Raw genomic sequence first — 282,020 nt, 5'->3', positions numbered from 1 at the left:
GGCTGTGACCTGCCTGAAGTTGCATATACATGTGGGTTGCTTGGAGGAAGGGGTGCACACATCTGATACATCCATGCACAGCACACGTATGCAGAGTGTTAGTGCTGGGCAAAGAACATCAGTATGGCTCCAGGTTTTGCAGCAGGACTTTGGAGAGCTATTACAGAGCTCAAGAGATTAAAATGTATGTATGGAAAATATTAAGGTATGTATGGCATCTATTAAGCACAGCAAAGTAGTCTGGCAAGGAATTATATACACACACAATGGGCAAAAAAGTTTAGGAACCCTAGAACAAGCACAGGATGTTATATTTCCTCCTGATGCAATGCATATACACCAGAGGTACCTTTATTTTTCCCTCAGCTACTAAACTCCTGAGGATGAAGATGTGAAGGTCTGATGTGAATGCCCACTGGGTTTAAGTCTGGATATGCCCAGCAGTTTCAGTGCCACCCTTCCTGGTTTTTCCTGGTGCCCGAGGAGAGCCCAGCCCTGCAGTTGGTGTGTACCACAGGTGGGTGCCCTGCGCTGCAGCAGGGCTTTACAATGGCACATTGGCTGATAACAAGCATACAAACATGTGCATGTTTGGGGAGTAAGCCCTGATTCAGCATTAATGTTCCCTTCTTTACTGTACACACTGAACTAGAGGCACTAGGAGCACACAAAATATGTAGTGAGTTTTACTGAGGTTCATTCAAAATGAAATTATCAACTGAAATCCTTCCCTATTAGACCCTGAGGCTCCTAAAAGTTGTACCTGGCTCTGTGGTTGAGGGGATAAGCAGTTAGAATTCAAATACTGCTTCATTGTCTGAAGAGGTTTTTCCTCCTTACAGGTCACAGTTATTCCCCCAGAGTGTGACCACACAACCATAATTGGGCAGCTTTGCATGCGTTTGAGATAGCTAGGATCCCAGTAGGAAAAACACAAGCTGGTTTTCAAGTGTGCAGTGTATCACATATAGACTGGGTTGGGTTTGGTAGGATACGACAGGGATATTCAGCTTCCAGGGCTGTGAGATTCCACTGCACCTTTTAGGGATGAGATGAACATGGAATCACAAGAAATGCTGTCCAAGTTTCCACTCTGCAATGAGTGATCTCTGTGTTTTGAAAAGCTGGAAGAGGGCACTGAAGAAGACATGATTAACAGTTTTAAAGCCCATACTGAGCTGTGGGCATTTAACTCAAAATAAAGCCTTTTGGCTCTCTCCAAGGATCTATTTTTGCCTATGGTACAATAATTGATTTTAAGGATTTACCATAATGTTTCTCTGATGGACACATGTTTACCCTTGTCTGTTCCTATGTCTGTGAAAGGAAAAAAGCTGAGCTGTGAATAAGTGCAGCACAGTTTAATAATCTGGCAGATCTAGGTTGATTCTTCATAATTTTGACTAGCTAAAGGAATAGAGCTGTGGAAATATTCCTAAATGATGTTGCCAGACAACAGTGCTCTATCTGTGCTATTTTCTGTATGTAGCTCTGTTTATTGCCACACAACAAACTGCAAAGGTCAGCAGAGCCTGACCCTGAAAAGCAGCTGTATTATAGCAGGCACTGGAAAACACCAGTCCTTGCACACAAAATTGTGTCAAGCAAGAACATCTTTCCCAGACAGGCTGAGATCTGTACACTGGATTGTGCTTTTCCTCTGTGCTAGAGGTCAGAAAAGCCCTTATGGAAAGAACAGCATATACGTCCACCTAGGGAGATTTTCAGCCCTATCACAAGTTTCTATACATACATACCTGCGTGCCCAGGCATAGTAAGAGCGCATTTTAACAGTGCCAAGAGCAGCTTCTCCATCCCCGACTAGTTCCAGCCCGAGCTGTGTCTCCCTGCTGCCCCCTGCCTCTGCTCTGGAGACATCCACTCCCGGAGCTGGGAACTGCTCTCGGAGCTGCATTCCCGGTGCTGGATTCAAGCAGCAAATTCAGCAACGCAGCATAGTTCTCCTTGCTGTGCTCCCACCTCCCCCAGCTGGTATGCCCAGGACAAGGCTCCCTCTTGTGCTGCCCTTCCACCTCCTCCAAGTAGATCCAGGTTGCTCCTGGATCTGCAGAGTTATCTATCCCTGAGAGGGCACATGGATTTTTAAGCCATCGCTGCAGACTACAGAGTTTCAGATCATTGACATTTCCCACTCTACTACCATAGTTGCTACACCTGGAGTTTTCACCTTTGTGTAAGTAAATCGAAGCATTTAAGCCCATGTTTAGGTGCCTGAGTAAGCACACAGATCTCACCACTTCATGGTGGTCCCTCACCTCACCATGAAGTTCGCCACTCTTCACAACTCCCTGGGCTCCAAGGAAGGAGCTTTCCATTCTTCTTTTCCTTTGGAAAAGGTGAAAGATATCTCATGGCCTGGCTGGTACTAACAGCTACTTGAAATTATATATCTAAAAAGCCATTAGGTCTGCGGAAGGTGGAGATCTGGCCCAGAGAGAAGACATTACTGTCCATTATGCTGAATGAGAGTTGATGAGCTAGACTGCAGCTCTAATGGGTTCCTAAATGTTCTGTATTCGCTCCCCACTTCCTGCTGGATGGGGACAGACACCACAGAGTTCCAACTGGCTGCTCTCTTCTTCCAAGGGGAATTCACTTAATTGCATATAGTAACTTAATGGCATGCAAAAGCAAGGACAGAAAAGGCGTGCAGCCTGCAAGTGCTCAGCAGAACCCCTGTGTTTACTTCCCACTCATCCCTCAATCCTTTGCTCTCCTCCTTTCTGGACAAGCTTATAAAGAGCCCTGTAGCCCTTGTTGTCTGAACCAGATTCTGCCATGAGCCCTGACAGCAGCACTAATGTAGGACTTCAGCTGGCCTGAAGCAGGCAGAGCGGGCAGAAGAGGCACAAAGAGGCTCATCTGTTCCTCATGGGCCCGATGGGCCTTGTGCAGGACTTGTCTGGCAAGAAGGATAAAGAGAAACCTGCCTGGGCAAAAAGAACACGGAGAAGGGAGAACTGGGAATGTTGGGGAGGCTCTGCTGGCACCGATGCCACACAGGCTGCTGTGCCCTCAGAGACTGTGGCTTCTTGAGGCTGATGGAGGTGTTGCCTCTCCCCTCCTTGTGACCACAGCCTGCACCCCCAGCTGCAGGCACTGGGAAAGCTTGCAGCCCTTGTAGTCTGCTCCCCACTGAGAACAGATGGAAACTGCTGTTCTTCAGGGCTGTTTTAGGAGGAGCAGGAAGAGGGCACCTGGACAGAGTGCTCAGGATCCACGTTACCAGTGTGTCTCCCTTTGACTAAATGTTAGCGGGTCACCAGTTCCCTTATGTTCTCTCCTGCTGGCTGAGGTCACCATTGCCCTGCATAGGAGAATAGAACAGTGCAAGAGCTTAGCTCTGACATCTTCCTCTCTTCTGGCTCGGAGAGAGGGAGATTAATGAAAGCTGCCAGGGAAATGTCTTGAAATGACCCTTTCTGATAGGAGAGACAGTATCCTGGAAACACCCACCGTTTGTTGGCAGAGATACTCACTTCATTCCTCAGCTACACAACCAAATTTCATTAACTCTCCTCAGGGTCATTTCTGGACTGGACTGCAAGTGTGTTTTACATAAACACACCCCTAAACCAACAAACCCAACCACTTTGTTTCCTTCTGGTTTATATTTCTGACATTTTCTAAATGGAACAAAATGTTAAAACAATGACATATTTTTCTTTTTTACAGCCCTATCTATCATTAAGAGGCAAGTTTGCTTAATTCCTCTTCTTCCCTGTGAAGGCAATGGATGGGGCTGAACAAGACTTAGAGAATCCAGTAAGAAAGGTCCCATTTGTGTCACTAGCAACAGCAGTCATCAGGGAGTCCTGTGCCATTTTTACTGTGTCAAAAAGAGATGTGGAGGAAGAATGGAGCAGGCTGAGATTTATTACACTTGATGGAACAGACTTTAGACAAGTGGAAATTTGGATTCTTTGCAGGAACAGACCCTATGTGAGGCTGCCGAGTTAGGCAGGGAGGGAACTTCACATGTTTTTGAGGGAACATCACATGGGCATACTCAGACTTGAAACCTCCAAGAAAGATTGTTGATGAACCAAAGAATGGAGTTCATCAGAGCTGTCCTGCTCAGCAAGCTGGGCCCCATTCTCCTCTGGATGTCATCCCATTATAGTTGCTGGAGAGACACTGGAAGGGACTTCAGAATAACAAGTGAAACTCTAGTCTTCTAAAAATCAGCTTCTACTTTGCTGCAGCTGGGTTTCCTTTGCACACTTGGGACCACTAGAGAGCAGGAGGTGAACTCTAACAAAATGCCGGCCATCAGATTTACTGTCTAAACAGTGATTTCACCTGCAGAGTTTTAAGTGGCATAGAATCTTAGACTCATAGAATGGTTTGGGTTGGAAAGGACCTTAAGATCATCTAGTTCCAACCCCCTGCTGTGGGCAGGGACACCTCACACTAGACCATGTTGCCCAAGGCTCTGTCCAACCTGGCCTTACACTTCCCGACCTCTGATTCAAAAGCCCTGAAGTACCTGCACTGTCACAATCCCATCCTCTGTCCTTTCCCAGGGAAATCGATCTGGATGGGAAGTGATGAGTATACACAGGTTTGGTGAACTCTCAGGAATATTTCTGGAAGTTGAGATAAGGAGAATGAGAGCACCAAAACACCCATGTTACTGGAAGTGGTAAGTGCCCTTGGAAGCCTCCCCAAAGTCCTTGAGACCCATGCCAGGGACTTTGACTCCTAAATTGTCAGCAGTTTTGGTTTCCCTCCATGCCATTTTCTCCCCTCCCCTCAACCATGCTGATGGCCAGTTCTGCTCATGGGGAAACCGAAAGACTGAATCATACAGGAGCGCAATCAGGCTGTGAGGATTTAGTAATGAATCTGACGGGGACAGAGGGAATTGGGAGTTGGAGCTGTTGTAAAGTAATTTAATTTGACCAAACACTTGATAAATCCTTCCCTCCAACTTCCTTTCTGAATGCAGTTACTTGTCCTGGTAGTTAGATTCACATTCTTCCATGTCCAAAGTCATTTCTTTCACATGATGCGTCAGCAGCTGAAAGCAGGTGATGTCATGGACTCTGACATTAGCTTGTCATCAAATATTACATTTCTCTTTTATTCTTTTAAACAAAACACCTGCAGTGATGGCTTTGCTGGCTGCTGGCACAGCAGTGTAAGGCTACTTGCCTCTGTTTTCCCGTATTCTCCAGCTTGTTTGCTCTCTAGTGGAAAAGATAACTTCCACGGCAACGCCTTGAGTAGCATCTACAGTTGCAGTGTATTCAAGGAAAACATACCACAAGGACCAAGGGAGTCCTTACAGCCCTGGTGAAGCAGGGATTCATCCCTTTTCCCTCAAAGGGAAAGTGGTGCTGGGCAGCTTCAGTGTCCCAAGGTGATCAGAGAAAGATCTTTGGTTCAGATGAAACATGGATGGAGGAAGGTTAGAGTCTTCCAAATGCAAGCTGTCAATGTGAACATGCATTACAATTGCCTTGACATGGAAATGAAATGTGTCTCAGCTTTTGGCCACTTTGGAAGAAGAAGGCTGAGGATCTTTGCAGGAAGGGTGCAGGACACTTCCCTGTTGATGACATTTGCCTGGCAGTTGGTAACAGATGTCATGTCCCAGGTTTACAGAAGCCGGTAGAGCCTGAAGTCAATACTACAATCATTTTCTGTTAAAAACTGATCAACAGCTCTCATCTTTTTCTCTGTCAAAGCTATGCCCTCTCATTATTAATGCTGAAATGATTCTCAGAGGGGTTTTCTCCAGTTTGGGGTGAATCAGAGGTGTTTGCCTGGTACAGTAACTTGTAAAAGGGGAAGGTGCAGCCTTGCATTGTTTAAAAACTGAGGTTTTGTCAAGTTCTGTCTCCAACAATGGATCAGTTTAAAAAGCACACATCTGGTCTAACCCATTCTCAATGATAAATGATAAATGCCCTTTGAGAGGGCAGTCTTGATGGGTTGGTCTGGGAATAACTCTGATGGTTGATTTCCCACTTTAATTTTCATACCTTTCAAAGTGTATATAACATGCCATGAGCATAAATGTTGATGATGGGTTGATTTTAACTGAGACATTAACTGTATTGTAGGCAAACAGATTTAGAACAGCTATGACAGCACTCAATTTTCCAAATCATTACAGAAGGATGTGATTATAGTCGAATATTTTCTATTACTATGTTTAAGCATTTACAATTATGAAAGCTTTTTCATAAGTAAATTCAAAATTATTGCAGCAATTCTGAGTATCAGTGGGGTTTGAAAGCCTTTAATTAATTTTGGTTACATTGGAAATAATCATCATAATTTGAGACTAATAAAGCAGAGCAGTCTCTGGGAAGAGTCCCATAAACTGGGTTACAGCACATCTGAACTAAGTTTTGGCTCTTTCTGTGGCATTTAGATAACCCATGAAAAATCCCCCAAAGGCTAACAACTGTAGCAGGAAACACAGATCATAGTCTGCATATGTTACCCAGTTACATGGATAGAAAAATACCTACTGATTCAAATGGGCTATGGACTAGGTCTTACACTGTACACCTAGGTTAGAAATTCAGCTGCCTCTAGGATAGAAACTGATCAAGTTCTCTCTTTCAGAATTCAATTCAAAATCCCTTCAAGCACCGTCTCCAAGGAACATATTTCCTATTTTCACTCGTACTATTCAAAAACTGAAGGCAAGGATTTACATACAAGGTACAAAAGAATCTACTGAATTCAAATCAGTTTCCACTGGGTAGGTATCAGAGAGTCATAGAACGGTTTGGGCTGGAAAGGACCTTAAAGATCATGTAGTTCCACCCCCTGCCTCTTTCAGCTTAAAGCCATTCCCTGTTGTCCTGTCACTACATGCCCTGTAAAAAGGGCCTATCTTTTCCCCACCCACATTTAAGGTAAGCACACTGGACAGCCTTTCTTTTTAACAAGCCAATGTGATGTAAACAGGGTGACTGAGCAGGTAACTCTCTGCAGCTACAAATGGAAGAGCTCCAAGCACTTGGGGTGGTGAGGCCAGTCCTCCCCACAGCACAAGGCAGAAACCAGGGCAACAGCAGTGCCAGTGTGATGCGAAGGCAATGCGGGGAAGCAGCAGCAGAGAGAGCAATAAGGGCAGCTGCAGGCAATGGGGTTGGACCCCGGCACTGGAGACTCCTCCAGTTGAGTTGTCCTGTCTCTGCAGTCTCACAGCTACTTTCTCTACACCCTGGGGGTTTCCTTCAGGGAGAGGAAGTGGTTTGCTCCAGCCCAGGAGAGCCAAAAGCCTCAGGCACCAGTGCTGTGCTCAGCAAAACCCAGCAAAGAGGCAGCACATGGCAAACCCAAGAGATGCACCAGCACCAAGGGCCACTCACACAAACCCAATCATTGGTGAGTCAATGCAGGGGCTGCAGGGAAGAGATTTGGGGTTCTTCTGCCCATCCTACATTACATCTGGGATAAACAGTAGCATTGCAGCTGGAAAAGTTGCACAGCTGTCCTGCAGGAGCCACACGCTCTTCTTTCTGTCTCCATCATGAGCAGATGTGCTTTTACAGCACACTGGAAATGCCACGGTAGGGCCCAGCGTTCAGTAACCACTGGATGCTCAGCACTGGATCAGTGACCCTGGGATTCACAGGAGCAAGTACCATCAGGAAGCAATTACCTTTCCTTCCCTCCCTTTGTCCTTCCCTCCTTCCTTCTTCCCTCCTCTTTCTCTCTCTCCTCCTGAAGAACAGCTCATATCCTTGTTTATCTCCACATAACATTGCTGACCACCAGGAAATATTTGCAAACCCAGAAAAACAGAGACCCTGTGACAAAAGTCAAGGGGACAACCTGATGCAAGATGCATCAGGGCTCCAACAGCTTCAAAGGCACTCAGCATTCATCAGCATGAGCACCACTGTGAGCTCAGTATCTGGCAGGACAGACCCTGAGTTAGGATGACAAGGGAGGCAGAAGCACAGAAAAACATTAGGAAAAGGTGAAGAAAGATGCATTACTTTCTGGGACGAGATGGACAGTGCAATCATGCAGGTGTCTGTGTAGAGCTTCATCTTGATCCCTCTTCAGAAGTCTGATGTGTTTTCTCAGAGCTTCTGGCACAAACTGGACTGCAGACCTCCCAAAAAGTCATGGTTTTGAAGGAGGCAGAGTTAAAGGATTTTGGATTATCCATTCTTTGTCCCATCTGCCACTCTTTTTAGCTTTTCCTTCTCCTTTGGTCAGCTCACGTGGCATTTAGAGCCAGTTTTACAATTTGCAGGTGTTTGGGTTCATTGGTGTGTATGTTCAAGTAGCTATTCTTTATGATTCAATCTTTCTTCCATGAGTCAACTTATGCTTGTTTCAGACTTCACACTAAATATTTTGCAGCAAAAAGCCTCCCGAGACTGTAAGCTAAAATTTAGATCAAAGTATTTGGTACATCCCTTGAGCATAAGTTTTATTTCATACTAAAGAAAGGTGAAGTCCTTCCAGAAAAGTCCCCAGGAGGCTGGTATCATTTCTATGCTTTTTCCACTCTCTTTCAGATTTCAATAGAAGATTATTTCTTATTTATAGGAATCCATTGGATAATTCAAGTAAACCAACAAAGAACAGGAAGAGATGCTGACAACTGGCCTCTTTCAGCACATTCTTAGGATGATTAACCATCCATCAGCTTTGCAGTATCGTTTGGCTGACCCAAAAATTACATTAATGTTGTTAACACTGAAAGGAACTATTTCAGCCTGTCAGAAATGTATTGGCTTTACAAGATCAAAGCACAAGACAAAACAAACTCTAACATTAGGCGAGGTTCCTCCCTTTGACTGAATCTGGTGGATGTAGAACAGCTTTGAGAAGAGAAATGGGAGATGTGGAGAAGATATTCAGCTGTGGGTTTCACACTGCCTACACGAGTCCTTGTGTTTGCCAGAGAGGTGGCCACTACCATCAGCAATTTTAGAGTGTTGGTCTGCTATTTAACTTGTTTTCACTCGAAGTATTTTAAGAAGGACAGATTTAATTTGGGGACTATTCAAGTATGTTCCACACTTCAGAGCGACATTTTACAGCTCTTCTCGTGAATGCAAATAAACCCCAGATATCTCTGCTGTGGATCAGTTCAAACTGATTTCAGCTCAACTCTGATTTATTTGGCTCAGCCACCAAACTGCAAATGTATTCAAATAACCTTAAGAGCCAGAACTTCACTGACGTAAGTGAAAAACACATGTATATCACAAGCAGGAGTCTCTCTGTCCAAGAGTTTACTCTCTAAGGAACAAGTTGGGGCTCAGAAAGGTTCCTATCTCTGTCCTGTAGGAACATTTAGGAAGTTTGTGCAGGAACTAGGAGGGAGCCTAGATTACTAGCATCCTAAATCAGTGCCCAAGCCACAAGCTCCTCTCTCCTTGCTGCTCAAAACTCCCACTTCCTTTCTGCAGCAAAACTGCTCTGGTTCTAGTGGTTAAAGGCTCTCCTCACTCTCAGAAGAGCACAAGAGAGACATTAGAGACATTAGCTCAGTACTGGGATTAGAATCAAACAGAGGTTTTGTGTTCAGATATAACCTCTACAGTGGGAACAAGTTCACCTTTTCAAGGTCTAGGAAAACTCATCTGCCATCACCTGCTGAGTGCATCTGCTGTGTCATTGAGTGCTTCAACTGCAGATTGGGATCTGAAGGCTAGACTTGATTCAGCATTCACAAGGAATCTTCCCTGAATGAGCAGTGTAGGCTTTGAGCTTATAAAAAGTGTCACACTGGCCTTCTGAGACAGGAAATTACTTTAAGAGGTGAAAGGATTTAACTGGCTTTTAAGATCGCTGCACCAAGTGGAAGAATGAAATGAATCCAATGATGTTATGGAACCTCCTGTGTAAATGTTGGAATAAACAGGAGTGTGAAAAGCTCTGAGAAAGGCACAGGAGACAGAAATGCTGTTCAGGGAGGAAAGCAGAGGTGGGTGAGAAATGATCTAAGTGTTGGCATTGTGTGCAGCACAGTGGGCATCTCCATTCACGACACAGCACTTTTCTCCCTGCTCCCTGGAGCAGGTGCCTCACGGCACTTCTCACTCAGGGTATCATCATTCCCAATGGAAAACGAAGGCAGGGAGAGGTAAAGACCAACATGTTTAAAACTGGCTGGTGATTTTTGGTGTCTCTGTATCTGCATGTCTAAAAGGAAACCAGTCTGGTTTCCTTCATGAAAGGCATTACTTTGATGAACCCCATGACTATCACAAAGTGTGGAATAGTCTGCTCAGCATGTAGAAAAACAAGGCCCAAAATGTCTCAAATGAGTACATGGGAAAGGTTGGTCTCATATGCTACTCTTGCTCATATAGAAAGTCACCAACATTGCTGTTTCCTTTTCTAAATTACACTGAAGGCATCTTTCTTCTTTTTAAATAATCTATCTGATTCTGACATTATTTATCACAGCTTTTGTAGTCACATTTGAATACAATCTGTAAGTCATCCACAACTAACATGGAGGTATCTGCGGTGTTGCATTTGCTTCTTCCTGACATTTGGAGGAGTAAACTCATCTGCTTTGATAGGGAAGATGAAGAAACTGCATCTTCCCTTCATGTCATGCAGAAATGTGTCTTTTGGAGATGGGTATTGCAGCTCTTCTGACAGCAGTACACCCACCCTCTGTCTTCTTGAGTTTTGTGCTGCCTTCAGCGACAGCACAGATGCTGGAATTGAACTGCTTGGTGACTGTCAGGCAATGTGGCCACAGAGCACTGGGATTTCAAGCATGGAAAAGCTCCTGACTGAACCATGCAGAACACAAGCAGGCTGCCTGCCCCAGCTCTGGATTTCCACAGGGCTGCTTTGCAGATGGCCCATGTCAGGGAATTCAGAGTGCATCCCTGAGCACTGATCCAAATTCTGGTGCAACACCTCCCTTTGCTCAGGTGCTCACAGTGGCTCCATTACAGCACGTTGGTGTTTCTGCTATTCTTCCCTCCTTCTTATATTGGGACCACAATTTGGTTTCTATTTGGGCAAACATCTAGTCCTTCGTGTGGAAATATAGCTCCAGACATTGTGGAAAACCTGTAGCTTGTATTCAAATGAATGTTTGTGATTTTTGTTTCTTTGCATGCCCTCTGTTCTGTAATTCTCTACTGAGTAATGGCTTTCTGCCAGGCTAACTTCACCTTGACGATATCAGATCTATGTGCTTTTCTCTTTCATTTTTCCCTGCTTGACTACTGGACATCATTATGTGAGCTGTTAAATAGCAGCAGCACTTCAGCCCAGCCCTGGCTGAAATGATCTCCAGGCTCTACATGGGCTTTGGGAGACAAACACAGACAAGCTCAAATGGATACAGCTTATCCATCACCAACAGTCAACTCTGGCTGCCTGTGAGACTGTGTTTCATGAAGACAATTTCTGACCATGAATGAGTGCCTGCAAAGTTCTGCTGCTCTGGAAACACATATTACTGTTATGTGAAAGCATCCATGATATGTATGGGAACACCAAGATGATTTGGGTATAATATGGCAATGGAATGGAAAAAGGAGTATGATGTGAGGGTGGTGAGGCACTGGAACAGGTTGTCCAAAGAAGTGGTAAATGTGGCTTAAACCTGCCTTGTTTGATCAGTAGCAAATCCCTGTATGAACTCTCTTATTTCATTTATCTTAAAGTGTAACAAACTCCTCAGTTACTGCAGAACTGAAAATCAAAGTGGCTAGAACCAGCTTAACTAAATAGGTTCAAAACCTAATTTAAGGCTTGATTAAATGGTGTTAATGCAAAGTTAAATAAACTAAATGCCAGCAAAGGCTATTTTAGGGATGGCCACTCCTGCTGAAGGGGAAGGAATTTAAAACAAACTAATGTACTTTGAAAGTTAGTAAAATAAACTACTCTAAGTGCTTCTGTGCAGAGAAGCTTGCAGAAGTGTGACAATGGATTCTTTGGAAGACTGCTGCTTAACATGAGCACATGAGTGACATTTAGAAACAGAAAGTGAGAAAGCCTTGCTATTTTTAAGAACAAAAATCCAAATAAGACACTTTTCCCCTCACCCCGTAGTGAAAAATACATCTTTGCCTACATTCTCTCACATTTCTTGCCATTTCTGTAGCTCCAGCAGTGGGAACACTGGTCATGATACGACTTTGCCAGCAGAGACAAGCTGGGCTGAATGTGAGTGCCTGAACAGTGTGGTGAAATCCAGCAAACAACGTGACTGCCAAACAACTGCTCTGCTAGTGTCAGGAGTTTTGCAACACGAGACATTTCACAGCTGAATTCTCCACAGAGGGCTGCATGAGCACCGCATGTATTTCATAGCAATCAGATTACAATAAGGATCCCCTCAAAGGATTATCATAGAGTGGAACTGGGTTGAGGCTGCAGATGTGCCTGTGTCAGACAGCAAATCCAGCTGCCAAGGAGACGTCCCTGCACAGGAGGCCTCTGCCCCCTAGTGTATACAGCAGGATTCTCTTTACAGGCTGCGGAGGGGGGACCTCTTCGGAGCACAACCGGGGAGGGATTTCTTTGAATATTAGTGTATAACGGACATTCCTTACCCACGTCCTCCCCACGATGACTACCTGCAGAGTGCCAAAGAAAATTATACAGGTTCATCTGTAGAGCTGTTGGAGCGAGTTCTGAGGAGGGCACGAAGATGCTCAGAGGGCTGGAGCACCTCTGCAATGGAGACAGGCTGAGAGAGCTGGGCTGGTTCAGCCTGGAGAAGAGAAGGCTCCTTAAGGGGAGACCTTAGAGCAGCTCCAGTGCCTAAAGGGGCTGCAGGAAACCTGGAGAGGGGCTTTTTACAAAGGCATGTAGGGACAGGACAAGGAGGAATGGCTTTAAAGTGACAGAGGGGAGATTGAGATTAGACATTAGGAAGAAATTCTTCCCTGTGAGGGTGCTGAGGCGCTGGCACAGGGTGCCCAGAGAAGCTGTGGCTGCCCCATCCCTGGCAGTGTTCAAGGCCAGGTTGGACACAGGGGCTTGGAGCAACCTGCTCTAGAGGAAGGTGTCCCTGCCTGTGGCAGGGGTTGGAACTGGATGAGCTTTAAGGTCCCTTCCAGCCCAAAGGAGTCTGTGATTCCGTGATCTGCACAGTTATGGGGAATGTCTTATTTTGTCTGTCATATGCGTTTTTAAAGGATGCTAGACATGTCTCTGCCCTTTTTCTCAGGACTGACCTCATTTCAGTTAAAGTCACTATTGATTTATTATTGACTCGAGGCAGAGCAGAGCAGTGTTAACTCACAGTTTTCCAAGTCACATGAACAGGTCTGCTGACTTCTTGGAGCCTGGGATTTTCTGAAGGATTTGTTCCAAGATCTGGAAAGCCAAAGAGATACCAAGAACCTTAAAGGCACAATACCGCTTTTCAGGCTGGTGCGTTTGTCTCCTAAAGAGATACTTGATTCTTTAACAAAACTTTATAAAACATGGGTTCAAACTGAAACAGGGGAAGTTCAGGTTAGATCTAAGGAAGAAGTTCTTTACTGTGAGGGTGGTGAGGCACTGGCACAGGTTGCCCAGAGAAGTGGTGAATGCTCCATCCCTGGCAGTGTTCAAGGCCAGGTTGGACAGAGCCTTGGGTGACATAGTCTAGTGTGAGGCATTCCTGCCCATGGCAGAGGGTTGGAACTAGATGATCTTAAGCTCCTTTCCAACCCAAACCATTCCATGATTCTATGATTCTGTACATATATTAGGAGGCAGGAGAACTGTCTGACTGAAACAGTGGTCCAGAAGGCACCAGGGCAGCTCTGCTCCTGCTCCCAGACAAGCACAGGCACTTCCACTGAGCAGTCCTGCTCCTGCTTCGTGGGCCTGCAAAGGGCCTGTGCTCAAAAGCAAGACTTTGGTGGCATTGCATTGATTTGGATGTGTCACTGATTGCTTTGTGACTGCACACTTAACCAGATTTAATTCCCATTCCCTCGCCACTACTTTGGCTTTGTCTGTTTGAGTCTGGTCTCGTGTTCAGCTCATTTCTACATACATTAGAGAGCAGTCATCTGCACACTTAACACATCAACACACATCTTCTATGATGCTGTGGTCCCTAGAATGAATGGGCCAGGAGATGATCTCAGGTCTATGCACTGAGTGAACATTCATAACACAGCTGGTTAGCAACCCCTTGTGATGGAGGTGTGCTTCTGAGACTCAGATCCATAGTCTGCAGTCTAGGGGACTTTAGATCTGTATTTTCTTCCTGTTTTAGACAGAAGGCTATACCATGCTTTTCAGTACTGAAGCATGACTCTGAACTGTGCAGTTGGATCTGGGGCTTCATAGATACACCAGTGTGAGATGACTCTATTGGTGTGACACCAATACGTGATACCCATCCACCAATACGTGGCACACCACCACGAGCCCTGGCTGCTTGCTACGTGATCTTATGAGTGACCAGACCTCCTTCAGTTATGAGAAGGATGTTTACTTTGATGTTCAGTAATGGCCTTTCCTTGAGGGACTGCAGACTTACAGAGTGGAATCAACCGAGCAAGCCTCTTGGAAAGTACTGTCCATTCTAGCATAAAACCTCAGATGTGCTGGCCCTGACCCTGTCCATATCTTCTGTGTAAGCATGAGAGGTTTTAATGTTATTTTGACAGATGGTGTTGTGCCTGTTTCCCTTTGAAAGCCAAGGGAGCATCTCAGTGTTTGAATTTGTGTCAGCAGCCCTATTTCCGGGTATTATTTATACCTCCTGAAATAAACCAGCCACAATTCCTTAGATATATTTGTAACAGTTTATCACCAAAACCTCCCTGAGATCTCCTGCTGTAAATGTCCAAGTACTAAAATGGACCCCATGAGGGCAACCCCACAGAATGTCCCTGTGTACTTCAGAAGAACCATCAGCCTGGTGACAACTGCTTCTGGTGAGACACTGGTCTCCCAAGTCAAAAAGCTGGGATGCAGCTTGTCACATGCTCTTCCTAGGAACGGGCATACTTGACATTTTCTGTGAGAGATCCTTCAAGGAAATTACTTCACTGATCTGTCTAAAGAAGAGAAAAAGCAGCAGAAATATTTTTGATGGCCATATGAATGAGGGCTTAGCTCAAAGAGTCTTTTAACTTAGTCTCGGATCAGATGCTTCTCATGATGCAGCTAGGAAAAAACACGTGAAGGGACATCCTGACTGAATGAGTACAGTAGTAACTCTCAAGGAAGGAGAGACTGAAACAACTATTGGTCTTCTTATAACCCACTTTAGGATACAGAGGAGGATTATTGAGTTAAGCTAGCTTTTTGCCTCTGAAAACTACAAAGGAGGCAGGCAGAATGTGCGTCCTCTCGGTTTCACAGACCCATGGCCTCAGAGCCATCAGTTCTTGTGCTTTCAGGAAGGTTGCAATACATGCAATTTTCCTGAAAACCCTTTGTTGACTTGCACAGGACCTACAGCTCTTTGCAGTTGTCCAACAGGGTGAGAGCAAAAGGGAGGATCCAGTGAGAGCATGGAAAGAAGCGAGGAATTTATTTGTCTCAACTTCAGGCCTGTGTAGTTCATGTTAATGTAATCTTCACCCAGAGCCCTTCATGCTCAAGAGCAGCATTATTAAGAGAAGAGAAAGAGCTGCAAGTTTAGCTTCCAAAGCTGCTGAGAAAGGCCAACTGGGCTTGTAAAACCAGTTCCCGTCCCTTCAGCTGCTAGAAGAAAGCAATTTACCTATTGCCTGCACAGATTTATGGCAGGGCAGAGGTTTCACTGCAACGAGCATGTTGCTGGCTCAGTGGTAACTCTGGGCAGGCTCAGATGGACTGGCTGGCCACCAGTGAGGCAAAGAGCAGCACAGTTCACATTGTCAATGCCCTGGCTTTGAAGATGTAAAGTGTTTTAAAACACATATTTTTATTATTATTTCAATTCAGCAGAGAAATTCCCATTTAAAAAGAACTCCAGCTGGATCAAGCGTCCAGTGGAAAGGAGCTCAGCACAAAGACACAGCCTTTGAGAGAAACCTATTCCAAAGAGCTCTGATACTGTGCTAGTGAAAAGTGCAGGCAAGCACAGAGTTTATCAGTTTCCCTTGACTGACTTTACCTTGGCAAAGAACAGCTGCCATGCTTCGATAGGCAGCTCTTGGGGGTGCTGAGGAATTCTACATGTAACTTGCTTCTGTGTACAAAGTGGCTCAAAACAAGGGTTACAGGTGTAAGGAAAGTGTATCATCACCAATATTGCGCAGGAAATTCAGGGAAAGGAACGTGACAGCCAACTTAGATTTGGAACCTGCAGAAAACTCCATTTTCCCCAATGATATACTGAGGGCAGTTCACTTATTGTACCTCACGTCTCCTTCACTGCCACCTTACCCTTCATTCCTTTCATACGCAGGATCATCACGGATGGCAGGAAGCAAAGACGGATGTGAAGCTCTGCTGCCAATCCCCCCCGTGTCTGTGCCTGAGGTTCTCCCTAAGCGCGAACAGCAGCAGAGGGAATTTTACGATGACTCCAGTTCGTGTCTCTGCCTCCACAGATGAACAAGTGCTGCAGAGCTGCCAGCATCTAAATTTCACTTAACTGTTGCTTGATAAAGTGATGGGAGCAGCAGAGGCGCAGGAGTGGTCGGTGTGCTGACTAAAGAACAGCTTCATCTGTCTTGTAGATAGATTATTGCGCTTACGATCATGCTAGATTTCTTTGAAACCTCAAACAAAAAGACTTGCACTCTGAAAACACCAACTTCTCACACCCGTAGCAAATGATGTGAAAATGTCTGTAGTTTTCCTTTATTCATCCCTGAGCTATAAACCGAGCCGAGGTCAGACGTAACTCCAAAAGAACCATTCTGTGGCCATTTCCTCTTGTTTCTCTGTTTACTCTTCTATGCTCCCCCGTTCTCTTTCATTCCAATCGGGATGTGCACTAGCGCATGGCTTTCCCATTTACTGAAGCCTGTGGACAAGCATTTAAATGCCTTCAAATCGCCCGTGGCTCAGTTACATGACGTGTAAAAACGTCAATTATGGGTGTAAAGCCAGGCATTTTCACGCGAATAGTTTAGATCTGCCGTTCACCGGCACTATAAACCTCCAGGATGGTCACTACCCGTGAGGGGAAGCTGAGGGCGCTGTACCAGAGAGCTCACTGTTACCGGTACACTCATCGTTTCCACAGAACCACTGGCAGCGCCTGGCCACCCAAGGGCTGCTGCTGAGGGAACAAGCCCTGACAGCGGCGCTCAGAGCCACAGCTCCTTCCCGGGCGCTGCTCCGCGCAGCCCCGCCGGCCCACAGCGGCCCAGGCCCAACCCGCCCCGCTATGGCGGCTTCACCACGCCCGCTGCCTCACCCTCAGAGAGAGAGAGTGGCGAGGACCGCCTTCCTATTGGCAGTCCCTCGTCCCACCCTTCTCTCCCATTGGGTAGGAGGCGGGGACGCTCGCCGAGCGGCAGCCGCTGTGGCCAATCGGCGTGCGCGCTCGTCCCGCTGGCCAGCGCTGGAGCCAGAGCGCGCCGGAGCCAATGGGAGCGGAGAGGAGTAGAGCGGAGCTCATGCCGCGTTGGGAGCAGGTAAACAGCGGCGGCCGGTGGGGGAAGCTCCGGTGGGGACCGGCTTTGAGCCGGGCCTTGGCACTGCCCCGCCGGGCTGCGGGTTCGGGCTGCCCTCCCGCCGGGAGGGGCCGGGGCGGGCCCTGGTGAGAGGGTTTCGGGGTCGCCGCGCTGCTGGAGCCTTGTGAGGCCGCTCCGCTCCGCTCCGCTTCGCTTCACGCTGGGGGCCGGCATAGTGGCTGTGATGGGGAAGGAGCTCCGGCAGCCTCGCTGGCTGCTTCTGCGGAAAGTTGCATCTCTGTGTGTGTATACATATGTGTATTTCTATATATGCGCCTATTATATATGTGTATATATAAGTACATATTGTTATGTGTGCTTGTGTGCATACATGGGCATAAACATACATGTATATGTCGATATATTTCTCCTGGGCGGTGGCATTCCTGCCTTCAACCCAGGATTTGGTTCGGAAGTGCTGCCCTGGGCTCCGTGTCCCCATGGCAGGCCACCCCTGGCACCCAGGTAGAGCGCAGGAACCCAGCCCCGGCACTGGTGTCCTCGGGTGTCCCCGGTGTCACTTCTGGCAGCGGTAGGACGGGTGCAAGTAGCTGCTCCCGCGTGTGAATTCTGACCCAGGCTTTGAGGCTTTGCGGGTGTCGGTGGGTCTGCGGGGCTGTGCCTCTGGGCGGAGGGGGGGAGTTGACTGCTAGTGTGTTAGGGCTTAGTGCTGGCAAAATAATCCTTCTGATCCTCCTTGGGAGGGTCTGATCTCAGCTCTGCCAGCGAAGTAGCCCTCTGGGGCCATGTGCTGTACCTTACTTGTGGGAGTAAAGAAAGCAGTGCTAGCGTGGTGTGCCCTAAAATACAGGAAGAGGGCTATAAATCTCTACACCTTCTCGTAATATCTTGTGTTTCTTTTGTGTCCTGGGGCTGAAAGTGAATGGCATTTACAAGTTCTGTTTTGAGCGCGGAGATGGTGTGTTCCAAGTCCCCCATTATTTTAGCAGCATGCACACCCTGGCTTTATTTATTGGCAAGAACCTGGAAATCTTTCCTCCTAATTTTGGCCCCAGCACTTAGGATACCTTCAAAGTTTTTTCCTCTTCTTCGTATTTCCCAACAGCAGTGCTTGCTACAGCTGAAACTTCAGAGAACATCAGGCTGTCACTGTCAGCCCACAGCTTTCTCTTGATCTAAATACAGCAAAGAAAAACTAATTCTCTTAATCTAATTGCCATCAATTATAGCATATATATACATACATATAAAAAAAGCAGGAATTTTAACTGTCAAGTAGATTATTCAGTATTCTGCCAGGCTCTAGCAGCTGTTCTATACTGTACATTGTACTGGTATTATCTGTGATGGATGAAATGCAAAGGATTTAGGTTTGCTTGCAGCACAGTGATGCTGCAGGCTGAAATTAAAAGGCAAACTGAGGCCAGATCCTACTGTTAGTGTGAATTGGCCCAGATTCATCAGAACCCATAAAGCTGATTTATTGCAGCTGAGAAAGGAGGTCCCTTGCATGGAGGACATCTGGAAAGAGAGAAATGGTGACTCCTGCTTTCCTGCAGGCTTCACAAGGCTGCTGTAAAGCAGGAGTTGCTGTATTCCCACCTCAGCTGCTCTGTTACAAGAAGCACTTACTACTGACCTAGTTTTTGTCCCCTTTCTTTTTTGCCATCTGGTTTTGAGAGTTTGGTCTTTTGGCTCTTAAACATTATGATTTTTTGGAATGGGACCTAATGGTTTGAATCCCTCCACAGAAGGGTAAAAAAGGAAAACCTTGTCTGATACCCTGCAGCCAATTGGGTCAGTTTTGATGACGGTTTGGCACATGCTGTTCAACTACTTTATTTACTGTATTTGGTAGACCATGCTCTGTAGCTCTCTGTGAATAATGATACAGCTTACATTGCCCTCCAACCTGAAAGCTCCTCCTGTTGCTATAGCCAGAAAGGAGCATGCTTGTCTCAGCTCAGTGCTTTCCTTTCCTGACCTGTCCTTCCCCCTCTTCAGCTCAGTCTAGGAAAATACAGTCAGTGTGCATGAGTACATTTGGTGTCATGTGCACGAGTAGGAAAGAAGGTTCCTGTGCCTTCCATTATGGGGTATCCAGCATCCTTGGGAGGCAGAAATCATCTCCACAAGGCCTCTTCCCTTAGACTAACTGGTGAAATGATACCAGGAAACAGTGTGGCTTTGTAACACCCTTTTCTTGGTTGCCTGGTGCTCTGTGGCTCCTTTTCTGTACGGAATGAAAGCCCCCAGGTTAAGGCTCAGCCCAGAGGGTGCTGTCGCGCTGGGTACATGGGTGAGAGTGACCAGCCTGTCCCTCCTCCCCTGAAAGCCACACTGCTTAAACCAAAGCTCTCTCTGGCAGCCAGCACAGCCTTGGTGCCAGTTGAAGATGCAGCTCTCATGAACAAATAGAACATCAGGCAAACTCGCTACTGGGTCTGTGGGGGGCAGAGGGAGAGGGCAAGTGTTCCTACCTCTGTGAACCGTATGTCAAGGGCTCCTGCTTAGCTAAGAGCCACGCTGCCATAGGTGCTGCGGGCCTGAGGTGAGGGTGGGCTGCTGGTCCCTCTGGGAGTGAGCAGAGCAGAGGGCTTGCTGCTGTAAGGCTTGACCCTACTGGGAGGGGAGCAGCCCAGCCAATGCTCCCTGTGCTTCTTGAGGGCACTGGGGCTGCTCACATAGCCAGCCTGGGAGCTGGTCCTGCTGGAACCTGGCTCTGTGAAAGCAAAGGAAAACAGTGCCTATCGTCTTCTCAAAACAGCTACACAGAGCACCTGGTGTTGGCACCAGAGACACAGAGGGTGGTGGGACAACCCTTTTGGGAGGACCACGTATTTAGGTCATTTAAAGCAGCCGTGAGTACAGTGTCTGAGGATTTGTTGAGGGCTTGTTGCCACAGGAGCTCCTGTAAAATCCCAGATACGCTGGGGTCTGTTTGTGTCAGCCCTCACTGAAACCAAAGCCTTGTAAACAAGAGACAGTAAAGCTGTGTTCAGGATTGAGTCTGCTTGCTGACCAGAAGTGTTCTTGCATCTTTGCATTTGTCCATATCCTCGTTGAGGGAGAATAGCAGAAAATGTCCAGCTTAAAACTGGCTGTATTACAGCATGAAATTCTTTTTCCAGGTAATTGTGGAGGTTAGTAATTAGCTCTGGTTTTGCTATTGGTTTAACTCCTCCAGTGGGCATAACTAGGGTGTTGAAAGTAGACTAATTAATTGGCTGTCCCTTCTAAATCCTCTGCAGAATTGCTGTGTTTTTGTACAGTAAAAATTGTGTGGCAGTTTCTTAAATACTGGGAGAAAAAGTTCTTTAATATTTTCATTGAGTTGTTAAAACCTAAATATTAGTCCCAAACTATCAAAGAGTAAATCTTTAGTTATTTCTTCCCTGGTCTCTGACACAGGCAGAAGGTTTTAAGAGTTACTTAAATTCCATGGGTAACAGATCCCGTGGCATGCATAACTTAGCCTGTTCACAGACCCAAAAGTATGTCACGACTGGATGACTTTATGTACCTAGCTTCTTTAAAGGCCCGAATCCTGTAACTGAACCAAAATCTAGGCTCTCAGCTGTAAATTGTAAGCCCTCATGTGCTCAGTTAAAGGGTGTGTTAAACGCGTGGACTGGAGATTTTAGGCTCTGTAAGAAAAAGCAGACAAATGCAGGTGTTACGCAGCTCACTCAGTAACACTGCAGACAGGTTTGGCTTGAGGGCTACCCCTGCATTTGTTTCTGTAACTGCACCACTTTTATCACTAAAAGAGGAACAAAATGATGTGAAAAAGCTTGAGGAGAAGGCAGGGGAGGAGCAGATGTCTGAAAAATGTTTCACTTGGGCAGATGGAGCTGACGTTCTAAGATTTCTCGAAGGTGCCAGATGTGTTGCGGAGGTTGTGAAGGAAAGGGGAACGTCCCACTCCTCCCTCTTTCCTTCCTCCAAAGTGAATTTCAGTTTCCTCAGTGAGAAGCAAGAATATCTCCGAGATCTCCAAAGCATCCACTCTGACCTTTCAAGCTGCCTGGCAGACAGCAGGCTGTACTGGTCGGACTGCGAATGCATGATTCAGATTTAAATGACTGCATCCAAGTCATGTGGCTTCTTCAGCTTCCTCTTCCGAGTTGGATGTATTTCCCGAGACACATGGGCTTGGGTAAAATGCTGCAGAGGAGAAGTGTTCTTGTAGATATTACAGCTTTAAAAGCTTTAGAATCATAGAATCAGCTAGGTTGGAAAAGACTTTTAAGATCATCGAGCCCAACTGTTACCCCAGGACTGCCAAGCCCACCACTAAACCGTGTCACTGAGGGCAAACTGATCCCCCCTCATGGCTGCCCCTCATGATCTCCAGTCACAGCCACACCTCATCTGCCCCATCATAGTGGCCCCACACTATACAGCTTCCACCCCTACCCCTCATGGCCACCCCTCATCTCCCCTCAAGTTCTCCCTCATGGCCACCCCACACGGCCCATGGCTGCCCCTGCTCTCACCTCACAATCTCCCCTCATGGCCACCTCTCCTGTCACCTCACTATTTCCCCTGATGGCCGCTCCTCCTGTCCCCTTATGATCTCTCCTCACAACTGCCCCACCTCTCCCCTCATGGTGTCCCCTCATGATCTCTCTTCAACTCTCATGGCTGTCCCTCCTCTCCCCTCACGATCTCCCCTCACCTCTCATGGCTGTCCCTCCTGTCCCCTCACGATCTCCCCTCACCTCTCATGGCTGTCCCTCCTGTCTCCTCACGATCTCTCCTCACCTCTCATGGCTGTCCCTCCTGTCCCCTCACGATCTCCCCTCACCTCTCATGGCTGTCCCTCCTGTCTCCTCACGATCTCCCCTCACCTCTCATGGCTGTCCCTCCTGTCCCCTCACGATCTCCCCTCACCTCTCATGGCTGTCCCTCCTCTCCCCTCACGATCTCCCCTCACCTCTCATGGCTGTCCCTCCTGTCTCCTCACGATCTCTCCTCACCTCTCATGGCTGTCCCTCCTGTCCCCTCACGATCTCCCCTCACCTCTCATGGCTGTCCCTCCTGTCTCCTCACGATCTCCCCTCACCTCTCATGGCTGTCCCTCCTGTCCCCTCACGATCTCCCCTCACCTCTCATGGCTGTCCCTCCTGTCCCCTCACGATCTCTCCTCATGACCGCCCCATCACTCCTCTTATGATCTTCCCTCACGGCTGCCCCTGCTCTCCCCTCACGATCTCCCCTCATGTCTCATGGCCATCCCTCCTGCCCCCTCACGTCTCATGACCACCCCACCTCTCCCCTCATGATGTCCCCTCATGGCCGCCTTTCCTATCCCCTCACGATCTCCCCTCACCTAAGGAAGACAGGTCTTCCCATTTCTACAAACCTCTCCTTGTCCATGGGCAAAAAGAAGAGCTGCTTATAAAATTAATCTGGTTAATAACCAGTCAAAACAGCGCGTAACTCCTGGTTAGTGGCTTATGTAAATGTGAGGCTCTGGGTTACTAAGAAACTTGTGCTATCCGCGATGCTTGCAGGAGTGCTGTGTAAGAGCTGAGCTCTATTAGCTTTATAGCAGGCAGCCAGCATCTGACGTGAAGCTTTGTTTGGCCGATGCAAACCAAACACTAAGCACTGGGAAACTTCCTTTGTGGAAATCAAGGTGTATTAATGGGAGAGGGAAAACAGAGGCAGCAACTGTGAAAGCTGAGGCAAAGAAAAAGAAGTATTAAATTGCTGTTCTCACTGACTGTAAAAGTCACAGTGACTTTAATGGAATGGATTGTCATGCCTGGGGTGACAGCAGGCTAAATCAGCTGTTAGAAGGAGATGGAGTTACTTCGCGTGCTGTAGCCTCCCTGTGCCCCCTCTTCAGACTTCCAGTCGTTTGCACTGCAGCATTCACTGTTCCTCTTTCCTTCTGCTTTGCTTGTCTCCTCAGCCTTGAGCAGTGCTTGGCTGCGCCCCTCCTGAGTGCTCCCTGGGAAAGCAACGATGATCACATTCATGAACAACTCGGACAGCGAGGAGGAGCCCTGCAATGAGAGAACATCCCTGATGTCTGCAGAGAGCCCTCCGGTGCCCTCCTACCAGGATGGCCTGCAAGCCTCAGGAGCCGGGGAGGCGCAGGCACACAGGGTAGGTGTGAGTCCTTCCCGGTGAGTGAAGAAATGGGATGTGGTGATAGATGTAGTCCTGCTACCCCCCAGTCCCTCCCAGCAGGCTGGCTTCTAGGATTGCTTTGGCCAGTGTTGTTTCTCACTCTCAGCCAGCAGCAGCAGTGCCTGTTCCCACTTCCTCTACTGTGACTTCTTCCCCCTTTTAATCTCCATATATACTCCTCCCTTTTCCTCCCTTTTGGTAATGATACAATTTTACAGATAGAAGCTTTTAATCAGGACCTGATGCACATATGACTCTTGCAGGATATCCTTTTCAGCCTCCTTGTTTTGCCAGAAACCTTTTGTCTGCTCTGGTCAAATGCAGCAAATATTAGGACAGAGTCTAGTTCTGCTGCCAGTGAAGCAGCAGGGTAAAGCAAGCACAGCATTGCTGTGGGGGGAGGAACTGGTCAAGCTTATGCCACCTCAGATGACATTTCTTCTCAGTTCTGGGCATCTTGCCCTTCATGTGCATGTGCCTATCTGTATGGCACTTGAAGAGGCCCCAAGATACTCATAGTTTTGGTTTAAAAACTCCAATGCAGCTTGTTTGCAATGGAATTTCTAATGGTATTGTTCAGTTGGTACCTCTCTGTTATGAGCCAAGTTGGTATGCTGTGGTGGCCTACAGCAGTCTCATGAAATACAGCGGAATAAAGCTCTGAACACAAAGAAAAGAAGTGTCTTACATACTTGTTAATCTTTCTTTTCAGAAGAGGCGAACAGGTAGCAGCCGTAGCCCTAACAATACTGCTGAACGGGAAATGTCTGACTCAGGTGTTCCAGTGAGAGGAAGCGCCTTGGAAAATGAAGAGGAGGAACTGACTCTGAAATATGGAGCAAAGCATGTAATCATGCTCTTTGTGCCTGTCACCCTTTGTATGATTGTTGTCGTCGCCACCATAAAGTCAGTGCGCTTCTATACGGAGAAAAACGGGCAGCTGTAAGTGGGGTCTTCAAAACAGCCTCTGAGTACATGGGATCTCTAGCTTTACACATAGGTTCCACGTACACTCTGTGTATGCAGAGTGCTTCCTTGGCAGGTTGGGAGAACCTTTACACAGCTAAAGGTGGCTGTGCAGGTGTACAAAGATCTTACTAAAGTATGCTACGTTCATCTGTGTAAGTCCTTCCGTACCTGCGTTTATACTGATGCTTTTGCACTGTCATTAGGGCGCCCTAAGTGAAGCCTATGAGCAGCATAATAATCATAGAATTGTAGAATGGTTTGAGTTGAAAGGACCTTAAGATCATGTAGTTCCAACCCCCCTGCCATGAGCAGGGACACCTCACCCTAGACCATGTCACCCAAGACTCCGTCCAACCTGGCCTTGAACACTGCCAGGGATGGAGCATTTACCACTTCTTTGGGCAACCCATTCCAGTGCCTCAGCACCCTCACTGTAAAGAATTTCTTCCGTATATTTAACCTGAACTTTCCCTGTTTAAGTTTAAACCCATTATCCCTTGTCCTATCGCTACAGTCCCTGATGAAGAATCCCTCTCCAGCATCCCTGCAGGCCCGCTTCAGATATTGGAAGGCTGTTAGGAAGTTTGTACTGCACATAAAAGGCTGAGGCTGAACTCCTCATCTGTTCACTCACCAGCTGGCAGCGATCAGGGAATAGCATGTTCATTTGGATGAGTGTCTCATTTCCTGATGACATTTCTGGTTCTCACAGACTCATGGTGTGGATACATAATTCATACAATTACGATTGATACAGCTCTTGCTGACTGTGCCTGAGAGCACTCCTGGGGCTCTAACTGTGCTTCACATGTCGGGTGGAGAAACAGGGACTGTGGTCCCTTGAACTGAACCAAAGGAAACAAAATGGGGGGTGAAGGGTAGGGTGCAGGGTGATGAGAAGGGATAAAAGAGTCCCAAGACTCTCCTACCAAGTGTGGAAAGAAAGGGTCACCCCCTTTCAGGACAGCACCTGGGAGGTAGCCTTATAATTATCATGGAGAGGATCCAAAGCATGCAATAAAAATTTGTGGCCCGGAGAGAAGTTACTAAAATGAAGTCATTTAAACTCTATGTCTCTTTGTTTAGAGCTTTGCCAGCCCCAGCTTCTTGTAGGAATGTGCTTTTGATAGACACCACTAATCTTTAGTTGATAATTAACTGGAGCCCAGCCACTTCAGAGGCTACTCTGTTTGCTGTCCTTGGCAGTCCTGCCTCCCTTTCTTTCCCACACATGGAGAGGGCTGGCTTTATCCTGTGGCAGTTGGTTAGAAGAGAATATATATACTTTATATGGCTTTTGCTTTATACTGCAGGATCTACACCCCTTTCAGTGAGGATACCCCGTCTGTGGGCCAGCGTCTCTTGAACTCGGTGTTGAACACCATCATCATGATCAGTGTCATCGTCGTAATGACCGTGTTCTTAGTTCTGCTCTATAAATATCGCTGCTACAAGGTAAAGTGTTCATGCCAGAGCCTTTTCCACCTAGCTGCTGCGAACTTGAGTTCAAGTAGGGCTTGCGTGTCAGTGAGAAATACAGGCACCGCACTGGCTAGTCCACATCTTAGTCACAGCAAGAAGCATCTTGTACAACAGCCTTTGTCAGAGGTGATAGAGCTGTGCCCCTGAATACGCATTGCTGTTATTTTGTCATTAATGGTAGGCTCTTAAAAACCAGGCCTGCTACTTTGTGTTAGTCACGTCTGAGTCTTCTCCATCTGACCAAGGTGGTTTGCGGTTTGTGCATGTGGACTGAGTAAGGCATTCTGTGAATGCCTTCTCCTGGGAAGTTTCAGACAAGCTTTGTGGGAACTGATATTCTTCCTGCCCGTGGAGGCTCTGGTGGAAGGGACAAGGCTTTGGGGAGAAAGGCCTATTCAGGTTTTGTGGTACCCAGGGAGTTGTTCTATGTTGTGCCAGCCCAGCATTTGAGCACTGGCCATTGCTGTGTTTTAAACTTGGCCCTGAGACAGAGATATTCTATAGCCTTGGGCAAACCCCTCCTCCTCCTCTTCTCCACCAAGCAGAGAGAATGTGCTCACCTGTCTGAGCTAGGAGCCAGGATATGGATACCCATGGAAATGGATAGGAAAGAGGCTAAAAAAACCCCCAAAACCAAACCAACAAAAACAAACACCGAGGGATAAAATATAAATGAAAGAGTTTGGGAGAACTGGGGGCAACTGGCTGTCCCTCCTCCCTCACTGGCATTGGGGAAGGCAGAGTCTTTGGTAGCTGGAGGAGGAGTGCAGAAGGAGACTGCTGGACAATAAAAGCTCTCTCAATAGTGGATGCAACCCTACAACCTGTGTGAGGGGTAACAGTCCCTTCAATCACTGTCTCTTCTTGTCCTTGATAGTTCATCCATGGCTGGTTGATCCTGTCCTCTTTGATGCTGCTCTTCCTCTTTACTTACATATATCTCGGGTAAGTGGGAATGGTGCAGGTAACCTGGCAGTTCAGAGTGCAGAAAATGCCTAACTTGAACAAGGAGAGCAATGTCTCCCCTTCTCCAAACAGAGGTTTAAGAACTGTTAGAATCAATGGAAAAAAATAACAACATGGCAAATGAAGTCTTTAATAGGCAGTGCCTGATTTTACAGTGCCTGCTCTAGAAAAATCACTGGGAAGTGGTACTGTGAGCATGAAATGAACAGGCTGAACCTTGTAGTACAGAGGCACTGAATTGTACGTTGAGAAACAAAGGGAAAGGAACTTGATGTGTTGAGTTGGTTCTCTGCTTTGTTTTGCCTTTTTCTCTGCATTGTTTCAAGCTCATTCCCTTAGCTCCCAGCTGAGGCACAACCAAGCTTTTAACTTGCAGGTGACACTTGTTAAAACTCTTCAGTTTTAACTGTGAGCATCATTCATCTGGTGGGATGACTCTCACATGGCTTCTTTGCTGCAGATGGTCATGTGGCTGCAGGCCTGTGTTTGGTTAAGACTTGAAATGTCTGTTCAAACCACTGTAATCACTGCTGACCTCAGGACTAAGGCAGTGTGGTGACTGCCTGCACACATGGCATGTCCATCTCCTGCAGGAGGAACAGAGAGCTATGAGCAGCCAGTGCCCGCAAGGCAGGTTCCCCTTTCATCATGAGAGCTGCTTCTATCCTGCTCCTCTTGGTGTAATAGGAGGCTTGTTTAACTATAGCTAGTAGGATGCTTTGTGTGTCAGCTGCTTGTATTGCTTAGCTAAATTTTCTTGTATTCCAGTGAAGTACTGAAGACATACAATGTGGCCATGGATTACCCCACTCTGTTCTTAGTCATCTGGAATTTTGGAGCTGTTGGGATGATTTGCATCCACTGGAAAGGTCCCTTGCAGCTCCAACAAGCATATCTCATTATGATCAGTGCTCTAATGGCACTGGTTTTCATTAAATATCTACCTGAGTGGTCAGCATGGGTGATTCTAGGTGCAATCTCCATCTATGGTAAGTCTGGGTTGGGACTCTCAAGGTGTGGCTCATGGAGAGGTTACCCTGAGGCAATCTCAGGACCGTGGATGTCATTCAGAAAACAACCTTATGGTGCTAACAGGTTTAGAAAGGGGCAGATGGGCAATTAAGTTGGCTCCCTGGCTTGTCTCATGCTAACTTGTTCCTACATATACTGTATTCCTACCATGTCTTTCAGAGTGAAATGCCAAGTTGGGGAAGTACTGAACCACATCTAACTGCATAGTGGGGGTGGTTGGATTTTTATCAGTAGCAACCTAATAGTCTTGCAGGTTCCATTTGTGGTTATCAAGAGATCATGGATTTTGGTATGAGTAACAAGTTTCAAGAGAACCTGCAGAACAAGGGGTAGTTGGGAGGTTACACTCAGATTGGTGAGGAGCTCTGGTGGAGGAGAGAGGGTAGGCAAAGAGGAACTGCATTCATGTGAAACACAGAGTCAGTGTGTGTAGCAGTGGGTTGTGGAATGTGAACAAAGTACTCCCAGTCCTCATCTAATTAAATTTAACACCTTGATATAATGCTGTCATCTACTTTCAAAGAAATAATGTGTTATTCTCAAGAGGCTTTTTATAGGATTAGCACAATGAAAACTCTTAACTACTACATTAAGGCTTGGGAATGGTATTTTAAGTGAACAGCATCTTCAGGGACTTGAACAGCAGAAACTGCCATTTAGGAAATCATCCAGTTAATATTGATAGATGTAACTTTGAGGGGAGAATAGCTTTTTAAAGATAAAGAATGTAAAATATGCATGATAGTTTGAGATGAGATTGTCTGGCCTTTTTCTTTTTGCAGATCTGATGGCTGTTCTCTGTCCCAAGGGGCCACTGAGAATGCTGGTAGAAACTGCACAGGAGAGAAATGAGCCCATTTTTCCTGCATTAATATATTCCTGTGAGTAAGATCAGAATGTTAATGTTTTTAGCCAGATTAAACAGCCTATTTCTGTGTCAAACCGAAGAGCACTATTTTAGTTACTTCCTTGCCCCAACATTGATGTGCATTTATGTTCTGGAACAGACCATTTATAGAAGGCCTTGTTTATCAATTAGAATGGTGCCAACTCTAATTAGCCACAGGAAGCCTCCATTTGCCTCATGAAGCTGAATGTTCAAAAGTATATTTATCCTTTCATGAAGGCAGTGCAGAACGTGCCCCCTTGTTCTGCATACAAAAGCCTGTGTTAGATGGACAGTAGTCTTTGCAAAGTTCTGTGATGATGCCACTCAATACACTTCTACCTTGTGCATACACTTTATAGACACACTTCCAACGTGTGATGAGGTTCCATTCTTCCCGTAGCCCCTTCTTGCTCTGTGCACTTTATGGACAGCAGTGCTTTATTGTTCATTGTGTGGCTGCTCGCTTTGTAAAAGGCTCTGTTGCTCTATAAACAGAATCAGTTGTCTCTTCCCTGGCTTTCTTGGGCTGTTTAACTGTGATGGTGTCTGGTATCCTTATCCAAAGGTATATATGTACTTAAGATAGGTGGAAGGCAGGCAACTCAACACTCTTGGGGCCTGAACTCAAGTGATTTGTGGACATCAGTGACTTTTGCATTACATCAGTTGTAAGGAGAATGGCTATTGGCAGGTGTTCAGTGCAACGCTGAGGATGGCTACAACCTTATTGATCTTCCCCCCGCCCCCAGCATTTAATGTTATATAAATGCTTTTATATGCTCCAAGCAGAGCTTCTGTTGGCTTCAGCTCACCTCCCTTTTACTGGAGATTATTTTATACTGACCTGAGGCCATCTAGATGAATCACAGAGTGGTTTGGGTTGGAAGGGACCTTAAAGCTCATCCAGTTCCAACCCTTGCCACGGGCAGGGACACCTTCCACTAGAGCAGGTTGCTCCAAGCCCCTGTGTCCAACCTGGCCTTGAACACTGCCAGGGATGGGGCAGTCACAGCTTCTCTGGGCACCCTGTGCCAGCGCCTCAGCACCCTCACAGGGAAGAATTTCTTCCTAATACCTAATCTCAATCTCCCCTCTGTCAGTTTAAAGCCATTCCCCCTTGTCCTGTCCCTACAGGCCCTTGGAAAAAGTCCCTCTGCACATGTTTTAGTTAACAAGAGTTTCTCTAAAGGAGAATGTGATTCAACAAATAATAACTACTGAACAAAAAGATCTTGTGCAAAACATCAGTGTCTCCATTGCAAGACCACATTCTGTGGCTCCCTCTAGATGTAAAAACATCACCTTGGCTGACTCTGTGGAAAACCAGGCAATGTGTTTGCTTTGGCTTATTTTGTTTAGTTTAGCTTCTATAAAAACAGGAAGACTGATGCACACTTAAATAAACAACTGATCTGAGTCCCTTCCACTGATTTCCAAATGGTTTGTCTTCCTTTTTAGTTTAGGGGTCCATGTCAAGAATAAACTCCCAAACATCCTTCAGTTGTTCTTGGAACCAAAACAGAAATAGCTGATATTCTGACAGGAAAGAACCAAACCAAATAGGCAGAGAGAAAACTAGTGCTCCTAAAACTAGACAGTTCCTGCATATCCCTCCCTTGTGTGCTTTACCTTTAGCAGAACACGAGGAGTGAGTTGTGTAAGTTAACCTCTGGTTACCTTTTGTACTACCGTTGTTTCCTGGGCAGTTGTTGTCTTTGAAGAAAACAAAGGAGATGAGGATCCTAGTTCTGGAGTTTTGTGTTCTTTAGCCTGCAGAGATGACTATACTGACTCTTACCTATTTGTACTTTGGGACTTTCTTAAAAACTGAATGCACTGCCTTAATTTTCTCCCACCTTACCTTCCAAGTGCCTAGGGAAACCACCTAAAAGTGAGCATTTTAAAAGCATTTACAGGGGCAAAAGTGTGTATTTTTAGGGACAGCTAAATACCTATTTCCTCTGAGCTATAGCGACCGATGTTTTATGCAGCTGGTTACTTTCTCTCTTGCTTCTAGCTGCTATGATGTGGACAGTTGGAATGGCAAAGCCAGACACAGCAGCAAGAGGACCAACTCAGCAGACGTGGGATGCAGGTTTGCTTGCGTGTTACCCTTCTGTACAGAGCACTGTCCTGTGGAAATAATGTGTATGTTTGAGCCTGCAAGTAAATGTAAGCCCCTGAATCCTGAGGGATGCATTTTTTCAGTGGTTGCAGAAGTTGGTGATGTTCTGAAACCTGCTGTTAGGCCTGGCAGCAAAGACGACCAGATGATGTAGAAAGCTCCAGTTTTCAAGCTGCTTTTATTTAAACCAACCACAAACAGGAAACCAAACAAGTGTTGTTCAACACCTCTTCAGATGTACTGAAGTCAGAGCTGAAAGCGGGCTAGAGGGGGGTTGTATTTTAACTAGCTGGGGATAGTAAATTACAACATAGGCTCATAAATACAATGCCAATGAGCTGCTGAACTTAAGTGCATTGCAGCATGTTGTGTTCAGGCCACTGGCATGGAGCAGACACGCTCTTACCCAGCTGTAGGTGCAGCGTGGCTTACCCTGCTGAAGAAAATGAACGTCCTTACGTTTACCCTTGGGTAAAGGCTTATGTTTGGGCAGTTACCCAACAGTAGCTGAGGTGTAGCAAGTTCACATTCTGGCTGGTCCCGTGGCAATTTGTGTGCCTTTGCTTTTGTCTTCCTGACATGCACATTAAAGTGCAGTTTTAAGGTGATTGAATAAAATGTGATTTGTGGTGTTGGGAGGATTTCCCATCTGGCCTTGTTGCACCTCAGAAATGACAGTACCTTTTTATGTTAAAGCAGTAAATGTATGCTAAGGTTTGATAACTGAACATGCTGCTTATCTCAGGATAAAGCAGCTGACACATTAACAAACAGCAGGGACACAACCCTGCTTTGAAAGAGCATGCTGAGCTGTACAGAATGCCTCTGTGGAAGCTCTCTGTGTCCCACACTGCAGTCTACTTGCATCTGCAGCAGCAGCATCCTGTCAGACTGACATGGACTGGAAAGTTTCTATGACTGCCTCTGAAAAATGAGAACTGTCAGATAGAGGACTGTGTCTCAGACTGGCTGCTTCCAAAAGCACTACCAAGGGCTCTGTTTTAGATGTGTTTAACAGGGGAAAAAAATCAGTGAACAATGAAATGTGTCCACTTTCTATGTGTGAACCCCCAGCTCCAATGTCAGTGTGATTCTGGGCAGAACTTTTCTCATAAATGGCAGTCCTCTTAGTCATCCGTTTTTGTCATATGATCAGTTAGGGAATACCTGAGCACCTCCACCCCAAAGATACAACGATGTGGGAATGCGTTTTGACTTCACTTGTCATTCTAGCCTGTGCAGAGCTTAGTTCTGCATATGTACTCACCTGTTAAAGCCATTGAGCTCCTGGGTAGCTGCCAAAGAAGCTGTGAACACGCACGCTTCCGACTGGTGCAAATAATAACACATGTTTTCCTCAAGGCCGCTAAATGTCTCTGCTTGGACTGGTCCTGATGATCACACCTCCAAGAAGCAAAGAGCTTACCCGTTCCAGGGAAGTTTCACAGCAGTGTGGATTTCATGTGTTAAGTTATAAATGTAGCTACCTCTTGTGTTTCTTTTTGTCTGCTTGTCTTGGCCTATTTTTGTGGAACCAAGCTGAGGATGGGAGAGACAACCACGGGAGCTCTACACATGCAGACTCTCAGATGTCGGAGACAAGGAGTCCTGTTCCAACCCGCCCCATCACTTCTCTAGAGGAGCTGGAGGAGGAGGAAAGTAAGAGAAACTTTGTACCTTGATTTCAGTGTAGTCACAGTCAGAAACTGACTTTTTTCTCATTGTGGGTAACACTGTAACCCAGTTTAGTCTAATTGCAATTGATTTGAAGAGTTGTGTCTTGCTGAGTAACAAAGGTCTTGAATCTGACTGCATATTACTTGCTGCTGCAGAATCTGTTCTGGGATTGCAGTTCCAGTGACATCTCTTGGCTATACAGACTATTTACACAGTTCCTTCTTCCCCTTGCCTCCCATCCCTCTCCATCCTCACACTTCCTTAACTGGCACATCTGTAAAGCAGCTCAGGGAAGCACCTCAGAGAATGAGGCTGAGCAAAAGCAACTGTGCGAGAGGAGGCTGGAAGACTCAGCCTCCTCAGTAGCATGGGGGGTGCTCAGGGTCCAGGCTGGAACCAGGACTAGGAACCCCCACCTGCTCCCCCGGGGACAAGAATTTGTTCAGGAGGAAGCAGACGAGGAGGAGTGGAATTAACACTTGTTTTCTTTTCCCACTTCTCTCAGGGGGTGTGAAGCTGGGCCTTGGAGACTTCATATTTTACAGTGTGCTTGTTGGGAAAGCAGCAGCCACAGCGAGTGGAGACTGGAATACCACGCTGGCCTGCTTTGTAGCCATTCTCATAGTAAGTGAGCAAGCTTTTAATAACTGTTATACCCTCTTTAGTACAGCAGTGTTGCCAGAAGTACCGGCAGCTGAGCACTGCTTAATCACTGCAGGTAACATGATGGATATTTAGGAGAAACCACCCAATCTATAGAGACAGGCTTTAAACAGCCACTGAAGGTGAATGGTATGGACTTACCAGAAAAGAGCCAAGTGTGGAGATGGTGGAGGTGAAACAGCCTCAGGGAGACCAGTTACAACTGAACTGTTGGTGTGTTTGCTTCAGTGTTAAAAGATTGGGGACTTCTGACAGCCACAAGAGTCAGTATCATGAAGTGCACATTATCAGCAAGTGTTGTTGAAAAGGTTAATTCCCTTATGCTAAGGAGAACTGCTACATGAGAGGATGAAGACCTGTCTTGTCCTGGTGTTTGAGCTTGGAAGGAAGGAGACTTAAAAATCCATGGAAATTATGAGTAAAAGCAGATGATGATCATACTGTAACTGCTGAAGGACTCAGTCCTGCCAGGTCTAATGACCACACACTGTTGAGCTTCCACCTAGATAGAAAATAACTGCTAGGAATTTGCTGTTTACATCAGCATTCTCATGGAAACTAACCAGCAGGGCAAGGGCAGGATTTTTAGAAGGTAAAAGAAAACGAATTATTGTGTCCTTCATTTGTCATCACGGAGGAATTAAAAAGGGCTCAGATGAGAGAAGGAATCCGTACCTAAATGCTGTTAGCCATACTGTCTACCCAAAATGTGCCAAAGCTTTCACACATGCTCCAAAAACCAGACCTTGGCCTGCTATCCAGATAAAACCAGAATTCACCTGTCATAGAATGCAATGCAGTCAGAAGAACAGATATTTTTATATCCGCTGCTGTGGATATATGTATTTATTTTACCTCAAGAGACCTTGAAAACTGGGAAGGCGTTAGAAGTACACGCTGCTGTGTATCAAGAGTCCTCCAGTGGAAGTCCTTATCTATGCAGTTCACCAGGATTTAAGTGCTCTTATGTGCTGGATCAGTACTTCATATGTAATGGCACAGAAGAAAATGTAATCTGTAACTAAATGAGCCTCTTGGGGTCAGCTGTATGTCAGCATTAGCTGTTTATAGCACTTTCTCAGTAAAGAGCTGTGCTCAAGATTGCAGAAGAAAATGCCTGGCCAACTTGTGTGAAAGGTGAAGCTGTGGGCAAATGTATCTCATGCTGCTGGTAGCTCAGGCAGGCTTCAGTTGCTGCACAGTGTAGCTTATTATGTGTATATTAGGTTAATTAAATAGCTTATTTGTATATTAGGTTGTTGATACATTTCTGGGCTTCTTACTATATCTCTGTGTTTTTTATCTCTCCTCTCTGGCAGGGTTTATGCTTAACTCTTCTATTGCTGGCTGTTTTTAAGAAAGCACTGCCTGCTCTTCCCATCTCCATCACCTTTGGCTTGGTCTTTTACTTCTCTACAGACAACCTTGTGCGACCATTCATGGACACCCTGGCCTCCCACCAGCTGTATATTTAGAAGAGGTGGGAGTTAGAGGATTCTTTTGAAAGCTTTGCTGTGAAGTATGGTTACACTGTTTGGAATAAGTGCTGAAGTTTTACACTTAGTGCCATATATTTGTAGGGAAAACACTAACTCTGTGACATGATGTGTACTAAAAATCTAATATATACAGGACTCGGGGACTCCAGGGAAAAGCCTGGCTCATTGCTGATGTCAGAGTGTTACTTTATGTTATTTGATGTGTACACTGGCTGTTGCGAGCACAGAAACCTGGATGTAGCATGGGACACTGAAGAGGTGTGGAGGGTCTGATCTGTGCTTCCAGAAGCTAAAGTGTTTTAAGCCCTGGAATTGCAATCAAGTTTAACTGTACTCTAGGATTTTTAACACTTTGGAAGTGTAGTGCAAACATGCTGTGCAAGTAAACTGTACTTGTAATTAGAGAAGCATAGCACTCAGCATGCACAGAACAGAGCAGGGTGTTATACGTGGTCGTGAGCAGGAGGGAAGTGAGGGTGAACTGCATAACCTGGCTTCTGTGCACACAACTTCTGTTGAAATTGTCCCAAATCCCTATTTATTCTGACCTTTGATATAGTGAGCCATGATGGATCTAGGCAGGAATGTTGGTGGTCGGGATGTTTAAACATCAGGCTTCTGATGTTCTGAACGCATCCACCACCGCAGCTAACAGCTGATGAAGACAGGGCTGCCTGGTCCAGCACATTAGATCCTCAGTGTGGGAATTCAGATACTTTTTTCCTGTCTCCTGCCAGCATTTTACCTTTTTGGAAATCTTTTTCTGGGTCCGTACTACAATCCTCAGATTACCATTAGGTGGAAATTACTACACAATTCCAGTAAATCAGACCTGTAACTTCTTACGTGTATTTCTAGTCTCATTTCTGTGCGTTGTTGTAACTACTTCAAAGGAGGATTTACCTTCCCTTTCTGAAGAGGTCCTCTTACAAGGATTGAGACTTGGTTTACCTAGTTTTTGGTACTGTTTAAAGGTTATTTTTTTTATTACAAAATTTAATCCAGTTATTTACCCTGTCATAACTTGTATCAAAAGACAGAGGTGCAAACTGCAATCTGCTCCTTACATAAGGCATCTTTAATGCTAGGAATATTTCCACACCCTCGAGTTCATTAAAAGAAAGAAATACAAGAATCACAGTGTAAAATATACAGGTCTGGCTGGACCTGACTGTTTTCTCCACCTTTTAAAATCATTTGCTTTCTCTTCAGAGAGTCATTTTTTTACAAATAGCCAAGTTCTGTGGGGTTTTTTACCTTTTCTTTTTACTCGCGTGTCGATGATGCTGTTTTCTTTGACAGCTCATCAACGTCAGTGTTTCAGAACGTAACGTGGTGCAAGGTTTTGTGAACAATGCGGTGACAGAGAGATGCAGAATTTCATCTCTCATCATACTTTTTAGATAAGGCTTTGAACTCCACATTTCTGAGGCAGCGGTTTTTGCAATAGGCTTGTTCAAGCACACCTACTTTGGTATTTAACAAGGCCATCCCGCAGGTGATGCAAACACATGGCAGGGTTTTCACGAGTTGTGCGTGTCTCAGTTTGCTCTTTGTTTAGTTTTCTGTCCTCATTTCTCACATGAGCAATGTTTGGACTTAACAGCTGCAGAGTTAATTATTACTAAAAGGTATTTCCTTTGGAAATGTAAATCAGTAGAGCCCTGTCTGCTGATTTTTCAGGTTTGTGTGAGCGTTGGGTTTTCTTCCTTTTATTTTTTGGGTGTTTTTTAAACCAGTTATGGGGCCAAATCAGAATACTGCAACGATGATTTTACTTTTTGCAATGCATGGTGTAGAGAGGATGTGAATTATTTGTATGTACTGGAGGAAAAATCCTGCTTGGTTTAACAGGGTTGTAGCATATTATTAGAAACAATTTATTTCTGTGAAAGCAGAGTGGGTATTTGAAGGAAACTGGGGGAATACCTTCAAATATTGAAGGATCACTACTGGAGCTGGTGGGTTGCTGCAGATTTGTGCTTGTCAAAGATGGGCTTTCCACTGAGCAATCCTGCATAGTTGATAAAAATTGTAATTTAAAAGGCATCTGAGCAATAGATTCTGTCAGTGCAACAAAATGTATTGTCCTGGTGAGTGGTAGGAATATATCATGTACATACTGGAATGGTTTTAACTGTGTAAAAGTTCCTATGTGTTTACTACAAATATATACATATTCACTGTGTGGTTGTGTGCATATACACACATACACACAAGTTTTAAAATGATATCGAGTGATTTCTCATCTCATTGGCCATCTTCACCTGTGCATAAAGTGAAGTTTTGTTTGTGATGTTAATACTGTGCAGCATAGCCTAAGATGTGGAACTGGAGAGGGCAGGATTTACCCTGCTCCCTAGCTGGCTACTACATGAGACACTGACTTAGTGAACTTGAATGAGCAAAGCATTTGTCTGTCTCCTGTGCTCATGCACTGACTTCAACGTGCTGCATGCTCTGCTCAACTGCAGTCTCTTTCACCCTGAAGAGATCCCAATATTCCCACTGATGCACATCCCCCTAAAAGCACTGCTGTCAGGTAGGCTGGGGTGACACCCCTCTTGATGCAGGTGTCACTCCACAGCCTCAAGTCCTGAAGAAGTTGTCATGTGTTGACATTTTCCTACATGATCCCTGTCACACCCACTCCTCCTCTAGTCTAAAATAAGTGTCTCATTGCGTCTAGTCTCAAGTGGTGCTTGGGCACACACCAATCTCTAATGTGTAAGACTGAGGCTAAGTCCATGAGCAAAAATGGGGTGGTAAGCCTGCCCAATGCAAACCCAAGCTTTTCGGTGGTGGAAGATGCGTGGCCTCCTTGCATCACTTGGTGCCTCTATGAGAAGCATGTGCAATTCAGCCAGTGTGACACTGTCACCTTCTGAGCACGCAGTGCTGCTTGTGCTTAGTGCTTTGTCCTCTTGCCATGTAACTTGCTTTTGGTTTTGTTTTGGGGTTGTTTTGTTTAGAGTGTCTATTGTGTATGAGAGACTGGAGATGCATTCTGCCTGCAGAGGGTGCACAAGAAGCAGCACAGTCATAAAGTACAAGACACGGGCCATTCCTGGCAGAACAATGCAGTGCTTCCCCAGCAGCTCTCATCAGGTACTCGAGGTCTCATTCATAAAGCCTAACATCAGGCTTTTAAGGCAAGTCCCTCAGAGAGCAGTCACACTGTGCTAGAAATGTCATCTCCTCCTGGTTCACAGAGAGGAAGGGACACGTTTGCAATATGAGGTGTCTCAGCAAGAGCTTTATGAACACTGTAGAAGCTGTGCCAACTTCTCTTAGTAGATACAGGAAGGTCATAGCACACGTCTATCAGAGTCAGGGAAAAGCAGCAGTGCTCTGCTCTCCCACATCTTCTTTGCACCAGTTGCTTGTGCAGTCTCCTCCATGGGGCATCCGGATGAAGTTAGCTGAACCATCTCTCTGAGTAAATGGCACTTGGTGACAGGACTCTGAACAGTAGCTCGAGACTCACTGTCTTTACAGAATAATTAGGAGATCTCCCAGTAAATTCCTCTGCTTTGTTCTTGCCTTCCTAGGTACTTCCAGTTAATCACACAGGGTGTTTTCCTTCCTCTTCTTTGTAACTCAAACTGTGTTTTGATTTAAGTTGAATATATAGTTTGCTTTATTGTTTCCCTCCGTCCTTGTCTCCCTGTTCCTGCATTAGAGATGCTCCTTGGCAGCCACAGGAGGGCAATACGTCTATGTGAAGAAGTCCCAGTCATTTTCAAGTATTCTCCTGTGTGCCCCATGCTTTTCAGTGAGGCTGAATGCTTTGTAGTCTTCCTCATGGCAGGGAGAAAGCAGGCACCTCACACCCCAGCACAGCTGCAGTTTTGGCACAGCACAGGACAGGCTTTGAGTGAGCTCACACTGTGCTAGAATCTATTTAAAGAGCTCAATGTGATGCCATGTTCAGCACTGCAGCGCTGGGTGAGGTCCTGCTGTTGCATTACACACTCCCTTTTGTTTGGGTCGTGTTCCCCCCCTATTTTTAGAAGTATTCAGCCCTAGTTTCAGGCCTAAAACCCTCAAGTGTAAGTCAGGGGCTCCTCCCTCCTCCAGACATCGCTAAATTAGGTTTTCTCCTGAGCATCTTCAAGAAGGAAAGGAATAGTTATACTTACTGCACTGTCATTCCTCCTCTCACTTGCACTCTCCTGTTCTGTCCCAGCAGGTCTTGCTAATCTGGGTGGGGGAAAGAGCACGCTGCTGTCATTCCAGCTCTTGGCACGGGGGAACCAGGGTCAGGCTGCATCCGGTTGTGTGTGCCCTCCTGAGCCAGGAGCTATCCACGTTTCTTGAACTCAGTTGTTTCATAAGAAAGCAGCCTGGATGAATGCTGTACCTTTGACAGAGCTTCTCTTACCACACCATTCATACACTGCCTAACACACTTGCATCCCTCATTGAATTTATCCTTGTTTCCCCTGCCCCCAGTAGGGTAAAATGGTGTGAGCTGTTCCCATCCTACAAATGGGCAGCAGAGAAAGTGAGAAAGTAAATGCTGGGTTTGAGCTTGGTGAAAGAAAGATTTGCCTACATCAGATCAGGGCATCAAAACTGATCATACAAGTCACTATCATTTCTTTTACATCTTCCCTTTGCTGCAGGTTTGCTATCACCCATCTTTGCCCACTCTAAATGGAAGGCATTTGCCCTGAGCACTCAAGTTAAGTTATATGAATATGAACTGTTATCTTCTTTGTGCAATACATATGTTTGACAGGTGCCCACGAGTACAATTTGGGAGGTGTCAGTGCTCAGCACTATTTATAGCTCACTATTACAAAGATATAAATAAATAGAGTGGAACTAGCTAAACTCCTTAATATAGAAACCTGAGACAGGTACAGGGCCAAGTAGTTGGAATGGAAGTTTTCCAAAACTGGGAACTGTTGGAGTCCTATCAAATGCACTAAGTGACAGCTCCCAAGGGCAGCTCAGGATTAGGTCTGTGCAGAAGTAAATGGTGTGAAGCCTGGCACTCCTGAACTGCCTTGCAAGGCCTGAAGAGTCAGAAGGGGGTGGAGCAGGAAAAGCATTAGGCCTATTTTCTCCTATATAACTGGTTTCTATGATTTCAGGGAGACCTTGCTTGCCCTGGTATAAAATGTGGGTAACTCCACAGCTAACTTGCATTTAAGCAGACTAGGAAGAATGTAAAAAGTGGAAAACTGATCCAACCTTTTAACTTATGCCATGCCACCTTCCCTCTTTACAAAGCTAAATATAAGCAATTACAATTCTCCCTGATTTGGTAAAGCTGTATCTATTTCTGAAAGAATCTGAGCCTGCCTTCAAACCTGGTATAAGACGAGCAAGATCTCTGGAGCTGAAGGTAGGTATTCAGGATGATTTTTAAAGCCACCTATCCACAGCTTTGATGTACCAACAGAGAGTTAATGCCAGCAGCATTAACAGAATTACTCCAACAGGAACGTCTTACTCCTTCATCATGCCAAAACGGACATGCCCTGTCTGTAAGCCCCTACCAAATACAGCCTTTCTGATATTCCAGGAAGACCAGATTTGAGCTATTTTTGTTCTCCAAATATTGTGCTAATAGTCTCTTCCTGAGTGCTGTGTGCAGGTTTCAATAGGCATGCAAACTGTTTGTCTTTCTTCTTTAATAAGGAAAAAGAAACAATCTGATTGCTGTCCCTATGTGATTTGGGTGGGGAAGCTAAGGGCTGAAATGGCAAACACATGGAATGATCCCAGACAACTCATGCTGCCAATTCAAACTCCAGGTTGTGCAGAAAACTAATAGGGAGTAGAAATCCAGCAAATGTGTTTGGCTATAGAGGCTCTGAGCTGTGGCTTGTTTGCCTAGGGAAGGACACAAGGCTAGAAGAACCAAAACACACCTGAAACATGGGTTAGGCTTACAAAAGAGTGTGGTGCTGGCTTCCCTGGCCAGGCTTGTTACAACAGTGCAGCTTTAAAGACTGAAACAGGATGGGAAAATGAGGGTTAGCATGGGACAAAGCAATACCAAAGGCATTTAGCATGTAAAGGATTAGGTCAGCTTCTTTGCTACCACTGTGTGTGTACACACTTCTTAGTGCTGTCATGAAACAGGAGTGCTGCTGCAGAGAACTCTGCTTTGAAAGCAGGCTATTGAAGTGACAGTTGTTGAAGCCCATGAGTGGATGGCACAGGATGTACTCACTGTCCAGGCTTCATTGTTAGGTACTGTATCTAGTGGGAGTGCTGAAGGAAAAGGGCATCTTTGTGTTCCTACCTTGGGCTCCTCCAGGCTAAAAATCTTCTCGGAAGCTCTGGGAGTTGATGGGGCAGTGAACCTGCACTGCTGGTTCTTGGCAGCACTGTGCCTGAAGGCAAGCTCTTTTCCCTCTGCACAGCTACAGAGCATGTCAAAATGACTCTGCTGTGCTTCCACGGAGGCTTTCCAAGCACTTCTTTAGGCATTGGGCTTCAAGGGCAAGACAGAGCAGAAGAATGCCCATCAGCTCTCTTTTACAGATAGGAGTTGGCTAATTTGCTCAGGGTCAAATGAAGGGCTTCACCTGGATGTCTGCACCATCTCTTCATCAGTCATTTCTTCCAGAGGCTTGTATGAACTGCTGGCATCTCCCTCTCAGCTGCATTCAGATACATGTCAGGCAGGGTGTTCTGCCACCAATCGATGTCTCTCTCCTCAGGTATGCAGACACAGATGTAGATACTAGAGGTCAGATTATGCAGTCCTTGACTGACCTCAGGAATTGGATCAATAGCCACAGCAAAGCAGAAAAAGGGTCAGTCAGCTTCCAAAGGTAGCAAGGATCCTCTCCCCCTAGACTGAATGCTAGAAGTAAATCACAGTATTGTTTAGGTTGGAAAAAACCTTTAAGATCATCAAGTCCAACTTTTAACCCAGCACTAAACCATGTCCCTGAGCATCTTTTAAATACCTCCAAGGATGCTGATTTCCTCAGCAGCCTGTTCCAATGCCTTACAGCGCTTTTAGTGAAGAAATTCTTCCTAACATCCAATCTAAACCTCCCCTGGCACAACTCGATGCCATTTCCTCGTCCTATCACTTCTTACTTGGGAGAAGAGACTGACACTCACCTCACTACAACTTACTTTCAGGTAAGAGAGCGATTATTATCACCATCATTAAGCTCTAGACAATCAAAACAGGGCTAACCCAGCACTTCTCCTTCCTGCCCATCCCTTCTGAAGAGTTTATAGCCATCCACTGCCACCATGTTTCCATGATGGCAACCAGTTAGTTTTCCTGCTGCACAATGGCTTCCAGCTCCTCCTGTGCATTGCCCATGCTGTGTGCATCGATGTAGATGCACTTCAGTTGGGCTGTTGATCTCGCAGCCTTTTGGGGGGAAGAAGCCCCAATTCCTACGTGACCATTTTCAGTCACTTCTGTGGTTTCTAACACATTAACTCTTGTGTCCTTGCTGCTTCGTGGATCTCCATCCCCTATCTCTACTGAGACAAAGGGCCTCACTAGCACATCATCCCTCAAACATTGATTTACCCCTTTCCCCCATCAAGTCTCGTTTAAAGCTCTTCCAAAGAGCCCTGCTAACTCCTGTGCAAAGATCCTTTCCCCTTTGAGGCTGGTGTTGGCCTGGTGTTGTGTAAACTGACCCATGACCAAAACCCCCAAAATTCTGCTGGTGACACCAGGCTCAGGGCCAGGTATTGATCTGCTGGCTCCTCCTGTTTCTTCCCTCATCATTCCCTGCAACTGGAAGGATAGAGAACACTACCTGTGCTCCTGATCCCTTAACCAGTCATCCCAAGGCTCTGAAGTTCTCTTGATTGACTTCTTGTTGCAATTTCATTACTGCCTACCTGGAAAAGCAATAATGGATAATAATCTGAGGGCTGTACGAGGGTAGGAAGCTTCCTCTTCACATCTTTAAGCCAAGCTCCAAGGAGGCAGCAGACTTCCCTAAGAAGTGGGTCCAGTCTGCATATTAGGCCTTTTGCTCCCTTCAGAAGGCAGTCTCCTATGACAATGACAATTGTTGGAACTATCCATCTGTGAATCACCTTCAGGCAAGTGGAGCCTACAAGGGGCCTACAAGGGTGCTGGAGAGGGTCTCTTCATTAGGGACTGTAGTGATAGGACAAGGGGTGATGGGTTTAAACATCAACAGGGGAAGGTCAGCTTAGATATAAGGAAGAAGTTCTTTACTGTGAGGGTGGTGAGGCCCTGGCACAGGTTGCCCAGAGAAGTGGTAAATGCTCCATCCCTGGCAGTGTTCAAGGCCAGGCTGGACAGAGCCTTGGGTGACATGGTTTAGGGTGAGGTGTCCCTGCCCATGGCAGGGGGTTGGAACTAGATGATCTTAAGGTCCTTCCCACCCTAAACCAGTCTACGATTCTAAGATGGAGCTTAATGAGTTTGTCCATTTGCCACACAGGCCCTCAGAAAACCCCCGCAGCTTTCCCTGTCTCCCTCCCACATGTTGCTGTGTTTTGGAAGAGCGAGGCAAGATCCAGGAAGCCAGAACAAGGACTGGCTCTCAGGGCAGTGAAAGAAAACATGGTTTCTTGGGGACGATTCCGGGCTGCGGCAAGGTAGTTCACTGCTCTCCAGCTATGTGAGACATGGCAATGCTGTGCCAAAAGCTGGGGTAATGGCTGAGTTTGGCAGCACACCTCACCACTAGCCAGCAGAGCAACCTATGATGAACTTGCCAGTTCCAGTAAAGTGTTCAGAAATAGCCCTGTTTCTCCCATATTCTCTAGATCCAGTCTGCCTTCCCACTTGGAACAAGTCTGCATAAACTGTTCCAGATAACGCTTCTGTCCTTTGTAAAAAGCTCTTTAGAGTAGCTAAATGCAGGCAAAGGATTTGCTTCTGTTTGCCTAACTTCAAAACTAATTGGCCATGTTTACCCAGGGGGCTTCGTTAGTTATCATCTGTAAAGTGAATCCTGGCTGAAAGCTACAAAGAACTGAGCCTTTCCACTATGCCTGTGCAAGACTGACTGAGGTACGTGTAATCAATCAGATGGCAAGAGGAGAGGGCAAAGCACTCGTCAAACTGTGCGAGCAAATGCAATTTACAATGAGCAGAAACAACTGATGTGTCTAGCCCAGAGATAAAGAAGAATTACAGACTGATTAATGTTTAACCGAGTCTCACAGATCTGCGGAGAAGCAGGAATACCGTATTCTTGAGCTGCTAATCAGACTGCTGCACTCTTCATCTCATCCAACATGGCTTTGCTCCATACCCATAAAAAGCACTGTTGTGCAACAGGATTTGAACAGGCAAGCATGATACTGTGAATGTTTTACTACATTAATTGCTACAGTGGCAGGGGCAAGGTGCCTGTCCTTGCCCTACACTGTCCCGCACACTATCCAAAGACAAGGACTGGTATCACTTTCTTCTATTCAGTGCTTCTATCTGCAGCCTCTCCAGCTGGCACTGTCCTTCTCTCAGTGTACTCCACCCCCAGGGGCTTGTCTCACTGGTACCCACTTAGCACACGAGTGGCCAAATTAGTGGTGGGTGACACGAGCCACAGCCGAGCGTAGTGTGGTGGCACACGTGTGGTGTATGCAGGGCATGCTGCACAACTTTTCCTGGCAATCCTCTTGGCATGTGTGTAGCTTGGGCTTGTTACCACCTCATCTAGAGAATAACACCAAGTTTGGGTTTCTTTCATAACCTAAAGAGGGAAAAAAATCCAGGTATCTATCTGTAAAGTTCTAGTTTGTGAGAACATAGTTGCAATGCTGCTTTTCCCCCTGTTGGAGAGAAGCTTGCGTTATCCAGCGCCCTGAGCATGTGCGTGTGGAGGGCAGGGGCAAACCCCAGTGAAAGACAGTGAGGCTGTGATCTGCCTCACATCCCTGGGAAGAGAAAACCAGGTGAGGACCATCTAAAATGCCTCAAGGGTAGATCTGCTCCCTGTTCTCCAAATAATTGTTAGAGATAACCCCAGCATTGGTGGCCTGCACACACCTCCTGTTAGAGTTCAGTCCTGCACAGTCAGTGCTCTGGAGCTGTATAGCATGAGCCGCAAATACCTGGTCCAGAGCCACCGCAGTCTGTTCTGGATAGATAATAGCAGGAACCCAGAAATGCTTGAGCCTTAACCTTTGTTACCTATGCTGGTCTCCCAGGCCTCTGCTGGTCTCTTCCCTGCAGACCCATGGAGATAATAGTGACCTCTGTGGTTCAACACCCTTCACCACTGCTTCCCCAAGGCAGCCCCTCTCTGGCTGACACAAAACAGACAAGTGGTGTGAACAGGGGCACTGTGCAGCAGCCCCATGGGCATTCCTTGCCCTTTCCAGCTGTGTGGAGCAAGCCTGCTCACTGATTGATAGCCCCAGAAGGAAAATGGGTGTGGAAATGGTGAAACCTCTATCCTGCTCCCTGCAATGTGTCGTCTTCTTGGACAGAAAACATTTGTCTCGAGAACTGCCACAGTCTCCTTCTGACAGCACTAAATCATCTTAAAAATAAAGCACTCACTGACAAACTTGTCTCCATCCCTTTGCAGTGAGGGGAGAAGGAAAGGAAGGACAAGTGCAAAGAATGCCTGAGTACTTTGGGATGAAAATACACAGTTCAGGAATCAGAGCAGGCCTAAGCATTACAGAAATAGCTCATCATTTGGATCCTATGATGATAGGGATTGTGCATCTACCACTGACTGAGTCAGGGAGATCTCATTTCTTTACAAGGCTGTTGCTCTCATTCTTGGCCATAAAGCCATATAAATAACATATGGTACCAAGAGCGTCACTGAAACCTGCTGAAGTTTTGAAATACCTACAACTTAACTACTAAAACCAAGCCACCTGCCCAGTGACTTCTACTTGAGCTGTTCCAGTTCATCATCCCTGTATTACTATGTTGTTGGAACACCATAAATCTACTGAGTCAGATAAGACATTCCTCCTGCCCTGAAGAAATACTCTCTAAAGAAGATGAGTGAACATAAAGCAGAACCCCTCATGAGGTAGTTTATCTAACCCTCAGCAGTTCCTTGTTGAAAGAGGACTGAGGAAACATGTCTGAGGAAAAAAAGAGCAGCTTTTGCTTTGTGGTTAGCTGTGAACACGGGGGAAGGATAGTGACGTACATTTTATTGTGGTCAGAGAAACAGCTTGGGCCTGTCCTATGCAAGAGGATTTCTGAGTGTTCTCTCAATAGCCTGGATGCTTGTCCACGTAATGACATGACCAACAGCTGCTTAATTGAGGCTCCATTAACTCTTTTTTTCTGCAGGTTACTTGTCTGCCTACTAATTTCCTGTTGCAACGGAGCCCTTCTTACTGCAGGGCCCAAAGATCCTTCCAGGCTCCAGTTCTCTAACTCTTTTTGTCCACAGAAGTTTAGCCACTGTTCCTCTCCATGTTCCTCTCTGGGAACTTGACCCACTTTGTACAAGGCTTTAAAGAAGCTTTCACCGGGTTCTTCAAAGCAATCAGCATCCGAATTGGCAGAGCTTTTCTTGGGTGTTCCTGGCACCCACTAAGCAGTGAGCTGGTAGGCAGTGAGCAAATAGACTGCTCTCAGAAAACAGCAAGCAGGAGGAGGAATGCAACCCCACTGAAAGGCTGACAGGACCCTGCTGATAGAGCCTGAACTCACTCTTCCCTGCACCCTTCTTGCTGCTTCTCCTCCAGTCCCACAGCAGAGCTCTTTGTGCACCTCATGAAATTGCATGTTTAAGCCCTTCCTTATACAGCTATCAACAGACGATATGAGGCAAAGAGATGATGGCACAGATAAAGTATCTGCTGTGGAGTCAGGACTTCAGCTGCTACATCAAGCTATCCCACTGACCCTGGGTAAGGAGCCCTTTCTGACTTGCAAAATCAGGATGTTTGGAGAATTAAATCATCTTCAACAAAGCATCTTAATATCAGTAGAGAGAAGGCTCTGGGGAAGTGTGACTCATTAGTCGTAATTTATCATAATTTACATTATATATATAATGAGGATAGATTTATCATGAGGATATTTATATCTGTATTGTAATTTATATTCTTATAATCAAATTTATCATACTTTTATTATAATCTAATAAAAGCTTGATTTATATAATCCTCATAGGTGTAAGATTCTTGCTAGAAATGTTCTTGTTTCTGGATGCAGCAGCAAGGATGTTGAAATTTGACTGAATGTAACACTGAACAAGATGTGAGAAGTAAATGACAGTTGTAGTGCCAAAGATGTATTGTGGCTGATTTCTTAATAATGTTCACTCTTGTTCTTATGGGTCATTAAGAGACTCCACGAAATCTGGGAACTTGCTTCTTCCCAGGACTGCTCTGGCTTGCTCTGTAAATTCAGATCTGCATTGCACACATCTGCAAAAGAATGCAGGCACAGAGCACAAAATTTAAATGAGATTTAGACACAAGTTAAAACTTTCCACCTGCAATAACCTCATTCTGCTGTCACAGCACACTGGAGGCACTAAGGCATCAAAGGATGCCAACATTTAGGTTTTTACGTAGAAGTTTCCTAGGTTTCTTCTCTCTACCCCGCTTGGAAGGGCTTTATCTGGGACACGTTTGCATAGCATATGCAGCAGATCAGCTCCTACACAAACTCTGACAGCTGATTCAAAGCATAAATGAAGTAGGTGTCAGTGCCATTTTACCTACAATCCTGTGGCGGAAGGTACAAAGCCAGAATGGGGCAGCCTGGGCTGACCCCCACAGCATTCATGTCTCCTCCCTTTGAACAAGGCACAGTTTGCACAAGGCCAGGCTGTAAATCCGTCTGGGATTTGGAAGAGATGGAGGAGTGCTCCATTCTCATTTCCTCTTGCTGGGCTTTCCTGTTGTGTAAAGCATAATAATAAAAACTAATAATAAAAAGAATGAGGATAAGGATAGAGGAGAAGGCACGAGCATTCGTAAAGATTAGGGTCCCGATGTGAGGGTGGAGTGCTGTAAGTCTTCATAAGCAGAGAGGGAACTTGAATTCTGACCTCCCAAAGCCTCCCAAGGGAACTGCTAACCATGTTACATGAACCACTGATACCCTTTCTGAAGAAGAGGAGGACTCCCTGGTCTATTTCTGAACTACAGCACTCTGCCCCTTCTGTTTTCCCCAGGGTTCAGGGCTGTAAACCTCCTAATTGGTAGCACTAAACCAAACTATTGACAGTATTTTCTTCTCTTTTACCATTTTTCTCCAGCTTACAGGGAAATCTCACATGGCTTCTGCCATAGAACAATTCTCCCAGTGCTTTGCACACACCATGTTCGAGTTTTTATTTAGGATTGTGGACACAGGTAGGCAGCCATCCCCACAACAGTTGGCCTCTGGACTGTGAGTCCTGGGTGTCCTGCCCCTACTCCCCTCAGGAATTAAAAGCAACAAAAAAGGACATCTACTCCCAGCAGCTTCAGTCCAGCTTTCAATCCTACCTCCTTGCATTCTGAATTGGGTGGGAAAACAGACATGTCTCTCTTCTTTAGCCTAAGTATAGAAAGAGTTAGCCTTAAGTCCAGTTCAAGGGGTCTTTTAAGGCTGCGGAAAGCCTGGCAACAGAAGGTGTGATGCAAATTGAAGAGCAGAGGCAGAAATACCCACTGGTTAACCATGTGGGAATAAAGGGAACCAGCCAGGCCTGTCTTTGAAAGATGGGGAGAGCTTTATCCTGTGCTTGCTCTGCCTACATCTCAGCCGATGACAGCGTGCTCATGCAGGAACCCATACAGTTCTCCCTGCTCAGCACAGTGAGTAAGACCTATTTCACAATTAACACTGAGCTGATGCAAGCAAAGTGATGTTACACAGAAACTTAGAACTGACATCCAAAATGCAGGACAGGAGTAGATAAAGAGCGTCCTTAAAAAGGATACCCGAAACCTAGATGAGAGTAAAGATGAGTTTCCCTTTGGAGAAACTAATATGAAATTAACCACAAATAGAACAGTGAACTCGTACGCATTTCTGTATCTGTCAGTATTGAAATGAAGAAAGCTTGGCATTTTTTTGACAATTCAAAGCTGGTATCTATTGCAGCCATGTTTTCGCATCATCTAACACACCCAACCTCCATTCCATTCTCAAACATCCAAGTGTCCTATTTGGCCTTTCTATTTCAGATATATTGTGTCTACGCACAGCCTGTGTGTGGAGCAATTACATCAATAACGTGTCTTCCCCAGGGAACTGTTTTTTTAACCTTTCAAGTTCAAACCCAGCCCTTCTAGTACTGCCTGAGCCTTGCTTCCAGTCGGATAATGTCTGGGTGATGAGTTGTGCTAAATTCATTTGTGTCTGTTCAGTGCCTTGCACAGACCTCCTCATGGCTTACTTGGGAAGCTGAGTGGGGCTTGGGTAGGAAGCATATAAAACATGAAGGAATATATCTAATGTTTGAACAATATTTTCTGTGTTCATAAATATCAGCCAAAAAACCTTTTGTATGAGCTGCTGGAGATCTGGGGTGTCGTTATCCCTCTCTACAGAGTGAGGGGGAAGTTTGGCACTAGCAGGCTGGCACTAGCACCAGTGGGCTGTGTAGAGTTAAACCCCCCCATGCACTTATAGCAGACCATTTACCTAGTTTCCTTCTTCACAAATCCACAGCACCCGCAACTCCTACTAACTCTGATACAGATCCTTTGGTGTGGATTTAAGTGCTCAATTCAAGCTACTAGTTAGCTGAAAAGGCTGGCCAAAGCAAGCAATTGACAGTGCTGAAATTAAAGCTCGGGGCTGTTTGCTGGTCACTCCTGTAAGTTACGCTACAGCTAGAGGAGAATTAGAAATCCTGTTTGTTTTACGAAGAAACGAACGATTTAATCTCCAAACCTCATCCAAATACAGCTCTGCCCTAACGCAGCGATGTGGCAAATGCACCATAAAGAATGTATTGTTAATTCTCAGACAGGAAAGTTGCTGACAGAGACGGGCGCTTACCAGAACATCCCGAACAGCCCAGAGCGAGCTGTTCCTGTCAGCCCCTTGCAGCATCTGCGAGACACCACAGCACTGGAACCAACCTGGAGGAAGCAACACGCTGTTTTTACTTCCCACACGTATATAGGATGCCATTCCCAACACATGCAGAGAATCATAGGGTCAACTAAGTTGTAGAACACCTTTAAGCTCATCCAGTCCAACCATTCCCCAGCACCACCAAGGCCACCACTAACCCATGGCACTGAGGGCATCGTCTACACGGTGTGTGAACACTTGCAAGGACGGTGACTCCAGCACCGCCCTGGGCAGCCTGTTCCAATGCCTGAGCACCCTCTCGGTGCAGAACCACCTCACGCTCGGTGCACGAACAGTATCACCGTGATTTTAAGCTTCGAAGAATCCCACTGGCTTCCATGTACAAGGGTTTCTCGGAGCGCCACAACATGGAGCTGCTTCCTCCGTGGGGCTCTTAGCATCACCTCTTCCCACACAGCACCGTCCCCGCGGGCCGCCTGCCCCTCTCCCACCCACGGACCCGGGCGAGACCCCGCACCTCAGGCTTGACGCCGCCTCCCGGGCCGGTCCCCATTCGCTTACGGGAGCGCCCCAGGCCCGCGGTGACGGGGCCGCCTCCCGCTGCCGCCGCACACGCACCTCACGCCTCACCTCACCCCGCCGCCCCCCGCCCAACGGCCGCCGCCGCACGGACCTCACGGGCCTCACGTCCCCCTTGCAGCCGCCGCCGCGCGTCCTCCCGGCCCCCTCCCCGCCCGCCATTGGCCGGCGCCTCACCCGAGCTCGCCGGCCATTGGTGGAGGCGCGGGGCTCACGGGCTCGGCACGCTGCCCCGGCGGCGCTACGGGGCGGGGCGTGGAGGAGCCACCAATGGGAGCGCCGCAGGGGCTGGGCGTGAGGCTGGGCTTCAGCCGGGGGCGGCCGGGGCGGTAAACAAGCGCGGGCCCGGGCGTGTGGTGGAGCGGACCCTGCTGAGGGGAAGCCGAGCGGGGACGGGTGAGGCTGTGCTGGCCGCCGGGCTGCGCCGGTCCGGGTCCTCAGGCCGGGATACGGGGAGAGACTGCGGCGGAGGGGAAGGGGCTGCGGAGGGGAAAGGGCTGTGGAGGGGAAGGGGCTGCGGGATACCCGGTAGTACGGTGCGATGCGGCGCAATGGAGCGGTGCGGGAAGGGAGGTGTGCGGTATCGGCGCTGCCGCGAGGAGGACGCCCGTGCCCGGCACGGAGCAGGGTCGCGGCCGCCGCCTGGCCCCTTGTCCCAGGGGCTCGCTCCGCCTGGGTGCCGTTGCCCATGGGAGGGAGGGAGGGACGTGTGAGGGGTCCGTGGGGCAATGGCGGCGGCGGCGTGCCAGCGGCTGCCCCAGCCCCGCGGGGCTGTGCTCGGCCCGTGCTGCGGCCTTGCCCGTGCCCTTGCCCGGCTGCAGGACGTCGCGCCCGCAGGAAGCCGGCGCTGCGGGCGGCGAGCAGCGGGGCCGCGCCGCCCAGGCTGGCTTTGCGGGGCCGGGGGCCGTTCAGCGTTGCCTTGGGCCGTGCCCGCGGTGCGGGGCAGGTGGCTGGGCCCGGCTGCTCTCAGCGCTGGGCCGCGTCCCGCCTCCGGCCTTGCGCAGCGGCTGGGTCTCACCGCCCCGCAGCGGTGGTGGGGCGCTGCTCGGCCCGCAGGTGTCCGAAGCCGTATAGGAGAAGGGGTGGAATGCGCTGCTCCGCTCTCCACCGTGTGCGTCCTGCCGCGGGCATCACGGAGGAAGGTGCAGAGTCCTGCCCCGGGCTGGCTTTGCGGGCTGCTCCGGTTCAGATCCTCGCTTCTCTGTGCTCCTGGGGCTGTTCTATGCGTCTGGTTGAAGGTGGACGTGACATTAATCTGTTGGTTGTTTTGAGCTTGCTTGTGGCTGTAATGGGGGGAGGAAGACTTGTGAGACCCTGGCTTTGGTAAGGCCCCCGAGGAAATAATCTTACTTTTCAGAAATGAGCAGGTTAGTAGAGTCTTTGGAACAAAGTGAACCGGAGTTAATGGGGAGACACTGAGTTTTAAACAGGCAGTGAACAAACTACCTGTAAGTAGCTACAGATGTAAAAATTTGGCTGGTATAATGTTGCTGTCATAGTCCGTGACCATCCTAATTTCTGCAGCTGTACTAATGCTATTTCTGATGCCCCAGCATACGTCCCACCCAGCAGGAGCGTGTGTGGGGAACTTCTTTGCATTCCCCCTGTGCAATGGAAATACTGTCTTGCAGTCAGCATTCTGAAAAATAAAGAAGTTGGAAGGCTACTGTTAATAAAAGCGAAGTAGACTTTTTATTTAGTGTTTAGGCAGAGAAAAATGTGAGAGGAAATGAATTCTTCTTTCAATAACCCAAAGTACTGTTTTCCTAAAAAGAATGAACCTTCTGCACTTTATTTCTCAAGTTGCTTGCCTTAGGTTGCTTTACTGAACCGGGGTGTGTTCTTTGAGCATATACAAAATTATTCTTAGCACTGGGTGCAGAAGGAGAAGAGCCGAGTCAATAGAAGCTCAATAAAAGACTTGTGAAGGGATTCAGAAATTAATCTGGGTTAAAAGCTCAAAGCAGGTCGATATTTAAAGAGAATGTTGCAGGTCTTACATTTCTCTGCCATGTAATATGAACTTGTCTCCCTTTCATATATCATCAGAAGAAACGTAGCTGCAGTTCATGTGCTTACCAGTCTGCTTGCTCTTAGTCCAGGAGACTTGTTTCTGCATCTTGTAAATGCTTTTTCTTTGTTGTTAGTTAGCAGTGACCTTGGTAGCTTTGAATAAGATATGCTTAGAATAAACAGTTGTGTGTTGTCCAGCCTTACTAAAGAGTGGGGTAAAAAATAGGTGTCCTGCTGTGTGCTGGCAGTGTCTCCCTTTTAAAAATAGGGTGATAAGTAGCAGAAAAGGTCACGTGTAGAATCCCCTTGCATGTTTATTGTCTGAGTGCTGATCACCTTGTTTCCTTGCTGTCAAGGAGCATTCTGTGCTGTGGAATGCAGCTCTGGCTACTTCATTTGTGATAGTTAGTGCAGGTTAATAATAGCTCATATTGCATCTGTGCAGCAAGACTGGAACTTACTTTGTCTTCTAGTAGTCCTTTTACAGGCAAGTGGTGGTCTGTTGTTTTGCACTATGGGCTGTATTATTTTTCTAGAAACCAAGATGGATGAGGGGCAGCAGCTGAATTCCTGCCTTTTAATTTCCCTCCTGTTAAACTGCTTGATTGGTTACAGAGTTTGGGCTTTTTTCTTGTAGGTAAAGGTTAGTTTGTTTTTTCTGTGTGTGGCTTTCCTTATTGTCTTAACAAGGATCCTAGGGATGGCATGCATCTCATGGTTTTTTATCTTGTGTGTCACTGTGCATGGTATAACTTGCTCGGTCCAGCTGGCTTGCTAAATGCATCTCAGGACTTGGCTTGATGCATGAATAAGCAATTTTCTTACTCCTTAAGTGTGCCTGTACTGATGGATGAATGGTCCAGCTTAGGAAGGAGGTGGTGAGTCTGAAACACTTTTAGGTATCCTATCTCCTGTGTGTGTGTCAGTCTCCTGGTTTTCTCTCTAACTGTTTAAGGAAGGAGTCTGGAAGAGGAGGCTTTTGGCTTATTGAGCTTATTGATGTTCTGGAGCAGAGCATCTCTAGAAGAGTAGCTTGTCTCTCAACTTGTTCTATAAAAGTGCTTAAAGCGCCGCCTGTGCTCTGAGTGTGTGCTTTCCTTCAGTACCTGAAGAAGAAAGTAAGTTATGCACATATGGAGCCAAAATGCAAGCTGACAGTAAAGCACAGTAGTTTGAGGGAGGAGGGTCAGTCAGTCAGTGCTTTCCCATCCAGCAGAGAAAGCTCATTTAATTGACACATGCCTATCTTTAGATTCAAAGAAGCTCTTAGTTTTTTAGGTGCTGCTTGTGGCCTTCCCTATTCCCCTCCATCCCCCAGCAGACAGAAAAATGAAACCAATCTAAGCTGGTGACGAAGACCAAGAAATTATGGGATACACAAGTTCTGGCCTTGCATTGCACAGCTGTGTTTCTGCACATCATTTTAATAGCTTTTGTGTTTTGTCAGTAAATGGAGGTGTAGAGCTAAATGAAGCATGTTAAATTCCCAGTTGGTCAGTTTCTGGTGTTCTATGGGCTTCTTGCAATGTAGGAAATACACTAGTTTCTCTGAAGAACTTAGCTGTCAATCTGTGGAGTGGGCTTCTAGAAACTGCAGAATCATATGTCTGCTTAAACGAGTCTGTACCCATATACAGAGTTAAAACATAGGGGGGTGTGTGTGTTTTTTCCTGCAAACTGCATAAGGCTATGTCTTTTTCTTTAAAGGCTATGTAGATTCTGTACAAAGAGACACCATGAAAGATGATCTGCTTGTGGTCTAGGTGGTCCCAGAGCTGTTTTGTATTGTGCAGGCAATAGCTTCCACTTGCACGGTTCTCTCAGTGTGTTTGTTTTGCCTCTGCAGTTTGTCCTGGTTTTCTGTGTAGATTAGATCTTTATGCAGCCCCTTTTATTGCTAGTCACGTCTCCTTTTAACCAGTTGCACACCTTGGCTTTCCTGGAAGTGCTGAATGAAAGCACTATAAAAGGGCTTGATGTAGTATTCTGAAACATACTTTTTTTTTCTGTCTGAATTGTGACATTTGGGAGTGTTAAATCCCCATCTTAGTTTGATGCGGTCAAAATGCTCATCAAGAGAATAATCAGGACCAGGAAAGAGATGGAAAGGGAATGACTGAGCAGTGAGCTGCAAGTGGATCCAGTATTTTTTTGAGAGCTCTTCTAAAATTGGTAAAGCCTAGAACTTTATATTGCATAGTAATAGCCATGGGGTATGGCCATTCAGAAGTTGCTGTGGTTTGGGATTTTCAAAGGCACCTATCTAAGTTGCTGAAAACTTTGGCTCTCCTAGTTTGGAAAAGTGATATGGTTATGTTATATACAATATGATTTCATAAAATCTAGAGAGAGCATAAACAATTGTAGTTTACCTGATAAAGGTATGAGAGCTTGCAGATTAGGTTTAGTAGTAAATTACCAGAAATATAGAGCTCATTACTCTTATTTACTCATAGTGTTTAAAAAATGCCAGTGCGTGGTGAGTAGGAACTGGCACAACCTCTCTGAGGACTATGGCAGAGTGGGAGGTTCTGATAGACCATGTTCTCCTTCAGCATGGAGATCAACTTATGTCTTCTTGAAGTAGTCGTTTTTGACTAAGGTCTTCCTCTTGCATCCTATTTTTCCCTTGGTTACAGAGAAGTTTTGTTACAGCTAGAGATAAGAAAGCTCCCATAGCTAGGACACTGCTGTGTAAGGGGGCTATGAATAGACAAGGATGTGTTGTAAGTTACTAAATTTGAACTTACCCCTAGCTTCCAGGGCAAGGTTGAAAATCATGGGATCTGTCCAGACTTGTATGCCTGCAGGATCAATACTGGGAGGCTGCGGTGTTAACCTGCTGCTCACAGTGGTAACAGAAAAGTTAGGCTCACTGTTTGAGCAGAGAGACATGTGTGAGGTACCTCTTACTGACTTTGTAACCTAGTGACTTGAGACACAGTGAGCATGGTTCTGTCCTGGCGTACAAGGATAATAAGTCAAATATCCTCTTACACCTGAGGAACACAGAGCTGCAGTACAGTTACAGGGTGTGTCTAGATTGCCAGGAGCTTGTAATTAGGAAGGCTCTGACTAGAGATGATTGCTGGTGTGGTGTCTAATCAGTTAGATACAACTGTTAACAATATACCGTTAAGAGAGTCAGTGAACTGGCTGTGAACCCTTGGCTCTTTTCACTCTGTACAGGTGGGTATTTAAAGGACACTTAGATATAGGCTGTATGCTGTAAGGATCAATGTACTCTGGAGAGAGCTGTGAGCTGTTCCCAACCCCATCACTGACATGCAGTGTAACTTTGGGTAGATTACTTGTTCTCTTCCCTTCGAAGTAGGGAATTTGATATTAGTCCCCTTTCTTTAGCTTTTTGAGATCTAAGAGGGATATGTGCTTAAATGCAAACAGAAGAGCTGCTGTTTTTCTCAAGAATTTTAAGTAATGGTGTATTTGAGTCTAAAGGAATCTGTGCTTGTTTGTGAGATGTAGCTTTTTATAGATTTCAAACTCCTGAATTAGACTCAGCATGCTTTCAGAAAGTGAAAACTTCCAATAAAAACAATTACAACATAGAAGTGTATGCAAAAAGAATAAGTAATTAACTGCAAGCTGATAACCTCCCTCATGTATACTTTGTATTCTACTTCAGAGTGTAAGTCTAGTGGGGAGCTCTGTTGGTTCCCTGCACAGAGCTTTATACTGTGGAGCTGTGCATCAGGCAGAGACTGGCTCCATGTGCATCAGAGGGAGCTGAACAATGAGTTGTCTCTTGTGCTGTAGCTGCTGGAGTGACTCTGAGAGCATAGAGCTGCTCTGCAAACTTGGGAGGAGATGTTTGTAATATTTAGTTTTTGTCTGAATTGCAGTGTTCGGATTTAATCATTGCAGAGCTTTAACTCTGGTTAACCAGCAGTGAATACTGCTGCTTGGAGCTGTTCCATACAGATGTGGGGGATTTGTCTTTAAAAGTGATGCTGTATGTTAACATGGATAGATGGGGTCAGTGGGAACTAGTGAACTGTGTCTTCATGTAAACTTACCATAAACCCAAATAAAGGTATCACTTCAGCTTGTAGTAGCTGTTTAAGTATGTGCTTCAAATATCTGCCTGAATCTCATATGAATCTGTGTGCTTTGTGGTCATGCACCATTTTGATTTTAATATACTGCTATCCTTGTTGTTGGTTGAAAGATCCACATGCATGGGAAGTAACTTTAGTCACAGAATGCATAGAATCATAGAATCAATTAGGTTGGGAAAGACCTTTGAGATCATTAAGTCCAACTGTTCCTCTAGGACTGCACTTATCAGAATTATTCATGTAATTCAAGTTACACTTGTGCCTGCAGCTTTTGAGCCGTGTAGAGGTTGCAGTGCAATGGCTTGTTCTGAGTGCTGTCCAGTGCATAAATAGACAAAACCCTCATTTTGTCCTTGTCCCTTTCTTCTTTGTAATACAGATAATACAAAGATAGGATGTTAGGTATAAATACAACTCCAGATGGAATTATTGGCTCAATGGCCCAAATCTTTTTTCCCCACAAATAAGGGTTCTGAAATTGGAACTTTTTTTGGTTCCCCAACTGCAAATACTTGATTCCCAGGAGCAGGCACAGAGCTCACTCTTGGGGAGGAGTGAGCGACAGCCGGAGTCCGATCTACCTCAGTGTAATGGGAAGCAACATGTGCCCAGGACAGAATTCATTAGTGTATTGTGGTGGGTATCAGCTGAGAAGGCAGCTTGTAATGAGGGGATGTGCTCTCTCACTAGGATCTTAATTGTGAGTGAATTATTGCTAGATCCATGGCCAGGGTAGAAAGAGGCTCTAATTCCAGGCACGTGGGCTGTGACTCCGCTCTTGTATGTCCCCAGACGTTGTCCAGAAAGAAGTAAATGGAGCCATCAGTCCAGAGCATTCCCTTTGCACTGGTGTATCTATGCCTAAAATAAAGCAGACTGCTTACTTTTAAAGTGTCCAAGCATTCTTTTCACTCTTGTCTTGAGTGTCAAGCCATTTATGGGGAAAATTGTTCATGCTGGGTTTTGAACTGGCTGGCATTCACCAAAAACAACTGCTAAGCCTTCTGAATTTTGGTGGAAAGATGCATTTGTCTGCCAAGCAGCAGTTTATCAGTGCCTATACTGCTGTTGCAGTGATTAGAGTAAAGAAGTTCCACCTGCCCTTCAAAGGTGTTTATTTTAAATGGTACTGGCAGACTGATTTATGCAAGGGTAGTTTTAAAGCAGCTTTTAGAGACTTGATGAACTCGGTGTAAGGAGGCTTGAGTCAAAACAATGGAGCAGGACTCCTGTATTTGAGTACTTAGTTCTGTTGTAGATCAGATCTCAAAAGACATGTCTTCTGGAGCTGTAGTATGTGGGAGATGTTGGGGGGGGGAAGAATGAAGGATGTGCAAGATAAAGGGTGATGGCAACTTTCTCTTTTTAAAATACAGTTTGTTCTGTGCCCTGCATGGTTAAAATTTGGGTCAGCTGCAACCCAAGGAATCCAGCTAATGAAAATGTGTTTAGGCACGGGCCTGGAAATCTAGGATCAAAGGATTTGGTGGGGAGGTGTGTGGTGGAGCTGGAAAAGGCCACGAGTGAAGGGATCACGTGAAAGGGTTGGTATGGCAACACATGTAAAAAGAAATGGAAAAATCCGCAGAAGACCAGTTACAGAATAGATTACTTGAATAATGCTTATTTTGAAGTTAGTCTGCTGCTGGTTTGTGGCCACAGAACAAATGTGCTGAGTACCTCGTCATTTGTAGCTTGTTTGTGGTGTTTGTTTTTATTTCATGCTGTTGCCACACTCACTCTGATGGTGTAAGTGGCTGTAACACTGATTCCAGGGTTATAGTCCTTGTCTAGATACAGAAAAGATAACGGTGATTGTGATCAAGGATAGTAGGAAGGGGAGGAAGGCATAGAGACTGTTTCCTTTGGAAGCATGATATTTGTCTGCCTTACTGCCTGTCCAGCCTAAGAGTTTCATTTTTTGGTCTCATTTATATGAAAGTATAAAACTGTTGTGGTTTTGGTGGGGTGTGTTTGTGGTGGTATTTGTTAAATTATTTAGATGAGCTGCTTGCTTGGGTGGTAGCAAACTGTCGATGGTGGCAGTAACTCCCTTACATTGAAAGACGCTGTGTTGTCATGCACAGAAAATGTTTAGAAATGTTTCTAGTATATTTCTGTATGATTAGAAGTCTCCTTGTGTTTAAACTTGATCTGTCCTATATATGTGTGTGTGTATACATGAGTAAGGTTTTTGACTGTGCAAGCTTCTGGAAAAAAGCCCGTGGAGTCAGAAGCTGGTTGGCATGTCTGTCAGAATACATGTTAGCATGTGGAAAAGGAGAATGAATGGAGGGATGGGTACAAACACTATGTTGCCTATTGTGAGGCTTTTTGCATATGGTGTCCGAGGAGGACTTGGCTCTAGCTTCCTCATGCTAGAAGGTGTGGGGTGTATTCCAGAGATTCATTCAACTGTGAGAAGTTTACTAAGCAAAAACTGTGACCCTGTCTATTCTTGGAAGAGATCTCCCTGATTGGCACTCCATGACTGTTCTCAAGGCAACTTGAGAACACGAAGTCAGTTGCCTGTAGTCTTGTGTTTCCTACACAGAGGAGTGTTTCAGCAGGGTGCTGGGATAAATGGCCTGTTGTAACGGCCTGTGCTCTGAGGAGCATGTAGTTGATGCTTCTGAGCTAAGAAACCACATGCATGGTACCTAGGTGGTTATAACTGCTGTGCAGAGGAAATGGGGGCGACAGCATGGGAGTTGGAAGGATTTTGGTAGCAATGTGCCTAGTGCTGTCTTTTATAGCCAAACCTATAAAGGACAATTGTCCTCTTTGCTTGTTGATTATGTTTAGCAGTAGAGGGCTGAGCATGAGTTGTGCAATATATGTGTTGCATTAGCTTCCCTTATTTCTTTCCTTATTGTTTTTTAATGTACATTTAGTGTATCATAACTGTCAGTCCAGATAAGACCTTCAGCAGGTTTTGGCTGAAAGGAGAGTATGGTTTTACTATCATTGGTTAGCAAGAATCTGTGTTAAAAGTGGATGCTTGTGTGTGTTGTCTGAGCGTACACCAACCTATATTGCATTACTCTGTGTTGCCTATCTTGGGAGAGAGGGAACTTTTTGCATTCAAGCTTTCTTGTTGTTCTAATATTTGTAACTACAAATGCACTTATTTCTTAGTATTGGCAACCTTAGAATGATCTCATTTCAGCTGGGACAGTACTGTGCTGTTGGCTGGTTTCTTTGCCTGGCTCCGAATTGCAGGGACTGCCTGTAAATGCTTTGAGTGAGATCCATGTGGAAATTTCCAGTGTGTAGATGTCAGGGAGGTGGTAGTGGGGAACCACCTTCTGTTGGCAGAGCACACTTCCTTACCTGACAGGGAGCTTTCAAGCTTAGAAATGCATTATACGATGTTAAAACCAACCCTAGTGATTAAACACTGGAGAAATTGGAGTAACACTTCTTCCAGGTCTGGAGCATATGGACAGGTCTTGTAAAGATAACCACAGAATAATGACCTGGGTAGGCTTGATTTTTGTTTTCATGTCTAACTCGCTAAGCCCAGATTCATTGCAAATGTTCAAGGTTGTGTACTTACCCAGACATTTAGCTACAGCAGTCCCCACTTCTCCTGCATGATATGTTCATGAGACAGGCTTTCTGCTTCCCGAGAAGGTAACTGGATCCAGTTGCTTGTGATCTGCAGCAGGATGTGATGCCACATGTGCTGTTGATTCAGGGTCACTTGTACCACCTCAGTGTATTAATATTTATAGTTGCAGTGTGTATGTGTGTGGTGATGGGTTATCTTCTAAAAATGAAATAGTACCTGTGTATCTTCCTAGGAAATAACTTAAATATGCGGCTTTAGACTAGTGCTCGTTACCTGTCACAGCCAGAACATTATTTTTTGAATCCAAATTATTACAGAGAATGCTGTATGGGTAAGGTTGAACCTTAGCATCCAGTGCCAACCACATGCTTCTATCTTCAGTGTTAGCAAAGGTGGGAGGACGTGCAACTGAACCCTAGGACTGTGACCCTGACTGTCCTTAAAAGATGTGGGAGATGAGTGAAACAAGCAGGTGAAAATCTCCATTGCAAGATGGTTTTGGCACCTCAGCCACTCCTGATTTTCTTTTACATGGACCACAGTAATGTAGGAAAGCTGGTGTCCTGAGCTTGGTTCAAAGGAACTGATGGAACTTGCTCTTCAGACATACTCTGTCCTGCATCCTGCAGTGCCTAGTTTGCATTTCAAGACAGTGAAATTGCACAGATTGTTAGGAATCATGGCTGGAGCCTTTTGAACAGGAATGGGGACTGAGTCAAACACTTAGCACTGTAATGCAGTACTCTGCAAATGCTATGGTAGGTGTTCTGAGCATACTTAAACTTCCAGTTAGAAGTAGCAGAGCGAGCTACAAGTTGGGGACTGAGCAGACTGCCCCTGGAGGACAGACAAAGCTTACTCATTGGTGGGGGGGGGAAGAAATTTGGCTATGTAAAGTGAGCAGGCATAGCTCCAGGGCAGGAATGGACTGTGACAGCTGTCAGTGCCCTTCATCCCTGCTGTCAGGCCCTGAGAATGTGTTCCAGGGCCTGATAATAATGAAAGGTCAAATGCTAATGCTTTTAATCCTTCTTAAACATCTGGAAGGAATCAAGACCATCTTTGCTACTCACATTTACCTGTCTTTGGTCAATAGTAACTTGAAGGGATGTTATCCTAACTAGTGAAGAGTGATGAGGAGAGTTCTCTCTTTGCCTGGTAAGGTCAGCTAACTAGCTGTCATTCAAGCTGGGCTGCAAACAAGTTCCCGTGGTGGCTGGTTGCCAAAGTGGAAAGAGATTGTCTGGGGTATGCCACTGGCTCTCAGGTGACTTGAAACTGGTTGCAAACTTGTTCCTTGACCTCTTGCTTTTCTTTTTTTCCCTGCTCCCTCCCTTTTTCATCTTTCAGCACAGAAAGACATCGGTCATGGCAGGCGATGCCATCTTGATCATGAGGGGCTTGACGAAGCTTAGTAAAGCAGTCTTAGAAACCCAAGCAGGACAGCTTCGGCAGGTGCTCCTTGGCGGTGATGCGGTTACCATTGCAAAGACTCTCCAGGCTGCTGCTGAAGAACAGTTCAGTTCTGCCTTGGGGAAAATGCAGGTAAGCAAAACTCTTTGTGCACAGTCTAGTCTGATATTTTGCTTTTTGGTTTTCTTGTGAGGGTGGCTAGGACCTTGCGTCATGAACAAGAACCTATTTCTGAAGGTCTGGATTGATAATACAGGTGTTGCAACACTCTGGGAATTCTCCAGGATTTCAGTGGTGTGCAGTAGGTGCTTGGACAGGAATGGGAGAGGAATGTCACTGCAGAGTGTTTGTTTCCATTACAGAGTGTTTAAGACTCTGAAAATGAAAAGCACTCTGTTCCCCTCACCTTGGCAAAGATCAAACTCTTGCTAAGATGGGCCAGCAACTTTGTATTTAATGTCTCCCTTAAAATTCATCATTGATTATCTCTCCTTTGACTAAGTGAATGAGCTCTTCTAGAGTCAGTTGGATTTATCTCAGTGCTGCTTCCTTTCTTGACAGAATTGGTGCACGTGATACTTCTGAATGGCTCAGGTCAGGTGTTCATCACTTGCAGCCCAGGCTCGATTTGCAGAGCTGATTTTCAAATACAGAACATAAAGAAAGCCAGACTTTTTTAAAGCAACAGCTTCTGTCACCAGACATGGGGATGGATTTAGAAAAGTATGGCAGTAGAGAGGACTACTTGCTTGTAATAATTAGTATTGTGGCCACAGTCCCTGTCTGTAAACAGGTTTTTCCTCTCCCCCCCACTGTAATGTTGAGGTTTGGAATAGCATGAGACCTGCTGAATAACAGGAAAGACCATGTTCTGTTTTTTTCTGTAAGGAAAAGAAATGTAACTAGTGTTTAGGAAAGAGCTTAAAATATGCTGCCTCCTTGCCTGACCACAACAGGATTTAAGATCCTGTTGATTGGCTGTAATAGTCATCAGTTCTTCCATCAGCATCTGCCATGCTGAGATAGGTAACTAGAATATATCAAGAAACAAGTAAATAGAAGATAATGCTCTGCTATGGACATTTGTTTTTATTTATTGCTACACTGAAAAGTGGTGGGAAATACCTGCACTTAGTGGGGCAGCTCCTGCAGGTCAGGTCAGAACAGAAAAGACTGTCAGGAGAAGCTTGTCTTGGTTGTTGCTGTGTGTAATGCTGAAATCCTTGCTTCAAGCACAGAATTCTATTTATTTATTTTGGGATGACAACGAACCAAACCACAGTTTGGTGGTTGCATGATGAAATGTGTTTTGCAGTTGGCAATGTCCTTGCCATGGAAAGCTGAGCTTACTTTGCCAGTAAGTAGGCATCTTGTGTTGCTTTGGGTAGGTTTGGGCTGGAAAGTGCTGACGTATGATTAGAGACAGGATGGCAGGAGGGAGCATTGGTAGAAGAACTTAATATTACAAGGTTTAGCTTTTTGTTGTCCCTCCTAAACATATGTTAAGCAATATTGCACCTCCCATCACCTGTTGTTTCTGAGCAGCGTATTGCTCCTAGTGAACTCCACAATTAGTGACCCTTCCTGGCAGTGTATGTAGAACAAGGTGTCATCAGTTACAGGTATTTGAGAAGCTATTAATGAACTTGTCCCATCAGTGGGCTTGAAAGACTACCAGTGATCCCAGGTGCCCTCAGTGTCTTCCTTTTCCCTGTCTCTTACTGTGAATGCCTGCAGTGCCAGAACCTCCACAACTTACTTACTGTGGAGACATGACAGCCTAACTGCTTGCCCGCCTCTGGGACACCACGGGTGAGAAGGTAGCAGGTTTTAAGTTCTTAAAGTATTTCTATTATTGTTTGCAGGAATTAGGCATACAGCAGGAGAACTTAACTGATCTCGATGAGAATTTTGGGAAAGACTATGACTTCTCAGCCCGAGACTCATCAGATGCTCCAATGGACTTCTCCACTGCCCCCAGCAAGCCTCACGATCACAGCAGCGAAGGACCTGCTTACTCTTACACTACGAATGGACCTTTAAGAAGTGTTGGTGAAACTGGAGATTCTGGCATGGGTCAGAAGCCTTTCCCTCCCAAAATGGATGCAAGATTATTTGGAGGCTTTAGGGACCCTGGAAATCCTTTTGCTGCTGCTTTTGGACAAAATAGGGCTTTTCACCAAGACCATTCCTCTGTTGGTGGATTAACAGCTGAAGATATTGATAAAGCCAGACAGGCCAAAGCAGGTTCAGAGCAAAAACCCTACAAACAAATGGTATGTCTTTTTAAATTAAGGATTCTCAGTACTTCAGTTTCTGTGCTGGACTGTACTTACCTCCTCCTGTGTTTCTCTCATTTCTTCCTCTTCCACTGTTCCTTTTTGTGAATGCAAAAGAGGGAAGTGTCAGTGCTCATTAACTCTGATCTCTGATATTTATTCTGTCGTTAGCTTTTCTGGCTCTCCTGTCACACCTGCCTCCTCTATATCAGGTATTCTGATGTGAGAGGACGTTTAAAAAGCAGGCGTAAAGTTAGACTGCACTTTCATATTAAGAGGAGCTCTCCTTTCATTCACTGGACAATGTAATTACAACAGTAATGAAGAGTCTGTATTTCATCCCTGTTTTTGGAGTGAAATATCGAGGACGTGGGTTCAGCTGTAGGCTACAAAGGTTTGAAGACTGGCCTAAAGAGTCTGTCTTCTCCTTGAAAGGCCCTTTTCCCTTTAGCTAGTTGTTTTGCTATGGCTGTGAAGAGTGAATTTAGCATAAGCTTCTCTGAGTGAAGGCTGTGGCTTCCTGCTGTGTCTTACAGTCCTTCTAGAGGTACGGGGGAGAGTTGTCCTGAGCATTAATAGACTGGGGAGTAGCATAGCTCACAGTTCTTGCTTTGGTGCTTCATGCCCTTGTGTGAGACAGCACAGAGAGCCCACAGCGGAGGTACTTGCCATGTGCTCTGACCTTCTCCTTCCTTCCCCAAACCCAGTATCAGATGCTACTGCAGGTTCACTTGCTCAGGATATTGCTTTGATGAGACTGTACGGTGCTTCTCCTCCAGCTGTTGTGTGTACGGAAGTTATCTACAGAACTGTGAACCTGATAGCCTTCCATGAGTGTAAATTCCATGTGCAGAGGGGAGTTTGAGTTGCCACTGTGCTGCTTCTCCAAGTTCAAAATATAAGGCCTGCTGAGGTGAAAGTAAAAACGGGGTTTCTAAACATGCTTGTTATGTCATATATTTCCTATTCTCTTGTCCACTCCTCTGCTTAGTGTATGTTTTGGTTCACAGTGTGTCTGTTCTGCAGTGTGTTTACTTGACAATCTCTCAACATAAGGCTCAGTGTTCAAGAAAAGCTTTCTGTAGCACAGAGTTGTTCAAGTGCTTTCAGAGTTGCACTCTGAATTTGCAGGTCTCTGACCACGTGCCCAGTTCATTTGTGTGTTTCTCTTTTGTTTTCCTTTGCCCCCCTTTCCGCTGCAGCTCAGCGAGCGGGCACGGGAGAGGAAGGTTCCTGTCACCAGGATCGGACGGCTTGCCAACTTCGGAGGTCAGTTTGCACACCCACACTTGCAGTCACTGTGCTTGCACGTGCTGGTTAATGTCAAGCTATGACAGTGCTCCTGCTGAAGCAGTGGCTGCTTCTGTTTTCTAGTTAAGCTTGCTAATGGGAATGTGCTTTCTCACAAACAGCTGGTTAGCTCAGAGCTTGATTTGGGCCTTTTCATTACAATTACAGAGTTCAGCCTTTAATCAGAATGAAGTTACACTTTGAGTCCTGCTCTCTGTCACTCTTGTAGCGTATCTAACTGTTACTCTGATAGTATAGCAAAGCAAAGAGCTCCTTACCTAAACAGACCTTTCAGCTTCATTCAGCAAGCTACCTGTAAGCGAGAACTACAGAGCTGGCATGGGGTTTCATTTGGCTGAAGACAGCAGGCTGATGCTTTCCTGGAACTTAGCTTCCATAGTTCTGGAGGGAGGGGGAAAGAAAAAGTCACTCTTAAGAGTGTAGAGCTGCAGATTTGGGAGTGCACAATAGAACTGCACATCTTCATGGTAACGTATACTGGGCTGTGCTGCTTCAAGTGCATCTCACTTTCTCCCTCTCACTAATTCTCCAGTCTGTACAAATATGCTGGTCCTGCATATGTGACTTCTTCACTGAGGAAACTCTTCTTCCAGTCCTTGCAGTGTGCTGTTACTGTCAAGAATAGACAGCTGGAGCAGCTGTTTTTTTAAATAATTTCTTTCCCAACCTTATCCGTGCTGCTTCTCTGAGCAGTGGTTAAATATAAAGCATATCCTTTTGGTATTGATTTTTGAGGGTGGGGAAGTGATAATAGTCAAGGTTTGATTTACTTAGCCAGTGCTTATAAACCATTTTCTCCCAGGATTTGAAGTCAGAGCTTGAAAGATGAAGCTAGCTGAAACCTATGTGAAGAATTCATTTGTGGAATGGGACTTAGTATGTTAAATATAAGTATCTTCAGTAATAACAACAGATGGTGCTTATCTAATATCTTATATCCAAAGCCATCAAAGGACTTGACATGTTCCTGAGAAAAAGGGAACTATTGCAGTATTGCAGGTGGAAAAGATGATCACAGCTAATCTTCCTTGGCACATCATTAGATGAGTAGTCTCTTGTTGTAGGTGGTTTTTTGGTTGGTTGTTTTGGGGTGGTTTTTTGTGACCATAGTGTTTTGAGATGACAGTAGCCTATCTAAGTTGTGACTGTTGTACATTCTCCTAAGTAGCATGTTAGGTCCTTGTGGCTCTTGTGATTCTCTTCCACAAATCTGATAAACACGTGCATAGTAGGCATCCTTGCGTTATGGATCCCAGAAGAAAGAAAAACTGTCAAATGTAATTCAGATCAACTATTACGTTAAAAACCTCCCTAAACCCCTCTTCCTCTGTGTGTTTCTTGTTGGAGTAATATGCATGCTAGGAGGAGTTGAGGGCAGGGACTGATTCTATGCAGTGCAGGAATAAATGAAGTTTTGTGATCACAAAACATTCTAATGCTACTCAGATCTCTCTAACCCTGTAGTTCACTGCAGGTGCTCTGTCTTCTCAACATGCTTAGTATTCCTTAAAGGGAAGCAGGATTCAAGATCTACTTTTTGGAGTAACAAGGCATCACTTTAAAACTCACTCCACTTCTTTGTTTTTAAGCTCTCGTAGCATACGGGTCTCTGTTCTAATCAAGCCTTGATTTTCATGGCAAGTATCACAACACATTTAGCTGTCATCTTCCAAATTTATCTGTGGCTGCTTGCTGACAGCTGATGGGTGTGAAGTGGCAGATGACCAAATCTTCTGTAAACCCTGAGCTCCAGTGCTGTTGCTGTACACTCCAGCTCTTGGCACGCAGGGCTGTTACATGAGGAAAGGCTGACTCATGCATCAAGGGGAAATACAACTGCCTACCTGTCTTCTGCTAACCTCGGGTTACAAAGCAAAACAAAAAAATCCCCACCAAACCAAAACCACAAAGGGAAAGTAAGAAGGAGGTTGTTTTTAAGCAGCATCTCCAGTCATATCTGTGTATCATCTTATTTTTTGGTCTTGCCCTTCTCTTCCAGTTGTCTGTTTTGTATGATTGAACTTGCTGGCAAGACAAAGCTCTTGCTTTCAGACTGCTTTTGAGGGGACATTGTGTTGCAGAAATGGTGTCCAAATTCTTCAGTCTCTGCAGTCCTGTTAGCATTTATTGCTTATCTTTCCCTCTGAATTCTTCCTTGCAGTGGCAAGGAGAGATAGTACTGTCAGTACACACTGGCTAACAAAGAAAGAATATGGCTTACAGGTACATTTTTTCCAGTTCAAGAAATCCCTTGGTAATATTTTGGTAGGCTGGGCAATGTTGAAGGTTTATGAGGGTGTGATGAGTCTGAGCAGTATGAGCAGCTCCACATGGGAAGGACTACCTGTGAGGAACACTTGTTAGCAGTCAGATCTTGATCCACATTAGTATGAGCTTTAAACAGCCTCTAGAACTGCATGGAAGGAGGGACTCCATTTATAGTGAGGAACAGCTCCTGCTTGCTGTTCGCTCCAAGTTTAGAGTGTGTTTTCCAACCTGCATGTAGCTTCAAGAGAGCCAGTGCAGTTGTGAAACCCTGTCAACTAATTCTAATGTGTGTTTTCCTGACTGGCTCTCATTTGATGAGAAATGTTCTCTGCGGATCACATCTTTAAACCAAGAAACATTATCTGATGGCAGGAGCTGTGGTGTACCATTAGCTTTTATCTGTTTTTGATTCTTCTGAAGTTGTTGGTGAGCTTTGGCTTATGGTTGACTGTTTTCCCCTCAGATTGTGAGCAGGGGAAGGTAGTACTTGTCTCTCCTAGCTACTGACTGTCCTCTCTGTCAGTCCCTAAATCTGTAAGGGAGTGTAGCTTAGAGGAAGTAAGCTTTTTGTGCACAATTTGTTTCTTGTCTGCTTTGGGGTGCCATCTTCATTTGAAGACCCCAGGAAATTACTGTAGGAAACATAATGGTTAAGGTGGATTTGTCCCCTACCACCTCCACACTATTCAAATATGCATGTGACTCTGACTTTTTGTGGTGGGATAAACTCCACTCTTTTCTAAGCTAGAAGAACATCACTTTAGACTTGGAGAAGATGGAGGTGTTGAGTAGGTCAAGATCAGAGTTCAGGTAACTATTACTGGGGTTCACATAGCTGAATTCCCATGCTATTGGTATGATCCCATTCACGCTTGAATCATTCCTCTTGTCTTTGCCTGTTCTTTTGCAGTCCCCCCCCCTAATGTCAGAGGGAGTGTTGATCTCTCAGCTGTGGTGTCGGGACACTGTGGTAGGTGGTGGACAAATCAGTAACAGGAGGTAGAAATACTTGGAGTGCAGAGTTTTCCTGGCTTCTTACCTCTTCTGGGAATGAAAGAACGTTTTGCTGGGAAGACTGGAGATTATTTTCTCCAATGCTTGCATGTAATTCTGAGCTAATGTTTCTCTGTAATCAGCACAAGATCCTTTCCTGAACTCCTTTGTCCTTCATATGTATTTTTTGTATACTTCTTGCAGCAGCTGGCATGACTGCTGGAGGTTGTATTTATAGTAGTAAATATCATCCTTGATTTTTGTTTTGTTTTTACTTTTTTTCTTCTCAGGGTTTGAATTGGTAAAACAGATTTTTCTGCAGTGTTTTTGTTCCATGCTTGTTTTGTAGCATGGGTTCCACCCAAACGGTTTTTGATCCTGTCTTTATTTCCATTCTCTCTTCCTTGCATCATCTGGCTTTGCTAAGAGTTTCTGTCTCCCTTAATCATATTCCTGGTTTGTAAGTTTATTATTTTAATGATATAATAAGATCCTTTTGCAATAAAATTCAGGAAGCTTGTAGTAGAGTCTAGATCCAACGTGAGTGTAGCAATTGTGCAAAAATAATGATAGCCTTGAGGTAAGTTATTAAAGTATATACAGGGCAACTACAGGATTCAGCTTGTCACCTGAGTGTGGCTTTCTTCTAGTGAGCATTTCATGCTCAGGAAGCTACTGGACATGATACACAACTGTCTGCAGCTTGCAGCATGTTGTGTGTGGTGCTTGCAGTGTTTGACGTGACAAACACGGGCACAGGCTGCTCCAGGGGAGAGTCTCACCCACCCCTGTGCTTGGCAGGCTGAGCACAGTGATAACAGCCCATTCAGTCTCCTGTTTGTTTTGTTGTGTCAGTTGCTGAGCGAGAAGATGCCTCCTGAGCAAAACTGATTCCAGACCATCTCTAGATGGACTTGGTTTGAAGTGTAACGGGTGCTGGAGATGCCTGGAAAATGTCTGAGGAGGCACTCTGCTGGTACAAAACCAAGTGGCATTTTCCAGGCCTGAAATAATCTGCCTGCATAGGGTGCAGGAGTGTGACTTTCTAGAGGTGCTCAGAGATGTTATTTTCCAAGGTGCTGACCTGTGGCTGGTCAGTGATGCTGAAAATTATCCCAACATGATAAATCTTGGAGGAAATAGTCATCTTGCAGACAAGGAAAATGAAAGATGTCAGAAATGACTTGGGCAAGGTCAGTAGACTAGTGGCCCAGACGAGGAGAGTGCTTCTCTACAGCCTTGCAAGTGCTTTGGAGAGATGAGTCCTGGTAACAGATGAATGGTATATGGTGGGTGGACCTTGGTTGGCAGCTAAGCACCATGCAGCTAGTAACTTGTTTTGTTAGGAAGAGCAATAGCAAGAAAACTTAGGAGTTGAGATGCTCAGAAAGCATTCACCTGTGGTTTAATAGGTGAAGCAAAGTTCCATGTGCAAGCAAAACAGCAAGAGAAATTCATTTGCTACTCCCTATGAGCAGTCAGATGCTCGGCTGCTTCCTGGGACGCAGGGCCTCAGCATCTTTAGCAGTTACTTGGGAATGCAAACACCATGACCCCAAACGTCCCTCTCCCTTCATCCTCCTTTCTCCAGGCTTTTACTGCTGAGCATCATGTTAGAATCAGAGAATCCTAGAATGGTTTGTGTTGGAAGAGACCTTAAAGCTCATCCAGTTCCAACCCCCTGCCACGTGCAGGGACACTTTCCACTAGAGCATGTTGCTCCAAGCCCCTTCCAGCATGACCTTGAACACTGCCAGGGATGGGGCAGCCACAGCTTCTCTGGGCACCCTGTGCCAGTGTCTCACCACCCTCATAGTGAAGAATTTCTTCCCTGTATCTATCTTCAAACTCGGACAATCTTTCTTCTTTGAGTTTGAAGGGCATGCATGTCCCTTTGATCAATTTGGCCCAGCTGTCCTGGCCATGTTCCCTCCCAGCCTCCTCATTGCAAAGGCAGATTGGGAAAAAGAAAAAGCCTTGACATTGTGTAAACACTGTCCAGCAACAGGTACAACATGGGTGTGTTATCGACACTTGTAGTTATAAATCCAACACTGAGCACGGTGCAGGCTGCTGTGAAGAAAATGAATCCCTATCTCAGCCAGACCCAGTACCCAGCATTATTTGTGTTCAGATAATGCCTGCCTAAACCACAGCCTTTCAGATGGGTGGGTGTGTTAAAGAGGCCTGGAAAACAAATCTGGTGGCATTTCAGGAAATGGGTGTTGTGACTCTGAACCCTCCTGTCTAGAACTTGCTTTCTGAACCCTAGAGTGTTCATCTGGTTTGTAAGATGAGGAAAGGTGAAGTTTTCCAAACTAGTTTTCGGTGTATGAGCTGTTTGTGCTCCCACTGCCACAGTGAATGAAATTCAAGTTGATAAAGGAGAAGGTAGTATGTTCCTGAGGTTCAGGGTCAGACTGATCCCTAGTACTGATGTTAGTGGGTGCAGTTATAGCCAGGAGGAATTTAGGCTGTTATTTAATTCCCTAATTTCATAGTTCTTCCGATAGTAACTTGGTAAGAACAAAGGAATAAAGCGAGCAACTGAGACTTTGATGAGAAATACTACTTTGAATTGTTACCTTTTTCTCAGGGATAGGAGGCTGCGTATGCAGCTGACTTCATATTTGCAGGCTTAACCTCTAAGCAGCACCAAACACCCAAGATGCACTTGACCATGCACAATCCCAAGACTATTAATCTACCCTCCTGCTACCACATTTAGAGGAGGGCTGTGTACACCCTGAGATGTTTCCAAGTAGTAGGAATGCTGTGTTGCATTTTCGTGTAATGCCCTGATATCCTGCTGCACATGGTGATTATTATTGAGAGAGTTGGGGCTGTTCAGCCTGGAGAAGAGAAGGCTGCATGGAGACCTCATAGCAGCCTTCCAGTATCTGAAGGGGGTCTACAAGGATGCTGGGAAGGGACTCTTCCTTAGGGACTGTAGTGGTAGGACAAGGGGTAATGGGTTCAAACTTAAACAGGGGAAGTTTAGATTAGATATAAGGAAGAAGTTCTTTACAGTGAGGGTGGTGAAGCACTGGAATGGGTTGCCCAGGGAGGTTGTGGATGCTCCATCCCTGGCGGTGTTCAAGGCCAGGTTGGACAGAGCCTTGGACCACATGGTTTAGGGTGAGGTGTCCCTGCCCATGGCAGGGGGGTTGGAACTACATGATCTTAAGGTCCTTTCCAACCCTTAGATTCTATGATTCTATGATTATAGTTTGAAGATGCTTGAAGTCTTTGTTTAAACTTCAGATGTTTAAACCTTAGTAGCTGTTTAACCGTAGACTTGTTTATGCCTCACTTTAGTTGAAACAGTTGTTGATTAACGATGGGAGTTCATTTTCTAGGAAGTTGCGCAATAAGCAAATCATTTAGCACCTATTTGAAGAGAAACACTTTCTAGTGTAGTCTATAGTATAGTTTAGTTCAGATGCTCAACTGTGTATGTCCATGAGGGGGGAGGTGTGACACATATTTGTTTGGAGTCTGATCTTGCCTGCTCTGGTGTAAACCACAAGCTGCTTTGGAGCATGCTAGAACTTCTCCAGGTTTATTCTGGAAGACAGAGTAGAATCTGGCTCCTAGTCTTCTGTTTAGCTTTCAAGTGGTTTGTGTCTGAATAATGAAGAGAGATTAGAAACCTCAGTTATTTTTATTTTAGGTGCAGGCAGTAAATCTCAGTAGTGATCTCAAAGCCTTTGGAAGGAGATGTATTTAATTTGGAACCAATTACTGCCAGCCCACTTCGGTCTAGCTGTGATAATGACCAAGCTGATTTTTGATGGGGAGCATTGCTTTGGAGGTGGTGAAAGTGGCGTCAGGGCCACCAGAAGTGCTCCATGAGTGGTATTCAGTCTAGAAAGCCACATTGTGTTGATGAGATTCCTATCTTCATTGGCTTCCTGTCTGACTCGGTGCTTTCTGCTCCACGTTACTGTCTTGCATGTGGGGTCCGGTTGGAGATGACTGCATATCAGCATTTTAATAGACTTTATGCTGCCTTTGAAAAGTCTCTTTGCTTCTTTCCTATGGAGTCTAGGGATCTTTTTCTCCCTTTGTTCAGCTAATGAAATCTCTGGATTTCTGGTGCAAAAGACTTGTTTAATGGTCATGCATGTCTTGGCACTATTGAAGAGTCTGCACAAGGTAACTAGTCATAGCAGACTTCCTTAGGCTTAAATTTGACATTTCAGCACTGCACCTCCATAGGAAAACTTGCAGAAAATATGTAAACCTAATTTTTTATTATTTTTTTTATTTCAGGGCATTTTAGTCTAAGTATTGTAATGTTCAAATCATGACAATCTTGTGAAAGTTATGTTTTTCTCTGAATGTAGATCTCTATTATGCTCTATACTCTTCAACATTCATGTGTAATGGAGAATGAAAGGTTGTCTGACAAGGGCAAACTTTTGGGTTTTGATCTGAAACATCTCTGTAAGGGCATGAGACCAGCCCTGGAAGCAGTCCTCAGGAAGGCTTTGTAATGCCACTAATATCTCCTGTGCTTCACCTCATGCTGGATTCTTTGGTCTAGTGCATGTAGCTTGCAAGGCTGCAGATGGAGCTGTTTCTGAAGCACATACACTGTGCAAGTTTGAAATCTTACTGGTAGAGATGGGGTTGTAATTACCTGGTGGGAGAGAGGGAAAATTCAATGCAAGGTAAGGTCCAACTGATCTGTGCACAGGCTTCTCACCTGGGGCTACAACTGTGTGCATGCCTATCCTCTTGCACACATGTACAAAATACCATCTGTTGGTCAGCTCTGCTTCCTTCATGGTGCTGACTGTCCCCCCGATTGTTCCATCTGGGAAGCTGTTCAGTAGTGGCTTAAGGAGGGTTTGGGGTGCTTGGAAAACGTGCACCCCCAATACTGCTGGCGAGGGGGATTAAGGCAAGGCAGGATGTGCCATTGCTGAGATGTGCAGGAGCATCAACTGTTCTGGTTGCCCATGTTATTTATTATCCAGAAAAATAAACATTTTGAAGCTGGGAAGGCAGTGAGACCTTTGGTAGTACAGATTACTGCATGATAACATCTGTGTCTCATTTAATCTGTGGCTTTGGCCAGGTTAGTGGAGGCAGATAATGCTGCTTTTGTAGTCTGTTTGTAGCTTTATCTGTGGCGGTGAGACAATGCCCTGCAGGGGTGATGGTGCACATGGGATGCTGGCATTTGGTCTCCTGGTCTTGCTGTTGCTGTGCAGGGTTACTTCTCAGCACAGCCCCTTGGAATTGCAGGTTGCAACACTGCTTGCATAAGGTGAGCCTCAGGAAAAACATGTTTCTGCTCATTATAATCAATGAGCACATGGGAGTCAAAGACGGCTAATGAGCACAAATAAACTTGGATGCTTAGTAGGGTCACAGAGCCTTAAGCTCCACTGGCAGTGGCTTCATCTGAATGCAGTTTTGCTTTCTCTGGGTGAGGGAGATTCTGCTTCCTGAGAATTAGACTTTGAGAACCATGTTGGTAAGAGCATTGTATTTTTCTTCCCATGTCCTAAACTACACAATTTGAGTCTGCAGCAGGACCTCAGCCAGCACACAAGCTCTGAGTACACTCATTGACATGCTTTATGAAAGCTGGATATCCCAGACTGGCCTAGCCTATGGTACCTGGCTGGGCTGCTGGGCTGAAAAAGTACAGGAGAAAACAGTTCAGTGGTGAAATTGAAGATGACTCCATTGCAAAAGCCAGGGTGTTCTAAGGAAGCTGTTGTGTTGCTGTGCATTTGACTGTGTGCCTTAGGGTTAATTACAAAATATGCCTCTGTATGTGGCTCAGAAGGCTTTTTCATTCTGACCTAGGTCTTTTTCTTCTTATTTTAAAGGATTAGCTGTTGGTCTTGGCATTGGGGCATTGGCAGAAGTTGCAAAGAAGAGCCTTAGACCCGAGGAACGCAATGGTAAGCCCTTTCTACAGCTTCATTCCTTTTTTTTTTTTTCCCTCCCTTTTCTTTCTTTCCTTTTTGGACCCTGGCACAGTTTAGCTGCATTTGCAAGGTTTTGTTCTTTTGAAAGCCAGGCTGGTGAGGCATTTGGAATAACAGGGGAATGTGGGTAGTTCTTTTATTTCTAACATAACCCTTCTCTACCTCCAGACTCTTCTCCCACTGAAGTACGCCATAGCCTCACTATACAGACAGAGGTCAGGGGTATATGTAAGAGAATGAGTGTATGCCAGCACAATTTGTACAGCTTGCTTTAGAACACACATCCCCTGAGTTTGAATACTGTCCCTGTGCTCGTTCTTGGATTGTGTTGGCCTAACAATTGTGTTTTAAATTGTTCAGTGAAACCATATAGTTCCGTCAGTACAAAGACTGTTGTAGGTGAGCTTGTATGTCTGAAAACTGTGTTAGTGGTAGCGGTCTGTTGGAAATTTAAGGATGTTCTGCTTAGGAGGACCTTGGAGGATAGCTGTTCTCTTCTGAGAGAGACTAAACACTTTATGAACATGTTAAATGGTAGTTACCTATTTCCACTATCTGTATTTTGCCCCCTTCTAAAGGATTCTCAGATCAGAAGACTCTGTTGTGCAAATTGACCTGATCCTGGGGTTTTTTCCTCAGCTTGTTTAAAGTTGGAGGTATCATGTTGTACCTGGCCATGTCATGGTGACTTTCTTCTAAGCTTGTGTGCTGATAAAACATAGTGGTACCAAATGGTGGTGTGTGAATGGCTTAGGGCCATTTGTTTGCTAGAAAACATGAGATTACTCTAAAGGTTATGTCTCCCTTCACTTCTTTCTTATCCAGGAGAAGCTTTAGTGGGATACTGCAAAAGGTAAAGTTCTTTGTTACAGTTATTGCAGGCTGTTTCTGTGTTCTTGCTTCCCCTCTTGCTCTTTGGTCTTCAGCTGGTGTCTCTGGTTTGGCTAGGATGTTTGTGTGTTAATTCCAGTGACTGGAGGGAACTGATGAAAGGGTTAAACATTTGCAGCTAGAAGTAAAACTGATGTCAAATCGTTCCTGGTTCAGAGCACTGCTTTGAGAGAATGACAACTGCTGAGTCCTTGTAATTTTACTCTGTGTGTATGAAGATTGAGCTAGTGTGAACCTCCATTCCAGCTGGTACTGGAATAGCTGAAACCTGAAGAAATTTGGAGGTGTGAGAACTCTAAAAAAGCCAACCAAAAAACCTCAAACCAAACCCCAGCACCCAGCACATGAAACAACGTTCACTGTGGTGTGGGGACGGGTAAGGCAGGGGTTGTGTGCCACCCAGGCCACTACTTGTTAATAACTGCATTTTTGTACTCCCTGTGCAACTAGGCAATGCAGAGCAGCCCAGCAGAGAAAAAGGATCCTTGGCAAAGAGTTGTTGTTTCTGTGACCTGAAGTGTTTGAGGCTGTGATGGGTTTCTTTTTGCTTTGATTTAAAAGCATCCATGTAGACAAACATGGCCCACCCTGTAGAAAATCCTTGAAGGCTTTTGCCTTTGGCACTTGTGATGTTTGACAGGTGGTTCATACCTGTTGGAAGCTGGTGACTTGTTGTGCTTTTAACAGAAGGAATTGCACAACTATTGGTATTTCTTTGCTTGCCAGATTATTTTCCAATTGGGCACACCCCAGAGTGAAAACATGAGCTTGCAGAGCTATGGAATTTGAGGGAATAACATGAGCTTTGTTTCTTTTCCTTCCAGCATGAGAGAGGATTATTTCCTTATTTAGAGGGCAGCAGACACTTTTTCTTTGCAATAACACAATTGCACCTATAGACTTCTTTTCCTCATGCTAGGGAATCCTGCTCTACAATCTGAGTCATGCTTTGGGAAGAGTCATTTTCTTGAACAAACCTTGATTAAAGAATAAGGCAATGAGAACTGCTGACTTGGATGCTAGGCAAGGGAGTTAGAAAAGGACCTGGGCTTTTACGTGTGGCTCTCTTGCTTTCATTCTTGCTTCCCCTCTTCTGTCAAGTGTGCATAGATAAGAGCTTAGGTGAGAGCTTGGAGCAGAGGTTACACTATAACGGAGAAGGGTAGAGGGACTGGGAATGAGCAAGAGCAGCAAGTATTGAGGTGAGGCAGAAGTAAAAGACTTTCAGCCCTCATAGTCTCTTGGAGCTTCTCAGGCTAAGGAAGGGCTCCAGGTGACTCGGCTACAGCCTCTAGCTGTGCCCTTGGATGTGTTTTCCACAGGATTTTACAGTGTTGGGTAAGTGTCCATGGATGAGAACTCTCTCCATGGGCTCTCTTCCTGCAGAAATGCATGGCAGAGGGTAAGTACATAGTTCTGAGTCCAAGATCTCATCTTCATCTTAAGTACTAGCCTTAGCTGTTCTTGGGGCAAATCTATTGACATAGGTATCTCTACAGCCCTTTCAAAATACCTCTGCACCCTTTCATGATTTCAGCTTGTGGCATTTGTGTCCAAGTTTTCTGGCTGCCAGCACCATAAGCTCAGGTTAAGACCTGACTCTGTTGAGAATGACACATCGTCCTGTTCTCTGGAAGGTGGTAGAGAATGTCTTTTTCTCTTCCCACTGCTGCAATATTAATAGTAATTTCTTGGCACTTCAAACTTAAACAAGTGGGATGTGTATATGCCCAAAGGCATGCCTGAGAATTTCACACTCTCACTGGCATCCAGGAGTAATGAGAAAGAGCCTTCTCGTGTCCAGTCAGTACAAATGAAAGTGGCTTCACACCTTTAAAATGGAGCTGTAAACACTGACCCTTCAGTCACAAAACCACAAGCCAGAAACCCCTGAGCTCCAAGTGATCTGAGTAGTGTGGCTCATGCTTCTTCTTTCCATTACTGTTATCACATGGAGGGACCACAAATGTCTACTGTCCAGGTAGATTGATGCAGGTAATTAAAAATAACCTCAGTCACTGGTGACCTTACTGGCAGTCTCAGTATTTAGAGTGTGTATCTAAAGTGCCAGGCTGACATGGGGTGGGAATGGGAGGGTAGAATAAATGTGCAGGGATAAAAGTAAGCGTGCCTAGATAAGTACTTGCCGTTGCTAGTAAAGAAACTTGGGGTTCAAGGTCAACTTTAACTTATGAATGAACTGTACCGGGCTGTTTTACTAGGCACTGTGCAAATACCAGGCCAGGCAGAGCGCCAGAGGGCTGGCAGCTGGCCTATATTTGAATGTAGAGTCCTTTTCTTATGAAAAGGAATAATGTGGTCTCCTTGAATTGTCAGTCCTTAAGCACTTAGGCTATGTTCTGGACTCTTACCTTGCCCCAGAGTATGTGTGGCAGATGGTCCTCAAATCAAATACACAGAAAATCCAGTGGCTGGTTCTCTATTTGACAGTAGCAAAGGATGTGGAAGAGCAGTGATACAGCTGTGAGATACACACAGATGTGGAAGGGTTCTTGCTGATTCTGGATTTGGAGAGGAAACGTGGGTCAAGCACTGCCGATGGTGTCTGCCTGCTGCCTCTGCTGTGGATGTGCTGCCAGGCTGCAGGAGCCTTCATTTCTGAGGTCTCCTTGTTGCAACAGCTTGTTTAGATATGACTCTGTTTGCCTTTTCTCTTTCCCTGATCAAGTAGATTAAAAAAAAAAGCCAACCCAAACCCAAAACATAGCAACAGCAACAACCAAAACAACCCATCTCTGTCATTTTAAAATTGCTTGTAGCATCAAAAGGTACCAGCCATCTCTTGGAAAAAATGTTAGCTTACTGAAAACTGGCCCATTTCTTCAGCAGCTTGGTCTGGGTTTTATCCCCACTTCCTTTCCACCTAGCCTTAGAAGCCTATGTCTGTTTTGTCTCCGCTTGCCATTTACAGAATCCTGCTTCTGACTCCTGCTTGCAGTCACCTTCTTGTTCATGCCCACTTTTAGCAATGTACATGAGCAAGCGGGAGCTGTCAGATGCTGTTGGGCTGCTTGGTGATCAGGTAGTGCCCCTGTAGGCTTGACTTCAGTGAGAAGCATGCCAGGAGAAGAGGATGGGGAGTGCCTGCATTTAGCTCTTTCTCTGATAAGACTCTTTTAAAACTGTCAGGGTTCATTGGCTTCTAGAGGTGATTTTAATCATTAACTAACTCCTTTATCCTGCTGCAGACTCACAGGAGGATGTTTTTGTGTGCAGGTGGTGTGAAGAAATGTAAGGCTTTGACCTGGTACTTCCCCTAGCTTCTGTGCGTCTGATGGAGCTCATACAAGGGATTATTTGCCTTGTCATTGTGAAGGGTACAGTTTTCCTGATGGGACAGTTGAGATGGGATCGTTTAGAGCCAGAGCTCTGTTAGACAGCTCTAAGCACTCTACTCTCCAGAGCTCCAAGTCCTGACTTGGAGATGTGAAAGCTGAGTCTGCTCTCTACAGAATTCTAGTGCACTCTCTGGATATGCAGTTGCACAGCAATACGGGCTTGTGTATGAACATACATGTTTTGGGCAGGAATTATTTGGATGAGATAAGAGGTTTGGTGCTGGCCTGAATCCCCGTTTCCACCCTGAGAAGTGCCAGCACATTCTCAGTCTATGCCAGTGTGCTCTCAAGGCTTGTGACAACTGCCCCTTGCTGTGGCTCACCCTTACTGCTCTCCTCAGGCTCTTCTGTGCTACAGCCTAGGATGTGGGACTTGGGAGACCTTTATGTAGTGTTTTAGGCTGAGCTAGCTGGTGCAGTTAGATTGTGTGCCAACTTCTGCCCAAGATCCTGGACAGCTTGCATAGCAGCACAGACATTCAGGGGGCTGTGACTTGCTGCTGTTGGCCACCAAGCCAGCAATGTCAAAGCTGTCCCAAGATACATGTACAGCTTCAGACTGTGCCCCTGGGCTGTACTGAAGGTACTGAGTGTCATCCTGGTTTGACTTCCCTGGGCAAGGGCAAACCTCCTGTCAAATGTGGTATAACACTACATACTTCCCGTATGAAGACAGGCTGAGAGAGTTGGGGCTGTTCAGCCTGGAGAAGAGAAGGCTGCGTGGTGACCTCATAGCAGCCTTCCAGTATCTGAAGGAGGTCTACAAGGATGCTGGGGAGGGACTCTTCCTTAGGGACTGTAGTGGTAGGACAAGGGGTAATGGGTTCAAACTTAAACAGCGGAAGTTTAGATTAGATATAAGGAAGAAGTTCTTTACAGTGAGGGTGGTGAAGCACTGGAATGGGTTGCCCAGGGAGGTTGTGGATGCTCCATCCCTGGCGGTGTTCAAGGCCAGGTTGGACAGAGCCTTGGACCACGTGGTTTAGGGCAAGGTGTCCCTGCCCATGGCAGGGGGGTTGGAACTAGATGATCTTAAGGTCCTTTCCAACCCTTATGATTCTATGATTTTATGATTCTGTGATCTCAGCAAGTGAGCTTTTTGAGATAAGGGTGTTCTTCATCCATGTGCCTTCTCTCCTTGCCCTCAGGGAAGAAGGCAGTGATGGATTCTAGCCCATTCCTGTCAGAGGCCAATGCAGAAAGGATCGTGAGAACCTTGTGCAAGGTCCGGGGAGCAGCACTGAAGCTGGGACAGATGTTAAGCATTCAAGGTAAGTGGCAGCATAGGTCTCCAATGGTGCTGCCAGGTGGGACAACTCATTTCTTGTGATACATGGTCAGCTGTCTGCAATCACTCAGTGCCAAGTGAATGTGGAGAGACTAAACAAGTGGCTTTTTCTTGAGGGCAGAGATGGAGAGATGGTTGATTCAGTTCAGTCTAATCCCAGTATGAAATAACTAGATGTGTGCACTCCAGACCACCACTTCCCAATGTCCCTGTTGTGTCAGGCATATAACTGAAATTAGTTGAAAATAAGGTGACACTGTCAATTTTAATGCATGTGTTGAAAGCAATTGTTGAGGAGCCAGTATCACACTCTACACAGCGTCCTGCTGGAAAGGAGGAGGATGACGACAAGAGCATCATCCTGTTCTTTGTTCACCGAAGGTGGCGAAGGTTGTATCCACAGCTATCCCTTTATGGTTGTGGTTTACATGCTTTATTGGCACTGAAGCTGTGCTGGAAAGCCCAGTACAGCTGATAATCGTATCAGGCATAAGCCACTGATTTCATCTTGAGAAGACTTCAAATTGGTACTTACTCCATGGGGCTCTGAGGTTGGTGATCACAGGTGAAGGTGCAAGTGACATCAGTGTCTGCATAATAGCAGGTGTGTTGAATTTAAACCTTATCTGGAACTATGCACTCTGCCTTTCTTCCCAACTTGATAGTGAAGGAAAGAACCAGCCAAAAATAGCTGTTACACTTGTCTGGAAACAGCATTCAAGATGTCAGTGAAACCGAGTCAGTGTCTGAGTGTTTGAAGTACTCTGCTTGCTTGGCTTGTGCTTCTACTTGAATTTTTGTAGGTGTTGACTGACGAGGCTGGATCTAGTGTTGTATTAAATAACTTGGGCAGGCCAGCAAAGCAAGACCAGCTCCCTGTTCCGGAGAGCCCTGATTGTGGCATTCCATCATCCTTCATTTGCTCATCACTTGGTTTAGGTGCGTGCCTGGCAATGTTAACACAGCTTGGTGGGAGGCAGCAGCTGCTGTGTCAAAGGCTGCCACCCATATGTCGTTTCCTCACCCTCTAGAAACTGCCAGGTGCCAAAGGCTGATGGTTCCCAGTGCAGATCCAAGAGGAGCTCTTGTGCTCCTTGCTTTCTGTGGCCAGTGCCTCTGGTATGTGGGGTGAGCGAGCCACGTCTGGAAATCAGCTCTGGCGTCCACCTCTCTACCATAGAGGGGGATTAATCTAAAATTCTTAGGACACTATTGAGTTGCACCTGATGTGAGCCCATGTATGTGGTCATAGCTGCCCTAGGCTTGGATGTGAGTGAGGAGGGAAATAGCTGTGAAAGGCCAGCTCTGGATTTTGTCACTTGCCTGCTGTCTCCTAATGTTACTGAGCTCTGGCAGTCAAACACTTGCTGATTGACTTCACTTCGGTGTCAGAACCTTTAGCAACATCAGTGGTGCTGCCTAGCCCTTCTTTGACTCTTGTGACAAGCACTTGCAGAGTGCTGCAATGCCTGGTGTGAACATAGGCCTCTGATAACCTGGCTGAGGGGCAGCAGCAGGGAAACAAACTAGACATTCCCCTCAGCGTTCAGTACCTGTCCTTGGGCTGACTGGGCAGGAGGGTTTCATGCAGTTCTGCCACTTGATGGCCTCTCTGTGGCCTGGTGAGTTTGAATGGGCTATTTCTATGAACAGGCACATGTGCTAATTGAGCACGGGGGCTCTGTGTTGCCTTGCCCTGGTGCAGCTGAGCTACACTATGCAGAAGTTAAAGCATTATCCATGAAACCCTGATGTGTGCTTCAGGGAGTCAATAGATTTGTTAGGGACCCGCATCCCTGGAGGTCATGCACAGAAAGGATGCCAGGGGCCCCAAATCATCCTGCGTTCTGATCTGTGTGCTCTGGAAGGAAAGGCAGCTGCACTTGCCAGTTGAGAGTGCCCTGCCTGGACTCTTGTTTCGTGTTTTGTTCCAGTAAGGCCTCATCAGCTTACCACAAAGACGTATACCCTTATTCATCAGCATGTTGTAAGCCTGGTTTTATCGGTTGCCTCTGCAGCATGACTGACTGACTTTTGACGTTGCTGCTGAGTTTCTGTACAGTCACCCTAGACTTGCAGGTTTCTGGGCTATTTGGTGGTGTGCTCATGAGCAAAGCAGTGCTCGCCAAGCAGCCCCAATTAAGAATGCCCTCTCAGGTCCAAATACCTGGTGAGTTTTTTGGATGCCAGCAATAAGCAAAATGACAGAAGTTGATCCTGAATGCTTGTGGCAGAGCCTCATACTTTGACACTAATGGCTTCTGGGAGCAGGAGTTGCTTTTTGTAAGGTCCGTTCTCATTCTGTGCAGTCATCCTAGGAAGTGCAGGTTATCATGGTACAGCACGATGATTAATACTTTCACATACCCCTGAGAATAGCTCTTACGATGCTCAGAGGCTTGGTGGTGATAAACCATCAACAAGAGAACAGAGATTTCTTTCAGTGTTGGGAATATGCACACAAATGCAACGTTTAGCCTTCTCGTAGGGTTGTAACATCACAATGGGAGTTTCACTGGCTGTTCCTGCTCTGACTTGCAGTGACGGAATGGGAGCTCCTCCTAAAAACGGTTGCTTCCACAGTAGGGTTTTGTTAGTACTTTTAAATGCTGCTCATGGCTTCAGTGGGGATTTCTAGTGTTGAGTGTTAATATCTCATCTCTGCATTCTGTATCTCTTTCTTGCCATATCTTTCTACCCCTCTTCCTAGGACAGTGGTCTTAAGGTAGATGTTTATGTCTTATTTCCTGAGACAGGATTAGAGTTGTACATGCATCTGTAAATGCAGAGGAATGGTAGGTTTTTTTGTTGAATGTCACAAGCACATGTGTGTGTTGAGTTCTCAAGATTAAGGCTGGTAGCCTGGACTTGCCCAGTGTTGGGGGAGCAGCAGATAAATCCAGTTCCCCCATAATCCTTTATGAAATGAAAAGTTTGCCAGAACTGGTGGCCGTTCTCTGAGCTGTTGTAGAAGCCTTAGCTCAAAGGAGAGGACTAATCTTTCAAGATGCCCCTACCCCTCCTCTTTCTTTGGAGTGTAAATATTTGCTTGCTAAATCCTTCTGACTCTTAACATAACTTGCTTTTAGCTCAGCTGTTCCCAAATTGCTTTGCATTTGGGTAGTTGTTTACAGTAGCAGATGCTGAATCCTGATTTCTCTAAGAGGTGCATAAGTGGTGTTTTGCTATTATGCAGCTTTCTAGAGCAGTTCCTGCCCCCTTAAAATGAACCAGATTAAACTACACCATGAAACTGGGAGTGCTCGGATAACTCTCCAGAGGGATCCTTCTGGGACGCATCTTTCCATGGCATGTTGGCCTCTCCTAGACCTGAATGCGTGCTGCTGTCAGCAAGGAGATGGGCTGGTGGATGCCAGAGGCTGGTGTTGCTCTTGGGTTTGTGCAGCCTGCCATCACACAGAAGCCTCTGTGCTGTGCAGAGCTGCTTTTAGCAGTGCTGGACAAAGCCAGGGAACAGTGTGACAAGTGTTCCCTGATTGATTGATTCCAAAGCATAGACAGTTTCTCTGCACGCATACTTTACCCTTTCCCTTGGTAATTGGGAGGGGTGCACAGAATGTTCTGCTGCAGCAGGAGGGTGGCTGAGGGGATACTTGAGAATTACACAGGTTTTTTGCAAGAATAAGAAGGAAGGAGGAGCTTTTACCTTTTATTTTGCTACTTGTGCACAGGACTTGTTCGGCTCATTTCTAGAGGTGTGATGCCTCAGGTGCTGCTTCTGGGTATGGAGAGTTTCTGAGCTAGAATTACTTGGGGTGTGCTCGGGGCAGACAGCCTGGCTTGTCTGGATGCAGGTGCATGTTTCTGTGTGCTGAAGAACACCTGGAGAATGCAATGCCTGCACTGACTGCTGTGTGCTTTCCCCTTGGCAGATGATGCCTTCATCAACCCCCATCTCCAGAGGATTTTCGAACGTGTACGTCAGAGTGCTGACTTCATGCCAATAAAGCAGATGATGGTGAGGAATGGTCCTTCCTACTTATTGGGGAGGAGAATAAATGTCACCTGTGACATACTCTAATAAGGGAGGTGAATGGGTGTTTCTAAGAGTATTCTTTCAATACTGTTGCATATTTTCAGTTGTGGGTAACATCTGATTCCTTCTCTCAGTTACATGTTGCATTTTCTCTTCAAAACGTTAAAGCTCAACTCCAGACAGAGGGAAAAATATGGGGGTTTTACATCCCAAGGCTGTGCTGATGGAACAGGATGTTGCCTACAAATAAGATTATAGGGTCTTGTTGAATGTCGCCTCCTCATTTCCTCTTGTTTTTCTCATGAGTGTTAAGCCAGTGTCTAGAAGTGCCTACACCCCATTTTATAAACAGACAAGCATTAGTCTAATAGAAAATTAACAGCAACTGTGTCCTTACCTTTTTGGTTAAATCTAACATACCAAGAAGAGCCAGAATGAAGCAAACTAAGTTTGCTTTTCCCAGCATACATGTTCTCTCTTTCACTCTACTTCCCTCTGTAAATTAAGATGTGAAGGGTGATGCAAAAGGAATTGCAAGCACCAACTATCTTCTGAAATACACTGAGCAGAGCCAGGACCCAAATATGCAGTCTGGCAATGTAGCAAAAAAGCTGTTAAAGCAGGCTGTGATGTTTAATTGTCAGCACTGCCTTAAAGAGAGTCACTTTTGCATGCCTGGATTGCTTCTCTTCAGCTTGGCAGCATGATGGAAGAGGAGAAATAACTAACTCCTTGCTCATTTTCTGGAAGATAGTGAATGGCACCAAAAGGGGGACTTCTGTACTGCTAAGGCAGCAGTGTTTTGTGCTAGAGATCTCAGTCCTTTAGGCCGGAGCAACAGAACCTCACACAGATACGATCAGCATCTGTTTAGTGCTGGGGGAGTGCTGCTGGCTGGACCACTCCTTGTGATGGTGTGCAATGATGAGGAATGGAGGACAATCTGGAAAGCAGGGGTATAGGTACTCAGAACTCCTGCAGGCTGTGCGAGTCACCTCTAGAGTAATGGCATTTCCAACAGCCAAATCCTAAATCGTTGCTTCCTATGCCCTGATGCTTTCTTTTTGTTTGTAGAAAACTCTGAACAATGATCTTGGTCCCAACTGGAGGGATAAACTGGAGTCCTTTGAAGAACGCCCCTTTGCTGCTGCCTCAATTGGTCAGGTTCACCTGGCACGCTTGAAAAATGGGAAGGAAGTTGCCATGAAAATCCAGGTGGGCTTTACAAGACCAGCCTTTTCTCTTGCCTGTGCCCCATAGAAGGGCAGGAATGCTGCATAAGTATGGTTACTAGACAGATAAACATCTTAATGCAAGTGAAAATTTGGGTCCAGCAATATCTTACCTAGTGCAAGCAGAGGGGAAAGACAGAAAAGGTCACTGCAGCATGAGGATAATGGTGGTGAAGGACCTCTTGTACTTTTAGGTTTTATCTTATTCTGTACAACCAGGTCATCTAGTCTCAACGCTGTGCTCTCCTATTCTGTCCTGCAGTACCCTGGAGTTGCCCAGAGCATCAGCAGTGATGTTAACAACCTGATGACTGTCCTGAGCATGAGCAATATTCTCCCTGAAGGTAAGCAGACAGAGACCCTTGGCAGGCCCTGTGTTCCTGCTGGCACGTGTTGAGTTCTGCCAACCCCTTTCAAGCAGCACACTGCATGTTTCTTTCTGTAGACTGAAGGGAGGAAATAGCCTTAAGGAAACAGTGAAAAGGACTTCAGAATTGCTGAGCCTGCCCAGGAGCAGATCTCCTGCAGGAGGGGTAGTGGCTGTGGGCAATGAGTGCAAGGCTAGTTTGGGGGGGCATGCTCTGCTGCCCTCCTGCTGCAGAGCTCTCGCTGCTGGGCATGTGCCTGCTCCAGTGTTCACTCAGTGCGGTGAGGAGAGGACCTGGGGTGGTTTTTCATGGCTAGGTACAGGCATGCACCTCGCATGGTGCCTGGGCAGGGCCGTGCAGAGGTTGCTGCAGTCCCAGCCACATCTGGCTCAGAAAGTAGATTGGTTTTCCAGCTCCAAGATGGACGAGACTGGACTTGGCAACTCAGGCCCTGGCTACGTGCTGCTGCAGCTCAGCCTTAGTCATGCTGCCTGTTTCTGCCTGGCAATGCCTACTCCCAGTTGAAGGCAGATACAGTTTGGAGCTTTTTCTGCTTTTGCCCATTGTGATGTTTGGGTCCTTCCTCTCTTGGTGTATGTGTCTGCACAGCCGTGCCAATACAGGGAGCTTGGGCTGTGGGGTGGGAGCTGGGGGAGGACAGAGCCCTGCTGCACAGGAGCAGTGTGAATGTACCTTGATTTAGGAGCAGCTGCATAGCCTTGGCCTGGGATTACCCAGAGAACCTGCATCTAGTTGGAAACATGCCTTAGCTCTCTAGGGCCTCTTGTGCTCTTCAGCTGAGCGTTGGCTGGGTAGCAGGTTGCTCCTCAGCTGCAGCTCTGGAAAGCTTAGCCTGAGGGTGTCCTCCTTTCTAAGCCTACTTTCTTCTCTGCTGTTTGACTTTCAGGTTTGTTCCCTGAGCACTTGATTGAAGTCGTGAGCAGAGAGCTGGCCCTGGAGTGTGACTACCTGCGAGAAGCTGCCTGCGCAAGGAAGTTCCAGTATGTTCACACCGTTGCCTTCAACCCCTCCCATCTGTGTGTGTGTGAAATGCAGGGGGGTTCCTTAACTTCAGGGACAGCAGGAAGATGAATGCTGTGCCCTGGGATGTAGCACAGGGGAAGGGTGTGTGTTTGTGGCTTGAGCTGTCCTCTGGAATTACCACCTTGTCTCAGCCAGGCATGTTTTCAGGCAGCTGAAACGTGATAGCATATCCTGTCTCCTTCAGTGCAGGCCGGGCTGTTTTGCCACATGTGGTGCAGTAACTCCTGAAGCCAGGTTGCAGTGCTGTTCTGTGTACTCTTATGTCAGCCTGTCACAAGCTTCTCCCATCCTTTAGCCTAGGAGGTTTTTCAGTTCAGCTCTCACAGCAGTTACCACCACCAGTACTGCCTGCTCCCTTGGCTCGCTGTAGTAGCGGGGTCCAGATTGTTTCTGTGTGAAGGCTGGATGAGGGGGAGCTGCCAGAGGCTGGATGCCCTTTCCTGCACCTTTGCAGAACTCCCCTTGGAAAAGCCCCATTTCTTCCATGTATGTAGAGTAGCCTGGCCCTGAAGTGAAGTGGGGTAAGCAAGAGATTCCAGTGCTCCTTGAAACACCAGCCTGCAGCCCTCCTAATACCACTGCTCTGGCGGGAGTTGTGCCCTCAGGAGCTGGCAGCAGCTGTAAGTCACTGGTGTGGTTTCTGGTGACTTGATCACTATTGCAACTGCTGAGGAAGACATCTCCTGCAGCCTTATGCAGGGTGTGGGGAGAGGTGTGAAGGGGCTATGGGCTGTGTGAGATGTTGTGGAGGGCCTGGCTGCTCTCAGGGCTCCTCACCTTTTTCTCCCCTTTCCCCTAGGGAGCTGCTGAAAGATGACCCCTTCTTTTACATCCCCAAAGTCGTGGATGAGCTGTGCAGCAAGCATGTCCTGACCACAGAGCTGGTGTCTGGCTTCCCCTTGGATCAAGGCGTAGGGCTGAGCCAAGAGATCCGAAATGAGGTACTGTGGGGTGGTGGTGATGCTTCTCCCCTCACTCACAGCGGTGTGCTTGGCCTGCCTGGTGACTGCTAGACCAGGGGATGCTTTGTGGCAGGGCAAACCCTGAGGAGCACAGAGCAGTGCTTGAGTTGGGAACTGTCTCGAGCTCTTGGCTAGATGCCCTGTTTCTGACAACCCTAAGTTTGGGAGGGCTTGTTAGCTAGGGGTGAGAGGTCTTGTTTTGCAGCTGCTCTCTGGGCAGGAGTGCAGCACCATCTTGGTGCAAGCAGTTGGGTGTCATCTCCTCCTGTGGGACTGGCCTGTGCTGTGCAGGGCTGCTGGAAAAGTACCTCTCTGTAAACAGGAGGGGGGATGTGGGGATGGGTAGGCGTTGGTGCTGAATATAGCAAGGGATTGGAGGCCTGTGGTGGGACAAGCAGCTGCTCTATTGCAGAAATAACTGTCCTGGTATTTGGGGTTTTTATATGCGTTTTCTTTCTGCCTTGGTGTGAGCTCTCAGCTGTTAGCGGGTCGCTGGGGAGGGAGGCAGAGTGTGTTCTCGAGGTATGTATCTCTAGAGAGAAACAGATCTCAGTGTCATATTAGACTTGAAGCTCTGCCAGAGCTGGCTGCCTGAGACCCCTGAGCTGTCTGTTCTAGGACTTGTCCCCTCCAGTGAGCTGCTGTATCATCAGGGCTGCTTTTAAAAGGCTGTGAGGTGGGGTGTCGCTGCAGGAGGAGCCCTTCTTTCCTGTGTGTATCAGGCCTGCCTGACTCACAGCCTTCTGACCCAAACGGTGGTGGCCTGTAGCAGGGTCTGGCTTGCATTTGGTGCTCTCCTCCCTCCCTCTTGGATACGATGCTACAGAAGCTTAAGAGGGGCAAAATGAGGTTGTCAGTTCTGCTGGACAGGCTCCAGTTTAACTCTCCTCACAGCAAAGCTCTGCTGTAGTGTGTCATTCAGTAGAAGACTTGGCTGAGGAGTACGTGGTGTGCGTGTGTGTATCTAGTGAGACCCCTTTCAGTGATGGCTTGGTCCTAGCTCTATACGTTGTTTGGCAGCTTTACAGGAAGAGGCTCTTCTTTAGCTGCTTTTGGCCTTTAACATAAAATGCCGTGGCACCACATCTCATTTCCCAGAGCTTCACTGGCTCCTTTTTGGCCAGTGTCCTGCAGGACTTCCCACCAGGGTGGGCTGTAATGCTCCACTGGCCTCTGCCATGTCTGCTTCTGGATCCCTCTTTGCAGTGTAAAGCACTGTTCCCTTGCTCTCAAAGCAAGAACCAAGTGTGCAGTCAGAGCTGGGGAGGCAAAAGGCAGGACCAGGACACAAGTAGCACATGCACTGGATGACCTGTGCAGCCTGTTCTCAGCTGCCGGATGCAGGGTAGCACAACCAAGGGCTGATAAGAACTGCAGGTTTGGGTGATGTAAAGCTTGCATGGCATCCGTGCTGGCTTCTAAGGATGTCCCATGGCAGGTGTGGGCTGAGAGTTGCTCCTTCACTTCTGGAGTTGTGCAGCATGGAGCAGGTAGTTCCTGCCAGTGTGGTGATGTGTCCCCTGTTTGCTAATGCATACTGTAAATTACACGTGTGAGTAGGGCTTGCTGCCCTCCTGACTTGCTGCTTTCTCTTCTTGCTTTTCAAGATCTGTCACAACATCCTGGTCCTGTGTCTGCGGGAGCTGTTTGAGTTCAGGTATATGCAGACTGACCCAAACTGGTCAAACTTCTTCTATGACCCGCAGTTGCACAAGGTAAGCCCGAGGAGCTGCTGTTCTGCCTGCACAAGAGCTGATTTTCACTAGCTTTTGATGATTCTCCACTCCCAAAGTTTAACAAGCCTTGACTGAGATTCTCTGATTCCTGTCCTTGGGCAGGTAGGACAGTGAAACCTGTCCCTTTGCCACTTGTCCTCGCTCAGTCTGGGTAGGAGAGCAGGGCTGCTGTAACCCTGGCTGGCTGCCTGTCTTTGGCCCCAGATCCAGTCACAGCTACTTCTGTAGCCTCAGGGTCTGTTTTGAGGCTGGTCAGCAGGAAGTTGGAGCTGGCAGTGCTCTACCAGGGCACACCTGAGCCAAGGACTCTTTAAGCTGGATGCTCTTGTCTTGAGCTGTGCTGAAGATAAGGGTGGCAATTGCAGATGTCCTGTTTGTGGGTTTGGCTGCTTGCTTGTGCCCTGCAGGTCAGATGGAATTGCTTGTTCATCCCGGAGGTCTGTGCTGGAATGTGCTGGAAAAAGGTTCTGTGCTGCTCTGCCTTCACACAGAGCCTGAGTGGAGGGACCAGCTGAGCAGGAGTGACAGCGTTGAGCATAGGCCATACCCTCTGCCATGTCCAATGTGCAAATGCTTGTGCTGCCGTCAGGGAATAAAGGAGTTGGGGGAAGCTCAGCTGCCCTGGAAAGGCTCTGCAGCCAGCTGAGCTGCTGAGGACAGCAGCAGTCATAAGGCTCTACTTGAGTGGTTGGCACTGTACTATAGCTGGGTTTGTCCATTTCCAGGTGGCCCTGCTGGACTTTGGAGCAACACGAGGGTTTGATGAGAAGTTCACAGATGTCTACATAGAGGTGAGGACTTGCTCTGTGTCCTGGGGTGCTGCACTGGGGCTCTTTAGAGTATTTGCAAACTTATGCTTATCTCTTGGCTGTATCACTTTGCACTTGAGTCCATTTGGGTGTGGAAGGAAGTGGGGCTGGAGGCAAGAAAGAGATCTCTGTTCCTGTTTCATCCCTTACCATAGTCTTCTGCATGTCTGCTGCAGGCCTCTGGCTATCTGAGTTTGGATGTCTAAATTGCATGGCAAACATGGAGGACTGTCACGTTGCTTACTGGGAGACTCAGGCAGAAGAACAGAGCACTCAGAGTTCAGTGATTTTTAGATGAGGGTGTGCAGGACTTGCTTGTTCTTGATTGCTCTCTTCCTGTGATTTCTGGCTTGCTTACAGACTTGATTAAATTTATGTGAAGTCACTCACGTGTGCTCCCTTGGTGATCACCATGTTCTGCACTTGATAAATTGAGCTGCAGGGGCCAGGAGACATCACCTAATGCTTCTCACAGTTGGTTCTATTAGTTTGTTGGGGGAGGAGCAGATGGATTTGTGAAGCTCTTTTGATGTCCCTTTTGTTCTCTGGGCTATGTGTAGCCCTGCTGGGAAGAGCTTTGGAGAGCCAGCAGCTCTGTCTGTTGGCCAGTAGCTCTTAAACTGCCCAACGTGCCCTGGAGACAAAGGCAAAGGCAAGGAAGCGAGGGGCAGCACATGTACCTGTAGCCTGTGTAATAGTCCTGTACTCAAAACATGACTCAAGTCATCCCTAGCTCTTCTGAAAGTGCTGTTCTTCTTCAGGTAATCAAGGCAGCTGCTGACATGGACAGAGAGAGAGTACTGAAGAAATCCATTGAGATGAAATTCCTCACTGGTTATGAAGTCAAGGTATGGAGCCAAAGGGTCTGATTCTAGTGGTGGCCGCTTATCAGTTTGTTGTGTGTCTGTGGACTTCACCAGATTTCTTGGTGTGGTAAAAGTCAATGTCAGTCTGAAAGCCCTGTTTCAGGATGAGGGAGGAGGGCAAAAAGGCTTTGGCTTTTGTTCTCTGACTTCCTTTTGGGAGCGGGAGCAGAAGTGATGATGCCGCTAGCCCCCGAACCTCGGTCCTTCCTTCTTTCCCCCTGCACGACTGCTGAAATCTCATGATTGGGCAGATGGTCTTCTGGAAGGTTTAATTGCTCAAAACTGTATTAACCAAATGTTCGTAAGTCATGCTGGGGGCTGGAGGTTACCTGTGGTGTGGCTATAGCTAGGTATTTCTCCTGAGCTGCTGCTGTTAGTGCTAGAACTCCTCCTTTTCCTCCCTGGTGGTTAACATGGCTAGTGATATTTATGCCTCTTTCCTTTGGGTAGGAAATGGAAGATGCCCACTTAAATGCTGTCCTCATCCTGGGAGAGGCTTTTGCATCTGAGGAACCTTTTGATTTCGGCAACCAAAGCACCACTGAAAAGATCCATGGTTTAATCCCAGTCATGCTGAAGCATCGGCTTGTCCCTCCGCCAGAGGAGACGTACTCTCTTCATCGGAAGATGGGGGGTTCTTTCCTTATCTGCACCAAACTGAAGGCCAAAATTCCCTGCAAAAACATGTTCCAAGAGGCATATAGCAAATATTGGAGCAGTAGGGGCAAGAAGCCAGAGGAGTAGTAAGGATGAACTAACAACTCTTGTTCTGAGGGCGCAGTTCACCTGAGCCTTGCAGAGAGCGTTCTATGCGTTGCACCCCAGCTCTCCATCCTCTTGAGATGCAGCAGCCTGTGCCCTGGAAGCCAAGTGTGGGTTTCAGGAGGACAAAGCTGTTCTTCCATGCTGTGTCTGTCCTACACTGACTGCCAGTACAGTCCACAGGAAACTGTCTTCTTGAGCGCTTCTGTACCGTGTCAAGGCACCAGCCAACTACCTTGGATGCCTTTTTAACATTGTGGTGGTGGCTGCATGTTGGTTGGGTTTTATACTGAGTAGGGGCAGGAGGACAGGAGCAGAATTTACTATTGAAACCTGTTTGTAATTCTCAAAGAAATTGTTTTTTAAAATCTTTCCCTCTTTTGTGCTAAGGTGGAGTTCAAGTAGTTTTCATACCCTGTGTTAGAGAATGAAATATTAAGGTGTACCCTATCACAGACACATTCAGCACCTTTACCCCCCATGTTTCTGTAAGTAAATGAGGTGGTGGCAGTCTAAGAACCCTCCTGGATTTTACTGACATTGGTTCGATGCAAGAGGTGGGTGTGGGTGTATGTACATAGGATAAAGTTTTATGCTTTCTGCCTCCTTGGCGTGCAAGCTAAACCTAGCGAGTATTTTAAAATCTCAGAATTGAGTGCTTATGTCTTTTAAATGCACACATACACTCACGCAACCCATCTCAGTTCTGGGAGTCAGAGATGCTCTCAACACAGCTGGATCTGAGCACGAATGGTGGAATTCTTCACTGGCTGGTAGGTCCTGGCTTTCCTGAGGGTGAGTTAGATAAGCTACACCTCTGACACCAATTGCTTGCTGGCCTCCTAACCAAGAACCTGGTCTGTTTCTCTGTTTTCCTGTATTGCAGAACTTAGGGCAAGGCAGACAAACATGTTATGTCTCTCTCGAGCATTTCAAGCTTTTGCTGAAATCTCACACATTTAAACCCAAATGCACAGTTTTAAACTGTTGGAGTCAAGCTAGGACATTTACCTTCATAGGTTTTTGTACAAAGCCTGTACCTGTACGACTTCCTGGTTTCAATAAACAAGAGCTTGTGCGGTGGGCCTTCTGCCTGCAGTTGTTTTGTCATCTTCTGGTGAGGTAATGAGTGGCCAAGTGAACCGTGTCCTGTCCTCTGGGATAAACAGGAGCAGAACAGAAGGACAAGCTTCCAAGTCTTCTCTTGTTGCAGTTGCTGTTTGCTCCAAGAATCTACTACCCTTCTAAAGCCATCTATCTAAAGCTAAACAGTGATGGTGACAAGTTTACTGGGAGCCAGAAGGACATCAGCCTGAACATCTGTCTGGCAATGAGAATCCCTGGTAATGACCCATTTTCCTTATTATTTCCTTCGTTTTAATCCTTCTGTTACCAGTCTCCTGGACGCAGGTCTCTCTCTTTGCTTTTCTTCCACTTGTGAAGAAAGCGTGGCTGTTGCAGTTGATGCTTACCTGGTGCTAGGAAGGCAGATGTCCTTACCTGGCACTTGCCAGACATTCGGCAGCAGGCTCACTCGGTGAACACAGCCCAGAGTTTGTATGATCTTACACTTCAGTACAGAAGAAATCCTGACTGCTGACACTTCCAGAGGTAAAGAACAGGTAAGTGAATAAATGGTCTCTCCTAGGATGGACCTCTTGAGAAAGAAGAAAATGGGGTATTGTGTTACCTTTATTCCAAGATTATAAATATACAAACTGCTTCATTTAAGACTTGGTTGAGAAATATCCAGTGCTGTTTAATTCAACTAGAAGTACTGGTCAGGTTATTCCTAACCCTTTGAGAAGAGTGAACTCTCTTGTTCAGTGAAGTAATTGTTTTGCATTAATCTGTTTAACTTTGTACACTGATAGGGTGCTTTTCCTGTTGTTTTGGGTTCTGATGATAGACATTGTTTAGTTTTTCTTCGTTGGATCTAGACCTTGCAGCTGTGAAAGCAGTGAAATGTTTAAGATGTTAAATTCCTTTATTAAACGTTAAAAAGCAAAATATAAAAAGCTGACAAGAGAACTGGACTAGGGGAGCTTCAGAGCTGGTATGTTCAGAGAACTTGCAAAGAAGGCAAAATAACTTGAAGAGCATTAGAGTTCACTTTTCCAGTGAGCACAACTAGGTGAGATGAGAATGTGCTTGTTCATGTGGCCACAGATCTCTTGCATACCATGCTTGGGGCATGAGTGTTTAACTCTCAGCAAACATTACCCTTCCTTTGAGAGTCATGGAATTGTTTAGGTTGGAAAAGGCCTTTAAGATCATCGAATCCAAGTGAGAGAAAGCGTGTTTAAGAATAGCATCAAGCTGAAAAATGGAGTTGTTTTGCATTTGCCTGAAGGGTAGCAACTAGCACAAGGTAAGATGTTTGTTAGGAGAGCAAATTGGAGCTCTTGGTTCTGGCTTTTTGTATATGTTCTAAAAGCATTAATAATTTCTATAGTTTTGTCCAGAGAGAGTTGTGACATGAGGAACTGCATGTCAGTGTAACAGCCACAGAGAAAAGGTGAGCCAGAAACACTGTGCTCTGGCTTCAAGTCAAAGCAGCCATGACACTTCACAGTGAGCGGCAACGCTTGGTCAGTGCTGCTTGCTCCTAACAGCTACTGCATTTGCTTGAACTACACACGTTGAGGATATGAACACTGCTCTACTGCAGCAAGCTTCTAAGTTCTAGAAAAACCCTCTTGCAGAAAACAGTTCCCTGTTCCACAGGGCAAGCTGGAGCTTAAATCTGCTTCTCTGAAGAGAGGGATTTTCCATTCTAAAGAATCAAGATTCAGGCTATGTGTGGCGACAGTGATTTTCCTACCTTCTTTAGCCAGAAAATGAATGCTGCGTTGCTGAACAGGAAGCCTAACGTGCAGCTCACTTTCTGCTTTTCTAATGTCCAAATCCCTTGACAATAGAAGGCCCATTTCCCAAGACCTTCACAGCTGGGATGGTGCAACTGGAACCCTGGGGAATCAGAAATATAGCACTGATTCTAAAAGAGCACAGGAAACAGATGGTATTTCACAGAGCAACAGCAGCTAGGAGAGACCTGCCGTGGCCTAAATGCAATGAGCCCATGGGCTTAAATTCACATCAACTCGGGAAGGGGGGGGTGTGCTGAAAAAGTAGTAATTTTGGCTGAAGGAGGGGGGCATTAGTAACAGCACAGTACCTGTTCCTGCAGCAGGGGTCTGTGTGGGAGGTGAAGCATGTCATCAAAGCTAGGACTTTTGCCAACAGGGTAATGAATGAAGAGGAACAATGAATGAAGAGGTCCCAGCAGTCAGTCTCTGGTATGGAGAAAACCCCAGGCTGAGCACTGGGAGGAAGGGGTGGATGACGTGGAAGGACCAGGGCACGTGCAAAACTTCACGGGTATTTTGAGATGCACTTAAAGATGCATGAATGTGAATTTGGTAACTCAGAAATAAGAATCCAGCATCTAACACCAGGACAACTAAACACTTGATGTGTAACTAAATGAAGGAGGAACATCACAATGACTACAAATACTGACACAGAACAAATGACCTAAGAAAAAGGTCAGGAAAAGTGTAGTAGATGAAGTTCAATATACCAAAATGTAACATTATAATGACTTCAGTTTGTTCTCAGCTATTCCTTTTCTTCCCTCTGTGTACTTGTACAGATATGTTCCAACATCCTGGTTTTCCCTTCAAGAACGCTGTTGTTCCCCTTTCCCTTTCCTCCTCCAAGCTTAACATGGAGAGGTAGGGAAAAAAAGACAGAACATGTCAGTTTCTAACAGTTCCCTGTTTTATTGCAGTACATCAAAGTAGGTTAATATTAAGTGTGTTACCAACATAAAATATTGGTGGTAAGTCTTTTTTACATTGTTGACTTTTCCACCTTAAATATTTCTGTGCAAAAGAATCTACATCATTGTTCTGTAGCAGAGAATCTCTTACAATGTCCCCTACAACATTGAGGGCATTAAACAAAAGAGTGAGAAGAGGCAAAAAGCAGAATCTTTCCCCCACACGCACACTTGTCAGCTTTTATACTCTAAAACAAAAAAGTGATTACATCTATGCCATGCAAAACTGTACAATAATATTACAATGAAAAACCTAAAAAAACCCATATTTTAAAAATAAATGATATGAAACTGTCATACATAAAAAGGCAGGTATAATTGCTCAGAAATACCAACACTGGTTTGGTTGTGGATTTCTTCCCTGTGGATGAGACTTTCTTAAATGCAGAATGAAAACAGGTTGTACTGAGCTGCGGCTGGAATGAAAGACAAAGAGTTGGAATTTAGACTGGGAAGCCTGCAGCAGGGCTGTTTCTGGGAGTGTTTATCAAATACAATGGGTTAGTGCAGAAAGTTGTCCCACTTCCTCCGTGGAAATGACTCCTATTAACAACAAAACCCCACAGCAGAAGTTACTATGTGCCACTTTGATTCTCAGCCTAAGGCTCAGGAGGTGGGGGAACTTGCACTGCAATAAATGTTATCCTTAATGTATTCATTTAAAATTAAACAGCGTGCATAACATGAAAAGCAAACCACCTTCCACCCAAGAGCATGTTTGTCCTGTCATTCAGGGTCTGGCCATGCAAGACAATATGGTGCCAGAATCTCTTGCTGTGTTAATACTCCAACTGTTGTGTTCTGAAAGGCTGTGAACCAGTTAGGTGCAGTTAAACTACGTTTCTATAAATACACTATGCTTTTGGGACTGTTTTGGTGTGACAAGACCCTTAACTTCCCTCTGCTGTATACCTGAGAATAGCACACCTGGCTTGTAATTTCATCAGAATCAAATCAAAGAGGTAACATTCCTGACTCAAGTTTGGAAACCCATTCAAATGGGCAGAATGCACATTCATACCAAGCCACAGCAACTAACTGAGAGGAAAAAGAAGCACCTATTTCACCACAGCCTCAGGAATGTTTGTTTGAAACCACCAGCTGTCTTCTACAGGTCAAAGGCAAGAGAGAAGAGAGTGCTATAAACCCTGCGTCTGGGTTTATGAAATGTGGAAGGAAGCCACGTATCTGTGTGCGCACACGTGTAGGGGAGAACTATTTACCAACCCTTTTTCATTCTATAACCTCGAATCCTTAGTAGCTGCCTGAATCTGTTCAGATCCTTTGTTGCCATCAAAAGAGAAAGAAAATAATGCAAAAACCCAACAACCCAAATGTTTAAGCAGTGTCAAAAATGCAAATGCCTTCAGTCTCAGCCAAAAGGAAAAAATCAGCTAGGTACATACTGTGTACAGAGAACATACATATGCTACAGTCAAAAACTCAACGGGAGATTTTAAGCTCCCTGAACAAAATGCAGGCCTCTAACTGTGAAGTTGAAGCAACGCTACAGTGCAACGTAGCAAACATCAAACCTTAAGAGACAACTGTCTTCGAGATACCAGTCAAGAGTCTTACAGTTCAAATGACCAAGTTACTTTTCCTAGCCCAATGAGTATTTAGAAAGCTCAGCTACAGTATGCGTATGTTTTCAGTGTTCATAGCAACAAAGAGAGAGATGAGTGTGGTTTAAAACTGAGTGTATCATCAAATGGTCCCCAAATACATCAAACTATTTAAGTCCCAGGACAATTTTTCTCTTTTCAAATAAGTGATGTGGTCATTTGCTTTTCAACTGAGAGAACAGTTGCTGTTTCTCTTTTGAAGAAATGTATATAAAACTGCACAGTACCAAACTAATGATTAAATATAGTAATCCTAAAGGAGACTGCCAAGGCTTAGAAACTGTGGTGTACAAAGGGTAGGGCTCTGGAGCTTAGTTTTGAAACACAGCTGACCTATGCGCTGCCTGAAAATGTCAGGGTTTGATATCAATAGATTGCAGGCACCGTAACGAGAGTAAACACAGGGGTTTACTCAATTATTTGCTGTGTTGTGGCTTTTCAGGTTCCATTTTCAGATAGAGCATTAGCTCAACTGTAAATAAAAAAGATCCTGTGCCTGTGTCAGGCAGGCTGCTCTATCTTCAGTGACTGCTGTTTCAATGCCTTCTCTCAACATCAAAATAAGATTAATGTATAAATACAACATACAGTAAATACAAAACTAGTCTGCAAAGGCTTTGAAAAGTGTGTGGACATGCTTCACCAAAAGGAGGGGGTGGTGGGGAAAAAGCAGTGGCTATACTTGAAGCAATACGCAGCCTTTAAAAAGAAGCTGATGTGGAGTTTTAATAATGTCAATACCACCCTGCATCTCTGTCCCTCAGAAAGAGTGAACACTTCTCTGGAAGGAATTAATTTCAAGTGCTTTAGCTGTTTATAAAGCTTTTAACATTAAATGTCAGGCTTGCAAAAGTAGTAGCCTTGAAGTGGAAACAAGCAACACAACCAGCTTGCTACTCTGAAAAACCCAAACAGGAGAGAGACAGGCTTTCGACATGATGGTTTCTAAACAAATTTCTTGAATTCCTGTCCCAAAATAACATTTAATGAGCTTAAACTTGGACAAGCCTCTTGATTCAGAGTGAAAGAGAAATCTTACCTAGGAGACCCAGCATGATTAAATGGATTAGATGATCTGCGTCTCATTCCCTATTTCACATTTAGATCATACCTGGAAATTTCTGTACATGGTTTGAACTTACCTAGAACTTCTATTAGAGAAGACAGAAACTGGAGAACTCCAAACATCTCTGTGTGGGTGAAACACTACATACTGCTGACTGCAAGAATACGGAATGGTTTAATAAGAGCCATAACAAGTTTCCGAAACCCACAAAACCCAGTATTCTAATTACAAAAAGCCCTTACGTGTTTGAGTATGGTCATAGTATAAAGCCAGCAACAATACTATGGAGAGGCTTATCTAAACACACGCATCTGCCTTGCTAACTAAAGAGACATCTTCCTCTTAACCATCCATTTGTACATCGGTCTCTCACTTTATGCTGTTGACTGCACGACCAGCTTCAGTGGGCTCTGTCTTCCACCGCAATACTTTCTGCCCTCCAACCTGACCTGCTATTGGAACCAAACTGCAGATGAGCACATAGAAACAACTGCCAATTGCACAAACCCACAGCACGGGGAGGGAGGGAGAGGAAAACCAACGTTGCCAGCATGGCAGTTGTGGGTGACTAGGCATCTTTGACTACCACAGTGTGAACAGTCTGAGGTCAGTCTTCAAGGTTCTTGGTTGCTACAGTGACAGCACAGCTAGCCAGGGCTAGCTCTGGGCTAAGGGCACTCATTTGGCTGATGTGTGTTAGACACTAGTATTTGGTAATGCCAGTAACAGTTTTCTGGTTAAGGATGGTCAAGGAGATGTGGAAGACTGCTCCCTTCCAGGTTAAACCTGGCCAAAGGCTGACCCAGGGAAACAGTTTTCCTGTTGATTCCTGCTGCACTGAACTCCCTTGCTGCCTTAAGGATCTCTACTGTAGCATGCTGTAAGGTTCCTCAGCTGCACAGCCAGCACACTAGAAACCAGGGCAGCCGCTGGCTGACCGGTGGCCCTGGTTGTTGGGACAGGGGGTGCTTCCCAATTGTCATTTCTGCAAAGAATGGGGATTAACATGAAAGTAGGAATTACAGCTTCAGTTATGCTACTGCCAGAAGGAAAGAAATGTGAAAGCACCGCAGGGACCTCTCCTGCAGTGCAGCGATGCTGCGGAAAAGGGATATCTGTCCTGTGAAAGGTTTTAGGCCAGGCCTCCAAGTCTGTATATTACCAAGCATGAAAACAGGGACAACACAAATCTTAAATTAAAGGCTCTCTTAAATAAGCATCCATCTTCTGCTGCATACACAATGCTTTTTTTTTCTTTGAATATATACATACGTATTTTAATCTAACATCTGCCTATTTATTTAAACTCTGTACTGTAGTAAAATATGCATCATTTTAATCAATAAGGATTTGCTGGCGACAATCAGATTGACATTCAAACGTGGTGGCTGAAAGCTTTTATGTGCCTCTGACATACTGATCATTCCCCATGCAGGGGAAGGGGTCTCTGTGCTACTTTTGTACAGTACAATGAGCTACTGCATGAAAACAAAATCCCTCTGAATTTTCTCTTGTTGATACTGGTCTGGTCTACTTAAGCTACTTTTTGGGAAGTGGAAAGGGGGTGGGATAAATATATCTTTAAAAATGAAGCAGCTGTAACCACAAAAAGGAAACCAATACTAATACAAATCTACAGCATCTGATATTTACCAACACCCTAGCTTTGCTTGTTTGCTGCTGTCAAATCTGGGGAAGGGAGGGTGAGGCAGTGCCGAACGGTGCTGAAGACGACCAGCTTTTACCTTCCTCTGTACCCCACTCCCAGATCACTTTCAGACAGGGAATGGGGAGGGTTAGGATGATGAAGGCGAGAGCTGGAACAAGTGAAGGGGACAGCCATGGGGACAGCAAGCTGCTGTGATGTCAAATCTGAATGCTGAAGCAGTTCATGAGTCCCAACTCACGTGGTCAGAGCTCTCCAGGGAGAGGCTCTTGGTCTTGTGAGGAGAAACAGGGCTGGGAGGGCTGCTGAGGTTGGAGCTGTTCGATGCAGTAGAGTGTCTCGGAGAGTCAGAGTCCTGCAGCCCAAAGACACAGAACACCACCAGTAAGTACCAGGATAGCAAGTTTGAGACTCAGGGTGTCTGAGCAACACGTGACTGGATTCAACATGTACTTTCTTTGTGCCCAAAAATATTGAGGAATTTTTTTTGCTCAGGATTTCCTGGTCTGGGAAGACTTAAGAGCAAGTGGACAGATCACTGCTTTCAGCAGGGAGAACAGAAGGACACAGGATCTGTGGGATTCCTGTGTCTGCATGTTGCTGAGAGTCTCTTGGTCAGCAGAGAGTGCAGCTGCAGGTTGCTGGTGAAGCTACAACGATGGCTCTTGCCTTTTCACAGATTATGATCTGAGATGCTCCTGCACTAAACTGAGAAATCTTTGTGGTACGAGCTTCATCACAGCTACCTCTTCACTGACACTCCCAGGATATTAATTCAAAGCATCCTATCAAGTTACTTCAGTTAAATCTTCCAGAGTACAGTAGAATGCAACTATGTCAGCTTGAGTTTCAGTTGACAGTTGCCTTCCAGCTTCAATTGGAAGGATATATTTAGTACCATGAAAAGCCTGTGGGATCTGCAATTTTCTCACTCCTTGGTAAGAAAATGGGCTGAGGAAGTTTTGCTGCCCAACTTGAGATTGAACCCTCCCAAAATATTCTTGGTTGAGGGACTGAGTTTAGCACTAGGCAGGACTGCAGTCCTATCAAAATGATAGTCTTGTTCTGCACAGAATATAAACTATTAAATCCAGTTTCTGATCAAAATTAAATTACTATAATTAATTCTTAAGTTACTTTGTTAACTTCAGGCACTTTGAGTACAAAACATCTCCAGTGAAATGGTTGCTGAGATAGCTTAAGAGTCTTTGCAAATAAAGGGCCAAAGGAACATCATCACTTCAAGCTGTGATAGGTCACTATCAAGCTGTTACTCTACTGGGCCAGGATTTTTGGGAGCCTCACTACCCACATGTCTCCAGGTGAGGAGTGCAAAGAACATTTTCCGCATGTTAAATACCAGGACCAGAGTTGACACAGTCTGACCAAAGCCTTTTGTCAGGATAGTTTGAAATACAAGAATTCCAAATCTTGTCAACGAGTCCCAACCTTACAGCCAAAGCCATGACAGAATTTAACTTCCTCATCTTTACCAACACACCTGAATGTTCTCCCCTTTCTCGTCACTCACCTCTCGCTCGTAGTCCCTTGTTGGTGCATCGCTGCCTTGGTCCAGCCCGCCAGAGGATAAGGAACCATCTGAGGGTGATGCCATAGGCTGACGCTTTGCTCCGTAGCTACCTCCCGAGAATTCCCTCCGCAGGGCACTGCCGTTTTGTGCAGACGATCCTAGAACATGCAGAGGAATTAAACTGGGTTACAGACACACGCTCCATGTACCAGATATTTGTTGGCTGTTTCTCTGGTTAGTTCTGCTTCCCTCCAGCACAGCCCAAGATGTTCAGCTTTTGGCTTGAAGCTTATGTGGGCTTTCATCTTGGCTGCTGTCAGCTGCAGTTTTTCCTAGGGGCTCCCTGGTCCTTCCCTTGGCATGTCTGCATTAGCACACTTTACCCAGCACAGACACAGACACTGTGTTCCTGACAAAGACACTGCTGTGGTGGCAGCCTAGTGCCAGTGGCCTCTTTCTTAAGAGTAAGTGGGTTGTACCAGCAGGTACAGACCACAGCAGACGCACACATTCTCTGCAAGCAGTTGGCAACATGCAGCAAACACGGCGTGTGGCATACGGAGGGAAAAAACCCTAGGGAAGTCAGGACACTAGTCTTGCCTCTATTTTCACACGTCCATTACATAGTCACTTGCCTGGTCTCTGCACAGGCCACTGTGCTGACTGGCACACTAAGGCAGCACGGCAGTGCTAGTAAAGCTGTTTCCAATGCAATGCAACTCTTCATAGCAGCTGCCAGTTTTCTATTGCTTTCTCTTTGCAAGACGGGCCTGGAGAGCTCCATACGGTTCAGCACCCAAGTTAATGACCATGGAGCTTGCGAACAACTTGCCACTGATTTAGAACACTTAAGTAGCAGCAACGTAGTCCCAAGGGTAAGAATGTAATTTTAATTCTAATGTGTTAAAAATTTGATGAATTACAAATGTGGGACTCTCAAGAGTGCCAGCTGCTTATTCACGTGCTCCTCTGAAAGCAAGACTGAAACACTGTGCTTGCCCTCAACAGGAACACAGCCAGCCATGGCTTCTGAAAACCCTGACTAGTGACAGTATAGGTAGAAGCAAATGCAAGTAGCCCTTTCCCTAAAATACTTGTGCATAGACCCCAAAGTGACACAGCTCTGTTTGCTTACGTGCTGCTAACCCGCTGCTCGCGCTCATCGATCGTCCTGGTTCCGTGCGGGATTTGGTGATCGATGGGATGCTGACAGAGCCACTGAACACGGTCCGGCTTTCCTGAGGCCGAAGATTCTGCAATGCAGACACACACAACGACACGTTTACTTATTGACTGCTGGCACAAGCTTGGGTGTTATGAAGTAAGGTCCCAAAATCCATGAAAGCCCCAACCTTACCAGAGCTGAATTATTTGGGCAGCAAGTCAGCAAAACTGGCAAAATAACGTTCTGCAGTTTAGTGCAGAGACTGAAGCACACGCAACGCGACAGTGAAGTGCTGAATTACATGGACATATGCACACAACTGGAAGAGTATGGCTAATAATTCAAGGGTTTCCTTGGAAGGATGGTGTTGCCAGCCTAATTAAGCTGCTAGAGATGTATTCAAGTTACCTCACGTAATGCATTCTTTCTGAACACAAGCTCCCAAGGATCTTATTAAACTGTCTCTCTTTGATGCCATCATTTGTGCCATGCATGTGTAACTTTATTCAATAACCATGTTAATCCCTAATGCCTATGAGTTACAAACACATAGTGGATCAATCTGTGTTTCAATTACTTCTGTAATTCAAAAGGTATTAACAGCATTACTCCAGACCTACGCCAGTTGAGCCAAGTAAGAATCAGCCTCCTGTTTCCAGCCTGCTCAAAGAGGGTGACCAGAGCACATGCTGCTGGTTTTCTGCATGTTTTTCATTATTGCTCCTGTTTTGCATCCCCAATGTTCCAGTGTGATTTTCTAAATTTGTAAGTTACTGAAGTGGTCTTTTACTGAGGGAAGAGATAAAACAATTTCTCTACTTGGATACGATAGTTCTTTAAACATAAGTTGTCTTTAAAAGAAGGGAAGGCAGTAGTTGAAGATCTGGGAGATTTTATTTCTGCTTCTGTTAAAACTTACTGACCTTAAGGGAAAAGGCTTCTCAGCTTATTCAGCCCATCTCTCTGTATATGAGCTGGCTCCTTAGCCCAGAGGCACTTTCTAATGCCCATGCTTATCATTTAATCTCTGGCTAAATATGAGACTTCATCCTGCTCCTAACATGATTTGTGCTATTAAGTCATTAGCAGTAACTAGAATTAGGTTTAGGGAACCTTTACAGATGCAGAATGTCAAAAGAACTGCAGGTAGCTTTGAGCATTACTTTATTTCCACTTCACACTCCCTCCCAACTGTTAATTTCTTCCTACTTCTATGTAATTATTTCCCCATGCTCACTCTGAGATAAAGTAACCACACATAAAACAACTGTTGGAATTACAATGGCTTTTTAAGCTAGGATGTTATGGAAATTTCAGACCACAACAAATAGTCTATCTCTCCACAAGGGTATTCTCAGAGTCCCACAGCTACTGCCCATTTCTCTAGCTGTATTTTAAAATGGATAATTAAATAGAGAATGAACTGATTTTATACTGTAATGAACAGATTTTATACAGTTCAGATTCATCAGATAGTTGTTACCAACCTGCTGTCAAATCCAGTCTTACACTGATCCTTAGAGTCGCTGCTGTAACAGAACCCTTTGCACTCACAGTCAACCCTTTGCTTCTCCTTCTCCCAGTGGGCTAGAAGGGCTGATTTTTAACATGCAACAAACAAGAATTAAACTCTCTTCTCCTGCTCCCAGCTCTCTCTCAAACCAACAAAAGAGAATCAGAGACCTACCAATGAACAGCCCTGTTCGATTCTCCCCTCATCCATTGCTGCCCTATTCTCAATGAGGATTTATACTAAAAGGTTCAGTCTCTTAAATCATTTGTGGCATTATACTGCTGACTCTTGCTTACTTTCTCCCCCTTGACTCATTTACTCTAACAGTGTATTCTAATGATGATTATTTTTCATGTCCTCAGTTTGCAAAGTCCATGTAATTCCTCATAGAAAGTTTCTCCACAAAGCAAATCTTTCATTGTTCTTTGGTCTAGAAATGAAATAAGCACATGCCAGCGAGCCTGGCATTTTGGACCAAACTCCCTGGAGTTGATAGATGCACATGATGCAGGAAGGGGATTCAAATCAAAATAAATGGCGGTTATTAGCGGTAGTTATGAAGCAGCAAAATGCAGCAAGTTAAAAAGAAACAGGGAAAGAAAGAGACCTGAGCTTGCTTTACTTAAAGACAGAGACAAAAACCCCTCATGTAGAGCAACAATTCAAATCCTAGCAGGGAAATTCAGCCCCACTGCTGAACCAAATGGACAAAGGTAAAAGAAGTAAAAAGACGATCAGCAGCAGTGAAGCTGCCTGCTGAGCAAAGTTAGTCACTGTGAAATAGGGTGGAAGGCCCAGCTCAAGTTCAGTGCATCCCATTCCCAGTCCGAGAACGGAGCTGTGGTGGAGCTGTGGGGTGTGCACGTGCAATCGCTGCTCACAGCTCGGCAGTGGTGCTGAGCCCCAGCTCCAGCACCCACACTCACTGCTCCCACACCGCCTCCTCAGGCAGTGGGGCCAGAACACACGAACAGGGTCTAACTGAACAGTTACACCACCTGCAGAAAATCATTGGCCTGTTTCTCTGTCCATCGTGCTGCTTGTTGTTGTTTGGGGTTTTTTGTTTTGAAGTAGTGTTCTGTTCATGACATTATAAACCTGAGCTTTTAATTCTTCCATGATATAATACAACAGAATCTAAAAGCCTACTTTAACAAGTCATTTTCCAATTCCCCTATGAATTCCATTTTGGTTCCAATATCCCACCTGAATGTGGGACCACGGTCCCCTCAGAGGGAGTGCTACCCTTCTTACCCCAACATCTCCAAACACAAAAGGGAGGATGGACAGACACGAAACCAAAATTCACAGCCTTGCTTTCCATACAGCTTACAGCATCGCTACCCTCAAGCCACAAAGGAGACGAACGCTTTTCTTCACACAAGACTAGACCTCTAATGCTCTAAGGAACTAACAGATACAAGATGTCTACACTCCAGGTTGCCCACTTTACTTCTTTTTCTCTAACTGATGCTATTAGGCTGCAACATTAGGATGAAGGATGCTCCTGAGGCAAAAATGAATCATTATTGTCTGAAACACCAGGGTCACTCCGTACTGATCCCAGGGAGACTACTCACATGAGCAAGGGAAGGCAGAGGGTGGGTCACAGTCCAGTGATACATCACTGCATATCAAGCACAGAAAATCGTACAGTTGCATTAAAAAACCCGTTAAAACCAGAACTGAACTACAGCTTCAGGGAGCCTTTATAATGACCCTCTAACACAGAAACAAATTTCAGCTCAGCTTAAAAAGAATGTTTTTTGCGTTTCAACTCATTCCTCTTGTGTATTTGCATCTCTTCTCCTACCAGAACAGCCAGGACAGATTCAGACCCCTCATCGCCAAACGCTGCAACTTCCCTTTTGAATATCAATAGTTCTAACTGGGACTTCACAACAGTGAGACACGACCATGCCCGTGACCAGTCAAAGCTGTGCAGATTTGTTTTGGAGCCATATGAAAGTAGTTGATTTTTCTCCTGCGTTTTAAAATTCTCTTCAGTGTTGTATGCAGGTATGTATCCAAAACCCTCCCTGGTGATAGGGATCTAGAACGGCAACTAAAAGGCACTCAAAGCAGCCTGGCAGTGAAGGTTTGCCATGCACGTCCAAAGGCCACAGAAACTAACAGCCGTGTTTCCATTACAGCAACAGACATGGCTCAGACCCAGACAAACCCTGAGCAACCATCATGTCCATCTACCTCACAGATTAGTCCTGATTTATCAGCCCCAAGCAGGCCACAGCACAGTACACAATGCACAGCATGTACTTGTGTGCCTGTTTTAGCATGGCTTGTACCTCTGCAGGACCTAACAACCCCCATGCACAATACATGAAAAAAAAAAAAGACCACTTCCATCCCCCCAGTTCACATTCCAACTAGAAGGATATTCACAGAACAGCATCCTACCGCAGCCCCTGCTTAAAACTACCAGGATCAAGAGGATCTACATCAGCAAGTTTCCATCATCTTTTATTTGTGACCTTGCTTGTACATGTTCTAATTTCACTTATTTACTTTAACCTAGGAACTGTCTGAGGCACAACCTGTGTCTGTCTCTCCCAATCCCAATGTGCAGAGCTGTGTAAGAATTCTTGCATTCCACATGATTTCCTCATAAACAAGCCGTTTGAAAGTTTGGTCCAACACAGACAGATCCAAAACTTTCTCCTAATGCAACCTGATCCACAGCATCCTGCTACTGACTGCTGGAGGATGAACACTGTGGAACACAGGACTTATCATTCCAAATTCCCACGTCCTTTCTGGCGATTGAAAATGCTGTTCTCATAGCAAAAGGTTCAGCCCAGTTGTTACACACTTCTTTTTTCTAAAGCCATGAAGTGTTATCTGGTTCCTGGCATGTCAGAGCTGTGGAGAGACCAGAGCTGATACCAGAAAATAAATCATCTGGGTCAGAAGAAAGTTGAGGGGTAAAGGAAACCACTTACAAGGGGTTTTCTCCCATGTTAATAGCCAGGCAAAGGAAAACCACACAGTGTTAGTAAAGTGAACACCTGACTCAGCCGTTCATACCCTCCGAGTCATAAAGTCTGGAGTACCGAGGACAGAGCGTGGAGGCGGGGAAAATGCAGGGTTTATGGAATCGTAAGAGAGGAATTTTTCGGCTGAATTAACAGTCATGTGGTAGATGTGCTCAAAGTTGCTCGGAGAGGAGATCAGACGGGAGTGATGATGAGGGAATTGATAAGGGGAACGCTGCTATCAAAGACAACAGAGAGAGAAAGCAATGAAGGATGGTTGTACAGGTTAACATCAGCAACAGCAGTCCACAAGAGCAGTCAAACACTGAAGGCCAGCCAGACAGCAGCCCTGCTCGCCCGCCAGCACACAGGTTCTTACATTGTCACCCCCAGTCCTCTGAGCACCTTCCTTACTTGGTGTCATAGGGGCCTGTCGCCCTTGCTGTGGCTAAAACATTAAAAACAAATAAAACTTTTAACTCATTGGGAATAGATTCTAGTATTTATTATTATTCGATATTTCAAAGAGCACCACAGTTGTAAAAGGTGCTTTTACAGACAGTTGAGAAGCATCAGTTCCCTGCCTTGAGGAGCTTACAATCTAAAATAGACATAACACAAACAAAGGAAGGTGAACACAGGTGAGATGGTGTGGGGAGAAGAAAAGATGAGAATACACAACAGTTAAAAGATTGTAAGAGATTTCCTTCTGTTATTCATGCATTAAAAGTAAGTATCACCCGTACAACAAACACAGAATATTTCTAAGGGGAGGGAACAGTCTTTCCACAGGATAGGGACACGGGTTGTGTGGGAATGTGCAGTCGTTAGTGTCAGACAACTGGGACAGTTTACTTGGCTGTAGATAGGCAACACAAGGCTTACGTCCTTCTGCAGGCTCACTTAATCCTCACAGCGCTTTAGTGACAAAGGGACTTTGCACTGCCACCTCTGGGCTGCAAAAGTCTAGGCCCTTAGCAGATAAGGAAGTACTGGGAAATTCAAATGGTTTTGGTAGGTCAACTGAGCAACGTGCTCCCAAAGTGTGACATAAAGAAAGAGAGGGAAGAAATAATCCTGCAAATTAAACACAAACAACTTCTAATTCATCTCTAGAGAACAGGCTGACACAAGTGCTCTTGTAATTTAAAGTCATCTAAATCCAGATTTAATGGAAGAGCGTTTCAAGGCTCGGTCTCCCTCCCTGTGCCATCTGTACGTGTTCAGCAGGTCAGCCTGCAAGGGCGTGCTTTGCTCAATGGCCACCAGCAAATCAGAACACCTTTTCTCATTTCTAACTTCTAATTTCCCCTTGTCCAACTGATTTCATCACCTTAAAACAAACAGCTCTGAGTAACACTAGAAATGTTAGGACTTAAAAAAATAAAATATGGTAAAAATACAGCTTACTCCTCTGCTAAACCTAAGGCACTATTTTTTGTATGTGGAACGTATTAAAGTCTGGAAGAACATTAAGTCACATCCCAATACATATTATCAAACATGATTATTACTGTTTTCTTCATTTCAGCTGGTAAAATCCAACTTTTTTTTAACACACACTTATTATGAGGCTTTGCATGTTAACCAAAACATCAATTACCACATTATGGCATAGAGGACATAATATACATTAAATAGTTATTAGTAAGTTTAGCAGCATCTAAATACCGGTATAAGAAGCCACCATTCCAGGAATGGTCCAGGGAAGCAGCCTTTGCTGAGTTATCTGCTCACAACAGAGAACTGGCAGCAAAGCCAGCCAAGCTCCTATAAGCCAATAAGGGAGAAACGGGAGTGTCTAAAATCACAAGCTAAAAGCAGAGGGTCGGCCAGCTGCAGACCATGGAAATAGTTAGCCAGCATTTATGAATGTGAGAAAGCCACGATACGGCAGCCTTTTAAAAGTGGTCCTCCGTGGCACCTTCTCCATGGACTCCACCATTAAATGCATGCTTGGGGTTCCCACTTTCTTTAAAGAATACCAAATATAGGTAAGTATTTACTCTAAAAGTTTCTCATTTGAAACAAGCAAAGCTTCACACATCATCCAGAATGGAAGTAAAATGGCTCATGTATAATGAGGTCAAACTGAAGCATAATGTTCAAATAGAATGGCAGTCAAGACTAGCTTTTGTATGTAAAATATTCAGGCATGCAGAATATGAAAGCAAAATCAATCCTGTACATCTGATGTACACAGAGAGGTGGTCTGTGCTGCAGTAAGTGCAGTTCCAGATTTCAGATCTTCACTACAAAGGAGCATCCACGATAAAGTGGCTTCAAGGGACAAGAGGGCAGAAGGGAGGCCAGACTGTACGGCCAGTTAATTGGTGACAGGCTGCTAGGGAAGAAAAACATGTAAATAAATAAGTCTGGCGATACACTAACAGGAACGATTCCAAATTGTACAACACAAGACAATGACCCAGATCTAGTATCCACATCAATAAAACACCAATACGTACTGATTATGGCTCTGTCAATAGCAAACAAGAACTGGTTTCTGTTGTGTTGTAACCCACAAACTTGCTTGTCAAAGCCAGACCCCTGAGTAACTGCTCGCCATGAAGAAAAGAAGGATGCAAATTTTACAATTGCCTGACAGCCTCTAACCTTTTCTTTCTTAAGTCTGATCTCACTCTGAGCCTTTGGCATGCTCCTTTCTGCCCAAATACAGGGCTATGCTGAAGTCAAGGCTGTCTGTTCATGGAAAGAATAACATGGGACTGGGTAACAGACTGCACTTTGCCATAAACATATCTCACTGTTCATGTCATGTGCCTGTTGCACACCAAGACCTTGGAAACAACACAGAGAAAGCATCTTTCCCTCTTGTGTGGCTGCATCAGCAAGGGCAATCACATGCAGACAGGTATGTTGCACATATGTAGGCATCTGATACAACATACCAAATAGCCTGAAAGAGTTTACAGCATTCCGTTTCTCCAATTTTCACTCTGTACATTTACAATGCAATTTAAACCCTCAAAATGTGTCTTTTAAAAGCCATCATTAAGAATAGCAGTGGGCAGGGAGCAAGAAAGCTCCCACTGGCCCTGCACGCACCAGGCAGCACAAGTGTACTTCCCCTCCTGCCCACTGCCACACCGCAGCCCAGCCATGCAAGGGCCATCACAACCAGTTCTAATTTGTGCTTTGTTCAATTTTTGGCATTTCCCCCGAAAAAGGCAGCAGAGGCAGGTTAGTGGGACTGCAGAGATGAGTTCTGATTGGATTCACACTGTATATATAAAGTGAATATGTATATATTAATAAATAAATATAAATACATATATATATATAAAAATTGTCATTGCTTTATAAAGTTCATCCCTGGATGCTAGATGAAGGCAATGCTGAGCTGGCTATTTAGTTTCTGACAATCTCATCCAACTCAGGGATTAAAATATCTATTCTCTACTAAAACCTATTTATTACTAAGGACCCTTCTGCCTACATAGCACTACACTGACTTCAGTGAAAGCTCATGCTGGATGAGCAGATTTGTATCAGCAGATCCAGCCAAATTTGAAATGGAACAATTTCAAATGAACAAATGCAAAACTGCACATGAAAAGGCCCACTCCATTCTTTCATATACTTTCTACATTCCAGTATCTCACAAAAGAAGAAGCTGCCTCATCTAAAACAACTGGATGAAGAGAGTCTGAGGAAACTATTAGCTTTGCTACTTGTTCCCTCTAGTGGCAGCCCTCTTTAGATGCAAAAAATAATGTATTTTCCATAAACAGAAACTGGCATTGGCAAAGCAAAACGTTGCAGTCTTTCCTATAGTTCTTTAGAAAGAAACACTTTTTCTTCTGAAACACACTCATTCATTTACAAATATAAAGAACATGATCCAGCTGCAAAATCATCACACGTGCTAAGAAGCACACACACACACAAAACTATTCACGTTTTTGGAACAAGGTATGAATCTAGTGAAATAATTCTAGTCCTTGTAAGGAGACTGCCATCCAGATAAACTGTACACAGGGTTGGATGAGTGTTCTTTACCTGATTCTCCAGGAAACATCCTGTCTTTTAATTCTAAATTTATCTTTCAAATAAAACATTAGACTCGATGTTTTAACCATACGCACACACAACTCCTTTTCTCCCGTTTTTGTGCCTGAGAAACAAAGTAGGTAGATTGGAACAGACTAAATGAAAACTTAGTCCAGCCAAATACCTTACAGGAAGCTGCTGGAAAAGAAAAAGAAGCCTCGACCAAAGTAACTCCTGACAGAAAACTTATTTCCTAATCCCAAATTACACTTTCAAATTCACAATTTCAAGACCTGTGATTGATGCAATTCTGTACCTGGTAAGTTAGGAAATACAATTACAATATGACATGGCAAGGAGCTGCTGGAAAAATACACGTCAATTTTGCTTTATCTGCAAAAGACAGTGGTATCTCCCAGCATTAAGATTGATACCTACTTGCAAAAAGGAGTTTTTGATAGTAACTTTAAAAAGAAGCTGCAGCAGTGGAACAAGTGCAGAAATCAATTCTACCTTGTACACATTTTCTAATATCTTCTCATCAGTTTTAAGTGCAGAAAGTGACTCATGAATTCCTGTCAAAACATCATATTGGTTGGTAAGAAGCAAAGTACCAGTCCTAACTTCAAATACAACCTTTGAACTAATACAAGGCTTCCATGATAAGAATGCAAAGCTAAAAGCCTTTTAGAGACGACATAGCTGACGAAATATTAATCCTTGTAAGTCTAGAAAATCCCCTTCAATAGATAAAACCATTCCTCATTCTACACTTGCCAGACTTGGGGCTAGATTAAGAGTTCTTGCAGCTTTTGATTCTCATGAATGTTCAACTCTGATGGTGTGAAATGGGATGTCTTCTGCCCTACCTTTAGCAGCAGCAGGTAATTTTCTCTGCTTTAGAAAAGCCAGAAATGTTTTAAAGAACCCAGCAGAAATGGAAAATAATAATAATAATAAAAAAAGTTCTGATCTGCATCCTGCCCTGAAGCATATTATCATTCTTCGTTTAACCTTAGACATATGTATACTCACATCCAGGTAAGTTAAAACACTACCTGCCAACTTGCCTTGGATTTGTCCCGTGTTTTCTGGAAGTGGCTCCTTCCTTATTTATTAATTTATAAATCCCCACACACGCTACTGCTTTTTGCTCAATTGTACCACGTATATTTGTTATTGAGAGGTTTCTCAGAGTGTCTGTAGTATAAGATTTAAAGTAAATCCTTTCCTTTCCTTGCATATTCTCATCTAAGGAAAACACAGTGCCAGAAGGGCTCATGCACAACATGCAGACTTTATGGTAAAGTATAATATAAAAATACTACCTGCTGCAAAAGCAAGGTAAAATGAGTATCTGAATACCAAAAGTTACGCTCCTAAGGCCTTAAACTAGTGCAACTGTGCAGCATGCTTTATTTTCCAGTCTCACTGCGGCTTCCTTTGGGCTTTTAAGTATCTGAAAATCCCACTTTCAGCATCAACTTTACTGCTTTCTGCACAGACTCCAGGTAACAGTGATTATCATTTTACATAGCCCTTCTGTTCTAATGCCTTTATCTTACTGTGGTGGTCATATCATCTGTTTGATATTGTATCATATGACCTTTCTTACAGTGCTAATCAGCATCTTCTGCATCCCATCTGTGTCACCGTGGATGAGTTTAGAAAACAATACAGAAATCACAAACAAGATGCTCAAGGTATCTTGAAGCAAGCCGTATGATACTCTCCTATGAACGAAATATTAATTGGTCTTTAGCTCAACAAAAATTTCAGTAACTTCAAGATGAGTATTTCCTAAATAAGATTTTGTGGAAATCAACGTGTGTGTGTGCAATCACGTTTTCTTTTTCCATTTTTCAACTTTAAAGGTTAGTTTTTATGTAAGAAGTTCTGTTTCACTGATGCTAGTTAATTTGGAGAAAAAGAAGAAAAGTAGCATCTTGGGCATAGAAAGAAATTTGGGCATTTGCTACAGTTCCACTGTCTGAGGAAAAGATGCTGTAAAGAGAGAAGCCAAGTTAGAGCTAAAGATGGGAAGAGCAGAACTGAATAGAGTTCACAGAGAATGGAATTTCACTTTCCATTCCCACAATGAACACAGGCCCAAACCCTCTTTAATTTTGTCCCTTCATATGGATCATAAAAATTACCATCAACACTGCAAGGCCAACCTGCCTTCAAACCCAGGAGTCATCAGCCACTCTTCTCCTCGATGCTTAAGTGTCCCCCTCACATACAGCAGGGCATGTGAGGTGACTCCTCCATGTCCCCTAGTGACTATTTCCCTAGTGACTGTTCCTGATATGAAACACATCAACACTCTGAATACGTATTTTAAATGGTACTTGTCTTTCTCTCACTAATTTGCAGCCTCTGTTGTAGTCACTCTCACATGTGCTTTTGTACTTACCATTGGAAGGTCTTTGAGAATCTGGATACCATCTCCTGGACCCATATGTGCTATGTGGTTAAAATTAGTTGGGTTAGAAATTAATTTATTTCTCATTTCTGGATCACGTAGCATCTCCCTGGAAGAGAAAATACTTTGTTTAGATATTTGGTTCGAGGTGAGGATGGACATTTATAAAACATGTACAGCTTTGACTATCAGCTGCTTTTAAATGGAAATTAACTCTTTAGCCATGTTAACAGTGATAAACCCTTGCTATCAGCACTGGCATGGACAAGCTTCCAACTTGAGGACAGGGCAAGGGGCCAGAAGAAAAGAATGCTGTTTGCAGGCTAACAGCCCATGCCCAGTAGTTACTGACATTCAGAGAATATACAACCGCTATGAGCTGATACAAAGCTCTGTAAGATGAGTAAAAGCAGAACTCGTTTGTGATGTATTACAAAGTGGAGATGAAAATGAAGTACAAAATATGAAAACAGAATTAAAGTAATACTGCAGTACCTTTCTCAGTCTGTGGTCAGAATTAAAAGCTCTTCAAAATGGCAAGGATGCATTTCAGAACTCAGAATAAATAACATTTTAAAACACCAAACCACGATCAGCTCAGAAAAGGCAAAGACAAGAACTGGAATTTCATCTCCACTGTACACAGCTGTTACTTTTCTTAGAGCCAAACAGAAAGGAAAGCTGGGAGCCAACCATCGGTGGAAGACGTTGGAAGTTAGAAAACTGAAATATTTAGTTCTTGGAGTGTAGCTTAGCACAGTAGCAGGTCATCTTTAATGAGTGACAGTAAATGGTCAGTAACATCTTCTGTGAACACTGTGAGCAGTGCAGACCTATTTTTATTGCCATTTAGGAAAGTATTTGTGACCTGTTTAAGACTTCTATTAGAAACACATCCTGAAGTCCTATGTCCTCTGAAGAGGTGAGTTTTCTGAGATTTATAGAATGTTTATGTAGTTAAATCTATAAATCGAAAAAGCAGATGCCTTGGAATACTGCTGAGAGTAGAATTGCCTTCAGAAAGAAAAGCAGAACCAGAGTCTGAAAGTAATTAGTCCATATGCATAGTTAGCAATGTCATCTCCTTTTGCACAGTGTTTATTACAGATCTTTATATATACAGTATTATGTACACACCTATGTACCTATACACAGTATGTGGAGACATGCATTCCAAATCACAGCTACTTCACATAATTAATTTGAGCTAATGAATTCTTATGTATCCAGTGCATATCCACATCCAAACTGGTATTAACACAAATTAAACATTGAGGATTAACGCGGTAGTGAAGAGACAGAAACATCTGAAGCAACAAATGAAGTACCACATTGGCATCAGTCACCGTTCTTCAGGGCCTACAGGCATGTACAGAACACAAGTACATGTTGAATACCGACCTCCTCTGCTGCATCCTCTCCTCCTCTGGTACTCTGAATGAATAGCGGCGCTTGTTGTTGATGTTTCGGACCATTTGCTTCCTGCTGTTATCTGATGTCTCAGGAACTACCAGTTCATCACCCTCTGAAATCAATATAAATATGATGATCATAGAATCATACAATGGTCTGGGTTGGAAGGGACCTTAAATATTATCTAGTTCCAATCCACTGCCACAGGCAGGGACACCTTCCACTTGAGTGGGTTGTTCAAAGCTCTGTCCAACCTGGCTTCATCCAACCATGACCCAGTGGGACAATTCAAATTCACGGAATTTGAATTCAAAGACATTTTCTCCCTCTGCTCTTGCTAGTGTTGGACACCACCCATTTCCCATTAAACCTGAACAAATGCTCCTTGGTTTTTGGGTTTTCTTGGTCATTATCTACTCTGTTTTACAGCAACAGACTTAACCCTTCTTCCCACAAGCTGCCACAACTGTGTTCTCAAACTGCCACTGATCAATTCTTTCAAACAAAACATTTAGGTGGGCAGGAAAGGATCTCAATCCTCTATCTCAAACTTTCTTTAGCAGTTCTCACTGAAAATCACTAGAACAGCCTCTTGTTCTGCCAATCGTCTGGAACTCAAGATTCTTTTTCATTCATTCTCTGCTCCAAAGGGACTAATCCTTCTGAAATGTTTGAACACTCATGTGTTTTGGTGTAACTGTGGGAAAAGGGAAGATTTCTTCCACATGTGTGCATCTGGCCAAGGCATCTTTAATAAAGACATGAAGTGTATAGCAGTGATGATCACACAATAGAAGTGCTCCTTTGAATGAATGCTGCAACTGCTCTGTCTTGTTTTATATATACGGAGACTAAAGTTACACTTAATAAGCTTGAACATACCTAACATATACTGCTCACTGCCAAAACAGATTTTGTATGGAGCTGAAAGCCTTTCTTTCATTAGGATCAACTGGAGATTACATGTAGTGTGGGTTCTACCAGGTAAGTAGCTTCAGGAACAAAACTTCAGGCTTAGAGAGATACATCTGGAGGATACTTCTACTGTTTGGCAGCCTCTTCTGAAAGCTGGTGAGAAGTGTACAGGAGCAAAGCACCAGCCTTACTTCTGATCCTATGCTTTCCATTTTTTCCCCTCTTCTGCTCTACTTTTAATGCCCAATCCTTATTAATCTTGAAAATTCTTTATACGTACTTTGCCCGTATTGCTCCTCTCTACCAGAGTCATTCCTTTTGTACAAATTTCCTAGCAATTTAAGTAAACACTGAAACACTGCCAAGAGCACTGTGTGTTTCTGGAGTTTTATTGCCACTATTTTCAGAATAGTTGTTAAAAAGAATTACAGCTTTTGACTGTTAAAACAAAGCACATCCCCTCTCCATCTAAGAGATTAAACAAAAGATTAAGGAAATTACTCAGGAGTATGCTTATAAAATGGGCTGTAAAAAGGAAAAAGGTCAAGAAGACTCATAACAAAAACAGAATTCTGAAGCTAAAACTTTGGCACATAATCATATGTGGCCCTAATAACAAGTTAAGAACACATAATACTAAATCACTTTCTGACCCTTGGGCAAGGTTTGTTTAGGTTAAGTATAGTATCAATTTTAACCTAGTACTGCCAAGATCACTATTAAAGTCTTCAATCACACAGGCATTTTTAGGTAAGTGTTCTGGTAGGTGAGCCCAGATTTGAAGGGAGCATCTAGTCATTCTATTTTCTATTTCCAGTCTTCACTGAATATTCAAAAGGTAAACAAGAGTTCAGAGTAGCTGCCTAGCAGACATCATTGCAATCACTGTGGAATCTGTAAGCTTTGGCTCTCTCCAAAATGAACATATGTTTGAGAGATCACTTTCTACAATACACAGATCCAGGCCAAAGAAAAATGCTCTTTCTAAACAAAAATTCACATGATAAAAATTGGCTTCTCTTTACTTACCTGCCATTTTGTTTTTGAAATATATTAATCTAACTGTCTCCAGGCCTAAAAGGTTTAGTGATCCTTCTGTATTCAAGGGTCGTACCTGAAACAAGGGAAAACCAGTCCTTGTAATACCAATAACTCACGTATATATAGTGCATCTTAATCTGAAAGCTCCAAGGTGCACTATAAACTCTGTAAAAGGAGCACTGTTACAAAGCCAGCCAGAGAGCAAGGCAGTGTAACTGGCCAGAGCAAAGCTTGCTCCATAGGACTGCAGGCAGTGTCTCCTATGTCCAGTGACACATGCCTGCTCTCTAGATTAGCAATTTTGAGTCATTAAAGCCATGAAGCAGAGTTAAAAACAGTTTTCGATTTTAAACTTCTATTTGGAGAATAAGTACAGAGGGAGTTGCCTAATATTCCACTTACAGACATAGGCTTAACACCATTCCTCTCTACATAATTCTGTCTACTTCATATAGAATTCTGTCTATTCATATAATTGAATAGACAATTCAATTTTGTCTATTAGATGCACAAAGCAATAATCTGTGCTTTTATTTTGCGTTAGTATCATATCACAGTTACGCTTTGCAACTTGAGTATATACAGATAGCTAAAACCTACTGGTATTCGTGATTTTCAACTTAAAAATGAAAGAAGCATTCCACTGAGTCTGCAAATCATGTTAGAAATAAACTCTTAATCATAAATTGCTAGTTTTCAGTCTCCTAGATGTAGCAATTCTTGTTTGTTGAAAGTAGTTTCGTTCATTAAATGGGCAGTCTTGAGTCAAATATTAATCAATATACTAAATCATACTATGCTCCGCAGGAAAAAAAAAGTGCTCCAACTGCTTCATAACTCAACATCTGGACATCAGAAAGAGTAGAGGAAATCTCCTGTAAAAGGCCATATTCTTCTCTCCTGAAGATGGTAAATAGCTGAGCACCTCAATCTTTGCATTATTTATCCTTACAGCATTGCTGTAATATCCTGATCTGCATCTGACACGTGGGAAATTGATATAGAGACAGAATGACTGACACAAGACCACAAGGGCAATTTCTTGTAGTTCTGTGTCACTGGAATGCCAGTAAAGGAATTAAGTTGACAATAACACAAAGTTCAAGTCAGTCTAAACTATGAGGAAAAAAACACTTTTCTTTTTGCTTTCCAAACACAGCTGAGCAAACACCTCCAAAACACCAAGGCAGTGTCAGTTTTCAAAAACTTCTGCCATTTGATAAGTGATCCAAACCTGACATCATCCGGGTTTTAATGTCTGTCCTGGTTGAACCAAACTGTTCTAACCCTGTCCACAATGTTCTCAAGCACCAGAAGGCAGATTATCTTAACATCCACCATCTTCTGGCAATAACATACATGCAATCAGGCCCAATGGAGCCATATGCAATTAATAGCAAGAAACTGCTCCCTACTACAATAACAGTAAGTCTTTACATACTCATATGCTCCAGATTAATCATTCACCTAAAAAAGCAAAACCACATGCAAAACACATTTGGCATCGCACATTTTGAACAAAAAGCACTAGTTTCTTTGCAATAGCTCTTCTAGTTCAATTGTGTTTAGATAAGCAGTTATAATGATGGCTTCAATGTGCTTAAAAACCCTGGCATGACTGTAGCAAAGCAAGATTGAGTCTAGACATATTCTTTAACTGATACTGAAACAGCAAGTTACCTTTTTGAGAGGAATAGTCTGAATCCACTCCATGGAGTTCACGTCGAAGATATCAATTGCATTTTCACTGTACACAGAGAGGTATGGTGCATTGTAACCTGAGAGGGAATGATTAGGTATAGTGTGATGTGCTTTTAGACAGGGCTCAAAATATACAATTACTTATGGTTTAACCATATCTATGAAAACCAACCTCACATCCCACAATCCAACAATGATCTTTGCAAAATACGTTTTAACTCAAAAATGACGAAGAAATTTATCCTGAAGGCAAATCAAGACCACCAAAAAACTTCAAACCTCCATGGCTTTTCTTTTAACTTTGCAGAACCAAACTACTTTTTGAACTACAAGGGATTACAGTTTACGCTGCCAAACACTGATGTGGTTTCAAAGGGCTTTTTTTCCTTCTAAAGCCCCTATTTTTAAGAGCTCTTATTTTGTAAATGATGCAGTACGAAAATATACTGTTGTTAGTTAATAACTGCCATTTGAATGAGCTGAGCCCTTAGTCTTTGGACTAGGTACTAAGTGAACAACAGTTGGACCTAAGCACTGTGACACAGTCATAAAAATCTTCATGCTTCCTTCTAGCTTTAATTCTGTTATTTTCCGGATTGTAAAAGAGAATTCTCGTGCTACTTATCTGGCATATTTCCCCAGGATGAAATTTGTTCCACTGGGACCACTTCTGAAGGAGAATTCAGTATTTCCACGTTGGCAACAAGACTGCCATGGTCTGCCAAGACTAACAAGATCATCCAATTTGTGTTTCAATGTAACAGGTTTTGCTATAGAATATACCTCCATTCTGAATTGGAACAACATCAGATCCCTTCATTTAAGGCAATCAAAAATCTTTCACAAATATCAATGACCAGTATCGAAGAACTACATGTGAAAATGCCTGATTTTCAACTGATCACAAATCTTTTAATTCATCCATTCTCTGAGTCCTGTATAATTATCACACTCTTGCTTGAAACACAGAAGTGACACAGAGCCTGTAAAAGTTGCTCCTTCCACATTCAGAAGGGGCTTCACTCAAGCAGGGTGAAACATCCCTCTCATCTAGAGAGTGACTGTACTGCTGTCACAGTAAGGTAAGAAGGCAGACCATGCTAAAAATCAACATAAGACTGGGCTCATTCACAAATACTCTGAGGACAACTCTGGCTAATCTTTATCTGCATTCAGAAAGACATTAAAAAGAAGAAGATAGGCATTGCAGAGTTTTTCTTCCCTCCAACTGTCACAAAGCCCCAGCTTTCAAGAAAGGTCTAATAAATGTTCCAGTTCTTGCTGAAAACATAAATCTTGAAAAATTAGAGTATTTTTCCCTTAATGTTATGAAATATATTATCTACGCTGCCTGCCATATGTTGTATTATAGAAGGGAAGAGGCAGACAGAAGGCAGAGAACTTAAAAATGATTTTTTTAAAGAGCAAACAGAGGAGATGAATGAGAAGAGTGTCCATGAAAACTGCTGAGGAAGAAAGAATGATGGAATAAGGAAAAAAAAACCCAAAACACATTAAATAGGAATAAACACCATTAAAGAAAAGCAAGTCAAACTACCATATCCTAACGACTCTGTGCATCAAAAATGCTGAATCACAATGCTGACCCAAAGTACAGTTGAATTTTAAGACTTTAAATAACAACAGTCCCATCTGTATCAGTGGCAGCAAATGCATAAAGTTTCCATTAGCCTCTGTAGGACCTGAGGCCTTCAGCTGTTTTAGAGAGCAGGCCATGTGTTTAGAAAGTGGACATCAGATTTCAAAAGTGGAATCTTTGTGTTCCAGCAGCACAGGTCAGTGACAGCTCTGTCAAGCCTAGCTTAAATAAGATCAGGATAAAACTCTGACTAGATTAAACATGCTGACAGATGCTGAGAGCATTCATTTACCTGTCAGGTAATTATCCTTGCACTTGACTTCCTGTGGATATTAATACAAGCAGTGATCACTTCAATGAATAACAGCAAGTGACACACATGGCAACTTACAGCAAGACGATGGAGTTGCAGGCCACATCAACTCTTGCTGTCTGGATCTTCGGCCCTGGCAGTCAACGTAAACCCCTACGCTGCTAAAACACAGCAGGTACTCTTTATTTGAGATTTCGACTGCACAGATGGCATCAGTTGGCTGCTGCGAGACAAATGAGAGTGTGTGGTCATCCGGATGGAGCAGACTGTATGGACTGCCTTCTCCATGAAGGGGGTATTTTAGGAAACCTGACTGGTAGCCCACACAAAGACGATCACTGAAGATTGACATCCACTGGACATTGCCCTGGACTTGGATCTCCTTGATCTTTTTGTGACGTGTCTTACTCTGATTTAGTTCATAACAGAGGACCTGCCTTTTCATAGCTACACACAGGCAGGTAAGAGCTCCATGGCGCACATGTCCAGAAACTATTGACTGACAGCCTTTTGTCTCTGCCAGCTTATAGAACTCAGTTTCCCTTCCATCCAGGGCAGCCATAGGGAAAAGGCGCACGTGACGATTCCGTCCTGAGATCACTGCAATGAGCTGTTCACTTGGGATAAGCTCGATCTGATGAACCTTCTTATTGTCACCAACACGGATAATCTCTAAAAAAAAAAACAATCCCAAAACAAACCCCCCCAAATCCAAGTAAATAATGTTGAAGTGTGAATTGTTTATAACATGTATTTGTAACGATAAACTATCAAGGAAAGCCAAGAAATCCCCTTTTTTGCTTCCGTGCAATATTAAAAAGTACAGAATCAAAACTTGTAGTTTAATAATATCAGATGTGGCTGGATACACCTTTGGCTTTTCCTCATCAGAAGAAGGGAGGAGAAGATTCAATGCAGGAACAACCACTGTATCATTTCAGTATTTATTTCAAAACCAGTTTAAAGCCACAAACTACTGAATAAAGGAAAACCCTCAAAGAACCAAAATGTACAATTAAACATATTGCTTGTTGAATTATCTTGGGCATCTGTCATTACATCTCTCTGAAATACTGAACATAAAGTTTTTATTTCTAATACCATGGTAGAGGTTAAAGGAAGGATCAAGTCAGGCTCCTTACTGAGGTGCACAGCAGGATAAGGGGAGACAAGAGTCACAAATTGAAATGAGGGAGGTTCTTATTGGATATATGAAGAAAATGTTTCATTGTGAGAATAATTTGCAAAAGGCAGCCCAGCGAGATTATGGAACCTCTGTCCTTGGGGATTTTCAAGATCCAATTGGACAAAGTCCTGAGCAACCTGGTCTGAATTCAGTATTGAGCCTGCTTCAAACAAGGGAAGAAAACCTTCAACTGCATTCCAGATGCTGGATCTTTCTCATTGGAAAGGATACCCAAACCAGAGAGCACACACACCACCTTTGTGATTATAAGCTCCCACATGGGGGTGCCCAGCTGATAATGTAGTAAGTTAAGAAAAATGAAACCAGAGGATATTGATAGAGCAAAAAAAAATTACAAAGTCACTTTGTGATTATTTAGTATTAGGGAAATTATTACCAGTTCCTAATCTCTTACCGTCTTTGGTGACATGTACAACGAACAACCCTTCTTCATTCCCCAGAGCTACTCTTTCATGGTCTACGATATTAAGGGGAAAAAAAAAAAAGAAAAGGTTATTTTTCTTTGGAAAAACTTGAACAATAGTGCAAATTTTATTAACAGAGACAGGTTTGTAATATCTTAAAACAAACAAATATAGAGCCAAACCTAACACGTTCATATAACAAACACTGATAACCTCCCAGTCTTTCAAATTTCTGAAGTCAGTCTTTTCCCATGTCTCTTGTTAGCAGAAGCAAGAGCAAGAAACATCATTTTTAACAAACCATTCAGAGCACTTAAGTGTACTCCTGACTTTGAAATAACTACAGTATTATATTTAAATCATGTATATAATCAGAGATTAAGATATTTTATGCTGTAGCATTTAAAATGACTAAATTCATTCTCTGACTTTATGTTTTCACATATTCTCTCTGGTCCCACAAGCATATTTTGTAAAGTCAGTGACTTATATCCATTCTATAGAATGAATTTTGCCCAGTTCTGGAATTATGTATATAGAATAACAGAAGAGTCATGTCCAATTCTCAGTCAAAATTATTCATAATTATGCATAAGTGTGAATAGGGGGAAATATTCTTAAAAGATCTGACAAAACTACTGGACAGTGAACTGCAGTTCTTCCAAACCCATGCATGCTTTCATATGGGATAAAACCACCACATATTTTCACACCACCACATCTATTCAGTATATAATGCTATTTAACACTTTTTTTGCAAAACAAAACAAAAAAAAAGCATGCTTTTAGCATACCCATTTTTCTTTTTATTCATTTCATACCTATGATTGCTGCTGACTGTGTTGTTTTGATGAGGGGTAAGGTGCTGTCATAAGCTTCTTTGGGAACATAGACTGAGCGGTCTTTGAGTTTGTTCTTCTTCAAGATCCTATGCAATTCATTCAGCACTCCTACCCACTTGCTCTTTTCATTCTCACCGTCTGCTAGAATCAGGATTGAACACTTATTACTGGATGCAGAGAGCTGGGAAGCTGTAACCTGGAAAATTTTAAAATATACATTTTAAGGCATAAGCAAAAGTAAATAAATTCATCATGATCATTTTTACGAGAGTATCAGATGCCTGTAACAGCCCCTTTAAGTAGCTGTCTGAACTAAGAATGAGAAAATGTAGCCTTAGTTAATAGAATACACTCTACCTCAATCAAGAACCCACAGCAGAAAAACCTGCAGATGTAACTCAGCAAAGAACAGAGAAAATTCTGGCTTTATTCTAAATGTGTCTGTATTTATTCTGTAATTCTGAAATGTCTGCCCTAAATAAGGTAGCCAGTTGTTTCTCACAGCTATTTATAATGAAAAGCATTTCTTACAAAGTATTCTTTATTTTTAAGACCAAGAGTTTTTGTTAATAACTTAATGCAGTAGGAATGGTCTTTATAGAAGAATGATCTACGATCCTTCTCACATATTTGGTATAGCTACTATAGATAAAAATGAAAGCCTCTTTTGCAGGTTTATCTCCACTCAGCAGGCAAAGTAATGAACAATCTGAAAGCTGGAAAAATAAGGAATGCAATACAATGGTATAGTAAAGAAATGATAGGGGATTGATAAGGACACCAAAGGTATTTCATTGAGGTCAAAGCTTCAGTAGAATATCAAGTAAAAGTAATATTAGAAGAAGCCAATGATGGCAATATCCTGATACTAGACATGAATTTTGATGAGCATTTTACATTAGATTTCTACACTGACTACTTGATGAATAGGAGTTTTCAGAGATCTAATGCATATATACAAAGAAAATACATAAAATAAAGGCTTCGGAAATAACACAACAAATGAAACTGTGAAGCAGAAGGCAACTTTAGGAAATGAACATGTAGAAGGTCACGAGGAACAGAAGAATTCCAAATGACTAACAGGAGAGTGAGAAAAGTATGTCTTACTGTGAAGGTCAAAAAAAGAAAACCCAGGTAAAGGGGAGATGAGAGCGTGTCTAAATGTGCCAGTGCTATTTTTAGCACAAAAATGATATATGTACAGATCCTTATGCATTGCTGCTGCTGCCATGGATACCACACAGCCAGAACTTGCAAAGGAAATAAAATACTAGTGAGCTGTCAGTGAATGCACACTGTAACACCCCGCTGTGAAACCCTGTACTGCTGGGTTACTAGGTTCAAGACATAATACTCACCCTAAAGATACAGGGGATATCTTTTCGATTTGCATGGATGACATCTGAGGCCAAGACAGAACTCACTGAGAATTCTTCATCCCTTATGGAGACCACAAACATAATTGGAAAAGAGTTAAAGAGTACAATCTGTGTGATTGTTTTTTACTTATATTTCCATAGTGCCAGTAGCTTTGTTTTGTGAAGGACACAACAACACAGTCCCAAGATCTGATTTTACAAACTATCTTTTCCTCTTTATCTGCAGATCAAACTCACAAATGCAATGCTGCATAATTAATTCCTGGTAAATACTGATGGAGACAAATAAATAATAAATAAATAAATAATAAAAATCTGATGGAGATAAATCTATTCAGAGAATCTGGTTTTTCTATCTTTAAATTAAAACCTTCTAAAAAATAATAAATAAAAAAGTCAAACTTAAATAAGCCTGCACCAAGAACACCTCTCCCATTTTCATAAAAACAAACTCAGTCAAAGCTGTAAGCTACAGCTGTTTGAGACTTCTTGGATAAACCAATCTAGTTCAGACATGAGCTTTGCTTAGTTGTTATGTTAGATATTCTCAGCCTTCACGGAAGCAGGTAGTATTCCAGTAATACTGAAGAGAGTGGGAACAAACTGTTTAGCCCTTCTGAACTGAAACTTGTATTAGTTTTACCTTATAATAAAGCTTTATGTGTCTTCCAAAACTCTATTCAACCCCAAAACAATGTGTTTTTCTTCTTTGTTCACTGCAGATCTTTTACACAGCTGAACAGATGCATTTTGGCACATGATGTAGTAATAGAAGTTTAAATTGCCACATATGAACATATAAGTTCAGGCTAACTGCTAATACTGCCTTTTTCTGGAAAATCAGAGGCTCTCAACATGGATTACAGTGTTTCATAAAAGCCTGGTAGCTTGCTTACTGATTTCACAAAAAGAAAAAGCAGGAAAAAACCCTCCCAGTGCCTCTGAAAAGCTCCCACTGAGCACCAAAGCACTTACCTCATGTCTATGACCTGACTCACTACCACGCTGGGCTGGGATGCTTTTCCTTCTGCTACATCATAGAGGAATAGTTTAAAATCACAGATCACTGCCAGCGCTCTCTGCCAACCTTTCTTTACTCCAGCTGGTTTTGGTACCTTTAGCAAAACAAATTCCAATCAACTCTCTGTAAATTTACATGCAATCAAAGATCAGGCAGTACAAAAATCAATTCTCTTTTCTAGGCTGACAAGCTTTTATTCAGTGATAATGTTAAGCAACATAAGCTGTAGCAGAGGTGCAGTCAGAGCATCAAACACAGCCACACAGAAACCACAAAATATGAGTTAAAAAATTCATAGCACTACAGATTCTTTCTTCTTATTCACAAACTGATTCAAAGCTGTATTAACCAATATAGAGAAAGGAGCCCATCTCTAGTTCGTCAACAGGAATATGGCCAAAACTATGTCGAATAATTTTGTTAGTGTTTATGTACAAGTATCCACACCAATGACCCTAGACAGTACTAGCAGCAACAGAGAGACCCAAAAACTCACAGGCCCTCATAGATGATCTGATCTGTAGAGATGGACTACATCAAGACCAACTCAAAGCACAATGGCTGACAGAGATGGAGAAAGAATTACTGTTGAAAATGCTAAGACTTGCTTTGTCAAAATTTAGGTCTTAGTTTCCAAACTGTTACCTTAAGTTATAACTGAATATGTCTCCCCGCGATGGCCCAAATAAGAGTTTAATTCCAGGTCTGGAAAGCAACAAATTCAATGTAAGTGCCCCAAATGTAGCTACCTGATACTTACTCGGACATGTCCTTCATAAGCTGTTCCTATGCCTTTCTGTGGATCTATTCCCAAAGGTCCCTTAGTTTGGTCGGGAGGGATTGGACATACTGCAGGAGCTTTGTCTGCACAGGTCACGTGGCAAGAGAATCCACATACTTGTGAAGAGGAGAAGAAACAAAGAGATTTAATGGTTCTTTCCTGTGCAACACAAAAGCTATGATAATGATGATATTTATTAAGGAATGGTCTCTTCTTTTGACCAACAACTGAATGGTTTCTCTGAACTTTGCTACACTGAGACAGAAATGGAAGTCTGTGCGCAGCAGCAGTTCATGCTTTTACCTGCTCTAAATTCTGATTTTCTGATTTTCAGAGGTGTATGGATACACAGTCTGGTTTCATCCAGGTAAGAAAGAGCCTAGTCAGAAGCTCATACTGAGATAATCTCTATGATTTCCTCAAGGCCCAACTTTACTAGCAAGCAAAAAGGTGGAAGCTCCTCTAAATGATGAGTATCATTCTGTTTACATACAATCCCAGAATAAATGAGTCCTGGAAAGAAGCAAAACTAGTACTGAAAGGGAAAGCTGTCTTACATTTTCCCCATCAAGTCAGAAAGCAAAGCTGCTGTCAGCATACTTGACTGTGGCCCTTTATTGTTACTTGCTGTAAACTGAACTAAGCTCTTCTACCACAACGGAATAAGTATGCCCCCAGATAACTAGGTAGTCTGTTACTTAAGATGTCCAAAGCATTTGGCTTCTACTGTCAAAAGACTGAAGCATGATAACATACTCTGTTATTCAAAATATAAACAGAAGACTCCTGCATTATCACACTACAACATTTACTGTCCAATTTGCATCTGTAAGAACTACAGTTAACACTTCCTGCTTTCACGAGTGCTTACCTTCACAAGTACAGCCCTGTCGTATTAAACCGACCATCAGAGACGTGCATTGATTGCATTTTGTTGGAGTATTAAATGATTTCACTACAAACTGGTGGGCTTTAGGCTGAAAAACAATCAGACAAGGATGTTAATGCCTGTAACACTTCTAAAGAACTATGATTTTTTTCACAGACTTAGGAGTGCATAGGTGCATTTAAAAAGGGAGCTTATTTGTGTTCACTGAAACGAGATCCACGCTCCTAACACTTTAAAAAGTTCCTTATCAGTGCTCTTTATTGATAATCTAAACCATCCTCTGTAAATGAAACCATGGAAACTGGACCTTGCCTCAGAACACGAGTTTGTTTCCATTGCAGATAGGAAAGTTGCCAAAATTATTCCATTACACTCTAGAAGTTGAAGGTGTGTTTGTACGTACTTGGTGGGCACCCAGCAGCCAGCCAAGGTCAACCCTCTCCAGCATTTTCTAAGCTGCAAATTCAATGCTCCTCTGTCAGGTGTGTTGCCTTTGTTCAAAGAAAAATATAAGACTTTTTCATAACTCTAATTTGCATGACAGAGTTCAGCTTCATGGCGTCAGGCACAGGCAATTTCAGAACACCCAATTTCAAAGCAAGAGTGTAGGTGAAGCTGATTTTGGAAGGGCTTCTTGTTAGTTCTTGGGAACGCAGACTACATGAGTAAGTGTTTTAATTCTCTCTCTCCCCTCAAGGATGGCAATGCTGATGCTATGATATCAAGACTAAAAGACTATGTAAGTGGTAGTATGATTCATAAAAGACCTTATACAAAATCCAGGAAGCTGCTTGGCTTTTCCAAAAAGAACATCCAGGAAAGTAACAACTGGTAGGTGGAGAAAGGATACAGCCCAGGGCGAACACAAAAGCTGTCCAAACAACCTGGATAATGTTATATGATTTGAAATAAGGCAACTTTGCAGACTAATGAGTAGGTATATTAAAATTTTACTCTGTTTCCTGCCTTTCACAGCATACGATGTCACAGTTAAGGGCTCAGGCTTTATCCATATTTAATGACAGTTTTACTGTTACAATGGAAGCTTTCTGCCTGCAGATGGATGTCTTCTTTTGAAACTTGCAGGGAAACAATACTTTGCTTTAAAAACTGATGTAATCATAAAGTAAGAAGGTTCTTTAGGGAACAATATATATTAGAAAGACAATCATTATTTACTGAGCAAGATATTTGCAAAAATTAAATGATGTGTGCAGTAAAACCACCAAAATTAGTTAAGTTGATCTATTAAGATGCTGCCAACGAAACAGTCTGTTGAAACTTTTTAGCTTTCCTTTACGCAAATTAAGTCTTTTGCTATTTGCCATTTATCAAAGCAGAGAAACAGACCTACTAGAAAGACTTACATATGTTACTGATTAGTTGCAGAAAAACTGTCATTTGTTTAAATATACAGAAGATTCCTAAGCCATCAAGGCACTTCTGAAACTTTTATAAGAGAATTTTTCCTTTAATAGCTTGTGTCTTATTCCTCATTTGCTTGAATATACACAATTCACTGTGAATTAGCATACACTGACTGGCTTATGTGGCCAACAGTAAAATAACTTCAACAACTGATGTAAAAAAATCAGTATTTATGCAAGTAAAAAGCCAGAAGACAGAAAAACTGGAATTCCTTCTCCCAGTCCAGGGCTGCAGTGCTGGCTGTAGTGCTCCCTCTACACTGCTTATAAAATGCAAATCAAGGGGTTAATTTTAGGCTTACTCTTTGCCTTTGCTCAAAAATAAGCATCTAATTAGCACAGAGATCTGCTAAGCACAGACTGGCCCACAGTGACATCAATTTTATCGTATGCAGAAGATAGAGGCAGGTTGGTCGGACACATGCAGGAAAACACTCATTTTCTATGAAGTCCCTTTTACTTTCTTCATGTTCTGGTTCATTTATCTCCTTCTAATGTCCAAACTACTGTTTTTCCTATAATCAAGCCCCTGTGTGCTGCTGCAGCAGAATGCCTGGTACAACTTGTCACACCACATAATGTAATGAGAGGTTTTAAATTTTAGAAAGCAACCAGCTTGCATATAAACAACCCTTCCAGGCAGTTCTGCTAAGACTACTGGGATAAACAGTTCTGAAGCTGTTGCCCAGGAGTGATGTTTTCCCCTTTACTATATAAGAAGTGTGAATGCTTGACTTAATACCTTTGGTGCAGAGAGTCCCGATCCAATATATGCTGTCCTCATGGTTGGTGTGTGAATTGAACGGGGAGGATGATCTGTAACCTGAACACAGTCCCCAAAGGATCAATAAGACATCAAGTACACACTATTAAGGATAGCTTGAATAAAGTAAACAGACGATATTCCACCCACCCCATTCCCAAACACAGGAAAGGGCTCAGAAAAATGACGTGTAAGATTCATCTCCAAGATGTCAAAAATAAGTTTGTATTATCTTAAACATTTGACTGAATGTTTTATAATGTAAAATAATCAGAGAGTTAAATTTCTTAATAGCGAAAGGGGATACATTATGATAGTTGCAGAGCTGGCTAATATTTCATATTGACAAGACTTTCAGCAGGACTCCAAAGTTTGCTCTTACAAACCACAGTATAACATTATCTTTGTGCCAACATTTCTTCAATATTCATGACTGAGGATATGTTCTGAAGAGAGACTGTATCTAATAACTGATACACCATAGTTCCCATCCCTAACCAGTTAGCCATATGTGAATGTAAAATGCCACATTCCCCAAAATACAGTTCACTACTAGTGCAGAAGTCTATTACAAGGCCCTAAACAGTCTCGCTGCAAAGGAGTGAGCTTCATTCTAAACAAAAGGGTTTGCAGTAGCACTTTTTATGAGTGAAAGTAGTATTCCTGAAAGAAAAAAAAAAACAAACAAGACAAAACTTTGTCAACAGTGAAGTACCTCAATTGGTTCAATCTCACTAGCTGTAGAAGGAGACCGTGATCTCGAATGGAGGTGAGACTTGCTATCTTCATCCCGTGATGGAGTATTAGACAATGTAAAATTCTCAACTGAATCAATCTAGGAGAACAAGTCGAGAGAAAAACAACAACCAAAAAAATAAATCAAAGACATCATTAAAAAAAGAATTCTCAACTCTTACCAAAACAAGATATGGGAGCAGTGGAATTCCTAAGAGAGAACTGAGAGGATAAAAAGTCAATTTTAAGCAACTTCCTAATTAAAGTATAAAAATGCAATGAAAATTATTGAATATGAGCACACCAAGGCTTCTGCTGAGAGGTGAGCACATGCATAACAGCTGCTAGTGCAGGGGCCTGATAAATACTTGAAAAGACTTGCAATTCAGCATTTTAAATAGGTATTTTCTAAACACTACTGGGGTTTGTCCACTGGTAGCAGAGATTTTTTAGAAGTGAATGCCCATATAGCCCATGTAAATCACTGCAAACATATTTAGAAGAAAATAAGGAGAAAAGGCAGAGGAAACACCGTATTTCCTGAGGTTGGTGTTCATTATATTCATAGACAATCAAGGGGTTTTTGTTCCTCATCTGAACTACAAAAACATCCTTACCACGAATACAGCTTCTTCAGGGGAGTATCTTCCTAGTCCTTGATATACAATGAAACTAAGCCCAACAAAGAACTACACTGAACAACAACGCAGACAGGTACAACCAGGTATCTTGGGTAACAAGTGACCTTTTGTCAGTTCAACTGAAAAACCAGAGAATGCAGGATCCTTCCTTGAAAACATCTCCCCATCAAAGTCTTGTAGATTGATATATTTAAAAAAAAAAAAAGTGTAATGAGATGAGGTTGCTTTTCTCCACTAATAATAAAACTAAAAGCATGAGGCCTACTGAAGGCTCCATTACATGCCTGGCTTTTCTGAAGCAATGCTACCATCAGCTCCCCATGGCTAAGGATTTGGCAGGCTTGCACACCAGCTGAAATATGCAGCAGCGTTTACAGAAAGCATTTGAACATTCCAGTGGTTTTTTTTTCGGGGGGGTGGGTGTTATCTCATTTGCCATTGCCATCATACTAAGGATTCCACAAACTTTGCTGCTTTTGGGGAATAAAATATATTGCCAAGCCAATCTTTCACATGCATATACAGTCCTGTTCTCCAGAAACTCAGTCATGGTAGTGAACAGGTGCAGTTGCTGGTTTTTCTTTTTCTCTCTTTTTGCCTTTTTATTATTATTATTATTATTATTAAAATAGTAGTGAGTTAAGTTTGATGGCTTCTAGTTTTATCACAGCCTTCAAAAGAATGATCTGGTGGAGAATGCTCACCAGCTTAATCAACTTAGGCATATTAAGATGCTGCAAGTATTTCTGTAATGAAACCAGGAAATTCTCACCCTGGGATACACCTGTTTTCTACACATAGATGATGTGTTTCAAGCATTGAGGCAAACACTAGCAGTAAAGCAAAGCTTCTGTGCTCAGGTTTATCAGAAGCAAGTAATAATTGCAAGCTTTAACCAGTGTTAGAAACATTGATGTCTTTAAGCAGTAAATCCCAGGCACATAACATTGTTCAAATTTTAAGCTTTTTTTTAATCAAGTCTAAACGTGATAACTTGGAGCCCACTCAAAGACTGTTCAACCTCCAACAACTCTACCTTCTTAAGAGTGTTATTAAAAAATAAGCCTGATGAGTAACTACAGGCAAATTTTTCAGCGCAAGAAACAGACATTCCTTTTCTTCTGCAAGTTAAGCTCAAGAGATCTAATCTATCATTTCATAAATGTTTCCACATACTCCAAAGGCTTTCCCTTTCAAAGTAGCATCTGCATACCAAAGAATTCTCATGGTGTCTCTTAAAAATTTAATACAAGCATGATACAAATGACGGAACTTTTCTGGAATGTGCTACAAAGCCTTTGTGGTTGAAGACAACTGCTGAACCAGTAACAAATCTCTTTTTACTTCAGTTAAGAACATAAAAGGCCCATAAAACACACCAAACCTGATCTACCATTATAGAATTTGAAGGGAATTTAATCACCATCTTTACTGCAGAAACAGGGCCTTAAGCTGTACTGCTGCAGTAATTTCCAGGTTCCTTGCTTTAATGAGAAGAACTAAGTATGAAACCCGACTCAAGTATGGCCAAAAGCTTACATGGACTGTATTAACACCATTAAAACTAGTTTTAAACTAATCCACTGGATTATCAAAAGCATATTTCAGTATTTCCTACCAAACTGTAATAGCCTTGTCAGCTTCCACAGCGTCACCTCTATAGGTCTGAGCCAAAGCTGGATGGTGTATAAACACATCTTGAGGAGAATAAGCTTCTGAACGGGAGCCACAGATGGCAAAACCAAGCAGCTACTATAAGCTTGCCTGAGACACTGAGTGGTGTGAGTTGAACCAGTCATTGTTAGAGCTGTTGGGCATTATCGCTTACTTATTGAATATTCAACAGAAACACTTGGTATGCTTCCCCACTCCTACCATCATACATATCTAAAATACAGAAGTGGCAGTATTAGTTTAAAACACAGCATACCTGGTACGAACGCAGTCTGAAAAAGCTTTGGTAACACCATGTTTAAAAACCCACCTTGATTTTTGAAACATCACAGAGCTTTCCAGCCTCATGGATTACAACACATCATCTGTTTAACTGTTATGAATTCTTCCTGTCTTCATTTTCCAATTTACTCAGTTCCCCACTTCCCATTTATACTTATCTCTGTATTGTGGTATTTTCTATCCTTTGCTATGACATGCCAAATGCCAAACTTCTACCTTCTATAGGCAATTCCCGTAACTCAACACATGCCCTCTGCTAAGGGCAAGGAAACAAACAGGTCCTCATTTGACACTGGCTCATCTGGCCAACCTGCATCTACCTGATCAGCTTTCAAAAAGAACTTTGATATTGAAATGAGAAAATATCCAATGCATCTTCTCCAGTTACTGTGATATTCTGCTTATAGGATTCTCAAATGAAATCCTCCAAAAGCTTTTAGCCCATAGCTGTAAAACAACAAAAAGCACAGCAGCAGCAGCAAACAGTAGCAGCAGCACAAGACATGCAGCGAGGGAAGTACACAATCCATACATTAAACAAAGGCATGTACACAACAGGCAAAAAATAAAGGGCCACATAGAGTAGGACAGCCTCTTACACGTCTGCCTTTGTTAGCTGGAGTACAGGAAGGAGAGCGCTTTAACAAAGAGAGGAGGAGAATATGTTACAAAACCAAACAGTGACACATACATCAGCTCAGAATCGGTCACTCTACAATCTCCAGAAGTAGCGGTAGACACATACAAACATGTTCATTTTTCAAGGGTTCTGAAAACAAGATGTTCTGGAGCAACAAGTGGGAAGACACATCCAAAAAAAGTTATTTTAAAGAGTAGTTTTACACTGGACAATAGCAGTGAAACTGCAGATACATTAGACTAATAATGTGCAGTTAGCGTCTCTCTACTGTGAACAAGGTGAATAAAGCAATCTCTTAAGAGTCACAATATGTCCAATTTAAAGTATCATCAAGAACCAGAATTATTCTAAACTTAATTATGAATGTGCCGGTAGAGTCAGGGCTCTCACCACACAACACTATGTCTTATTCTGTTTAATAGTGAGAATTCAGAACATGATTTATTCTGTGCTTATTTACAAAGTTCAGATTTGTTTAATCTAACCCAAGCCCATGGGGACTGCATGTGAGGAGAAATTGTAGGAGGATTTAAGACATGTGTTTTTAATTTGTAATGTGTTGATAACAGGGGAAAAATAGTATTTTCTAGCAAGTGGAGAAAATAATTTTGCCAAGGAAAAATGGGATCCCATTTTATTGTTATGAAGTAATCCCAAATTCATCTTTAAATAAAACAAGCTGATTGCTTCCAGTAGCTAGCAAGATACACAAAGATCCACCTGGCAAAAAACCCAAATCAAATACAACACTTCCATTATCAGACACTTGCAGTGAACACAGGAGACTGAACACCTAGACAATGTTACTGAGAGACAGCCTGCAACACATGGGAGAAACAGCAGCAAAGATTTAGAAATTAGTATATTAGAGTCCATGAGGGTGACCTCCCTCCCCACCAAAGCCAGAAAACAGGGACAGCAAAACCCATCCCTACTTCCCTTTGCACTCTACCATGTGCACGGGAGATATAAGAATTGTTCCTGAACACACAGGCTTCCACAGCTACGAGGGTTTAGGCACCAGTTCTGCCAACCTCACCAAGTATCTTCTCCAGGTAGGACAGCTGGAACTACCAGTGACTGCTACTCGTTTGGGTAGCAAGCTACCACTTCTGCTCAGCACCTGCAGGCTACGGAGGCAGCAGGACACCTATTTTTACTTCCCTCCAGTAGAAATTGCAGAACTACTGTTTTCCTCATTGAAAAAATTAGAATTCACTCCAGCCATTCACGAAGCGCTATGAACAGTTATGTTGTTTGGATGGCAGACACACAGGACATACCCACCCCAGTAATCTCCAAATGTCATCAGTGGGCCAAAGTCAGTGCTGCTTGCACATCCACAGATTAAATAGACTTCAGAGATCTTGCAAAGAGTGCTAGATAACTACAACTGCATGTAACTTTACACTCACTCTGTCATTTCTTAATGAAGCACAGAGGCTGAAGAAACAATAGAGGCCATTAGTAGAATTTACTTTGCCACTTTGATTACAGGAGAGGCTTTCCTGAAATCCATGTAATATTCAGGACTGCATAAGTCCTACCTGAGGACTTCTCAGTCTTCCTTAGTCTTAATATAAGGCACTGGCACAGGTTGCCAAGAGAAGCTGTGGCTGCCCCATCCCTGGCAGTGTTCAGGGCCAGGTTGGACGGGGCTTGAAGCAAGCTGGTCTAATGGAAGGTGTTCCCACCCGTGGCAGGGGATTGGTACTAGATGGTTTTTAAGGTCCCTTCCAGCCCAAACCATTCTAGGATTCTATGATTTTTCAGGCTTGACTGAGCACAGATTAATTCTTCTTGAGATGCTGTGAGAAACACTACCCTTCCACAGCTATGAGGGTAGCAACTTCATAGTAACTTCAACATAACTACTGTCAAAAAGAGACATTGGAAAGGGAATGGTGATCACATCCAGTTGGGAAGGATTTTTAATACCCTTATTTCCATTTAAGTCTGGCTAATACTTTGATATTGAACCAATTCAATGAGCTAAATGTAAATTAACCAGTAATTTTGATAATTCAGAGGCTTTATATTATGAATTTCGCTATGAATGAATCAAGTAATTGTCCAATACATGAAAGATGTAGAACTGACTTTAAGCACAACTGAATTTTAAAGCACCTTTCACCTACTATGCCTACATCAGCTTTATTTCTCTAACAAAGACAGGTAGCTCAACAAGTCTTGTATTTGCCTGCATAGTACCCTTTCCCACCTTTGAACAGTCATCTCTCTTCTGCAGTTTTGGCAGATGAGAAAGAATTCTGCCCTGGTGTTAAGAGATGTTAGCCCTTGGCCAGTCCAGTCCAGAACTGCACCTGTGCCCAAGGCAACTGAGAAAAACCTGCTCCTGTTGGACTCAAGAATGATTCTGCGTGTTTTAAGTCATCCACATGCAATGGTATAGTCATTAATACGTGGAGTTTTACCTAAAAGATGGGTATTCGAAAAGATGTGATCTGGGTGGACCGGTCGAGAAGAATGTCTCAATAAATACAGCATAAAGTACTGATGTCTTTCAAAACTAACTAGATAGCAACCAGGAAAACATTCTTTTCCTAATTTTCCTCTTGCAAAATAGAACATTATCAGCTCCTCTGCCACATATATACTTTACTTTTATCAGCTTTTAGGAGAGGGTATTAGTTATTTTTAAAGGTAACTTTCTATGAAATAACCTGTTGCTACAAACTAGGTGTTCCTAATACTCAGGAAACACAGAGGACACTTCTTTAATCCCCGTAAAGTTGTTAAGTATTATTCATTTATTGTAGATTTAACATGACAGGAAACTACTTGTTTTCTTTTTTGTGTAAGACAGAGTTTTCTGTATGCTATACAAAAATACAGGCAAATACTTCCTGCCACAGTACCCGAGACGCACCTTCACATTTTGGCTAAGGTATATACCTGATCTAGGGGAAAAAAACATCTACAAAAGAAGCATTCCTTCAGAGTTTGTGAAAGGTAATGCCATCAGTAGAACAGGCCCATGTACTATATACCCTTTCTGTTACACTCTTCACAGCAGCCATTTCTAGAATAAAATTCATTATATCACATTTTAATGCAAACAGGACTATACTATTTTCAAGACGTATGTATAAATATGTGTACATACATATATACAAACACACACAGACATACACACACACAATATACCTACAGAGTTGTAATGGATGGTTCTCTACTATGGATGCATAGTATATACTCTGATTTTAACAAGCTTATTATTATTTACTTCTCTGTGCCTACTACTTCAGTCTGAAAGAAACATAATGCAGTCAGTTTTCAGCTTTAAATTCAATTTCCTTATTATGCAACTAACTAGGCTAAATGTTGAACAGTGTCCTGACAGAAAACTAACATCTCAAGTGGCAATAAAACCCAGTAAGTTCACTTCAGTTATAATGAGGTGAAGTTACATTTTAGCCTATATTCTGACAATACAGGCTAAAAGAGAGACAATTTCTTTATTTGAGCAAACAAATTAACTGTATGCAAGGAAAACATTTTCACTGACATTATCAGAAAACTACTGGAAACAACTGATGATAAAGTAATAATATGAAGCAATAGAACTAAATTAAATCAACATGCCAGTGGTTTTGGAACCATTTTCCACAGGCCATATCAATAGATAAGGCCCAAAAGCAGCTGATCCCCATTAGAAAAACTGTATGTAAATAATAATTCTTCACCTTAACCTACAGAAAAACATTTACTTTAAAATCTAACATCTATCTATATAAATAGGTGTAAGTATGCTATTATAGCAAGTCTGTTCCCTTCTGCACTTGCAGATTTAAGTTGACTGCATTAATGTTTGACTATTCCAAATCAAACAACTGCTCTCTGTTATTGGGGGATTTACTGGTTTGAAAGTCAGACTTACGTCATCCATAAAATCAATCAATGAGGATGAAGAGGAGGAAAAGGAATCCTATTTTAATGAAAACAGCAGTGAAAAAAAAAGAGAGAGAAAGAAAGAGATGGATGAAGAAAACTGTTCAGTATAAATAAAACTGCAAGACTAAAGAACTGTAAATAATTACTGCCAGTAACAGATCCCTCAGTAAGTTGCCATTAATTGCCTTTCATAGACAATTAATAAATTACCTGTGTAAATCCCAACGTTTCTCCAGCATTCACTCAATAAAATAATATTCCTACACTCCAACAGGAGTTTTATATTGAAATTAACTTACAAGTAATTCAAAAGCAAATAAAAAAATGGTATTAATGTGAGGACTTCAAGAGAGAAGAATGAATTAATGAATATGCAATGAAAAGAAAGTAAATTTGGGGACATTAGTAACATCAGGGAATATGTTCTGTCATGTGATGACCTGGTACACCCACCAGGAAAAACACAGGGGGGAATTTTAGACCAGTGTGTATCTGTACATGTGCCTTGTCCCCTCTGAAGTCAGTTTGAGCAGTATTTCACCCCAGCTGTTCTTTTCAAAGAAAAATGGTGCGTTGCTTACTGTTGATTAAAAAAAAAAAGAAGATAGGAAATACACAGTGTCATTTCAAGTTTTTGCTTCCAGGTGTTCTACCTGAAGTGGCCTTTTGTCTAAAATTGGCAAAGGAATTAAACAGATTTACTTTTTAAGTATATAGGATCTGTGGAGAGGAGATGAACAGTAATTATCTGGATTTTAGAGATTTGTGTAAAATGAACAGAAAATGAAAACCACCTGATAAATACACGGTACCAAGGACTTCATAGAACACACCCAAGGATTATTTATGTGTTTTCTCTCATTTTTACCAAACCAGTATCTGCAGGACTTAGCATTTTTCTAAATACAAAGAAAAGCCATTTGAACAACTACCCTTTCCAGGTTCACTACAAAACCAGGAGAATTTCTGCAGTCAAGGTTTGAAAGAGAAATTGCTATGATCACTAGTGTTCAAGAGAAGACAGCCAGCACTGTAAATGACAAACAATTCTCACATATTATTATACACAAATATAAATGGAGCAATATGGAAAAACACAGTAGCAAACTCTCAGTAAATACGCATATAACCTGCACGTAACAGCAGTAGTTCCACTATCAGAGAGTGAGAATAGCTGTACACTTACTTCAAATTGATCCAGAGCAGAGGTAGGCGCATTCAAAAATGCCAAGAAAGAATTCTGTGAGTCTTGGTGCTTTACACCTAGAAAACAGCAGCAGGTTTTTAAGCTACAGAAAAATGACCTTTTCAGGGAGGACCTTTGCCTTGCGGAATCGGGGTTTGAGTATTCACCTGAAACCACCTACATTTTTTGAAGTGAGTTGTCACATTTGGTTTGTTTTCCAGAGTAAGAGTTTTCTAACAGACATACACCCTCTAAGCAAGCAGCCTATGTTTAATTAACATTCTCCAAGCTAGGATGTGTGTGGTGTGAATTCAACACGGAAACATACTGTAAGTCTACGTCTGTTAGGCAGAAGGCACAGGTTCCTAATGTGCTTATGTCCACTTGCAACATGCAGTGCATGACACATAGGCACAGAGGCTAACACAGTGGGTGTCACCCATCTCCAGTCACACACTGGACAGCCTACAGTGAGGAGATGGCTGTAGCCAACAGTAAGGTTCCACAGCAATGCACAGAACATGTTTGGAAAATACGCTGCATTCCCAAATAACACAGGTTCCTTGACGCATGCTCTACGCCTGCCTGCTACCTCTCACTTTTGAATGTCCAGGAGTAATATAATCCTGGGCAAGCTTTAAATGTCTCTGTCACACTACACCGTTTCCATGGTTTTCAGCCAGTAAGCAGAGCAGGAATGCTGCATCCTCCAGAGCTGCAGAGGCTGGCACATCTTGATTATTATTTTAACTTGCTCCAACTGATATTTCTTTTATCTTCTTCTTCTTTTCTTTGGGGCATAATTCAAGTTGCTATGTGGGTGTTTATAAATCACAGATGTGTACAAACTCTAGCTTCCTGAACAGTATAAATATTTATACATATATATATATATTTACACATACACACATATATTTATATACTTATTATGACCAGAGCCTCCAGGACTGTGTGCATCTCAAAAGACTGATGCTATCAAAGGACACTTACTTCTCTTAGAAAATATCAGTGTCTCACTCTAACTAGATATATCACCTTGTTTGCTTTAAATATAACCTACAGTGAACAAAGAGTTACAAAGAACCCTTTCCTCTTTAAAACATAAATACACTGAAACCCCACTAAAATACTAAAAACAATTCTCAAATTACCTGCTGCTTTACAGAATCTTTTTTAGTAATCTTTTTTTCCCCCACCCTTCCAAGTTTCTGGAATACATTTATAAAGAACAAAGGATTGAAGTGCTAATCTAAGTAAACCCTTCCTAGAAACCAATTTCCACACACAGGAAGTTACTCTACTGCAGTACATTGACTACATTTGAATCCTCTATACAGTTCATGATTCAAACATCAATATATTTATTCTTATGAGAGAAAACCATGTCCAAAGAGGATAAGGATTTTGGATTAAGGTGTATTTCTAAAAATAATATTTGAATAGTTGCAGTAGAATCTTACTAATTTACTTCTGGCAAATAGTGTAACAACTAACTTTTCTTTAAATGGTACATTTTCTTTTTTTAGGAAAGAGTAAAAGTTTATCTCCATTTTCACAAAAAAACCCAACCCGGTAAGGTCTCAAACACTGGAAAAAATACAGCATAAAATATTAATTATAAATTCTTAACAGATTGTCTTAACAGATTAACACAAAGGAAGATTTCAGAAGTCAAGTAGTCTTGCAGAATATTTCAGACAGTTCAACAATCTATAAATGAAAGCTAAAAGCACTGTTGTCTCCAGGAAGATACTACCAGGAGTTCCTCTACAAGCACTTGGAAAAAGCATAGTCTTGGTTATCAGTGCTAAGCATCAAGATGAACAAGTATCAATTCCCTAAGTCTTATTTGCTTATTGGCAGCAGTCATTTCTTAATGTTCTGCATAGGTTGTATTATTTTTACCAGCCAACCAGCACATGGAGGCTGAATATAGGAGATGAATGTACAATACATTATTGACTGACAGGCCGTTAGGTTGCAGAGGCTGAAGAGTATTTGACATCCCTATGCAGCAATTGTTGCTGGGTTTTGAAACTCTGGAGTTCAAAGAGTTCCCTACAGAAAATTAGGTAATTCCATCTGGCCTGAAAATTCACTTCTTCCTATGTGACTCAGAAGATCCAAACATCAGAACTACTGCAAAGAATCAGCCAAATCATTTATCATCTCTAAATGAATTTTCTTTTTTTTCATTTCAGAACTACCAAAAAGTCTTTTCTCTCAGCAACAATGCGAAATACTGTTAAGACAGACGCACTAGAAAACCCAGAACATACTCTTAAAACCACAGCAAAGCAAACATGACCGCAGTGCTCACTGCGTGGTTACAATGCCAATCAACAAAAGTCATCCCACAAACCAAATAAACGCTATGAATGCCTCTACAGTTGTTTATTCTCTGTGAAGACAGGCCCCAAACATTCATAAACCACCACCACTATGATCAGCATTGAAGTCTGAATACCTTTAACCATGGTAAAGGGGGGAAAAAAATGCATCTGTACTTGTACCAGTTTTCTGGCATAAGTCACCATACACATGCCAAACAAAAATAATGCAGTTCCAAGTCAAATAATAGCTTCCTGGTTCAAGTGTATCAACAAGCTCGAAGTGCAATACAAGTACGTGTTAGAAATGCAAATGCAACTGCTGTGGGTACATCTCAACATGCAATTGCTGTGCTCACATTTTGTATGCCGAAGTCTGTCAGTACCACATTTTACTTGCAAGGTGACAATTGTTAAGATGTACCCACCAAAGTGAAACATGTTATTTACTTGGAAATCAGTTGCCATACCCTTTTCTGATCTAAGCTCTTCTGTCTCCTTTTTCAGCCTTTCAATATCTGTCAACAGTTCCATGTTCTTCTTCTCAGCTTCTTGCAATTTACTTCAAAAGAACACAAACAAAAAAGCTATGTAAGTATTGAGAATTCACGATACAAGTCACTTTTTTTTATCCACAGAATCATGGACTCATAGAATGGTTTGGGTTGGAAAGGACCTTAAGATCATCCAGTTCCAACTCCCTGCCATGGGCAGGGACACCTCGCACTAGACCATGTTGCCCAAGGCTCTGTCCAACCCGGTCTTGATCACTGCCAGGGATGGAGCATTTACCACTTCTTTGGGCAATCTGTGCCAGCACCTCAGCACCCTCACAGTAAAGAACTTCTTCCTTATGTCTAACCTAAACTTCCTCTGTTTTAGTTTAAACTCATTCCCCCTTTTCCTATCACTACAGTCTACCTTTGCATGCTATTTAAAAATTAATGCCCAGCAAGCTTCTGGATGTCATCAAATGCAGAATGAATTCAGAAATCTATTGGGACCTGTTTAGTATGGTATTTAAAAAACCCAAACCAACATAAAAAGCAATTAATTGCCCCTGTTTATCCATTAAATAGGCTCATGTTTCTGATTAAAGAGTAATTGTGTGAGCCTGTATCCTGTGAATGAGAAAAAAAGACCACATGTATTTTTATGCTTAAATTTAGGGTTTTTTTGTTGGGTTTTTTTATTTGTTAATTCACAGTGCCTGTGATACTAACTAGATGATGTTGAACTGTTTTTCTTCTCAGTTACTTCGCAGTTAGTTGTCACAGTGCTTGCTGATTCACAGCTGATAGGTAACACATGCCTACCACACTTCTCATCCTTGCCTATCAAAGCAAACATTGATTCTCCTGTTCTTAGATGATCTACAGTGCTGCCCATGGCGTTACCTAGTGTGAAAAACATCCAAGTCAGGTGGACAAGGTGTTTGCACTTTACAAACAATATATCTGAATCTCAGCTCTGTCCAACTGCTTTCCTAAAGTTGCAAAACAAGTCAAGTGCTCTAAGCTAAACTGAACCTGGAGACCTAGAAATGGAATGTCTTCCCACTAATCCCTGCTTTAGGCATTCACCTAAATGAAATCTAAAGAGGGGGAGGGGGGAAATGTCTGAGGAAGGTATACAAGAATTCATAACCTTCCATAACCACATCGTATTACTGTGCAAATCTGTATGCAAGGATTGATTTTTGTCAGCTAACCCAATGCAGCTATCAACAGAATGGAAGAGAGCATGTTCTAAGACACAAAACCAAATTCTGCTTGCATTAGAACTTGTTAACACAACTAAGAGAGATTGTAGTATTAAAGATAAATTGTCCCCTCTGAAAGTCTTCAATATGCGTGAACAGTGTGCAGCTGCAGCAAAGAAAGCCAACAGGATGTGGGGTTACATCAACAAGGGCATCACCCCCAGAGATAAAGAAGTCATTATCTCACTCTACTCTGCACTTTCTAGGCCATAACTGGAATACTGAGTTCAGTTTTGGTCCCCACTATTCAAAAAAAAGATGTGGACAGGCTGGAGAGGGTTCAGAGAAGTGCTACAAAGATGATCCAAGGACTGGGAACCTTCTGTGTGACAAAGGATGAGAAGTGGATTTGTTCAGCCTGGAGAATAGAAGACTCAGGGGAGACCTTGTCACCATAGTCCAGTATTTAAAGGGTGACTACAAAGAAGATGGAGACTCCCTTTTTACAAGGAGTCACATGGAGAAGACAAGAAGTGATGGGCACAAGTTACGCCTGAGGACATTCTGATTGGATACAAGAGGAAAATTTTTCACAATGAGAACAATCAGCCATTGGAAAAACCTCCCCAGGGAAGTGGTGGATTCCCCAACACTGGACACTTTTAAGATGCACCTGGGCAGGGTGGTGGGGCATCTAGTCTAGGTCATGCCATGCCTAGAAAGGTTGGACCAGATGATCCTTGATGTCCCTCCCAATCTGGTATTCAGCTGCTTAAACCACGAAGAGACATATGGTCTTTTTTTCATGTTCACATGTAAGAAACTGGCACATCATTCATTATCAAATTCTGCCAGACAAGATAGCTAAAATCAAGGTTTGATGACACTCCCTGGGAAGTATCACAGTAAATTTCCATCAGAACAATTCAGTCTTACCACTCTGTAGATATACAGGAAGCTTTGACTTTGTTCAACTCATCCTGAATAGCCTGTTTGGCTCGGATTTCAGCATCAAGAGCAGACTGAAGTTCCAACCTTGCAGACATATCCAGTTTTGCAAAGCGGCGCATCTTCCAGGGCATGTCCTAGCAAAGAATAAAAAGAGGGAAAAGAAAGGCTAAGAGGAAAGAAAGCCGAAAGTGAGGAATGGAACTAGCTTCAACAATTACATTTCTGTCTATTACGTTCTTAACATCAGAGTTCATTAATTTTAAAGTAACCTAAAATTAAGTATGTAGAGTATTGTTACTAGTAGTATTATTTTTAAACTCAAGTACTAGATGGGCAAGATGAACATCTTATGCTGTCATGATCTTAAAACCAAAGAGATTTTGTGCATTTTAGTTTTGATGTGTCTCAATTCATATGACAGCTATGAAGGACATTCACATTTCATAAGTAAGACTTTAAGGCTTTCATCACCCAAAGTATACATTTACTTCAAAGAATTCATATATGATTATAAACCAGCTACTTGAACAATAACATAGATAAAATCACATTATAAAGATGTCGGTGTTTAATTCATTGATAAACAATAAATTGGCTATTCAGTTATTCAGAAAGGAAGCTCCAGAAAAGTTTAACTTTTGACTAACACAGACTCTGCAGACAGGTAGAAACTGCAGCTGAAACTATCACATTAGCATTTTTTCAAACAAAAAACCCTTTGACACATAGAAATAGTCTTACTGTAGCTCTTGCACCCAAACTGGAGTTCCTCAGGGCCTCTAGCTCTTCTGTCATTTTAGAGGCCAAGGCTTGAAGGTAACCTCGAGCATCTTTTTCATCACTTACCCTAAAGAATTACAGAAGAAGAAAAAGGTGTTTTAACAAAGAATTGAAAGAAAAAAAGTCACAAATCCCTTCAACAAAATAGCAACCAGAAACAGAAACCAACAGAATACAAAACAAAAATCATAAAGCATAAGGAAACAAAAAATATATAAAGAAAACCAAACAGAACTAAGCTTTTACTCCTTTGCAAACTTCCATTAAAAAATATCCATCTTTAAGAGAAAGCATAAAGATTAAAGAACTATGCATCTAAGAAAGTAATATATGTCTCAGTATAATAGAATATTGGAACTAGCGGTTGACTTTACTGAATCACCTGACTATGAGAACTAGTAGTTAGAATCAGTGATGCTATTTCAAGAAATGCTAATTAAAGAGGGAGAGTCGAATTCCAATGTTATTAAACAGCATAAGCCAGAAGAGGCTCTCTCATCCCCTGAGCTTGCTTTCTATCGAGGCACGTTTTCTGGGTGTGAAGACAGCAAGGAGGAGACGTGTCTGTTTTTCAGATTCTTTCATCATCAGTTACAAAGAGGAAAAAAAGACTTTCTGTGATTAATGACAGCAGAAGGAGCTTTCTTTACTTTGCCTCGGGTTTTAACATAGAAAAGGAAGTTGCTAAAAAATTATGTCACTGAGAAGTAAGTAGCTTATGAAAAACTTCAACAAAACAGACACCCCCCACCCCCCAGTTCTTTTCACCTCACATGCCTGGCTCTGGACATACTCATCTAGCCCACAGAAGAACAAACTCAGTTCTGCAACACGAGGGTACACCCAAGTCTCTGAGCTGGTCTTGGAGACCAGCAGTCTAATACCACAGCTTGATCATAGTTAGATCTGTCAACACTAACCACAGAAATGTTTAGGATGTGCTCTAAGTAATGAACCTCCAATAGTTTCAAATAACATAGAGGAAAGTGAAAACATAAGATTTCTATTTAATGGAAATTAACTCTTTCTTGCTTTCCTTCGTAGCCGTAATCCTGAGTATGTTGGAGTGATTCCCCCTCCATATCTATAAGGCGATATAAGTTTCTCTGGTTGATGCTATGGGGTTCATACACACAATGAATATGGAAATGGTTCTACTTGCAAATTTACCATTACTGAATAAAATTAGTATTTCAACAAAGATTTAGAGACTAGGAGGTGAGAAAGACAGAGAGCACACACTGAACTGCCACAAGGAGAAACAGAAGAACTTTTCCACAGCGGCCTTATGGCAAGATCACGATGCAAAAGCTATGGGCTAAACAGCTACAGGTTGCACTGACTTCTGGCTGTGCAGTTTAAAGTTTATATAAGAAAAATTGCTTTAATACAGAGGAGGCTAATGCAAAAATAGTGACCACAAAACTCACACCCAACATTAAAAAGTAAGCGCTTATTCATGCTTTGGGCTTTATCTGCTTTGTATCCTGCTTATAATTTTGCTCAAGAGGTGGGGAGGAGCCTAGGGAAAAACACGTCCTGACTTTAATAAAGTCAGTGAGAGTTTTGATATTAATAAGTCACTATTTTTCCCAAGGTATACTGGAACTCAATGGAAGCAGCACTTTGACTTCTTTTCCCATAACACACTGGATACACATTGTGATGACCAGATACAGATAAACTTGGCCTATACAAACTACTTAGCATGTAAGAGTGGGCAAAAGATGTGAGAAATAGCACTAAGATGCTTTTGGGGGGTGGAAGGTGCATAATTAAATACATAGCAAATAGAAAAGAGTGTAAGGAGGAGTAAAAAGAATGTGAAGCTCTCGAAGCAAAAAAGCAAGTGATGTAGAAGGAGGAAAAACTGACTTAGGAATCAGCATTTATCTTCTCTATTTTTAATGACATGTAAAAACTTTGCAGGAAAAAAGGGACAATGTCAGATTTAAAATAAAATGGATTTGGAGCCTATTTTTTTAACTTTTCTAATTAAAGCTAACAAACTTTCAGTGTCCAATTTCTTTGTCAAGTTTTATCACACCATATAGATCCTTCCGTATGGAAGGTAAGGAAACACTTCTGTTACTTGGTTTATGAGGCACAGAACCTTCAGGCTCTAAATGCTGAAAAGCTGCACATGGAAAAACCTCAGAGAGATGTTCCCAAAGAACGTAGAAAACTAGAAAATAAAAAGATAAAGTCAATTTCTGCAGAAATCTATACTGAGTTCAAGGAAACTCCTCAGACTCGTGAAGATAGTAAACAAAAGCACTACAAATTGGGGGAGATAGTTTTGTTGTCCACTAGATGGCAAAATTCCCTCGATAATGAGACATGGTGATTAAATGCATGTTTGCATACATTGGTGTGAAACGGGTTACGTGAAGCCAGGAGCTCTTGGAGAGTTTTGATTTCTTACTGTTTTGCTGGGTTGGTTTTGTTTGCTTGGCTTTAAAAACAAACAATCAGAGCAAGAATAGTAAAGTTACTCTTACTAATGTTTTCCCTCCTTGCCCCACTTCTTGGGGAGAGCCCTACAAAGCACAGCAAAAGACCTAAAGAAGAAAAGTTCTTCAGGTTCCACACAGTCAACTTTGTTTACTGACAATTTAGCTGAGGTTAACGGTTCTGTTTTCATATATAACAAGTGCCCTTGCAAGCTCATTAACTATAAATAACCTAGAACAGCAATATAGTACATGTTCCTGTCACATTAAATTCAACTTTTCGGTTGGAGCTAACACCGTGACAACCTTCAAATAAGCACTGACTAATATCTAGAATGCTATTTGTCAGGCTGCTTAGAAACTCGGACTCTCCAGGTCTCTCTATCCTTCTTTACAATTCAAAACGGAACCAGAGGACTAGAGGTTTTTGCTGAACAGGCGGGGTCTTAAAGCCCTGGGGTCTTAGTCCAAGCTGCATCTTACCTGATTTAAAAACCCTAAGGAAGTCCAAGAGCCATCACTGCCAACTCCTGGCTTCTCAATGCTTTTAAATTTCTGTCTGTGTATCACTATGCTCAAACCCTGCATCTCCTCCCCCCCCCAATTTGGTTTTAAAGCTGCTTCTCTAAGAAGCTTCAACACTTTGCTCTGCTCCCAAACCCTGAAATTTCCCGCTGCCCTTCCGAATTTCTGTTTCATAGATCCTTAACTTCTAATTATTCACACCACAAGCACAACACATCTCAGAACTGTTCATGTTTTGAGTTTCTTACAGTTGAATTTGCCCAGAATTTTTGCTAAACCTCTTCCACAATTTGTGTGTGCTTTCTCCTGAGAGCAACCCAGCTGAATCTAAGCCTAACATCCACTAGGTAAATGAGGCAGGATTTAGCTCATCCATATAAGTGTATTCAACAATACAGAATTATTCATTTGAACTAGTTGTCTAGGCTTCCTTTTCAATCAATGGAGAGAAAAAGTGACTTCTATAGTACTACTCATGCGATTTTAGTTGTCTACCTTAGGACTTCTAGACCTAGGTTACATGAATCCCTCCTACAGAGACTAACAAGATTCTTGCCAAGTACAATGGGAATCACTACCAAGACTTCCATCGACCTCCTTTCTGCAGCAGAACAGAAATACGGTAGTATGGCTATTTAAAGGATTCCTTTTTGAAGTGCTGCATGAACCTCCAAGGCAATCAATCTCCTTCCCATTTCCCAAAGGAAAATTTATAGCTGACAATAAAAGCCTCAGTATTTCTTACTCTTGTCAAGGAATGACGAGTGATTTGGCTAATATAAATTGTCAATGTAATAGCTCCATTAAGGCTGAATGATCTGTGAGGGTCTGTTGCTACCCTATTAGAATTTGCAATGACAGTTTGATTCAAGTGTTTGTATCAAAATTTGGCTATATTTATAGAATCTTGGGATAATAACAGCAAAAATAAAAAGGCTTTTGTACATTTGCCCTAAAAAGATTCAAGAGAGCACAGTAAAAAAGCTGGAGAAAGCTAAAGGGAACATGATAGGTCATCAAAATTACCCACAACTTATAAAATCTGAAAGAAATAACGATTTAGTAAGGGTGCAAGGAGTCATGAAGAAAGTGACAATCTTAACCACCCAAAATATGGATTTGAATAGCGCAGCAGATTTCCTAAGAGAGAGATCTATTAGATGGCAAGGCACTCAAAGGACATAAGGGACTCCTTGGGCTTATGTTACTTACAACTGGACTAGAACAAATCCCTCAAACTATCATGGGCAGCTGAGGAAACTGTTTACAAACCTAGTAATTAATTCCATCTACTGCCTCCCACCCTTCATGAATCATGGTACAAAAAGATGATGGTGGCCAAATCCCATGTGGAAAGTATGCACCCAAAAATCCATATTTTAAAGTAGTATTATATGAAAAATCTGTTAGTTTTGAAGAGGGAGCCTACAAGCTTTCCTCTATTTTGTTATCACCAAGTCATTCTGTTGTCATACTGAAGAGGTGGACAAGTATGGATTTAAACTGCATGTTCTTCTGAGGAAAACATAGGGCTTGTGAAGGGTTAAAATGCGACTAGTTTTCTTCATTTTCTTTTCCTTTTCAAAATGTTTATCATTACTATAGATGTTTAAAGACCTCTTACAGCATTCCATGTTCCACAGCAAAAAAAAATCCCTAGAGAAGGGCCTGGTTTCAGTATGCAGTGCTGAATTCTAAGGCCAGCAGATGGACATGAACAGATTATCTGGGTAACACATGGAAAATCTAAACGTAATAAGAAAAAATATTTGAGCCAAGCTAAGGCCTCACATAGCTGAAAAAAAATTTAACATCAGCAGAGAGAAGTATGGAGGGAAAGTGCTGAGATATGTATCGTGACTAAGAACTGGAACCAAGCCAGATCTTTTTAATCTCTTTCATGTTTGCTCACAGTACTTCTATCTTTTCTCTTCCTTTTCACAGAGTTGTTTAATTTTTAGTTCCATGCTTTTAAAAAGATATTATATTATCATAAGGGATCAGTAAAATGGTATCTTTCATTCAGGTTAGTCTTGCATGTTCCTGATCATTTTCATTAGGTATCTTTAGAGATACAAAACACTCAATCCCAAACCTCTTTTGCCCCCCCAGCCACATCTCTAATACACAGGAGATCCTTTATCACAAGCCTAAACCACATCAGTAGCACATCTTAAAATATTAAACACACTCATAAATTGGAGAAGGGACATTCTTAATGGCTGTCGGTATGTTTTTACATAGTGTTAAGTAAAACAATCCACAGACTTGGCTTTTTCCAGAACTTTTAGGAGTGCTTTCAAATGCAAACCTGAAAAATGGAGTTTGGTTACCTTGGTGCATTAAGAATGATAAGCATTACCTCAAAATAATATGGAATGTGCAATAATAGACTTGTCTGTCTTGTTACCTTGACTTTTTCCCCCCGAATAAAAATTCCTGATTATCTAGAAAGTAACTATTAATTTAAAGAACTTTAATGTATTTTTTATTTCCATGATGCCATCTACTACACTCACAGTTATGAGAGACAAGATTTAAAAGGAATACACTCAAAGTGAAGCCTGTAAATTTGTTAACCTCTGCTACAAATATAACGGCCTGAGACACTATGGACTTCATAGCACAGGTTGGCATTACATAGTTTTATGTAACAATTAGTGCTTAAAACACTTTCAGAAGCCCAGAGGACAGCCCTTCTTTCTTGTTACATATTCCAATGGCAATATTCAAAAGCCAAACTCCTTTGTATTTGGACAACAAAATTATACTGACATTACAAAAATACCAAACACTGTTTCATTAAAAGAAACATTTCCCATTTTTGCGTTGACACAACGAATTAGATTTTTTTACTAACATGAGAGGGGAATAATGGGGGGGGGGGAATAATCAAGTAGTAACCCAAAAAAAGATTAGTATATGATGATCAAATCTTCCCAGAAGTGGATAATCTGTAAAAAAAAAAAATATGTGGATGCAAACTGGTTTTGTAGACGCTAAACACTGCAATAAATCATAAAAGGGAGGGGAGAGAAGCAGGCATGGAGAGGAAAAATAAAGGCCACCTAGATAAAAACAATCTTTTTCTCTGAATAGTTTCAACTTGGGGTTTTTTGTCCTTGATTTATTAGAACTGGCCAGAAGACTTCAGAAACATAACGTCATTATTTATCAAAACTATTATTAGAAACATCACCGGACTGGATTTGTGGTTGTCTCAAATGCCCTCCTTGTAAAAAAAAAAAAAAAACCATCACATAAAAGTTGCACTGTATTTGTTTCATTCTGCCACATGACAAGCAGATGAAGGAAATTAATGCCGAGACACAAACACTCAGCCACTGCTTTTCCCAGGCTTGTTCCCTCTCCGAGGCGTGAGCTCAGCACATGATCCTTCCAGCATTCTTCCAAAGCCACAAGCCATACCCAACGGCCATGATTCTTCTGCACTTAAAGAAGTTGTGTTTGGTAAGACACTTTCACTCTTAAGGAGGATTTGGGTATTATTAAAATCTCAAAGAAAAATACAGGACAATCCAGGCTGGTTGTAAGGTTTTACCTAAGCGCTTCCAAGTGCCACGTGCAAAGGCAAAAAGTGAATAACAGCCCTACCACGTACTGAGGGGATTCTGCAGTGACATTAGAGCAGAGTACTCACCATTGGATGATCTCAGTAATTTGGGCCTCCCAGTGGGCCACAGACTCCTTTTTATCAGCCAGGTCTCTCATCTCTTCTTCCAGCTGCCGGTTATTCATACTCAGCCTCTCGAACATGGCGGTGAGCTGAATGACAATGTAAATGACTTGTTAAAGGTATAAGCTGCTGTGATTCCATCTCTGCAGACTCAAACCCGTGTGTTCCTCCCTCCCACATCGCTTTAAAAATTGGTACTACCCATCATGATAAACACCATGTAAGAATAAAAGCCAGAATCTCTTCTCACGTATGACCTTAGCTGTGCTGAAAGACCATCTTTAAGGACTAGAACTGCATTTTTACTCTAATTAATTAGTTTTCTGAGAATTAGTCTCGAAATACCTCTAGAACTTTTAGGAGGTTTCTGCTTTGCAACATATAGGTGTGGAATGTTCTATATGAAAAAACCTACATTGAAAGGGCAAAGCAAGGGCACAAAAATTGTTATAGCTCAGATAAAACTGCCAAACCTCTCCCTTGTTTAGTAACCATGGAGAATGAGAGGCTTAACAGATACAGGCATGAGTCAGTCCTGAGATTCTCCAGGTGTCTCACATTCCCCTCTTTTTTCATTTTACTTACTTGCAGTCAGGGAAATTGAAACTAAATGCACATCTCTAAGTACAATATGTTATACCTAGCAATTAACCTCTTGCATTCACACAGCTGTCATTCATACACGCATATTCTGCAAGACAAAGCCACAGCTAACCTGGGTTAGCTAAATCTTCATTGTGTTAAATGGCTATTCAGAAAGCCAAACTGGAATCAGAGATCAGATAGACTTTATAGGAAGCCCTGCTTAGGAGAATGACTCTTGTCAAGTGAAAGGCTTCTTTTAGTATTGAAATATATTAACAAATTGAAGTGGTGAAAAAAAATATCAGTTTTAAATCTGTTCCGCTTTTTACTCCAAAGTACTCCATACTTATCATTTCTTATGATTTAAATATGCCTGACACCGAGCAGAAAAACTATCAAGGTGACAAGTCTCTTACTGCTCTTGGACTAAGCCGACATACAGGCATAGTATGTGTCTTATATAGGTATGAAAATAGACTTCAATTTGAACACTGGCATGCAAACATGCTTACTTTGAAGAACACTGTACTTTCATCATATTTTTAGAAAATTTAATGCATTACAAAAAGAATAGACTAGTTTAGCAAGACTTGGCTAATGCACAATGAACCTGAATAACCTGTCAAATTGAACAATAAAGAGATAATCTAAATGCATGAAACAATTATTCCTTGCTCAGACTTCAATTAATATGCCTTATCATTTGTATTTTTTTAATATCTCAAACTAACACTTACTTTCAATGGGTGGGAGGGGCCCTGCTCTTTCACAGTAATTGACATGCAAATATACTCTAAGTAACCACATCATTAACTATGTATTTCTATATTTGGGTCATACAATGAAATAAATCACCTTTTTTTGTTGGCTTAAAGTATTGCCTAAAATGAATCTTACCAAACTGTAAGACCATCTAACTCAATTCCTTCACATAAATACACATATATGCATATATACATATATATATGTGCACACATTCTCAAGTTCTGAATGCTCCATCCCTGGCAGTGTTCAAGGCCAGGCTGGACAGAGTCTTGGGCGACATGGTCTTGTGTGAGATGTCCCTGCCCATGGCAGGGGGGTTGGAAGAGGATGATCTTAAGGTCCTTTCCAACCCAAAGCAGTCTGGGATTCTACGTAGATGCTCTATTCAAATCAAATACTGATCACCAGTTTTGGTGTAATATCAATTTCTGCTATCGATTAAGAGTTAATAATAACCAATACAGCTCCACATTGTCCAATTTATACACAGCACAATTGCAAACTCAGGACTCAACTAATCAATACTTACCTTATCAAGTTCATTTGAAAGTTTTTTGTTTTCCTCTGTCAGCAGAATCTTTTCTCGCTCATACTTCTGTTTGAACTCTGTTTCAAATTCCTCTCTCTCACTTTGGCTAAGAAATAAAATGAAGCAGAATTAGAAAGTTTCCTATTCCAAAACTCATCACACTCTTCCACTCAAAGACAAAAAAAAAAAACCAAAACCAATGCACACACTAGCTGAAAAGGAAGTACTATGCTGGTCATACCACAGCCTATTTAAACTAAGTAATGCATTATAGGGCTGTAAGAGGGCGTGTTGAATGTTATCAGTAAGACTGTGATCTTTCCTTCAGTATGGAGTTGATAGAGCTCCACTGAGTTCATGTTTATCAATCCACTTACACATACTACATTGTTCAGATGAATCATCCCAACACTGGGCAGATGTAATTCTGCAGACCAAAGTGTGTGTCAATATTCTGAGATGCTCAGGGTAAATTCTCAGCTCACAGAAACATTATTCTAACTTAGGATTTCTAGAATTCCAAGTTTCACACAGAACGACAGGCAAAAATGACCATGTATGAAACCAGAACATACAGAAGCTAAATTAGCACACTCGGGGTTGGGTCTCTGATGAGAATAGCTTATATGGGCTAGTTTTTGGACAATTTAGAACAGACACAGGACACACACTGGAACTGTTAATTCAGGCACTATATGCTTACTACCAGCCAAAAGTGGATGGATAACCTACACACTTAAGATCACCAGATTCTAGAGCAGGTCTGGACCATTCTTTCTGACAAAGAGTTTCAAAGTAGCTGTTTCCCTCAAACCTTCCCTTCTCCCCGTGGATGTCACTCAGTAGAAGAGAGCCCCTGATTAATTCTACTTAACATCTTTAACTTAACTTTGATCTTGCACAATGAATACCAGACCCTGAAAATAAATGAAGCTGCAGGTCCTCTGTTTGCCAAAACACATTGTAATTTTCTGAAAGTGGCGTACAGCAATGTTTTAGATGTGTATTTTCCACCTTGCATCCACTCTTTTCAGACTCCCTACATTTGCATCTTGTATTCACCATTTCACCAATCATTCATCAGGTAACTGGCACAAAGTTCATCAGTAGGTTGATGGAAATGCCAAAGATACAGTAAATATCCATTCAGCAAATACCACTGTCCAGCCTTAAATGGTTTGAAAAAGTGCTCAGTATAAAAGGGTAGTGCTGTAGAAATAAAATCCAGGGGAAACCTTGTCTTGAGCACTGTCATTTTTCTTATGTATACTGATTTGGATTTTACATTGTGCAACAGAGATATTCCATCCTCGCCTCTTTTTCTGAGTTGCAGAACTACCACAGCTCTAGCAAACTGAGAGAACACCCTTAAAAGATGAGACGTGTCAGTGGTTACAGTGAACCCAGTTAAGAGTAATGCTGGTTTGAATTTCCTATTCCTAATTTAAAATTCATTTAGTGCTTCAACCACTCTTTGAAATCTAGTACAGCATGTTAGACTCATGCTGAAATTCTATGTTGCTAAGCATCCTTTGAAACGTAACACTCCATCCTAGTAAAGTAACAGACTACCCTTACTGCATAAACGCCAAGTTTGAAATTCACCACCACTCCTTTTCTGTATCAACAGATTCCATGCATATGATGAGCAGTCTAGGGAAAAGGCAGGAAGAGATTAAAGCATTGGCTGTCAAGGGAATTAATAACAGGTCCTGCTTCTGTTTGCAAGGCACAGATTCAAAGCTAATTCCTCAGACAGTAGACCAAACTGATTTTTTATTTATTTCTTTTATCTAGCTTTTATGGTTGTCTTCAGGGTTTTTTATTCTCTATTTGTCTAAAATTTGTTCTTTTAAGGCTTTAGGGCTCAAAGCAGCCATAAATAGTGGTAGATTAAGGAAGCTTTGGAACAGTAAAAGAGCCCAACATATTTGTAGTTTTCTGTATTTTATACTCTTAACTCGTGATTGTCACTAACTCAGTAAGTCAGACTGCTATAGTGTAATACAGAAACAAAGATACATTTTAGACAGAGGAGAATGTAGGTGTAATATATCACACCCAAATATCAACTCCGGAAAGCACAGAACAGACTCCATAGGCATACCCTGGACAGCCAGGAAGATCAAAATAAGGCATTTGCTTTGAAGCTTGGCATCCTCCTCTCCCATCAAACTTTTTCTCTCATCTGAAATTTAGCTATGTATCTGCTCTTCAAGTTCAAGAAACCATACATGATCCAGCTTTCTTTTTATCAGTAAAATAACTCTCGCAAACCACATGCAAGCAATGTGAAATACAGCTTCATGGTTATCACTCTTGTCACTCCAGCTCTTCACTGCAGCTGTACAAAGTGGAGAGATACTTTGAAACCAAGGAAAGTAGAGTGGAACAAACACCAGCCCCCAGGCTTCTTTATATCGCACAATTTAAAACCACCAAATGCTGGTGGATAAAGCTCTCTGCTTTATAAATCTGTCATTAAATGACGGGCTTAAAAGAAACTTCTGCAAACATGATTCTAAGAAATGGAATATTGTGCTACACAGATCACTGGCCTGATACCATGTTCCTACAGTCCCAATTTTAATCGCATGGAGGTTAGGAGACTTTAGCAAAGGGCGATTACAGAAAGGGAGTTTCTCCCCCTTGAAAACTTATGCTGTTGAAATAGCAGAAGCAAGCAAGCTTAAATTTGAAGGAAATGAAGAAAACAACACCTATTTTTAAAAAACGAAACAGAAACTGCCAACAAGCAAGTTACACAAAATACAACGCACAGATTCTGACCAAGCTCTTACTGACCCTTGTTTAGACTAACCCATGTAATTCACTCTGTGCTGTAGCCCTTGTGAAGTAATGCAACCACACCCTTTTACCAAAGCCTTTTCATAAGCACTAAAGATTATTTTTAGACCTCTAAAATGTTTTTGCCAAGCTGTATACACACACTTCAACCCCCACGTCCACCCCAAGCCCATTGTTGAAATAATTCCACTTATTTCAGCATAAAGCCTCCAGGTGCTTCCTTTTCAACTCTCACATTCAACACCTCTGAATTGGAACGCTCACAAAAGGCTCTGCATGCCTGACTACAACAGCTAAAAGAAGAAGAGGAGCTTCTTCCTAAAGTCTAATATAAATCTCCCCTCTTTCAGTTTAAAGCCATTTCCCCTGTCCTATCACAACATTCCCTTGTGAAAAGTCCCTCTCCAGTTTTCTTGTAGGCATATCCAGCCTATGAATACCTGTATTCTAGGAACAGTTCATGCACTTCATTCTAGGCTGTATGATCTAGTTCCCCTGGTGGAAAAGGACTATCAGAGCAGCAGTCTCTCCACCTCTATTGGCATAAGCTTAATTTACTACTTATGCTTGAGAACTCACTACAGTGTGGATAAGCTTTCAGCAGGAACTTCTGTTGCCATCTTGCTACAGCAGCAAAAAGAAGCATCTCTGGTAGCATGTAAGCATTCTGAATTTTTTATGAATGAAACCGAACACGTTCAATTTATGACTATTTCCATCACTACATTATCCAACAGAAAAACTTGTTTTTATTGATGAATGCCTCAAAGAACATTCTCAAGGCCAGTAATAAGCTCCAACCATGTGGAAGAGAAAAAAGCAGGTCTCTGACAAATTACCATGTCAGAAGAGATAAAGCAGCTTATGCCTGCTGTAGTCTGATGACTGATGTTAACACTGGATGGAACCCAGCACGGATTAGCCTTAGTCTGCATTAAGTGGCTGTTCCTGTGCTGGCAGAAATGTAAGCAGTAGTTGATCTCTAACACCATTTTGCATCAAAAGATGAAACTACCAAACAGAAGAAAAATGTCAAAAACCTACTTTAAACTGCAACATAAGCTTCAGGGGTCAACTTACCCCGAGCTGCAAGTCTGCAACTCAAGTTACATACCTTGGAATGGTCAGCCAGGGCACAAATTCTAGTGCAAAATTAACTATTTCAGGCCAGGGATGTGGATTTTTTGGTATCGTTTTATTTTTAAAGGTGACTGTTTTCAACCCTGGCATTAGCTCAGCCAAAATGCACCTGCCTGTACCGCAGTTAAGGAAGTGACAATGTGTTTGGAAACATACTAGGGAGTCTTCAGAAGATATTTTCAGCTTAAAGGTACATTCCAAACAATACTCACTTTTCTCTTCTAGTTTTCTCCAACTTGTCTTTCAAAATCATGATCTCCTTCTTGAGGGCAAGCTGCTGGCTCTCTGCGTCCCGCAGTTCTTTCTTCAGACTTTTTATTTCATTAGCATGCATGATTTCCCGTTTAGATAGTTCCTCTTCATAGAAAACACTCTTCTTCTCCAGGTCTGCCTTTAATTTAGTGATCTCTTGCTGGTGTTCTATACTGCTTACTCCTGGTGAGCGACCAACCTGTTTTTGCTAAAATAAACAGCCCTGAGTTAGTATACAAGGATGCTGAACATGATGCTTAATAACAACTCAGTGTCCTCAAGTATATGTTTAGAAAATATCCCATTACAGACTTGAGTTAAACACACCTATCCCAATGTTCTTGAAAATCTGTTAGAGCTTAAATCTGAATTGTACTCTTTTATCAGTTTGTGATTTAAATGCAGTAATAGTTTTCAATCCATTGAAAATTTGATCATCTCTTTAAACATCTCTGGCCCCATTCTAACTCCCCTTACATGCAGCCAGAAAGTGACCACAGAATTAGAGGATTTTTATGCTCCCACTCACACCACTGACAGCAACAAGCTCAAGTGACTTTGAGGAATGCAGAATAAGGACTATGATATACAGACAGCGTATTTTAAAGCACAGATAAGTAGTGGAAAAGCTATACTAAGACAAGCAGAGGCTTAACTGAAGGCTAAAATCTAGCTACAGAAACCCTTTAAGGATTGCATCAGTCAGGAGGGAAACCTGACCTATTTTACTTAAACTGACCATTTACATCAGAGTGGATTAATAGGAAAAACAAGCTTTAAACAATAAGAGTAATTACTTCACTTCTCGTAGCTGCATAGCTCTCTTAGTGAGGTCTTCTGGCATGCCAATAGTCTTTACACACTGCTTCAGGATACATACACATTTGCACCAAATGCTGCACTCACTAAACTCAATGTCCTGCCATAACATAGAGGAGGAGCAAGATCAGGTTCAAAATGAGATAGTGGCATGATACGCACTGAAATCCAAGTATGGAAATACTTCTGTATGTAAACATATGTATAGCTTGGTTTGGAATGTCTTCTATTTTCTTAAATATGTAATTAAAGGTAGTCTAAGGAAAGGAAATTACTTAATACAAACACTGTGTCTTGAGAAAGCGCAGGTAACTGGAAAACCTCCTTCCTTACAGTGACCGTCTTGCAATTTTGGGAGGATTGAAGATACTTTGTTAATTATACCTCCATTCTTACCATGAGATATTAAAAACGTCTCAGTCACCCTTAATTAAATGTGGCTTTGGGTAATTTTCTTTTGCTGATGTATGAATAAACTTTAAGGGCTAAATGTCATTGTGGAACATTCAAATGAGCTGAGTTTCTAGGAGAAAGCTGGGCATTGCTCTTAGTGTCAGCAGAACACTGCAGAACCCCCTAAATGTATGAGCCAGATTGTGCTGCTACCACATTGTTTTCTCTAACTCATCAAAACAACCATCTGTTTTGATCCAAGAGTAAAATCCTGCCCTTGGGATGCACAATGTTGAATTGGGGAAAGAAGATGCCATCCTAACAGGAGATGGTTTGGAGAAAGAAAGAATTAAAAAATAAACATTAAAAAAATAAAGAAAGAAAATAAAAAGAAAACAAAAGAAAAAAGAAAGTATAGAAATTTTCTTTCGTGCACAGGCACAGTTAACTACTGAACTTGTTTGTTCCTGCCCAACTTACTGAATTGCCTACACACATACGGCAATGGAGCACCAAAGTTTAGGCTGTGCAACATCATCTCTCAGGTATGTAAAATGTTTTAGTGGTGTTTTACATTTTTCTCCACAATGAAAAGGTAGTATTAAGTCAGTAAGACAGATGGTGCAGTAGAAGAGAAAGCTGGATGGTGTTGTACAGCGGCTTATACAGAACTAGAGTAATAGAATGAACAGAGAATGCATTTTGAATAGATGTAAGCCCAAATTCCAAATAAGTGTTTTCATACATGCCTATTTCGAGTGGACAAATGGTGCAAGTGAGACGTACTGTATCTCCTGGTACACAGGTGGGTAGATGCTGCTGAATTTACCCCAGGATGCAGTTTGCCCTCTTGGCTGCCAGGGCACACTGCTGACTCCTACTGGGCCTGATCTGTTTTGTAAATCCAAGTACATGACACACACTGGCTCTCCTTCATCCACACGCTTACTGACAACTTCATAGAATCCCAGCAGGTCAGTGTTGCAGGACTTGGCTGGACAGAAGGAGCACTGCCTTCTTCCCAATAGGCTCTGCTTCATCCATGAGTTCACTGACCTTATTCCTGACTACAGGAATATTCCTCTAGCCCTTTCCTAAGGAAGTTGCATCCACTCCTCTGCAGTTTCCAGGACCTTCTGCATGAAGATCCAGTGGTACAGTGGGCCATCATAAGAGGGTGCATATCTTGGCCAGCAGTCCTCTTGCTTCTCACCAGAGTTCCCTCAGAACCCCCTTGGTGAGGCCACCAGTCTGGGTGACCTCATATCTAAATCACCCGCCAGCTCTAACGCTTCCTGCACATCATCCTCAGAGCAACCCAGCTCATCTGACCAACCTGCTGCAGAGCACGAACTCTGTGTGGCAACTTCCCCTGCTTCAAAAATCAAGCTGGTTATACCAAAAACTCACTGAGTGTTTCTGCCACAGCTCTATCAACTCAGACATTACTTCTTCATCCCTACCAACAAGCAGCCCCATGAGTTTCCTAAGGTGGCTTTCTGGTTTTGATTTAAAGAACTTCCCACAATCACTCTGAGCATCCTTTGTGAAGTACTCACGGAAATCTTTTTATTTAGCCTCAAAATCCTGTTTACATTTAACCTGCCATCATTTATGGGCTTTTCTATTCTCATGTAGAGAAACTTCCCTTTTTTCATTAAATATTGGCCTTTTCTCTATGATAGGGTCCTGAACTTAACTATGGACAACAACCCCACGTGATCCAAACTGTGCTTACTGTATTGCAAAATATTACTAAGAAAGGTATAAGTCCTCTTTCCTCTTCTGATAAACTTGGCCTGGTGTTATAAATCAGCCTACCATTTATTATCAACAGACCTCCAATAAATTCTTCTCGCCTCCAACTGTCATACAAACTCTTTGCTGATGGTGAAGATTCATGAAAGGAGAAGAAATACATCCTAATTTTCAGATAACCATCTGAATTCACAGCAGTAGAAACTTCATAAATCCAAACTTCACAGTGAACGGATTTCCTTATTTTCATTTAACAAAGGAAGGCAAAATAAAAGAATGCAAAATAACCCCCAAATTCTCTGTGCACTGACTCAATGTTGACAAATGGCCCACAGAATTCTAATTAAAAAAACATGGTTATTCATGTAAATGAACACCAGAATCGGCCTAATCTGACATTTTGCACAGGAAGTATAGCATTATCCTACTGAATGAACACTGGGAACAGGATCTTGCTGTAAAATGAACAGCAATCCTCATGTGAAAATTAAGAACTTTCTCATTCAATTTTTGAGAAAGTCTATTTCTTCAGAGCACCATATAAAATGCTAAATCACAGAATAAAATAACAGTTAACATTCTTGGCTTACTTAAATTCCTTCTCCTATACACATGTGAGCAATCTCATCAATATAAAGTCTTCGCGCTCAATGCTGTTCTTGTGCAAAAAATGTCTCAACTCCTGGCTGAGAGGCAGAACGCGCTAAAACTTCTCTTTTATAGCCACATCAGTTGACATCTATTGTGGAGGAGACACCATCTTTCTTTTGACTGACACACTGAAGAACAACACAGTACACCACAAAACCTATACAGCAACCTGCTTAGGCTGCAGGTTTATCTTCGAATACTCAACCATCCTATACTAAAAACAAACAAACAAAACTCCCCAAACAAATGGTTTTAACAGGTCAAGTTAAACAAAGTAATAATGGAAGCAAACTGGTAAGAAATCATCAAATATTAAGAAATAGTTCAGTGAGCAGTGAACACACTGGCCTGAAAAGTGCATTAGGCAAATGTTCATTTTTCTGGACAATAACGCCATGCATGCTTGCACTAATATTCAGCATCAACTGGAGACACAGACTGACAACACCCTTTTGTCCTACATCTGAAAGCAATCAGACAGATCCAAGTCCTACTTGACTAGTAAGTTTGCAGGTGTTAATATCAAAACAGACTAACCTTTAGCCCTTCTACTTCGCTTTCCAACTGTTTAGAGTACTGTTCACTCCTCTCTCGCAATTTCCTGTCTTTGGATGCCTCAGCAGCTGCGGCTTCAGCTTGGACTTCCAGCTACAAAAGTACATACGTTTTTAATAGGTAGGATTCTTTTTTTCCCCTAAAAAAAATTTCTATTGATGGTTTTCAATATAAGAGGTAAATCTTCAGCACTAAACTGAAGACTTCTAGCAAACAAAGTCTGTACTGTTTGAAACAACAAAGAATTAAAGACTTACAGTTAACACAGAAATTACTTTGTCGGAAAAACCTTACATGTAACTACTATTTCATAGATTCTAAACAGTCTTCTCACCACTTACTTCTTTTTTAAGTCTCTCTGTTCTGCGTAACTCTTGCCTTAAACTTTCTACTTTTTGCATCACCACTTCCATTTCTTCCTCCTTATCTCGGAGCTGGCGGGCAAGCTTTTGTTTTTGGGAGTGTAAGTCTGTCAGCCGCTCGTTCATCTCTGAGAACTCCTGCATTGCCAATTTCCGCTGGCTGTGTGCATCTTTCAGCTCTTTGGCTTGGGATTTTAATCTGTCACTAGACTCTGCCAGTTCCTACAGTTTAAGAAAAGAATGAAGTAATAAACCTAGAAAGCTGCAAGGCCAACTCTGTGTATGGCTGCGCATCTAACACCTTCTCCAGAGTGAAGAGAAACTACATATTCATTTCTTTTCATGAATGCATCTATGACACAGATTGTATGCCTCTACACACAAGGAAAGAGGCCAGGATTTACTCTATTAAAGTTAGTAAAACTGCATAATCGTAAACCAAGCAGGAATTTACTCCATCATTACAGGTTAAACACAAAGGCTTTCAAGCATTTGCATTAAAATATAAAAATACCTCGCTTTCTTAATTAAAAAATACCATTAGTATAGTTTTTCAAGAACAACTTAAATGAATAAAAATAGCACTTCTCACAGCTACTAAATGATTAAACAAAGTTTTTGCATTGACTGAATGGCAAAGTCTGCTCTATGAAAATTTCTACTTCAGAAGCTTTTGAAAACTGACCTGCAATGGTGAGTATGCTTTCCACACACTGTACCTTAATATCAAATATTACAGAAAGCTTCAAGCAAAACTCCAGTGATTAACAGCAATATATGACAATTATTCTTTTAAAAGAACCCACATGAAGTAACAGTGCTAGTGCTGTGATCACTCTATAGCACAATACCTTCACAAAGCTTGCTGTGTGTCCTAGATCTGTGCTACTACACTATGAATGAGGGACCACAACAATTTAAATGGCTTAATGATGGTTCAGCCAAATGGGAGCAGAACAAAGAAGCAAGGAAAAGCCAGTCTGAGGATGAAAAGAAGAGCAGCAGGAAGAATTAATATTTGGCACCGTTGTCATCTATACAAATTTAAAAGCACTTTCTAAGGCTGTTAAAAAGAGGTTGTAATCACGACAAGATGTTTTAGAAGAGAGATGGTCTTTCTTCAAGAAATTGGCAGCTTTCATGATTTTAAGAGCCTTAAGGGTTAAAAGAAAGCGTTAAATAAAGCTGGCACATCAATATTGAGTGTGGACTCTAAAATACTGCGCCAATAGAATCATGGTGAGAAACAGGCTAGTGTATTTCACACCTGATTACAGGTTGATTTAACCATGAATACAAAAAAGAGCCATGAAAGACAGTATGTTGTAAGTAAGAAAACAAGGAGACATAGAAGAAGAAATAAAACCCAGTATTCTTTAACTGTAGTTATTTCAAATTACTTTTTCAATCTTAAGGTTTGGGCAATTTTTCACATCTCTCTTCCAGAAACACTTCTGTGACACAGCCTTAATACCATATTCTGGACATTTTTTCCCTGCTACAGTCTTGCCCATACTTCAGATTAAATCGGTCATCTGGAATAGCTCTTCTCTACTCTGTCTTTTAACTGCTATCGTTATCACCTTCATCTGAAGCTGTAAAACCTTCTTTGCAGCCACCACGCAATTTAGATCATGGGGTTGTTCACTATCTGCAAGCAGCCACCTAGGACCACCCAGCAGTCATACATACAACACGTTAAATAATGTCCTTGTCTTCAAAATCAAGGCAGAAAGCAAAGTAGGTCATGCTACACATTTGTTATCTGCTCATTAATTTTACAGTTGAACATTATTTCAAGCAAAATGAACAAAAATAAAATAGTCTTTAGGGTTTACAAGAGTTGCTGACAAATTGCTTTTACCTTATTAAGATCTTCCCTCTCTTGCTTCAGCGTTCTGACCTGTTTCTCAAAAGCCTTTATTTGTCTGGAAGCATCATCCAACTCCCGCCTTGCAGTGCTGGCCTCCTCTAGTTGCTGTTCTAGCTGACCAGAATCTAGAAAAAGCAGCAGACTTCTAAACATCTTAAGGAAAAAAAACATTATTCTAGAATACCATAGTCTAGCTCCTTGAAGTCCCCTTCAGTATTTGTTCTGGCTTCACAAAATAATGCAGTTCTTATCTCGTTTAGAATAGGGAGTAGGTTGTTTCAACTGCCATTATCCGTTTTTAATGTAACAGAATAAAAGGTCACAACTTGCTGCAAAACAACCTAGAAAATGATAACAATTTGTCTTTTTACTTTATAATAATCATGCACATATACATAATTCTATAATGTATGCTTTAACATGACCTATACATTTGACTTTTATGCACTGTGATGTAATATATAATGCATCTTTTATTACACTGTAATTACAAACAGTCTCCCTCCTCCTCCCACATTCCCCTAGAAAGAAACAGTAAAAATAACGGGTCACTCAAGAGCTGGCAAGTGTTCTCCTGTTGATACACTTAAAATGAACTTCAGATGATTTTACTTATTTCTAGTGTGACAAATAGTTGTGTTTATGTGATCTGCTTTATTACATCTATAAATACAGGCAAACTATTACAGTCAGTTTCTCACCAAGTGTCAGTTACACAACAGTACATTTCTACATGACAGCAACATAATGTCACATAAATATGCTCAAATGCTACAACATCAAAAGTTGAAATGGCAACAATATGGCAACAGAAAATTTCTAGCTAGTGGATGTGTTTTTTCCTCTCCTAGTCCTTCACTGAAACACAAGAATTTAAAGCAAGATATAGATAAAAGTAGGTTAATTCCAAGTTCTATGAAACCACTGGACATTTTGCCTTTGATTTCAGTTGTGTCAGTTCTTCAGACCATATGTTTTTACCCCCAGAACAGGAACCCACCTAAGCTCTTAATAAGAGCCTTTTACTACACTTTCATAAATGCAACCCTAAGAGACTGGCTCTTGGAGAAATCAAACATAAAACCACAGACATTTTGAAGAGCTGTAATTTGTGAAACACAAGAATTTTATCAGCAAACGAATACCATTAGCTTATACCCAGACAAATATTCACTATTGTTTTAATTCACTGACTCTTGTTCAAAAATTTAAAAGAATGCATTTAAATAAGAGACATAGCTCAAAGCCAGAAATTATTAACGCCCTTTCTTATGTAGCCTACTCTGAAGTCACCAGCAAGAAGAAAGTTTATATATGGCTCTGCTGCGCCAAGATAAATCTCTCTTCCGTGCATGAACTACTTTGTTCCACTGCTCTGTTTTCTTCTTCCATCGTTGCCCTTTACATATTTGGCAATATTAAAGATTCCTCAAAGTTTTCTCCTATGTAACTTAGCGAACAAAAATTACAACTTTGACCTCAGAAATTGAAAGCAGATGTGAGCTTGTCATTTCCTGGAAAACCAGATAGTCAAGAAAAATGTATTTTTCTAAGGTCCCCCTGGTGACACTCCTGAATTTGACAGGATTTTGTGTTCATTTTTTATTACCTTTTTAAGCAGGTGTTTACTCTTACAGCTCCAGAAGAGGCAGTAGAACAGGCTAAAGAATATAACCAAATGCTAGTTGTGACATATGTGTAGTAAACGGTAATTTTCCATCTCATCACCCTAGTTATTGCTAACATTTCAGCTAATATATGCAAACACTCACTGTAGGATGTTATTACATTACATTTAATTGTCTAAGAGATGCGTCCAAAGCATAAAATTCAGCTCTGCACCTGAACTAAACCTTCTTAAAGTTCATCACATCTAGATTTGGAAATTCAGATATTTTAAAGGCCACCCAGAAAACTTGGAGCTAGCTCCCTTAAATTTGGAAGCATTCAGACATGACCCTCATTTGTTTTGTGCCTATATTCTGTCATTAATTGAGTTTTAAAATCTATCTCACAAAAATAAAAACCCATAAAAGCAAGCAAACCAGAACATTTTCTTTGCCAATTTGATAAAATTAGCTTACAACTCAAGGCACAAATTGAGAGTCTTCTAACTAACGGCTGTACTGTCTGGACCAGACAAGGCATTCGAGTGTATACTGGGAAAGTTCTGTGGTGACTGGGGATGGATTAGACAACTCTGCATCTTCCTCATTTGACCACATTATTTGTTTCCAACGCCCAAAACAAAAGCACATATTGTATCTATAAATAAATATACAAATATATATGTGGCGGGAAGCAGAAAATACTTAACAGATATTTAAGGGAAAACCTTCTCAGTATTAACCACCTTCAGCAGCCACTGACAACTTTAATTTCGAAAAGAGGTATCAGGTGTACCAGGGAATGTTACCACACTTTTTTTTCCCCTTCCATTACCAAAGGAAGGGAGCAATACATTCAACAATGAACTAAACTCCAAGTTACACAACAGTCCAGAATAAAAAATCATTTAAAGCTGATCCTGATGCTTTGCTATGAATGGCTGGTCCCACTCAAAAGCTGGTCTTGTAGATGTTGCTGTTCAGTGGTCCCAAAGAGCCAAAACCAGACTGCTGCAAAACAGGGGGTTCTGATCCTGTTGTCTTTTTCCTCCTTACAGCAGCAAGTGGAAGGACATGTGGCTGGAGAGAAACTTCACAAAAACCTTTGTGCTGACATAGCGCCAACATGGCACCACTCAAACCAGAGTGATCATCCCTGAGCTAGTTAAGTCCTGTTCACATCCAAAAATAATGCTTACAGTACAACACAAAACTGCTGCATCATGCCAGAGCAGCTGTCCAACTGTACATTTATAACAGACTTTCAGACTACACAATTTTAACAGCATATAATCAATGTGCTGCAGTCTGCAGTTCATATGTAGCATGCTTCTGCCTCGTAACAGAGCAGCAGAGTCTAAACACACCAACTGAAACATCTGGAAGTTAAGTTCAAGTTATTCTTTCTGTGGGTGTTGCTGCTGGCATTCCTGACGCTTCCAGGAACTGAATGAAGTCTCTTCACAAATACAAACAAGAACAAATCCTTTTTGTAGTTTCCTCCAACCTTCCTCTCTTTGAAGCTACCTCTGCTCTCAAGATCCTATTCTGAAGAAACCATTAAGGAGCAGGACAGCAGAAGTCCTATGCTATGAATCACTATGAGAGACAACTCCCTTTAACTTCATTCAGAGCATCACATCAAGAACACTGAATATTAGTAGCAAGCCTTTAAAGCAGGCTATAAAGATATTAGCTAAACAGAGAGCAAATTGGTTCACTAACAGCTATATACAACCTGGTGGAGCAACAAAGGCTCCCCCTCTGGAAGTTCTTAAAACATGAATTGCCAGAATCTGGGACAGTAAGGCTGGAAAAAGATGGATTTGGATAAATCAGATTTCTTTGAATCTTTCCTTAAGTGTCTCCAGTAGCCTCCATAAAGACCGAGAATACTGGGCTAACTAGATCTTTGCTTTTTGACTGGTTTGGGAGTTCTAAAGAAAGGCAGTATGACATTAATTAAAGCAATTGAGCTCTTTGTCTGCACAGATTTCAAAAACACTTTTCAAACTTAAAGTACTGAGATACTTGATGCCAAATTTTTAGTTATCATAAAATCTTTGTGAGCTCTCAGAAGCAAAGGAATTAAATTGAAAGGAAATAAATGTTCGGGTTTGTAAGAAATGAGAGCTCATTGACAGCAGAGCGGAGAGGTGGTTCTTCTCCCACTCATCTCCCTTCCCTTGTATGCTCCTACTGTCCACATTGTGCTGATTTATCAGATCATAAGTTGATTAAATTCTCTTTATCTAGATAGTTCTTTCCTTGTTTAATCGAGTGAATTAAAGTCAAGAGAGTCTGGTTAATGCACAGAGAGAGGAGAGCTCACACAGCTGTGAGCAGGACCCACTCTGGCGGCAGAGTTTTGTTTGGTCATTTCTGCTGCTCATGGAAAACACCTTTCATTACTCCCTGCCACTTGGAAAACTCAGTATCACTGTAGTTTCATGCACACAGCCCACCTCCCAGATAACCCAAGCTTTTCTAAAAGTACCGTTCCAAGAAAATACTCAGAAAACCACATCTGCAGCTTGAACAAGCTTTTACTCCGCATCCAGTTACAATGCAGTCAACAACAGTACACTACAAACCTCTGTGGTTTCAAAGAAAATATCATCAAAATTGTGATCACATCTCACAGATTTGACCCATCCAAGGAAAATTCAACAGAAGATACTGAAAAATATCGATTGATGCTTAAATAATAATAAAGCATCCTTCTATCAAATATTTTAAGACTATTAAAACTGGTAGGCTGCTGAAGTCTTCACTCCTCATGTTTACCCATAAGCAAGAAACAACACTTTCCTTCCTTCCAGTTTACTACACATGTACCTGCACACTCTTGCGGTACACAATGCAGGAGGAATGAGGGGGAAAAAAACCCAAACCAAACTACTACTATGGAAATTGGTCATGGTTTCACAGATTCTCAGGTAGAGTCTGATTCACATCCATGTAAATTAGCAACACCACAACTTAAAACTTGTGGAACTCTACCACTAGTAACAGTAGGACAAGCCATTGAAATCTTCCTTCTCCCTTGCAACTGGAATTACTGAAGTACTGAATATGAAGTTGAATTTGTAGAAAATGTTGAGCTACCAATGAAGACGTAAAAATAGACTGTAAGACTCTTTTAGAAAGCAAAGTAGAATGCGTATTTCATTAGGAGAAGTCTTGCCATAATATTGTTTCCTGTTGCATTTTTTGACATTAATATGTATAACATACCTGTTACCTGTTTCTTCAACTTCTCAATTTCTTCTTTCAAACTTTTAATTTCTAGATCTTTGCTTGCTGTTATTGGGCCATCCACCGTTGAGTACTGCAGAGCCTGCACTGTCTGGGTTGACTCTAGAAAAAGATGGAAGTGGGGTAAAAATTACATGCCTGACATGTGATGGGTTCAAAAAGATATTAATAAATTAGGACATGCCCAATGACCCTCCACTGAGGATTCTACAGTTCATAACTTCCAACTACTAAGTGCCAATTCTTCAGTAATTGTCAGCTAGACAAATTAAGTTCTTATAGGTTTTTAAGAATGAAATCTTTATGCCAGACTAATCAAGGCACGGTGTGAACAGTTATCATGTTATCAGAAGTTGCATACATGGGATATTTCGGGCATAAAGAGTAAGAAAAGTTTAATTTGTCAATGGAAATAATAAAGAGAATTCTTTTCTGCTAGAAAGCATTCCAGGAGGTATATTTATTTTTTTTTCCACAGTATAAACTTACAAAGTTCATACAAAGTACCTTACAAAGCTGCAAGGCAAAAAAGTGATTGAATGGATTTTTTTAATGACTGTACCTTGCAGTTTTCTACTAAGTTCAAGCTTTTCCTGTTCTAGACGTCTTATTCTCCTCTCATAAGCTTCTGTTGCTAAACTATCCTCCAAAGTTCTTTGAATGCTGGCATCAAGATCCATGGAGGGTGGTCCAGCTGTCAGTCTTAGACAGCTGCGGTCTGAAAGCACACTGGGGGGAAAATGAAAGAGTACTGGATTTTACAACAGGTTGTGTTTAAAATAATTCTTCAAAATCAACCAATAAATAGTTTGGATTGTTAATGACTATGTAATTTATTATACAGTCAAGTACCACCTTGTTAGTATGTGCACATTAACATTTTAATTCCTTTTTACCTAGCATGATTATCTCCTCAATGCATTTTTTGTTACAGGGAAGTGCAGAAACTCTTGAGTGAAAATGATTTTTGCCAGGTAGCAAAAAGCAACAATGTAGATAATTAGTAAGATTATAATAACAGTTTATTTTAAAATAATTATCAAGTTTCCTCAAATACTTTAAAGACAACAATCACAACAAATGGTGTGAAGTCATCACATGACAACCAGGGCACATACATACCAGAAATGCTGTGGCCCTGACTCTGTGGATACCCATGTACACATACTAGTACTTATGTAAATAATGCTTCTGAAGTCTCCGGGACATGGCACATAACCAGCATTAAGCACATGTGTTCGCAGAAACATAGACCTGGTTTTTCAATGGCTGAAAACATTATTTATTTACTCTCTCAAATGATCAAGGAACATACACGGACTTCCTTGGTACTGTTTAATTTAGCAGTAGAGATGAACATGACAAATAACACTTTAATACCAAGTATCAATAAAAGTTGTTGGTTTTTTGTAAATATCCATCCAGACTTACAAAAGTGTCAAAGGACTAGAAACAAAACAGTTTTTAAAGTTTAGTAAACTAAGTTCTCTCTGGGTCCACACATCTGGTTGTAACTTTGCCATATGCAGTTAACTTCATACATTGTCTGAAAACCACCTTTCTCAACAAAGCTCCTCTGAACACAGGTGCTGCTCTTTAAATCCATGTCAGTTTTACCTGCAGAGAGCTCATTCTTTTGGACAGACAGCATTTTAGATTATGGCCCAGTTATTTCCTCAATAAACCACATTCTTTGGTATCTGTTTGCTATTTGTTGGTTTCAGAGACAGAAACTTAGGATATGTTGTAACTAGCCTTCAGATGATTTTGGAACTCTCAACTTACCAGCTACTCGTATATGTGAAACCCACAAATGGTAAATGATGGCCAGAAAATGCTGTGTGTGATGGTGGAGGCATTGTTTCCTAGAAAAATAATAGGAGAGTTGAGTAAGTAAAATCCTACCAGACTTAAAAGAAAAAGATTGCTAAGATTAACCATATGTGAAGAGTTAGTGATAATACCAGTCTAACTCTATTCACAGTCATCCTTATCTACCGCCCAAATATGAAAGAGCATCACCTAAATCTATTTATAATAGCATGCACTATACAAAAATACAGCATGCTGGCATAAAAATGCTTTTCTAATTAAACAGGCTATTGTTGGAGAAAAGCAGAACATTACACAAATTAAAAGCCAATTTATTCCTTGTTTCCGAGAAGCTCTTAGCACAAAGAGCACCAACTTTTATTCCCTCCTATACTCCTCTCTGTTATTTCATCAGCAGGGCTTGCTGCTTGTAGAATTACCAGCCCCACTTCTGAGTTGGCTATCTCTATTTGGAGAGAACAGTCAGACATTCACTAGAAAGAAGTAATACGACAGGGTTTTCTAATCCTGTTAGCGCTCTGACCATTTCTTCCTTCATTGATCCTTTTCCTGCCAGACAAAAACTACAAATCAAGACAAATCTCAGAGCTTCTCCTGAGGCTAAAATAAACCTGTTGTTGTCTTAATCGAACCATTATAAGTTCTAATATTCTTAAATACCCTGTTGCACGTTTCCTGTTTAACTGCAAGATGCAAGATTGATGTTGCTATACTAGAGATGGCCTTAACTGTCATCAAAAGAAAACTCCCTCAGACGATTATCATATTGAAAGTGCTAAAAGGTTCTAACCTGTCAGAAAAGGCAACATAAAGATTTCTTTCTAAACCCAAATGAAAAAGGAACAAAGGAACCAGTTGTACTCTTTTTTTTTTTTCCCCCACATAAAACTCAGCAGGAAAGAACAGGGAATACAACTGCATTCAGAAGAAATCCCAAATTACCTTTTTGGTGGTGGCATCAGCTGTGTTATATCACAACCTTGACCTTTTAGCAGCCAAAGATCTTCACATCAGAAAAAAAAAGAGTTCCCAGAATAAAAAGCAACACCAATGACATGGCTGGCTTGTGTTAAACACAGTAAGTCTACACTGTTGGGCATTTTGGAAACTAAGGACAAGACCAAATTACCAAGCCTTTAACTTTCCACTAATTGATAATAAAAATATCACTTATTACAGACTATGGTTAGGAAAGGTAAAATCCTTCTCCTCTATATTTTGCTTTCACATTCCATACATTCAAGTTTCAAAATCATCTTTATGAATAACTTCAAAAAGACTAAGTGCATAATTGTGTGATTTTAACAGCCCACATGAAAATTTTCAGTTATCGCACAGGTAACTGAATGTTGGTTCTAAAATACGGCTTTGAGCAACCTGGTTTAGTGGAAGGTGCCCCTGCCCGCGGCAGGGGGTTGGAACTAGATGATCTTTAAGGTCCCTTTCAACCCAAACCATTCTATGGCTCTATGATATTGTATCTGTTGGTAACAATGCAAGAGTCTGTAAAAGGATTTGTTCCTTTGGCAGAGATCAAAAACATATTCCCTGCTACTTGTGTGAATTCAACTCTATAGCCACACTGACAAAATGACAACTGAATCCAAGTCTACCATGGCTATTAGAAAGGCTACTAAACCAAACGGTTAAAAGCTAAAAACCAGCAGAACTCATGCTGCCTGAACAACACAGTTTTGCCCCTTGTGTTTATGTGAACTTTTAAAACACATATTAAATTCATTCAGTATTAAATTCATTGTTTAAATTCATTTTTCCATGGGACCATAGTCTCATTCAAAGTTCAGGCAGTACAATGACAATCATGGCTTTTCAGCATTGCCTCTTCTCTTCAGCACTGGGCACATTATTGCTGCACACTGTTCAAATCTTGCAAAGAATTTAAACCAAACACACAAGATCTAAAAGTCTCATGGGCTTATCTACGGTGCTGACTTCTGGAACAGTAATGCAAGCGTGTGAAACTTCCTCCTAAGATACGTATGAACGATGGAGGGGAAAACACCTCCAAGTTACATATAAGGAATTCAAGGCAAAGCAATATTAAATCCAATGTCCACCAGTTGAAGCAAAAATGTAGAATACCCTCAGTCACGCAGTGCCTTAGGCTAGTTTTTTCAGAGGTTCTGAAATGGTAGGTGTGAAAAGAAATGGTAAAAACATAACCTCCTCGTATTAAAACAGAACAAAAAGCAACCTTCAGATGTTTCAAATTAGGAAGCTGAAAAAGAACCTCTAGAAACTAGCATTCATCTCTAACAGTTCAGTGGCATTGATTTTCATCCCCAAATGTCTAAAGCAAATTAAGAACTGGACTCAGTTTTCGCAGCTGAGAGTGTAATAACTCATCACAGGAGACTTCTTTCTCCACCTGCAGCTCCCTGCTTTTTCACAATGGCAAAGTATTCACACTGCACAGGCACCTTTTGAAAGCTTCAGCTGGGAGATGAGGCTCTCAAAGGAAGACTCGTGAACTAGGAACACTAGGAACTTCTTACTGCAAGTAACAGATGTACGTGTTAGTTAAATATGTGTAAAGTTACAATGAATTTACAAAATTGAAGTTATCCTTACACATATGTATTTGGAGGATCAGCCTCCAAACTGTGAATGTATTGCTCCCCACAGTTCTTCAAAGCAGAAGGAAGAGTGAACACACACAGTGCAATGAACTGCCACTTTACATGTATTTTGTTCTAAAGTATATTACAAAAGCAAAGTTTTCAGAATGTTAATTCTATACTTACAGAGTTTTTTAAGCAATCATCATCCACATCAAAGTTTGATGTATCAGTGGGGCTGCTGACTTCTGGGATGTAAGGCGCCTCACAGTTTCTAATGTTGTCCCAGTCAATCCCAGCAAAGAATGGGTGGTTCTTAAAGTCTTCTATCCCATTTTGTCCAAGTCGATGCTCTCTGCTACAAATGAGCCTCCGGATGAGGTCCTTTGCACTTTCAGAGACATCTGTCACTTGGGCAGGAAACTGAAACCTCTCCTTAAAGATTAAAATAAGAGAAGATAGTTTATTACCAAGAAAAAGGTAGGAAATTCACCCTTCTTAGTGAAAATCATTATGTAGAAAAAGAAACATGTAAAAACTCTAGTTCTTAAATATATGCAATAAGGTTTCTAGGAAAAAGACTTCTTCAAAGTATAGAAACTATTGAAATGTTTTTGTCTCCTGGTTTTTATTATTTATTTAAATTTCCCTTATACTGTTGAATTCTACTGCTACCTCCATGTGGAAGAGTATTTAAGAATCTTCTGCCAACCAATGGATGTGCCAGAAGGAAGTAACACAAAAGGAGTGATGTAATGTAGCCAAGATTTACTCCATAGAGTGAACTAACAGCCATGTTTCCAAATCCAGATTTTCAGTTTTGAACTGCTTTATCCTAAAGCAAAGCCATCTGCAATCCATAACCATAAACTTACTACATGGACACATATTTTTTATTCCACATTTATGAACATCAACATAATTAGTACGTAAAAAACCCTGATTTTAAACTAAGCTGTCAAATTACCCTATTACTTATTAAAAATTAGCTTAGAGACAGACAGAAAGAGAAAGTGCACTAACTTTGTGGTTCATTATTTTCCCATAGGTCTCCACCAAGGACTCAGCATAAAAGGGCGTTTCTCCATAAAGCATTTCATACATGCAAACGCCCAGGGACCACCAGTCACACTCGGGCCCATACTTCCCTTTTCCATCTTCCATGGCCTGCAAGATTTCTGGAGAGATGTAGTCTGGTGTTCCGACTGCCACTGAAGATTGGACCTGTAGAAGTTACATTTATGGGACTAAAATCGACTTCCATCATTACAGACACTGCTGTTTGTGGCACTGGGCATGCATATATAGATTTAGCTAAGTGTTCTGGCTATAAGAGTAACAACTAAACACAAACAAAGGCTTCTGAATACGGAATTACTTAAGCATCCAAGGCGCTATGTTAATAGGCATCCCAATAATATACTATTGCTAAACTCTTCCAAATATTTAATAACAGAGAAAGAACAAAACTGTCAATTCTTAGGCTTAGAACTGTTGAGTAATTATAGATTAGGTAATCACATATATTAACTCAAATACTTTGTAACACTCTGGGACATGATTAACATACTGGAATTACATTCTAGTCACACCTACTATATACTGTGATGAGACACAGAAATAAGATGACATGCTAATAGCATATTTAAATAGTATATTTCTCTTTAAACAGCATTGTCACCTTTTTCCCGTATCTCATCCTGCTCATACTAAAGCTTACGTTTTCAGTAAAGATTAGAGCTTTGAGCTCAAAACACAGATTCATCAGCAAACACCTAGTCAGTACTGACAGTGCAGCTTCTATTTATTCATGAGTTGACTATATGCATCTAAAAAGCTTTTAATACACAGTAAATCCAAGCAGTGTGCAGTCGTATTTTGAACCAAGGTTAGTTACATACCAATACCATTACAATTCCATTTCCTTGGACATAAGGCACCTTTTCTCCTTCCTAGCACACATTTTAGTGTCTAGCAAAGGACTGAAGAAAAGGTATTTTGGAATATATCATTCTTTCCTATTTACCGTTCCATCTTCCATGAGTTTCAGACAAGAACCAAAATCTGCTAATCGAATATGTCCGTTCATATCCATCAAGATGTTGTCTGGTTTAATATCCCTGCAATTAAAACACATTTCAGAATTAGTACAAAAATGTATTGCATAACATGTAGTGCAAGCATTAGCTCTGTGGCACTCTTATTGAAAACAGGCAACAGATCAGTAGCCAGAACACAATCACTCTTCGGGTGAAATTTGCACCAGGGATATTTCAAGACAGAGGCTACAGATCAAATCATATCATGTTTGTTAATTTTAGTAAGAATTGTGCAGTCAAATTCCTCTCATCTCTCACAGGTAGACAGGAGAACAATACTTGCTCTGAACTTTTGTACATTAATCTTTCTAATCATCTGAAGAATTCTAGTGAAGTGAGAGATGCACACTTATACTGGAGCTGGAAACAATCTCTAAGTTTTACTACAGAACAAAGGTCAATGACACCCTAAAAGAATCCACATATACGTAAACGTAGTGTCTTTCATCAACATTTTTCTCTCACGTATACCTCAGCTACGTTTGTCTGCCTGTACTGCTGCTGAAAGGCCCAGCAAAGCCATTGCACACACTACTGTAGCTCTACTTGGCCAAATTCTGCAGCTGTCTCATTTGGGTCATGACACACATGGAAAAATCTTTCTGTGTAGGCAACATAAAAAATACTCCTTATTTTGCAAATTTAACTCTTCTGGGGTTTTTTTTGTCTCATGTTTTACAGATATCTGAGTATACTGAAGTACAGACCAACTACATGCCCCCAGTGTGCAGCTGACCAGGATGAAAGCATCCACACTCCCTAAGTTACCAGAGGAATATTTATTGTTCAATTTGCAAACTAGGTTCAAATGTTGAAATTCCTTTTCATTAGAAAGATCCATTAAGCTACATTTTGATAAATATATGACATTACTACATGAAGTCTTACTCCATCCTTATCTATCCTATTCACAAGGTACATTATGACTGTATGAATAAAGTACTATAAACTCTCAGTGAAGAGCCATTTATAAGACATAGGAACAAATGTCCTAAACCAACCACAAAACAAGGGAAGCCGTGACCTTGCTCCATTCCCCTAACAACTCATAATTGAATGTCATCAATTGCTTTGCAGACAAATTCCAAAGCATTCACAAGTGAAGATATTCACATTGTACATGAGAGGAATTTCCATTTTGTTGTTTGGGCTTTTTCTTTTGCTTGCTTTGTTTTTTTAAATAAAAACAGAGTTATAAACAATGTTTACAGAGAAGTTATAATGGAAAATAAAATAGCACCACACCTTGAACAACACTTCAGAAGCAACGGCACAAAGGTGTCACACTGTTACAGGCTCAGTGACAGCCTGGTAACAGTATGGTGCCTGAAGAAAAGTACTGAGTTTGTGTTCCCCAAAGACAAGCAGACAGAGGCCCAAAGCTGGAAACAAATTTCAGCCACATTCCAAATATACAGAACCATTTACAACATACAAACACTACTTTAGAAAGCATATTTTCGCATCTCCCAACTGAGCACAAAGACAGTTCTTTACAAAGTAATCCCAACAATTAACCGAGTCCTCTCGCTAAATAATGTTCTTCCACTTCATTTTTGCTGACACTGAATATGCCAAAAAACTGCAATCTGCAGACTGAGATAGTTTTATTTATTTTTACACTCACCCACTAAAAACATTCCTTAAGCATGTTTCTAAATAAAAACAAACACATGTTATTGAGACCTCTGGAATTGCAACTTCAGTTTAAAACACTCTGCAAAAACATGCACCTAAAATCAAGTTCCTCATAGAAGCTGGACCTAGTTCAAGCTAAACAAAACCATGAGTCACCCTTGAGGCTCCATTTATCCATGGTCTATCTTTTAATATATTCCCAAGAGAAATAATAATAGTAATCATCATCATCATCATCACACCAACCTCCCCCATTTGATCTCACAAAACAGCTGAAAACATGAAAAATCTCACTCTGTTGTCAACACTGTGCAAAACCAAACCCGCAAACAATACTGAAAGCACTCAGAGGAACAAATGAAGTTTGTAAGGCTCAGTAATAACTGCATGAGAACAAATTTTATAGATAAGGAAAAAAAGAGACAGACTTAATACATACAAATTCTTCTCAGCTCTGGTAACAGAAGGTATGGGTTAATGAAATGTTCTGAATTCAGCTGAACTGCATCAGTAGGAGACGGTTTGAAAGACAAAAATTGCTGGCACCTGCAGAGCCAAGACCACAAGCACAGGGAAAGTTAAGAAACCTTTGAGCCCCAGGGCGGAGCAAGGAGGGAGAGTGATTATTGCCTGTGTAGCTGAAGAGTTCAAAGGTGGTGATTATGGGGAAAAAGAATGTCATAAACCCCACACCTCTAGTGAGGCTACAGTTTGGATTCCATCCAAATTATGATGTTTGTTCCAGGTCTTTGTTTTGAATGACCTTTGGTGGTGACTCTTCTTTAGGGATCAGAACCGATTTATCTCCTGTTCACCTTCTCTGGCTTATCCCAGTTTCTTCATTGTATGAACTAGATCCCTCTTCCCATGCTTCCATCTCAGCTGCAGTTTTATTCCTATCATTGCCCGCCTCCTAGACCCACCTCAAAAGTTGAGATATCCAATTCTCCATGGCCTATTAAACCCAAGTCTCCTCCCCTTTTATTTCATTCTTTCACTCGCAGTTTCTTCACTCCCAAGTTCTAGTCCCTCTGCATGTAAACATTTAAATAACTTTTTTTTCCTCCTAGCTCAATTCTCAGCAGTCAGCGTTTCCATCAGCTTTTTTGCAGCACTGCCACCTGAGGATGTGAACTGAGCAAAGACAGCTGTTCTGCATCTTTCTGAATGAGTGATACACCAGCATCAAAGGAGCTACAAGTCTGGACCAAATAAACTTCTCTAAAAACAAGTATGTCCATTTAAACCATGGCTCTAACACAGGGTACAGGAGTGAAAGAGAAAATCGGCTTTGCACAGCAGCTTGGGTAAAGTGATGCTCTTTGTATTTGTTTTGCACTCTTTCAACATTTGCTTCTGTTCACCTGGAGAATGCAATAGGAACAAACAGTCTGTGTGACACTGGAAAGTTCACTTGCACAGAAAGTGAGTGTGGAGGCTTACGAAAAATATCTAAAAAATCTTTAATGAATCATTTTTCATAAGGCTTCTTGTTCCTCAGACTGGCACGTTTACCCTGGAGACTTCACTCACCTCTCTTTAAAACAGTTTACTTTCTTAAGCCATAATTAAAACCCAAACATTTTACATACTAACTGTGTTAATATAAACAACACTCTGAAACAGGACTACAGCAGATACCTGGATTATTGCCATTCAGTTTGATTTTTATGTTCATGACCCAGAGTGGAATTTCATTTGTTCAGTAAGACTCAAGAAAACGTATTCCCTCTGAGACATGCTAAATCCATAGCACATTCCAGCCATAGAACAAACTGAAAAGAATTTTCAATACATGTGAATGTATTTTTTTGTCCCCCCCGGATTCATTTCTGATCCTAAACAAAACTTCAGGAATCGGAGGTCTTGCATATTGAAATTTGGACTTGCATATTGAAATTAGACAACCTATTTAAGTTCCTTCCAAGGTGAATTATCTGATCATCTTAAAGCATACCTGCTCCTGAGGTTTATCTATGTCACTCTTTGAATCACTGAATCAATGTTTTTCAGTTATTTGCAAGACCACATGGAGTTCATCAGATCTACAGCACAGAAAGCAGCAGATTCCGCAAGAATCTTCAGTTAATTCTATTTCATAGACAGCCTCGTAGAGGCAGAGGGTCAGACAAATAGAAAGGAAGATAAATCAAAAATAAAGTGACACTTAATGCAAGAACCATAACAGAATGATGCAGCATCAGTCGTGTCAGACACTACCAAAGATTATGCCAATGGACCAACTCCCAGGCCCAGAGCTTTACATTTACATGATGAATTTAAACTTATCATATAAGTTTAAGCGGCATTTAAGAGTTTGCGACCAGCAGGGATCTGTCTTCTTGGTAACTGCAGTTATGACGCAGAATGTACTCACTTTGGCTATTCATTTGTAGTGTGTTTATCCTTTTTTTCAGAACAAAAATGATCAGGCAGAAATGGAGGAAAAGGTGAGTCCTTCTGTGACTACTATCAACAAAAGGTGGCCAGATGGTGCAAGGGGGTACCTCTCAATATGTCCTTATTGAAACAAACATTTTGGATGCTAACAGACTGTCCTCACATACACAGCTGAGCTCTTTAAAAAGAACTGAAATGATAATAAAGGGGCTTAGGTGGTTCTAAATTCAACTGCAATGTGAGCCGAGGCTGAGGAAAGAAATGGACCTGTCTGAAAGTAAATGAGCAATCTGACAGCTGAGCTACCAGTTTGGTTTAGCCCATTGGATAAGAAAGGGATAATCTGGAGAACAAATCTTTATTTCTAATGTTAACATTAGAAAAACACGGAAATTAATTGATTTTCCTGACAGGTCACACACCCCAAGACATGCTGTCCTTGAACAACATAGAACAAAGCGAATAGCTTACATTAAACAATTTTTCTGTGAAATCTTCACATGAACAGTAGTTTTTTAATGCTACCAATGCAAATTAAGGTATCAGCAGATGAGAAAGGTGTAACTGCTGGCACAGAGAAACCAATCCAGACAACTCATAACTAACTGAGGATTTCACAGCACATTATTTTCTCATTATACATGCAAGCGCATTTCCCAAAAGTATAAATCAAAAGGTTAAAAGCAGACATCAATGATTCTAATTACCCAGTCTTACAACAAGAAATGGGATCCTTTGCCAAGTTACCTACTCTAAAAAACAAAAAAAAAAAAATAAAACCAAGATCTTACTGCCAGAATGCCTGGACTTTTTAATCCAAAATTTCTTCAGAACACAGGATTATCCTTAGCCAAGACAGAAGTTTGGCAAACTGTTTACTTCACTCCCTTCTGTTGTTGCAGGCTTTTCTACCACTCTCCCCCTCATGCAGAAATGCTACATCCATGATAAAAAATGAAGACAGCTGGTTCTGGCAACCCTCCAATAAAAGGAGAAAATTTGGTGCCTATGAGGTTTTTATTAAGGTACTCAGCAATGCCATCCTGACAGCCCGTCCCAGGTCCACAGAGTGAAACAGCTGGTGAACTTCCATCAGGAACGCTCCTCAATGGATGCATTTTTTTCCACAGTCAAACCTATGGACATTGATGTCCAGCAGCTTATTTCTATTTTCCATTACAATGTACTGGGTTGTATCAAAGTCAAAGTTGCCATATTCTGCCAACTACAGTTTATCTGAGTTCTAGTGAGCAAAACTAGAAATAGGCTCCATCTGGCAGAAAGAGCGATGTGCACTGAGCCAAATTAGATTTGGACGGTCGGCAGTTATTCTTTAGTAATCCCAATAAGATAGGCTGCACAAGATAGCAGCATGAGAAAACTGGGATATGTTGTACCTCATTAACAGTGCCTCTTATCAAGCCTCTACTGTGCCTTCTCCTAAACAGACACTCCTCCACTTCTGGGTGGAATCCAAAAAGTGAGTATTTCAATTGACTTCAAAAATCATTTAAATCACTTTGATCACAACCTTATTATTTACATAGCACCCAAGCAGTTGCATCATGTTTGTATATTAAACAAAACCTGCTTCATGTAAAGCTGACAAACTAAAGCTTGCAACAGAAAAAGACGTAGTAGCCTTGCAAATAGCCTTGAAGTCAATAGGAGTAGTAAAAAACTAAACACTTTCGAGTTTAAGCCTTAACAAGCAAAGCAACTACATGAACAAGAAAAGAACCCTATAAACAACCTTATTTCAAAATTACAATGAGGTTCAACTTTTTTTTTCTTCAACAGTACCTTGATACTGTAAAACTCCCTTGTTTTCTCATTAACTCTTGATAATAAATCATTGTGTGTGTGTTGTTCCAGAAACACACACTAATTCACCACTACTAAAAGAATCTTGCCACTCTCAGCAGCAGGAGATTCATCTAAATCTCTTAAAGTCAGTGGACAGACTCCCACCAATTACTAGGAAATATCAACCAAACCAAGACAATAAAGGTTCTAGATCTGTGATACAGTCATTATTTATCAACCAGTGTGTGTAATTTTGTATTTACACTGTTACACATCCTAAGAGAGTTTTATTCTTGGAATTACTACAAAACTAAATGAAAGACAATACAGAAATCAAGGCTTCATGTACTAAATGCAACACCTGTGCTACATCACATACAAAATCAGGTATTGCATCCAAACTTACTCACTTTCAGACTACAGATTCTGCCAAAGAGTACTTTTTTAATCCCTAATCCAGACTGAGAAAAGTAACTTCTGTGTCTCCTAGAAATTAGGTAATTCTATTCCTCTCTTACTACAAAGAACCTGCACCACAGCCTTGAAGTATACAATGCAAAAAAGACGAAGGTGAATTGTTATCCACACTGAGTGTGGGAACACAAGAAGTAAGGAATGTAAATCCCAATGAAAGATCCTTAGGTGAGACAGTAGAAAACACTTTCATAATAACAACATTAGGACACTGCAACAAACTGCTTAGGGAAATTTCACCATCTCCATCACTGTGTTTTTACAGAACTGGTTAGACAAACATCTGTCAAGATGGTTTAGTTACAGCTTGATCTTGCCTTGCAGCAGTAGAAAAGTATGAACTGACCTCTCCAAGTCCCCTCCCAGTCTTTTTCTCTCTACAACCTTTAATTTCTGCCACTCACACAAGTATTCTGGACACAACATAGTATTTACCTTATGGTATCCAATGTTCTTTATGAATTTCAAATGCTAATAAAGGAAATAATAACAAACAACAGGGAATGAGTACATCAGCCAACACACATACATCTAGAGTTTGTTCAGGCACCAATACTCATTCCTGAACACTTGAACTGAATGCAGTTACTGGCTTATAAACATATGCTCCACCACATCCTATTATAATGTCCTAGAATTAATTTACCTTAGAAGAATGTCTCCCCATGGCCTCTGTGCATATGTATTTGCTTTCAAATAATGGATCTCTCATATATGTTCTAAAACAAGTATAACTGTTTTTTCAAAGCTGCTTATATCCAAATTTTTTCCCCTTCTTTTAAGAAAATAAGGAGTGACATAAAATCCTTTTTGCTAGGTGCTTGGCAGCTACATATCCCTTGAAGCTATTGTCTTCCATCTAAAATGTTCATCAACTGACACCTTTGGAGAAAACCCTCACATCCAGGCTAGGCTCCTCATGCAGTACCTTGAAGAGATGTCAGGGCGAAGCCACTTGTGATGTCTAAGGATTATTTCTATTGTCTTGTCAGTTTTACAGACTAAAACCAGGAATACACTCTGTTCCATTTTAAATGTAGTACCTCACGATGTCGATTTACAGATGTCGTTTTAAATACCCATGAAGTCAAACTAGAAGACTTGTAGACATGATCAGAAAGACAATTCCTAATGGCAAACAACTGTGGACATAATGGAAATGGAAGATCCAATGCATCCTGAAACTGGTAAAAGTTCAAGTAAAACTCACTCCTGAGTTATTCATATCAGACCAAAAAAAACTTGTAGGGACTCTAATATAAAATTAGGCACACAGAGAATTGAAAATTTGAATATTTAATAACGCACTGATCAGAATAGCATTGTTGAGTAAAAATTCATGCATAGAAACATGAGTGCCTTATACTGTATTTCTTTTCAGGTAATTTTAGTAGTTTCAAATAGCTTTTTACGATGGTCTTTCAGGACGCAAATTCAAGGCACGAGTATGAAAGCTCTGAAAGATGCGCAAACAAAATGATGGGAGAAACAAAACAGGAATGTTGTTTATTTTTTAATAAACAAAGTCAATTTGAAGAATAAGTATTTGGTTTGAGAAGTCCAAACATCAGCATAGGAAATCAATAAAAACTGCTACTAACTGAATGCAGTTTGTAAAACTTAAAGAGAGAACGCTCAGGAAATGAGATAAATATTCTGACATGATACAAGATTAGGCATAACATAACTACAGAACAATAATGCTCTGGAGGTAATACGCCGTTCGTGGATCAAAGTCAGTCCAGAACTATGGCTAATTTGAAAGGAGTACTGAAAATCCAGCTGAATGTGGCACTTGGCAATCTGCTCTCACTGACCCTGCTCTGAGCAGGAGGGTTGGATTAGCTGATCTCAAAAGGTCCCTTTCAACCTCAACCATGCTGTGATTCTGAAATTATGATTAAAGCTGCCTTTTCCATTTTGTTTCAGTAACAACATTCTGGTTCTATTGTATCCTGCTCTAAAGTCTGACAGACATAAAGCCCTATTTATCCCGAAGTGTTCAGCAATCAAGGTTAGTGTTTGACATTGCTGACACTGTAAAGATAATACATTGGCCTCAAGCCATTAGATAACCCTATGTGAGCTGCCATCCACCCCGTTGCTCCTTCACACAGGTTTTCTCTGTGTAAGGAGTCCTGGCTCTCAGAGGAGACTTGTCTCCTCATAGGAACGGCTTCAGCACATGAAGCTGCAGCTGCGGCAGGGCACAGTGCGCTCAGAATTATGGTACCCACCAGCACCACAGCTCTGTTGCCCCAGAGCAGAGCCTCTCTTTCACATACCAATTTCAACAAGAGCTTACACTTGCTGCCAGATAATATTAAAGATCAGCTAGATGGTTTATTCTATAGAAATGTAACTTCATCATAATGGTTTTCCTCTCACAAGAGGAGCCCTCGCTACAGTCATAGCTCCCCCTGATGTCTCTTGCTTTTCTTAACTGAGGACTCTATCCTCACCCTGACTCCCTAGTTAACCATACTGAGACTCTCCGTACAACAATTTTGAATTTAACAAGCAAAGGAAGTAAAGAATTTCTTTAAAAACTATTTTATTATTTTTTTTTAAACCAGCAGCAACGTTTATAGAAAGACTTTTAAGTGTTAAAATATATACAGAATTTGCTGAAGATGCAAACTAGGCACTGTCCTGGTCTGGACTGCTTATCTGAACTTCATATTCCGGTGCATGGATTACTTTTCTCCCTGTGTTTTCCTTAGCTAAATTGTTAGTAAATTTGCAGCAGCTATATGCATGCTTTTTTATTATTACCAAATGATATTCTCAGGAATGCTCAGGCACTAGAACAGAGTGTATCAATAAACAGAGAAACAAAGGATTTTTGTCAGGACTGTTTCTTATAGATGGTTCTTCTGAACCCAACTACTTGCAGGCAGAAGAGTACAAAATAGGTGTTTAAATTCTACCTTTATGTCACTAATTAACTGTGCCTGCACTGAAAATACAGTAACTTGAAATGAAAGAGCCTCTGGTTAAAAAGAGATGTCAGGGAGTGGACTGCTCCCATACGCAAGCAGCCTACACCAGAGGGACCCTGAACAACAAAAACAGTTGAAAATGGGCTGTGAACCAGAAGTTTTGCCACAGTGGGCTATGTACTATTTGTGAAGGAAGAGAGCTGAGAACCTTTAATTTACACAGCATTTAGAAAACAAAACAGAAAACCTGAGTTCATTTCTCCATGTCCAGCTGGTGTTCTTCTGGTTTTCTAACAAGCTACAAAGCTGTGCAGTGGAGGACCTGGCTGAGGGCACTCACTATTTTTGCCTCTCTAACCTGCCCAGCTGTCACAATGCTTTTTTTGGATCTGATCATTCTGCTTATAGTTTCACATTCCTCAACAGAAACTCCACACCAACAACATTCATCAGAGAAAACGGCCATTTGAGTCAACACTTGAGAGAATAATGGCCTTCAAGTTCAAGTCCAAAGTTGCATGAATATTGAGAAACAACACTAAGTATGTGGCAGAGAAGTAACTACCACAGAAGTGCATTCAAACATCTTAAACACAGTTTGCTCTTTTTTGTAGCAGTTTATTAGATGATACTTTAAAATATTTACTAAAAACCAAACTAGTTTATGCTGATGGTGGTAGACACAAGTTTCATTGACCACCCAACTTTAAGCATTAGGTTTATTCACTTAAGATGTCAGTATAATTGCAATGGAATGCCAAGCAGCTTGTTTGAACTCCCTGAACTTCAGTTGACAGCGCTGTTTCTGGGTTGCTAAACTGTAGTCTTTTGTATCATTCCACACTTTTCCTCCAAAAGATAGGAATAAAAGTATTATCATCACAATTAAAAAAAGGCAAAACAAACCTACAAAATCAGACTCTCTATTTGCCGTGTTAACTTTACTGGAATTCCATTTTGGCTTCTAAGAACTCAAGTAAACAGATTAAGAACTCCACAACCAGTACCTGCAGCCCATTGGAAAGATTAAAAAATTAAAGTCTGCTAAGTAAGGCTAATTCATGTCAAAGCTTTTAGATTTCTAATAGTATCATGAATTACTGGTGGGTAAAGGAGTAGAAAGAGTAAGCTCCTTAAGAATGTTATGTCCATCTGTGAGTGCCATCTGTCAAAGAAATCCTGAAAGAAGAGGCTAACGAGGAATCTGGAATATGCCCAGCTGCTGTACTGCAAATTACTACCTATGCTAGAAAATCTTAACACATATTTCCGGGCAGATAAATGTTTTCTCTCCTTTTGATTCTCATTTTAGATATGGAGCCTCTGCTCTCTGCATTTCAGTACAACTATATAGTCTCTGAAACAGCAATTGCACTGAGTAATTCTGAGAGTAAATTAGAAAACAAACTGAGGACTTCGCTGGTTTTGACAATGACAGTCAAGAAAACACTTCTCATCTTTGAGGTTTTTTTAATGCACTGATGATAGTAAGAAAGCAATTCACAGAAGCACGTTCACTCAGAAGCTGTCTGGACAATTTAACAAGTTTTAATATATATCCTTACATATGTGTTTGTATGTATATCTGTGTAAGAAACACATATGTGGTGGGTTTTAATTATCAGGGATATTTGTATGTGCCCTGAGCTGAAGCAAGCTGTTAGTTGCAAATCACTACAAAATTTCTGGCACTGATGAAAAAACCAAACTAACCTGCTGGGTCCATACTGCATCCCACAGCAACTCTTCCCTAGCCATTTTCTGTCTTCCTCCAGGAATAAATACACAGATATAAATTCACCAAGAATTATGGGAGATGAGGGAAAGGGAGGTCTGTGCAGATACGAGTTCTGATAGATTCTTTTCATTTTGCCAAAGGAAGGATATACAGTCTTAATACGATGTTGATCTTATCCCCTCTCCCATCCAGTACTTGATCAGCAACAAAAATCACCGCAGAGCAATAAAAATATATGGGGGGAGGGGGAGGGAACCCTACAGAAGAATGTAGAACATACTTTAAAGACACATAAAATATGAAGAAACAGAGAGCGCATTACAAAAAATTAAATAAATTGTTTCTTGTTCCTGTATTACGTGGAAAACAGAACAAAGATAAGATACAAAGCTGCAAGTAAACCCTGGAGGCTAATAAAATGCATGGTTTACAATGAGAAGAAAAACAATGCCATCCCAAGAGAACAAATATATACATCAAATACTTGCCATAGCTCTTGCAACACGTGAAGAAGCACTGTTACATCCTATATATTTTACTGTTCTTCCCCCAGGCTAGTATGGCTTTAGCTTTCACATACTTTTTGAAAGACTGCCCAGCAGGAAGAAGAATGTTTCAGAAAACAACACTGCTATAGAGCCATTTTAATGTGCTGCAGAGATGCTTTTCCCCCTTCATCCAATAAAGGTTAGTCGGTAGTTACTCAGATACTTGTGATTCCTCTTTTTTTAATGGAAGGCCATGCTAAGAATATTGACCCCCCTCCAGAAAAAGGTGGGGGGAGGCTACTGAAGAACAACAGACAAAAGCATGGCTTTTCCACACGTCTTCTACTTAACCGTGCCCTAAATTAACAGTATATAGGTTAAAAGCCAATAGGAAAGAAGATTCCTTCTTAGTTAGTAAGTAAAAAGTAGAACAATGGTGTGCAAAGAACCTACTACTCCTGAAATAATAAAACTAAATTCAAGATAATCTCTTTTGCTTCCCCCCAGCTTGATCATATTCTTGCCTGTATTGCAAATATGGCAATTGTATTTATTACCTTTTGATTACCTGCAATAACTCCTGAATAACTGTGTTGAAAGTATACTATTTACAGGCTGCTAAAATACAGCAGAAGATAACAGCATTAAATACAAAAAATGCAAAGTGACTGATTTTTAGGTGCAGAGGAAAAGAAAGTAAGAGCATGTGTGAAAGCTCATCTAAATTGCATTTATCTGGAAACTTAGGTTATTTCAGGTTATTATTCACTCCATGTCAACCACCAACCTGAACGATGGTGACAGAGGCGGAATCAAAGCCTTGCTGGAGGCAGCAAGAAAATGAATGTGTGCCTGATAGAAGCGTACACTTGAAGGCTTTACACTGAAAAGAAAGAAGCAGCAGAGGACTGTCCAATTTCCTGTGTGCTATTCCATAGTCAAATGAGGAATCATACCACAACCCTCTCACGAAACTCTCAACCAAGTCCACCACACAGAGAGAACACAGGGTGGGAGAACCCACCAGTGGAAGAAGCTGAAGACAGACATCAACAGCTCTAAACTCACAAGTGAAGAAACATTTTACTATACCACTGAGGACTCCAAAATCTTTCAAGGGTGAAAGTGAACATCGTGCCTAGTTGCTCAGGTTCAGAGTCCTGACGCGGAAGGCAGCACTTGCCTGCTGAAAGCCCTAATGTACTGCAGCAGCTGTGCATGGCATGTCGGTCTTATCCGTGCAACCAGCCTTCACCCAACCTGAATGTGAGAGAAGCTGGTAATGAGTCTTCTGAGCCAGGACTCCTACCCTGACAGGTAAAGCAAGACACATTCTACATTACTATTTGGCAATACATTTTCAGCTGTGTTAACTTACTTCAATGTGAAATCATACAGGGTTGTTTCTGACTATGTCAGGGGACTGCAAGGTAGGTTAGAAGACTCCCCAGAAGTTCCTGTGCCCATCTGAAAAACAGTTTTACTGCTTCTTGATCTTTTCCCCCCCTTTCTCTTGCTATTTTGAGACAGTGGGGTGCTTTCCTTTCTGACACTAAAATTACATTCAAAGTAGCAGATTTTTGGCCTACATAAGGTGGATTTTAACTCCTTACACTCGGGGGTTGTTCTTCTACCCTGCCTACTTTGCAGGCTGCAGAGGATATGGGTGAGACTTTTCTAAGAGACTAAGGCTACAATCTTTCATCTGACCATGGGATTCCAAGCAAGATGGGATACAGTCTGGGGATTTTTTTTCTCCTCAGGAAGACCAGCTCCTTGACCTTTCTTTGCTGTGCAGCACAAACACATAGAAGCAGAATGGAAAGGGCAGAAAACACTGAACAGAAGGATGTGACCCATGTGAGGACGTGCTTCAAATTCCTAGCCTGGCTGTTGATTATTTCAGTAACATCTCATTTTACTAATATTTTTTCTATTGTGCTTTCTCACATTCAGGGTTCACACAGAAGTCAGTAACTTCAGAAGGAAGAAGCCTGTCAGAGAGAATTCTGAGCCTGTAAAATGCCGAGAAGCAGCGACCTGTGCATGCAGCTGAAGGGGTAGGTAGCAAGAGTCAGGATGTGCATCAGGTAGGAGTCAAGTCTCCTGAAGCACCTCGGTGAACCAGAAGCCTGCATCCCAGTGAAAACTATGGAAGGTGATTCAAGCATTGTCATTTTTAGATCCTATGACAGAATACAGAATTCACAGTGAGAAGTTACAATGAGAAAACGTACAGTAGGAAACTACGCACTTCATAGCACTGCCCGTTTTTTTTTATTGGAGATTAAGATATGATGGATTTCATATGCCAAAATCGCAAGTGTTGTATTAAAGACAGATTCCACTAAAGAACTGCAGCTACTGAATGAAAGCTGGGGTTGAAATCACATTTTTAAAAGAAAGTCAGAGAATACTATCTTCAAACAGTTATTTAGGAATATTCAAAAGTACCAGAAAAACCCCAGCCCTCAGAAGTCACTCATGTCTTCCTCCCCTTCTCGTGTCCCTTGCTCTTGTGCTTGTTTTCTATCTAGAATCCTCCTCCATTTAAATAGCTGCTCACTTGGAGGATCAAAGTTGCTATTTTCAGTCACTTAACCTACGGTTAATCTCATTGTTGCTTGCCTGTTTAAGTCGAATTAGTTGTCTACTCTGCACCTAATGGCTAACAGAGAGGCTGACAGTAAGTCCTTGTAATGTTATAGGAGGTGCATTTTGGAACTCACATAAGGAGTGGTTTTAGCTAGTTTTGACACTTGTTTTTACAGAGTTGACTAATATTCAAACTTATGTGACTCGATTAATGTCTGTATCAATCATTATTGTGGAGGTAAGACTCAAGCACCATTTTTCTCTCTCAGGAAACCAAATTGAAGAGACAGTTTTTTAGAGTAGGGAACAGCAGTTTGGAACTTAAGCTAGCGAGCTGACCAGCTACATCTATAAATTCTTTATTAACATCATATATAAGCAGAGCTAACAAAAAACTTTCTTTGGACATATGCTTTACCTGATCTGCTTCAGGAGAAGTCAGAGTTAAAAACAGTACAAATTTTACTCTATTTTACTCAGAGTGCAGAATTGAAGATCATTCCTAATAGGTGCCTGTGCCTCAGCTCCAACCAGGAGCCAAACAGCTTCCAGCGAGGTGTTTAGTTTAACAAATGGAAAAGTTTTCCACAGTTCTTGACATTATTAACACCATCACCAAAGTATTCTGAGAAAACAAGGCTTCATAAGGAAGCAAAGTTACCTACATGCCTTACACTAGTTTTATTCACAGATTCAAAGAAAAATGCCTGCTCTGCTTTGAAACATCAGAAAACCCTGGACACAGTTTAAATATTAAATTTTTAGTACTCAATTTGAGATCTAAGTAGAACATAGAATCACAGAATCCCAGGTTGGAAGAGACCTCAAGGATCATTGGGTCCAACCTTTCTTCACAAAAGCACAGTATAGAGATGATGGCCCAGCACCCTGCCCAGCTGATAAATAGACAACTCAATACTCAGTTCCTTTAATAAATAAAAACATCCCTTAAAATGTCAATAGAAATTATTTTCTTTCCTCTAATAGATCTGGAGCTGAGGAGTGTACAGACTATGGAACAGTGGGACAGCGCTGCCTGACATTTCTTTAATATAACAAGTCAAACAAAACGTCAGGTTTGGGATTTGAATGTCAGAAATACATACTGATACAAAATCATGGTTCAAAAAGATCAATTAGATTAAAAGGTCACAAAAAAGCTTCTGCCACTCTCCTGAAACTCGCATCTGCTGAGGTTAAATTCAACTCAAACGTTGTATTGACATGAAATCCTCTGCTCTGGCACCAAGTGAACCAGTTGGCCTGCAAGACCAGACTGGGCAAGTAATTCAGTTATCTGCTTCAAGATGTGCTTTTTATAACTTGTCTTCTTCTTAGCTAGACCCACTTTTCTAGTTTCCTGTTATCTGCCTATGGTCACCTTTCAAGCTCCCTAATAAAGCCAATTGAATGGACTAGCTCTGACCTCCAGTGAAGTAGCATATAACGTATTCAGAGTTTTTCTGCTTAATATATTATGCAAATGTAATTACAAATCTCAGTAAGACTATTACTGACACTATTTGAGTGTTGTACAGACTAGGATCACACCATCAGACACTTTCAGCCAAGAATTCTCATGACTATAAAATACAAATGATGCAGAAGCCTGCAGTATGAATCCCACACAAGCATGCATGTATCAACTATTTCACACACGAGCTGCATTTTTACTTTACATGTACCTTTGGTTTTCAGTAATTGCTGCACTTGGTTCAAGCAGACCAGCTACAGAACCCAAGAACTCCATCAGGATTGTGTCAAAATCTCTAACAGGATACCAGAAATTTCTTCATACCAGTTCAAGATACTCTGTTTTCATGCGGCAACAGGAATTTCCTGAGTTTTCAGAACATCTCTATCATTTCATCCCTCTCTCTAAAACAGAGGTATTAGAAGATTTTTGATGCTGCTAATAATATTCAATACACATGTTAAATTACACTGATCTGGACTAGGGAATTGGGTAGTGGTAACAGAGACAAAACATGCTCATTGACCTGAATTGCACGAGCACAGCCAAAATGTTATATACCACTTTCTAACCCACAGAGATCAGTACCTGCAACAGGAAGACATACACTCAAAATGAAAAATCTAGGAGTTTGACATGATATCCTCCAAAACGTTTCAGCATGTTGGAGGTTTCACGTTAGTTTCATCAAGACAATGTACGATAGGTACATTCAGTTCATGGAAACTGGGAGGAAGAAATACATTGAGACAGGCACAGTTTTGGCAGGCAGCAACATAGAAAAATTATGGCAACACACTCAAAAGATAAGTAGGGAAATCAGCAAGCTGGTTTGCATTCATGCAGATACTGGCAGAGTATAGAAGTTACTAACTCATTTTGAAATTATGGGACAGAAATTTGGGGTGTTGGTATATTCATAGAAGCAGGAAAATGACAGAACAAGCAAGATGGGCTAACAGCACTCCTATCTCCCCAGGGAAACTGGGCAGCTTCTTTGCACTTTTGCGTTTCTAATGGAGCTGGCAAATTGTTGATGACACATTCTGCAATTTATCTTTGGCACGTTAAGGTCAGACATCACCATTTATACTTTCCTTAACTGGATTTAAATCTGTGAGAAGGGATACAAAGATCTAGTTCGAAGTCAGATAACACAGCACACAAATGCTGCATCTCTTCACAAAATCATTAGGGTTGGAAAGGACCTCTTTTAGTCATTTAGTCCAACCCTCTGCCAAGGCAGGGCCACCTCGAGCAGGTTATACAGGAACTTGTCCGGGTGGGATTTGAATGTCTCTAGAGAAGGACATTCTTGCCCAGACATCCTCAGAACCCTTCTGATTAAGTTAATCCCACTTAGAATATTTGAATGGGAATCATGATGTTTTACATTTCAGGATTCACAACTCTCCTAAGCATCTTGCCCTCAAAAGCAATCACTCTCGGAGCAAAATCTGAACTCCTCTTCACATGCAATTCATCAGGATCAGGTAACTTTTGCCACAGTATTAGGAATTGAGACAAATTCCCATATGAAAATGTTTTTTGGGGAGGTTTTTCCACATGAAGAAGAGTGCCACTGAAGGAACAAATGACAGCACTAGTAAAGGTGTTGGTAAGGAACTGACTAAAAGAGAGACGACAATGGGTAGTGCTGAAAGAGGAAATAAAATCACAGGAAGATTATTAGTGGTAATCCTCCAGGGTCAGTTTTGAAACTGATTTAACATTTTAGTTATTAACCTTGGCACAAGAAGAAATGCATGTTAATAAAATCTGTAGATACCAAAAAGCTGGAAAACAGCAGTAACAGCAGGGAAGACTGGAATATCAGACCTACAGAAATGGCTAAACTGAAGACTGTAACAACAGAAACTGAATTAAATTTTAACTGTAAAATGTAAATACCTGCCTACTGAACGTAATAGCAGACACTTCACCTGTACACTAAGAGGTTATCAACTCTAAAGGACAGAGAAGGAACTGAGTACACCAAATAATTTTATTATACCTGTACTCTCTCAGTGTGATGGAAGCATGGCTCTTGGTTTCACTGGCAGAAATACTCTAGCAGAGAGAGAAATTGCAGCTAGAACACAAGTTCTGTCTAAAATGTAATCTGGACTATTATTTAGTCCTTGTCATTACAGTTCCTGAAAGTTGAAAGTTGTCTGACAACCTTCAGAGTGAAGGCCAGCTTTCAGAATAACCATACTCAAGCCTGGCATGAAACACTACTTCAAAAACTGTGATCTGTAAAAGAAACCCCTACAATTTTAACTTATACATAAGAGGCTTCAATCGGCTACCCAACCTCTGCCAAAACGTAACTGTAGCTCCAACAGTACGAAACAAACCAAAACCAAGTAGTCATTATGGTACAGAAATTTAGTTCTTTTTCATCACTACTAAACCCTTCAGAGTTAGACCCGCATGTAAATAAAGAAATATTATCTTTTCCAATTCTTCTTTCTATTTTGCAATACTTTCCCATGATCAAAACCAGTCTCTGAAATAAAGCGTATGTGCATTTCTTATCTTGCCTTATTTATTGCAGTCCCAAAACCTATGAGCCTTTCCAGAACTATTCATAATCTAAAAATTCCACTTACTCTCAGCTGTAGCTTGGCTGTTACTACACTTACAAAGTCAGAGACAAAATTAACCTGGACTGAAACTCCATAGCTCTATTACTCCGGTATAAAAACGAAAACATATCCACTATATGAAATTACACACTGTGTTTATTTTTCAGTACACCTGTACTCCACTTTCTTCATACAATAATGAGGTTATGACCAGCTATCTGATGCCAGACACAGGGTGTGAAACTCCCATCCACCTCAAGGGGATGCCCGGCTGACCCTATTCACCACTTACTTGTCAAGAATCACTATCAGACCATTTTGAGCTCTTGCTTCTCTTGTTTTTGCAAAGCTCCCATGGCTTCTGCTTATCACTGTGCTGTCCATAAGGCAATGTGTAGTAAAGTTACCTCTTCTCAATCACTATGACAGCCCTTCACACACTTAGCATGCAGCTGCAGACTTCAGGAAGCTTCTGGTGTACCAGATTACTCAGTATAGAAGTAGTTCTGGTAATATCTTTTGCTAAGCAAAAATACTGCAGCATATACAAGTAATCACATTAAAAGTGAAATGTGCTTGTATAAACACAGCATACCAAAATATTTGTATGTAAAATTAGCATTAGTCTGTGCTATATCTGGCATCTGAGGAAGACTGTAAGAATATGCTTTTTCTAGAAGATCACTGCACTAGAGATCAAAACCGCACTTTCATACCAGGAGTATTCTATAGGTTTTTTAAGCAACTCTTCATATAAAACAATAAATCTATTTAACAGATTGGCCCTTATGTTTAAATCACAGGAATGAAATAAGAATTTGAAGGAACGAATATGAAAACAATGCACTCATTCTTACAAAACAAATGAAGAATAAAAATGTATCCTAAAGACTCTTATCACACAAACCATTCAGAATGTGTCTGGGTAGGTTCAATCTGTGATAAAATCTTGATTCCAACCAAAAGCCAAGGAAACACACAGGATTAAGTTAGACCAAGTTTGAAGTGTATGTCTACAGTTGTTCTACTATACCATGTAATAACAGACATGAGACATCAACAGTTTGATAGGTGGTTTTTGCTTTCATTGTTGTTAGAAAACAAACAAACCATATTGTCGAGCACGATCCAGATATAATAAGCACTGTAACATCTGCCTGAAACTCCTGGCACCAGCAGACTGAGGAACTGTAGCCAGAGGCTATAAAGGAAGAAATGCATTTGCTCTAAATACCCCCCAGTAGCTGCAGTACCTGCAGTAGCTTGGTAGAAAAACATCTCAGAACTTTAAAAACAGTAAGAAAAAATAAAGAGTGCTTCTGCTCAAACACACTGCAACTACACTTGCTAAGAATAAGGGAAAGACAGAAGTCTTTGTACTCAAGCTGCATATGTAACATACTTTTTTCTATTAACATTAAGCACATGGTGTCCCTGCCTGTGACAGAGGGTTGGAACCAGATCATCTTTAAGGTCCCTTCCAACCCAAACCATCCTATGATTCTATAAGGCACAATGTTTGCTTAAAAATAAATAAATAATTTTTTCAATCTCAGATAGGAACTTAAGGCCTGAATTTTCAGCTCTTAAAACTTAAGCAGAACCCTGAAAGAGCTGAACTTGCATAAAGAGTAAATTCCTTTCTGTGCTAAAAGTTCAATTTCCTATAGGAGGAAGACAGAACTTTGCTACCGTTATACCAGATCAGATTTTGGCCCTTCCTCCCCTTCTTATTTTCTTCTCTTCTGGCCAGAATTTTCTCTTTTGTACCTTTCTAATGCCCTTTTCCTGCACTTTACACCCTGTATCTGATTAAAAATGACTGAGATACAGTGGCAGCAATATCACCGCTTCCTGCTGCACGAGGAATTGCTAAAGGCTGCCCCCCAATAGCTACTAAAGAAAAACTGAACAGCATAAACATCACAGCACCTGAGTCAATAAGATTTTAATACAACTTTTCAGATAAAGCTTCACAAGGTCTTGCTTCCCTGACCCCAACCACAAAGCCTTCCATAACTGAACCAAGCATGACCTTACGCAAGCATCTGCTTTGTAAGCAGTATTCTAATTTGCAGGATGTTAAGTGACCTATTTTTTCTCATGTAAAGAAGTTAAACTAGTAATATTTTGCTGGCGTTAAAAAGGAACATGAGGCAGGCTCTTCTAACAATACAAACAGCTCTTCTGGAAATGTAACAGGGAAATGCTTACCCCAGAACAGCTTTAATGCAGACAAGGTTATTTGGAGTGATACTTCCTTAACTGCCCTTTCCAGAATCAGATTCTTGCACTGAAATCTTATTATAACTAAGATGTCTTACAAGGATATCTTCATTTACTATGCAGAATAAGGAGGTACTACTTTTAGTGGTTGGGGCAACAGCAATTTAATTCAGAAATTCAAATGCCAAATTTCTACTTGTCAGATCTGAAAGTTCAGATAGCAAAGACATTCTCACTCCACATCCACCAAATACTCACTGGGAAGAATGCTCTAGCAAGGAACCAGATAAAAGGCAACGGTTTAAAACACTTATTAGAATGTATTCAAGCATCTCAATGTTACAGTTTTATACTAACACCACAGGAATATCAAATGATAAAGCCAAGTTATTATTGCTTATTTATACAATGACAGATTTACAGGAGACTCAAACGCAGAAGATGATAACAAATTTGTCCTGTAGAGCTGATCTAACCTAACAACATAAAGCTGACTGTATTTCAAATAAAAAGAAGGCAGCTAAGGGCCCATAATCTTTAATAAAATAAAGGCATTCTAAGGAGGAACCTGAGGAACACACAGGGTATTAATAACTGAGAATTTGAGACACTATGAAAGGAGGTAGTTATGAAATAAATACCATGTTCCCAAAGAGATAATGAAATGGAAAGCCTGCAGACAACTAAACATGAGGCAGTTCAGTCTCCATTGAATAGAACAAAAAACCTGGGAATAATGACAACTCCATCACACAACTGCCATCCTCATTTCTGCCTGCACCATTCTAGCTTTATCAAGGAGTACAAAATCACTGCAACTGTTAATTACCAACTTTATCCCCAGCTACCAAAGAATGAGCTAGTTACACTCTCAGAACCACAGTTTCCAGGACTAAAATCTCAGAAACAGGGAAAATGTTTTTGTCCTACTTTCCTCATGTTGATTTTGGGTATCAAAGAGAGTGGTAGGAGAAAATATTTCCAGGTCTGAAATAATCAGAAAAGAATGAGTGTAAAATTATAGCCTGACTCACATAAAAACAGCTTGCAAATGGGAATGGTTTCTCTTCAGAGTAAGCTACTAAATTATGAAAACTTCTCCAAGTTCTTATGACACTTAAATAGATCCCATCTCAGAGCCATGACAGTTCTAACATGGTCTTCTTTTTTCCTGCAAACACCACTGAAGCCAAATGAACCTTTCTGCTAGAGGCAGCAGTGTCTCTTGGAAAGTTCCATCGCATTTAGCATCCACTGAGTCTTGCTATAAACATTATTACTTGGAAGGCAAGACCAAGGGGTTTTTATATAAGACTTTTGGCATTAAGAATTTTCCCATTAAGGCACAAGGCTATAAAGGACCCTTTCCAATCAAGCTTCATTTCTTGTCTGCCTCTCTCATTTTCACTTTTAGGAGGGTTTACGTACTTCTGTTTCATGACAACCATATGCAGTTCCTACCTAAACAGGATTATATACCATCTGAGAGAGTGCTCACATCCATCTGCTTTTCAAGCAACTGCACCCAGAAGATAAACCCAGCATAACATAAAAACCAATCATATACATAGAAAAGAAATAATTCTCCATCTACACATTCCTCCTTTTCCTAAGAGTCTTCTGTCTAATAATGGTGTAATTATCCCAGCTGAAGGACTGGAGGGGACTCATCAGAAATAACAGAGGGGTGTGCTCCTTGTCTTGCTGGCCTTCCTCAACTGACAAGAATCAAGAATTTCCTTCCTTAGGAGGTAGGTATCAGACAGGAAAGGCGAAGGGTTTATTTCCGAGGGTATTGTGGCCAACTACATTTAAGTTACCCCATCTATAACTGCTTCTGGTGTCCCTTTTTCTTTAAAATAATAGTTGAATAAATAACCAGGTATCTCAGGTACCACTTAACGGATGTAGGGAAAAAACAGGCAGAATGAACACAGATTTTAGTAGAAATACCATGTTAAATCTATTTCCTCCAAAAAGAGGCCTACAAGAAAGCTGGAGAGGGGCTTTTTACGAGGGAATGTAGGGACAGGACAAGGGGGAATGGCTTTAAAGTGACAGAGGGGAGACTGAGATTAGGTATTAGGAAGAAATTCCTTCCTGTGAGGGTGCTGAGGCGCTGGCACAGGGCACCCAGAGAAGCTGTGGCTGCCCCATCCCTGGCAGTGTTCAAGGCCAGGTTGGACACAGGGGCTTGGAGCAACCTGCTCTAGGGGAAAGTGTCCCTGCCCATGGTAGGAGGGTTGAACTGGGTGATCTTTCAGGTTCCTTCCAACCCAAACCATTCTGTAATTCTGTTCTCCTTCTCAATCAGAACTGGAGAATTGACCCAGGTTAGTTAAAATGTAAAGTTACTTCTAACTTGGACTGTTGTCCTCGTTCAGTTCACCGCACAGCCCCACCAACCTTTGTTTCAGCGGGGCAGAAGAGATGTTTGGTGCCTGGGGCTTTGGGAGAGAGGAACAATGGGGAAAAAAAGGCTGAAGGATACATTTGTTAAAAGCACCTCTGCTGAAAGGACTACTCAAGGCTATGGTTTAAGGCACTGGAGTTAAGAGTTTCTGAATTCCTTCTGCTTGAATGACACAGAGTATAGGTCTATGGTAGCTCAGTCACCCATTACACAGCTTCCACTTAAATTAACAATCCCACTAGACACAATACTGCCTAGAAAAAGAAACCATCTGCCTTCTACATGATAGCTCAGCCACTGTGATCTACTAGCTCTTGGCACTCCAAGAGTATATAGGTCTTTCATTTCAAAATACTTCTAGGTCATCACAGGCTCCTTTGGAAATCCTACAACAAATTGTAATCGAATAGCATTAACCTCATAGAGTCCTCACTGCAGGTCAGATGCAGCCCTGAGGGAGTACTAGGGGAGCAGCTGCCAGCATTTTTAACATACAGGCTTCACAGGGCAAAATGAAAGCCCAGGGTCTGGAAAGATGACCTTTGTTCCAGCCCCTCCTCACTGGAAAAATGGAGAGGAAACACAGAACCTGAGCTCAGGGAGCTCTCCTACCTCTGTAAAGGAATACCTCGTAAGGAAGCACTAACTTACCAAATACTCACTAAAATAACTTTCTGCCCCACAGTTTTCCATGTAAAACTAAACCATGCAACATGTCAAAGCAATACATTTTCAGTAGACTATCAAAATAAGCTGATGTTATTTTTCCTTATTTTTCTGCCCTGTTTCTTTCACTCTCAGCACTTTGTGAGGACATCCTCATTGTGTGTGTTCGACATTATGTCTGTTGCAAAGTTTGGTAAACATTTAAAGTATGTTGTTGCTTTCTTTCAAACCCACAATTACGGTTCACTTTACCAAAGGCCAGAGCACTTGGCTCATCCTTGTGCCAACTCAACTCAGACATACCGCACAGCGCAGCTAACTCCCTAGATGGGCCTTCCACCCCCAAATTTTCCACTTAAGCAAATTAATGATCAGGAAAGATGGGATACACCCAGAAGACAGAAAACCACTTATTCAGCAAGTCAAAAATGGATATGCTGGCACTGAAACTTATAGTTGAAAGTGAAATGCATCCTACAAAGAACCCCGGATTTCAGCTGCCTGCTAACTGCAGTAAATACTTCAGGGCTGTCCCTAAGATGATTTTTACTGAGGACAAATAGTACCTTCTTGTTACAAGCAGAGGCTGGCTTGATAGGGAATAGACAATTCTTTTATCCCTCTAACAGATTTATTCCCTTATGTTCAATATTTCTCAGAAAGGATGTCACTTCCACAGAGAATTCCACTGCTCTACATTTTAAGAGCTCAAATGTTCCAGTGAAGCCCAACTTCAATTTCAGAAGTTGATGAAGAGAGTGGAAAGAGAAAAGGGAAAGCAAAAAATACATCTGGTGGTTTAGAATGCTAACACCCTTCAGACTAAAAGACAGCGGCAACTAGAAACCCAGAAGCACAGTGTTCAAGCCAACAGTCATCTTGCATACCTCATGGCAGTAGGCGTTTCTGCTTTGCATGCCTATCTTTTCACATGCAAAAGACAACATCTGAAATATAGGTAACTTGAGAGCTTGCCCTGTAGCCTGAAGTATCCTCCCATAAACTTAACCAACAAAAATAATAATTAACATAGGTGTTTCATAGTCCTTCCAAAATATTTTCTTAGTAAGAAGGTAAGTGAGGATTGTTTTACCATTCAATAGAAAAAGACAACTGTTTAACGTGGGTGTGTGCCAATATACGAAACCTATTTTAAATGAATATTTTTGCAGTGGTCTGGAGGATCATGAGCCTAAATGTTGAACACTGCAAATTCACTCTGCACTGAAGCACTCTGCAGCCCTGCTCAGAACAAACAGATAAAGGAAGTCAAGATGAAAATGACTTAAGCACATTAACACTTATAATTCTGCACTATTCAAAAAGCTGGAATGTCCCAAATTAAATTTAGGGCAGAGACAGACTTAGCTGCGCCCTTACTAACGCACAGGCTGCCTCAGAAGCCAGCACAAAAGGCAGTAGCACAGACACAATGCGCAAAGCTACCCCTGGCACACTCACTGTGCCCAGGCCAGTACAAGCCCAGGGGCGGTGTTTCCTCTGCAGTCTCAAGGGACATTTCTTCCAATGGCAACCAGACCTGCTGAGGTCTTTTTTTACTTAAAAGGATTTAGACAAAACCAAGCATTTCAAACCTCGATTTCCACCTCACATAAAATGGAGGAAAAACCTGGCTCACCAGTAAAATAATTCAGGAGTTAATCTCTGTGTAGGAAAACCAAATTGTACCTGTTTGAGGCAGGGCGACACACATAATAAAGTGTAGGTACCCAGATTAAGCCTTTAACAATTCTCCTCCAGCCCACACTAGGATATTTGATAATGCACGCAAATATCCTTATATCCAAATATCCTTACATATGCCATGAGGAATTAAGTAACAACACAACCTTAAAACTGAAATTAGTGTTAATGCCTGTATAGGCTTTTGTCGGGGGGAGAAAAAAACTAAACCAAACCCAAGTTGCTACAAATCCATAAAACCAAAACAGAGATTGATGTTAATTCCTAATAAAGGTAAAGCCTTACCCTGTATGATGCTACAGTTCGCAGACAACTGGCACAAGACAATATTTAACCTTGGCCTACAAGCAAGCATCACTTCATCAGTACAGATTTAAGCTGGAGGGGTAAGTGGAAGCTTTACAGGACTCCCAAGGAAGTCATGCATTTGTGAGATGTACAGTTGTACTTTCTTCCTCATTGTGAACTCTTGCACATCTATTTCACTTAGATGAAGTTCTCTTTCTAAAGCCAGTCTTGGAGGTGCCAATATAATTTGGTAATGCCAGTGCTGATGCATTTATAACAACAGCAAAAGCTAAAACACACATTAAAGAAAATGCCGGTTTATAAACATTCTGAGCCATCATTTCATTATCAGATAAAACACATGGTTTGTTCACAGAAATTAACTGATTAGAATTGAAAATTTTTATGTTCTGACTGATGTTCTCTCAAAACATTACATCACAGTTCAACTAAAAAAGTGGATTAAAACCAGGGGAAAAATAAGACTATCCTAAACCCAGTAGTACTGACGTTATTTTCAGCTAGCAACTTTTCTCCTGCTTCAGTTCAGTAGGTTCAGGAGACAGCTTCGAAAACATCATTAATTTCTCCGCACAATTCTACTAATCCCTAGATTTGATCTCCTTCCCACTATAAATTCATCCTGTAACCCCACAATGCTAGTGCAGAAATGGCATTCAAATCTGGAACTCCAAAACCTGGAATACAGTCAAAGCAATTTCGTTGAAGTCATGCTGAGATTGCTTGTACTTGATGCTTCACAACCTTGGCCAATGTACTTTTCTTTCCTAAAGCGACTTGCATTTGACATGGGAATGGTCTGCACATGAACTACCACTGCAATCAGTATCAGTCCCAAATAAAACTGACTGACAACAAAAAAAAGTGATCAGTGATAGAGAAGAGCGAGAGGAATGACACAGAATAGAAATACCAATTTTATAACGCACAGAAACATTCAGAGAAAAAGCAAATTCTTGTCAAAGTACAACACTATGTACAGTTGATGTGAAAGTCTATCCTGAAAGAACTGGGGCACTAAAAAGAAACCAAACCACACAATCTGCTACCTCCTTGTAAGAAAAAACCCCTTGAACACAACATGCCTAAAGCATGCGCTTCTAGTTCACTAGCTACAACTCTGATCAAATCCTGACACATATTGACTATTCGTCTGAAATATCACTACTACAGCTGTTACATTATCCACCTTTTAGTAGTATCTTCCCTCTTCTCCTGTGTCCTTCCCTGTGTGCAACACACTCCCAGAAAGGATGTGGCCACCATAGTTAAACTTACAGGAAAAGGGCATAAGTGGCATTTAGATGATGTGTTTTCTTTTCCTTTCTTTTGCTGTACCAGTTGCAAACATGCTAGTAAAACTAACAGTGGAATGGGTCTCATGTCGAAGGCTGACCATTTAACATACACTCTTTACAGCTTTAATCTTTGCAAAACATCCCCTTACAAACAGGCATTGTATTACAGCACTGTTGATGATAAAATGCTAAAGTGACATTTAGAGCTTTATCAACATGGGAACCTCGCTGGTAAAGCCACAAATCAATCAACAAAGGACCTGGGAATGCAAGGGGCTTTTTTACATTCATAGTAATAAATATGCAAGTATAATAATTATGTTATTTTGAACTGCAATGTTACTTCATTTTCACCCAAAATTTTACACTAACACCTATTTCCTCTTGGGGACATTAACTATTTGAGGATGCAGACATGACATCTGTTGCGTATTACACACTAGCAGTGTTGGATTACAAAGGTTTTGATCTCTTTGGAGGAAAAAGTGGGCATCTGTTCTTCTGGGAAGCCTTACTACCCCATATGCAGACTCACTGGGTAAAATACATCAGTTTATGTAGTACCTGAAGTGCCCTCCACCTGGTAACAGGCGATATCATCTCACCAGCTTACCCACAAACACATTTTGAAAGTTAGATTCTAATTAAACTGAATACAAAACTCTTTCACATCAGGTCCTAAGCAAACAAAGAGTTTCTCAGAAATTACACAGTTGAAACCTTTGAAATTCAAGCAGAACACTCTGCTTGGGTTTTTCCACAAGGCATTATCACAAAGAGCTCTTTTGGGGCAGGTAGACATAGTTCTTCAGCAACACTTCAAAATATTCCAGAAGAGCAATTTGCAGCTCAGCACCACCCCACCTTAAAGCACTCGTACCAACAGCTCTTTCATGAAAAACCACAATCTCAAAGGAAACAAAACACAACCCAGTAACAAACCAAAACAAATCACAGCACACCTTCTGGACCAGAAAAACCCCAAAACCCTTTTCTGGAGGGAAGCAGCCAAGTAGGCACAATAAAAGAAGAAATGGCCAGTACAGATGCTAATGAAGGGTGATAGATGGACATATGAAACAAGTTAATTCTGCCAACACCATGATTCAGCATAAACAGCTGGGAGTTTTCCTCCTGATTTCTGTCAGAGCAAAGTACATCTATTGAGCGCACGTGAAAATTCTGCCTCTTGTAAGGTAATCTCTTCCTCTGCACACAAGACTACCAGGGAATTCAGTAGAGAATGATACATTGAGAAAAGGTGACACTAGTTTTGTGGAAAAATCAATCGCGGCCTCCAAAAAAGTTGGACACAATTGGCTTAATATTTTCCTTTGAACAGAATATGTATGTATTTTTTTAGATACCAAGGTAAAGTACCACAGTTCAAGCACTTCCATTCACTTAGCAAAACACCCTCACTTCATTTTAAAGATGACTTCATTAAGCCCAAAAGAAAATGGTGGAAAAAACCCAATGCAGATCACACATGGGTCTGTTTTCAACTTGCATATAGACTGAACAAATCAAGACACAGAATCTGACCTTTCAATAAACCTGTTTAATGTTGATCATATTTCACAGACAGGTTTCCAGTTTTACTTTTATAAATTATGGATCATTAGCTTTGAAGCATGCCCATGTGCGAGATTCATCAGATGCATTTGGATACTCATTCATGTCTTTGACCACATGGTACAACGTTAGCAACAGTTCTCAATAACCACAAGATGCAGGCAGGTCAGTTCTATTGTGCTTATTATTACAGTAAATACTTTTTACTAGCTTAAACTCTTTAACATTCACTCCATCAAGTAACACCCCATAACTCCAACAGGAATTTGGGGCTCAAATTACTTACCTGTGAACATAATGCAACTGATGAACAGAATCAATAGCTATCACCATTTCAGCCAAATAAAACCGAGCCATGTCTTCAGGTAGTCTGTCCTCAAACTTGCTGAGCAACGTAAGCAGGTCTCCTCCAACATAGTAATCCATAACCAGGTACTATGGAGTGACAATGACAGGAAAACAAAGGGAGAGAGAGGAACAAAAGAGTTTTTACTTTCTGATTCACCCTAATTCCAGCGTAAAAAATACCTTATTGTAAAAATTATTATGGTCACTAAAGAAACCTACCCAAGATGCTTAAATGTTCTGAAAACAGTAGCTGGCTCAGCCTCAATTCAGTATTTAACCTACTTGAATATGTTTCATATTTATACCTCTCCAAATACACTAAGCCTCGTGACAAAATAGCATCAGCTTCATCCACTGTCCCATCACCAAACATAGAACATTTAGATACTCTGGATTCCCTTATAAAAGCAAAACACTCTGATACAAATGCAAAAGGAATAAAGGATTAAAGCACAGACCTATAAAAATGAAACCAACTGTGTTAACTTGGGATCTCATTTAAGGGCCCTAATGTTCCAGGCTTCCCGTTCCCTTTTTTCCTACCATCTTCTTTTCCCACTAAATGTAAATTTTTTATACTAATAGATAAGGCAAAGATTGAGAAGCTTCCAGTGGCTCACAGTCCAATCCCAGATATTGTTGACATTGCCAACATGCAATGGAAGTGTCACCTTCTCTAATTGAAATGATGGAGAAAAATATGGTTTATTTCTCATTTATTAATGAAACATAAAACCTGCTTGCCACTGAATCAGGCGCAAAGGCTTTGAAGAGATCAGAATCCTTCTCCATTTTCCTGTATTATGACAAAAGGAAATGCCCCTTCCTTTAGAGACATGATCAAAATGACCGGAAAAAGAAAAGTGGGAAACTCTTTTGAGCTTAGTTTAGGTTGTTTTAATTGAGGAACAGCAACTGGAAGGGCAAATGGGGTAAAGAAAAAAGAACTGAACTAATTATAACTAACAAACTAATTATAAGCAATCTCATTTAACACCCACTGCTATGACATTACTTTCAAACATCACTGTGGACAGGCTAATTAGAATAACTTCCTACTATAATATATAGGATCTGAAAGCTTTTGCCTAGAGCTCCAAGCTCTGCTTCCAGGAAGGCAGCATATATCCACATCTGAAGCAGTGACTCTTAGCAGTAGTGTACAATGAATGACAAGCAACAAAAAATATTGAAGATGCACTAAATGTATATCCCCAATTTGATTCTTTACAATTTTGATAAAGCAACTTAAAGGGACTTTCTGTAATTATTTCTCCTCATTTATTCAAGTCTTTCCCATCTTCAGGAAAAGCAATTAAAATAGATGGCAAGAATCCCGCAAAATTCTACCAGCTCTAAGGAAGATGTGGGGCAGGCAGAAATCTCACCTCTGCTGCTTTTCCCTTATACTTTCCATAACGATAAAGGTGATGAACAAAGAATTTAACAATTTGCTAGAGAAAAACCTGGGCATCATCACTAATTCCAAGTGCAAGTAGAAAGTACAAAATGTAGTTCCACGGAAGTTAAATGTGCTGTTAAAAGTTAAATTTTGTGTGTGGTGTTAAAAGTTAAATTTTCATCTGTTGCTTTGTGACATGAATAGTAAGCTTCTGAAATTATGCTCACAAGTCTTACACAAGACGAGTATCTTCTACTCAGCGGTGCTTCTATGCTCATTCTGAAACAGGAGCTACACTATTCTCATGTTTTAGAGCTTTAGAGAATACATAAAGCCTCAGGCACTCAATATAATGATTATTAACTGATATCCCATATACAAATCTGCAGGAGCTTAGCTTATTGCTTTGTAAGTATATTGGAAAAACTTCCTAAGACTCTCATCACTGATGTGGGATCTCTGCACTCATTCTTTGGTGTTTTTAAAACCAGTACAATTCTGATACCGGATATATCAAATCAATGGAATTTTGCTCTAACAACACAAGACTCTGCGCCTCCCATTTTACAAGAGCAACACAGTAGCCTAATGACAAGGAAAACTTCAACTCCTCAAATATGCCAACACTTAAACTGTAACTCACAGTATTGAGCCATGTACTTGAAGTTAAACACACACATATGAGTCAAGGTTTAACAACTATGTTGTTATTACACAATTCAGTCAATGCATAGCAACCCATCCAAACATTCATGCCATTAAAAAAAATGGGTTTGGTGGTTGGGTTTATTTTAAAGCTTTAAAAATACTTTCTAAATACAAACAATCATCCAGACCTAGTCAAATCTTAAATACTTCTCAAAATACTACTGTATGACAGCACCATCCTTCCAAGAGAAAGAAAAAGATTTAAGGCCACTACATTCTAGTAACTACTGGAAGTTTAACATGGGCATTTAATCCTAAATCACAGGCTTGGTTAAGTTGGAAGACACCTCTTGAGATCATCTACTCCAACCTCATCTGCTCAAGCAGGGTGAGCTAGAGCAGACTGATGAAGGCTCTGTCCAGTTGGTATTTGAGTATCTCTAAGGAAGAAGACTCCACAACTCCTCCAGGTAACATGTTCCAGTGTTTGACTACCCTCATGGTAAAAATTGTTTTCTTGTGTTCAGACAAAACTCCATGCTTTTATAAGTTTGCGCCCATTGTCTCCTGCTCTGTCTCTGGGCACTACTGCGAGGAATCTGGCTCCCTTATCTTCACTCCCTCCCATCAGGTATTTATATACATTGCCAACCCTTCACTTCTTTGGGCTGAAGAATTCCAACTCTCTCAGCCTCTCCTTACATGAAAAGATGCTCCAGTACTTTAATCATCTTTCTGGGCTTGCACTGGACTTGCTCCAGTAGCTCTATCTCTCTCTTGCACTGCAGAGCCAGACCTGGACACAGTAGATCAAGATGGAGCTGCACCAGGGCTGAGCAGAGAGGAAGGACCTCCACTCGCCTAATGGCAACACTTTTCCTTACAGCCCAGAATGCTTTTGGCCTTTTCTTGCTGCAAGGGTGCATTGCTGGCTTATGGTCATCTTGTTATCCAACAGGACCTCAAGCAAAGGTGCTTTCCCAGCCAGCTGGCCACCAGAACGTACTGGGTTTAATTTATTCCAGCCCAGATGCAGGACATTGTATTTCTCTCTGCCCAGTTCTCCAGTCTGCAGGGTCCATCTGAATGACAGCACAGCCATCTGGCCTATCAGCCACTTCTCCCTGGTTTTTATCATGGGGGAACCTGCTGAGGGTGCACTCCATCCCACTGCCCAGGTCATTAATGAAGATGTCAGCCCCAGCATTGGGGGTACACCACCACTGACATTCTCCAGCTGGACTTTGTGTCACTGATCACAACCCCCGGGCCCAGCAGCTCAGCCACTTTTCAGTCCACCCCACTGATCCTTACCTAATGCACACTTTATCAGCTTGTCTATGAGGGTGTTACGGCAGAAGGTGTCTGAGGCAATACTAAAGTCAAGGTAAACAACATCCACTGCTTAACCACATCTACTGTTCAATGTACTCAGATTTTCTTTTAAAGGCTGCTTCTGTAATATCTAATTTTAACAGAAAGCACACACAGAACTAGTGATACAGTCACACCAAAATGATGGAAAAATAGCATTACTGATATATTTCCCAGCAGGCTGCGAAACTAGCTCCTGTGAGCAGACCATCAAAGATAAAGAACAGAAGCTGCTCTGTGCTTAGTGAAAATAAGGAAACTGGCAAGATTAAAACAAATTCTAGCAGACTGCTGCAGAATACATATTTTCTTTGAAATAGTGTTAACAGTAAGATCAGAATTACTCAAAACATGAGATTATTTTTACTGTCCACACTAACAAAGCATGAAGCTGACTAGGAGGTATCTAAGCCAAGAGTTAGAGCCACAAGTGCAGAGCCCTGTTTCTACATAAACTCCACCAAAATCCGTGGATCTCCAAGTATCTGAGCTGACAGAACAGAAAGTAATATAATGGCAAAAAGCACTGCAATTCTGTAAGAATTCCATGTCAAGCACTTCTTTTACTGAACATACTGGGGAAAGAAATATTTTTAAGACAACATTAGAACTTACGAATGGAAATTGAAAGCATCGGGGATTAAAACCCAAATAAACAGCATCTATCCATGTGTGGTTGTTTACTTTTCCAGGCATAAACATTACCAAAACCGTATCACAATCAAAACATGTATGAAGTTGGAAAGATTTCATGGAGAATTGGCACTTTTTCCTCATATTAGCTTCTTTTTGCAAGTCTCTTAAAATACTTGAAAACTAAATAACATTATATATTAAGGAGATGCTTTAATCTACATTTGCATCTTCCAACTCTTCTTTGTGAACATTTAGTGGAATTCTTCCATGCTGCAAGGCCCTTTTGTTGCTTTATGACATCTTACTGGCTTTATGTCCTCAAAAAAAGCAAAGACAAATCAAAATGGACTGTTGTTTTAAAATAAGGCTACTCCCTATTTCTACCTGTAAAGCAGTAATGGGCAACGTTAATCACCAAAATTAAAGTCAAACAGAAAACTTATCTTAGTTAAATGCACTTTCGTTTTTATGAATGCAATTAAACTGGAGTGAGGACTTTTAAGAAAGGAGATGCAGAAAGGCCAAGGTTTATCAACAAATGTAAAAGCTGCATTCCTGAGATATTTATAGCAAAACTTTAAAGGTTTCTGACCACTCTCCACTCTACAGAATCTTACGCACAAAATCACAGATTCTCATCTGGTCTGTATGGTGCAGAACATGTAATTAACAAATAAACTGTATTTCTGTCTCAAACAACAAGTAAGAATCTGCGTTTCCATCCACATAGAGATAAAAGCCACACTCACTAAATAGTTTTCATCCTGGAATGCATAATGTAACGTTGTGATCCACTGGTTATCCCCATTCACTAACACATCTCTCTCTTCTCGAAAGCAGGCTGTCTGAAGGAGAGAAAAACAATTACAGGCTTTAAGTAAAATAAACACATATTGCAAGTTGACTATCTTTTAACATTATATTTGGGGAAAAAAGAAAATCAAAATTGACTCTCAGTTAAACAGTCATTTACTACACTCTCCAAACATACCAAAATCTATGAAAAACTAGATAACAGGGAAGTCCACCTTCTTCAAATGTAAAGAGTTGTACTTCTCTATATTGTTAAGTCATGTGAAGGGAGAAATAAGCTGTTGATTTCCATGGTCTAAAAATACCAAGTCAAAATCTTATCTTATTTGTACACATACATATTGAAATCAAGTACCAATAATGACAGAATAGCAATATAAGATTGAAGAAAACAATCAAAAATGACATTATATAATTGTAACTGCAATAGGAGCTAAAGAAATCTGGAGTCTTGTATCATTGTTTTATCTCATCATGCTGTTAGCATAGTTTTACACTTGAATTTTCACATAAGAAAGATGCATTTCACATTTGAAATCAGCTTCCAATAACTTCAATGTAAAGCATGTCTTTTATTGGATCATCAAATCAATGATCATTAGGCAGCTGGGGTTTTCTCCACACTTCTTGCTCAGGAAAAGCAGGACAGAATTGAATATTGCTCTTCCCAGATAGAAGCTGTTGATAAGACACCCAGGAGGACCTCCTCTCAATATGCTGCAAAGAAACACAAAAGGCAAAAGGTGCCTTCATAGCAAGTGGAACAGAGGGGAAGCAAGAATTGCCAAGAAATGCTAAGGAACACCTTGAGAGAGAGAAGGCAAAGAGAAGGTGAAGAACACAGGTTTGTATGAAAACAAAAGAAGATGTAAAGAAAATAACCAACTGGAAAGCAGCAAGACAGTTAATGCAAAGTGAATAAAATTTTGCTCAGCAAAAGCAGCTTGACAGAAGAAAATGACCAAACAGTTGAAAAGCCAAAAAGAAACAAAAGCAAAAAAATATGATCAATGTTCTGAAGTAAATATCAAAATAAAATAACAGGTACCAAATAGCAAAGCCAACATGAAATTTTGTTCAGAGAAAGGTCTAGAAGATAGCGTATAAGAAAGAATAATAATTGTCTGGGCTCTATTTAGAAGGCAGATGGAGAGTTTGAGAAAAACATAGACCACAATCTCTTCCAGCACACTCTGCTGCTTCACAAAGATGTTTCATCTATTTGCACCACGCTCTGTCTCTTCCATCTTAGGAGACAGCTAAATTTAAATGAAATCCAAGCTTTTTATTTTTTACTTTTTCATTTTCATTTCCAAAAACAATAGGCAAATACCAGAACTCTGACATGGTTCGTGCTGGCTTTGAGATTTGGAGAGGGAAGAATGAAACGCAAAATACCAGTTTAGACTGAGCTCAGCAGTAATACATGCAGTAAAACCAGAGCAGAAAACTCCCTCCTCCAAGCAAATCAACCATACTGAGCCTTGTTTTGGTGAATACAGTGAGTAAGAATAATGCAGATGAGGAAAAAGAGAGATGATATATTTTGACCATAGCACAATGCAGGAGATGAATCATGCATTAAATGAGTGGAATTTGAGAACAACAAAACATACTTTAAACAACCTCAAAGGTTATTAAATCACAAATGGACTTGTGGGTGGGAGAAGGAGAAAGGATCATCTTCAGAAGGAAGGAAAACTCCTCTACATTCAGCCTGATTATTTTCCTCCCTTGTTTGTAAACTCTTGACGTATTTCAGAGATGGATACTATTAATTATTGTTTTCACAAGGATGAATGACACGTAGTTTCTCTACTTGTTAGGACACAATTCACAGGATTAGCTACTAGAGAGCTTACACAATTTCACTCGGGTTTGCCATGATTTAACAAAAGACAATGCATTCCTTGAATCCACTCTAGACATCCACCTCCAGGCAGTACGCCTAGAGCTGACATCAACAGCTATTACCACAGCAGATCACAGCTGAAGTAGTAACAGCCAAAGAGTCTAAGTGACTATGGGGCTTTACAGTAATTCGTGGGGAAAAGAAAAATTAAAAAATAAAAAACCCAATAGCAGTGGTTCTTGTCATTACCATAACACAGCTCAATTCAGTTTTGTTTTGTTTAAATGAAGCCTTTTTTCTGTGCCTTTCATTATCTCAACATTACACTTCATCTTCCCTAGCCACACGCCTCTTGATTGCTGGCAGAGGTCAGCTGATCCACTCAGTGCTATGGTGCTATCTATACTGTTATCATGGCCTTCAACCAGCAAAGAATTTGGGCTGCTCAGCTGTTTGGTGCTCGTCACCATAGCTCAGAGTTAGCACGTTCTGGGAGTGCTGACTGCTTCCATGCTGCATAATTATTTGTCCTGGTCTCTCCTGAGCCTCATCTGCCACCACCATGGCACATATGTAACTCTAAGTGATTGTCAACACTCAGGGTAACAGGTTTGGGAGTGTAACAGAAGCTGTCACACACTTTCAGGTACTCCTTGTATCAGTAATGTTCCCACATCTCTGAGTTTTCAACAGTGGCACGTATGTGGAAAACTTATGCTCTTTATAATATAAAGAGAACACTGACCTCGCATCCTTTATCATTTTAGTTTAACCAAGTTTTTACATCTAGTTACTCACAGAGCTTGCAGTCATCAACCTTAACCTGGCAGCTGCAATGCTCTTTGAGTACAAACTCCCTTTCTGCTTTTACAAATGACTCCTGCTTCCCCGAGTTGAAACAGGGATATATGAACAACTTATTTCTGCTGTTTATGTATAGGTCTACCCATATGCTTGTCTTGCATTTCTGGTCTGTATGATTTTCCTGTGTATTTCAGTGTTGGTGCAGTCCATTGCTAACAGAGCCAAAATGGGTCATTTTCCTCAGCAGCAGTAACAAGTGAGATGCATTCAGCAACGTTTAAAAACCACAGGTTACAGTTGTTGAAGGTCATGCTTCGCAATGCATTTTCCCTCCAGGTGGTTCTCTTTCCGCTGTATACCCATGAGTTACAAATACATGGAAAAACATAGCTGTAATTCTTTTTAGGCTAACAGTTCGGACTTTCAGAAACTCAGCTGGACCCATGGGAAGGGTATTTTTAATACCTTGCATAGAGAAAAATCTTTCAAACCTATTTATAACTGTATTTTAATGGAAAGAAATAGCTTTTTAACTGACTTTAAAAGGGTACATTTAAAAATAGAGTGGAACTTTTTTTCTAGTCTTTTTTCACTGATATAATCAAACTTGCAGTAGTGACATCTGTCTTGGAGAGAAATACCTCTTTGTATCGAGCCTAACACCAGATTGCTCAGTATCTGAGTAACTTCTGCATAAAGAGGAAGCACATTGTGTACATCTAACCACAGTCTGCATGCCATTTATAACTGTTACTGTGATAACATTTTCATTACAAGAGACAGGATGTGCACACACCAGAAATTGGCTTTAATTTGTCTGGTCCATAGGTTTTTTTTTTTTGATGTGTGATGGTTTCCCATTGATCTCATTTCCTAACAAGTTTTAATTAAAACATAAATGCGGAAATCAGAATGAACTTGGAAGCAACTGAAGAGCAAGGCAGTCAGAGCAGCAAAGCAGGAGTCCCAAATAAAAACTGAGGTGAGAGATAATTCAATCAGACAAGTTGGAAGAGACACCAAGATAGTGCTTGCACTGTCCAGACTAAAGAAAACCCCATGGCCAAAGCAACTTTGTATGTGTAAGACACTGAGTTATATTTTTGTGAGTCTATTTTTTAGGCAGTTTCTTTTTAGTATGCCTATATCGAGAATTTCAAAGTGACTTAAAGAGATAGATACATGTTCTGTTTAAAATTCATACACAAGTGTTCAGGTATAGATTGCATTTCGTAAGCTTCTTTCCAAAGGTATCCAGGGAAAGGTATCCAGGATTTTATGGAGAGTAGAGTTGTCTAAGTAGGAGCCCAAGGCAAAGCAGGGCTGGTGAAAGAGCTTTCCACCTTCTTCAAATACACAGAATGGACTCAAGCTTGAATGAGGAACTTTTCATGATAAATTTCTGCAGATGGACATTTTTAGGAAACACACACCCAAATTAATTTGAAACTTTAATCTTTCTGATTTTTCCATCTAGAAATTGGACCTTGACAAAGTTCTAACTAATGATAAACTAATAGGTTTGGTGAGTTATAGCTCAGTAATTACCTTTCACCATGGAAAATACTTGCTAAAGGCAACATTCCTAAACTGGAATAAATGCATTAAAAGATTGTTCATACAGTCAGTAATTCTGGGGCAATTACAGAAAAGGTATAATGTCTAAACCATCCAGCCCCACTTCAGTCAAGATTCCATGCCATTTAACCCTGCTGATGAACTGCTTTAAGCTTATTTTAATCTTCATGTCGTCAGGAAGTAGTGAAGCACCTCCTCAACTCCTCTATATTCAGTCTTGTGGAAAGAGAAGTAACAATTCAGCAGAGTAAGAGGGGGCATGATTATAGAAAACATTACTGTCATCTTACTTCAGCTCTCTTCAGCATCTCCCATTTATTAAGTATCTTCATGGCAAAAACCTTATCTGCATTCTTCAGTTTTACTACTGCAACCTGGAAAAGAGAAATGAAAGATAAATAAGTTAAAACATGAAAATACATTGTTTCCAGGTTTATGAAACCTGAAGTTCAATGAGCTCTTTCATCTGTTGTCATCTGTTTTTTCTGTTGTCAGTGGCAGGAAAACAGTGAAATCCACGTTTTCTAGAGAAGTAAACAGAAACACAAGCCCCCCTCCCTCTCATTGCTTCTGAAACATTAGATGCCATAGGCCTATGCAATATTAGGAAAGTTGTCATAGTCCTTTTCTGAGAATACTGAACTTTTGTTTAGCTATAATAAAAGCTACCATGGAATAGTTTTAGGAAAGGGGGTTTGGGGGTGTGGGGAAGAAGTTTACACTGAATGTTTTCACATTTCAGGCTTCCCTGGGTACAGAAAGCCCAGTGTCTTCCCCAAAATGGCCATGAATCTGCCACAGACTCAGAGCTGCTGATCCAAACTAGCCCCAACCACTACACTACCATCCCAATTACTGAAAAGTTCAACAATCAATACATTTTAACAACCATTCTCCAACTATCTCATTCTGCCTCTTCCTTTTCAAATACATCTTCAGGATTAAGTAGATAAAAGTTTCTTTCTGTGTGCATCTGGTTACAAACCAACACGTTGTCACACAGATTATCATCATCTTCACCCTGCAGGCCAGTGACAAAACAATACTAAGGTTGAATCCTACATGCCTTCCACCTCTTTCATCATCAGTAAACCAGCTATGTGTGAAGACAGTGATAACAGAAAACAAAATACAGGACCAGACAGTTTGAAGAAAGTGTCATGCAAACCTCTTTCAACCATCTTCAAACGTGTCATCAGCTGCAACAGCTTCACGAACACGGCAAAAGCGCAGGCTGAAGGACTGCAACACTCAGATGTCTAAACCAAAGCATAGCTAAAAGCGTGGCTCCTGCTTAGCTCCTGATTCAGAGACGAAGCAGCTGTCACTTCCCATACATGCAGCAGCACATTATCAGTCCTACTCTTGACACTGCTGCTGTCTGGGGTTTCAGGGGGGTGGGAGTGGGGGGAGATAAAAAAGGAGCGAAGGCAGAAAAGTACCACGTTTACTTGTTTAAACTTATTTATGAAGTGAAATTTTCAAAGGTTACTTCGCACATAAAAATTGAGGTTTGAGTCCAGGCTTGGGATCCCTGAAGGTACTTGCGATTTGAAACACAAAACCAGATTGTTCCTTTAGACTATAATCCCATTTTAGATCATAAAGAATGTCAACTCCTCTGTGCATGGTACCCCAAGACTGAGCATCACAATTTTCTTTAGGAGGGAAAGATGAATCCTCTACAGTGATATATAACCCACAATGCTGATTTGAGTCTTGAGTCTCCTATTACTTTACTAGCTCAAACTAGCCTGAAACTCTGGTAAACCTTACCTGTATCGATTTCTAATGAGAAATGGCAGGAGGAAAAATCCTTAACATCAAACTAGTCAGTGTTCAAACTGTACCTTACCTTAGATGACAGGAACCCCCCCTACATGAGGCAGCCTGTGGCATGAAGCTACAATGTAATTCTGCCCTAAACACCTTTAAAGGTTTTGGCACTGTCGTAGGAAAAGATTAACAGGTTGGTCCTAGAGCTGACTCTACTGCTGCTGCTGCCCAGCATGAAAAATGAGGTTTTTCCCCACCATTAACTGTTGTTGTATGGGCAGCCAGAGGCATAAGATAATACATGTATTTCAAGTCCAACTTCAGGATTTCATTTCTTGCCTTTAGCATGCTCAGTGAAAGGCTGTGTTATTGTGCAAAAGACTTGGTTACTGAAAGACACTCATTAATTACACAGCATTCACTTGGACACAACCAAAAGAGCTACAGCACTGCCCCTGGTTAACAGCTGGAGTGTTCTTCAATGACAAGATCAAGGGCTTGGTACTTCTGTGAATGTGTAATAGGATTGAAGAGTGACTAAAGAACAAAAATAGATTCATGTTTACCAGCTGTGTTTACAATCAGTCAGAAGCACTCTTTTAGTCTATGAAAGCCACTAATGTTATTCCGTATCAATAACCATCACACACACACAAAAGAAAAAGATCATGAACATCATCATTTTCCAGCCCTCAGCATCTTTTTGGGGGGGGGTGTCTCAGTGATTTTATGGAAGTGAATTCTAAAATGTTTATTTCAGGACTGGGAAAGAAAAACCTGACATTCAGCAATGAGCAGTCTGATGCAGTTTCTAATTGTAACAAAGAAATGTGAAACATGATTACAGCCCCAGGCAGTGTTTACACACACACGCTGAAGGATATACTATGCGCACAAAGGCCCAACTACACACAGTGCTGTTTTGATCTTCTCCCTTCTCTAGTGAAGCTGTCAAGACTGAAGAAAGGGTCATCATTCCTGTCTGGTTCTCCTGAACTGTCTTGCCACTGGAATCTCTTAAAATCTGACTTTTAAAGGTTGGGGTTTTATAAATTTATATTTTCCTGTGAGCAGCCCAACAAAAAATGATTGGTATGTGCTGATGTAAACATCTTGGTCTAGGCAGATAGGGGTTTTTTTTCCCATCCTTCCAACAGTTTTCTGTGTTTCCCACAAACAGCAGTACAGCCTGGCATGCTGTCAGACACCTTCTGCCCCAAACTCAGCTATTTGTCTCTAGGGTACATGTCTGCACATTTCCTTTGCTTAAAAAGCAGGGACAGCTTTCATCAGGAAAAAAAAACCCTAAATCAGAAGCTACTCAAATTGAAATGAAAAACACAAAAAACCCCACAACCACCCCACCTCAGCACTGGTTTTCTCGTTCATCAAGAACAGGCAAACCTCCAGGAACAGGAAGAAGGAATGTCACTGTTCATAACTGGATGCCAAAATTCAGGAGTAACTAACTAGTTCTCAGAGCTACAAAATTCATCATCTTCAAAATATCAACAACATAATGACATGGCATTTGCTTGCACAAACAAGCACTGAACTTTGGGGGTTTTTAAGCAATAATAGAATGAACTGTAAACTCTGGTATTAGCTAGAACCTTCAATAAGCTGCACTTTCATACTGCTGAGAGCACCACCAAGAGCTGCTGGTCAATGGCTTCACCTTTCCTCGCAGCTTTCTTCAGCTCTGAAGTTTCAAGTCACCTTGTTTAGTTATGTTTTTCAAACCATGCTGCCTGAAGCCAGCACAATGAAACACTCGATATACCCATGTTATTAATTTTACCAGGCTAATCCTCCAAGCAAAACATCTGTGTTTTCTGAAGACTCTTACATAAAACCTGAAATAAGTAAATGTATGCATGCAGTGGGAAGGGTAATGTCATTAATACGACAAAAAGGAATCATTCTCAGACCAGCAGCAAGTAGGGTTAAGGGGAAAAAGCAAACTAGGAACAATGAACTCTTACAGTTTAAGCAATAACTAGTTTAAACTACTTTGTGCTACATCGAACTTGTAAAAACAAAAAGGGAAAGATTTCTTGACTATGCAAATTGAAGAAATTGAGTAGCATAAAACCAAAATAAGAACAAGTCTGAGGCTGTGCCAAAGAAAACTTGCACCAACTTTGTAGTCTACACAGTTTCAGAATTATGTTGATTCAGGAGACAAAAATTACTCCTCCCAGTAACCTAGAGCAACCTTGGCCTCATTTATAGTTTGCTGGAAAGAAAATACATTCTTCCAGATTTCTTAATCTGTCTCAGTAAACCAACTGTAGGTTACTGAATCATACACGTATTTTGCAATTTAATATTAATATAGCTTTTGGTGGCTTAAGTTGCAGGAAAATTTGGTGGCCTTTTTTACAACATTGTGTAGATATTTACTGGTTACGTTAAGGGAAAATGAGTAATTTCATAGAGAACTTGTTTTCTTGGACAAATGCCTGTGTAGGACTCGAAAGTTGTCAGGGATGCTGGAGAGGGGCTCTTCATCAGGGACTGGAGTGATAGGACAAGGGGTGATGGGTTGAAACTGAAACCAGGGCAGGTTGGAGATAAGGAAGAAGTTCTTTACTGTGAGGGTGCTGAGGCCCTGGAACAGGTTGCCCAAAGGAGTGGTAAATGCTCCATCCCTGGCAGTGTTCAAGGTCAGGTTGGACAGAGCCTTGGGCGACATGGTCTAGTGTGAGGTGTCCCTGCCCATGGCAGGGGGGTTGGAACTGGATGATCTTAAGGTCCTTTCCAACCCAAACTATACTGTGATTCTATGATTCTTTAAGCTAGTTAGAAAATTTAACATATATCCTTGCAAATATTTGTAAGTCCTACTTCCAGAACATACAAACCTGAACATCTTCAATGAGAGGACTTCAGTTTTCCCCTTGCTGAAGATTTTGACAGCTGAGCCACACTATCTTTCTCAGATAAGGAATTAGAGAGTAAAAGAGGAGAACTAACCAATTGCACAGACTGTGCCCAGAAGAGAATGGCGAAAGTTACCCTCTCACTGTTCATGGGATGATTCACCACAAAGAAGCTTCCTGAGAAAGAACTACAGGGTTTTTGTGGTTTAGCTCCTGTGGAGTTTGATGCTGATTTAGCAGACAAAAATGACTTCTCTTTAAAACACAATACATGGCAGGTCTCACATGATTCTTCTCACAAGAAAGCACCCACATCAGTGACTTTTCCTACACCTTATACAATCTGTACATGCACTCGGCTGCAACTGTTATGGCAGCACTGAGGAAAGTTCATGTTTTAAGCAGAAATGTTTACATCCAAATAGAGAATGCAACATTCTTTGTGGCAGAGGTTTAGACTAAAGACAATTATCCATGAGTAACTTCAGCCTTCAGCCTCCTTTATAAAGGAGCATTACTCCAGATGGAGCAAAACCAACCAAAAGTTCTAAGGTAGCTACATAAATACTGCTTTTTTAATGTTAGTTGCCCAAGGATGATATCTGCATATGACATACGCTACAGTAAAAATTCCTGTTCCTTACATACTACTATGGAAGTCTGTTCTTCCGTAACCACAGACTAATTTTCACACATGATGGAAACATCTAAGTGAACCTGAAACCATCTCTGTCACATGCCATAGAGCCTCCAGAAATGCTGTCATACCAAAGAGAATTGGGAAAAAATAAACCCCAAACCCAAAAAAAACCAACAAACCATTTCCAGTTCCAAAAGCAATGAAGATATCACTCCGAAAATGTTTTCTGTACTTTGAGTTTCAGTCCACACATATTTTTCAGGCAGTACAGAGAACCTTTTGCAGCAGCTTTACATACTATCCCCATCTGTAGTATATTTGGCTAGCAAAAATTCAAGGCACTGTTACACATTAGGCTGCTCTTTCTACATACATAGTGTCCTGCATGAAAAACAAAGCACATGCACCCAATATAATTAAGAAAGGGCAGAAAGTTAATGTTTATTTATTCCAGTTTCCTCAACCTCTGTAACCTGGTATGCCTAGTATAAAGCCTAGTGATGAAAAGCCTTGTTTGATGACTTCAAATAAGAGATGGCTTAATCAAAAGCAGCAAAATACGTATAGTTTGATAGCAGTAGGTGAAAACTGAAAAAGCAACTAACAGGAAAACTACAGGAAAAACATTTAAAAATTCACTAAAAATAGAAAACAGTGACAGGAGTAGAGAGGTTTCTCTGTGTTCTTAGAATGTCAATATCAAAATTTGGCTGTTCAAGTTGCTGAAAACTACTTTCGGACCATTTAGTTATTAGGATGATTAGAAATGGCTAGATCTTTATACTATCAGTAACTCCCTGGCCTGCTGACTGGAAAGAATTACAGTCAAGCAAATGATTTACCATCAGACACTTGAATCCATGGGAACTTGCCTTCTCTCAAAATTTAAGACTTAAAAAGAGCTGTCAAAGAATGTATAAATCAAAATATACTTGCATCAAACATGAGGTGGGCCTATAATATCCATTATGGCTAAATAATGTAAAAACCTGTGCATCAGCCTATTGCTATTAACTGTCTCTCCTCAGTGCTGCAGATGTGCAAGAAGATTGTCCCAACCCTTCTTCCCACCTCCCTCACATACATACCTCCCCAAAGGCTCCTCGACCAATCACCTTCAGGATTTCAAAATCTTCTTTATGTAGTCGCATCTGTTTCACTTTAGATGTAAAAGGTTTGGCTGAAACAAAGGAAAATATCGATCATTCAAAAAGAACGAAACACAAAAAACCGCCCCACCACACCAAAACACCAACAAGGTAAGAGCAACATAAAATAGATGTAACCATAGCCTTGAAAACAACAGACTATTTTGCTTATTCACCTATATTCCATAATGAAGTTTTAAGCTAGAAATAATGAGCAGTAAGAACTAAGCCAGAACTGCCGTGAGAAAAAGCTTATGAAGTAAGCTTGCTTTTGCCTCTTTTAAATTCAAAAGCTGGGGGGCAGGGGCAAAGAGTCAAGCTATAGATTTTTCTACAGTCTTATATGTTATTAACTCCAGTTGCAAAAGCAAAGTGTGTCATAATGAGGAGTTCACTCTGGACAACATTATTTTATCTGCCAAACAGCAAAACAACATTGTATTCCATGAAAAATTCAAATGCTGATGTGCAATAACTGGAAGGGCAATATTGGCCTAGATGATGTATCATGCAGTATTTTTGGAGATGATGTCTTCAAGATAGGGGATGCTTAGCACAGCTCCAGTAATGTTAGTGGTGCAGTAGATGAAATCCTTTTAAAACCTCAGAGGTTCCAAAGTTTGAACTTAAGTCAATTTTTCTAACATTCCCCAGATGCCAGGAATCGATTCTCTACCAGGAATTACATTTGTTATAACTACAGGGACGTCAGCTCATGGTTAAAAAATAGGGTTTAGGTACAAAGAGTAAAGATGCAGCCATACAGTGCTGAGGTTTTCACTGCAGTGATATTTTTACTTTAAATTTATAATAGTTTCATTCAAAATATTTAATTATACACTTAAAATACAGGTTTAATGTGACTTTCAAAATGTAATTTAAACAGAAGTGTATTACTCAAGTTCACAGAGAGTCTTCAAACTTTCAATTCATGTTTTATATCTTAAAAGAAAGGTCTTGCAATAGAAAAAGGACGCACAACAAAATGTACAGCCTTACTGGGACAGCCTCGGCTGTACTGTACCAAGTGATTTAATACCAATATTAATACTACTGGACAAATTAGAGCAAGCCATTCAAGCCTTTTAACTTGAAAAACAACTGATTGAAAACAAACTTGTAGTTCTTAACTTCAACATTTTTTGACCATTATAGGCCTGGCTAGATTACAAGGCAAAATATCCTGTTAACAAGCACCAGCATAGCTGTTTAAACCACAAACTCTCCCTCCCTTTATATTATAAGGAAAGGCCTGTCATTCTTTAATTATTACATTTTGAAATCTTCCAGGGTTCCCATAGGGACACTGGAAAAACAAACATCACTATAAGTACTTCAGTAAAATACAGTCGACAAAAATAGGTTTGGATGAGGTTTGTAGCGTCATAAACTCATCTCTAATTTTTGTTATCACCTCTAGCAACAGAGATGTCAACATACAGCCAAGCAGTTTGACGAAGAAAGAGGAAGACAAGAAAGAAAAATAAGAAAGTAAAAAAATCACTGCCCTAGGAATGTGCTCCAAATAGCTTGTTCCATAAAAGGTCAATTTGCTTTATCATCAATGTTGTTTGTCTGCTGTGCAAACATCTGCCGTTCTTGTGGCAACAGCAATCTTAAGTACAGAAAACTTGGCCTGGCCAAGGGTCTTGGAAGGCAGATCGTCAGACAGCCGCTTCATACATCCAGCTTTCCAGACTATGAGGTTAACAGGCAGACTTTTTGCAACTACTTTGGCAATGTTGTATGAGCTGTTATGAAGACAGCAAACTGTAAGGTCAGGGAATGGTTTTCAAAATGCGATGTGCTCAAAAGGGGTCCCTGCAACGCAGCTCTGCTAAAACATACCAGTACAGAGCCCTCCCCTGCTCACATCCACATCCCCCTGAACAGCACCATATAAAATTAAGAGGAAACAACACCCTCTGTTTCAGAAGGAGCTGCAGTTTCCTTGACTGGTGATACCACGGTGACACACTGTCTTGTTGGGCACTTCCTTTGGTACTTCAACCTACAGAAATACACAGAGGGATACTGATATTTTTTTCTCCACGCAGACATCCCTCTTCAAGGTTGCTAGCAATGTGTGACAGAGATCAGGGACCAGCAGTCTGCTGTGCCAAATCCAATTCTTCCTCCTCCAAACCAGAGGGTGAGTGTGGGCAGCACATCCCGCGGCTCCTCCTGGGTTTTTAACTCAGCAGGAACCAAAGTTCATCACATAAAACTTTTAAATTTGCCAGCGTGTTCTCTATGGCCACAATCTCCCAAGTCATACATACAGTCTATGGAGAAGGTTACTCTGAAAAATATTCTATGTTGCTATCAATCCCTGCGGAGGGGATGGATATACTGGAATAATCTCCACAGGGAAGTGGTGGATTTCCCAACAGTGGACGCATTTAAGATTCAATTGGACAGGCACTGGGACATCTAGTCTAGGTCATGCTTTGCCTAAAAAGGTTGGACCAGATGATCCTTGAGGTCCCTTCCAACCTGCTACTCTATGATTCTACGATAAGACTTCACTTATAAAGGTTGTTCTACAAGAACACTGGCCACCACCTGGCCAATACCTCTAATCTCAACCTACATGGGAAAATGCCACCACCACCACCCTCTTAGCAAGATTCACCACACTCAATTACACATGGCAAGAAATCCCCATCTCCCAATTCACCCTCAGGGGTAACCCATGTGCAGAAGTAGTAAGCTAAGCTGTTTTCCCAAACAAGGTGAACCTGTCATGACTATTCCTTCAAGTCTCTATCAGTCTTTCCCCATGTTTTATGTTCTAGCTATTCATTCCATTTATGCTTATAATACATTCAAACAATTAAAAACAGTAAAAGGAGAATTATACAAGTGTTTGAAATTTAGGGTTTTTTTCCAGTTGAAATCTGACTAGACCCTCAACTGAAGTAACATGTTAAACACATAGAAAAACAGTCAGCAGGACTGCAGCTGCCAAACTAGGCACAGAGAGGAGCACACATTCCACCCCCAGCCCTGAAAAGGGAGGACTTTGTTACAAGTGTCCAACAGAAGACGCAAAACAACAGATTCTGCAGAAGTGACACTGAGCTTCAACAGTCTGTTTATCATATTTAGGGGGAGGAAGCAGTTACCAGCATTACTTACAGCACATTTAATACCAAGGGCTGTAATTTTAAAACTCATGGAGATAAAAGTCTATCGCCTGAAGAGCTGACTCAGAGAGGACAGCAACATGGTTGATAACCCAATGCAGTTTAGTACTGAGATTATACACGTGATACCAAACAACATCAAAACAATAAAACAGCCGTACTGGCTGCTTTATTTGTAAAGTCAGTCTCATGCTCCTGCCTCTGGGCTCTCTCCCTCCAGCTCCCAGTTTCTGCCTGCAGAGCCTGGGCAGGGCTAGCCATGACATTCAGGTTTCCCAGGGCTAACCTGCTGGCTGGGAGCCGGAGAGCTAGCGATGAGCTTCTTCCTTTCTCCTCCCTCACTTCCTATAGGGCAAAGCACTGCAGCAAACCAGAGCTGCTATAGGCATGGCTTGAAATCCAACCCAAGTGAGATGAAGCTCATGTTGACAGCTTAAAGGAAGTGATGCAGACCTGGAGCAGCTACTGAAAATGGGTCTTAACAACTGACTTAAATAGAAAACAAAACATAAAAGGACAGCGTTTAGGAAGTCCTCTCAGTCCCTCACTGATGCCATGGTTGCTTTCTGGATAAACAGGCTGGCTAACTCAGCTCAGATGGAAGACTGGATCTTTGACTGGCAGGTCACTTCCCAAAGGAATTCTAAAACGTGATCCAGGTATTGCACAGCAAACCCAGCCTTGCGCCCACTGCATTGTTCAGAGTAGAATCCCGTCTCAAGCCAAAAATACAGAAATTAAAAGCTGTATCCACCAGAACTGGCAACAGCAATTGTGAAAGTTCACAATGAAGGAAATAGATTGGGAAAGAAAACAACCAGCATTGGAAACCAGCTGCTTGCCATTTTGAGGCAAAAACCCCTTTCCTTCACTAGTTAAAAGGAATTATACAAATACATACAGAGCTTTCCCATGAAGCTAACCTAAGAGACTGTCACTTCACGGAACACCAGAAGGCTCTCTGGTTCTCCCTAATGCTGTCCTTGAAAACAGCATTTTTTAAAAGAGAACAAAGCAAAATAATCCATCTATAGCTTTGTTTTCAAAAAGCATTCTCCAGTTTTGAAATTTCTGTTAAATTCCTGGAAGGAATTTAACAAGTGTTGTTATTTTACAGGCTCAGTCCAACCCCAAAGTATGTCCTTTCCACTGGCTTCTATCAGTTGTGATTATGAAATGTGTAAATAGCATTTTTGAGTAAAGGCAGACCATAACTGGAGGTTTCAGAAAGGAAGTGTGAGAGAATACTCCTCCTAAAATAAACAGTGTTTCTCAAAACAAAGGAGAAATCATTGACAAACAGCAAGGCAGAGCTGCCTCATTTAATTGAGGAGATGGAAAAGAAATCTCTTCCCTCCACCCACCTAAGGTTGGCATAACAGCCCAGGAAAGCTTTGTTGCAGTTTCTGCCAACTCTCTGGAGGAAACCAGGGGCAAAACACTGTAGTCGACTGGGATAGCAGCTGAACCACAGAACATTAGTTAAGGCAATGTAAAAAAATATAAGCCACAAACACCATTCTCAGTTTTAACAGTTAAGATTCAGTTTTCACTCCCTCAGAACATTTTTGACATGTTTTTCCTGATGAATAGTTAAGTGCCAACATCTGTAAGTACAAGTTAAGAATCTGGCATTTTCCAAGAATGAGAAGCATGTCCACAAATTCCTGTACTATGGTATGGACACAGTATTCTGCATCTTATTCATCCTGGATAAAAGAAAAAGTAATCTGTTCTCATCTAGGTCAAGTGGAGACCATCCAGACATCTTTGGCTATAGCTCCCACAAAAGACTCTTCAACAGGAACTTTAAAATCAGAGAGAAATAAAAGATCTTTCCTAAATATATGAGAGTCTGTTCTGGTTTTCCCTCCCCAGACTCAGATGAAAAGTAAGCCCTGCATTCATAAAACACCCACCGCAGATCTGGGCAACACTTCCACACTACAATATATGGCCATTAGTTTTTATATTACCATTCTTTCTCATCACAAGAATTTCAGTAAACCACCCTCTGATTAAATATTATTATACCAGCAGCAAAGTGAAATATTGAACTTTCATTCAGCCTGCTGTGCACTGGAATTCTGATGTGGTTTTTGTAGCACGGTCAGTAAAATCTTTACGATAGGACTCCTGTTTCACTTAGTAAAGAGGGTGGAAATGCTCTGGGAGCAGATCAGGAGCAGCCAATTTTGTGATATTTCCACACATTAAATACTAACAAAGGAGAAGGGGAAAGGTGGTCTTCGCTTGTAAAGAAGAACATTGCTTAGACCCCATCTCTCATGCTGTCACAGAGCTGGAGACAAGTCAATTAAAATCGCACTTCTGACAGTCAGGCTTAAAATTCACATTCCTCCCTATTTGACACTTAATATGCTGGTATTTGATGCCAAAAAATGCTGGACATTTAAGCTGTAAATAAAATCAATCAGAACTGTCTTTAGAATTACTAAATGTTCTGAATAATCAAAATAAACCAGGAATCAAAAATTAATACTTTAGTCCCTTAATGCATTACTTTCTGTTAGGTAAAGCAGAGGTATCATCATCTAATATGACCAGGCTCTTGAAAAATACTATCTTACTCTTTGTGAAAGATTATGTGTTGATGAATATCAGAGAAAAAAAATTAGCATTATGCAATAAACAAAGAACGTGCAACCACACAGCAAATTTCCAGGAGGGAGAAGCTGAAAAGAGAGAAAAGGAATGACTGCCTGTCAAGTAACAGCCCTCCACACTAAAGAACAGGTATTCTGTAACCACAACAGCAGCCTATAATATGTGCTCTCTCAAGATAGTCGTGGAGGCATCATTAATTCTGTCATTTCCTTTTCTCTGCATTTATGGGTTTGCATCCTTCATTAAAGAACCCTTCAATATATATTTTCCTTATAATTCAAAAAATCCTCATTTAAAAAATAAAAATCAATCCATTCTAGAAATTCTGCTGCATATTGTAATAACACAAGTGCTTTACTAGAAGAAAGCTAGCTACTCTGGTCCATGGAACACAGGCATCCATTCACAATCCCCACTGACCGCAGGGCCAGTGCTGCAGGTTGTCACTCCCTACAGGGACCAGCACTAATGAAGCCCCCTGCCCAGTTTCCCAGGTATGTCACAGCACTTTAGGAGTCTCTTGTCTCATTTCTGAAGCTAGACAAAGAAGAAATTTAAGCGATACTGAAGCATCTGGGTAATACTGCAGCCTGCCTTACACTCCCTTCTCTTGCCTCTCAGAAATACATGATCCAGTTCCACCTCTTCGCTGCTGCGACTCCTCATCCCAATGCTCTCCCTGTCAACTACTCAGTCCTAATCTCTCCCATTAGATCTGTCACCCAGTATCACTCTGTCCTGTCCCCACACAGCTTTGCCACCACACCTGATCATTTCTGCCCACAGCCTCCTCAGTGATCTCCACACATCTCCACCTCGCCTGCTTCTTGTATCTGTCTGCTCATGTTCATGTCTCTTTACCTCCAGGTCCCCATCCCATTTCCCTATGAGTCACAGAAGCCACCATCTGAGGAAAGTTCTGCCAGTTCTCGATTTCTTTCTTTTCCTTTCAAACTCTCATCTACCCTGCTGGAGTCTCTCTTCTAAAGTCCCTGTTCCGGTGATGATGTCCTGTCACCATCCTTTCTCAAATTTGCCAACACATTTCCTTTCTCCTCCACTAGTCCAGATTGCCTTTTCTTCTCATTGAATTGTGACTAACAAACCAGCACTTGAGCTACACAACATCAGCCTCCCTTCCTTTTACTTCAGAACTTTAATTAAAGGAAAGATTTCTTACAGTCATCTATATAAAGCAAATATACCAAGGTCAGACATTTGATTTTTTTGCTCATAGGGAGAGTTTCATTAGATCTTAGTGAACAACGAACATTATTCATTTTCAGTTTTGAGGGACAAAAAGCTGTAAAAGCTCTGTAAAAATGAAACACTTTTAATTAAAGTTCTAAATCTTGTGAGAAGGGGTGTGAGCAGACTCCATGAACACTCCTCCTCTTAGAACTTGTCAAAATGCACACCTGTCATGTCTCACACAGCACATGAATCACTTGAGTTTCTGTTCTCACTTCTCCATCACGGTGCTTTTGCCCCCAAATTCGCTGCACATCCCTGCAGACACCTCCCAGCAAGGGCCTCAGAGCAGAAGGCTGGTGATGGAGCCGAGCTCTAAAAGCAGGCAAGTTCTTCTTCAGGATGTCGCAGGCGAGTGCCCACCATATGAACTGACACATTGTGTAATGATATACCTTGTTTCCTCTTTAAAAGCAAGGCACAAACTTAGTCATAAGCACGTCATGTACAGTGGGTTTCACAGACACCTGCTTGTATTTGCATTGCAATACATCTCCAAAGCCCCAGTGGGGTCTGGAGAATGCTGGGTGGTGAATATCGTGCCAATGCACACAATCACACTGCAAATTCTGCCTTTAAGGACAACATTTGAAATAAAAGATGTTATACGAAGTCCTGCACTCACAATCTATACCCGACATTAAACTGAAGCACAAACATTAAAAACTCATAAAAGCACAAATTACTTTGACAAAACATATGTCAAACAGAAATAGTAAAAACTATACTAAGAACTTAGTATCATGAGAAGGAATTTAGCCTAGGTTAAAAATACACGTTTTCCAGTCGTATTTTTAATTTTCTTTAGAAGTAACCACTCACTGTCATTAGACGTATTTTTAAAACAGCATGTGATCCAAATAGATAAGAAGTGACTTTTGAACACTGCCTGTATTAGTTTTACACTAATATATCCTACGGATTACTCTGAAATTCACAGAATTAAGAAAATAGATGGGATTGCACTTCCTTAATACATCACAGGAAAATGCTGCTTCCAAGTGTTAAAGCCACTCTAAGTGCAAGAGAGAACAAAGATACAAGGCCAGGTTGGACAGAGCCTTGGTTTAGTGTGTGGTGTCCCTGCCCATGGCAGGGGGTTGGAACTAGATGATCTTAAGGTCCTTTCCAACCCAAACCATTCTATGATTCTATTGCAGCCTCTATGGCTGCTTTTTACTCAAATTTCAAGTTCCCAACCACAAAAAGGAAAACAAAAAAGCCTTCCTTTATCCACAGAAATGTTTCCACCTCCACAGCTTAAGGTCGCACTCCGCATATACCTGACACCATTTTAATGCCATTACCCTCTAAGAACTGCAAACTACCCATTTGCTTGCTCCTTGTATTCAAGCTGAGCAACCCAACTGAACGTGTTCAGTGCTGTCTGGTTCTTTTGCATTCACACAATAACAAAACAGCAATTACAAAAAATGTGATGTTAAGTCATGTTTCAAGAACTCCTCTTAGTTTTGCTGCATTTTAGGGAATTACGACTTTAACAGTAGTCCTTTATTCAACTACCCGCACTCAAAGTTCTTCAAAGATCCTAGAACTTCAGCACTCTGAAAGAGTTACCTGAAAATGAACATAATTAAAATTTAAAAATAATTAATCATTTGACAGTTCAGTGCCATTAGAATGTAAATTGCCAGTAATAAACTTGATTTGACCCACTTGAGAATAAAGGCCACATTATAGTGCTCAAGTACCTAGCTGTGCACCAGATCCGGCACTCTATTTCTCAACTACCATCATCTTCATTTTCTTCCTGATTAAGTGATCACTGTAAGATAATGCTGATTAAGATATTTTTATTTTGACCACATTTCACCTCCTGGCAATTTTAATCATTCAATCTTCAGTGCAGTCGCACCACTAAAATCTATCACTACTTCAAAAAAGATCAACGATTCCCATTAATCTAAATCAAACTTTCAACACAATCTTGATTTTGAAGATGACAAATATATTTCCCAATGCTTTCAGCTACCCTCCAGCATACATCTTCTCTAAGTTCCTACATAAGTGATGTATGTATGTGCACAGGCAGGCAGATGCATAAGAAGTACTGGCACCACAGCCCTTTTTGCTTTGATCCACACCTCCTCCGTATCACCAAGGATGCAGTAAAGAGTAGGTCTGGAACCTAGATCAATGATAGATCAAATTCTTTATGAAACCAATGAGAAACTTCAACTTATTTTTTACGTAGTTTTTCTGCTCCATTTTTAGGCCCCCTTATGCTTATATTACCTAGACATAAAAAGGTTCTCAATTGTAGTGATAGGACATGAGGTAATGGGTTCAAACTTAAACAGTGGCAGTTCAGGTTAGACATAAGGAAGAAGTTCTTTACTGTGAGGGTGCTGAGGCACTGGCACAGGTTGCCCAGAGAAGTGGTAAATGCTCCATCCCTGGCAGTGTTCAAGGTCAGGTTGGACAGAGCCTTGGGCGACATGGTTTAGTGTGAGGTGTCCCTGCCCATGGCAGGGGGTTGGAACTGGATGATCTTAAGGTCCTTTCCAACCCAAACCATTCTGTGATTCTATAATTGTTTCAAATTATGCTTTCAGAGTTCCTAATGAATCAAGCGAAGGGATTCACTAAGAGGTACATCTGAACTCACCATTGTGCTACTGAGCACATCATTTATTTCAGTATCCCCATCGATGCTGAGTCAGAAATGAGAGGCCTCAAAACCATGAACTCCTACATGCACAGATTTGCAGGGCTCAGCCTAAAGTAAGAGTCGTCTTTGAATCTTATTCCCTCTGGTAACACAGTTGTGTTGCTGAATGCCTGCTGTGATAAGCTACATAGATTAAAGCATCTGCTTATTGCTACATTGACAAAATGCAATTTTTCTAAAACAATACAATAATTTCATAACAAGAAACCATTATTTGGTTTTGCTTATCAGCTTAAGATAAGGGGAGGGAAGTGAAATGAACATTCTTCCTGTAAATGAAGGATTAAGTGTTTCAGTTTCAAACTATAAACTAATCCAAGAGCAGAATTAGTATTGAACTGTTCTTCATCTTCAAATTCCAGACATTTCTTCAAAATTCTGTACTTTTTTCCCCAAATGGGGACAGGAGAGTGGTCTCATATGCACCCAATGCACTGGAGAAGAACTGTTTCCCAAGTTATGATACTAAACACATGAAATGGTCACTGAGTTCTGAAAATTCTTTGAATGCTTTTACCCAAGTTTTATCTCCAAGTTTTGTTTACTAGAAACTTGAAAGGAAAAGTCATGGCAAGACACAGCACAAGTAAGTTTGAGACAAGTAATGGGATAATAAGGAAGTTGGACACATTTCCAGAAGAGCTCAGAACACAAATTCATATAAACGCAGCTGTTTGCAGGAGATAGAACTCAGTTACCTCAGTAAAGCACTTCAGAAGTGGGTAACATACGCTAATTTAAGTTGGTGCTTCTAATCTTTAAATATTATCCATCTAGATACTTACAAATACTTCAGTGGAAATTGCACTCTAATAAAACAACGGATTCCAGTTAAAGGTAATAAAACACATTGAAAATATAAGTCATAATGAAGTCCTAAGCAAAATGAATGCTATGAATTCATTACTTTTCACTCTGGAATTAGTTTCTAAAAGGTTTTCTCTATGAAAAAAGTACTTGTAGGGAGGTGAATTCAGAGCTCACTTTCCTAAATGTCACCTCGTTCCATAGATCGCGAAAGAGCAAATCAAGTAGTTCACAGTAAAACACAAGCATTTCCTTTCAGTATGGATAATTCATGTTCCACATTACATGACTAAACCCATTTTGCTCATTGTTTCATTGCCTTCCCCTGTTCAGCAAAAGTGCCCAGTTCAAACACCTTCTCATGACACCTCTTCTTCCTCCAGACTTTAGGCCATGTTCTTGAGCAACATATTAAATTGGGGCAACAACGACAGTGTGAAAGATGGTCAAAACTTTCTGCAAACCACATCCTAGAAACTCTTAACTCTTCTCCATAAGGAAATAGTACCAAAATGCTACTACTAAAAATGAAGATTAGTCATAATGAAGCAGCATCAAATGGGTATTTGGAATTAGCTCTATCTGAAGGTGTGGGTCGTGGGTGCACCGATCCACATAATTGCCAAACAGAGCTTGTTACTTTTAAACCATTCTTGACCAAGGGTCAAGTCCTCGGCCAAACCTTGATTACTCCTGTAACAACACACTGCACTCCCTAATTATCATGGAAAACAGGAGAACTGTAACATTTCCCCTCCCACACTCTGAACATTGTTTTGCTCTGATCTCAAATCCTTAGGAAAGTGTGGCAACTCCTGCCCTCATTAACACCTATTTTTAGATCGTTACTCTGCATTTACTCAAAATTTACCACAGAAATAGTCCTATTAGTTTTAGCTTGGCTTCACAGCACTGCTCAACAACAACTTAATTTGTTGCTTTTTCTTCAATCTCCAGTTATACAGTAGCAAATAAAAGTGATTACTAAAACGATATGTAATATTCTTAGGCTTATATTATGTCAAGCATTAGGGAAAATTTAGCATTTCTATGCCACATATACAAGAACTCAAAATGCGTTTCCCCCCAACAACTCAGATTCAACTCATCCACAACTCATACCTTTTCATACCTTCTATTCCTTGCCAGCTTTCTACTGTAGATTGATACTTCTTTCCACCCAACTCTTTCTCTATTTACCATAAAAATATAATAGTCATTTGATTACTTAAATGCTCTCAGTTTATCTCAAAGTGCATTCATAAAACATCTGTGCAATAAGAACCACACACCTGGTAAACCTGAATTCAGTCCCGATATAGTAACTACTGTGAGCAACGTTAGCAATAGTCATTCAGAGGAAATGGGCTGCTTATCTAACTGCCTCAATGGAAAGGTCTCTTGCATACAATAAGGTATTCTGGATTACTTTCTTGTTATTTTGTTGAATAACGATGGCCCATAGATTAACAATTTTCCATACAGTGGCCAGCGGAAGGCTGGTGTTTACAATAGCCATTGTGTACATTTTCTACAGCTAGTCCATAAAAAGCAAAACACCAGAAGAGCAGAATATAGTCCTCAATGATTTGTAACAGAGGTGGTATTCAGAAATATTTGGTTTTAATCCTCTCGGACAGACCTGGATTTATTTTCAAATCAATGATTTCAACGAAGCATCATCACCACCATCAAAACCCTTTACAGATAGAAACACTTGAATTCCTCTCAGGAGAGTGCCACAGAGATGAAAGCAGCAGCACCCCTGCAGTCACAGCACGTGTCTGCATCCAGGTGTCCTCTTAAACAACTACCCATCACCTCACTGGAACCAGACAGACGTAAGCAGATGATGTTTCACAGACGATTCATTTTTCGCATGCTCCACAAAAGCAGGTGGGTCACAGGAGAGACTCCTGAACCCACACAACCTACAACAGGATCCCCTCATTTCTTTATGAGTAAACTCCCTGGGGTGACTCCCTGGGAACCAGTCGGAGCAGCGGGAGCAGACGTCTTCCTATACAGGTGCTGTAATTGCAACAAAACCTTTAACTCAGGGACTCCAATCAACCACAAGGCACCACTAACCCAGCTTTATCAGTCATTTCTGCTCGTGAAATTACTTCTGTGGGGTGGTTCTGTTTTGTGGGTTTGGGTGTTTTTTGAATCGAGAGTCTACGTGCAGGCTCCTGCATAACCAGTATACAACCGCTTGAGAGCTGATTACTCCCCCCAGCTCTTTTAGCAAACAGGTATTTTAAAGGAAGAAAAAGAATAAATAGACAAAAAGTTTGCATAAAGTTTGGGCAACTCCAAGGGTAACAACTTCTCTGATTTACTACTTCTTTTGATACACAAATATGGGAAAGATGATTAACAGCAAAGTGAGATTTCACTTTATAAAGCTGAGAAACTTTTCTCTAGAAACCTGACATCCTCAGAGTATTTCTCCTAGGAAAATAATTTAATACACATTAATTTAGGAAATGACTGCAATGGCCTTTCAAGATGTGTTGGGCCCAAATGCTTGGGAGAATGCAAATGTTTAACTTCTATCAGAATCACCAGAATCACCTGTGACGACATAACTGTCATCCCTGATGCAAACCGTCAACTTCAGACAAGACAGAATTAGTTGTAAAAATCAAGTGCATACACAAGGGTTCATTACCAAAGAAATTAAAAGAAAGGACACTGCAGAGAATGAGAATTCTGTGTTCACTCATGTATTAGAAAGATGTCCAACTCCACAAAAAGGGAGTAATACACATACAACATCCTCAACTTCCTCACCCCTCATTTTGTCTTTCATTGCCATTTTTACTTAATTACACAGAAGGATGAACAAAACTTTAACAATGGGGAACCCCTCAATATATAAATTTTAAATCATGAACCACTCAGTACTATTTCAAATGTCAAAAGAATCTCTAGCTCAATGCAACTGTTCTTTTAAAATCAAGTACTACTGCCTGTGAGTAAGAATGGGAAGTGCAGTTAACCCAGCATTAGTACTTGATGTAATTTAATTCATGCTCAAAGACAGCAGCACCAATGTTAAGCACAGTCAAGTATACAAACTGCACAAACTTTTCACCCATGTTACATTAAATAATAAATGGATGCCTTCATCTTTAAATCCTTCTGAACCTCAAGAATTCAACCTGAACTCAAGAAACAGTGACTGTCAGTAACCTGAGCTGCTAGTCATCAAAACAGACAACACTCGCTTTAGCTTTTCCTCACTCTTCCCAGTTGGCAGCAGCAGCTTGCCTGGGCTCCATCTGTTAAGCAAAGACCCACTCATGCTGTAGTTATTTTCCCCATTTACACTTATTTTAGGACATTTTAGAACAACTGGGAATTTAGTATTTATGAGAGTTACTGGACTGACAAGTAGTAGCTGTTTGAAACAAGCAGTAGCTGTCTGAAATAAGGGTAGGGCAGGTTTCCCCACAAAGTCCTGACTAACGTGCCTTATCTGAATAACATTTCGACAGATAAAGGCATTTCAACCTTTTTGACTCGACTGAATTACAAATGTCTTTGCTGATAGTAACACAAAGATTAAATAAACAAGAAAATGCATTAGATACACTTCAATCGGCAACAAAATTTATTCCCAAGGACTGGAGGAAGTAGGCAAAGTCACTTCTGACTCATTGGAGATTCTATTCAAGAACACACAGAGCATGAAAACAGCTCCTGAAAACATCCATCCTGCAGCCTAAAAGCACAACGGCAGAATGCAAACTTTGCATGAGTGCCACTGCAGGAGATCAACATGTTACTGAAGTTAGTGGTCTGAATCACTAAGGGATTAAAAAATATACACTCCCCAGCTGACAACCTACAGATTTCCAACCATGTACTGTAAAGAACAGTGTGTGGGCTCAAATGAGCTTACAGGTAGCTGAATCCCAGTAACCAAACAGGCTGCTGCACTCAAAAGGAAGTAATGGTGACAATGAAGTTATACTACAGATCAGTGAAGGAGCTGTAACCACCAAGCCTGCTCCTCATCTACCATTTTCCAACACTGCCAAGAGAAAATAGGGAATAGCCTGGTATAAAGGGACCATATAGGGGAATATACTGGTATTAGGGAATATACTGGTAATACAAGCAGAAAGTCCTTCTGTGCAGAGTTACAACTGCTTGTCTTCAGCAGATGACACCACTGTGTTTCCACCCAAGATGGGAAGTACACCTCACCTGCTGCAGAGCTGCAGGAGAGATGAACCCAAATAAAAATCTCAGATTTTATGCTGGGTTTGTTTTCATTTGTTTTTTTATATAAGTTTAAAGTCTAAGTTTGAAATAGTGAGTAAAAGGTAACAAAGTTAACAAATAGGATGCTAAAACAGGATCACAAGTTTACAGAGCTCCCAAGTTTTCAACTTCCTTCTGAAGGTAGCAGCTTCTTTCCTTGTAATGAAATATGCCACGTTTTTTCTGGACACCACAAGTACATTTCAATGTCAACATTAGTGACTTTCATCTGTTACCAGAGGATCCAGTACACCTGAAATGCTGCAAGGGCTTGTAGTGGCCAGGTAGTACAGTACCAGTGGGGAACATTAGAAGACTTGATGAAAGTGGACACAATAGAGTACTATAATGCCACTATGCTTAAGAGTCAAACTCTACAGTATATAAGAAGTGTAACAATGTTCAGTGAGAGGGAGCTGGGGAGCAAAATAACAGCTAAGGCCCCTGTGCTGCATCCAACTTTAAAAAGAAAACAGACAAATAACTCAACACTTTATCCTTTTGGCTAGAAAAGAACAACGGACATTCCCAAGTCTCAATGACTGCGTAACTGCAAACAATCTTACTCTAAAAGAATGACTTTCAGTACCTACTCTATCGCCTCTTCCAGATTTAAAATAATGAGCCAGCTATTTTCCAGAAAGATTTTGAACAATTTTTGACAATGTGATTGATTTAAATACCGAAGATTGCACAGATTTGAAGAAACAAGTAAATACAATTGCCCTGACACCACATACGACTTCCTAATTACTAGCATTAAGTTTTCATTTTTTCCAAAAACTGACTAATAAATTAAGAGAACCCTAACTAGGAAGTTAACCTAAACCAACTCACTGTACAAACACAAAATCATATTCCTCTATGCACTGGCTAGAATCCATGAAGCTGTGTATATAAAGCCATTCAAGGAAAAATGACCACCTTCTTCATGCATGAAGTCTCATGCTCTACTCACTACCTGAACTCAAAGTACACCATGGAAGGAACACTGAAAATAACCTTACGAACAATTTCTTCTCAGAGACCATAAAAGGAGCTTGGGTTTGTTTTGTGTTGTTTTAAAGAACTAAGCTCTACCTTCTATCTTTGAAACACTGTGGTGGTTTGGAGCTCTAATAAAAGTGTGAAACAGATTTCAGGAAGCATTCATGATGGCTGTCACTGGAATGCATCCAGGAGCATGACAGCAAATGATCTGCAGGGTTTGACGTTTCTCCCACTACCTAAAGTCAGGTAGAGAGGAGGAAAAATTACCATGACTTATTGGGGTTAAACAAATCACCCCATAAACCTGTGTAGCTCTTTCCCCAATTCTTTCCTTATCAAATACAGGTAGTAGATAAACATCTACTCTGAATCCTGCTTCTGTGCCTCAGGAAAAGGAAATCTTGCTTTGTTCCCCATCTCCCAGCCCTGAAGTACACATGACAGAGTAAAGGCATTTTTTGCCCCATGAGTAGTAATTTCTTTCACTGAGCCAAGAAACAAACATTTTGCGCTTACTCAAAACAACCGAGAACCTTTTATCATTTTGCACATGGGGAAGACCGCTATTTCCTGACCAGTTTCATTTGGGAAATACTTCAAATGCCAATATATATGTGTGTACATGCACACAAATCTGTTGCCAAGATTACAGGTGTGAATTTCTCCAAAGGCGAGAGCAAGGTGGCAGCCAACTTTCAGTTCTCACCCTGATACTCTCAGCAGAACCCCATGCATGTAGTTAGGCACAACCTGCACACAAATCTCCAACTGGCATGTCAAGATCACATTTTGACTTAAGAAAATAACGTGCTGGAATACAAAAATGGGTGAACACATTTAAGCAAATGGATAACTGAGCGATTTTAACACAAAAACCTGCATGTTTCACACTTCAAAAAGACCTTACCAAACAGCAAGCCTGTGTTGCAAAAGAAATCCTACCTACTTCTGCCTTGTCTGGGGGAGAGATTTTATATACGAATACTGTCGAGTAACAATGTAAAATTATATTGTTTTCCTGAAATAAAAATCAACTGAATGTTCACTGGAACAAAATCAAAGGTAAAAGACAAAATTACAATGGGAAGAAAAAACATTTTCCCCTTGCAAAAAAATGAGCCGTCTCTGACAAGAAGCATCAGGTCTTACTGAGCTGATTATGGAAAAAAACAGGATTTCTTCTTGAAATTTCCTAATACATATGCCAGTATAACCATATCCTTTCTTTCATGAGACAAGAACGTTCCTCTATTTCTGAAACTACACAGTGAAAGACACCACAGAAACAAGAGAGCTGTTGTGTAATCAATAATATTAGGAGATTGTTATTGACGTGATTGGCCTTTTTTCCTCCCAGAGGAAATACGAAAGCCATCTAAGCTTCATTTCCAGCTAAGATTCAATTTCTTCATTCCTTTTCTTTTTTCTTTATAGTCAGTGGCTTTTGCCACTCTCTCCTTTTCAAAGTCACCTTTTTTTTCGCCATTTAGAAGTGAAAAACTACCTGGCAGCAAACATAACCAGGCTAGATAGCAACCAAGGTGGTACCATCTGTGACCACGCTGTTCTCCTGCCCTCCAGTCCTGCGCAGGGACTGCTGTTGCTATTTGTATGATTGTGTGCACACACAGAGAGCAAACACGGCTTTCACATTTTGTTATGTCAAAGGTGATGAGAGATACTTTCCTTGCTTCTACTGCAACTTCTGAAATGGCAGTATCTTCTTCTTAATACCAATAATAACTAAACAAAAGCAACTGCTACTTGTCACATCAACATTTGTTCTAATGATATGTACTTAAAAAGTCACTAGTCTAAAACCAGTCTCAAACAGAACATATACTAATCATAGAATCATAGAACAGTTAGGGCTGGAAAGGACCTTAAATGATTTCTTGTGGCTCTTTAAGCATGCTGCCAAACATTGACGATGGACAACCCGTCAGTTAAGATGTTATTTATTTATATCTTGATTTTTTTGTATGACGTTTTAAACTACAACTCATTGCAGGGATCACACAAGATAAACTGAAGAGAAATACTCACATATCAATTTAACCTTTAAAGATCTATAAAAGAGCATTAGATATCCATTTATTTTTATAACGCGGTGTCACCCTAAGAGATAATACACGAAGTTATGTACAAATATAAATAAAGTGCTAGCAGCCCTGTTAGTACACTAGAGAAACATATAAATGCTTTTAGTATTGGCTGTAAAGAAATTTTACAAAAAGGTGAAGATGAAACACTATTTTCCATTACTTTCTAAGAATTCGTTTATCTCCTCTAATCTCCAAGAAAATGATACCTAAAATACCCGAATTCATCTCAATAATCTTGTACCTCACACAAAATTTCTCACAGAAAAAATTCTCCCTGGCTACAACCTTGAATCCAAGAAGACCCTTTGGTACCTGGTTGAAATAAAGCAAGTGTTACCCCCAACGTAAAATATCTCACAAAAACAGCCTTCACAGCACTAGCTCTATGAATGTTTTTTCCCTTTTCTCAAATTTTCAAACCAACCTTGACAACAGAGAGATTGCCCCCAAAAGAACACTTAGCCATAATGCAAACCAGCTTTCCTCAGTCCTGCTTCTAAAGCAACACTGTGAGGTACCTCGAGACCAGAAAAAAGGAAGACGAACCCTCCACTAAGGAGTTAACTGTTGTTCTATGAGAATGGAAAACTGTGGAAAATGGCTTTGTCTGGTCTATTTAAATGCTGCTATTCTGTCCCAGGGAAGAGGGGGAAATACAATACTAATTCCTTCATCTAGAGGCAGCAAAAAGACCACAGGATTTTCTGCCCAGTGTCACTCTTAACTGAAGATGGCAGAACTTTCATTCAGCTTCAGCAGAAGCTTGTGCTGCATCTTTTTTACTTCCTTTTATAAGACTAGTTGTCATCAAGTGCAACTTTGCTTGGAAGAAATGCTGCATACTGTACGCTTCTCTAGAATAACTTTTTGCCCCAAAGGAAGTTGATGACAACAAACCCACACTTCATAACAGTTGCAATACTCAGCTAACAACTCATACCTGCAAGCACACAACTGCTTATGGGAAGGGTTTGTGGAACTCTGCACAACCAAATAACCAAATGAGCACAAAATCACTGATACCCAGGGAGACACCATTAGGTTTGTTAAATAACCAAAATCACTAACTATTTAATAACAAGCATCAGCTGGCTATTAGACTTTGTTATACTGATGAACCAAAGGAAATGCATATACATACTTCTGCCCCATACAGTTAGAGGATACCTGCCACAAAATCATTATAGCGGTGTACAAGCTGAAGCCCCCTGTTTGGATTTCCCCCCACTGCACTACAGCAGACAAACCCTGGCCATGCAAGAAAAGCCAGGAGCTGCTAGAAATTCAACTTGATGGTTTACATTCAGCTGTCTGTATACACCAGGTATTCAAAAGTCAGCACATAAATAAAGGAGAATTTAGTTTTCTGTGCCTATGTGTTTAAACTGAGAGTCTGTCTACACTGCAGGCAATGATGTAGTAATACCCAAGGAAAATAGATACCAGCAGGGATTTAGCCACCACAGCACAGAGATCTTCTCCCTTAACAGTAGTAAGATGTACTGCTAGGATGAAGCTGGTAGCACCGGATCCTGTTTTACACTGTAGCACGGATACACTATTTTCTTCTGACATGATTTCCTCTTTGTAGCTTTTTTTTTTTAATAGGCAGTTCCTCCACAAATCTCTGCATACTTCTTACTCTCAATATAAGCAACTGATCACTGTGCAAACATAGCTTCATTCTGCCCCACTTCTTCTACCTTCATGTTGTTTTCATTTGGCAATCAGGTTAAGTGGATTTGGACAAAACAATTTCAACACCCACTTGTTGAAACAGCACGATTCAGTTAAGAGAAATAGCTGTTTACTTTTGTCAACCACAGGTCAGCCTGACGCAAAGAGAAAACGTAACCAAGCAGTTGGGGTTTGCCATATAACCTACAAAAATTCAATTTAGGGTTCCCTCTGGAAGCAGCAATTTGACCTTCCTGCACCTGAGGTCGTTGTTCAGAGCTGAACAACCTTTAAAACAAGTGGGGAAAAGCTGTTACCTCAAGACCATAAAAAAAAAAATAATCATTTAAAAATCAGATACATCAAGGACTTAAACTACTCAAAGAAGTTGCTCAAGTTGCTCAAGAGATTGAAGTCCAAATGCTTTAACTACTTGTTTCTTGGGGTTTCTTAATTATAATGTGAATGACCCCATGAAAGAACAGTCCCCATAGGATGTGATTCCTTGGTTATTGTAAGGACTTCTCAGCTTCCTTCCTGCACTCTATGAGATCTCATGATTAAAGTTGGGTGGTTGACCTGGAAAATTCTGTCTCATGTGATAAGACATTAAATTTCAAAAAAGACACAATAGCTGAGCACACAATCCTTCTTTCAAAAAACACAAAGAACACAGAACTCTTTGAATAGGCTTTATTGCTGTATTAATAGTTGAAATGCAGAGCAGCCGAGGGAGCAAAGCTCTCTTTTCCTTATTTGAACTCACTCAACTGGCACAGGATCCCTTTCCCACTCTCCCAATCCTTTGGGTCCCTACAAATCAAGACCAAAACAGGACCCAGCTGCCCCAGCTTGTTGTTCAAGCCCATTCGATTACAGCTGGAAGGCGGAATATTTCCTGGCAAAACCTTCCTCTGGGATACTTACTCATGTGAACAAAACATACAGACTGATCAGGTACATTCAGCCGCCAGAGTATTAGGTTTGTTACACTCCCTACACTGTGAAGAAAGTGCTTAAGTAGTTACCACTTCAGTTAAGCACGAGCAAATGGATTAACATAAAAAACAATTAACAGCAAAGAAATCATAAAGATGTCGTCCTGACCACCAGTGAGGATAAGAGGGTCTTTCTGCCACTCAAACGCCTGCAAGAGAGATTCCATAATCAAGGTATCAGTTATAGAGATTCCACTCTATGCGAAGCTTGTGATTGCATGTGCAAGATGAGCGGCTATTAGAGAACGTACACACACAAAGCAGTTGTGTTAAATCTGAGGGTTTCAGTGGGGAATATTTCTTTCAACTCCAAAAATGTTATCACTTTTATGTTTGCTAGCCTTTTGTCACAGGATTTTAAGATATCTACAAATAAAAAATACCCAGAGCCACATATGCTGCAGAGTGAAGTCATCACAATGTCATCTCTGTCTGTGAACATACAAGAGAAGACTATCCAAAACCACGAGCTAAGCAACAGCAATATGTGAAAAAAAAGTATTTCCAACTACAGAATAACTCCAGTTATTTGAACCAAGTGGAAGGGGGAAATTCAACCCTTACCACTTTACTCCTATCTACAGACTGCTCTGAGTACGCACAGAGCTGGTGATTGCTCTTACAAATATTCCTCAATTTAGTTCTATTTTAGTCATGAACAAAAACTCCTGAAGGAGAAAACAGAGAGATACACAATTTCTCTTCCCTCTCTTCCTTCCATCAGCAGGTCAGCTAAGTCTTCTAACTCACTAGTCTTTGACCTCTGGATTGTGAGCACTTCAGGCCCTGCTAAAGTTTATGAGTAACCAAAGGAAACATGTGGATATCCTAAATCTAAGTGTTCTGTTCAGAAATCCACATTTCCAGTAGAAATTCTTTTTAAATCAAGAAGGTAGAAAGCTAGTGATAACAGATTCCAAATAGTGTTTCTATTACCCCATAACAGAAAATTTTCAAAAGCTCTAATCACACATCTAAACTAGTGTCATTCCTTTAATATTTCTTAAACATAAAGCCCTTGTTAAAACACATGGCTTTGCAACTACTTTGCAAACTACTGCAGCTTTCCCTCACACTCATTAAATACTTTAACCTCACAATGCTTTGATATATATTGGTAACAACTGTAATACAGCAGAAAAACAATGCCACCCCTGAGAACAGCATAGTAAATATTTAGTAGAAAGTCTTCAGGGATCAGGACTGATTCTCCTGTGGAAGCTGATAACAGACACGCACCAGCTATCTTTCTCAAGTGCTCAGAATCATAACAAAAGAAAAAAGCAAAAACCAAACAGGGCAGGAAATCCAAATGATGATAGAAGTAGCAGGGCTCCAGTCACAATTTTATTTAAACTGTCTACAGCCTATTCATAATAACTGATACCAAACAAATCCTGTAATTATGCTGTAATACACTTCTACATACAATATTTTGTCCTAAAAATTAAAATAAACCAAGAACATTTGAAATATGTACGTTCAGAAATATGTCCCTTCCAGATGTGCAGACATAAATGCTCAATTACAGCTTAAACATCAACTGCATTAACCAAAGCATCCCATGCTTTGTGCGCAGTACCCGTTTTCCTTTATAATATCCCTCTCTGAATACTGATTAGCTTTGTTAGCTTTTATGCTAATGAAGATATGGGAACAAATAAAAGCTGCATAACACAGAATCAAGCCCAGACAATTCAGCTTTGCATTGCTCTGCCAGTGCTACATTGCCAGAACTAGGGAAGAGTCATTACCTCTGCCAAAGACCTGGTTCATGCTTTCTCGGAAGATCACCCATACGTAATCCTGTAACTCACAATCTGCACAGATTCCCATGCCGAAAGCTCTCCTGCTGCAATCTGCTCTGTGATACAACTCTCCAGTGTTCCTGTTATGATGCCTAAATGACCTTCAATTGGCATGAGTTGTGTACAGTAGCCATATTATTTGCTTGCTTTACAAATCTGATTTTCTTCAAGTGATAAAAATGATTCTTAATAAAGGAAATCAGAATTAAGCACACTACATTCGGTACCTCATTTACACTACACTTAGTACCTCAGCAACATATCCCTTTAAAAGGCCTCGGAATATTCTAACATTTCAAATAATACTTTATGTATGTATAGCACCCAGTAAGGAACAAAAGTGATTCATTAGCTCTGCAGCAGACAAAAAAAATCAAATTAGTTACACTGCTCTGAGGAAATAAGAGCTGCATCTTTTAAGAAACCATCAGCTGATGTTAGAATTGGAGGCGAATGCTCCTCCTGCAGACCATAATCTCTTCAAAGGCTCCACAGACGAGCCATAGGATCAACAGTGAAATAGATTTCAGAAACCAAAAGAGCTTTCATTTCTGTGGCAGCTCTTGTAAGACGCGACACATTCTTCTTGTTCACTGTTGAACAGCTCTTTCTAACCACCTCCCACCTTTCATCTTTATTTGTGAAGTTAGAAAGGGGGTAATGGTTGGACTTGATGATCTTATAGGTCTTTTCCAACCTAGTTGATCCTATATTTCTATGACAACTCATTTAACTGCAGAAGTGCTACTGCCCAGTTAAATATTTAACAATGTACTTTCCTGTAAAATGTGTTAAACCACTCCAGCCATGTTGTTATATCTTTAAAATGTTTTAACAAGCTTTTAACAAATATTTGTGTGAACAGCATTACTTTCTTCAAACATCAATGAGGACCTTAACCTGTAGTCCATATATTACGGTTTCTTTGATGTCAATGCATTGAACATTGGGCTCGTTCAACCTGGAAAAGAGAAGGCTCAGGGGAGACCTTTTAACAGTCTTCCAATACCTAAGGGAGGCCTAGAAGAAATCTGGAGAGGGACTTTTTACAAGGGCCTGTAGGGACAGGACAGGGGGGAATGGCTTTACGCTGACAGAGGGTAGGTTTAGATTAGGAAGAAATTCTTCATTATGAGGGTGTGGGGCACTGGCACAGGGTGCCCAGAGAAGCTGTGGCTGCCCCATCCCTGGCAGTGTTCAAGGCCAGGTTGGACACAGGGGCTTGGAGCAACCTGCTCTAGTAGAAGGTGTCCCTGCCCGTGGCAGACGGTTGGAACTGGATGAGCTTTAAGGTCCCTTCCAACCCAAACCAGTCTGGGATTCTATGAACATGTCCCCAACTGTATCCTCAGTTCTTCAACAAGGGTACCAAAAGCTCATGGAAACAGTTCACATTAGAAGTTTGACTAACATCACAACTGTGTATTCTAGGTAACGAAGAGATGAAGCTTAGCAACTAGGTCGTACTCCATAATCAGCTCATCCATTTTTAAGGCAAAGGTATGCACCCATGTTCCAAACCATATATCTGATCACAAAATCCAGTTATCACTGAATGGGCTACACAAGCTCGCCTACAGCTTGGCCCTGAAGATTTTACAGCTACAGCAGATTTCACTTGTTTAAAATTTTTTTATGTTTATAGTCATATATAAGGAAAGGCCTCACAACTTTCAAATTTGAGACAGCCCCAGAAAGTCATGCTTTAACCAAAAAGCCTGTTCCCTTGCAATTACTGTGTTTTATGTAACTGAATATCCCCAGTATCTGCAGACAACTGCATTTCCCATAAATTAGATCAAGCACAAATTAAGTAACACTAATACAGCACAAAACAGTCTTAATGTCAAATAAACAGCCAAGGTACAAGAATGACAAGTTAGCAGTCTAACTCATTTCCTTCCCAAAATGCAGCACCTTTCCCATAAAGCATGCAAACAAGGGAAAAAAAAACAACAATGAAGCCCAAATCAAAACTGGCACAAGGCTTTTAAACACAAAAGAACCATTGCCAGGCTCAGGAAGTGCCTAAGCAACAGTGCTATGCAAGAACAAGAATTTTTGCCTATCCCCAGCCCCTCTTCCCAAGCCTGTTCTCCTGACCTCCAAAATTCATACCTCAGCAATGCCAGTGGGACAAACTACCTCCCAGAAGGGCCAGCAGTATGGCTTATACTCCCTTTGCCTTTCTTATAGCTATCACAGTACTTTGATAGGAACCCACATATAAAGATAGTTGCATCAGCAGCATCAAGGACTGAAAGAGCCCAACATTACATTCTCAGTAGTTCTGGGTAACCACCACATTACTATCGAGTGCAACAGCTTAGAGCTTCTTCTAGGTGATAAAACACTGCACAACTTCCAGCCACCTTCGGCTTGTGTCTTAAACTCTGGATTCAACCAGTGACCGACTACAAAGACAGACAATCCTTCCCTCCCTCTGCAAATATCAAACACAACTCATCTGAGGCTGGGACATTAATAAGAGGAGCTGACAAATTTTACCAGAGTAAAATGGAGTATAAAGTCTGTGTAATAACACATTTATTTGCAGGCTAGGCTGATGCAAGCAAAGAAAAACTAAAAGTATTCCTGGAGGAAAGAGGTCTGGTTACCTTTGTCAACACAGAGCTAGTGCAGGGGAAATAGAATCGTTCCAAAGAAGTGAAGAACAAAAAGGAAAACTTCCTGAGTACTGTGCCCCACACAAGGACTTGGAAATGAATTATTTTTATGGTAAGAAAAAATGTTGAAATGTATGTAACAGTTGCGAAGTTCTAAAACCTTGTTGTCTAACAGAGAGAACTACAAACCAAGGGAATATTATGTAGATTTGCCTACAGTTCACAAATACCGCTCTTCTTACCTTCAAAGTAGTTAGTACCTACTGTAATTTAGTACCATTCTGAACAGTAGAGATATTTTTATCAATATTTCAGACAGTGACACTTTTTTAAATGAAAAGTTTCTCAGTAGTTCTCAATAACCAAAATGTATGTGCACCTTACACTTAGGTTTCAGCTCTAATGCCCCTCTTCTTTCTGACAGCTTTTTCATCTTACTTGACATGCAAAGTGTGAAACATTAAACTACAATTTTCACCTAGTATTAAAATAATTTGATATAATTTCTGGCAAGCAGGTGCATCTGTGTATTACCTTCTTTAAGACTTTGCTATTTTTCTACAAAGTACTATTGCAACTTTCTTCATTTTAGAATTCAGGCATTAAAGTATCTACATATTACAACATCGATGATGTATACCAAAACCTAATTGACTTCACAGTTGAAATGTTTGATTTATTATTTTGATACACATGCAGAAAAGAGGAAGACATAAAAGCCCTGAGTACCTGGAACATCCACCACAGCTTCATCTGATAATGGCGTTTTTCCATAAACTATTACTCCGACTTTAGTAACAGCCTAACTTGGAAAGTTTTCTGAACTCAGGGTCTTTGCACATTCTCCAACAGCCTTTACACCAGACTTCAAAAAACATAACAAGTTCTTAAAAACTTAACATGCACAAGATCCTCAACAGCCAAACCAGTATTAAATCACAGAAGTATGTGATTCTTCCACATGCTAAGAGAACAATCTTAATTCTCCCTGAGAACTAAGAGTCAGAAACATTTCTGGAGGGTATCAGAGATTTATGGGACTGTGTCTTCAAATTCTAACCAAGACCAAGTCCAAAGCAAGCAGATTACTTTTTTATTAATACACATATATAAATGTATCTGTGTGTCTCTTTGTGTCTATATACACACCTACACACACATACATATATGTATGAATATAGTCTACCTATATTTACATAGATTTATGTAAATAATTAAATAAAATGAATTAAAACTAAATACAACCTATGAATTTTGCAGGTCCCTGGTCATACAATTTCCTTAAGAGCTGCATGTTGCATAATCAGTTGCCACTTTATTTCACAAGTTCTAGCACTACCTCCTAAATTTCACCAGTAGGAAAGAATGTTTGCAATATGAACATGTCCTTCACTTAACTTGTCAATCTGATTTTTAGTATTTAGTTTCCCAGCACTTGATGGGAGGTAGGGGAGAAGAGAACATTAACACCACTAAATAGTGTCTAATACTGGGAACATGCTTGATTCAAAGTAATCTCATTCTACTCCCAAACAATACACATAGAAAATATTTCCTTCTGGAAATTAAGACCCTGAAGCCTTCACTGCTGCTGGTAAATCAGCTGAAGCCATACTTTCAACGTGAAGAAAAGGAAATGGCTTTTTCATTAACAAGGAGAAATGCACTGATTTCCTTACTTACCAAATATAGTTTACTAAATACACTAATTAGTAGTGATTTACTAATTGTGCTGCTGCATTATACACCACCAACAGACCCACCTTCAATGCTACGCCTAGAAGGAAAATCATCCGCTTGCTTAAAAAACAGTGTTAAATGCTTTAAAGCAAACCATCTCCAAAAAATTACTTTACATATTCGTTAACCTTTTTTTTTCAGCTAATCACAAGACAAAAATAAGCTTCTTTGAACAGAATGTTAGGCTACACATAGTTTTTATAGCAGCTAAGAGTAAGCTTCCATTGAAAATCTTAACTTTTATAAATTGCTACATTTTATCCCTAAAGTTCTGCACAAAGCTTCTCTTGATTTTAAGTACCTCCTGTTCATGGTTTTTTCCACTCAACTCAACTGTTACTTGAGCACATACGTGAATTAACATTTATTTTCAGATTGTTTGGATATAACCTTCAAAACACTCAGTATATTGGAACAGATGAGTAAATCTGTTTCAGGAATTTATCACAAGTCTCATCCCATGTATAGTCAAGAACTCTTTGCTGTTTGCTCTGCCTGCTCTCCACGCCTACATCTATGGTTTATGAACATCTGCAAAATGGGAAAGATAATCTGTCTTTCCAAGGAATGATTTCTCTTCCCTCCACCACTTTTCATCACTTTCACTCCTTTCACCCACTTTTACTTGACCTGCAATTGCTATGAGGAAAAAGGTGTTTCCTCTTTACCTACATAAAGTGTTTTCACATAACCCAATTTTAGCAGTATCTTTATTTCTGATACACATGTGAGGCAAGGAAGTGCAAAACTTCACATTTTCCTCATCCTGCTATGGCAGCGGTGGGTCACAGCAATTAAAAGATGTGGGAAATAAAGTGTAAATAACAATTTAGCTGCCCAAAGAGGCCATTTCAAGAGGATGGCATGGATTGGATGTAAGTGTTCTTATATAACTTTTATATAACTTTTTCCTCACTAACTACTAACTCCTTAAATAACCTTGAAGGAGATGGGAAAGGAAGAGAGAGGCACTGTTCTGGAATACGGGTATTCCACACAAACACACACACACACATATATAATACTTGTACACTATCACTGCTTCCATGGATATGTACTGTGCATTGGGAACTATGTAGTGGAAAAAAACAGAACAATAACACTGCTTCAGATTAAATCCTGGGCCAAATCTCCAGCTGACATAAACCAGCTAAGTTTCATTCGTTTCCAAGTCTCACACAGCCCATGCTCAGTGATCTCCTTTAAAAGTCACTATGGTCACAGTGGGGTTGTTTGCTGGGTTATGCCTAAGTCCTCATATGGCCACACAGTGTATTTTATGATTTAATTAGGATAGGCTTAAAACTTTTCTGGAGTACCTACGCAAAGAGGTGCTAACTCCGCAAAGCTTTAAACTCTTCTGGATGGCAGGACTTCATTTAGCTGTTTGACACATAGATCTGCATACAATTAAACATCAATTTCTGCATTCCCCCCCCCATCTTTAGATTTTGCACAGAAGACAGCATTAAAACCTAGCTCAAGCAAGATGTTACAAAAACATCCCTACTCTTTATTGTGAAGCAAGTTCAAAGTAGAAATTTTCCCCAAAATCTAGGCTACTCTTCTAGATAAGTTTCATGAGCCTTCTCTGCTGACCCAAGCGGGCGAGCAGTGCCACCCACATTGCCACCTCTGGCCCAGACTTCTGAAGCAGATAATCAGTCCTCATAAATCTGTTTGCAAACAGCATGCTTCTTCCCCAAATTTATTACTGATGACAACAAAAATTATTACATCACAGAATGTTCTTGATGCTTCAAGCAGGGAAGGAAATGAAGTGAATTCAGTCCAGATTCTGCAAAGTCATTTTCAATCATCCTTCAACTACTTTATTTCAATCCTACTGCTGTTTGTTCCAAAGACCACTTTCCACAAGTTATTCCTGACAATCCTCAGATATTAGCAACTCTTTCACTTAATTGTCATAATTTCTGAGCTTTAACTTTTAAAGATCCAAAGATAAATGTGTTCACACATACACTTGGCTCAACAGAGGATCAGACAGTAGTGTCATCAGTTTGAATGAACAGACAATTTATGATTCGTGCTGGTACAGCACTTCCACTGCATAAGTTTATGTGGTCAAGTACCACCAATAACATTTCTGTTGGATCTACTGAACATGCAACATACTGGTCTCTATCAGAGAAAGAAAGAATTACAGGAACTGAATTTTAAAAGTAAAAAAATTCCTGTTAAATCAACATTCTCCAAACTACTGTGTCTTGTATTGCTACCCCAGTTTGTCTCTGCTGTTACTGCCTCCTTTCCCTCTTTTTTCAAGTCTCCATGTAACTTCCCAGAAGGCACATGTCCTTAGGGGGCGTCAGAGGTATATTCTAACAACCCAAACTGGGGAACACTGCTATAGCTATCCACACCTTGCTCAACAGCCAGGGATCAATACCTACTCCTGCACTAGTTCATGACATACGATAGCAACACAGAAGCATGGGCTCCCAGCCAGGTTCAGCAGTCCCAGCACCATGCAGCTTCAGGGCTGTACACATCCAGCGAGTACACTGCCACAAGCAGCATCAGATGGTTGCTGCCCAGAGTGAAGAGTTAAGGACTCCAAGCTTTAAGAATATCAGTACTTGGCAGCATGCACCTCAGCATTTCCTGTCCCTTCTTCCCCAACCTGGTTGGTTTTCAAGCCATCTTCCCTTCTTGCCAACAAGGCATGCCTGAGTTTGGAAACACGAGCAGCTTGGCTTCCTTAGTGTTCTACTTAGTACAGTAATCCCCTTTCACAAGAGGTGTCTAGGCAGGGTAGCATCAGATACGCACTCCTCAAGGCCAGGAGATGTGGTCTTAAAACACTTGATCCTTCCTTTGCCCTTTTATCTTAGAGACACATTTATTTCCCAAATCTATAAATTAGATAAAGCCTAACACGGAAGGGCTTCAAGACGAGCTATAAACTGTTCTTGATCAAGAATGAGAGTGCAGACTTGTTTAAATCAATTTAAATGAGCTGTGTTCTCAGAAAGGACAGTCTCCCTCTTCTTGCATACCCTTCCCTTCTTCAAGCACGAGGGCTTGTGCAGCTGTATCAGCCCACCGCTGCACCTCAACGAAAAACAACCAAGAAGTCCTACATGCCTCCATGCACCTCTTACATTTCAAAGCCTTCCAATGTAGTAGACATATACTTTTTTTTTTTTGGGGTATGTTTGCATCTGACACTACTAGCTCGGTTTTGTGTGACCCACATTGCTGAGTCTTCATCCACAAATTCTTATCAGCAATGCTACTGTCTACTTTCAGAGCTTTTGTAAAAAAGACTCCCCATCTCAAGAGGTGTTACCCATTCTGTTTGTACACTGCCAAAAGCACCACCTTTTTAAAGCCAAAGTACAACGGAGTCCTAAATCAAAGATAGTATTCTGCAATTAGAGAATTGTTACCAAAAGTAAGGAGAGAACAAACCTGACTTCAGCCACAGGATTTCCTGTGGTTGTATCATTACTCTTCAGTCACATAATCAATTAAATGTGACTTCCTATGACAAAGAGGGAGGAAACCAAGAGGAACTTACTCATCTGTCAACCAGTATTACATGAAAAAAGTACAGCAAGTGATATCATAGACCACAAGCAAGCCACAGGTTTCTACAAAGAATGCTCAGATTTAGTGAAAGCAGAAAACCAAAGAGATTAGAAGAACAACTGCAGATGAGCAATGACTATGCATTAACACAGCAGCTGTGCTTCCTTTCTACCGTAAAGTGACTTTTGCAGGCCATGAGGTATGACATCAGGCATCTTTCAGTTTAGGTAATTCAATGAATATCCTTACAACACATTGAAACTACATAATCTGCACACTTGTAACCTGAAGATCTGATTTGATCTATACAAATAGTAAAATAATACTAGCTGGTAACAAATTAGTAGCATACATAAATTAGCCATAAAAATTTGCACTTTCTGGGTTCACTGAATAATTATGAAATCCAAGATTTTTGTTTGCCCTGTTCTCAGGTACAACATGAGGTATAATGCAAATACATGAGGTAGGAGGGAGAAAAGCAGGAAACAAGGAGTATGGAAACTTTTACTAGTAAGCATGTGTGTTAGTATACAACCTGCACAGGGCTGCAAATAGGTGTCTGAAAAGACCGAAAGTTGAAGATACACTTCAAGTAGCTACAAGTATCTTAAACACATCATAACAGTGGCATTTACATACTGGGATACAACAATTGCTGCATTACTTAAACCTAATTTTAACAAAGATTAATGAAGAGGCATCTAATAGAAATGTCCTTGCATTGGCTCCTTCTTTGTTCTCCACAAAATACACACTACTAGTCACCCAAACATCAGCACCATAACTGTTGTAACAATATTGCTACTACTGGAATTAAGAGTACTTACTGTGTTTCAGAAGCAAGCACCTTGAAATAAACAGCAAACAAGCCATACAAGTGTCAAGCTATTTTGCTTACAGTAAATGAAGAGTTATGCCTCTGCAAACCAGGGAGTATAATCAGCCTATACAGTCCCATTCCATTTCACAGCTCATTACCTGGAATAGACAGTTACAAGCAGTAACAGATGCACTTTGTACAAGACAACACTTCAAACTGTGTTTAAAAACCCCCACCCAATTTCAACATGACATATGTGGTGTCTATGTACTGTCTTTTTTTCTTAGTACAGAGACTATCTTTAGATTCATTTACTTTTTGCCATATTAGTTATCACATAGAGAAAACGTGTTGGTACAGATACACGTGGTTTTCAAATGACACATACTGACTACAGAAGAACCTCTAAGTGAAGATAACATGTAACCATGATTTCTGGGCAGGGATTTCTTTACATTAACTATCTAATAACCTGTAGCACTGTTCTTTTGAAAGAACATGAAACTTCTAATGCAAAATATTTTGTCTAAACCGAGACTAGATGACATCGATCTGGCATGTTGTTACAGTGCTCTGATCCACTAAAATTAATTAACAGGCTCCAAAAGAAGCCCTTATCCAGTTTTCCTTTGGCAAAAAGCTTGATGGATACAATAAGGAACTTTATAAAATAAAAGGCAGAAACCGCTGGAAATCCTCATTGGCAAGAGAATGTGCTGGATGATCTAATCCTAATAGGGTTTTGCCATTTCTAATTTCTATAATTCAAGGGAATTTAAAAGGCTTTGTCAGGGATAAGCAAAATCACCATAATGACCAAGAGGAAGCCAGAACGAGAAGTAAACTGCCTGCTGGTAAAGATTCTTTTATACAGGTTAAGAATACATACAAGACTTCATATCCTCTACTGGAATATACTGTAACCACCCTGCCAAACTCAAGTCCCTGAGAGGAACCCATGTATTTACCCAAACTATTAAGTTCTCTTATCAACTCAGGATTCTGTGGGATGTCATCTAGCTACATAGAAAAATCAGTTTTGTAAACTGAATTCTGCCAGCTGGAATACACACAGTCCTAGCCAAAGTGAAATCTGTATGTAGAGGAGGCCCTCCAGTGCCTTGAAACAACTTACCTTTCTGCTCCTCTCCAAAATGTCTTCTTCCCGAATTCTTTGTTTTTCCTATGTATCTCAAACCTCAAATTTATTGTTTGCCTTGTCCTTTTAGATCATCCAAAAGAGAAAGCATTAGGAAATTACTTATTGATAATACACTTTCTGGATAATACCTAATAACTTAGTTCTAATTACAATTGCACAGCTTATCTTTGCCCAAAGTCAAACAGCAGTATGAGTTTGGACCCCCATTCAGGAAAGCGGGCAGTTAAGTACATCCTTACACTCAGGAAGGCGTTTCATGATGTCAGTAAAGGCAGACCCTGGTTAAGGCTCATTTACACCTTTCCTGAACAAATTTCTTTTCATTTAAAACTTGGGACCTCATCTTCCTCGTCTCACTGACCACAGATTTAACCAATCCCTGTGCCAGCAGCTACACTTGACAGCTGTTTCAGACACAGCTAGCGCATTTTTGATGCCTAGTTTTTGTAGCCTAGTGGACTACTTAAAAACAACTGTATTAGAAGAAACTGTTCTGCAGGCTATTCCTCAGCAGGGTTTTCATGAACACAGTAGTTGTTAGGGCAAGTGCTAATTCACATTTCAAAACAATGATTCCAGTAAATACAGCAAATTCTTTTTTATAATTCATTATTTCAGAATGCTTATTCATCTATTAAGATCAATGGTGAATAGGCAATTCCAGCCTTCTGAGCATATAAATGTTTCATCTGTGGTAAAGTGAAGATTGATCACTAACCTCACGTACCAGACTACAAGCTTTTAACATCTACTTTCAGCATTTCCTCACTTAAAATAAATAAATTTTTAAAGTCAATTATTGAGCAGAAGGAGAGTTTTGTGGTGGTGGTTGTTTTATATTCCATGTACTTTGCTCCCAATCAAAAAAGACTGACTTCTACCACAGCCACTGCGAGGTAATTTTGCCTAATTTGTGGGCAAACCAGTAATAGAGCTCACATGCCAAGAATTGTCCCTAAGGGGATTTAAATACAACACACATTCTTCACAGAAGAACAGGAAATGGTCTAGTAGTTACTTAACACCTATCAGAGATATCCTTTGGTCTCAAAACTGGTCAAACGAAAAGGTCCCTTATAGGTCTTAAAAACAGAAAGCTAATGAAAAATCCACACATACAGTGCTAAATTTTTACAAGTTACTTCTGTACCATGAATACCCAGGTGTAAATAGTTTTTCTTATCTAGTAAGAGTTAGGAAAAAAGTTTGAGAAACATAGAAATGGTCTTAAAATTAGTATGGTTGCTTAACATTTCACGTGCTGTGGCTGCTTACCAGCAGGGTATCGCGTGAAGGGAACTACCAGAGAATGAAAATGGCTGCTCAGATTCACATTAACCAGGTGCTGCTTAGGCTTGATGGAAGACTCAAGACAACCAGTTAATGTTGCTTGACACAATACCAGTGCATGCCAAACTAGCCCTACAAACACCAGCTCTGCCAAACTGGTGCATTTGAGAGCGTGACTGGATATAACAAGCTGACTCAAGCATAGGTAGCTGGGGAAGCCTCGATTACAGGACCATGCTGTGGCTGTGGAAATGGAGATGACAGCGGTGGCAGCTCGACTGCTCTGTGTCTGAACACATAGGTGGATGATGGACAGTGGCTGGCGATCACCAGCACTGGTTAAATTGCACCCAAAGAACGGCTGTTTACCTCCTCTGAGAAAAGGACAGCAAAATGGATGGAAGTGTACAGCAGCCCGGACCCAACGTAAAAACTCTGCACCACATAGATTTCAGTTCGGTGTGGGAAAGCAAAGCCCCTTCATGGTCCTAAAAGTTAACTTTCAAACTACCACTTTGCAAGGCTGAAAACAACAACAATAACCTTTGATCTTAATATATAATGACCTAAAACTTGAAAGTTTTAAGTTGATTGCACAATAGGCAAGCAATTTTCAGGTATGACTGTAAAGCATCAAAAGGAGAGGGGGGGAAAAATAAAAAAATAAAAATTAAAAAAAATCTTTCATTTGTTTGAATTCACAAGATAATTTTTTGTTGCAATCTACATTCAATTACAATTCTACAGTTTTGTTGCCCCATGGGACAGAAAACACGACTGTGCAGCAATGCGGATAATTTAACACCATCTAATTTCAGTGCTAGTCGTCTTGACCTACACTCCTCTACTCACCTAATTACAAATTTATGAAGGGATCGTTAATACAATGTAACGAAGGCAACTTTAACCTCTATTTTTGGCTATTTCGTACCATTTTCACCTACCAAGGAGCACGGGGTGCCTGTGGAGAGGCACCGGAGCATGGGGGCTGCGGGCGGTCTCTGTGAGGAGAGGGGCAGGGCCGAGCCCCTCAGCCAAGATGGTGGCACCCCAGGGAAAATGTGCTTAAAGAAGGGTGAAACACCACAAAGATAAAGAAGCATAAGGAAAAAAGTGAGAGAAATGGCCCTGCAAGCACCCAGGTCAGAGGAGGAGGAGCTGGGATCACTCTGCAGCCCCCAGAGATGAGACCATGATGTGCCCTTTCTAATATATACAAAAAAACCATATGAAAGCTGACAAAAAGGGCTTTCCCTTACCGTAATGTAAAACATGCTTCTATCACAATATGCAAGCACTACTTCTAAAGTCTGAAAGAAATCCCAGCCATCCGACAGCTTTATTGGCCATACATTAGCCTTAGCTTTGATTTAGCAAATAAGGTCAGTGGGAAAGCACTTCAATTTCCTTTACATTAGGCTCTTCGAATATAAACACCACCACCAACACACCGTTTTCACTCTTTGGTAACAGCCATTCATTTGATATTATCTATCAGTGCTGCTAGCCAGGCTTCCAAAACCAAAGACATCCATTAAGGTACTTAAAATGAAACCAAGTAAATGAAACCTCAAACATTTAATTACTTCCTATCCGGACCTGCACAATCAAATTCCACTTGGCTGCAATCTGTTTATGGAAAACTGTGCCTCCAGCATCCCATTCGCAACGCAAGAATAACTTCAGAAACAAAATCAAGTGTGGTCGTGCTTTCCTTGAAAAGGAAACTGCTCAAAAACATGGAGCTATTAGAGCTATGTTTCACTACTATGGAATGGCTTTTCTGAACTGAAAATAATAAATATTTTTAATCATTGCAACATCCTCCTTCAACTTTTTATCCAGAATTCAATTTCCAAAACTAAAATATAATCATAAATGATCCAGATTCTAATTCACAAAAAATTCATTACAAAATTTGATTGTAAGCCTGCAGAACTAATGACACACAAAAACACCCAGCTGGTAAAGTCTTCAAAAAAAAAAAAAAAAAAAAATCAAAATACATACACATTCTGCATATAAGAAAACATATTTTGTTTTACTTGCATTGTTTTTAAACGTGTATCTCCATTTTGAAAGTCTGCAAATCTTATTTTACCTGAATAGACAGCAGATCATCGGCAGTTATAAAATAAACTCTTTATCTTTCACATTTAAACACTTCTTATTTTTATATTGAGCCATTATTTGTTCTCAGACAACTATCCATCTATCTGTAAATGCCCCAGAGATTTCTGAATAAATAGTATTAGAAAATCAATACATACAACTGTTCAATTAAAAGGTGGCTACACGTAACTGAAAAGCCATTTGTCTTTTGTTAGAGCAGCCAGAAAACAGAAATTTAGCTCAAAAACAATGTTAAAACATTATTTAATTACCAAGCTTTGCATGATACTGCAGTCATATCTGAGCAGAGTGACTTTCTGTAAATATTATGCATCTGGCAATGATGCAGTCTTTGCCTAAAATCAGCAGTTTTGTACTAATCTATTAAAGTAACTGCCTTCTGCATGTAGACCGAGAAGCTGGAATAAATGACATCAAAAAACCCCACACGTTCTCTTCTGTATCACATGCAACTGAGATCTTTCCATTATTGTATCAAAACTTAATTTCTTTAGTTTAAAAGAATCAAATTTCATAGGTGCTCGTTAAAACATTTTGCTTATAAAATACCAACACTGGCATGATTAATTACTGTATCACATTGTCACAATTGCATGAGACCAACAGGGAAGATAGGACAAGCTGCAGGGTTTCTTCTTTAGTGCTTACTTCAGGAGCAGTCAAAATACTGGATGAATACTTCAGGTAGCTCTTCAGTAACAGCAAAATACAATAATTGAGGATTTTGGTTTTGTTTTTAAGAACAGAAATGTTCCACTTAAAGGATTATTTCAGTACAAGCTTTACTGTTTCCCTGCAAACAAAGATCCTTTAAGAAGTTGACACTAGTTAAAAACATTGACTAAATCTGAATACATCAGCAGATGATACACAGAATCATAGACCCCTTGAACAGTTTGGGTTGGAAGGGACCTTAAAGCTCATCCAGTTCCACCCCCCTGCCATGGGCAGGGACACCTTCCACTAGAGCAGGTTGCTCCAAGCCCCTGTGTCCAACCTGGCCTTGAACACTGCCACGGATGGGGCAGCCACAGCTTCTCTGGGTAACCCGTACCCATGTCTCACAGACTATCTTCTAAAAGAAATGCCAAGACATCTGATCCATTTCAGATTTCAGTTGTATTCTGTAACTGCCACTTCTCACATTTTCACCCGAAACAGGCGAAAAATGACAATTTCCCCATTCACTGCAAATCTACTGTCAGGCTGAAGTAGTCTTTTCCCAGGTTCCAGACTACTTCTACAGAATTAGTTAGAAAATGCAATCAGAAAAATCATACTGATTTGCCAATAAGATCTCTAATTTCTCTAGCTAGATCTAAGTGATTTCCATCACTCTTCACAAATTAGTAAGGCTCAGCAACCTTTCTGCCACCTATATAACTGCACCATTACCACCTGTATCCCTCCAGTTGGTAATGAATACAAGCAGGCTGCCAGGAACTCTACAGACCCAGTATCCAATACTGGTATTAATGCAGTATATTTTTAAGTATGCTTAAAAGAAAGATTTTACCCAAAGAGATCTCTAGTCTAGTGCAAAGCGCATCATGTGCAAGCTCCCAAGCTGAGGGTCCGAAAAAGACAACAGTAATGAATCACCAGGAGCAAGGAAAACTTTAAGTAAGAGATGAAATGATGAAATAGTCACATGGGAGCACAGTTTAAGGCTCCCTGTATACTATTATAACCTGTATACTGTTTGTTTGCCATCTCTAAACAGCATGGAAGTAGCAGCATGGAAGTAAGGATTAAAGATTTGGCCATTATTGAAGGTATTCTCTCTGTTGAAAGGCTTCTTTCTTTGTTCTGCACTCTATGAATCCCAGCAAGAGTACCAGGGCTAGAAATGTACCTACCAAGACAAAGAAGAGGGGCTCAAGATGCCCACAACTTGGTCATAAGGAATGCTTTTTCTATATCAGATATGCAGCACAATGGCAGGAGTGCAGCTTTAAATATTCTTGTGATTAACTGAGAAGCAGCTTGCTCGCTTTTGTTTTTGTTCTGTAGCACATTTTACAAGAGGAAAGCACAAAAAGCAATACTTTGAATTCTGGAAAGACAATCTGTGTTATGCTTCTTAATTTAAGGTTTGGAAAAGTATGTTCCTACTACAAAGCCTACCACTGGAGAAGGAAAACATAGTGCTTTTTTCCCAAAAATGGTGAGGCAGAAGAGATACAGAATGTCCTTTATCTTTGGGCCTGGGTGCTGTCTTCTAGCCGCAAGTGACTAGAGCTGGAATTGAAGCACTGGCTTCCTTCCCTGCTGGCTGAGGCACGTTAAACAGTGAAACATCTTGCAGCTGTAGCTTCTCTAGGATCAGCCCTCCCTCAAATGAACAAGGGGAAAAAAATGTATTTTGGACTATGGCTTTAGAGTTACCTTTGGGTGCTCAAAGATACAACAGCATCAACTGCAAAGTGTTGATATGGCAAACCGATGAGTGCACTATGCAAAAGATGAACTACACTTTCCTAAAGGCTGGGAGAAGTACAGAAAGCCTCTAATTCAGCCTACAGGATCCCTCTCTGGAAGCCTTTAAATACATTTACACACTCTCACTGAATCTACAGGTATTTTAAACATGCGCTCCAAAATACATTTACTTCTCTAACACAAAGACAATCTTATTTTAAGCACAGTACACCCCCTCCTTAGCTATCCACAAAACATGGTGACACTGAGACTAAGCCAAATGAAACTTGTCACCACTTGTCTTTTACATAGATTTTTCCCTTTCCTCATCTATCAGTAGCTCCATCACACTTCATTTTAATTCAGAAAAATTCTACTCAGCTCTTCCAAAACAGAAGTTGTTTTCGCAAACGATATGAGCTATGTTCAGAGAAACTGGCTGTCCTGATCAGCTACAGCTGCAGCAATGAAGTAGGCAAATATGTATCATTTCCATACATGCCTTATAATGTGCAATTTACCAAGTGAATACTCTGTTAAAAAGAAAACCAAAAGGCAATTTGTTGGAATAAAACTGTGGACAAAGATAGGTCAAAGAAAACAAACCAACACAAGAATGGGCTAAGATGTCAATGCTGAAAAAGATTAAAGTTTGGGATGGTGACAAACTATAGAGGGCATAGACATGCAAACGATGACAATCTACAACTCTTCCAGTACTCAGATAGGATATATTCTGGTGGTTCCTGAAAACAGTACATCTTATTTATTCTGCAGCAAGACGTGAGAATTCTCACACCATTTGTTAAACGCACTCTTTATGGCAGGATCCTAAATACATTATCTTCCAATATACCCTTCAAAGAGCCAGTGATATTGTCACCTTTATGACAGAGAGAATTGGGACATAATAAATTAAGGGAAAAAGCAGTCATCCAGTATTAACCAATAACTTTAGAATTCCATACATGAACTTTTCAGAGCACGCAGCACTATACAGACCTTTACAGCTGAAAGCAGAACTCCAGCTGATTTCGGTGACAGCTGAGAGTTCTCAGTATCTCTTCACATCAACCCACAGAAGTCAACTAACTGATCCATATGGTGATGAATGCACAATTACTGGCTGCATACAAAATATGTGGTTAATATCCAGCATCACATTAAAAAGCAAAACCAAACTCTGCAGCAGTCTACAAGAGAATCAACTTCTCCATAGCATCATTCAATTCCCCCATAAAAATTTCCTTTTATGCAAACCACAACTTCATTCCCTTTGTAACTGCTAACTTTGACAGCTTATTCCCCAAAAAAACCTGAATGCATTTCCAGAGCACTGCTGTCGGAATGCATCTTACCTTCCCATTTGAGAATAAAGTACAACATGGGCTATTTTGGCTAATGCTATAAATGATACCTGCATTTCCTTTCTTTCTGTCTTGGAGGAACTCCCTGATCTTTAGTACAAACCCAGAACTAGCTCAAGCTTCTACGCAGCCAAATTACTCCACAGATGCACAAAGAACATCATATAAATTTATTTTTAACACCAACAATGCCATTCTGTACTCTGTTCTTACACCATTAGCATCTGGTGCTGTGTTTCTGGGAAGGAGATAAATAAGACTCTCCTGACCGCTCAACACGGTACAGTTACACAATACATCATCTTCAACTGCCCTCAGGTGTGCAGATGTCAAACTGTGGAGCTAAGCTTAAATCTTTATCACTGAAACAGCAACCAAGAGGCTGGGCAAAATAAAACCTTAGCATCCAGTATGGAATTGTTCTCCTTCCATAAGTGCTTTCAAAACATCAGTTGATATAAAAACTGAAACCCAGTCATGTAGTCATGAATTAAGCCTTGCAATTCCAAATGATAGGTAGGGCTGGCTCCTGCTCTTATTAGACACTGACCGAGATCGAGGCATTTCCTAGGCAGCGGGCACACTTTCACATGTAACACAAACTCCTCAAATTCGGGAGAAACGGTGTCCCAGGCCAAACAGCTCAAAGATAATCTTTGTACACTGCTCAAAGTCATACTCAACGCACAACACATTTGGAATAGTTTGGAGAATTAGGTTAAGCAAGACTTGGTCCTACCTATCCTACCACTGATTTGAAACCACTCAAAAGCAAGGTACATATATTGGGGGAAAAAAGGCTTTGAGCTTCACATTTAGCTCACACCAAGCGTGAAGGTTTAAGGAGGAGTCATAACTCTTAGGAAACATGGTTCTGAACCACCATGCATTTGTCCTGCACTTGTGCAGAAGCTAAGCAGAGGGCAGCGACCAGAAGGCCAGTGCTCTGCTATACTACTGAAATGGCAATGGATCAAGCTCTCTTTCCATGCTAAGGTTTCCTTCCTCAATTATTACACTGACTTTTCTGGTGTTTAGCTTTCTCTTAACACTGTGAACAACATAAGAAAAGTATCAATGGATTACTCCAAGTATTTAAGTTTTGAATCCTAACTACTCTTCTCAGCTAATAAGCCCTCAAACCATGTATGGTATGGTACAGTATCACAAGAGAAACATGCCTCCTCTTTTCCAGTGCAGCCATCTGCAGTAACATTTCTAAGGAATTGAACCAACCCACATGAAAAGTATTAATCATGCTCGGTGCAGAAGAAGTACCTTAAAACAAAGATTATTTTGACTGTGCTAACAAAGCCCAGGAGATTCTTGAGCATGACTATTCAGTCTCAGCTATCAGTTAAAGGCACAAGAATCAAGAGGGAAAAAGCATTCAAAGGGATGAGTAAAGGAATTACTCTCCATTTAATCCACAGCTCACCTACTACAGTACTGAGCTTACAAAATGGAAGGGGCTCACTATACTAATACTACATTAAAAAAAGCTTCTGTTACTTGGCATTGTGAAGAGAAGGAGGAATGGACCCAAGAACTTGCAGGAGAACATCAAGTTCTGTTGTGCAAGTTGGGACTTTGGTCAAGAAACCAGTGAGTAACTGGCTCTATACCCTTCCTCAATACAGCTCAGAGAAACACACACATTCATCAGCAGAAAACACAAAGAATAAAAACATTCAGCAGGAGATTGGATATAACTGCATTATTTACAAGCAGGAAAACCACAAACGAGCTATTGAAGCTCTCCAGAACAAATACTGATGTAGGATCTGCTTTTGCACTAGCTTGCACTTTACTCGGATGTTACTGTTACACACATACACACAGTAAAACGTATTTTAAAACCTACTACTGTCCTGCCTGCCTTTGATTGTACACAGGTGTGAATGACTATCCACTACTTCCGATGGCATGTGGTCAGGCTGAAGTCTAGTGTTTTGTTAATGCTTTTCTCCAAGAAAGCTCACTTTAAACAACCAAAGAATTCATCAGAAGTTACTCTTCTCTATCCATCTCCTCATGAAGTCAAAACTGGCCTAAACCCCCAAATTCCAGTCGCCATGGACTAGCAAGAAAACAAATTCATTTTAGTAAGCCTATCACCTCAGAGCACCAATTCACTGGTGACCTGTAAAAGAAAGAACAGGAGGCAAGTTCCTAAAGTCCTACTGCACCGAATCAAGAACGAGAACCCTAAATCACTGTCAATTTACAAATAACTAAATGTGCAACAGTGGAGCAGAGGAATAGCTATTCCTTCCCCACATTCAGAAAGTATGCACAAGGGCTCACTATGGCAATAGACCATGGAAGACAAAAATCCAACCCTTGCCATACTTGCACTGAAGACCTCAGGGAAACTCAATGCCTGCTCCGACTCCTCTACTGCAGGTACATCATAAAAACTACCTTGGGACACTTCAAGAACTTTTGCTGTTTGAATCTGGCAAAGCAAAAAATTGCAGCTACTTGTAGAAAATGTTTCTGCACAAACAAAACAAGAAGTAAATGCAAATTGTGAGACACTGAAATTAGAAATATCCTTATTAAACAGATTTCCCCATAAATAACAGCTTCCAATGCAAAGTATCATGTATTACATAAATGACACTGTGCCTGGGAGATTGTTACTACATGCAAATTACTACCTCATGAATAGTTCTCGAATTTTTCTTTTGCAGTACTATTAAAAAAAGAAGAAAAATTCAGCACTTGTCTCCTGATATATCATGATGAAGTTGGTGACAAAACAACCCCAGGGCACCCTACAGAATGTGTTCCAAAGTCCTTAAGCACAAAGCACTGAAACAAAACTAACTCAAGAAAAGTAGAGCATCCATTCTTTTAGTGGAAAGGCGAGTTGTTCTTAGTGCAGTTGCTTTAAAAATGAATTCTTTGCAAGGTAGTTCATGGTGCAGTGGGTACAGGCAGGAAGCACATACCCAGTAGGACCAGGCAGAAAAAAAAGGAGGGGTAAGGAGGGGGAATTTCCTGCTCCACAGAATTAACCATACTGTGAAATTGCCTGCCTCTACGGTCATGTTTATCTCAATTGATGACTAAATACAAGGTTATAAAAGGACGTGCCTCAACCCCCAGTTAAAACTTTTCCAAGCAATACCTCTGCACATACAGCTTTCCAGGAGATAATTTCCAGCATTAGCTGGAGATTATAATCAAGAACTTCTGGTTATCTCTCTTGTCATCATATTTGACTTCCTAAAAGCACACAAAGTTTTATGGGAAAAGTTTCTAGTGCAGCAACATCATACACAAATTGCCCTTCTCATCCCTTAAACAAATTTTGCAGGCTAGCACTTACTTGCTCCAACACTACTATCAGTCTTCTCAAAGTCCACTCAAGCTAAGCAAACCCTACACGCAGCAGCAGTCAGTACAGATCTCTCTCATAAATAGGAAGTATGAGACAAGATTAAATGCACATTACATCTTATATGAGATATTTAGACACCCTGGGAAAACTCTGCAATACCAGTGGCATACATCTACTTCGTGGGGCTGCAGGGAAGATTTGCAAAGGTGAGGTACAAACAGCTGTACGAGTTAAAAGCAGCTTAATTTTTATGAAGGTCCAAGTTCAACATACATAAACAGTTACTCAAAACACAATTCTGGCAAGCATCCACCTGACCACCACAGAAAAGAGCACTTCCCTTACGCGAAATCAAACAACTGCTGCTGCTCCGAGTTGTACAATGCTGAACTTAAAGGAGAAATAGGAAAGAGGACATCACAGCAACAAGATCACAGAAATAAGATTCCAAGCTTTCTCGAGTAACACCACCAAGAAAAACAGTACCCAAACAGTACGCTGAAAACTTAGGCCAATAAATAAAGCACTTAAACACACAGAAGTCAGAAGCCACACATACCTTCAGGAATTTCCACAGCAAAATGTATCAAAAACTTTGAAAGCAAAATTTAGAACATACACTGAAATACTGAATTTTTGAATGGTCTTCATCAAATCACAGCTCTGCCTCCACTTCTTTGCAGAGGTATTTAAGATGCTAATAACCCTCCTCTTTTCTAACAGATTTTCAAAGCAATATACACAAGTGCCCAGTATCATTGTAGATTATTCTCTCACCAGGTATCATACTATTGAAAGAAAGGAAGAAAATTTACAACCCTCCCAACTTGGAAACAAACACATTTTTCAAGTAGACCTTAATTTTTCAAGCAGACCTTGAAAAATTAAAGCAAAATAAAGAAAATATTCTCTCTGGACACGTAGAAAAAGCTACAGTGCTTGAACTCTAGTTTTAAATACTTAACCAGTTAATGCCCTCAAGTAAGTGGCTTGGCTTTCTTTAGAAGCTCAGCAGCAAATATGAACTGCTTTAATACCACACAGGTATCAGTGAATTAACGTCATGCTCATCTCCATTAAATGAGAGCAGAATTTGGCTTACAAATGCCTTCTTCCTAATAGGCAGACATCACAGTTTTGTCTCATTGCTGTTGTTGAAACAGCGCCTAACACCTAAAGTCTGTAAAGTTTAATGTAATAAAGTGTTTTCCTATACATATAATCTATATTTATGGATATACACAGAGTCTTCTAAATGCACATCTGAATTTCTACTGTATAATTTTATACATACTCACCTTGAAAAACAAACTGCCCTCCGTCCTAAAGATCCACTGGTGAATCCATCCCCATGCAGGTATCTAACCTTTCTGAAGTCTTGACACACCATTTATGGCTGGGAAATGTGCCTTTCACTGGAAAGCCTGTTCTTCTCTCAAAGGGAAAGAAGCAGCAGGGAAAAAATAGCACCTAAGTCCTCAAGTGCCAGGCAGAGAAGAATATGGTATGAGACAGACACTAAGGCAGAGAGAGATAAGAGAATCTGGGTTTACTCATCAAGTCCTAGGCTCTGAGGCTCAAAACACCGCCAAGTAGCATACTTACAGACTTCAAATATTTCCACCTTGTTTGAACACTCCAAGTGAGAAAGGAGATCAGGTATTACACAATGCAAAGAGCTACACTGCTTTTATAAACACACACACACAGAGGAAGGACTCCAACCCCTGTGATAGGTGTTTATGGTTAACTCAGACATGTGGTTTGACATGCTTGACCTGGCTTCTCTTGAAGCTAGTGAAAATTCTGCCACTAGCTTTTAGTGGGATGGTGGTGGGGGTGTTACTGAAAACAACAATCAGCATACCAAGAAGGAATCCTTGTAGCTTTGCCAAAATGACTCCATTTGCCATCTTCCATGTCCTGCAAGTTTCCTATGCCACTTCCCACAGGAAATGGTTTTGTAGCCCTGATGCTGGAATGGGGCTAAGAACAACCTTTGCACCCCGTCACTGTAAGAGCGTATGATCTCACATGCCAGGGCGAAGGGGAAAATACAGAGAGAAGTGGAGAAGGCGTGCCCAAGAGAAACTGAAAATCTAAAGTAAAAGGAAAAGCAACAAGTAGTCTGACATCAGCAAAAGTGCCATGAAAATCTATCACAGAATTTTCTTCAGTGCTTTAGAGTCAGTGCGATAACATCAAAACCACTTTATTTTACTAATGAAAATACTTGCCCTAAACAAGTGCATTAATTTGATCTAAGCAGATCTGACAGTGCTTTACTAGAGAAAATGGTTTCCTTAAACTGGAAAAGAAAACAAATTTTAAAAGAAACTAAAATTAGAACGGAATCCCCAAAAGATGGAACCCTCTTCCGAAATGAAAGGCACATGGCAAGAAACCATTGTTCTTTTAGAGACAGAACAACATTTGCTTAACTCCTGGGTTTTAAAATGTAAAATTAAATGCTGCTGAACACAAGCATTCCTCACTAAGAATTGTCAGTTAACATTCTACTTCTTCATTAAGGTGTGAGGGGGGAAAAAGCAAAACACAAGATCACATGGAACAAAATTAGACAAGTTTTGAGTACTGATATGAGAGATTAGCATCACTGAAAGGTTTTAATGCCACTGATTCAGCATGTTTTAGAACTGAATGTATTGAGGCTTTAGAAAGCACCCATGCACAGCAACATACCATGGAGTCTCTTCCACAGGAAGAGACTTTTCAGGTGTTAACAGGAGCTCAGGCAGCCTACACTCAATGGCACATTTATACAGATACTCACTGCAGTAGCTAAGAAACTATGTCACTAGAAGCAACTGGTTCTCAGATCATCATCTCTCAAGTCAAAGGACCAAGTTAACCAAGAAATACAAAGTTAACAAAATAATACACACCAGCTATAGTAATATGCATCACACACTTTTTTCTCTTAGTAACCTTAACTCTATTTAGAGTATGCTTTTCCAGAGTCTGCATTATCATCAGTGGAGACATCGAGTCATTCCTTACTTTCGGAAAAATACAAGAGTATAAAGAACACAAAAAAAGCCAACCTACCACAAATACTGAGATCCAGAAAAAAAACAATATGCCTGAATTTATTTTAAGAGTTAAATTATTACTCTTTTAAAGATACATAGGTTTAGAAATACATCTTTCATTAGCCAAAAGTGGTTGCTAGCTATGAAGTTAAAAATAGTCAATATTGGGGGTGGAGTGACGCAACAAAATAAAGCATCTTAGGACTGAAGCAGCACAGCTAAGCGATAAAGATTTTCTCCACAAATTTCTATTTGTGTAGGAAGCAGCTTCTGTAATTCCCCTCTAACATATCAGATCACAGCAAAAACAAGTCTCTTTTGTGTCAGTCCTACCAAAATTATAAAAGGATCCTTTTAAATTATCACAAAATAGAACGACATCAAGTGTTTTCTAGAAGTTGGGGGAAATGGAACAAAACTATTCCAAGCCTGTTAATATAAGAATCCTTGTCTTGCAGTTACAAAACACACAAGGAAAACTGTTTAAAGACACTGATTGATACTATGCCAAACACCACAAAACACACAAATAAACCAACACTTTCTTTTTCCAAGGAATTGCCATCATCAAAATTAGACAGCTACTTTGAAGACCCCTATTCACAATTAGAAATGTTCTCACTGTAAGAAGAAAAGTTGTGGTAACAGTTAAAGAAACAAAAAGGCTCACTGAACTTCTCCATCGAATATCTATCAGAAAAAGCAGGTAGTGTCAAAATTGGGTTCAAAATTGTAGCTGCCTTCTATGTTAGAGGGAATTCGAGAGGCAGCCTCTCAAACTTGGCACATAGGAGCTACAGAAGGTGAAGCCACTGAGGCCTGGGCTGTCACAGTCCTAGCCCCCTCCTTTTGTACCAACACCAGTACAACCCCTTCACACAACTAGATCAACAGATTTCAACACGTTTCTGCAGTGTTAGTTTCAGACTGGATTATGCCTCTCTGCTCATGTAAGCACCAGCAAAATAGAGATCAGTGGATTTAGCCAACCTTCAGACACCATCAAGTCTGCTCCCACCCAAGATAAAAGCAGCGAGTTACCATTAAAATACCAACTTCTATTTCCTCCTCCTGTTATTACTAGGTATCCTGCAAAACATTCAAACAACACGGCGCTTTATTTACAAAAGGCAGTGTGGTAAAGGTGAAAGAGCTTTAATGAGCAAGAGCAGGAAATACCTTGTGTCCCCACAGCACGAGTGACCTTTTCTTAAATCACTTTGCAGTCACAGAACTAAAGCCATTGCCACCCTCCCTATCACAACTTCATTTTAGTTTTAAGTAATAAAATGACAAAGCTACACTCTCACTTAAGTCTCTTCTTACTCAGACTACATGAGTAAAACAGATCACAACTTCTTACTCACAGCCAGCACAAACAGCCCAAGGCCGCAGCTCCACAAGAACTCACGAGTAGCAATGATTCATGTTAGTAAATTAATTGATATGTACTGGATCTAATAAGAAATATATGGGGTGTTTACAGAAAACACTGTGTGGATGCACCCATAAGTAAAGCCTGTGTGTATTTCTCACACAGATGATGACTTTTTGTAACCATTCTCCACACGCAATCTCTATATTATGAACTTGACCAACAAAATCATGAAAGCTTGGGGGTGACCGGGGAGAACAAGGGAAAAAAACCCAGCCCAAATCCAAAAGCCAAAATTTTGGCCATGGGAAGATCAGACTGACGCATGGATATCCACATCATATCTTGTTTGAATGAAAAGTAACAGGATTGAAGCAGGGAAGAAGAGAAGGCGGCTTAGAGAAGTACATTAAAGCTCTGCTTTGGAATGACATTACCTGTGAAAAACACAGAGAAAGCAAAGGAGAAAGAGCTCAGAAATGGAGACCTGTGGGCCCTTCACCACAGGTGAGGACACCTCACAAGCAGGAGAGACCCACCACGACTGAAGGAAAAGTCATGACAGTTATTAACATCTACAGATGCTTTTTCCCCTCCCTTTTCAAATGCTACTCTAAACTCACCTCATCTTTCTACAAAAAGAATAACCATACACTTCTACTAAACTGCTGAACAAAATAGATTCTAAAAGTTCAGGGTTTTCCCTCCAAAAGGCCTACAAAACACTGCAGTTCTTAACACCTACAAGCTCCAGATCAAAAACTTCACAAAGACACAAAGTGCATTAAGAAGCTGATCCCTAAGAATTAAAAAAAAACCCAAACTACAGTATTATGTAACAAAACTAATTTAAATCAAACTGGAAGTCTGGATACGGATACGGAAGAATTATGAAACCCAAAGTCTTAGGAGTCTGGCTACACCTCATGTGGATTTTATCCATGGTGACTGCTATTAAACCTAATTAGGCTGTATTACTAGAAATGAAGCAAACTGACCTGTCCGAATAGAAGATATTTGCTGTTATTATTAAGCCTAATGTCATGTTTAAACTATTGGAAATAAAAATCTTGTGGTTAACAAAAGATTGCACATGACTGACCTAAATCACTTGCATTTTTTAAGGATTTTAGTCCACATTAGTGGCATTCCCAAGCTTAATGAGGATTTTAGGAAAAATAATGTGTTGAAGTAAGTTACACCAGAGTAGAACAAAATATTCTAGTTGTTCAGGCAGAATGAGAAAATTAAATTAAATAAGTACAAATGCTTACGGAAGGAATGCCTGCTTTGCCAAAAGATAAAACTGAAGTCGGTCTTTGATTTTGTCTCTGCTATCCACTGTACCTTTTTTGTCAGGTTTTACAGCTTAGCAACAGGATCTAATTGCTTCTGGAAGCTTTCTGTGCAAATGCAGATGGTAAATATTTTACAGGATAAAAAGTAATTAGAGATGCTCTGAATGGGTTAATATTTTGCAAAGCCACATCCAGGATAATTTCCAGTGTCCGCTTTTAGAAAATAATATGCGAAAGATAATTACCAGGACAGTAGCCTGCACCCACGTTGTATCTGCAAATTGCATATTTGCAATTTATTCACAATAAAATTGTCCAGAGAAGCTGCAGCTGCCCCATCCCTGGCAGTGTTCAAGGCCAGGTTGGACACAGGGGCTTGGAGCAACCTGCTCTAGTGGAAGGTGTCCCTGCCCGTGGCAGGGGGTTGGAACTGGATGAGCTTTAAGGTCCCTTCCAACCCAAACTAGTCTGTGATTTTACGATTCTCTTGATCTTTGCCATACATACATATATATGTCAAAATATTAAACTATATTGGGCTAAATAAGCTCATTGCTTTTATAGCACAATATCCTTCATTCAGCCAACTGTGAACTAGTAATATGCTACAGGTTATAAAAGAGTACGTCAGTAAAGTTCAGGAGAGAAGGTCCAAAAGATAAGGAGTTTCATCAGGTACACATGTGCACAGGGTCTTATGCTACACAGAGGTGAAAAATTCAAACACACCTTCAGCAGTACATGTTACGTTTATGATTGTCCCACAAATAAACTATTGGATTAACCCTTTAACACGAAATGTCTCAGTAACAGTGAATTTACTGTGTTGTCATGAGGTTTATAATGCCCACTGAGCAGACTAATTCACATAATTGTATTTCTCCATTTGCCCCCATTAGACCAAAGTATGCTAAGAATTTCTGTACAGAATAAAGGCATTCCTAAAATTCCTGAAAATGAAGTATTAGTTAGCTTTCTAAGCAAGCTGTACTCCTTTGTTATAGAAAGGACTGACAGAAGTCAGTCCTAAGTCAACCTAAATACACAAGACCCAAGGCCTGAATACCTCCAAACTTCCCAACTCCAAAAGAACAAAAACAACCAAAAAGAACATCCTTTAAAACACCTCAATTTTAAGCAAACTTAGGTTTAAAAAAACTTGGTGTACTGTAAACATGTGAACAAGCAAATGTGATACAACGGGTTAATCCCTCACTCTACTGGAAACTGGCTTTAACCCTAATGCAAAACAAGTAGAATTAACTGGATGGTCTCACAGCTCATTTGATCACATCAGGATTGTTGATGAACAGAGGAAACTAATTACTCTAAGTTTAAGACAAGCATAAAAAAACTGAAATAAATGCAGGAGAGATCACAATTCAGAAGGCATAAAGATTAAACAGAGCTACCTAATAGTAAGGTCTGCACAGGCAACTGTTCTACATTTTTTTTCCCCTTCTTTTTCAGGTAATCTGGTATAAAATTGCATCTTGATAAAAGCTCTTGACACAATATTCTGAAACAGAGAGATTTGAAGGTCGATTCTATTTGACAGCATTAAAGAACCTCCTTCTCTCACCTTAATCATAAAAACCAATTAATTGTCAGCTGCAGCTATGTAAAAGAAACAACAGTCCACATAAAATAAGCAGTAGAGTGTTATCATATGTAAATGATAGAAATTTGCGCATCAAGAATGCCACAATGACTTCTGCATAGATGGATCCCCATACACTGCAGAGGCAACAACGAAACAACTCACACTTACCATTAGGCATATGCTTAAACACAGTCAGTGGCCTTGACAAACAGAATGCTCATTCTTTCCCAGAAAGAATTTATTAACTGGTTTTGTTTATGCCAATCAGACCAAGAAATATTCCCAGTTTTATGACTATAATAAGGAACAAAAAAAGAAAAAAAAAAAAAAAAAGGATAATTCCTAATTTTTTTGGTCTTGAAAAATGTATTTCTACTGGGTTAGACACTACTAAAGTTAGATAGTAGTAAGCATCAAAGTCTACTTTAAAAAAAGGAACACTTAAAGATGTTGAGTGCTAAGTCTTTCACTGCTATCTCTGCTAACAATAGGACCTAAATGAAGGATTATTTTTTCAACAGTCTGTTTTAAAAACAAAATGTAAGGAGCTCATAGCTGAAAATGCTTGTGATTGCTTTCACAACCTACAGAAGAACAACACAGAAGAAGTGCAGGAGTCTAGAAGCAAGATTTTGGTTTCTTTTGTTACTGGTATTTAAAAAACAAACCCAGCTCAAAAATAGGCATACCACTTTTTCTTAAGAAAGAATCTGGGATTGCTAAAAAGAAAATAGAGAAAACCTCTCCAAAACTCTGTCTTGAAAAAATGCTTTCATGGCGATAGAACAATTTTGAGTGTCCGGTCTATGACCATATCAGCACTGCATAAACACCACAATATTTCAGTTCTACTGGAGGTGAAACAACAACAATTTAACCCATGCTCCATCCCTGGCGTTGTTCAAGGCCAGGTTGGACAGAGCCTTAGGCCACATGATTTAGTGCAAGGTGTCCCTGCCCATGGCAGGGGGGTTGGAACTAGATGATCTTAAGGTCCTTTCCAACCCTTACTATTCTATGATTCTATGATCCTGTCTTCCAAAGCCTCTTTTGGTAGATTAAAAAAACCACCATACAAACCACCAAAGGACAGTTTACACTCTTCCTACAAGAGAACAGATTCAGTCAAATCACTGACCTCACCATACTACTGGTAGTGCCCTCCATCTTCCCTCCCTTATAGCTCCAAGTGTTTTGAAGTTTATTCTTTCAATGCACCTTAAATAACATTGTTCTAGTTTCTTTTTAAAATCAATTCAGATTGAAGCAATTGTAAAGGAAGTTTTCCCAGAACAAAAACATCTTTAAAGCGGCTATCACTATATTTTTCTTTCAAGTTCAGCTTATCAGCCTTCATTACCTCCCTCACAGTCTTGTGTCACTGCAGCAACTCATACACACAGAAGAAAGAAAAAGCAAAGTGCTTGGAATTCTCAATAGCTTTTTCTGGTAACCTCCAGTTGCTATAATTAGACAGTCCCCTTTCTAAACCACAAATACAAATACCAATAGAGATAAAAATGAAAACTAGCATCAAATACATAGAACAAGCGAACTCCAAATGTTCTGTTTCCTTCCCATCACCTCAAAATGTGCCCTGATTTTACCCACTGAACTCAAATACAGTGGTTGCTTTCCATGGTTGTCTTTGCATATAAAATACCTATGTAAACTAAACAACAAAATCAAATCATCTTATTTGCATGTCACAAAACTAATAACGTATAAAAATAGGGAAAGTAAGTACATTTTCACCGTAAGCCAAAAAAAGGATTGCAAAGTAATGCAGATTCTAAATCACAAAAGTAATTAACCTGACATTTCAAACCAATCTAACGTAATTTCAAGCACCTGAAGAAGACTGAAAATCTATAAAAATGTAAAACTCAACTTCACACTGCAGAGACCTTCCTTTCTCCACTTGCTGAATTCAACTTGCAATAGCAAACCAAAACACGAGATGAACAACCGGTTCAAATGCTCAACTGTTTTACCCAGCTTCAGTTTTTAATAAATTATAGATCCAGCTAACAAGTTCATAAAATAGTCCTAAAAGATCCAAGGACTAGAACGTGAAGCTTCTTAGTTCCCCTAAATATAGCAGCAGTCACATGGCTGTCACTAAGACCACATTAGTTTTTCCATGCTGGAATACCTCCTAAACCTTTACCCCCCAAAATGTAGACTGCGTTATGAATATTCAGTCTTACATGATATATACATAGCATGTACTATCTCAGACCTAGAACAGCTTAAATATACACGACCACGTACACCCTGCCAAAAAAACACGCCTCCAAACCCCCACAAAACCAGCAGTAGCACCTCAAACTGCACCACTGAGAAGCAAGAAAAAAATCACTTGCTGTTGTGCTCAGCAGGAGGCTGTGATTACCAAAGAGCTATTTATTAGCCTTTTCTTATAACTATATAAATAAATCTTCCTTGCTTCTAGAAAGAATAAGTTTAAAAAGCACTTTAAGCTTAAGATGATGAACAGTTCTCAGGAGAAAATTTGTACTTGGCACTTTGGGAATGCACAAACATACAAGTTCATGCCATTCCAAGACCAGTTCAAATGATTTCAGATTGCTCTCTTCACAGTAATAAAGCAAATTTGAGGATGCTTGGTATAAACCCACAAAAGGTCCTTCCAAGACAGCAACCAACTGTCACCCACCAGCAGATATACCAGGCACCAAGTTTTAGTTCACTGATGGGAAAAATAAATTAAATACACACTATTTTATATGGTACATTCAAGACAGAGAGTGCTTCGCATACAGCAGCTTTCAGAACTCCCTGGTGTAACACTGGTGGCATTTTCCCTACTGTTCAAACAGGGAAGCTGAAAAAAAAACCAGAGTTGAAAGCACTTCAACATTGAGTCACTGAGGGAGGCAGGGGCAGAGCCTATGATTTCTGGCTGCCAGCCTTCCACTTCTGCCACTACTCGGCACGTCTCCGACTTTAAAACCACATATAACCTCTTTCTAATCAACCACTTGCACTGTTTCCCCTTTTGGGGAGGGAGATACGTGAGGTCATGATCATATCAAAGAACAAGGTACCCTTAGTAACTTCACTGCACTGGAGGGTATGCCACCTCTGTAAGAGCCCGATTTTGCCAAGCCCCTGATCTCAACAGAAATGCCAGAGACCACCAGTTTCACCAGGAGGGCTGACTTTCAGAAGAGACAACTCATGTGAGTGTTTGCAGGATAAAGACATCATTCACACAGACACTTCGGTGGCAGGTTCTAGAAACTGTTGCTCTTGCATTTCACCTCACAAACCCTCTTGAAAAAGCCCTCAGGGTAGAAGTCCAGATAGCAGAACTGGGAGCAGAGGACTCAGGCAACTTGGTCCTGACAATGGGAGGAACTGGCCTCATCTGAAGTTCAAGAGTCCTGCTAAGGTACAGTTGGGAGCATGAGAGCGGAAAAGTAGCAGGAAAAATAGGCCAGCAAGAAACCTTATTCCAGCCTTTCCAAAACAGCGTATTATTTCCATCAGCAGCCTGTCAAGTTTATTACAGAAACCTTTGGGTACTGTCAGAGCCTTTGTAATGATGCATTTATCCATCAAACAACCACCATTGAATACACCAGCACCCAACACAGTGGGTACCAAACACACCGTTACTATGATCTTATTGATCTGGTTAACTTTTGTTTTGATTATTATCTACAGGCTATCAGCTGGCTAGATCTGCTGCTGACTGCACTAGGTTCCTGCATACAAAATACCCTTGGAGCCACCATATTTTCCCAGTCTTTCACAGCTTCTGTATGCCAGTGACGGTTTTAGAGGGAAGATTCTTCAGAAGTACTTTTAATTACTATTTCCTCCTTAGCTAGAAGGCATTAATTATAGTCTGTTCCTCCAGATAATAAGAAAACAAAGACCAGTGCAATATGAACAGTAAGAGAAACTTAATTACTGAGTCAGATGTCCTTTAGATGTCAGTATGACTACAGAGAGAAGCAGGAAAATAAAACACACACATCAGCCTCAAGTTGTTAGATCAGTTATCAAAACAATGTCTTTCCTCACTGACTTCATTATGAAGAGCTGGACCAGCTAATTAATCAAATGCCTGGTACATGCTTCAAAAATGTGCCTTTTTTTTTTTTAATAAAGGAGGCTTGCTGATGTATTTATTACAAAGCAAACGTGGTAAGTGGTTCTGCATGTAAATGCAGAAGTGCAGCATGACTTTGAAGTTTGAAGGTCAGATACAGTAACCATTCTCATGAAGGTTCTTATGTCAGACTGCATCTTCTGTTTCGCATCTATGTTTAGGAGGAGGAACAAAACGAATTCAGAAGAAAAATATAGAGAAAACTAGTTCTGTGACACCTTAAGAAGAACTGGAACGCTACCATTCACCTGTTTCCATCTAAAAATCTGCAAATACCCTACCTCCCCCAAAATGAAGAAAGAAAACAGAAAGGATGCTGAGGGGACACATCATTTCATTCTGTTTTTCAACTTTGTTTCCTCATCAGGAAAAATCAACCTAATTAAGTTAGCAATGATTTTATGTTAAAGAAGAGAATGACATTTTCTCCATTTCCACAGACATTACAAACCCATATTGTTTAAGAGAGCTGGAGGGTTTTCTTGTTGATCAACACCTTTTATTTCAAAGCAGTATAGATTTGAGTGCAGATGCAAATCAGAGGATTATGTCCTGATCTCTCTGAGGCATCAGAGAATTTATCCCTTATCCTTCTATATTCCAAACAACTTTAGGATACAAAACTCAACAGCTGGGCCTGAAGGCAAACAAATATGCCTCATGTACCAAAGTCTGATCCATGTCATAAAAGAAAGGGAAAAAACATAACGTTTTACATGCATATCTCAAAGATGAATAATCAATATAGATTTCTTTTTAGCACCACAACCACATTTAAATACAGTAAAACTGATAACAGTTCCCAGTAAAACACTGAGTTATAAACAATCCCCTCTTACACATAACAACAGAGACATTATACAAAGCAGACAGGAACATGGACGGATGTACACAGAATAAACACATTCAAACTTACCCCACTCTAGATACTCAAGGATGTTCTTCTCTCTTCTCAGAGGGGAGTTATTACATTCATCATAAAGGCAGATGAGTATATCCAGCAAGGTTTCCACACTGAAGCATTGCCCATTAGTCTGAGTTGGCCCATCCAAAATAAACTGCTCCAACTGCTTCAAACGCACTTCTCCAGACATGGTTGTTTCAGTTTGCATTGGGGTTTCTTTTTTTAATGATTATTATTACTTTGTCAAAAAAAAAAAAAAACACAACAAAAAAATATAGAAAAAAAATATTTTGAGGGTTTTGTTGTTTAAAAAGACAACAACAGTATTCTTAACAAGTGTCAAACTGCGATGGTGCTTGATTTCCAGCCCACCTCGGTGTTCCCAGCCTGAAACTAAACCCTTGCGAGTTTCAAACACACACATATAGGGTGTGTATCTGTGTATGCGCAGTTTCTAAGAGAACAGTTATCCTAAAATATATATTTTTTTATTTGGTTATTAAGAGAAAAAAAATATATATGGCCGCTCCTGGTGTTTTAATAATAATAATTGCACTCAAATTCAACCAGGACTGACTGACACCGATTTCACCGTGCGCACACAGGCAGACGCGCTTCTATATCGGAAAAATAAAGGTCTTCTCCTTCATTCGAAATGCAGCTCATGCAGCGCGATCCTGAGGGGAGCCCCACCGCAGCGTTCAAGTGTAAAAACCCCCTTCGGCCCGCACCGGCGCCTCACCTCCCACTAGCGATGGTGAGGGGAAAAAAAAAGGTATGTATTTAGGTGTTTATCTACGCGAAAGGAAGGAGAAAACCGGGCGCACACCGGCGGGGAAGGAGGGAAGGAGGGAGGGAGGGAGGAGGGGGCCGCGCAGCCCCGCCGCCGCCGCCTCCCCCGGTCCCGGCCGCGGCCCCGGGCAGCCCCTCCGCGGCCACCGCGCCCGCCGCGGGGGTGGGGCGCAGGCCCCCCCGGCCGCCCCTCCTCAGGGCGCAGCCACGTCCTGCCCCGGGCAGCCTTTCCCTTCCTCCTCCTCCTCCTCCTTACCGAGACTCCTTTTAAGGCTTTTCAGTGATTCAAAAAAACTAAAGTCTTCATCGTCGCGCCCTTCTCCGCTGCGCCAAGGGGCGGCGGGCGGGACGCGCGTCCCGACACACCGGCACGGCCGCGGGGCGGCTGGGAAGCTGCTCCGAGCCCTGTCAAATCCTTCCCATGGCTGCTGCTGCGGCGGCGGCGGCGCCCTCCTTCTCCTCCTCCAACCTCCGGCTGCGCGTCCTGGGGCGGAGGCAAAGCGCCGGCGTCCCCGCTCCGGCCCGGCAGGCCCCGGCTTCACTCCCGGCGGCGAGATGCTCTCCCGGCTTCGCCCCGCCGGGCAAAGGGCATCCTCCCGCGGTGTGTGTGTGTGCGTGCGCGGGGCGGCGGGGAGGGGTAACGCCGGTGCCCTCCCTCCCTGCTCCCTCCCTCCTCTTCCGCGCCCTCCTCTCGCCCGCCGCTCCCTCCTTCCCTCCCGCGGTCACACGCGGCAGCAGCCGCCGCCGCCGCCGAGCTCGCAGCAGCCCAACATGGCGGCCGCGGCGGGGGGGAGCCGCCGCCGAGCGCCGCCGCAGCGCGGGGAGCCGAGCCCGGGGCCGCCGCTACTGATGGGATTGAGGGGAGGAGGGGGTGCTGCAGCAGGGAATGCAGGGATACGGGCGGGACGACGCGGAGGTGGAGGGCGGGAGAGGGCAGGCCGCCGCGCAACGCAACGCGGCGCCCCGCGGGTTGGGCTGGGCTGCCCCAGACCGACCCACCCGCCAAGCCAGCGGTCCCGCCGGGACCTTCCGCCTCCCTGAGGGGAGCCTTGGCCGTCACCCGCCGCCGTTCTCCCGACCCGTTCCTCGCAGCCGGTCCCGCCGGGGGCAGCCCCCGACCCAGCTTCCCCTCAGCCGGCCCCGCCGGCTCCTCTCCCCGGCAATTACGCCTCTCGTTAGAGAACACGGCCTCATTAAGGGCGATGGTTCCCTGGTGTTTCACTCGCACGGGGAGCACAGAGCTCCAGGTGTCAACACGGGCACCTCATGCTTCGACGGCTGAAAACGTGACAGAAAACACCGCGGTCCATGGCGGTCACATCGCGGCTGTGAAGTGTCTTCCCTTGCCCCGGAGCTTGCCATGCTGCATAGCGGAGGAACGAGGTTGTTCGGTGTTGAGGCAGGGTGGAAAATGGCAGCCACCCGGCAGCATGTGGTGGCAGTTCTCCTCTCGAAAGGTGTGAGGGATGCGGTGGTGTGTGCAGCTGCCATGGGGGATTAAATACCATCTGTAAGTCAACCTCTAACTCCAGTTGGTCCTTCTTCAGAAGTCAGGTGAAAGGGGAGGAAGGCAGTGCAGCTCCCAAAGGTCACCGGCCATGGGTGACATAGAGTGTTCTCCGAAACTCCACAGTGCTGCGGCTGGTGGAGCTCCAGCAAACTGGCATCTGCTTCCTCAGTTCACTGACCAACAGAACACCCTCTGCTGGGCTTTGCCTACCAACCATCTGTATAATACATTTTCTTAAACTGGCCTTTTCACCAGCTGATATAAAAGATCAACAGTCTTATATACCCATACAGATGAAATATGCAATTCGATTAAACAAAAGCCCAGCACTTTGCTCAGAGACGCTCAACTATGTGTATACTGACTGGTGTGAAGCTAGAGAGGACAGTGGTTCCTGCCCCGTGAGAGTGAAGAAGCAGAGCAAATGGGATGTGGGGCTGGGAAGAGCGTGATTTCTGTTGGTGAGCCTGGGAAGGGGATCCCCCAGCTTGGGCAACGGCGTTTGAAGGAAGAAACTCCTCTGCCAACTCTTGGTGAATGAAGAAATGTGCAGAGAATAATTCTAAAAGCTTTTTAGGCAGAAACCCTCCAAGAAGTGTTATTAGGAACTACTAAAAGTGTAAGTGAGCTTGTGATGGGTAGAAGATAGGATTAAACTGAGAAGACAAGGACAAGGAACGGGTTCCATCCCCATGCTGGGGTACACCCTTGGTATGACAAGAGCCCCGTCCGAGGAGCTGAGGTGCTGCTGGTCTACTCAAGCTTTCATTGAACAAGTTGCCCCGTGGCAGGAGCCTGCTCCGAAGCTGTGGCACAGAGGCAGTTTTACAGCGAGATGGAGGTATTTCCTGCTGGCTCTCCGCTGAACTTGTGGAAGTCGGGATTGAAGCTGGGGGTGGGGGATGCCTGATGACAGCAATAAAAATAAATTGCTATTGCCGGGGTAGGTGGACCAGATCAGATAGCACTTCCTATAGGGGTTGGAGACACGTCAGCCAAGTTCATCCTGAACATACATTAACCATTAATAGCATTGCAGGGGGAAAAAGGAGACAAAGAGTTAAAGAGATGTTAGCTCTTTGGACTTTGGCACCACTTGGTAGGGAAGTGAGCTAAAGAACCACTGCCAGAGATATGATGGGTGTGGATATTTCACTTATTTACTTATGTTACTGTGTTTTCCTCAGCCAACAATAAAGTCTTTCCTTGTTTTAATTGCAGACCAAGTATTTGCAAACAAGGAAGGATACCTAGCAAAGGCACTCACTTTCCCTATATTGCTGGTTTTAAAGCCAAACCCTTGTTTCTGTCAGCACCACTTGACAGAAGTTGCACATCAAGCCAGTTCTTTTCAGCATGCTTTCAGCTCCGGTGAGGCTACAAGAGGCACACGACACATTTTTATGTTAAAACTGTGCTGCGTAAGCTGCAGTTGAACACAAAAAACAGGAATTATTTGTTCTCTGATCATTTGATCAGAGTCCAAAAATATCTAGGCGGTCCCCGTGACAAGTGGTGATACACCCACTGGGCTGTAGTCAGCCGTCCTGTCACAGAAGCTGTGAAGAACAGGTAATACCGACAATGACTAGCGGTGTTTTTATTTGCTGGGTATTATCTACACACCAGATGAGTAATTCTCACAACACCCCCATGGGATGGAAAAATATTTCCCTCTGTTTTATAGGAAGGACTGCAGGAGAAAATTTAGTCTAGAATATTTGGAAAACCAACAAAAGAACTTAGTGTAACACTCAGAAACTCCTTGCATCTTGTATGTTCTGTCACTAAGACAATGTCCTAAAAATACACCCAAGTTGTGCAAACATACCCCAGTATCTCTCATAATTATCAGGTGTTTGTTTCATCCCGTTCTTATTGTACTAATATCACCATGTTTCTTACTGCTTAGCTTTACAAATGTTTACGGTACCTAAAAAGTAACTGATGATAATAAGGAATTTATATCTTACAGTAAATTAAGCAAGCTGATAGCAACACAGGGAGTAGTGGGGAAGGAGGAGGATACAGTTGAAACAATAGAGTTTATGTATTAGCAACGTGTATGTTGAGTGTTGCAATACTGAATGTTGGTATAATAGAATAAACAGCCTTTTCTCTCCAGGGACATGAGATTTGTTGGTTTGGATGAAATACTGTGCTTACCTGCTTTTGGCACACAAACCATTTCTAAAGTTGAGCAGGATCCCATACGCCTCCCAGCAGGTGAATAAATGCTTGTGACTCAAGAGTGGTGCTTATGTGTTGACAGAATTTTTCATCTAGGCTTTTCTGTTGCCCAGAACTTCACTTTGTAGACACAGCTTGTTTGTACTGACCTAGTGATTCATCTTCCCAAGGAAAATTTGGGCAGCACTCTATGCAAAAAAAGCACTGGCACCCATCATAGAGAACGTATGTTTAGACACATGCTGGTACCATTTGCAAGGGGGCCCTACAGCTGTCATTTGACCTACAGTAAGAACTTAGGTTACTCCAAGAGATTGCAGGTAGCTGCAGATGGAGCACACATCAGTGGCACTCTCGGATGACACTGAAGACTTGCATGTGTGACATGAGCAAAACTTGTTCTGGTATCTGTAGCATTGTAGTTTCACAGAAATCTTGCTACTGGGCAAACTTAATCCTAGAAAGCAGACAGAGAGGTCTCTTTGCTGAATCTGATGACTATTGCAGAACTCAATTAGTCAGTACTCAGTACCTATAATAATGCATTTAGTAGCATGCTTTAGTGTTTTTAAAGACTTCTAAATCTATTATTCTTTTCCTCTCTAAGTGTCTTGACAAGACCTGTTTCTCCTGTGAGGTCTACAGACAAGTCCAAGTACAAGCACTAAATGGTACTTGGCAAAATTGATGCTTGTTATTTACCTAATCCCAAAATAATGATCATAAATGTGTACACATGTATAGATATTGTAAATATGGCAATATCTTTCCCTTCCCTCTTGCTTCTTTTATTGGTCTTTGGAGTCTTATTTATAGTCTTAACAGTTTTCTGGGAATGGCTGAACTGACAAATTTTACCTCAGAGACAAATTGCATCATGCTGATCTCACTCCACTGGTTCTGTATCAGCCTCACTCCACTGGTTTTAGTCTTCATTTTGAACTAATGAGAACGTGGCCACCATCAGGATACAATTTTCTGTGAAGACTGAAGGGCTTCTGGCCCTGCAGAAGTGTCCAGGGGTCCTGTGCTCTGAACAGAAACAGCATAGCCTCTGTGATTAAAGAAGAGGAGAGGAAGCAATGAAATTACATTTATAGCTGCATGAAATTGCTATTATTTTGATTCTTGCTTTAATGATGCAAACTAGGAACTGACCAAAATCACGTCCCATGCTGGCCTCCAAACAGGATCCTGTTTGCACTCTGACAGTGCTGTTTCATTTCTCAGTATTTTGGGTTTTTTCCTGTAAAAGTGGAACCACATCTGCCAGAGCTCCTAGAGGCGCTGTAAAGCTCAATTAGCATCTGTGTAGCAATCTGAGGTTCTTTTTACTTTCCCTTCTTCAGCCACATAAATCTAAGACTGTTGGTTTATTTTTCTCTCTTGTTTTTGTAGCCTATCATGTTTGCAACTTTTTAAGCCCTTAGTCCCTCCGTAGTCCAGTTCTCTCCTGTGGATTCCTCTGTCTACGCTGAAGTTTTCCTCCACTCTCTCCTGAATCTCTTCCCCGTGTTATGCCACCTTCGAAAGTTGAAGTCTCCTCAAGATAGTTCAGTCCCTTAAATGAAGCTGTTTAATGAGGTAAAACTCTTCCTCAGGTCAAGTGGCTTTTCAAACTCAGGAAGACCACGTATTTATTTGTGAAACTGGATGGGTGCAACATTCTGCCACAGCCACAGGAGGCATGGCAAGAATATCCATTGCTTCAAAAGAAAAGTGGATACATTCACATTATTTGGCTGATGCCTATACAAAACTAGCATTGCTTATCTTAAAACTGCAATAGCTCAGCATGAGAGCTGCTTCTAACCCTACTCTCTTTCTACTGATCATAATCAAGGCTTTTGATATCTGTTCCTCTAAAACTAGTACCTCTGGTAGTGGTGAACACCCAATAGTGTATTATGGATGTTTTTTAAAAGGTTATACTTAGAGATGAATGTAAAGACCTAACTGTGAAAATAGTTTAAAAGAAAATGCAATGAGCTGCTGCTGTCATGTAAGTAACAATGATGGAAGAGATGAGGAATGAGGAAACTTGTGACTAAGAGATCTTTGACAGGGGAAGGAAACAGGATGAAGTGAGGAAAAGTGGGATAGAGAGGAGAGAGGGAGAGAGTGATGACTAATTTGGAAATCAAATGGGAAGGAAGAGTGATTTAGAAAGGGGAAGCCGAGGGCAGGGAGTTTGGCAAGAGAGTGGGAGGGAAGCTTGTGAAAAGGGAGGGTGGGGAGGAAAAACCTTACTTGTGAAAAATAGCACTTAGACACAAACAAGCCCAGCAAGAAGCATAATTTGGAATGTGAGCGCAGGTTGGATTGAGCTGGATTAGCTTTACATCCGAGAAGGGCTCAGAATGCCCAGCTCATTACAGAAGGGAGTGCAAGAGATCACACACTGCTCTGGGTTTCTCCAAGGTTGTGGAGTTTTCTGATTAGCAGTCTGACCAATTCAGGTTTTGTTTTAAAGTAGTATTTTGGCTTATCTGAATTTTAATTGAAACAACGTTGATATGTTGAAAACAGCAGTGCCTCTGTTTTACGTGTTACTTATTTTTAACTTTAAAATTGCAAAACAGCAACAAGGCTCTAAAATATGTATTTCATTGGGAAAATAGATTCGGACAGTGATGACACTTGCAATTCAAGCAGATGTCAGTGTTTTAATCAGAGGTAGGACATTTAATGTAAGGAGACACTTCCATCATGGTCTGTGAATTGAAATCACAATACCTTGGCTAAACAACAATTGGCATTTTGAGTTTGTTTGCTAAATTTTATTTAGAAGGGGAGGCAGCAAGCCTCATTTCTCTCTTCATGGAGTAAATTGCAATCAGTCATCACATTTTAAGCAAGTGATGGCAATGGTGCAGCTAACAATGACTACAAAGTGGTGCCTTTATGGTTTGCCAGTGCTACATTTTGGGGATTGATTCCTTCTGCGGTGAAAACTAATAGGAAAATGAAGTGCTCTGTAAAACTTGAGACTTATGGAAAGCATTTGTTGTAAATAAAGACCTCTTGCCACTCAGCAGGTAGCTTTAGGTCGCCTCCCAAAGAGAAGAGAATCTTGAAGAGAAATGGGCAATGGGAGATGATTTCAAAATGTTGTGTAGTCTTCAGTCATGATCTCATTCCAGCCAATGCCAAAAAAGCCTCCTTGATCTCAGCAAGAACATAAGTGAACTCATAATTCCTTCTGAAACAAACAAAACTGTTTGGACTCAGATTTATGAATAGCAAGAGTGGTTTGTATCTTTGCACAGTGTCAACCATTTTTCTTTGTAAACTGTCAGTGCACAAATTAGGAGGATTTAATTACATGGAAAGGTTACAACTATGATTCCAAGTATTTTTTTGAGGTAGAGAAAGACAAATATTTGCACTAGTTTAATCAAAAGTGTGAACGTAGCACTGGCTCAGACCCTTGTGTGTGGGTAGCAGGGTCTGTGC

The 282,020-nt window shown here is 41.6% G+C and overlaps 3 protein-coding genes across 10 annotated transcripts; 2 read left to right on the top strand and 1 right to left on the bottom strand.

Moving 5' to 3' along the window:
• The first annotated feature begins 17,434 nt into the window (after positions 1-17,434).
• Positions 17,435-37,196, top strand: PSEN2 (presenilin 2). Of its 3 annotated transcripts, XM_030500162.1 has the most exons (12): positions 17,627-17,802; positions 20,445-20,448; positions 23,443-23,639; positions 24,376-24,605; positions 25,946-26,087; positions 26,992-27,059; positions 27,849-28,069; positions 28,895-28,993; positions 31,019-31,096; positions 32,666-32,785; positions 33,309-33,427; positions 34,786-37,196. In XM_030500162.1, the coding sequence occupies exons 3-12, from the start codon at positions 23,496-23,498 to the stop codon at positions 34,939-34,941; spliced, it is 1,377 nt and encodes a 458-aa protein (XP_030356022.1). In that variant the 5' UTR covers positions 17,627-17,802; positions 20,445-20,448; positions 23,443-23,495; the 3' UTR covers positions 34,942-37,196. The 3 variants fall into 3 exon arrangements, with proteins under 3 accessions (XP_030356021.1, XP_030356022.1, XP_030356024.1); XM_030500161.1 differs by lacking the exons at positions 17,627-17,802; positions 20,445-20,448 and adding an exon at positions 17,435-17,519; XM_030500164.1 differs by lacking the exon at positions 20,445-20,448 and having other exon boundaries at positions 17,627-17,798.
• A 13,609-nt stretch (positions 37,197-50,805) lies between these two features.
• COQ8A (coenzyme Q8A) lies at positions 50,806-92,787 on the top strand. Its single transcript, XM_030500160.1, has 15 exons — positions 50,806-50,890; positions 61,511-61,705; positions 63,439-63,849; positions 65,055-65,121; positions 74,274-74,348; positions 79,774-79,896; positions 83,807-83,892; positions 84,985-85,125; positions 85,405-85,486; positions 86,418-86,511; positions 87,354-87,495; positions 89,124-89,231; positions 89,978-90,043; positions 90,823-90,909; positions 91,378-92,787. Exons 2-15 carry the CDS (start codon positions 61,529-61,531, stop codon positions 91,669-91,671), a joined length of 1,953 nt encoding a protein of 650 aa, XP_030356020.1. The 5' UTR covers positions 50,806-50,890; positions 61,511-61,528; the 3' UTR covers positions 91,672-92,787.
• A 2,667-nt stretch (positions 92,788-95,454) lies between these two features.
• On the bottom strand, positions 95,455-275,646 carry CDC42BPA (CDC42 binding protein kinase alpha). 6 transcript variants are annotated; one of them, XM_030500159.1, is made up of 40 exons: positions 275,121-275,569; positions 274,085-274,310; positions 218,789-218,880; positions 212,690-212,773; positions 208,102-208,197; positions 203,231-203,379; positions 174,535-174,628; positions 173,532-173,732; positions 172,695-172,943; positions 169,882-169,961; positions 168,659-168,825; positions 168,076-168,198; positions 163,223-163,356; positions 161,338-161,580; positions 160,979-161,089; positions 156,781-157,028; positions 152,621-152,726; positions 150,706-150,830; positions 144,028-144,133; positions 143,272-143,420; positions 141,104-141,195; positions 138,304-138,380; positions 133,162-133,200; positions 129,946-130,065; positions 129,210-129,290; positions 127,023-127,128; positions 126,131-126,267; positions 125,325-125,464; positions 124,329-124,410; positions 122,947-123,163; positions 122,116-122,178; positions 120,593-121,186; positions 118,581-118,678; positions 116,889-116,973; positions 114,933-115,056; positions 113,523-113,640; positions 107,145-107,330; positions 102,557-102,674; positions 101,422-101,579; positions 95,455-100,245 (listed from the first exon to the last, which is right to left on the bottom strand). In XM_030500159.1, exons 2-40 carry the CDS (start codon positions 274,278-274,280, stop codon positions 100,114-100,116), a joined length of 5,520 nt encoding a protein of 1,839 aa, XP_030356019.1. In that variant the 5' UTR covers positions 274,281-274,310; positions 275,121-275,569; the 3' UTR covers positions 95,455-100,113. The 6 variants fall into 6 exon arrangements, with proteins under 6 accessions (XP_030356019.1, XP_030356014.1, XP_030356017.1 ...); XM_030500154.1 differs by lacking the exon at positions 107,145-107,330; XM_030500157.2 differs by lacking the exons at positions 107,145-107,330; positions 161,338-161,580 and having other exon boundaries at positions 99,506-100,245; positions 275,121-275,646.
• Between the last annotated feature and the right edge of the window lie 6,374 nt (positions 275,647-282,020).

The sequence above is a fragment of the Strigops habroptila genome, chromosome 10, assembly GCF_004027225.2.
Source record: "Strigops habroptila isolate Jane chromosome 10, bStrHab1.2.pri, whole genome shotgun sequence".
NCBI lineage: Eukaryota > Metazoa > Chordata > Aves > Psittaciformes > Psittacidae > Strigops > Strigops habroptila.
Note: the sequence above shows the minus strand (reverse complement) of the source record. Positions and strands in the feature narration are given on the sequence as shown.

Coding starts and splice junctions, on each gene's coding strand:
- PSEN2 (XM_030500161.1), top strand. CDS start 23,496: ATGATCACATTCATGAACAACTCGGACAGCGAGGAGGAGCCCTGCAAT. Junction 23,640..24,375: donor GGGAGGCGCAGGCACACAGG/GTAGGTGTGAGT, acceptor CTTTCTTTTCAG/AAGAGGCGAACAGGTAGCAG. Junction 28,994..31,018: donor TCCTGCATTAATATATTCCT/GTGAGTAAGATC, acceptor TCTTGCTTCTAG/CTGCTATGATGTGGACAGTT.
- COQ8A (XM_030500160.1), top strand. CDS start 61,529: ATGGCAGGCGATGCCATCTTGATCATGAGGGGCTTGACGAAGCTTAGT. Junction 63,850..65,054: donor AAAAACCCTACAAACAAATG/GTATGTCTTTTT, acceptor TTTCCGCTGCAG/CTCAGCGAGCGGGCACGGGA. Junction 90,910..91,377: donor TCACTGGTTATGAAGTCAAG/GTATGGAGCCAA, acceptor TCCTTTGGGTAG/GAAATGGAAGATGCCCACTT.
- CDC42BPA (XM_030500159.1), bottom strand. CDS start 274,280: ATGCAAACTGAAACAACCATGTCTGGAGAAGTGCGTTTGAAGCAGTTG. Junction 141,196..143,271: donor TCCTGTATATCTACAGAGTG/GTAAGACTGAAT, acceptor GTTCTTTTGAAG/TAAATTGCAAGAAGCTGAGA. Junction 122,179..122,946: donor ACAGTCAGCAGCAATCATAG/GTATGAAATGAA, acceptor TTAATATCGTAG/ACCATGAAAGAGTAGCTCTG.